At 39.8% G+C, this 280,162-nt stretch overlaps 9 protein-coding genes, 1 long non-coding RNA gene and 3 other non-coding genes across 27 annotated transcripts; 5 read left to right on the forward strand and 8 right to left on the reverse strand.

Moving 5' to 3' along the window:
- Positions 1-2,469: 2,469 nt before the first annotated feature.
- On the forward strand, positions 2,470-75,666 carry LOC118811568 (zinc finger protein 469). The gene is given in 3 exon segments (XM_036575865.1): positions 2,470-2,596; positions 62,600-71,671; positions 71,674-75,666. Coding segments are annotated over 2 exon segments (11,712 nt in total). The 5' UTR covers positions 2,470-2,596; positions 62,600-62,785; the 3' UTR covers positions 74,500-75,666.
- Positions 75,667-100,210: 24,544 nt separating this feature from the next.
- Positions 100,211-109,415, reverse strand: kras (v-Ki-ras2 Kirsten rat sarcoma viral oncogene homolog). 4 transcript variants are annotated; one of them, XM_036575868.1, is made up of 6 exons: positions 109,012-109,415; positions 107,206-107,323; positions 106,228-106,406; positions 105,871-106,030; positions 103,056-103,180; positions 102,552-102,692 (listed from the first exon to the last, which is right to left on the reverse strand). In XM_036575868.1, the coding sequence occupies exons 2-5, from the start codon at positions 107,314-107,316 to the stop codon at positions 103,061-103,063; spliced, it is 570 nt and encodes a 189-aa protein (XP_036431761.1). In that variant the 5' UTR covers positions 107,317-107,323; positions 109,012-109,415; the 3' UTR covers positions 102,552-102,692; positions 103,056-103,060. The 4 variants fall into 4 exon arrangements, with proteins under 4 accessions (XP_036431763.1, XP_036431762.1, XP_036431761.1 ...); XM_036575867.1 differs by lacking the exon at positions 109,012-109,415 and adding an exon at positions 108,691-108,975; XM_036575870.1 differs by lacking the exon at positions 103,056-103,180 and having other exon boundaries at positions 100,211-102,692; positions 109,012-109,414.
- A 2,111-nt stretch (positions 109,416-111,526) lies between these two features.
- On the forward strand, positions 111,527-133,287 carry LOC118811573 (ras association domain-containing protein 8). The gene is made up of 5 exons (XM_036575882.1): positions 111,527-111,822; positions 124,002-124,167; positions 126,449-127,413; positions 129,131-129,275; positions 131,147-133,287. Exons 2-5 carry the CDS (start codon positions 124,065-124,067, stop codon positions 131,266-131,268), a joined length of 1,335 nt encoding a protein of 444 aa, XP_036431775.1. The 5' UTR covers positions 111,527-111,822; positions 124,002-124,064; the 3' UTR covers positions 131,269-133,287.
- LOC118811574 (cytosolic 5'-nucleotidase 1A) lies at positions 124,195-136,477 on the reverse strand. Of its 4 annotated transcripts, none has more exons than XM_036575884.1 (7): positions 135,854-136,109; positions 135,021-135,131; positions 134,412-134,544; positions 134,187-134,309; positions 133,829-133,992; positions 133,400-133,693; positions 124,195-124,478 (listed from the first exon to the last, which is right to left on the reverse strand). In XM_036575884.1, exons 1-6 carry the CDS (start codon positions 135,890-135,892, stop codon positions 133,409-133,411), a joined length of 855 nt encoding a protein of 284 aa, XP_036431777.1. In that variant the 5' UTR covers positions 135,893-136,109; the 3' UTR covers positions 124,195-124,478; positions 133,400-133,408. The 4 variants fall into 4 exon arrangements, with proteins under 4 accessions (XP_036431777.1, XP_036431778.1, XP_036431779.1 ...); XM_036575885.1 differs by lacking the exon at positions 124,195-124,478 and adding an exon at positions 130,584-130,600; XM_036575886.1 differs by lacking the exon at positions 124,195-124,478 and adding an exon at positions 136,144-136,477 and having other exon boundaries at positions 133,226-133,693; positions 135,854-135,944.
- A 270-nt stretch (positions 136,478-136,747) lies between these two features.
- ces2b (carboxylesterase 2b) lies at positions 136,748-181,398 on the forward strand. 7 transcript variants are annotated; one of them, XM_036575871.1, is made up of 61 exons: positions 136,748-136,879; positions 137,482-137,671; positions 138,048-138,186; positions 140,020-140,153; positions 140,286-140,439; positions 140,557-140,661; positions 140,785-140,886; positions 140,982-141,122; positions 141,258-141,335; positions 141,654-141,801; positions 141,900-142,049; positions 143,121-143,193; positions 143,536-143,696; positions 145,106-145,295; positions 145,582-145,720; positions 147,170-147,303; positions 147,571-147,724; positions 147,920-148,024; positions 148,862-148,963; positions 149,095-149,238; positions 151,184-151,261; positions 151,400-151,541; positions 151,625-151,774; positions 154,165-154,237; positions 155,104-155,264; positions 156,408-156,597; positions 156,880-157,018; positions 158,458-158,591; positions 159,394-159,547; positions 159,749-159,853; positions 160,847-160,948; positions 161,080-161,223; positions 163,223-163,300; positions 163,439-163,586; positions 163,701-163,850; positions 165,050-165,122; positions 165,988-166,148; positions 168,076-168,265; positions 168,468-168,606; positions 171,522-171,655; positions 171,931-172,084; positions 172,229-172,333; positions 172,460-172,561; positions 172,692-172,835; positions 174,147-174,224; positions 174,382-174,523; positions 174,607-174,756; positions 175,027-175,099; positions 175,553-175,713; positions 176,319-176,508; positions 177,164-177,302; positions 177,498-177,631; positions 178,041-178,194; positions 178,629-178,730; positions 178,812-178,913; positions 179,206-179,349; positions 179,566-179,643; positions 179,889-180,036; positions 180,490-180,639; positions 180,855-180,927; positions 181,093-181,398. In XM_036575871.1, the coding sequence occupies exons 1-61, from the start codon at positions 136,807-136,809 to the stop codon at positions 181,274-181,276; spliced, it is 7,968 nt and encodes a 2,655-aa protein (XP_036431764.1). In that variant the 5' UTR covers positions 136,748-136,806; the 3' UTR covers positions 181,277-181,398. The 7 variants fall into 7 exon arrangements, with proteins under 7 accessions (XP_036431764.1, XP_036431771.1, XP_036431770.1 ...); XM_036575878.1 differs by lacking the exons at positions 163,439-163,586; positions 163,701-163,850; positions 165,050-165,122; ... (7 more) ...; positions 172,692-172,835; positions 174,147-174,224; XM_036575877.1 differs by lacking the exons at positions 158,458-158,591; positions 159,394-159,547; positions 159,749-159,853; ... (7 more) ...; positions 168,076-168,265; positions 168,468-168,606.
- A 487-nt stretch (positions 181,399-181,885) lies between these two features.
- fbxo31 (F-box protein 31) lies at positions 181,886-192,581 on the reverse strand. Of its 3 annotated transcripts, none has more exons than XM_036575879.1 (10): positions 191,995-192,581; positions 191,381-191,452; positions 190,056-190,217; positions 187,767-187,843; positions 187,463-187,630; positions 186,755-186,829; positions 186,438-186,547; positions 185,543-185,696; positions 185,018-185,367; positions 181,886-184,298 (listed from the first exon to the last, which is right to left on the reverse strand). In XM_036575879.1, exons 1-10 carry the CDS (start codon positions 192,368-192,370, stop codon positions 184,076-184,078), a joined length of 1,767 nt encoding a protein of 588 aa, XP_036431772.1. In that variant the 5' UTR covers positions 192,371-192,581; the 3' UTR covers positions 181,886-184,075. The 3 variants fall into 3 exon arrangements, with proteins under 3 accessions (XP_036431772.1, XP_036431773.1, XP_036431774.1); XM_036575880.1 differs by having other exon boundaries at positions 190,056-190,142; positions 191,995-192,580; XM_036575881.1 differs by lacking the exon at positions 190,056-190,217 and having other exon boundaries at positions 191,995-192,578.
- Positions 192,582-193,494: 913 nt separating this feature from the next.
- On the reverse strand, positions 193,495-193,567 carry trnar-acg. Its single transcript has one exon. It is a non-coding gene; the product is annotated as a tRNA-Arg (tRNA).
- A 1,610-nt stretch (positions 193,568-195,177) lies between these two features.
- On the forward strand, positions 195,178-212,414 carry fanci (FA complementation group I). Its single transcript, XM_036575887.1, has 38 exons — positions 195,178-195,622; positions 196,965-197,084; positions 197,740-197,812; positions 197,900-198,030; positions 198,235-198,388; positions 198,490-198,547; positions 199,464-199,505; positions 199,710-199,833; positions 199,996-200,081; positions 200,180-200,312; positions 201,020-201,100; positions 201,897-202,033; positions 202,279-202,459; positions 202,555-202,642; positions 202,752-202,882; positions 203,126-203,196; positions 203,641-203,755; positions 203,917-204,039; positions 204,561-204,629; positions 204,781-204,882; positions 205,043-205,225; positions 205,337-205,458; positions 205,580-205,741; positions 206,322-206,501; positions 206,954-207,120; positions 207,230-207,309; positions 207,748-207,864; positions 207,958-208,009; positions 208,227-208,354; positions 208,947-209,012; positions 209,700-209,796; positions 210,025-210,209; positions 211,070-211,126; positions 211,293-211,352; positions 211,452-211,526; positions 211,614-211,709; positions 211,817-211,921; positions 212,277-212,414. Exons 2-38 carry the CDS (start codon positions 196,992-196,994, stop codon positions 212,337-212,339), a joined length of 3,987 nt encoding a protein of 1,328 aa, XP_036431780.1. The 5' UTR covers positions 195,178-195,622; positions 196,965-196,991; the 3' UTR covers positions 212,340-212,414.
- Positions 195,301-195,373, reverse strand: trnar-acg. Its single transcript has one exon. It is a non-coding gene; the product is annotated as a tRNA-Arg (tRNA).
- polg (polymerase (DNA directed), gamma) lies at positions 211,981-225,070 on the reverse strand. The gene is given in 24 exon segments (XM_036575888.1): positions 211,981-212,525; positions 212,996-213,156; positions 213,884-214,092; positions 214,317-214,488; positions 215,124-215,246; positions 215,326-215,572; positions 215,878-216,013; positions 216,298-216,415; positions 216,510-216,563; positions 216,694-216,854; positions 216,959-217,069; positions 217,182-217,259; positions 218,884-219,001; positions 219,493-219,512; positions 219,514-219,724; positions 219,806-219,929; positions 220,126-220,283; positions 221,263-221,445; positions 221,572-221,651; positions 221,763-221,909; positions 222,577-222,744; positions 222,975-223,170; positions 223,905-224,512; positions 224,949-225,070. Coding segments are annotated over 23 exon segments (3,603 nt in total). The 5' UTR covers positions 224,468-224,512; positions 224,949-225,070; the 3' UTR covers positions 211,981-212,460.
- Positions 225,071-226,009: 939 nt separating this feature from the next.
- Positions 226,010-226,082, forward strand: trnar-ucg. The gene has a single exon. It is a non-coding gene; the product is annotated as a tRNA-Arg (tRNA).
- A 4,870-nt stretch (positions 226,083-230,952) lies between these two features.
- Positions 230,953-242,806, reverse strand: LOC118811290. The gene is made up of 3 exons (XR_005007471.1): positions 242,700-242,806; positions 240,933-241,250; positions 230,953-231,352 (listed from the first exon to the last, which is right to left on the reverse strand). It is a non-coding gene; the product is annotated as an uncharacterized LOC118811290 (long non-coding RNA).
- Positions 242,807-262,723: 19,917 nt separating this feature from the next.
- rhcgb (Rh family, C glycoprotein b) lies at positions 262,724-278,359 on the reverse strand. The gene is made up of 11 exons (XM_036575890.1): positions 278,121-278,359; positions 273,770-273,959; positions 272,560-272,710; positions 269,706-269,853; positions 269,360-269,526; positions 268,878-269,015; positions 267,066-267,202; positions 266,692-266,816; positions 265,073-265,146; positions 264,616-264,692; positions 262,724-263,848 (listed from the first exon to the last, which is right to left on the reverse strand). Exons 1-11 carry the CDS (start codon positions 278,335-278,337, stop codon positions 263,815-263,817), a joined length of 1,458 nt encoding a protein of 485 aa, XP_036431783.1. The 5' UTR covers positions 278,338-278,359; the 3' UTR covers positions 262,724-263,814.
- Between the last annotated feature and the right edge of the window lie 1,803 nt (positions 278,360-280,162).

Consider the following 280,162-nt stretch of genomic DNA (forward strand, 5'->3'; position numbering starts at 1 on the left):
GTAAATTGTATCTGAAAAGCATCTGCTGCCAATGATGCTCTGAAGTTATGGGCCAGATCGTTTTTATTGAAGCAGAAAAGGACATGAAATATTTGTTGCATGGTGTCCCTTTAAATAACTGCAAGGTGTCTTTTTGAGTAAATGGAACTGACATTTCCAGTAGCACAGTCCAAGGTGTTGCTGGAAATTTGCCTTTGATGCTGATGTTGCTTGTGTAGCTCCATTTGCCCATTTGGGTTAGGAGCTGCTGATCCTAGATAAGCTCAAGAGGATACCTTTATTCCTAGTACTGTTTCACTGTCAGACCATCCAGCTGTCTTGTCTCCTTCGAATCTTCTGGTTCTTGTTTTCGTTGAGCAAAGGTCATACCCTGAAGGGAAGAGTCAGCAGGAAAAGACTTTAATGGACAGCAGTGTGAGCCAATCGATGGGCTACATTCTCCACATTTTGGAAAGAAACTGTCAAGGTCATAAACTCTTTTAGGAGAGGTGTCTTATACAGCTGGGAAAAGCCTGCCATATGCAGCAACAAAGACCAAGTCAATGGAAAAATTTATTCTGTTCGTTTTGTTTTCTGTCTTGGTATCCGTTTTTAGTGCTCGTCTACAGGGCAATACGTCATAACGATGAATTAAGGTTTTTGAGGAGGTTAACTGAGGAGAAGACTTTTTTGATTCTCCTTTTCACTATTTTTTGCACTGGTCAAACTTAAGGCCATTACACACTGAATGTGATACCAAAAAACAACACAGAAATGCAAAATATTTAGATGCAATTTTTCATATGAAAACTGTATGCATTGGACACAGTGTGATTTTTTTGGAATTTGACCGCTTTGTTTGCGCCAAAAAAAACAACCAAAAAAAAACAAATGGGCAGAATATTTTCAAGTGCCAAAAGACATCCTTTGCTCCTCGCAAAATAAGCAAACTGTGAAATTAGGTTGGCTACTTTCCATTTTGGAAAAGCAAAACCAGAACAGAGAGTTTCACTGCTGAAAATGTAGCAGCTGGAACTTTATGAGAAATTTTACATGTACTTTAATTTTACTTATACTGAACATGTGTAACTCAGTTTAAGCTCCATTTGAGGTGCTTTTGGAGATATTAACACCACCCTTCTGAAAAAGCTGAAGACCAACTAATCATTTTACATTTGTAAAAACATTCGGTGATGCTTCATTTTGATGGTCCCCTTTAGATGATTTACAGATCTTCTGGTGATATTCAGTTGATTATCAACACCATTATGGTGAGGGTTAGATACTGGAGTATGTGTAGATTTTGTGTTGAGGTTTGGAATAGTGATAGGTTTAGGGTTGGGTTTAGATTTAAGAGAATCTTTTATACTCAACTTAAAGTTACATTTAATAGATAGTTTGTTGAATGTTAGTTAAAGTCAGACTACGCATCTACAAATCATCTACAGTGAACCATCAAATTAAAGTGTTCCCCAAAAGTTCTAGTTGTTAGGACACAGTTGATCTGTCATCTTGGTTGTCGCCAAGCCAACGGAAGAGACAGCAGTGATTGGTCAAATGAGTTTATGTCACCTATGGAAGTCCACAAAAACAGGGCAAATAAAATAATGTCTATAATGGCATCTAAAAAATTGTGTTTGGTGTGCAAAATATCATCAGTTATGAACGTTTTCTAATTAATTATTGATGTCTGAATAAATCACACCAATATATCATGCTCAGTGTGCAAAGGCCTTTAGAATCAGAGCCTGCATTCCATTTTAACTACAAGGCAAAGCATGACAGTAGTAAGACAGAAGTGATAAAAGCTTAATGCATTTGGCGTGATCTCTACAAGCAGGCAATGCAAACACAGGATACACATGAAAGAAGAGGTGAGCAAAACAGAGAAGATGAGTAAGGGAAAGAAGGAGAGTACTGAGTGAGTCAGTTAGTGAAAAAGAAGGGGAGAGACAGAGGAGACTCTTCATTGCAGTATGCTAATGAAGTGCTGACATCAGAAGTGAGTGGGAAAGAAGAGGAGAATTTCAGCAGCTCCAGTGGGAATCATCACCTGCTTTAATAAGGTCCAGACAGGTGTGTATCCCTCATCCAGGTGCACAGCAGAGAGAGATAGAGAGAGAGAGAGAGAAAGACAGAGAGAGAGGGAAAGGGAGGGTAAAGAAAAGGAGGAGTGAATGCGGGAGGTTGAAGGCAAGGCGATTAACTGGACAGAGAAAGTGTTGAACAGAAGGTAGAGAGAAGTTTTTGGAACTGGGGATTGAAGAATTAGAGGCACTTTCTTGGACATTTCTTTTTAAAGGATAGTACTGTAGAAGAAAAGAAGAAGAGATGAAGAATTGGTAGAGAAATTGAGGAGCTCTGTTCTTCTCTTTCCAGGGGGGTGCATTTTTTTTGTTTTTAAAAGTCATTCTGGACTCTCTCTCTCTCCCTCTCCCCTCCCTCTCTCCTTCTCCCTCTCTCTCCCTCCCTCTCCCTGCGCTGGAGCGTAACAGGAGCCACACGATGAGTTGTGGATGAGAGGAGGCAGTTAGAAAGAGAGAGAGAAGGCAACACAGCTACACATGCATGCATGTACACACACATTGGAGCTTGGAGTGACCATGCAGCGTACAAGGTGAGGGTCTACTCTTACAGCTTCATATGTCTGTGCATGGATCTGCTTTGGGGAAGATTAAAGGCATGTGTGCATCATTGGCAGCTGTTTAAAAAAATCTGTTTAACATGTAATCTGTATGAATAAACAGTCTTCTTGGATTATTGAGAGAATATTTCTTTTTTTCTGGTTTATGTTTGTGTCTGTTCGTGTGGAGGCTTTACTGCTCATCCTCTGGAAGAAAGTGTGTCTTTAACGCTCTGTCATTAGCCATCACAGAGCTCATCATAAACAACGTGTGTGTTCTGTTGCACACTTATAGTATTTGACGCTACATGTGCGTCTGTTTATTTAGAGTTTGCCTGGCAATGGAAAAAGCCATTCAAGGAGACAGCAAGATCATTTCTTTTCCTTGGGTACATTTTTATGGCTGGGAAATGAGACCAGCTTAAAAGTTTGATTGCAAGATTTCTGCTGTTACAGCAAAAGTGCATCATAGTAAGGAATGGAAAGTTTGAGTGTGTGTGATTTTTATGCCTTAGTTGTGTTAGCGTGGCATCTGTTTGCAAGTGAATTAGTCGATCAATAGGAGCAATAAATGTGAATTATAGTATTGACATTTATACATCTTGTGTCCTAGTTGAGAGTGCAGATATTTGGGAGAGAGATGCGAATGTGACTATCAGTTTGGGAACCTGAGAGAGTGAAGTTTAGAAGGAGGTGATGCTATCGTTGGTGATTGTTATAGAGCCAAAGTCTCCCTTTAAATCCCATATACGCTGCTGTACAGAAGACTTGTATTTATTCAAACGTTAGTGTTTTTCAGAACAAATAAATGTTTTGTGTTCAGATAAATAGCTTTAAATATCGGATTCTCAGGTGAGCCAAGACTTCTGCACAGTACTATAGTTAAATGCAGTTCACCTGTAGTTGTACAGTGCAGAGTTTGTCAGGCTGTCTGTAAATGACTCAGTCAGAGTAACATTTTTTCTCGCAGATTTCTGCTCTCAGATAAGCAATAAGGGAACCTCTCAGGTAAGTCCTGCAGGGAGGTCACTCTGAGAGGTCGGACCAGGTGCTGGAATTTTAGATATTTGTCACTGCCCCCCTCCCTTCTTTCTCTCTCTCTGTCTCTCTCTCTGTGTGTCTCTCTCTCTCTCCCTCTGTCTTTCTCTCTTCCCCCCCACCCCTCCCGCTCCCCTCCCTCCTCCCATTTTCTCCCCTGTGGCACTTTCCACAGGAGCGTGCTCTGTCCTGTCACTGTGTGTGTGCATACACACCAGGACGCTGAGCGTGTCTGTTTGAGTTTGGAAAATAAACTCTTGGCAGTGTCAAACCATGGTAATTCCTTTTTTTTCACAGGCAAATAAGTCAGGATGCTTTCCTGGGCAGGTCTACTGTGTACCAGCGCTAGTAGATTTTTACCCAGAGGGTTCATGCTGTTTTCTGTGAATCTGTGTGTGTCCAGCCTGACTGTACTGTAAGTTTACATGATGAAAAGACGGGAGTTTGTGAAAACACAAGTAGCACAGCACATATGGACTGCTTTTGCCTGTACAGGTCTATAGGTAGGATGGAGACATTGTGTGCAGTGAACTGTTTTCCAAGCAGTGCATAAGTTAAGCATTGGCATGTGGAGTATGAGATGGTATTTATACTACACTGGAGCTGTCGACTAATATAGCAGATGAAGAAGGTGGTGTTCTTTTAAGTTTCTTTGAAATGGTACTTCATATGCCGACTTCAGCAAAATTATACAAATACTTTTTGAAAAAATACAGTTTTGAAGAAATGAGTATTCAAAACAGTATACCAGAATTTTAAATGATCATTTATCAGGATTATTATAGTTTTGAAATTTCATTTATTATTTTTTTATTTTTTTTATTTATTTATTTTTTTAGTTTTTCATTTTTGGTTTTTGATTTCAGTTTAGTTTCAGTTAGTCTTAGGGGTTCATTGAAAGTAATAGTTTATTTAGTTTTAATTTTAGTTCTAGTTTTAGTGTTACGATAAATGCTGTGATGGTAGGTATTTGATATGAGTGGAATAAAATTAACACAGTAGACTCGGCTCCAGCTTTACTGAAAGACAGCCAAACACAGAAGAGTTCCACTTCTAAACCCTCATTGATGCACTGAAAAATACAAAAACTAAAGGTTTTATCTTAGTAATTGTATTTCGTTTTAGTTAGTTTTACAGTGGACATTATATTTTTGATTTAGTTTTTGTGTTTTTGAAAACTTTAGTTTCTGTTTTTATTACAGTTCAGGAGGACATTTTTTCACTGCTAGTTTTCATTTTAGTAATAGTTTTAGTGAACTGTGTTAACCCTGTCACTGACACGCTCTTCAGGGGTCTCTCATTAGCCATCTTTCATGGAGACCACTGTCATTGATAAGAACTAGGCATCTGGGTTCATTCTAGTAAACTTGAGACTAAGCGTAAACTTGGTGGGTGTTGGGTTCTAGGTGTTAAATTTTGGGTGTGTGGTCGGGGATGTGCACCCACTGTGCACCAATACTCAAATGACTAGGTTTTTTATAAATTGTAGGGGTTGTGGTTTCTGGGTCTTATTTTGTCAGAAGGAGGAGCAGCATTCTATTTGACAACTTTTGTTTATCTGAGCCAAACCAAACTGTGCAGTATTATAATTAGAGCACTGTAGAGTCTGCTGTAGAGATTTTTTAATACATAAAATATTGAAAATCAAATTTTCCTCAGACCTAAACCTAGCAATGCCTGTGTGCAAGCTCCTAGTGCTGGGCAGTACTGATAAAATTTATTGTACATACAATGCTGTTAAAAGTAGAGAAAACAGAGACCACATGTAATTTCTTTTTGCAGGTAGTGGGAGAAATATGTGAGAATGTGAAATCAAAAGTTTAATAAGGAAGCCATGCTGTATGAAGCATGTCTGAGAGGTACCTTATGCATGAGTAGAAGAATGCAGGTATCCCAGTCACTTGCAGCGCTGCAAGAAAAGAGAGGGATGAGAATGAAAAAAGCTGCAGAAAGACAGAGTGCTGGGAGTTTGGCCAGCTGTGATACAGAATATAAATAGTATGAGAGATGGGTTGAGGCATGAGGAGAGACAGTGCAAGAAAGTGAGAGAGAGAGTTTTGCCATGACCACAAGATGGCCCTGTAATTTTTAAACAAATTAAAAACATATCAGCATAGATCCCTTTTAACCTTCTTACCTCCTTCTTGCTTCTTACCACTTTCTTCCGTCAACTGCTCTCTCTCTCCCTCCCTCCCTCCCTCCCTCCTCTGTTTTTGATTTGATTATTGTTTTGTGGTGCTTTGTTCATTTGTTTATTACAGTCACTTACTAACCTATGTCGCTGTTGATGGCACAGTGCTTTTTTAGTCTGCTCCCATGATATTTTGTCACTACCTGCAGAAAGGCCCTGATTAGATACATTTAAATCAGCACAGAATAAAACTAATCAGTGGCAAAGAAACAGGTCAGATAAACTTTCTATGTAACTGAGTACATGCAGATTTAATGTGTTGTCTTGAGTCTTCTGCTTAGTCCCAAAATGTAAACTACTTGTCAAAGACCACCTTTCATTTATTTAATTAAAAAAACTCCAAAACTGGAGTTCAACAAATTATGAAAAGATACAGAAAGTAAGACTCCTAACAACCATGCAATACCTGATAGACCACGAAAACTGTCACTATCAGGTAAACAGTATTTAAAGCTTTTGTCTTTGAAAGAGAGAAGAAAATCAAGCTCCACTCTTGCTTTAGATCTGAAACAATCCACAGGTGTTTCTGTCCATCCTTCTACTGTGAGAAGACAACTTTACATTATGGGTCTGAAAGGATGTGCAGCTGTTTTTAAGCTGTTACCAAGAGAAAGGAGTCGATACTCTCTAGCCCTGAGTCCATCTTTCTCCACTGTGTACTTTTTATTAGACTGCTCTACCATCCATTTCACCCTCTGCTCTACTCCATTCTATACACATACACATGCAAAGTGACCTGTAGGTCTTGAGTGGGCTTTTCTACCCTCTCTAGACATGCCTGCTTTGCTCAGCCCTGCTACTAGATTCTTGTGTTAATTCGCTGCGTAACTCTCTGAATATTCTCTCAGTTCCACTGCAACTGTACACTTTGTGTCACATTCCCTTTGGGGAGTCATATATATATAAACATAGCTATAAACATGCATATGTCGGTCAACAAAGTTAAATTAAACCTCATGTACATTCACTCACTCAGACAAATGCATGCAATCATGCGTGCACATGAACAGAGGGAGAGATATAAAAAGACACACACACACACACACACACACACACACAGAGTCATTAAAATGCTAGGAGGATGTGCTTCTCGCACGTTTGCTGAAGGCATAGGAAATAGTGGATACATTGCATAGTGCAGCCAAGAGGTAAATGCTGGCTGTGCTTTGGCTGAATGCTGGCTAAATCCTGATTAAATGCTGTCTGAATGCTGGCTCTGTGTGGGATGAGCGCTGACTTAATTTTGGCTAAATGCTGGCTGAGCATGATCTGAGTGCTGGCTTATGCTGGCTCGGCATTGGCTGTGGTCATAGAGATGGCAGCTCTAGATAAGCGTTGCGTGGGAAGATGCAGTGCCGCAGGTTGTTTGTTCTTGTTTTCTTCACTGGTGGACATAGTTGTGAGACTCATGCATGGACCGCACCAAGCACTAATCTAGTAAATTACAGGAAATCAGTAACATGTGGAAGTCGAGCCCACAGACCATGATAGAGTGGTGACCAAGTATCACAAAACACAAACCTTCCCAAATCACCCTCACACAGAGCTCCTCTGTATTTCTTTTGACATGTACTAGCAGACTTCTCAACCCATACTCAATCTTCCTTTCCCAGCTCAAGTTTTGTTTATGACTTACTAGGAAAGACTTCTCCCTTTGTGCTGTTCCCTGTGGAAAAAACAGTACTATTTTTAAAAGCTGCTTAATATCAACAGAGGCTTGATGTTTTTGATGTGGTAAATATGTCATTTTTTATGCTTTCTTAAACGCCTTCATCTTAAACCAACACCAAGGCAGTCAGTCATAAAGCGCACAAGTTTCATATTTTTGCACTCGTAAAGGGCGTATTGTGCAGGGTTTGTGGATGGAGCTGGTTAGAAGGTCATCACGGAGCACATGCAGAGATCGGAATCACGTCTCTGATCAAAAAGTTAGAGCTGAAGTGGATAACAAACTCTTCTGGGCAAACTATATTCATTTTTACGATACAAAAGAAATTCTGTTCAAGTCCTACTGTCAACATTAATGCATAATTTTTGTGTTTGTAGTCCGGCAGTCCTAACAAACCATCTCTGTGGAACTCTAGTGTCTCAAATAGATGCATTTTAAGAGTGATACTATAAATCATGTCTGCTCAAGGTGAATTCCTCTCAGTTTATGGATCTGGATTTATTAATCTGCTCATTAAAGAATTAACACCAGTAGTTGAGAAGTAAGCAGCTGTGATGAGTGTGAACAATACTGGATCTTGTCCATGTCAGCACTTTTGCAGCATGATTATTTTGTGTACAGCTCTCCAATTTAACTTTTAAATCTGTTTCGTGCTTTCTTACTTTTTGGCACTTTCAGATTCGAGTTCGACCGGGACAGTGGTGTTTTGGGGTTTGAACAGCAGTTCTGTTGCTTTTCTATTTCTAAGGCATTTATAATGGAGTGTTTTTGCAATACTCTTGCTGGTGGCTGAAGCCGGATTTGAATTCTAACACAATTATGTTGCTGGGCACAGTGGCCAAATTCCTCCATAATCCTAGGGTAAGTGTGTGGTAGCAATATGTTTGTGCACAGAGATGCATGTGTAAAGACACAGGAGCATGTATGTGTGTCTGTATCTACAGTGTGGTGCACACACATCTTTGTTAGTTTGTATATGCACATGGCACATTGAGTAACATGCTAAAGTCAGTGACCACTCTTCATTTATTTTAATTTCCAGTCAAAGTGGCCATTAAGTACAAATTATTCATTTTTTCAGGAGATGTTTCTCCACACAAAAATTTTCTGTCCATTCTTCCAATGTAAGAAGACAACTCAGGGCTTGTGAATCTGAAAGGGTGTGAAGCTGTTACTGGAAAAAGGAAAAAGGAAAATGTGCAGATCAAACAAAGAAGCTGCTGGTGTTATCAGAACAATTGACTGACGAACCTAGAACCCAGACCTCAGCATCACTGTTTGGATTACTTGGAGCAGAAAATGCAACTTCCTTGACTGAACTCTGGAGGAGTGGATAAAATATCCCTGCAGATTTCTTTGAAAAGGTGAAAGCAAGAATTCTATATTTATAGTTTAGTTATATATATAGCATTCTGTTTAGTTGCTGAGATTTCTGTGTAATTTTTGTTAAATATGTTTTTTTTTTAATAAAGAGTGATCTCTGACATTGGCACAGTACTGTATATGTATATGTGTGCATTTACTGTAGGTGTGTGTGTTAAGTTAGACACTGTGGTCTATAACGGGCATTTATTTGCCTTCTGTTTGTCTTGTGCTCTGGGGAGGTGTGATAAAGAGCTCTCATCTGGTTCACTTCTTCTTGCAGACGGGCATTAGTCTCTCCATGCCTAGGGGAAGAAGAGATGAGGAGAGAGAGGGAGGGAGGGAGGAAGAGAAGGAGGGAGGTCTTCTGGGCTTTCCTCACTCTCTGGGCACTTGACTTGACGCATCTAAAGTTCTTGCCTGGGGCTCCGTCCAGCCCACCTCCTATATCAATAGTGTGTTTCTTATGATGGCAGTAAAACCAACCCCGCCCTGCACAGTGGGGAGAAAGGAGGGAGAGAGAGAGAGAGAGAGACAGAGAGAGGCTTCTAGAGTGGCCTGGCTCCAGACTGCATCCTTTGCTTTCACCCGAATTAGACGCCTTCCTGCTGAGATCATGTGGCAGAGTAGAGAGAATGTGGAATGGCACGGGCAACCACACACTCGTGCGCACACACACACATACACTCTCACAAATGGCCTAAACACAGCTGTGAGTGTAAGAGAGAGAGACAGACAGAGAGAGAGAGAGAGAGAAAGCACTAAAAGAACACCACAGGGACAGATTTCAGTCTTTCTGACATACACAAAGTAGGAGCATAGGGAGACGTCTAAACAGTCTGCTGCCATTTTCCTTGCGTCAGCCAGTTCCGTCATTTTAAAAACCTGCTGTTGTTCAGCATTATTGTCCAGAAATTTTTTTTCTTTTCCCTCTGAAACCTCAGAATGCTGTGTGCAGATGGGCCAGTCGGCCGGGCCACTTTATTATTTGACGTGTTGCTGTCTGATATAGCTATGAGCTTGGCTGCACTTCTGGGCCAGGATGGACATGGAGTAAATCAGTGTGAGTCTCCAGCTAAACAGCTGCAGCTCTAAGAATGGCTGCCCATTTCTATGCACTGGGATCAATGAGTTATGTTCAGTAGGTGCCTGGGTAGAAATCCTCCTTTCAGACTGGTCTAGGACCAGTTTCAACCAAGTTCTAGCTTTGGCACTAGCAACAAGCTGAAGTGTGATCAACTTATAAAGATGGAAGATATCATGCTGTGGTGACAATAATGCTAGATTGCTCTGCTCTGCTGCTCTTTCTATAAACTCCTCTCAGCCGTGGGTCCAGCTGAACGCCAGACCAGATGAATACTGCATCACCCAGAGTTGACTCCCTGTGGCAGTGGGCCAAGTGTGTCACTCTCCCCCATACACATGCAGACACACATACAAACTCTTTCTCCAACATTCACAGACACTGAGACTGGGAACTGAGGGATTATGGGTAGAAGATGAAATGTGCAGCTCTTGGTGCTGTTTGGAGATGTCTGAGTGTTAATCTGTGTTTATCGTCTGGATAAATCTCTCAGGTGTAGAGGGAGACCACATTGTGTGCTGTACCGGTACATTACCCTGCTGATGTTTCACTGTCTCGACTTTGATTGACAGTCAAGATGTTTGTGCTTCATGTTACACCTCAGTCAGTCTGACCGTGTTGACCCTCAGGAGTGACGTAGCGGGCATATGAGAGAGGCGAAGAAAAAGAGAAGACCCAGCTGCTAGCATTGATAGTTCAGATAAATGTAATGGATGCACGCTATTGTTCAAAAGTTTTGAATTTTGTTAGATACACAGGTAGATACACTCTCCCTCACCTCATCACCCAGGGATGTATTCCACAGGTATGTGGGTTAGATTGATTAGATTTATGTGGTTTAGATTGGTATTAGCTGATGTAACAGAATAAGGAGATAGCATTCATGTCCAAGCACGTTGAGCTGTCCAGTGACGTTGTGATAGCTGCAGTTCAAAAAGATGCAGCCATTTTGAGGAAGCATGTGCTAGCCTTCACCTTCCCTTCATGTGATAGGGGGAGACCTAGCTAGTGTGTTTGAATTAGGCATGACCGATGTTTTTTGGTTTTTTTTTGGGGTCAGATGTTTGAGAATTTAGAATGTTGCAAAAATCAATGTAAATTGATAATTGCAGTATTATTTATCATTCTAGAACATAAAATCAAAGAATTGTTGTGCATATGTTCACATTAATGTGAGAGAGGAGTGTTACTCCTCTGTCAGCCCAGCGTGTCTGATGAAAAATGAGGAGCGCTAAATGTAAATCTGTAAGGGCATGTGGGTGGCTCTGGGGCTCGTGAGCCCTGTTCCAGGCCTCAAAGGAAACATGAAGAAGCAAAGTGAAAAGCATGGAAGTGCTCTCTGATCCACACGGTTGCAGATACACTGTTACAGGTTGTCTCATTTAGTGCATGTCAAACACAATCTGGATGTGGGAGAAGCACCAGAGGGAGCAGTTAGATGGTGACAATAGGCTCTGCTTTTAGGCTTATTTGAGGTCGTTCTGGCTGGTTCTCTGTTTTCTACTATCGGGATATAGTTGGGAATCAGCGTAAGAGAGACACATAGGATGTTTGGAGGATGGCTGGGGGTTTTAGGGAGGTGTTGAGAGGTTGACTGGAGGGTTATTCAGTGTGTGTATTGAGTGGGTTGCTTTGAGCTGCCAAGAAGGGACACCAACCATTTAATGAGTTCACAGAGAGCTGTGCTGATCGAAGCTTGAGTTTAACAGACAAAGGGAAGATTGAGTGATGGCTTGGACTGACACTGAAGTGTGTGTGTGTGCTGAGCATGAGTGACGTGTGTTTTTGTTGGGGGAGGTGTGTGGTGGCTTTGCAGAATCAGCACTGATATGCAGAACAGCAGAGAGAGAAAGAGAAAAGAAGAAGAAGAGCATGATGCCACCATCTGTTTGCCACATGCAAACCCTGCAGCAGCTCCATAAATCTCAGATGCGCTCAACAATGCAGGGTCAAATTCCACCAGGGTAGATGTGCGCTGGATACCCCCACCCGAACACGGGGCTCAAACTCCACACATGCGTCCATGGAAAACAGACAGAGAGATGAAGGGACAGAGAGCTCAGATATTGCACAGCTCAGATATAAGTCGCATGGAGTTGGCGCCTCACACACACGCCGAATGACTAAAAGCTGTGTTTGTTCTAGTTTGTGGTGGTCACATTAGGTTTGGTTTAATTGTCTAATGCTGTGTGACCAATTAACTCCTTAAACCCTAAGGGCTCTTTGTGTAATGTCTGTACAACTAGATTAGTTTTGCAGAATTTGCCAAATAGTTTATATCAGTTGCTGAGTGATACGATTAAAAACTGAATAACAATCCCAGAGTTTAAGGGGTGAAAGCTTGCACCCACCTTTTCCTCTTAAAAACAGCTTTGGTATAATGACCTTCAGTATAGCATCACCCCTGCTGTCCCATCTCACTGTACGGTTCAAGGGGTCTTCAGGCCAGCACCTCTTGCCCTCTGTCACAGCTCAGGGTCAGAGAGGTCAGCGGAGAGCTGGTGCAGGCAAATATGTGGATGAATTGGCTCTTCCTGTAGCCTACAGATGGCCTGGAGCGGTTGTTATGGTGATCCTCCTGCTAACTCCTTTGTTTTGACAGTGCAGAATTAACGCTGCTTGTTTCTTTTTTTCCACCCCCCTATGCCCATCACAAGGAGCTTCATGATGACAGCCGCTCATGTGGGCTCTGACACTCTCTCCCTGCTGGCACGTTTACATACATGTGTGGCTGTAATGATAGCGTGCCAGCGGATTCCTCCAAGCGTGCGAGCACATCTGGACCTGTGCATGGACTGCATGTGGCATTGCAGGCAGCAGATCAAATCTCCGCTTCACCCCTTCCGTGCTGGTTTACATGACTTTTATGCAGCAGGTCAGACCAGTGAGATTATTCACAGTTAGGCTGAGCAGCTCTAGACACCAGTCTTTCTGTCTGGAGTACATTCTCTTAGAAATACTTTGAAGTTCATTCATTCAGGACAAGTTCATTTTATCTCATAGAATATTAGCTCCAAGATACAGTCAGTAAGTGCTGACATAGTTTGAATTGTGCTGGTTAAGACTAAATTTGCAGAGGCGTCTCCAATGAACTAAATTGATCACTCTTTATTTCGATGGTCATCTGTAGATACGTAAATTATTAGCAAACTTTCTAGTGATTCTCAGTTGATTATCAACAGCATTAAGGTAAGGGTTAGATTTAGGGGTAGGTGTAGATTCTGTATTGAAATTAATGTTAGAGTAAAGTTTGAGGTTAGATTTGACCCCTTAAATGGCCAGGGCCCACCTGCAGAGCTCAAAGTTTTATTACATATTCCTATAACCAAGAATAGCTCAGCCAGTTTGCATTAAAGTCACTGTATGTGACATTAGTATGTAATAAGCCTAGGGAATAAAAAATGGGTGAAGTAAATCAGGAGTTACAGAAATAAAGCAAAAGATGTTTGGAATGTTAAATGCCATCTTTTAGTTTGTTTGATGATGCTCTGCATATGATGCACTTAAATTGATACAAAGGTTATGTTTAGGGTTATGGTTATTGGTTGATTTAAATATTGTCAAATACTTAACAGTTTTAACAAATGATCCAAAAAATGGAAACATCTGCCTATATAGTCTGGAGAGACCAACATTTGAAGAATTGCAGCTTTGCTACAGGGAAAAAAAAATGTTGCCCTCAAATTAGGTTAGATGGTCAGATAGCTGTCTTGTCTTTAAGATGTGGAGCCACTTATTCTAGACTTGGGTTTGATTTCATGGAAATTTAGATCAATTGAAATCATTTTGGTGAAAAGAAAAAAATATTATAATGATATGGTTGCCAGAGATGATTCACCACTAATTTCATGTTCCCTCTTAAAAGAGAAGTTACGCTGGTGTGTTTTTGTCCCACTTGAGCTGCGGGTGAGAACCTCCAGCCAATAACAGAGCCCAACTGTGACATCACAGCAGTGCTATGCATTCAATGAATAAAGATGAAGTTTCCAGAAAAAACATACAAAAACAAAAAAAGTGGAGCTGATGGAGAACCAGTGAAAACCTAACAGCAAGAAAAAGTTCTGTGTCTCATTTTTATTCATTTATCACGGTCAGAGACTGGAGCGACCGAGGTCTGGCCTGGGACAATGCTGACTGAGCGGGAAGAATGCAGCACACGTCAGTTAGATCAGCATTAATGCTGTCATTCCGCAACCCTGCAGCACTAGAAGGAGGGCATAAAAACACAGTGTGATGAGCAGTGCCTCCCTCATCAGTTAATGTGGCCTGCTGTTGGAGATCCAGGGAGGAAGAAGAGGAAGTGAGGTAGAGCGTCACTTGCAGTGCAGACAGCTGGAGTGATGACTTTAGGGGATGTGGGCAATGGAAGGAAAAGCCTGAGCCAGCAAACACATTAAACTTTAACAAGCTTACAAACTGAAGAAAGTATCATAATTCACTTATTCTTATGCAGTCGTTTTAGTCTCTAGTGAAGTTGGCAGAAATCTAAACAGAACAAGGTCGCCTCTTTTTCACATTTCTAATAGTAATCTATCTTTAAAGCTGACTCGATTCCCATCCCTAATACTTTGATGTGAACCACAGAGATGGCTCTGTGGTAATCTGTTAATCCTGCACTGATAATGATAATGAAGGGAGTTCAATGTTGAAAACAGATATCAAACATCTTAAATTGTTTGGTCTCCCATGAACACTGTACAAGTCTCTTATGTTTTTTGGTGAATGCTTAATTAGAGGGCATTTCTCCACAACATGCTTGGCATATCAGGGTTGGGATGTAACAGAATATAAGTATTAGGAAAATGAGTATTGGGAATATGTATTCAGAATACAGAATTCAGTCCAAGTTACATTATGTAAAGTCAGTATTCAGAATACAGTTACCTTTTACATTTTTAGAGTACTTTCCCACTAAATAAAAACAATTATTCAAAAGAAACAGCATCAATGCATGTTTATTAACTATTTTAAAATTAGTATACAGCATATAGCCAACTCTAAAGAGGACCTCAATTAACGGCCTGAGTAGACTGATAAATCAGTGTGATGAGTCCAGTTTCAGTTCCATGTTATTAAACTCCTTTGAGGGATGACCAAACTAAGAATCTCAGTAGTGGATATGTTTGTGATTGATAAGTAAGTAGCTAAATTTGCTAAGCGCAAGGGATTGTGGGAGCAGCAGTAGGCTGAAGCAAGCGATGACAGAAAACGAAAAAAGAATTTCAAAACCTAATTTGACCCTTTAACAGGCCAGGGCCTGCTGGTGGGCCCAAAGTTTTATTACACACTTGTATAACCTAGGAATTGGAGTCCCTGTAGCTACCGAATAATAAGCCCTAGTATGTAATAAGCCTAAGATTTTAAGGGGTTAAATGATAAATGATAAAGAACATTTTCCATGAAACATATTAACAGAAGAGTTATCTGAGAGCCTTCACTACTTTTTCAAAGTATTTTGCCCAACCCTGTGGCTTAATATATAATAGGCTGGGTCATGTCCTCAGAGCTAGGCCCTGAAAACCAAAAATATTTGCACATGTAAAGCACAGAGGACATTAAGCTAGGAAAGGATTAAATCACGTCATGCTATCCAGCCAAGGAATTCATTAGGCCTTCATCTTTATCAAATAAGGTGTAATAACACGATTGCGTTTAAGCGGTTTATCCATGCTTAACGATCGTTTGACGCAAAATTTCATGATGGTAGTCACTGACTGAGATACTGCATTAGTGAGATTTTCCTCTGAGATTTCTTCATGAGGGGAATGCAGTGATGGTGCATGGGCCATGCTGTGCAACTTTCAGAATGTCCAGTGTTCATCTCTCCTCTTTCTTTCTTTCTTTCTTTCTTTCTCTCTTTCTCTTGCTTTCTGTCCCACTTTCTCTCTTTCATCCTGTGCCAAAGACGTCTTTGGACATGTAAGATGAGGGAGGAGAAAGGCACAGAAAGGAAGGAGAAGAGAAAATCAGAAGAAAGCAGGATCATTTTCTGAGGAATATGGCTTGTATTAATGGAGGAATATTGCTTTACCTCATCTGAACTAAATTACACAGCTGAACTCAGTGTCCTCTGAGCTTGGGCGGACAGCCACACTTGGCCCAGATGGGCAAGGATCTGCAGATCCGCCGTATCTGTCACCTTGGCAACAACAACGTAGAACCCCGCTTCAGAGAATTGTAGAATTCTGTCCCTTCTCAAGAGATCAAAGGCTGGTGACAAAAATTTTGTTGCTGTCATTTGGCTTGACGTACAAGCACAGTACCAGTGACGCTTGGCAGATTTCAGAATATTCCAGGAAGGTTTAACTCCTGAGTCTTAGTTTCCTTCCCTTTGAGCCCCTGATCCTTAAGTCCTTGAATCTAAGGCTTTCTATTAAATTACGCAGAAAACAAAGGCAACACGTGAAAGGACGATCATGGAGATGTATAAATAAGTCTGTGCTGAACAGTACAAGTGCGCTTAGAGTGTTCTAAAATTGTGCTGTCATGCAATGATGTGGCCTATAATGCTGCAGCGAGTAGTGAATCTTACCAGTAGCAGCACACATGCTTGGCAGGGACAGCAGTTTTTATTGGTAGAGGTTGACATTGTGGTCATGTTAGATGTACATAATTAGTAGGCAATTTACAAATGATAACAGAGAGTGCAGTTTAGATCTGGAGTGATATAATGTGTGAAAAACAGAGTCTATCTGTCTCAGCTTACACTGTTTAAAAGATTACGTTATACCTTCCCATCACTCTGAGGCCTCTGATAACTTTACGAGACAGAATGCGTTCATGATATATTTCAAACCATTACTTCTCATGAAAAACACACATAAATTAGTTGTCAGGTGCTGAGATCTTACAGGGAAGGTGAAGAATTTCAGGCATGGTTCACCACTCTTAATTTGAGTTAGAAGTTGAACTTATGGCACCCCTCATGGATATGAGGTGGAAGGGTGTCTCGCTCGTACATGCACCAGAGAGACTGGACTGAATGGAGTGATATTGCACAGGGACACATATAACTTTGAGTAAAAGCCTGTAGTATCAGTTATAGTAAACGGTGGAGTTAAACTTAAGCTACGCACAGTTGTAAAGGATGAGAAACAAAAAATTATGAAGTCTGTTAAAAAACAGCAAACCTATCCTTTAATGTAGTTTTATTGCAATTTCCTAAAGAAATTCAGTGTAACCCTCCTGTAGGTCCCCATTTTTTTGGAATTATTTCTCACTGGTAGTTTGTTGAAATAAGCAGATCCATTTTGTCAAAAATGTAAATCATAAGCTTTCAATTAATATTTAAATATGAGAGGTATGGGCTTGTTTCATGAAAAGAAAAAAAAATGTTTACATCCTTCACATTTTTGCCATTTTTTTAAATAAACTGAAAAAAGTATTTTCTAATGAAATGTATAATTCTAAATGTAATTCTGTTACAATAACAGTACCTTAACTTCTAAGGTTTAATTTTAGTTAATTTTCAGGGACATTATTATTTTTTAGTTTGAAAATGATCATTTTCATTTCAGTTTTTAATCTACGTTGACTTTTTAGATTTAACTTGTTTCTTCAAAAGAGAGTGTTTTGTTTTAGGTTTAGCTTACTGCAGAGTCCCTGGTATCCACAGGATGTATTTTGATAAAGATACTGGTTTCATTACAAGTAGTTAAGTTACAGTGCAGTACTATAACAGGTTTGATTTAGAAGCAGAACTGTGTCCTGTCTGAGCTGCTCTGACCTGTTCTGGCCGCGCATAGCCATGGGAGAGGAGAGCGTGCCACAGGAGGGGGCACCTCAGGGCGGATGCGCGTGGTTTTACATGCAGACTGGCATTATCTGTGTGTCTCTTGTCCCCAATCAAAGGACAGGGCACTAAATATACACCGTGAAGCCTTCCCAGGCTCCTCTGGGCTCCAACAGCTCAGCCACCGCTTGGGCCTTTGGCCAATGACATTGCCTCCGACCTCTTCAGAAAGTATTTTAAGGTCAATTACAGGGTGCAGTGACTTCTGATGGCCGACTGCAGTTTAAAAGGCCTTATATTAAAGGTTTATGTGGAAGACTCGGACAGAACTGCCTTCACTAACCCACGGACCATTGTTACCGCATACCCACACACAGACCCACTGTAGGCTGTGTGTGCGTGTGTTCCTGAGTTCATGCACATACTGTATAAATTTAAGAGAGAGACAGTGTGCCTGAGTTCACTTAGTCTTCCATATGGTTTGTGTGCTGTGTTCTTTTTGGTAGGTATGTACATGGTTGGTCTAATAGGTTTGGTGTGGGCGTCTCTGTCTGCTCTCTTTGTACAGTAAGGTCCAGGTGTCTACAGTATGATTCTTTTTTTTTAGTTCATGATCTTAGTGCAGTTTAGTTTGTGCCAAACTTGCACACATTGTATTTTATTTTTTTGCCCTGAGGTCCACTTACAGTCACAATTAATTTTTTCATTAGCATTTTCCAACCTCTCACACAAAATGTTAACAAAGTGTTACATTTTTCTTTTACTTTTTGACTCTGGCACCCACTTGCAGTCATAATTATTTTTTTACACAAGCATTTTTTCCAGCCTCTCTAAATAAATTTCATAAATAGCAGGCTGTTTTTGTTACTGTGACTGATATATGTATATGACCTCTGTTCTGATTGGCTTCCCTGTATTGTGCCTCATTAAAAAGCGATCTTGGCTAAAACATTCTATGCAAATTTCACACGAATGGATTTAAACACATGAATGAATAGGCCGATATATGTAAATGTGATGGGTTTTGTGACATCACAAAACAGTGAAATCAAAGAAATGTTTTTGCAGCCTAATTTCTAATCATGGACTATATGGACTGGGAATGAATGATACTTTCTGAAACATGTTTACATATTAGCAAGAAATGTTTACATATTAGCAAGGAACATTTGTTTGTTTTCTGTTATATGGACTCCAACACTGCAAAATGCTCCACTGGAAAAATGAACGCGTTGAATTTACTTCATTTAAAGGTGTGCATTATTTTTCACATGAATGAAATATGTTACATCAGCACATGTTGTCTTGCAGTTTATTTATTTTTGACAAAAAATGTATATTTCATTTCAGTATATTTCATTAATATTTTTTCGTGTACCAAAACAGGACCATATTCACTGATCATTACCCCACATTTTGTCCATTTTGTCTCTTTTGCCGTGTCCATGCACTGCTCTGCCACTTTTCTCTCCCATTCACACATAACATGCTGTAACTGTTCACAGTGGGCAGGAGTACACACAGGGCCGTTGAGGCCATCTATGACTACATTCATATTACAAGCCTCATTGCTTAACGTTTTTTGCTCAAACCTGATCTTTCTAACTTAATGGTTGACATTCACGTTAGTAAGTCAGTGTTATTAATAGGAACAAACCCACAAGCTCACATACTGATCAGTAACATCACATGAATGAATCACATGCATCATGAACAAGAACAAAGAAACTAACTAGCAGAACAAGCCTCACAAAGATATCACAAAGATAATTTGCTCTGAACAGCTCTCAGCTGTTCATTATTAGATTGAGCAAATGCAAAAAAGATCAAATGTGTTGTTTTTGTAGTGTTTACTGGCAATAACTTCAAGTTAGGCGCTTCTGCTACATTAACGCTGATTACTGGTGCATGTGCCATGAAAAACAATGCAGTTCTGATCTGGCCATTCTTATTAAGGTCACACAGGCACAAATCAGATGTGCATTCAGTCTAGGACCACGTATGAAAGTATCTCAGATCTGATTTGAAAAAATCTAATTTGTGCCTCTTCAACCTGGTGCTGTGAATGTGGCCTGAAAGAGGGAGTTTGTGTGTGTGTGTGGTCTCAAGTCTTCACCTCATAAAGTTTGGGGTGGCCAGTAGGAGACGTGAGCCAGCAACTGGGAGGCTGCAGGTTCAAATCCTAGGACTGACTGGGTAATCCTAGTTGTGCTCTTCCACAAAGCTCCACCCCCCACTGCCCCAGGTGGCAATGGAAATGCTGTGCTGCTCCCAGACTGGCTGTAGTTAGGCAGCAAAATGACACATTTCTCTTTTAGAGCCAGTAAATCACAGCACACATACAAATGTCCGCACTTCTAGAGCTGCAACATAAATGGTCTTTTTCCACAGTACATCACGGTAACAAATCAAAACTCAGACTGTTCATACCCTGGTCAAGTACCTGTGAACGTTTCCAATTGCACAACAGAACCATAAATTCTGTTTTGAATTCTCTTTAGCTTATGTGGTCACATGATTCCTCATGCAAATTATGATTCTCATTAACAGTAAACACAAACAACAGTAGCAACAATGGAGGAGCTTTAAGATCAGATTTACCTTTTACTTTATTTTACCTTTTTCTTGCCTTTTGGTCGCAGACAGCAATCCTGGCAAGCTAGTGTTTTTTGCGGTTTTGTTTTTTTTTTTTAATGGTGGTCACCTGACTCTGCATAACGATTCTGTGACGATTGTGTTTGACCAATCAATCAATCGATGGTCTGCACTATTTCTAGCTCCGTCTGTACGGTTCAGCTTGGCACACTTGGTAGTCCGGCAAGAAGTATAGCCAAATTCAGCAAGGTTCAACAGTTCACTTGGCAATGGAGATGACAATAAAATGCATTATCATGGATTTATGATCACAGTACCTCTGTGTGCTGTTCCTTGTATGAATCCAAAATGCTTTGTAAGGAGCATTCACAGCAAAACTCTGCTGTCGCAATATCAAAAAAGCATTTTGAGATGCACTATAAGAGTGTGTGTGTGTGTGTGTGTTTAATTTTGTTTGTATTCTGCAACTTATCAACCACTGTATCTGTACTCATTGGACCCTGTCAAAATGAAGAGTTTTCTATGCTCCTTTCACTGTTTTCTCCCTCTTCCAACCCCCCCTTTCCTCTGCACAGTGAGGCCACACACATCAGGAGTGTACCGCCCGCCGAATCGTAGCAGCTGCAGCCAGCTAAAAATAAACCACGACCCGCTAAAAGGGCTTCCTCCTCGAAACTGGAGGATGTATCACCCTCCCTGGCTCAAGCCTGGAGGAGCTCAGAAAGGAGTTGTCATTCAGGGCAATGCACAGTGCTTACCTGCTTGTCATATCTGTGTGACTGTCATACCGCAATCTGTATACATGGACAAAACCACAAACATTCTCCTCCCGAGTGGTGCAGCTGTTTAAAGGTTCTGTGTATCACTCCAAAGATTGAGTTTGAGTCTTAATAATGCCACAGCCATCCATTACCAGTGCAAGATAGCATAATGGGCCTCATTCTCTCCAGGTAGGAGGAATGGGCCTCTCTCTCCCTATATCACTCAGCACAGTGCTAACCGATTGCGGCTTCTTTTAGCTCACTTTGTGTGATACGTCTCTTATTGACAACAACTAAATTGGGTTGAAAATTGGGCAAAAAAATGACTACTCTTTTCATTTGTAAACTGTGCTTCTATCCATACTTTTGTCTGTTCTTTAATGCAAAACTACAATAGCAAACTCCAGACACCAAATATGTCTTGGCTGTTTAATTAACATTTCAGGCTTGGTTATTTCAGATGGACGTTTGCTGCTTACTTAATTAATTCCTGTAACCACCCAGATGTAAAGTAAAATGTGGCAGAAGAAACTCGATCATCAGAGTGTCAGTCAGGCATCAGAGTTTGTTTGATTCTGCGGCAAAGTTGCATCAGATCCAGACGCTGTGGAACTGACAGCTGTGACAGCTGAGCCTGAGACTTGTTTGTTCCTCTAGTTTCTATACATTTGAAACATTCTCCACTCTGAGGAAAGAGTACCTTAGTAAGCAGTTCTGGTAATGTCTTAAATTGCCATCTGTGTTCTGTTCTGGGCTTTGTGTCAGTATTGGCACTGCATGGGAAGCCGAAGTGTATGGAGATTAAACAGTGACTGCTCAGGTTCTCCTGCTGAAACTGTTAAGGCTAGGTCAAGTGAGGATCAGGGTAAAGACATGGCTGAGTCGTTCTCTCTCTACCTCTCTGGTCTCCTTCTCAGTTTTGCCCCCTCCCCCTACTCTCTGCCTCTCTCTTTCCCTTTCTCGCTCACTTTTTCTCTCCAAGGAACCCTGGGTTGCAGTAAATAACAGAAGAATGCAGGACGTTCTGATGTGAGGATGCCCATGAATAGGCTCATTGAGAGGGACAATGTTTGCCCTCCCTCCTTCTCTCTCCATCTCTCTCTCTCTCTCCATCTCTCTCTCTCTCTCTCTCTCTCTCTCCCTCTCTCTCTCTCTCTCCCTGGTTTGTTTGTATAGTCTAATGATGTTGGAAGAGTTTGATAAAGCTCAGCTCTAATATTGAAAGTGTGGTTGCAGTGTACAGAACACACCTGTGTCCAGCAAAGAGCTGCACCTGTGTTGACATTATTACCATTAGTGGTACTGTAATTGATTGTGAAGGACACATTCTGACAATTACAGAACACTGGGTTATTGTTGTACCAAATAAAGCTTTATGATATTTTCAGGGAGGCATGCTGATACAGAAGTGAATACTGTTGACCATGACAAGCACTTAAACAGTGAATCACAAATAGTCCAACTTGGTGTGGCTTCATGGTTTTCACGTTTAAGCAACAAAGTATATTTTATGACAGGGTTATATCAACATACATTGGGGCTAAAGATAGAAAAACCCTTCAGATGGTTTATAAGGTTAAGAAGGAATCTTGCATCATAACTTTGATGAGATTATATATCTGAAATAATAATAATAAGAAAAAGAAGAAAAAAGATTTTTTTGTATCCAGAAATAAGATTCTGTTCTGCAGTACACTTGACCTGCATATTTTGATGTTCTCCCAGCCCTAAAATGTGCAGATTAGGGGTACTCCAGAATCAGAAATTTGGAACCACTGCACTAAAGCATTGTTTACACCTTCTTCTTGTTGGTATTGTTTGACAGTGATCAGTCGTGGGTCATTGTGTAGTTGTGATGTGATCTACAGGTCAGGTAAAATAGTTTAGCCTGACCTCAAAAGATATTGATAGGGATCCATGTTGGTCTAAGCTGCTGTGTGCCTGAAACTATTCACATTGTTGGGCCAACATTGAGGGGAGAATTGGGCCTGTCACAATTACTACATAAATGCTTGAGTGCAATTATTTGAACTATCACATTTTTTCAAGCTGGGCACAATATTTTTTCCACAATTGTTAGGATTCCACAGCAATCATAAGATCATACATTACAACAAATAGAATGACAATTGTGTGCAATTTAATTTGCTGAAAATGCATGTAATTAAAATAATGCAGAAAACATAAACAACAAACATTCTGAATTCTACCTGACACTATAACACCTTCAGAGGGCAGCGATGAATAATGTTCATTTGAGCTGAGAGCTGTGTCTGTCATCAGTTTGAAGCTACTAAGTATCATCTGCTAAGAAGCAAGACAGCTAATCAGGGATTTAGTACTCTGATAGTTGAATTCAGTGAAAAAAAAGGTGTTAATTGCAATTATTTGTATGGCAATTAATTGTCAGTTAAAATTTCATGATTGGGAGAGGACACATGGTCCTACCACTGTGTCCACAGCAGGCTGGGCAGTTTGTGTTTGCCCTGTCCAGACTGGAGAACAGTGGCCGCTCTGCCCCACTGTGCTCTAAAATGGTCCACCAGAGTGCAATATGCCACCTCAGCCAGCGACAGCCACTTTAGCTGTGAAAAAGAGGCAAGGCTCTCTTTCTCCTTCTCTCTCTCTCTCTCTCTCTGACTCTATTGGGGGTTGTTTTGCCAAAGCATAGCAAGTGCAGTTTTTCGGCATGAACATATCCAGAGAAGATAAACAAAACATTAACAGTAATTAATGTTATTAGTAACAACAGTCAGATGGTCTGATAATTAGTTTGATAATTAGTTTCTCTCTCTCTCTCTCTTTCTCTTTCTCTCCTCCTCTTTCTCTACACTAGGCACAGTCACATCCACATATGCACGCGGTCACATCCACATACACACACAAACTCACTCACACACATGCACACAGCCGCATATGTGCTCCTAATTTAGGAACTGACCTGGATGTCAGATAAAACTCTGTAAAAGTCTGCGTAATTTGTGCCCTGCAGGTTTTATTGGCGATCCTGGGCAATGAGTGTGTCACATATTTGCCCTGCTGTGCCGACATCTCTAATTTGGTGGGGGCTTTTTTTTACGACTACACATGCGCACACACCGCCAGGATCAACATGGCCCGGAACGACCTGACCCACTCAGCACACACACACACAGGCCAGTGGCAGTAGTTTCTATGGTGACAGCAGCCTAAAACAAGCCAGCGGGCCTCAGTAAATTCCATCGTGCAGATGTGGTGTTCTGACACCGGCACAGGTGGGCCCTGGCTGAATGGCTGCTGCAGAGTGTGGAGTGAGAATCTCTCACACTATTGTTTACAGTGAGATTTTTAGGATTGCTCTCTTCAGCCAGACTGTTTAATGAAGTCGTTTGTCGGTCAGCATTACAGGACATCTTTGTCTTTTTTTCAGACAGTGTAATGATGAGATCATGTTTAATTCTATCCTTTACGTGATGGAACTTTTACATTTAGATATGCTAAAGGCAGGTGATCGTTTGCCGCAGTGACTGTCTTTGTTTGAATGGGGTCCAAATCGGAATTGAAAAGATGTGGTTAGATAGGACTGTTTGCTATTTGTACATCAAGGTAAAGATCAGACGCTAAGCAGATATGGGGAAAGCAGATCAGATTATACTGGCTGTCTTAAAGACTTGGGCAGGTCTCCATTGTTATTATTATGTCAGTCTTTTTTTATTGCTACAGTATGAGGTGTGGTGGGGATTTAGTCTTCTGCAGCTCTTTCCCCCACCTTCCAAGCCCTTGAACTGTTGACCCACTCAAACTTCAAACATTTATTTTCAATGCAGTCATCATGCATATAGCAGTGTTATTGTTCACTCTGATGTTTCCAGTGGATTTCTACAAGTCCAGAAGGCATTTGTGGTGTGTGAATGTTGTCTTTCTAATCAGAGGCTCTTTTGATCTGTAATCAAGGAAGTGTCTAAAGTCTATAGATACAACGAGCGGAAGTGAGGTCAAGTCTCACGCTAATGCAATTATAGCGGATAAGCAGCAGCTCACTTGATGATGGTTGTCAGGCCTCTGAAGAAGTTTCATACAAAGTATGAAAGATGATCAGCCTGACAGATAAAAAAAACAGTGGTGTTTGGAAAGCTGTGATAATCAGGACTTTTTTATAAATCCCTTTAAATCTCACCTGTTCTCAAATGCTTAGGAAGATTGGCCAACTTCAGAGAGAAATCTTTTATGAAGGTCCTGAATTTGACAGACAGCTCATTAGATCCCCTTGTGGTGAAGAGTGGTATTACACTGGAATTTCAGCACTGTGAAATATTTTCCCTGCCTTTGACCTTAAGCTTTGAGTGACAGCCTCTTATAATTGCAATTTTCCTCAGGCTCTTTTTTGCACTTGCTGTTTTTGATGTGTTTATCGGCTGTGTTATCACAGCAAAGTGAAATTACACCCTGCAAGGTTGAAGGTGACTGTGGGATTGGAGATCTGTAGCTGAAGGAAGAGATGAAATCATAGGACAGTGTTTAAGATGGAGTGTTTATCTCAGGCTTGAGGAGATTATCATTCTTAAACAATGAAGAGGGCAGCGATTAAAGGATTCCTACTGCCTTTTTCCTCTAAGCCCAGGTGTATGTCTTTCTTTTCACTACCCATGGAATGCATGATGATGATGATGATGGTAGTGGAACTTTAAATGCCTTTTTTGTGGTTCTGTGTTAATTTGACACTATTATGCCATTGTAAGGGTTTCATCTTTGAAGAAAAAAAATCATGTTCCTGTGCTGGAGCCTCAGGAGAACTATAATCCTCTGTTTTATATTCCTGTCTGAGCCATACATAGTTATTTTCCATCCTTTCGCTCTTTCTCTATTTTTTTGTCATTTAAAGTTTGGTTCAGCTGTTTGTTGTTACTAACAACACAATCAATATGTTTTCCAGTAAATAAAACCTCCCTGTAGAAAATATGGCTGTAAATGTCCCGGTTATTGCATTATTCAGTGAAGTTTCCAGTATATTTTTTCCTTATTTAAGCATTAAGTCCTGTATAATATTCAGTCTCAGCTTTACCAAATACAGTCTATTTCCAGCCAGGGTGTGTGGAACAACACTCGAAGTTTAAACATCGACTCGATCTCTGGGCCCACCTGTTGAGTTTGTGACTAACTACAGAGGTGCTGTGTGCTGTACTATTCCAGCAAAAATGGTTCTTTAAGGGTTCTTTAGTTCTATTTAGAGCCATGAGTTCTTTATAGAACCATTTCATGCCTAAATGGTTCTTTGCATGGTGAAATGGTTCTAACGATTGACTGAGAATGTGTATGGTTCTATATAGAACCCTTTTGAAAATGGTTCTATATAGCATCAAAAAGTGTTCTTCAATTATTATGAAGTCAAGCTTGTAACAATAGAAGAACAGTTTTTGGTGCTGTATAGAACATATTCTCCATCAATTTGAAGAAATATTATACCATGCAAAGAGCCATTTAGGCATGAAATGGTTCTATTTAGAACTCATGCATCTAAATAGAACTATTTACTAAAGAACCCTTGAAGAACCATGTTTTTAAGAGTGTATATGTTGGATCATGTTAAAATTGCATTAATTAATCATAAGTTCTTTGCAAGTGACCCCATGCAGTAACATGTCTCCGTAGCTCATCCAACTGGATCTTAATGATAAATACGTTGAATTGGTTGGTGTTTATACATCAGAGTGTCTGTCTAGGAACTGACCTGTCTAAACGAAACCCCTGGGGAGACTCTGTTCATCCACTGTTATTGTTTTGTCTGTCTTGTATCGGTGTGGTATGAGGTGTGGAACCAAATTCTTCAGAATGTGACATTTGATAATGTTTTCTCTTGTTTGAAAGGCGTAGCTTGTGTTTGAGTGGCAGGCTCATGAGCTCCATTACTGTTTTTTCAAGTTGCACATGGCTCCTTTATGAGGATTTCAACTAAAAACGCCATCATTCTCTCTGCCATTTCTCTGGCTGCATTACAGAAAAAGGAGCAGTGGTTCTTTGACTGGAAATTGTGTAGTCATGACAGTGCTGCAAACACACTTTGGTATATGTGTCTGTGTGCATGTGTGTAGGGCATGAGGAGACATCTGTGCACAGGTTGCTCCTGTTGACACATTGCAGTGCTTTTATTTTAGCCCTGATTTACATACAGTACCACAAGTTCAATGAGAATGAAAAAAAAATACAGTGTTTTTAAAATGACTTTCAGAGCATTTGAACAAAGGGGCCTTTGGGGCTTTAGTTAAGTCAGTGTTGAGTTTGTGAAATAGGGAAAATAGATGACTTTTTGCTACTGAGTGGATTTTTTCGCCATAGTGCTGTCATTTTCCACTGCAGCGTGTGCTCCATAATTGTATCTTTTCAGGGCACACATCATTTCTCCCATGTTTCTGTCAGCCTGAATAAATACGGCCTTTGAAAAAAAAGATTAAAGTCTCAACTGTCTCCCTGTGACTTAGTCTGTGTGCAGTGCCCTGGTTTGGCTTGGCCTAGACTGGAGTGTGTGTGTGTGTGTGTGTGTGTGTGTTTGTGGTGTTAGTGTGTATGTTTGTGTGTGTGTGTGTGTGTGTGTGTGTGTGTGTGTGTGTGTGTGGTGGAATTGGGGGGAAGGGCCGTTAGCCGGTCTCCTTGCCCAACCCCACTCATAATTACAGACAGTATGCAGTTCTCCTTAAAGAGTGATTTTCTCCTCGAAAGGGGACAACATTCACTTTGGCAGTGGATGAGAGAAAGAGAAAGTGAGGGAGGGAGAGAGAGAGAGAGAGAGAGGGGGAAAAGGAGGGGGGAGGGGGGCAAAGGAAGGCAGAATCTTCTTCTCTGTTGCCTGTATGAATGCGGTCAGAGCGGATGATGACACATATACACAGAAACATCTGATTCCTGCCACCCCGTAAGCTAAACAGTCTGTTTGATCTGATGTTTCCTCCAGCACACTTTAATTAAAAAGCTCAAGAATGATGATTAAAAGTGCTTCTAATTTTTTTTTACTTTCCTTCACTCCTCTCTTCACTTTTCCTTCCACTGTCTGTTTGTCTCTACAGCTGTCATAGCTGTCCTCTCTCTCTCTCTCCCTCTCTGCTGCACTGTGCTGGCAGTGAGCTGTGCTCAGAGGTTTTCTTTGGCAGTTGACTGGCCCTCTCTTGGCTGGGACTGGCCCTGGAGCGTGCTACTGGCTGGGAGAGCGAGAGAGAGAGGGAGGGAGGGAGGGAAAGAGAGAGAAGGGGGGAGGCGTGGTCTCCAGCTGGTAATGAAGACTTCTCTTTTCATCCTCAGACTCTAGAGTTGGAGTGGCCGGGGCTGGGGGCTGCACTGTTCTAGAACGCTCACTCTCTCTCTCTCTCTCTCTCTCTCTCTCCCTCTCTCCCTCTCTCTCCTCTCTCTCTCTCTCTCTCTCTCTCTCTCTCTCTCTCTCTCTCTCTCCTCTCCCTCTCTCTCTCTCTCTCTCTCTCTCTCTCTCTCTCTCTCTCTCTCCCCTCACGTGAGCACTGGGTCTAAATGTGCCGCACAGGAACTGCTGCGGCAGATATGAAGCTTTTACACTCGGACTCTGGGCACACACACAGGTAAGCTGCTGACTTCACTGCCATTGGACTGAACTCAACTATGTCTGAGTGGGTGCATGTCTGTCTGTCTGTCTGTCTGTGAGTGTGTGTGTGAGGGGGGGGGGTATGTCTGTCTCCCCTCCCATACCTGCACATACAATTTCACTTAATGACTTAATGGCATTCACTCACTGATACAAACAAACACATGCACTCTTTCATACTTGCACACACTTTTTTATCCACATTCCCTCACACACACTCACACACACACAGTCTTTTGACAGTTGGCAGTGTTTCTGCCATGTGTCCCTGGAAAGATCTCTTTTGAAAGTGGGAGGCAGAGCTAGACTGAGGCAGTATTTAAGATCATTGAAAATGAATGTGTGCAGTGTGCAAAGCACAGCTCTGTTAGGCTGGCATTCACTTCTCAGTACTGACCTACTGTACCCTTTCTGTGTGCTTCTGTTTATTTCACAGACTGACTGTGTCAAGTCGGTGGGGTTGTGTGTGCGCATAATGTAGGATGCAAGTGTGCTTCCATTTGTTTGTAACATCAAACTCCAGCAGTTAGGCCTGTGACAATTATCACATAATTGCAAGATCACAATTATTTAAGCTGACCGTACTGAATTAAGTGGACCGCAGTTATTTTCCAGAGTTGTTAGCTTTCGCAATCATATGTTTGTTGCAACAAACAGTATCTGAATTGGGTGCATGTAGATAAAAGAAAGCAGAAAATGTGTTTACTGAGACATGTCATGGGTTCAATGAAGTTTTAACTTTTGACTGATGCTATAACACATTCAGAGGGCAGCAGTAAGTAATGTTTGTTTATTTGAGTTTAGGCCATGTGTGTTGTCACTTGGGAGCTAATCAGCATCGACAGCTAGGAAGCATGATTGCTAATCAGCCAATATGGCCCCTTTAGGCTTGTATTGTAATAGCTGAATACAATTAAATTGTTCAAACAATTATTTATATGTCAATTAATCATTAGCTAAAAATGTCATGGTTGTTACAGGCCTGGAGTATACTGTGTATGAGTAGTTCTTTTGGCATGAGTGTCAGTGTTTGTGTGTGTATGCATGCATGTATTTATTTGTGTTAGAGGTATGTGTGTAAGTGTGCCTGGACTGTACAATATATGTGGTGTGCAGGGCTGGCTCTGATCTGTTGATTTGCTGTGCTGATTGAGCTGCATGGCCAGAGGGATGCTGAAGGCTGTTTGGACTCATCTGTGTAAATATGAAGGGGACAGACAGGGGGAGGGGTGGAGGGGGGACTCCTCCTCTTCTCATCTGTCTCTCAGCCACTGCAGCTTTGATGTGAGTCCTGTGCATCTGTCCCCTCTCCCCGCGGCCCGCTGCAGATCCGGACCAGTCTGCTTTCATCCACATTCTCAGGGAAATCCGTCCATCCATGCACTCAGTCACCCCAACGTCCTCCTGAACTGCCCATCCGCCCTTTCTCCAGCTTCCAACACCCAGCATTGAACTTCTCAGACTCTCTCTCAATCCTTTTGTCACTCATCCGTCCGGCCATCCATCCATCTGTCCACCCACCCATCCGATTCTCACTTTCTATAGGACACATGTGACCGTTCTCCCTATTCGAAGGGTAATGGGTCTTTCCGAAACTTCTACCGGAAAAATCTTAAGTGACTTTCCATTAGTTTTTGTGCTAGGCCATGAGAATTATAGTTTCCCAAATGTTCCCCTGAATAGTGTACAGGAGCTGGGGCTAATTGAAAAAACACAAGCAGGAGTCTGCCATGGAGGAGACGGACCTGCTGTCACTGTGAACTGTGTAAATGGACTTTCCAGAGCTGGCTGCAGAGGAGAAAGAGAGAGAGAGGGAGAGGAGGGAGAGATGCAAAAAAGTGCCAGAGCAAAAGTTAGGGATTTAGCAGTGCACATTTAGAAATGCTACAATGACTTGCTGTTAAAAATCACAGAAACAACTTTTAGACAGATCTGGAAAGAAATGCAGAGTAAATTCTGGGAAGAAATGCAGAGGAGATTCTGGGAAGGAGCAAAAAGCATAGGAATGCATTAGTTGTCCATTGTATTTCAGTTTAATAGCTTAATGTGTAATTGTCTCCAGCATGAAACCTCAGCATTGTGCATGGCTGGGAGTGTGATAGTGTGTCTGTGGGAGATGCATATTATTCAGGGTGCAGGAATTCCACTGCAGGAGAGAACAGCTCACTGAGTGCATCATGAAAAGTAGAGTTGGTCATTAAGCCCTATAGGCAAAGATCTAGTTAAAAAAGACACGTGTTTGCAACTAGCCAGCACTCTTCCCCACGCCTAGCCTGTCCATTGCTGACTCATTCAGGATTCATTACATGGCATTTGCTGTTTAGTAAGCTGATTGGGGAATGACTATGAAGCAAACTAAGAAGTTTCACAAAAACATAAGAAATAATGCTGTCCATTTCTCTTTATAGGGAGTGATGCAGTTTTGTATATTTGTAGCATATCTAATGCTCAATGCAGAGATATCTCTGACTCTGTGTGACAGTGGCTCTTTGTGCTCTCTCTGAGTTATACTAGCTTTTCTCCTGTGGAAGTCTCTGGTGTAAGAGCACTATCCCAAAGGAAAACGTCAGGGTCAAAGGAACTGACCCAGGAGCTGCAAGTGTCTGGTATTCTTTCTCCATCTCGCTCTCATTTCCCTCTCTGTCTCTCTTTCTCTCTGTCTCGATCCCTTTCTCACTCTCTCTCTCTCTGGTGCGAGCTATGGTGTAGTTATTTGTTTCACACATTCTTCCTAAACAGTGTCACCAGGTCATCGGGTCAGTGGGTTACCAAGGTCTGTTACTGAGTATTGTTGTCATGGCATTAAAGTCACACAGGAAGTGAGTTTCTGTTTATTTCCTTGGGGTGGTGAGCAGGGTTGTGGGAGGCACATATGTTTATCAAAGCTAAATGTAGCTTGAGGACCACCCCCTGCCATCCTCACTGTTAGAGCATGACATTAAAGGCCTTTTACACACACACATTTACATCTGATTCCTGCCACCCTACAATCCAAACAGTCTGTTGATTTGATGTTTCCTACAGTACACACACACACACACACACACACTCACACACACAGTGGCTCATAGCTACATATATAAACACACATGCACACAAAGCACAAGAACAGGGCTGTCAACACTGACTTTCACTGTTCACAAGCTTGGCCATCATTGATACATCAACACATGCCCAGCCCCCTAAACACACACCAGCCCTGCAGTCACTCACCCACCAACTACTGTTGCAGAATCTTATGCAGATGGTGGGCTCTATGTGTGAGAGCACAGAAAAGAACTGTGATTTAAAAGTCATCAAGGACTTCACTTCAGTGCCTTAGCTTCTCGTGTAGCAAGGCAGAATTGACCCAATTTCCAAGCGCCTAGCCTCAATGTGACCGGTTTTATGAAATAAAAAAACACGCAGTCACATTGTGTAAGGTCATATATTTCTTCCTGTGAGGTAGTTTGAGTTGTCTAGGCGTGGTAGCCTACCTTTAGTGCACTGAAAGAAAAATCCTTGGCTGAAATGGAACCTGAAATTCAGGACATACTTGGCCAAAAAATTAGACAACAAATAAAAGTTGTTTACATAAAATAAACTTAAAATAAATTTATTACTGTATGTAGGCCACAAATTCCAGTGTCCTCAACCTTTTTTCTCTTTCACACAAAATGCAAAAGTTACATTTTGACAATTCTTGTCAGGGAAAGCAGTGCTTCAGTAAAAATGTAATACTTTTAAACAAAAATATTGGTTAGCTTTTAGTATTGGCCGATACACACGGTTTCAATGTTGATGTTATGCTGTCTCTAGTCTCCACCAAATCTAATTTAGGCTAATGGCCACAGTTGCCTGCTCCTGATGAGCAGATCAGAAGTGCTGAGTTGTTGTGCGGTCAGTAGGAACTGATAAATCAGTGCTGAGTGAGATGGGGGAAATGCCAGGCTAAGCGCAATAGCAGTGTTGTGGCGATGTGTGCTTGGGCAATCTCCTGCTTTCTGATTGCTCTAATAGAGGCTTGCAATCAAGGACAACTATATTAAAGATGTTCAAACACAACAATAAGACATTGTGAGGAATGACTTTATGCCTCTCTGTGTATGTCTGTCTGTGTTTGTCTGCATGTGTGACAGAGTGATTTTATTATTCTACTCCAGTTACAGTGCTGATGCCCCTGAATATTGTCAATTTATCTGTGTTTGGTATACAACTCTCACCATTAATTATGGTATATATGCATACAAACACACACACACATACACAGGCATGCCCCAGCACACATTAAAAAGATCAGTAGTGAGGAAAGCATATGATTTGCCGCCTGTGAGGATGCACCAACACGCTCACCCACCCACAATCACAAGCACATACACGCTTCTTCACTGTATTTTATTGTGGCTTCATTGTTCCTAGTTGAGATTTGGATGACTGGGGTGTCTGCACATTCAGCACACAACTAATTCAAAACACATGACCCCAAGGAGAAAGGAGGGGAGTCTTACACCTCACACACACACACACGCAAACACATTTTTTCCATCGTACTGTATGTCAGGTTGCACCTTCCATGATACGGGCAGTCTCAGCTCCCCCTCAGAACTCAGACAGAGGGGGTGAGAGAACAAGTTAGATGCAGACAGGTACAGATAGGAAAGTCAAGAACTGTATGTATTGTAATAAAGGATTTTTTGTGTGTGTGGCAATAAGCAGTAATGCTTAGATGCTGAGATGGTTATGCTGCGTGATGATTGGATGTTAGTCTGTATAGAAGTAATATAGGAGTCTAAGTCTCTGACCAGAACAATTTTATTTGATTCGATCACAATTCTTCTATAAACAGTTCAGTGTATCCCAAATTGAATCATGATTCCATTAGATTCTTTTGATACATTTTAGATGTTTTTTTTTCAGTTTCTCCCACAATTTAGTTGTGGCCAGTTTCACCTGCTACCTAGGTCTCCCAAACTGCTGGTGCCAATCGTTAGAGAGTTCACCGTGTTGGAGGAGAACCCTCATGGTCAATTCTGTTATGTTAACTAGTATCGTGCTGAGTGATGGGGAGAGAGTAGGCCATCCTAGAGAGAACGAAGGCCAGTGCATCACTCGGTAACTCTAAATACATACATAAATACATAAATGCATTTTACTTATAGTATATCCGTAATGTATTTTCTGTGGCAGAATAGTTCCTCAAAAGCTGTAAGGTGCTATGTCTGTGTTGCAAGTTGTTGAGTATACACCATAAAAGTATTACATCCCTCCACGGTCAGACAGATAGTGTTAGCCAGTGTCCTGATGCTGCAGATTCTTGGCCCAGAGTATGTTTTGAGAGAGACAGTGCCCATCCTAGTGGAACAGACAGACAATTAACCTGAGTACTTGATCTGTTCCTCCTGCGGCCTCCTGCTGTTTGCCCCAAGCCCACACCCCTCAGCACTCTGATTAGCCCCGACACTGACAACAGGAGCTTGGTGCCAGCGCTGGGCCAGCGCAGGAGGAGGCCTGCCTCAGCTTTATATGAAGCTGTCACAGCCGCTCCTCAGTCAACACGCTCCAGTGGACAGACCGTACTCTCTTTAAGCATCTTAAGGGAACTGAGACGGTCCACTCAAGACGACTACAGAACACATTTTGTCGGCTGTAGCATGGGAGAGTGAGCTCAGACGGCTGGATATAGTTTATTTCAATTTAGCTGTTGTTTATAAAGGCCCAGGCTCACTGCTGAGAAAGGGTTGCTGGTGGAGATGATTCAGACTCAATGCCTGAGTCATCGATAGAGTTATAGGCACAGAGGGAATGTGCTGTAGTGCTATGGCGGGTTGGGAAACTACAGCAATGTGCTCCAGGTCATTAGAGTGATGAGACTACATTAGCATAGATGTCTGTTGGGCACTTTGTGTAGGAACTGAGTGAGAGTGACATGAAGGCAAGGTGGATGATAGAGTCTCTCTTTTTCTTTCCTGCTTTCTTTCTTTCTGTCTTTTTTTCTTCTCTCTCTCTCTCTCTGACGGAGGGTTGGAACTGTTAGGATGAGAGAGGGGAATCTCCCATAAATTAGAGCTCTGCACATCCCCAGACACTCTGGCACTCAGCCTAAACAGCTGGCTGCTTCCCCTTTTTTCATCTCTGCTCTCTTCCGCTGCATTCCTGCTCACTCTCTCCCTTTCTTTCTCCCTTTGTTTCCCTCTTTCTCTCACTCTGTCTCTTTCGCTTTCTCTCTCTGTCCATCCCCACTGTGTCTTGCTCCAGATGTGGTATTGTTTAGACACTTGAGCGTTCAAGCTGTCAGTAGGACTGCCCAAGGCTGATGTCATGCTCTGTTTTTAAGGAGAAACCCTCCATGAGGTTTTTAAACTGTTTTTCTTGGGTTCAAATTAACTGGATGTAAAGAAGAGACTTCAGGCATTTTCTTGCTAGATAAAGCCAGGTTAATCAAAAACTTCACAGAATAACAGGCATTCTTACATTTTAGAGTACTAGTGGTTTTTATATATTGATTGCATGTAATGGGAAATGCAGCTAACCCTTCCTCATTACCAACGCTGCCAGTTAATGCAACCAGCACCTCATGCCACCCAGAAATGTGTGTGTGTGTTTGTGTGTGTGCATTTTTGATGGAAACCCAAAGAGAAATGCTAAATACACAGGCGAGTGTGTGCATGTTTACATGGGCCTGCATGGGCAGGGCTTTTGTGGGACTGTGTGTTTGTGTTTATTTTGCATGTAAATAGTCTCATACATTCATTTCCCAGTCCCAGCCTTGTGGGAAGCTTTCTGTTGAAAACTTAGACACTATCCTTCAGCTAGTTCAATTGTGCATTATTGCAGCTTCTGTACACGCTCTTGCCCTCACTGTGTCCAGCCATTCCTCGATGACTGAGGGACAGTTGGGCAGTGTTATTTAAGCTGGGCGATCTGTTGAGAGCCACAGTGATGATAGGGCCCATTGTCACATTCCTCATGTGGCTGAATTAGCTGCACCACTGTTTGGCCCTCAAACACTTGTGTTTGCCTGGTCAGGGTGATCTTAGCTGCTTCAAACAGTCTGTTGGGGGAGGTGACCTTTGCAGATGTTGTCCGGTTCAAATGTTCATGTTTGCTGTGGAAGGACACTTTCAACACACTCTGCTGAATAATGCTGTGTTTGCTGTAGGAGAGGACTTCAACCTCTGGTTGGACTTGACAAAGCACTATAACACAGCACAAATCTCCAGTTAGCCATAGAACATGTGCCGCCTAGTGAAGAGTGACCTATAACCAACCAGTCCACCTGCTCTTGTGGTTGTGAATCTTAAAACTATCTGAAAAGTAGTTGGATTTGAACCCATGCCCCTACAGAGACTGGAACCTAGATCCAATGCCTTAGACCCTAGATCCTAGATGCCTAGATGCCTCCACATTGAAAGTAGGCTTGAAGGACCAACACTTTACAAAACTTTCTGCTTAGAGGATGAAAACAGTGGTAAAGCTTGATAGTTCATGGAAATGGGTGTGCTATGCTAGTTTACTTCTGCATGACCTTGTGACCTTACTTTGTGGAAAAAGAATTCTCAGAACATCTTGGAGATTCACAGTGAGAACTTTTGCTTTACATCACAAAGTCTTTGGGACTACATGGTGAAGAAACTTACATTAGATCAGCATTTCTCCTGTGAAACTGCTCATGAATATATGCCAAGCTCAGGTTGCCTCTAGGCCTTTCTGTGTTCATCGGTAAATACTTGTTGTGTCTGTCAGTTCAGGCAGGGGTAAACAAGGGGAGACTTTCCTGAACTATCCTAAATCTATCACATGTGCACTTTTCTCTTCATACACCTCAGTGTATGCGTTTGTATATATTACTGTCATCACCAAATGGAGAGGCTCTAGGCTAGTTTGTTTCGGGTGTGATTTATATGGAGACTTGTTTTATTCCATTCGCTGATGTTTAGATGCATTTGCTAATCCCAGATGGATATGACACCATATTTCCTTGAGCTATAAATGAATCACCGCTCTGTTGTCAAGATGAAAGGCACAAACACCTACTCAAATGTATTGCATACACATTAATATTCAGATGCTGTGGCCAGTTTACTAAACCAGGATTACTCTTAAGCTGTTGTCACACTGGGCTTTCTCCTGGAGAATTTCTTTACCAGGGTGGATCAAAAGCATGGTGATCATGGGCGGTCCTGGTGCCACATTAAAAAAAAAACCCTAATTATGTTGATTGAGGAGCAGCTCTCCAAAGACTTCCTGAGTTTGTGAATTTGCATGGGCAAAGTTCATGAAGATGAACTCAGTGCAAAGAGGAATAACCGCTACCAGAACCAATTTTTTTTATTCTGGCATTTTTTTTTGTATTTGGTATTGTACATGTAAAAAGCCTAATAGCATAGCAGGACATTGCGTCTCGCGTTTAAATAAAAAAGGCTAGGTGCTTCATGTCTGTGCTGTGTGTTTATCAACAAGTGTAAACAAGCACAGTAAATGGTGAGACAAATGGTGAGACATGCAATAGGCAGCCATTTCGGAAAGATATATTGCATACAAAAAAAGTAGCATTGATCATACTTGTACCTATTCCATATATATTTTGGTATATATCAACATATAACAACATACTTAATTTGCCCACATGTACTCCCAGCACAGCCATCACCAGTCAAAGGGTCAGTGTAAGATAAAATAAGGGCGTGATCACACTTATCTGAAAAATAGAGAGGGAAAGTAGGTAAGGCCGCATACATATATACACATACGTGCACAGACCTATGAACAAACACAGCCATATAGATACCACACACATATATACACACATGCACATGAACCGCTGAGCACTAAGGTGCATGAACACACTCTCATTGTGATGGTCTCACAATTCATTCATTCATAAATGTAGGTGCTCAGACAGGCTGATTCATCCGTCTAGGACTTGGGTGACAAATTCAGAGTGCTGGTGCAGCATGCTTCATATGTCAGTGCCAGTGATCCTGTGGAAACTACTTAGGCCCGGCCCCCTTCATCCTCCATGCACTCTGTTTCTTCACCTCCCTCACAATGTCCTCTCACTTCACCCTCATTCCATTCTTCTCAACCTGTTTATCTTCCTGCCTGTCTTACTGCTTTTGTCTTAACTAGAGCTATAACTAAAGAATATGTTGAAAATGGATTTACTGCTTGGATAAGTTGACTGATTATTTTTTTAAGCAAAACTACAGATTTATTTTCAACATAAAGTATTTCAATCACCTTGTATTTTGGTTGGCCTATATAAGGGATTTTCTTCTCTGCAAATGTCTAGAGCAGAGTTCTTGTGCTGCCATTGCTGCCATTCCTAGACCACAGAATTTTCTGCATGCTAGAGACAAAACAGCAGAAGACTTTCCAGACTGGAGACATGTGCATTACAACTGAGAAAACTCTTCCAAAGAATCTGTATTTTTGGTAAAATGAGTTTTTTCTGAAAATTGTTTCCAAGGTGACGATGAGACCTGCAGGTTGTTCAAGTAACACCATAATCATTAGTTTTAAGTAATTTCCACTTTAAGGAGTGATTCATTTTTCTTGTTTTTGGTCCTCATTTTTTCACTGTGCTAAAATTAGGAATAATTAAAATTAAGAATTATTTGCTAATATTAAGTGTATTTTACTTATTACTGTGCTGTAGCAAGTCTGATCTCAAGTGATTTGATCTAAAAACCAGCATTTTATACTTACTTCAAACCTTTGAACTCTTGTCAGAGGCTGCTGATTTCTAGACTGGACCCAACTTATTTTAAGATGTCAAGTAAAATTATCTTGCTGCATGGACAGATAATTTCACTATTAAGTCATTTTCTCCTCAAATTCAATATCGTTATTCTGACTATCAAGGTTGTGAGGCATAGAAGAAAATGTGGTGTAAGTACTGTTTCTCATCTCTAGTTCCCTTGCACTGCCCAGTTCTTTCCCTTTTTTAAATATACACCTGATGCAACTCAAGATAGACTTGGTAATTAGCTAATGATATTACTCAGGTAAAGTACCAGGAAAAAGCACTAAATTGTGCAGAGCATTTAAACTGTATAGATGGTATACAAAGTGCTATAGTACTTTGATTGTGCATGACTTACTACTGGTATACTCTTGCCATGTTCCAAATGTTTTCCCTCACTCACCACACAGTGAAGTGAGACTGCTAAATAATTACAGCTAAATAAAGAAATTTGTTTTCAGTTTGTTGTTATAAATGCCCCCTTTCTTTTTACTTTCCTTTTACTTTGATCTCTTGATTTTCTTTCTGTGTCTGAAGTATTGTGCCTTCTGCCATTGATTTTTGGCATGACCACTATCCCTGCTTTTGCTCTGAGAGTGGATACAGTGAACTGGGTCAAGGCTGTTTGTATAGAGGAATGAGGAGAGGAAGAGTGAAGTGTCGGATTTGGAGCTGGAATGGGAATGCCGTAATGACCCTAAGGACGAGGAGATATGAGTCACAGTGCTCCAGCTGTGTGCCAGCTGTAGGGGAGAGAGAGGCAGAGAGATGAGGAGAAGGAGTGAGATAGAGTTTACAGAGCTGCTTTTATGGCAGTGCAGGTGGAGTGATAGAACAGGTGGTCAGAGAGAGGGTTAGAGCAATGGGTGGTCAGAGGGGGTAGAATGCCATTAGAGGGAGGAGTGGGGTTGTAAAAGGGCAGGTAAAAACTAACGTGAGGGAGTGGTGGCCATACAGTTCAAGACGAGCACAACTTTCATTTCTTCACTTTCTATTTTTTTTTCAGGCAGCTGCTGTTTTCCGCTAACTTTATGTCACTGCACATGTTCTTTATAGCACGCAGCAGGTACACCAGAAAAGGAAAGGCAGTTGAGATGGTTATTCACATTTTGAACATTTTCTACTGAGAAATGAAGTGCAATCTTAGAGAAGCTCCAGGCAAAACCTTTACAAGACTCTTTAGCCTATCTCTGTGGGGAATCCTGTTTGCTGTCACATAGTGTTGCTGTGTAGAAACATCACATAGAGGTCCTGTCTGGGTGTGAGGCACAATTCTAGTGTGCCATAGCTACCCGAAGTCCAGTATAAGTTTCAACAATAATATAGTAAACAGTATAGTTTTTGCCACTGACTGCATTCATTTCAGTCAAGTATTGATAAATATCTCAGTTTTATAGTGTGTTACAGAGCCGACAGTATTATTACTAAAAAAATTAGTTTTGTCAATTAAATGTAGTCACTTAAAGTATTTTACTGGATATATTTCCATTATATTGCACTACATTTATAGAGTATGCACGCACAAATGTTAAAAATGGTACGACAGACATAAACAGGTTTTCCCTTCCAAAGAGACCCCATAAAGAGGCCCAGATGTGTGAGGGCCTAAGGTGAGCCAGCCAGGTTAGTGGGGTCATGAAATGTGCACTGTGTTACCTTTTACCCCTTTTCCTCCGCTGTAAATGACCCGCTTGACGGCCTCTCATTAAAGCACTATAATGACAAACATACATTAACATTCAGATAAGGCATTTCTATTTCTGTGTGCCAGTAGAGGTATTTTGTTGAGTTGAGCTTATACACCGCAGTTGTTTTCCATCCAGGACATTAGATTTGAGATTAGTGATGGTTGCAGTTGACTTTTAACTTATTATGAGTGGAACGCTAGAGTTGCCCTCAGATCAGCTGGACGCTGAGCTGAGCAAGAGAAAGCTGGAGAAGTATTTTAGATTCAGCTTCTGTATGATCCCAATGAGCCTCATTTCCTTTTTCACGTGTAGCTCTAAACAGCCAAGGATATGAGAAGAAAGAGCTTTATTATATAAACCATGTGGGACTCCTCCGATGCAGATGGACAAGGATAAAGGAGTAGGAAACTCCAGGACGCACATGGCTATGTTCCTCTGCCATATGATGTTGGCAAGGAACAAGTGCTTTTTGGCTGTCAATAGGGCAGGAAGTCTTGACCACAGTAACACCCTTGCTTTGATTTTTGGAAATGCTTCATTTCATATGATCCTCACCTCGCACTTTTCATTCCTCTATCTGAGGTGCAGTGGCAGTGATATATGATATGGTTCCTGTGGTCTCACACTCAACCTCTTTTCACTCAGAGAGCCAAGTGTGTGTAGCGCGCACGTGTATCTGTCTGTGGTGTGGACTCAAATGCAGTCCCTGATAGTGGCTGGAATGCTATTCCCCAAGACAGTGCGGTAAGATAGTCAAGGAACGTCTCAGTTGGATGCCCTTTTATGGCTGTTGCTTTGGGCTATTTTGTGTTTTTGCAGCCCTAGGAAGGCAGTCCTGCAAGATGTTAACACACTATTAAATCTTAGCTTGTCGACAGCATTATCATAAGGTTGTTGATCCTGGAATATTTAGTTCAGAATTATGCAGGGTCTCAGGAAGATATTAAGCAACACTATAGGGCAGTTCCTTTTTTATGAGCTATATAGTGTACAGTACAGATATATAACATTATTTTCCAGTGTGTATTGAAAGCAGTTGGATATTTAACTCATATAAAAGCTATATGCCTTTAATTTATGCATGAGTTTATTGCACTTACATTATACATCTTATCTAGTCCATAAAATTGTCTGGTAGCCATGAAGCGTGTTCACGCAGTATACATTGTTTCATATACATACAACACACACACACATCTTCGAAGCCGCTTATTACATACAACATTGCTTTAATTTTAATTCTATGTGTAAATAGAACTGAGTTTATGTATGTTGCATGTATGTCCCGTAAAATCATCAATGGGAAATAACCTGATATAAGCAGCAATGTGCTTAGTGATAAAGCATCAGGGCTACCCAAACAGTGACAAACAGGCCTGTTATGTTAAATAAATATATATTTTTAAAAATATACTATATGTAACTTATTAACTTGTTAAACTCATATTTTCCTAAATTTGATTTGTTTGGGGTTTTTTTTGCCCTTGGCCCACCATAAACATTGCACTTTGGTCCCCCAAGACAAAAAGTTTGGGCACCCCTATATTATATGTTTTAAGTTGTTTTGTCCACACTGTTACATTGGGCAACCCACCGTTCTGAGGTGGAGGAGAATTTTCATTGCAAAGGTGAGGGTGTGGACATTCTGTGAAATAATGAGCTGTTGATGAGAGCGGGTCTGCATATCTTTCACTCTACATTGACTGATCTCTGGCCTTGTTTCTCAGAGTATGCAGACCCAGAGGCACTGTTTGTGGTGGGCAGAGCTCCAGGTATGCTAACTACATAAATGTCCTGAGCCTGCCACATAAAGGTTTTCCCTGGCTCACTCCTGAGAAGGAAAGCCCAGGCTTTTAGACTTCCCTTCAACAATAGGACGTCTAATAGGGAGATCATCTTCTGGCCGACCTCTGCACTTCTATACGAAGGGCTCCTTATTGAGGGAGCTTAAGCATGCTTAAGGGGCTTGGTTCAGGGACAGCCAATGCAAAACACCTGGGAGAGGGGGGGTGGCTTTAGCTTTTTCTTTCTTTCTGTATTACAGCTCTTCAACACACATACACTTACACACATACACACAGACACTTCTTGGTTTTTTTTTTTCGCTTTCCTGGGCCTGTTACAATTAGTACATGATCATTGTTAGCATTCATAATCGTAAGTTTACGCTGCATGTGAATTGAGTGCATTTTGATCAGTTAGGTTGAGGTAGAGGTGGGCAATATGATGATATTTTATCATTGCTGTCATAAATATTGTTATTTTTTCTGAGCATATTGTAGATATGAGCTGTCCAGGGTGTATCTTGCCTTCCACCCAATGACTGCTGGGATACGCTCCAGCTCCCCCCGCGACCCAGAAGGATAAGCGGCTTAGATGATGTGTGTATGTGTATTGTAGATATCTCATGGCCTACTCTCCCCCTCTCTCTTTCTCCCTCATGTATAGTTCTACACTCTGTCTTCCTCTCCCCCTCCATCTCCCTCACACATGCACACATATATCCTTACTTATGCTGACATGTCTCACTTTAGGAGATTTCTCCCTAGCTGCTATCACTGTCCATCAGCGTGTTTCTCTCAGTGGTAGTGGTTGAGCGTGCGTCTCAGTGACATGCTAAATAGCTTCACTCCTGAGAGAGAGGGAGAATAGCAGCAGAATGGCTCGGCTCAGGTTTCCTCTGCAGTCAGTGTGTGCTGGGAGTGAGCCACCTCCGTTATATTGTGCTTCATGTTTCCACAGGCTTTTACTCCCTCCGTTCTGATTATTAAATAACATGCTTGCTCTCTGCTATTCCGCCTGGCCCCCGTCATTGTGGCTGATAGTCACTGGTACTGCTGATGCGGGGTTTTCCATTCTCACCCACTGAGTGTTCTGGAGGAGCTGTTCTTTTCACCGAATGTTTTGTGCCATGCTGATTCCCTAATAATTGCAGTATTAAAAAATGATGACATACACTTTTCAGTTATTTATTATGAGCCTAGGCCGTAATTTTCAGGGTGAGTTTGACTGTGATTGGCAGGTTATCATCCCTGGTAATGAGTCATGCAGTGCCACAGTTCTCCCTCGGACTCACACAGAGGGAAAATCGCAGAAGTTCGGGCCTCCAGCAGTAAATGAAGTCACGGTAGCTGCAGACCATTTCCTGTGCACACCAGCACGGGTCAGGTAGAGTGAGCGCTGTGAAAGCCACCACACCATGGCTGTCATGCACACTGTCCTGCCACACTCGGGCCAGAACTGATGTGATCCACTTTGAGGTAGTGGTGGTAGCGGTCAACTGTGCATGCGTCTGAGGGGGGAGTCTCAATCTGAGTTTGATTCTGGAGAAACGCTGAAGTTTATTCCCCTGCCACTTCCAAGCTATTGCTTAGTATGGAGTTGGCCAAGATTTGTTGACCTAATTACTCATGCGCACATACATAGAGGTAAGGTGGCTCCATTTACTTACCACTTTGCACTCTGTTGTGCTGGCTTGTGAACTACTTTTGGTGAGTGTGTTGCAAATTAAGGTCACCTAGAGGAAATGGTGTAGGAATGTTATTACACATTAGTCTTGTGTTTCTGTCATTCACTTTTTAACAGAATATTTTCTCACTCCTGTTTATAATGTGTGGGTGCGTGTGATGGGAGTGTGTGCGGCACCTGCACACAGAGACTTTAAGTTAGCATGACATCATATTTAAAGAGGCTGAGTAAGGATAGATGGAAGAGAGGAGGGAAAGGGAGATAAAGTAAGATGTTGAAGAGAGAAATGTGAGAAAGTCCACCAGAGACAGTGATCTGAATGTCAGAGAGAGAGAGAGAACACTCACTTTTATGAGGATGAGGAAATAAATTCCACTTTTAATCTGCGTGCAATCTAAAAATAGCCTCCCGTTCTGTGCCGGCTGCTCACTGGGGCATGCTTGTTAAAAAAGTCTGGTTTCTGCTAAGAGAGACAGTGTATGTGTGTGTGTGTCTATGTGTGTCACACAGAAGAAGGGAACGCGGGAGGCAGGGAGAAAGTGAGAGGCAGAAAGAGTGAGTTCATAAAGTTTGATTCCCGGTGCCATCTGCTCCTCACATCAGACGCCCATGCTGTCAGTGAGGGCTTTTTAGACAGCAGAGAAGTGGCCTGTCAGCCGGCCGCCTGCATGGACTAGGCAGGGGAGGGAAGAAGCAGAAGAGTAGCTTGGCAGCTTCCACAGCACGATTAAACACCTTTTGCCCTCAAGGCTTTTGTGAGCCTTACTGCAGCAATAAAAACAGCTAGTGCTTCCAAATATGCAATAACACACAGGGTTTTACTGGACCAGCAGTGTGGCAGGACACTTCCTCTCTCTCTCTCTCTCTCTCACATGCACACACACACACAAACACACACACACTCTCTCTCTCTCTCTCTCTCTCTCTCTCTCTCATATACTCTCTCTCTGTCTCTCTCTCTCTTTCTCTCTCACACGCACTCACTCTCTCTCTCTCTCTCACATACTCTCTCTCTCTCTCTCTCTCACATACACACACACACACTCTCTGTCTCTCTCTCACATACTCTCTCTCTCACACACACACTCTCTCTCTCTCTCACATTCTCTCTCTCTCACACACAGACACTCTCTCACATACTCTGTCTCTCTCTCTCACACTGTCTCTCTCACACACACACACTCTCTCACACACTCCCTCTCTCTCACACACACACTTTCTCTCTCTCTCTCACACACACACACACACAAACACTCTCTCTCTCTCTCTCTCTCTCTCTCTCTCTCTCTCACATACTCTCTCTCTCTCTCTCTCTCTCTCTCTCTCACACACACACACACACACTACTCTCTTATTATTTGTTATATTTATTTCATATTTGTTTTAATTATCCTTTAGTTAAATATCTTATTTTCTTTTGAATAATTGTTTATAGTGTGTGTATTCTGGCCTGTTCTAGTACATACATGTGTGCACTCAACGAGCCATAGTCCTTATATATTGGTGAGATAAAGTGATTCTGATTTTGATTATGACACACTATGCCAGCTACCCTTTACACTGTGTAAACATACTATAATGAATGATGGCCAATAGACCAATATTACTTTTTAGGTGACATTACCAGAGGTTAAGAACATTGTTTCCTTCTCTCAAGATTTCCTTACAAAAGCAATGCTTTGCCGTTTTCTATTTCAAGTAGAGGGCAACATTGTTTGTATTTAGAAGGGTGGAGCAGATGTAGGCCACAGGCTCTCATATGGTGGAAAAGGCGAAACCCACCTCTGCAGTCCTGTCTCTGAAAGTTGGGCGCATACCTGTGGAAGATCACTGGAATACATCACAAGGCCAACCTGCCCCAGGCCACTTAACCCTAAAGCTGTCAGAAAGGGTCAAAGACTCATCTGACCCCATGACCCTATAGCTCAGACTCCATGTACAGACATGAATACCACCAATGAGAGAGAGAAAGTGTAAGGAGCAGTAATGCCACACCTTTCTCTGTCCCTTCTCTCTGCACTGACCTGCACAGCAGTGCTGGCAGACTCTTTCCCTCCGAGCCCAACATTCCAGCCTCAACAGGAGCTGCCGAGGACGACACCTCACTTCCTCTCGCCTTCTCCTTTTTCTGTCTCTCCTTTTCTCTCACTCCGTCCTCCCTGTAGTGCGCCAGTTGCCAGCAATTACATTCTGCTCAGACGTTTGCTCAGACAACTTAAGGAGCCTGCCAAGGACACGATTACAAAGGCCGCAATTACCGTGCGTAGCATAGCATAACTGATAAATGAGTTTAAGAGCTTTTCAGCGTTAGCCCAGAATACCAAAGGTATGCAAAACCCCCACCCACATCCTTTCCAGAAGGTCAGCGTGCCTTTTTTTTTATTCCAGCATGACGTCACTTTTCCCACTCAGACCAGAGTCTGTGTTCTGTTACAGTGAAAGATCAGCTGGAGTGGCTGGATGAGGGGATTGCATCACCGATCGGCACTGATTACGCAACTTCACTGACTGGCAGTGAGCACATGACTTCGAGCACATGACAATTTACACTTTCACTCGGAAGACTACCGATCCAGGCGCAGTCTTCCAATAACACTCATATAGCACTCCCAACACACTGAGCATCTAGAACTTGGCTTTTTTTTCTTATCTCAGACTTTTTGTAATACACAAGCTGAATGCTTTTGTTTTTGTGAAGATTTTTCCATCCCTCTGCTTGCTTTGCTCTGACCCCTTAAAGGGCCATGGGGGAGATGTCATTTTTATGTCCTCTGAGGCTGTTCGACCTTTTTAGCGTTTCAGAAATCTCCCCAAAAACTTTTACGAGCCTATATTTCATTTTAATCACCTTCTCTTTCTGAGGCAGCATGGTGAAAAAAACAAAGTGTGAGACTCCCCTTAAAATGGATTGTTTAAAAAGACAGCAACCTTTTTTGTATTTGTCCCCTCTCTCTTAGAAAAGGCAAACACTTTCTCGTGATGGCTTTTAACAGAAGGAAAGCACCAGAGGTAACATTCTTGCTGTGCTTAAATTCCTTTGTCTAAATGCTGCTGCATGCTTAAAAGTGCAGTCAGTAGGCCTCCTCAGATGTTAGTGTCACTGGGACATAGCAAAAATTTAGGGACTTTGAAGGTTCTTGAAAGAATTCATTTAGGAATTCTTAAAAGAATTTACTCTGCAGGTTTGTGTTTTTATGAGCTTGTATTTCACACGCATGCATTATTTGTAAGTGTATGTGCTTGTGGGAAAGTAGCTCATTGACAGTGTGTGCCTGACCGTTAGGCCAGCTCAGGCCCCACCCTTACCATTAACAGTAGCAGGACTCAGTTTTATGGCCGTGGGATTCAGACGCTGCCAACTTAAATGGACAGGCCTGCGGCAGGCCATGGCTGAGGAGCTGCCTCTAGCAGGGACAAGAGTGCTTGGGGGGTTGGATGAGAGGGGGGAACAGGGTCAGAAAGTGATGAGGATACAGACCACAGCTTGTCCTGCAGCCGGGCTTCCTAATGGCCTATGGCAGTGTATCCGATCTCAGTGGGCCCAGCACCAAATGGTATATTCATCAGCACACTCCAGGGTGCTACAGTAGCGTGGCCGTCTCACACACACACAGAGGGGGAAGCACGTAAATTACACCTTACATTCCTCATCTCATGCCTTCACTTCTTGTTTTGTTTGGGTGGATTACTGACCTGACTCTTTTGCCAAAGGTCTATCCAGGAAATCACTGAGGCAGAAATGTTGATAGAGCCACGCCTGATTTTATTTTATCCTTAAGCTCCTGTAACGAAGTTTGTAAAGACAGCGTCAAGTTCAGCTTCATGATGCTGATAATGACAGTAATCAGAAGTGCATTTATAGCCCTATGGAGATCCATTTTTCCAGACAGCATTTTATGAGGCGTTGCCACAGTCATGCGTTTCCTTATGTTGGTTATGGTATTCCTTTAACCTTTAAAAACTCTTCATATTTCTAGTTTTCTTTGCACTTGCTTTTTCTTTTTTTGCCCTTCTTTACTATTCTTGATGTGCTTTAGATGGAGAGATTGGAGAGGAATGCAGGGATGCTATTTCCTAATTTTAAACATAGGTTCTCCATGTGCCCATGATAAACACACACATACACAAAGCTTCTTTTCACGAACATTTTCTTTTTGTCCTGCGCCGACCACAGTGACTTGTGGTTAAGGTGATGGTCATTCGATCAAGTGATTTCCTTGGCTCTATTACTGCACTGGAACACATTAGCATCAAACATCTCTTCCTCTATCAAGAGCCTACATTTAGTAGTAGCACGACAAAAAGCTCATATATACAGTGCAGTGCTGTTATAATGAGGTCAAGTGTGATAGTGGGACACAATGGAAGGGTAAACATCTATCAAAGTGGCTTTTACCTCCCTCTAGTTTAGTAATTTGTATTTTTCTCGGCTTTTCAGTTACGGATTTTCCCTCTTTCTCCCTTTCCCTTTTTGGCAGATGGCTGAGGGTAACTATTTATATATATAGAATGCAACACGTCGGTGGTTGACTGTGTGTTTAAATGTTCTAAAAACATTCTATAAATGTTTTGTTTCAGCAGCCCTGAGTGCTAACCCTCTTATTCTATTTTCTGAATAAAGGGCCCTCACAAAACAAAATCTAAACAGGAAAGACCAAGGGCCTCAAATTTACTCCTGGGCTGCACCACCAGATCATTTAATTAGCCGCTGAAGTTCTGCCATTCGAATGAATCACATGTATATGTATCTGGTATCTCTCCTCAGATAATTGCATTTCAATACTTGCATTTATCTTGATCTGATTAGTGAAAAGGCTTGTTTTCATATGCCATTTATGGAAGTGTTTACAGAGTAGGTAGATTTGAAATGATTCGCATGTGTTATGAGTATAGTATGGATAGTCCAGCCTAGTCAAACTGATCAGAGTTCTGGGGCATTTTCCAGCTGTCTGCTGGACGCAAGTGTTCAAGCAGATCTGCTTGTGTCCAGCTGTAAAAATAGGAGTAGAGAGAGGGGAAAGTATGATTCATGAGCAGTGGGACAGGGTTACAGCATGCTGTGCGGGTCTCTTTGTTGTAGAGGGGATCTGTCTGCTGTCTGCTTTGTTGTAGAGGGGATCTGTCACCTTAAAGCCTACAGTCCCCATAGCCTAGCAGCCGTTCTCCTTCACCTATGCATCAGCTCAGCTTGGCTGCATCCACACTTCAAGAAGAGAGAAACAAGCAACAGGTAAAACTGAGATTATTTTGCTACATTTACTGATTTTGTAGTCTAAGTCTATGTCTGTCACAGTATACAACATTTTGAGAGCCCCCTAGTTGCAGCATTGGGTTTGATTAGGTCTCAATGAGAAAGTTAAGGCCACAGACTTCCTTATCCCTTATTCCTTATACTAAAATGTTATCTTTAAGGATGAATGACAAATTAACATATATTTAATATTTATTTACTATGACTGTCATGCCACATAGTCTATTGTAAGTGATATACAGTATTTTACGTAATATTTAACAACTTAAATCCTTAATTGTGACTTTAAAAGATAAGTGATGATTTATTCTCTAAAGAAGGATCACTTTTCTTATTTTGTTATTTCCAAATGATGAAGCAGTCATTCACACGTTATCTCTGCTTGCCCTAAAGTGGTGATATTTTGTGGGCAAGAGGTTGTTTTTTCTGTCAGCTCTCTATAAACGTTCTATTAAGTGCCCTTGAAAGGCTACATTTTCTATAAGACCCGGATTAGCAAAAGAGCAGAGCTTCCAAAGTACACAGCTGTCTCTGCGAGCCATGCTTTGGTTTGGCTGGGCCTTTCACCCCACACACAGGCCACGGAGGCCTGCTGGACAGAGGACACTTTCTCCAGCCGGGCATCAGGTCCACACTTGCTGTGCCCAAACAGAGCTGCCCCCAGTGGGGGCACAGACCGCGTCTCGCCCCTGGGCACCTACACACAGACATTCAGTACAGGCTCCTGTTTGTCATCGACCAAATGGTCCTGCAGGAATGCAGAGAGACGTCCAAGAGGACTGGCCATGGAATATGTGGAGGGTAAACAAGAGATGTGGTGGATTAATTGACCCACCTTCTGAGTTTTGTGTCTGTGTTTGGACTGTATTGACCCCGGTGAATTGTGGCTGAAGTGATGCTTACTTGATCTAGTGATTTTGTGGGCATGATTGCTAGGGCTGTACAATGTATTGTTTGATAAACATTGTTACCATGTGGGCCTTGACAATACTGATATTGCAGAAGTCTGCAAATGAGCCTTTAAAAACAAATATTTAATGTTTTATTGTGTGCTATGAGCATTCTGACCAGTCATAGATGTCTTTGGATGATCATATGATCCACCAAACGTACCATACTTCAAATGTATATCTTTTTGGTGAAAATAATGCAGGCTATTTTTTAAACATGTCACATCAAGGATATTTTCATACAATGAAAGGAATGTCACAGTTGCAATATATATGAATACAACCACAATATGGTATTTTGCAGCCCTAATGGTTACCAAACTTTTAAACCGCAATAAATCCAAGTTGAATTGGCCTGTATGTTTGAAATTAGTTTTTTTTTCTTTCTCTTTGCATTTTCATTTTGCTTAGTAATGGCAGTCATATCTTAATGGGATGTGAGCAGTCCTGGAGTTGTGTCAATATTCAGACCCAGTGTGAGTGCTGGTTCTCTGCCAGCATGGCCAGTCACTTCTGATTCCACTTGAGTCTTTTTGAATGACTGCTGGGCCTGTCTGACTTGTGCAGACGATCAATACCAGTTCTATGTTACAGTGAGTAGATCAGTGCTGGTTCTGTTCAAGAGACTCTAGATCGACCGTACAGACTCTATATGGCTGTTCTTGGGTCTATGAATGGTTCCTTGCAGTCAATGTACAGAGCGTCATTCTTCTCTTCTGATTCGGGACTGACATCTGAGGGGAAACCCAGGGAAAGAGTCGTTGGGGCATTCTGGATGTTTTCCTATTCCCCCTGGTAAGAGAGGACATATCAGATGCTGTTTTAATGTGTTTAAAGCAGAAAAAACAAGACAGTGTCAAGTGGCCTGGTGAGCGACATAGGACAGCAGGTAGAGGCCCGTTTGTTCTTTTTTTCTCCCACTCTCTCTCTCACTCTCTCTCACTCCCTTTCATCAAATGAATGAAAGAGAGAAGAAAAAACATCCAGGCCTACACTAGTCCCGTCATTAATGCCCCAGGGTTTGTTTGTGTTCGGAGTTATTCACCCACTTTGCCATTTCCCCAGGAATCTTAAATAGCCCCGGCTCGGCTCCCTGTCCCACATGGAGGAGGGCCTCTGCACAAATACGGCTCTAAATGGTGTCTCAATCTCACAGGCCTTGTCTCCTGTACTGTGGTCAAACCCAGATGGTGCTCTTGGATTCCAGGAATAGTACTTTAATACCTCTGCCATCCCTCCATACCTGCCTTTTTCCCCCTCTCTTTATTCATTATTTCAGAGATCGGAGAATTATCTGGAGGTATTCAGACTGGTTATCCAGTAGCAGTATCTCAATCTGCAGTAGTCACTAGATCCCAGTCTCTTCACTGGTATCTGCCAGGGGCTTCAGACACCTAAATGAAGAAAAATAATACAGATCATTAACTCCATGGGGTCTCTAAGACACACACATATGCATAGACATACACATATGGGCATGTGACTGAAAGCCTCAGATCTCCTGCAGCACAGAGAAAAGCAAGCATTAGCTCTCTCATTGATCTCAGGGGCTTTCACAGGGGAATATTTGTGAATTTGAAAAATAAAGTCATCCTGGAGCAGCAGTGGAAGATGAATGGGGTTCTGTGCTGGGGCTGCTGGGCGGACTGAACCCCTCTGTTTTGTTTTTTTTTCTCTTTCCTCCGTCAGAGCGGGTACACTGGGCCGCCTGTGCGGAGCGGGGGCGGAAGCAGGACGTGGCTGTGTAAGGCGATCTGCGGCCATGCACAGAGCTTCTTTTCAGCGCCGGCCGCTCGCCACGCCGCTGCCACACATCAGGCAGTCCTCCGGCCGCATAAACAGCAGCTCACATCAGGGACAATCGCAGCATGCACCGGCACCCCGCTGCCAGCCTCAAAGGCTCACCGTGAGAGAAAAAGCCATTCACTGGAGGGGCCGGCAAATGTTAGACCCCTCAGCTACTGCAGTTCAGAGTGGAAAAGAACACTCGCCGCGTTTTGAGAATACTGAAATTATTAAATTAATTATGCTTATTATTGTCATTCATCATAATTCCTCAGGTGTGGGGGGGGGGTATGAAATGAGAGAGCTTCAGTTCAACCTCTTTCTCAATCATGGAGAGTATCTGTTCTCTCTCCAGGTCTGACAGCTCCTTCCTCCTCTCAAGGCTCCATTCTGTTCCTGACATTCCTCTCATCCAGTCATTTCAGCTTTCAGGGTGTCATAATTGTAAAGTGCTTGACCTCTGTCTTCATCAGATTTCTGGGTGGTGGGACCGCCCAAGATACAGTAGTCTTCCCTTTCATTTGGTTATTACGCTGAGGTTGCACAGCTGCAGATGTGTAAAACTGTTTCTTCTTCTTGGAGTGGTGGCCGTCGGCTCGGCACTTGGCCTGAGCGTCACAGTGGAATCTGAAGCACTCCTACCAGTCCATCAGTTTGCCTTCATTTTCAGTTTAATTGCCTGGATATTTCCAAACCATTACCTTAAAGTGGTTTTGAACAGGACGCATACCACTTGGTCTCCCACAGCACAAAATAAACAATCACAATAAAATGATATAGTTAGAATCGGAAAGTGATGTGTGCAGAATAGGAGTAGAGAAAGTGCTGGCTGTGTGCTGGATGAGTGAGCCTTTTGTTTGAGTGAGTCTACTTATTATGTTTCCAGCTCTGACTGTAAGTTCTTATCAGAGGTGCCTTGTAGTAACATAAATGTTTCTTACTGCATCTGTTTGTGGGTATATATGAGTAGTGTGTGTGAGTTGTTGTGTGTGTGCGCTGTTGTGTGTCTGCCACATTCTGGGGACCAAACCTGTTTATACACTTGTGTTGTGGGGACCTTTTTTTCCTTTTAAGGTGAGGGAAAGGTTAAGGTTGGGGTTAGGGTTAGGTTAGAAGAAGTTATGGTTAAGGTTTGGGTAAGTCTCCAGGGAATGTGTCTATTTAATGACCCTACAATTCATAGAAACAAGACTGTCTGTAAGTGTGTGTCCATGCATACATGTGCGTATGTGTGAGCATATGTGCAAATGAATGCGTCACGTTTTTAATACATAGGAATGAAAGTCAATGTTTGTCGAAGTTAATGAAGAGAAAAGATTGCTGTTTACTCGTGCAATAAGGAATTTGAGTTCAGTTAAGTTCAAGGTTTGGCAAAAAAATTTAAAGCTGTCTAGGACACTTTTCAGATGGAAAGGCACTTATAATGTGTGCTCCACAGATTCTTTGTGCCAGAATTAACTGAAATAAATAGTATTAAGAGGCTGTACACAAGCTTTTTACTGCCTACTTTTCTCAAATACCGCGTCATGCACTGGTATACTTAGAAAAGGCTGAGTTGTAATTAGGTCATTTGGACATTTCCTTAGACTATTTAAAGGCAGCGTGCTTTAGGAAAATGCTGGTACAAAGTGACTCACGCATTCAGTGCCCGGAATTCCCTTCTGCTGTTGGCTGGGCAACTACTGTTTTTGGCCCCGCTGGGAAAACTTAAATAGAATGTGACAAATAAATTAAATAATGAGAAGTGACTGCAGTGAGCTGCTCGTCTTACTAACGCCCATCTTTTATACAAGACAGTCTGGACAGACAGCTGGTTTAGAACAAAGGAAATTTATACCAGATCACAGAGTAGGCAGCCTTTCTTTTTCTTTCCCTGTCTCCTCCCTTTCCTCACCTTCATTTATTACTTTTCCTTTTTTCTTTCCTTTATTCTCGCTTTCCCCTTCCATCTTGCCCTTTTTTCTTCATCATTCTTTCCCTTTAAACAGCTCCTGCGAATGCTCACCTCTCAAGTGCGTCCTCTAACTAAACTTTGCACTCTTGCCCCTGGCGTTTAACCTTGAACAGCCAGTGAGATCATTTTGCCTTCGGAGCCTTGTTTTCACCCTGCGTTTCTTCTTATTCTTAGCTGCATGGTAGCAGTGAGCTGACCTGCCTGCCTGAGGCCTGAGCTCATTCCTTCTTTCTCAAACCCACTGCCCCTGCCCTCCCCCCCAGCGATGTTATCGCCTCTCTGTGAATACAGAAACGACAGAGTATAGGGATTAAAGTAGCCCTGTTCATGCATGATTTACGATAAGCAGAAAGCTCTTATACAGGAGAGAAGTATGGACCTATGGAGCATGTGAGATGGGAGGGGATGGAAGAGAACAAGAGATGATGAAGACAGAGGTGGCAAAGCTTAGTGTTACAGCAGGTCTCCTCCCACTACATCAATCAGTGGATCCTGTCAGTTTTATAGGAAATGTCAGACTTCCTGCCCATCAATCCTCTCTCTCTTTACTGAATGGGTATCACAGGGCCTGCCTATGTGCGTGTGCATGTGTTTATGTGCCACTGTGTTTACATCCAGCCTCTGCCACACCAATCTTCACTGATGCCCAAATGAGCCTCATGCATCAGAAAATACCTTGACTGATGCCTGGGGCCAACTGTAGGTACACTTATACTGCCATAGAGGCACACACAAAATCAAACATGCCCTAGCATAGGGGGAAGGCAATTTTGCATGCACTAATGTATGGACATGAAATACACTCATAGGCTCGGTGATAGAATCACAGGATGAAGAAGCAGAGGAAGAAGCCTTTTGGAACCTGAGCCTAAAGGTGTCTAAAACTTATCTATGAAGTGATCTTTGTGCTCTAAGACAAGTGGATTTTCTTTTTTTGACAGAGCTGAGGAAAATCACCTGAAAAGTCTGTTGTCAGTATGTATATTTCTGTGACCATTTTCCTCAGCTCTGTCAGTTGACAGTTTATGCACTTACTAGTGATGTACTGTTATCTAGCTGTGTAGTGCCACATCACACTCCAGACATTTCTCAAGTGTCTCAGGCCTCCAAATCCATACCCTCGAAAAGAGATTTGTAGTATTTGTAGTATTTCTGCCCATCTTACAGAAAAGTCTGTTTTTCTAAAGTTGTCAGTGTTTTGAAGTTTGTACTGTACTATTCACATTTGAATCTGCTACCATTAATGATGGAAGTTACATTTTCAAAATGAAACCACAACAGTGTGGGAGAGTCCCTAAAGCTAAATCCCTACTTTGATTGGATCTGCTGCATTAGGTGCTGCATTTGGCCTATTGTCAGAAAGCTCAGCTTCTTTAGTTTAAAGTTTGTTGATATCAGGGTTTATCTCAAACGATTCATTTAAAAGTCATTTAAGTTTAAACACAATGTATCAGGAACGTACCAGTGGCAGCAAGTTGTCTTAAAGGGTTAATAGGGATGTAATGAATCAAAAATTTTAAATGAATGTTTGAAACACAATTGAAATTTAAAATAAATAGTAATAAATAGTGCTCTGACGATTCAAGACATTTATACATTAAACACTGAAAATCAAATTGAATCTTGACCTCAGAATCAAAAAAAAATGATCAACCCTGAAAATATGTATCGTTGTCATTAAACCCCCAGAAAGGCCACTACTTTTTACTCTCTTGTGATCCAATCTATTTCATACCTCATCACACTCTGTGAACGTTTTTTTTTCTCGTTTGCCCTCCCATGATCCAGAGCTAAGTGCACCAGAAGTTCCTCAGTGATGTGATTGACCATAGCTGAGCTTGCCCTTACATGCTAGGTGTAAATAATGAGGCTATAGGGAGACACTCAGAGGGTGGGGTGAGTTTGGTTGGAGATAATCCCACCTATAGGCACTGAGACTTGTCTTGAGGCTGTCATTTCACGACAGCCTATCCCTAAATGAACTTCATATAGTGCTGCCGGTGAAACAGAATGAGAGAGAAGCAGCTTTATGCTTCACGCAGGGCTGGGCTGGTGTCTGTCTTTGGAGGCTGCCGAGAGGATATGGAAAGAAATGGAAGTAAACAGAGAAAGCTCAGCCAAGCTTCTAGAACTCACTTATCATTGGTCCAAGCCAAGCTTCTAGAACGTCGTCATGTCCTCTGACAAATGTTCTTTCTTTGTGTTTTTCTCTCACTCACACACAGTCCCTTTCACAGAGCACATAAAAGCAAACCAGAGGCCAGGAGCCAGCTCTTGCGATGGATGAGTCTGATTTTAACTTCTAATGAAAAGGCCCATAGTAAGATAAATTGTCAACTATTAAGATGGATTTCATTGAAAACAACACTTGCTTATGAAATGATGCAGAACGGGAGATTGTGAATGGATGAATGATATTAATGAGCTAACTGGGGTATGCGGATGAATAGCACCCCGTGCAGGGCAAGGATGTGATTCTTCCTGCTCTCTTCAGCTGACTGGCCTTATTGTCTGCGTCCCACTCACTTTGGACTTCATTAGACCAAACATGGCACGAAGAGAAGTTTTTATATTTAGCTCTCAATCTTCTCTCTTCTGTCTGCTCCCTCTCTCTCTCTCTCTCCACCACTTGGCAAAGCTCATTTTACAATTAATAAAATAGAGCCTCTTTGGAGGAGTAACCAAATACTCTGACCCAGGCTGGAGCACGGAATAGAAAATATTGATGCTTTGGGTGGAAGAGGGACACTGGAGGCTGAAATTTTAAAGAACTTAAACAGCGTTTATCAGGGGTAAGGTTATCAGGGGTTCATACTGGAACTAGGAACCTGTGTCCCTTCTCTGCTTTATTAATATCCTGCTTGTTGACTCAACCATTGTTAATATAAGACATTTTTCCCACTTGCACAATGCACAAGTCCTGACTAATGTTCCATGGCCTTGTAGGTATTGGGGAAATTGTGTACAAAAAAGTGGGAAAATCACTTTTTAAATGCCCTGCAACAAAGATTCCATCATGTTTGTGGAATGATGTGGTTAGCAATATGGAAACAGACTGAGTCAAAAATGTAGTGGTAATAAAAATTGTCTGAAGGAGAGGAAAAGGGGAAACTTGGGAGGGGGTAAGGGGAGCTTCTGGAATTACACGCTGCAACACTTTCACTACACACACACACTACCAAGTGCTCTGCTAGCCACATTTTTGAGAAGGAGGGGTGTGAGACAAGTCTCCAGTGTTATTCGTGGTGGAGTGTGGATCACTGTCTAGGTTCCTTAAATTGCATCCAAAAATAGACCCATAACCCCTGATAAAAACCTCATTCTGAGCAAGGCAGAAAACTAAATAAACCATCTTCCCCTGCACATTTTATGCTACTTTATTAGACAGCGAAGTGCTAAAAATAAGTGGCTGTGCAGTTGCAGCTGCGGTGACATGCTAGCTCTTTTTAAATATCTGTATATCAAAAATGTCAAATTAGCCATCTAAGCCTCTTTTCTGCCATGGGGAATTATTCTTTATTTGTTCACTTTTTGAATAGTTGACCATGGCTGAGACCAGCCTGCCTTCTGTTGCTGACATTTCCCGAGTCAAGTACTCTTGAAAGGTAAATTGCTTGGATAATGGATGTTTCTAAAAATAAAAAGAGAATAATCTCTTTAGAAAGTTGGTTTGGCTATGGGTCTGTGTGCTGGCAGAGTGCCAGGCGTTTCGGGCAAGTGGTGGTGCTCCCTCAGCCCGTGGCTGTGTTGGGAAGTGTTGGGAGCGCAGTCTGAGAGGACTTTAGCTGTTACCTGATCCCATTCTCTCAAAGAGTTGCGACACAGTTGGGCTGTTCTGTAAGCAACTGAAACCCCCTACCTCTTCCCACAAGGGTCTACTGTAATCCTCTCTCTCTCTCTCCATTTTTTCCTCTCTTCTGTAACTCTTCTCTAGGCAAATGGCAACTTCCATGAAAAGATATTTCAGTGCACCAGGTGTCTGGAAAAGCTGACAGTGTCAGGGAGACTACCCAATGCTCCTTACTGGTTTACAGACAGATGAAGAGAGCCATTGTGTGTAAAGGTTTCAGGGTCTTGAAGATGCTGGCTTGGTATTCAGTTGAGCTGTCATGGATGGACAGCACTTTGTTTTTTCTGCTTTATCTGGAAGAATACTTTACTATTGCCAGATACGTCACTGTGGCTCTAGTAGCACATCCTGTACCCAATGAAAAATACATATGCCTGCATGTGCACATTAGCGTACGTGTGATTGCACATTCATGCATGTGCGAAAGAAGAAGGGTTTGGGTGTTAGAGATGGATGCTTTATTGCTTCAGTGTCCCAGTTTAACATATTAGCGGTTTTTCTCTTTCATTGGCTTGTGTGTGGTCTTTTCTCTCAGTGGAGAGTTGATGATGCTTGTGGACTCTTATTATGTATGCTTTGCAAATGACATCCCTTGAGTAACATGTCTCTCTATTGGGCTGAACTAAGCTCACATTTATCAGCATTTAGCCTGACACGGTTATTCACATAGAAATGAAATCATTTTCTTTAGTTAAAAACAAATCATTTCTCAGGTCTCAGGAGTTCACACCTCGAAGTTATAAAGACAATTTATGATTCATTTAAGCCTGAATAATGGATAAATAAGTGCTTGGGTGCCATATACAGCACTAGATAAACAAATCGCTCACAGAAAATGATTCTTAGGAATAATGGTAGTTTAATCTTCGTTGACAAATGGCACGAGAGACGCTCAGGAGTAACAAAAATGCTACTAGCACATTTTCACTTCAGCCTACACCACATACATCCTGCATATTGTAGGGTGTTGGTGGGGGATCTCAGGAAATTGGGTTTACACTACAAGAAATCATATTGGCTTTAGTTTTTTGTAAAAGAAAGAGTAAAAGCTGGCTCACTGCATCTAAACACATACCCAGTCACATACACTCACTCACACACACACTCACACAAAAGAGACAAAGGCAGAGAGAAACATTTACATTTAAGATTGCACTCACACACAGAGCTTGTTTACAATTCAGATTCAGCACACACTCATACTCAAAAAGGAGCCCCCCCATCAACCCAGAAAAGCGTCTGGGTGGTGTATGTGGTGTGGCCATATGGAGCTGATGATAGTGTGTGTGGGGCAGGCTGACTTGACACTAGGCCTGTGGAACTCACAAGCTTGCCTTAATTGACTTGTAAAACTGCTTAAAATGCTGTTTTATGGCACCATTTAAGACGACTCACATAGAGTTTGATATCAAGTCATGCTTAGCAATCAAATGTGTCACAGGCACCCTTTATTTTCCAACCAAACTCTCATAAACTTTAATCTGCCTCAAGGAAAAGTAAAAGGGGAAAAAAAGATTGAGATCTACAATCTCACCAAAGTGGCAGTTTGATAGTATGACAGCATTAAGGAGCTGAGATGGTGGAGCAGAAGGCTGGCAGCCATGTGCATATAGATTTGGATTGGGGAAGTCAGGCTGACAGTTGTGAAGATATAAATGAGCCTGTACTCTTTGTGCGCTGACAGCTGTGGATTTGGTGCTACTTCTGGTAGGCCCCTGCGATCCCAGCACTGCTCTCTTTGTTGTCAGAGATGGCTCGCGTTCCCTCCGCTACTGATCCGAGGGGCCGGCTGGCCTGGGCAAATAAGAAGTGGATGTGATGTATGGCCTGGGGATGGATGGAGCGCTGCTCTCCAAGGAGCTCCTGCTGGGTGCCTCGCACCCCTCTCGCCCACAGATACACAGATGCAGATGCTTCGACTTTGACTGCAGCTGGAGATTGAGAGGGGATGTGACTTTTCACAGGCTGATCCAAACCCAGGCACAGCCCAGCCTCCAGACCAACATGCTAAATACCAAAGCCAGACTGAGGACACGGTGCTGGAGATAGGGATCCTTGGGAAATGCTATCAAAAGTCCTAGGTGGCAATGCCTGTTCATGTGTGTGGAAATAATGCAGCTTTACTGGTGAGATTTCAGTCTCTGATAAAGCTAAAACTCCCCTGAACCCTATGCTTATTAGCCAGTAATAAATCATAAGACAATTCAGTATTATTAGCAAGATTATTCAGTAAATGTTATTAATTATTGCAACTACTTTGAAACTTTGAATATGTAAGTTATGCAGTTTTGAGAGTGAGAAACTGAAGTATCTACGCAAATGAGTCCTTGGGGTTTAAGAGATTAATGCCTAATTGTATGTAGGGATTTGGCTTTCCAGGTTTGTCACTTACCTCTAGAAGCTTTAATAAAAGACTCTTTTCTGATCCAACCAACAGGTCTGAAATCACAGTGGAGTGCAAGCTGCTCAACATCTAGAGAGTAGGCCATAAATCCCAGAAAAATGCACATTCCATTACTCGTTCCTACTGAAAGAGAATGCTCATAGCAATTCAATGTCATATGCTGGATCAGCTATAAGCTCATTGAATAAGAACTTAATGTGAATCTAGGGTGATTTCAGGAAATATTTTAAGCCATTTGAGATTAAAGGCCTTTTGTACTTACAACCTAAGTTTTGTCTTGCTCATGCTTTTCAGAATAAGCAGAAGTTATTTTTTCCTTTTAGTTGTTGAAAGCTTCAAAAATGAGACTACCCACCTTATCTTCTATCATTTTAGACATTTAATGAAGCAAACTTGTTTGTCTACAATATACAATATATACATCCTATCAGGTGAACGTGTCAAGAGTATTCATTTGAAAAAATGCGTTGCATAAACCAGTGTCATCAAAAGCATGTCTATACATGAGGTGTTTACCTTGATTTCATCTTCTTTTGAAAATGGAGATGATCAGATAGGATAGGAATGGCTACTTTTAGTTACCTTATAGAAAAGACCGGGTCTCAGCCATGTTTCACTTGAACCAATCAGGATTTGACAAACATTTATAGCATTTTTACTTTTGCCTCAAGCTTGGTAATTTGGATTATGGATATAATTTGGAGGCATTAAGTTAGCTCTGAGGTTTTTTATAGTCTCCAGAATGATTTGGTGCTGTCCCTTCTTAGGACTGGTTGGCACACTCAGTGTGTCACATAAACCGACAAATTGTCTTTGTGAGCCTCAGTGGGCATATCTTCTATGAATCTCTAAACATCACTCTGCTTGGGTGATAGCAACTGTTGCTAAGCTTCAAGAATGAAGATTGATTTTCTTGGCATGTGTTTGCCAGGCATCTCTGTCAGCAAGCTTCAGAACTTCAGCTGCACTGTGTCGAGCACTATTTTTCAATCCCTCAGGGTATGAGCTCTGTCCCAGTCTCTCTGCCACTCCCTTTGTAGCACCATGTTGCCCATGAAATATTCAACTAACACGGATACACTAATGGCATAATCAGCCTTTTGCTAAAATGCCCACTTTCTTTCAATTGAGTGATGTGATAGTTAACCTATTTTGAAACAAGACACTGGATAGCACCTGGAATTGACTACTGTGTCAAAATCAAACTCAGTAATCTACCCCAAGGCCACATAAAAGAAGCCATTCCATGAAAAGAAAGCACCTGCTGATTTTCATGCCTAGGCCTGTGAGATTTCAGTGCAAAGATCATGAATAAAACAGAAAAGGTTCTCTGTTCACCGCAGTGCAAATTAAATATTTTGAGAGATTTAAGGGACAGGGCCACTACAGTATTATTAGGGAATGTTTCCTCAGACACAAATTAAGCCAAATACTGGAATAAACCACACTGTTGAAGGAATCCCCTTTGGAATTAGTTTAAGATCAAACCAGCCTCCAAATTGATCTTTAATGATTAAGTAGACAACAGCTTAATGGAAAATACTTTTCATTAAATGCAAAGCACTTGTCAATCATGCATAATGCAGAGGGTGACAGTTTTTAACTGCCCTGTGATGTATTTATAGAGAAAAGTGAGAGAGAAAAAAGGGTGAAACAGAATAAAAGTGTCCTTACTGCTTTTTCCCACTGTGTCCCCAGCCACACAACGCCCAGTCATTGTCAGTTCTGTGTAATTATGGGCCTGTACCATACCATTAAGTATAAAGGTTCATGCATGTCACAGTGAAGTAGAGATCACGTGTTCAGGCTGTGGGTTCCAAACTTTGTCTGTGGCTCAGTGTATATACTAGAAAAGGCACTTCACGAGTGAAAGTGAATGGGGACTTCAGATTTATATCCTAACCTTTATTTTATGTGTAGGCATTGGTCATGGCTTATATTTATTCCTGTCACCTCATTATAACTGTTTACCATTATTCAGGTTTGTGTATTACCTGCCACACTGATTCACAAGGAGTGAAAAAAAGCAAAATTGTAATTTAACATCCATCACTCATTGTGTGGAAGATGTTCTGTCAGTCTCTCTGAGTGTTTGCCCTTTAAGCTAGAGACCATATAGTACCAAGTCTAACATGGCAGAGGAGGGGAGTATACACACAAATGGGCAATTTTCCCATGTCCCTCCGTTTAAAGTTGGCTAAAGGTCATAAGGTGGGAAACACTTTATACGGTTTTTTGCTGAATATGAGAATTATAGGCTAAAGATCGTGTCATCAGCAACACTGATAAACTGATGGTTGACGAACAGAAAATGTGTTTGACAGAGGAACAGAGCAACAAACAGAAGTAAGCCTTGGTTTTAGAAACAGTTTCTCTGTTGAATCACAGATGTGTAAAATATTGAATTGCATGTAGTTTACATTTCAAGTAAGTAGAGATGAAGCAATTCTCTTTTTTCACTTGTATAATGCTTAGAATAGTTCTCTGATATATAACTCAAATTACAGTTCTCATGGGGTATAAATTATTATTAAGGTCATGAGCATGGTTTGTGCAACGTGTTCACGATCAGGTCTGTCTGTGTGCTTGCAAGTTTTGACCAATCTTGCTTCAGTATTACATTTTGTTTTTTACTCTGTGGCAAAACTGATGTAATACTGCTCTCTCCTGGTGAGATGTGGTATTGCTTAGTCTCAACATGTATTTTTGTAGCTCATCAGTCCTACCTCCTGTTCAAATGTCCAAATACTATGCATGTTTAGTACAGACATGTGTTCATGAGGTAATGAACTATTGCGTGTTTACTGTTCTCACCACATGCCAAATAATTCTGAGTCAACATGCTATGGCTATGGTGAGAACTGATAATCTATTCTAACATCTATTTTCTTTATTTTCTCTCTTTCCAGGACTTCAAGATGATGACAGATGAACATTGACTCATGGAAGAAATGAGGAGATCAGAGAGAAGAGATTAATCTTGTGCTTTCTGCTTAAGTCGCTGGAGGCCCATTGATCCAGACTAGAGCACAATGTCATTGTGTCACAGACTGCACAGATAAGGAGCAGCCCACTGAACCAGCCACGCTGGCACCATGGCAGGAGAGACTAAACGGACATATGCCGGCAAAGAACTGGATACAGAGTCCAACCAGCAAGAAAATGGGCCAGCAAGAGAGCAGTTCAATGAGAAAGCATTGAAAGGGTCCCCTGAGCACTTTCAGAATGTGAGTCTGGAGCCACAGACTGTTAACAATGGTGCTAAGTTTGTAGAAAAGGAGAGAGAAAACACTCAGCAGCGTGAGGCTGTTATCCGGCCACAACAAGCGGGAAAAATTGATTTCAAGTCACTGCAGAATCATTCCAAGTTCACTAGTGACAGAACATGGCCTAGCGGGAAGGGCAGCCCTCAGTCCCCCAATGGGAAGAGTCGTAATCGGGATAAGGCGAAAAAGTCTGGAAAAGGAGAGCGTGGTAACCCACAGCAGCTGTACAGACTGAGTATTACAAATCCACGCTCCAATCCTACAATTGGAATAGCCTATCCACAGCAGAAGGTTTCACCTCCCAAAAAGCTGGAGGCCAGCCGAGGCCCTGTCTCAGGCAGCTACAGGTTTCATGTGCCAAGTATCCCAGAGCGAGAGGCTGAACTGCAACAGGAGGAGCTCACCTACAACCGCTGCTTCCAGGAGGGTTCCTCCAACCTCACCTCCCCAAGCTATACCTCACAACCAGTGGGCTCTGCAGCTGGGGGCCCTGCTCACCAGCACCCACCGCCCACTGCACCGCAGCATCAGCCTGGTCAATTGGAGACCAGTAACACGCAACCTGTCAGCCAAATCCTATTCTCTGACTTTCAGTTGAGTGGAGCTGACATGTGGCAGTCTCCTGACAGGACTTTCAGTAACGGTAGTTTTGGGGTCCCATCACAAAAACCTAACAACGTTATGGAGGTGAACAAACCAAATGGGTTTGTTCCTTTGTCATTTCAGTATGGGTATCCATTGTTAGATGACGCAGCCTCAGAACCGTTTCCCTGTGATCAGAACCCACAGTCCCAGGACTTTATCGAAGCATCTCTGGGTTCAAACCAAGTGCCCCAAAACGCTTTTTCTTTTCAGTCTTCTGGGGAGGAGCATGATGTTGTTCAAAGCAACACACAATTTAATAACGAACAGTCAGAAGACAGGCCACCATACTCTTTACACTCCAAACCACCCCAGTATGTGCAAACTCCTCATAGTATGCCATCATCTGTACATTGCACAAGGACCATAGGAGAGGATGTCAGCAGTGGTGAGAGCTCAGTATCAAACAGTCACCAAACAGAGCAGAATAAGAGTGGTTTATCTGATAAGTCAGACATTTATTGTCCAGTTGACACTAGGGATGCAGGTGTTACTACAGGGGGCAAAAGAGGCTGCCACTCAAAAAACAGTAGTCAGAGAGTTCTTATTCAAGGCAATGTCCATCATGTCAGAAATATTGCACAGGGTCAAAGTTCACAGATGCACTTTTCAAACAAAGCTTACAGCAGCCCTCCATCCAATACCATCCACATGGGCACAGCACCTCATGACAAAAATAATAACAAAAGCCACAGTAGGGTAGCACAGCCATGGGATGGGCCCAACAAGACCTTCCCATCACCCATGGACCAGAATTCCACCCCATACCCAGTTCAGTGCCAAACTCCCCTTGAGCAAAGACAAACCACAGGAATTAACAGCCGCATGCCATGGCAGCAGATACACCTCACTTCAGCCATGCCGAACCAAAACAGGATTGAGCTTTCCAGGCAACTTAGTAATCAGCAGCTGACTTTTCTGTTAGCTCCCTCTGACTGGCAAGAAGATAGTAAGTCTCAAAAAAGTAACAGTCAGAAAAGCTCCAACAATTTTCCCAGCAAAAGGCCCAGTGAGCCTTTCTCAAACCTAAGGCCGGACAGTGTCAAACAGGGCTGTAGTACAATAGCACCATGTCAGTTTACAAATAAAATGGAATCAAGCCAAGGCCAGGTTACTGATGCCAAAAATAAGTCATTATATTTTGGCATAAACCAACCAGTTCATGGGTCAGCATCAAGGAACCCCAGCTACCCCCCATTACAGGTCCCAACCATGGGACTGATGATGGTGTCTCCATATGATTCACCTTCACATTCACCCATTCAGAATCCAGCATCTAGCAGCACATGTTCTTCCCTTTCACCAGAATCTACTAGTCCCGTCAACAGTGGCTCTGATGACAGCCAAAACTCAAAGGTCCCTCCGCCTCAGTTTTATCACCAGCACCAGAGTAAGGCATCCTCTGACAGCTTGAACTCTAATCAGCATCACTTCCATTCTGAGGTCTCCCGCACTCTGCACTACAACCAAGAAAGAGCCAAAGAGAATATTTTGAGCTTTTCATCAAATATCAGACATCCAAAGCCTAACATGGAAAGTGGGAAAGTTTGTATGGACAGTTATGGTATGGAGCACCATCCCCCTCCTCCATATTCAGCTCACCAACTACTAGCCAGTTCATTAGCCACAGCAAATCTTGACCAACTGGACGTGCTTCTCACATGCAAACAGTGTGATCAAAATTTTAATAACCTGACTTCATTTCTTGATCATAAACAATACTGTGGACAGCATACATTTGCACAAAATGACTTCAAAGATGTTCGCAAAGTGGAAGACACAAGAAAATTTCATACAGACCATGCAAAAGCAATTACATCTGGTACCAGTTTTGCCATGTCAAGAAGTTCATCTGATTTGCATCTGTCCCTGCTAGGACTTAACAAGAATGGAGAGATAATGTCAGACAGTGAACCCAAGGTAGATGCGAAAGAAGATCCTATGAAACTCATGCTACCATCTGCACCACTCCCTGATTTGGAGATGGAAGATGCCAAGTTAGACAGCCTCATCACAGAAGCCTTGAATGGTCTGGGTTATCAGTCAGACAATGCAGAGATTGATAGTAGCTTCATTGATGCATTTGTTGATGATGAGATCACCACTACAAAATGTTCTTCTAATAGACAGACTCTAAAAACCAAAGACTCCATAGTGTTTGAAAGCAGAAGTAAGCATGAATTTACATCCAGTGAGAAATCATTAACACAGGGGAAGTATTCATTTGACTCAGACTTAGACTGCCTCACTTCCGACAGCAAACATGCTGACGTTATCCACAAAGAAAATAATCTGGATTCAGAGGCACATGAGAAAAGCACCAAAGAGGAAACCTCTCTTATGAAGAGAGAATGCACCTCAGATGAGTCTGTCACACATTCAGAATGGGTTAAAGAAACACGCAAGTCAGACAAGATAGCAGAAGAAAGTGAGCATGGTCCCAGATTTCTCCTATCCAGAAAATTTTCAGAAAGATGTGGACTCAAAAGTTTGCAAGGCAGCACCCCAATAGTTAAAACAACTATTCCTCAATCTCCTTCAGCCACTAGGAGTCCAACATCTCAGAGGCCAGCGATGAGAGATGGGAAAAGGAAAAGGGCCAGTGGAGGGAGTTGGAGTAAGGAGCTCATTCACAAAATAGTCCAGCAGAAAAACAAGCTGCACAAGCTCCATGTGAAAGGCACTAAGAACATGCAGTTTTCACTGGTGATGGAGAGGGTGACACCCACAGTACAGAACCCTACATTCAGGGAGTATGATTATGTGTCTGATTCAGACGAGGACTGTGAGCCAGTGAAAATAGCCAGCCAGGGATGTCTTAGCCAGAGCATCCGTTGCAAATACACATACACAAAAGAATGTAAGGGGAGGATAAGAGCGGATAGGAACAGGGAAAGTCAATGGAAGCAGGACAAGATAGAGAGCTTTGAATCCAAGAAATCTGAGGCTGTCTCTCCATCTTCAATAAAAGAAACCTCTGGTCACCAGAGAGTGCGAAGACGAAGCAGCAGATCCTCCACCAGTAGTGAAATCAGCACATCTGTGAGCATCTCCAGTGAGAGCATCGGCAGCCCTAAAAGCATTGATCGCACAGATTCAGACTGTGAGAAAAGAATGGAGATAAGAAAAAAAGACCAGGACTCCTGTGAGCAGGAGATATCTCCACAAAGGATACTAAAAGAGTCCAGCACATCATTAGCTTTGACCTTCACCAAAAACACAAAACATTACAGCACTGACAAGATTCTACTCTCAGAACTCAAAGACAGCTACACTACTTCAAAGTGTTCAAATGTCATCAGCACATCAGAAGAGACTGCATCAGAACATACCCTGACTAAAAGTACTGTTAGCCTTTCCAGGTTCAAAACCACCAGAGTAGAGGTAGAGGAACAAATGGACCACTACGGCTGTGAAATAGGCGTTACTGCAGGCACAGAAGAGCCCACACCACTCAGAAAGGAATATAAAGATTACATAAAAGCTAGCACGCACCTCAGAAGACCTGGTGTAACACTGAACCCATTGAAGACCAAAAACGACAAGGAGACAAACCAACTCTGTAAAATCAAAAGAGATAACAATGAGTTTTCAAAAGAAAAATCACCCAAGAAGAGAGAGAGCCAGAAGACTCATCAAGATTCAGACTCTTCATCAGCTACCCTTGACAGCACCAGTAATATTTCCTCAGTCAAAGAAACAAAGACTGGTTCAAGTGCCTTATTCTCTGAACCACCATCACTTTGCAGTTCACTCATGGACGATGTTTGTGGATCTCCTGCTAAACTTCATGATGCATCCCCACAGAAGGACAGAAACTGTCTTATGCCTTATTCTTTAGAACATGAGCAGAGTCTTATGAAGTCACCCCTTTCATTTGACACATCATCAATGTTTGGTGACCTCACAGTAGGTGGATTTGACAACAACCTTTATCCAGATATTCAGCTAACCAAAGAGGGTTTTGGACCTATAGAGACCACAGCAGACAAGAAAGAGCTCTTTGAGTCATCCTTTTCTCCACTGTTAGAGCAGAGAGACTGGAGCCTGATAGAAGATGTGACTCCTGAGCTACCAGATGAGATTTCACAGTACAAAGAGGATTCAGATATAACAAATGATAAAAAGACCAGTTTTAACCAAATCCCTTTCGCACTGCCAGAGAAAATAATGGACTACCATCCAAATCTCAACAGCTGTGTCTCTGAAGATGAGCTTGAGATAAAGAGAATTGTGACAGAGCTTGAGAGCCAGCTCCAGACAGCTAAGCCCTCTCCACTTGACAATGAGACACCAAAACATCTAACCATGAGTAAATTTTCACCATTGAGGCTAGGTCATGAAAGTGAAAGTGAACAGAGTAGCTTGGATGTGGTTTGCTCATCAGAAAGCTTAGCCCTTGCTGCACCACCAGACTCTCATCCAGAGCTTTTCTCTGAACCTGACCTGCCGTGGTCCAGTCCAGTCCAGTTTGGGTTAATGGGTGGACAGCAGTGTCTTCACACACCAACGCACTCCACTGTGGCAGATACTCCAATTAATTTAGACCAAGAGAAATTAGATTCAAGGGATGGCACAGACCTAAAAGATGTATCCACAGAGAAACAACCAGCACTAAACAATGAAGAGAAAACTGAGAGCGAAGATTCTCAGGGCACAACTACAGACAAATCAGAAGAAATGATTGAGCATGAAATATACACAGAAAACCTCATGAAAAGCCTAGAAGTGATGTCAGATTCTTTGTCTTCAGGCCTGGAATCTTCTCGTTCACCTATTCATGAAAAAGATTGCAGTGCTGCTAAAGAGCAAGAAATAGATGATGAGAAGATAGAACCCTCAAATGAGACTGCAAGAGTGGATGCTAGAAACTGCTCATTAGATCTCAACAAAAAACTCATGGAACATCCTCACAATCTTATAATGCATGACATTTGTGAGTCAAAGTTAGATGACACCTTAGTCACAGAGGAAAGCATCAGTGTTGCTGAGGACAGTGATCTCTTTCTGCAAGTTGAAAGTACACATTTGAAAGAGCTACAATCTGATAAGAGAACTTGTGAAAGTGCTTCAGCCAAAGATTGTGAAGAGTCATCAAACACAATCAACCTATCAAAATCACCAGTTATATTTGAACACAAGAGCTGTGAACAATCTGTCAGCCATGTAGCGACAGGGGGAGTTAGTCCTGAATCACAAGTTAGCGAAGACCTCAATTCAAAGAGTCTTCCCAACAATCCAAATGTTCCTCAAACACTCTCAGATGAACTGAAAGAGGACAGCACTGTGTGTCTTAATCAAGACAGCAGCCAAGAAGAAAAGATTTTCCTAGAATGTAATGCTACAGAAGATGATAAGGAAATGCTTGACTCTGCCTCACCAAAGCATAACATTCAAGACTGTGAGAATGAAACTGACAAAATAGAGGCAGCAAAAACCAACCTAGACCTAGAGAATTGTCAAGTACTTGACGGTATTGAATCTCCCTACAGTAGGGATGTTCACTTACATGAGACCCAGGAAAGTGACAGAGACAAAGTGATTCCTCATGAGCAACCACAAATGGAGACCAATGATCAATGCTGTGAACCCACTTCATATGTGACTTCTTCTCCTAAACATCCATCTTGTGGAGAGCATGTACAGCGTATGGATGAGGACTCTAAAGCAGAACTTTTGCCACCAATAAGTCCATCACCACTGGCTCCTCTACACATTTCCTCAAAGAGTGCTACTGTGCATGTACACAAGAGTCCATTAACAGTTTGTTGGACTGATATTGGCATGATTACTCCTGTTTTAATGGAAGACAGAACAAGCCTCAAAAGAGAAAGTGCTGAAAACGTAGATGTTGGCAGGCCATTGGATTATTGTGAGTCATCAGCCACAACAACAGAGATTAATAACTCTTTTGCTCCCAATCTGGATTTTGCAGGAACCACAGAAAGCAAAATCTCTAGCTCAGGAACAATTTTGGCTGTGGACAGCATCTCCAAACAAGCTTTCAGTGAAGCAAGTGAGAAGTCTGAAGTATTGGAAGTTACCCAAAATAAAGACACACTGTATGAGTTTAAACTAAGCCCACTGAATTACAGTGAAAGACATTTTAGTGACTGTAGTTCTAAAACTATAAATAACGAAACAGACGTTCAACCCAACATAAAGACAAGCCCAAAAGACAGCCTTGACTTTAGCAGTTGTGGACTGACTCTCAATACACAGTTGTCTTCAAATTGCCGTCTCAGTCCAATACATGTTCAAAATGAGCTTGAATTAACAACTCAAGATCATTTGGTCAAACTCAACATACCACATTTTCATGACACAACTAGCCAAAATGAAAAGTACTCTTATATTTCACCTACTCACCATCTCCAAGGAGATAATACAGAACAGCTCTCAAAAATTCCCCAAGGTGATTTGAACACTTGTCCTGTACCCCTTGAAACTATTGATTACATGGACTTGCACATTAACCTGCTGAAGAAGGCAGATGCTGAAAATGCAGACAGTCAAATAAACCCTTTTAAGACTGACACCCTGCCTCAGATGCCCAGTATGCCCAGTATTCAGGAAACAGTCAATTCTAAAGAACAACTACCAACAGTCTCTGTAAGTCTCCCAAATGTGCCTACTCCAATGACGGGACAATGCACTAAGCAGTCAGACATAAAATCCTCACCCAAAAAAGGTGGTGCACACAATGCAGTTCAAGGCAAATTTCAATGTGAAATATGTTTCATGTTCTTCCGCACTGTACCTGGACTTAAGAGACACAAAGCCATGAAGCACACAGTGAAAGCTGAAGGCATCACAGTTCAAAACCCAACCTTGAGCAACCAAGGGTTTGTGCCTGTTTACCAAGTGCCACAGTCAGTGGACAAGGAGCTGAAAAACAGCTTTGGGATCCTTGATCCAGTAGTCTTGCTGCACCCAGACAGAGATGGTGTGCCTATAAGACATGGAGATCAAGTACTTTTGCCTGCAGTTTTTGAAGGCACAGCAAATGAATCAAATGTTTCAAAAAATATAAACAGTAAGGACAAGGATGATGAGCCTCCAGTAACTGAGAAAGCAAAGAAAAATAGCAAAGTGAAAAAGAGCAAGAGCATGGATATCAACAGTGGAGGATTAACTCCTGAACTGATGAAGCGAGACACTTTCTCAGATGAGTTACTCAGTATACTTAAAACTGACATCCTACAGGCTATTTCTCCAGATTTCCCCACAATGGCACAACCAGAGTGCCACAGGTCACCTGAAAAACAAAGCACAACTAACAGTTCCAGTTGTGAAGAGGTCAAAGGAACAGAAGAGCATCAGGGTATGGAAAGTGCTTGTGGTGATGAGCAAGAGATTGCAACCATGTTCACCAAGCACCCTGAACTGTACAACAATGGAGCTGAAGAAGAAGACACAACAGCAAAGGCAGAAAGTTGCACAATGCAAGAGACAGTAGAAAACAATGGGCAGACGAATCCTGCCATTTGTAAGGAATATGCAGATACCAAGGGACTTCTTGATGTGAAAGAAATCTGTGATCCATGTGAAGATCCTGTAGTTGCTATTAAATGTGAGTCAACCACAGATGAAAATGATGCCCACTCTGAGGGTTATAAAGATCATTCATTAAGTCCTGGTGGGCTGGGTCCTGATCTCAAAGCTCTCTTTGATGATGAAAGCACATTCTCCCAATTATTCCCAAGGAATGATGACAGGAAAAGGAAAAAGTGTGCACGTGTTTATGGGAAAAGTAACAAAAAGCTGAAACAAATGCCCAGTTTAATCTCAGAATTTACTGGCCCCACCATGTTTCTTGATAAGAATGAGGAGAATAAGGACAAAACAGACAACATGTTTGTCAGTAATCTGAATGAGCATTGTGAATATGAAACAATATCACTTGATGATGCTAAGATGCTTGAGATGTGCCATAAGAGCACACTCAAAAGTTCTGCTGAGAATAGTGTCCCAATAGATGCCTTAACAGATCATCAAGCAGACTACGAAGACACTCCAGAGGTTAGCATTAGGACTTTTTATGCCAGACAGAAGGCACATTTAGGAAAACTTCAGTGCATTTAGATGGATCTGAAGACTCATGTACAGAGAAAGCAGGGTCTTCAGGTACACAGGGAGATTGTAAAGCTGAGATTCCCACAAGGCCTACCCCTCTGGAATTAGTCTGCATGCAAGATAATGTCATTCGCCATCCAAGCATTGACATTCAGAATCTTAACACTACATTCCAGCTCCCTGAAATCCAGTTCTTTGAGCCTGGAAGGGACATTTCTTTGGTTGAGGATATTGCAAGCAACAATATTGAGATCAAAGAGCCTGAAAAATCTCCCAAGAAACCCATAGAACGCAAGGGTAGGAAACGCATTGAAACTGGGCTGAAGCCCAAGGATAAACAATACAAATGCAAAGTGTGTTTCACATGGTTTCTCACCTTGGGTGAGCTAGACTTCCACAAGCTTTCTCACAATCCTTCACCTCCTCCCACTTGTTATATGTGTGTCCAGCGCAAATTTAGCTCACGTGAACAGCTTCGAGACCATCTAAGAGAGAAGCATGCCAAGAATAAAGCAGGTGTCTGGACTTGTGGCATGTGCTTAAAGGAGATCTCAGATGTCTGGATGTACAATGAGCATCTCCGTGAACATGCCACACAGTTCGCTCGAAAGGGTCAGTCTCAAAGTTCTCTGCTGGACATGCCAGGCTGCTTAATGCAGGAGAATGCTGTCAAAAACTTTATCTCTTCAATAATGCAGCATCGGTCTAACAAGTCTGTGAAAGGAGAGAATGGCAAATCATCCAAGGAAGAGAGAAAGGCTTCTGTAGATGTCCCTGGTGTAGAGCAAAAGTCCTCCGATGTATGCGAGTCTCCAACTGTAAAGACTAAACTAAGCACAGGGGGAGGGAGCAAACATAGCACACTAACACCACTTGAAGTCCTACACAAAGCAGAGACTACATCAAAAAATGTTGAAATGCATCCCAATTGCAAAGATCCCTCAAGAGACTGTCATCACTGTGGCAAGCAGTTTCCAAAACCATTTAAGCTCCAACGCCATCTGGTGGTTCACAGCTTGCAGAAGATTTTCATGTGCCACAAATGTCCGGTGTCGTATCAGGAAGCTAAAGAGCTACGAGATCATCTGAAAAATGAGCATGAAGAAGTGGATGAACTTGATTCAAAGCACACCACACTGTATACCTGTGAGCTATGTGCTGATGTTATGCATGTAATTAAGAAGTCTTTCATCTGCAGTACCTGCAACTACACCTTCTCTAAGAAAGAACAGTTTGACCGTCATATGGAGAAACATCTGGCTGGAGGGAACAAGATCTTTAAGTTTAGGGGGGTTGGAAGACCTTGCAAGCCCCTCAAATCAAAGGATGACGAATTTGATATCCCACCAAACAAGAGAAGGAAGTTGCTTAGTGAGAGTTCACAAGACAATAGCTTGGACAGTGGCATTGCCAGCATTGGATCTATACATTTAAACCAGTCTACTGACACACAGGGTCTGAAACCAATTGTGGAAGACCTTCCACACAACAGCACTGACAAACAGTCCACTGAGACAAATAATACAAGTGTGAAAATTGAGGATGAGCCAGAGGATGTTTCTGAGGCTCTGGAAGAGCTGGGGCCATGTCATCCCCAAATGGATTCTAATGAGCACACCATTTCCACAACATCTATGCCCAAGGAGGAAGATAATGTAGACACTCATACACATGAACTCCAAGGCATAGACACCAGAGAAGTTGGTACAGACAACAGGAGCTCTCTGGCTGAGACCTGTAATGTCAAAATTGAGGAGGAATGTGGAGCGATTCAGACCACATTACCAATGCCAATTTCAAATGAGACTAGTGTTGAGGAGATCAGCGTGAAAGAATGCTCAGGTCTTGAAAATGCAGATGAGATGATGGAGGTTGAAGATTCAGATCTGTGCAACTTGCAAAATTCTGATCAAACAAATAAAAGCCTGAAAAGCCAGAAGATAGAAGGTCCCTTGCCTAATGAGGACGACCATCTTGAACTTCTCAAACAGCCATCACTGTCCAATCAGATGGACCAGCAGAAGCAGGACCAGATAAACGAGCATTCGTCCCTTGACAGAAACGGAAGTGAGAAAGACACAAACGATGTAGAACAACCCACCTGCGACCTGGTTAAGGACAAAATTTCTTATAAGCCATCTGAAAACATTAAACAATGTCTTGACAACAGTCCCAGGTCAGGAAACCTTGGAACCAGTGACAGTGCAGGTGTAAATCATGCCAAGATTCCTCTCAGCTCCATTATGGTTGAAGACAAGGACTCCATAAAACAGAAAAAAAGGAAAGATCTGAAGACGACACAAAGCTCTCAGCGGACAGCATCCCCTGCTACGCGGGAGAATCTTGGCATTGACCCAAAGGTCAAAAAGAAGTTTCGACCAAACAAATGTGAGAGTGTATCTGGTCAATGGAAAGCTGATGTCTGTGGTAACTATCCTGTGCTCACATCAGTAAAAGATGACGCAGTCAGTAACAAAATAGTCACCAAGCACAAAATAGGAACTCTGGGCCTACAACCAAAAAGAGGCCCTCTTGACAGTTTTCCACCAAAGAAAGGAGAACTCGTCCGTCATTTGAATGGGGATTGCAGAGGGAAAAAGGGTGTGCCTGGGAGACCCATCCATTCTCCCACTTCCAAGGTGTCAGTAGCCTCCTTGAACAATTCATTTAATAAATCCCGGCCCAAGCCAGGGGTTAAGTCTGTGGAGACTCATTCGTATCGTACTGCAGAGTCACAGAACAACCTTCTTAGCCAGCTATTTGGCCAAAGACTCACTGGTTTTAAGATTCCATTAAGGAAAGACACTTCTGAATCCATTAACTGAGAATGAAATGGATGCTACTAAAGAGGGGGGAACAGAGTTTTCCACTAGTCAAATGATCAAGATGATTTTTAAACAAGACTGAGATTGTATGACCCTCCTCTGTGAAATGGTTTCACTTCTTAATAAGTCACTTTATTACTTTGTATCTTCTTGTAAATGTTTTCACATTAATGTGAGGACCAGTGATAAAGACAAGTTTATAAATATGAAATGAAATTGCTGGTGGCCAGCAACCTTTATACAAATAACTTTATTTTCTCTATTTTGAAGTCATGTTATAGAGACTGTATTTCATGAAAAAAGAAAAGGTTTGGAAAAAAAAGGTTACTTGAAAGATAGCTGAGATTTTTTTTTTCAAATTATGCATGACACTTTTACATTCAACATGTGTTCATAAATAGTTTTGTTTCTTTGAGCAACAGGACCAAATGACATTCCGATTGTGGATGTCTATGTGCCTATTTTATACGCTTCTGAGAATTACTCTTTCATATTCTTTTACCTTACTGTATTGCAGTGACATTCAATGTATTAGCTTTTGTATAAACATTAATTGGTGCTATTTTATTTTATTGTAATGTGAACACAAATGTCCTCTAACTGAAGGGAACATGTAGCGGTTACATTCATAAAATCATTCTTGCTGGTACTCAATAATTTCTGAGGAAATGAGGAAAAATACTGTGTAAACTCCACCATGAAAAGGGTTCATTTGTCCAAGTGTCCATTTGGTCTTCTCAGAAGAGGGCATTAGGAAAGCCTTTTTTTTCCAAGACTAAATTCAGTTCGATTTCATCTGTCCTATGAACTCAGGTGCTAACAAGGACAATTCTTGCGCATGAACCCCTTATTAGGAATTCCTCCCATGCACTGATGTTACCACACACCAAATCCACACTCGGTTATCTAGATGTCCTCCAATTGTTTTATTATTACTATTATTTACTAGAACAAAAAAGGTGCTTTATCTTGTTTATATGTATCTTATATTGTATTATATTGTAGGTAGATTATCTTTGGTGCAATGCATAATGTCAAAGTTCTATTTTAATAATGTGCAACAGATGAAGAGAATAAGGAAAGGGAATTGCTTAGCCTATTGTAGGCTCATAAGTGGTTCATAAAGTGCCTCATATAAAGGTTATTAAAAATCTTCATTGTCTTCCTTTGTTTCTTTGTCTTCTCTGGTGGAAAGTGAGTTGCACTCTGTTGTTATGACTGATTGACAAAACATTTGATTAATTGCTTATCAGTTTTAATTAAGATGGGCTACATTAGCAATCAACCATGAAATCCCCTCTTCACACACAGATCCATCCAGACGTTTTGCTGTTTGAATTTGCAGTTTGCTTTTTATTGAAACATGTGGAATGTAACACAGTATGTGCTCCAAATTATTTTTTTTAAAAAGATGAACACATATATTCAATGTTTGCATCTATGATAATATCACTCTGCACTCTGCCTGATAATCCACTGATCACAGCAATGTTTGTCATTAGAGCAACCCAGGGCAACTTCCCCATGGAAGCTCTTCCACAGTACCGGGGCAGATATCCTTCCAAATGTTCCACTACATTAGAAAAAATAATATTGCACTGAACTTTGGTGCTTAGCAACTGAAACATTGTTCTTCATTTAACTTGTATCACATAAGTATTGATATGACAGTGCTACTTTAAATTTTTAATCAAATATTTTTGTTAAATTTTTGCTAAAGAATACAAGTCATATTTGTCATCCTTTTAAAAAGCAGACTGTTAATTGTATACCTATTGAGTCGGTTTATGACTCGCTTCTGATTCACTGCATTTTGTAGAGCACACTTTCCTTTCTTGCTCTAAACCAACAGCTATAATCATCTGGTAAATAATGTTACAGTAATTTCCCAAAACACAAATAATGGGATTTACATATATTGTACATACATTTTTAAAAAAGTTTCAGATTTATTGATGAGTCTCCAAGATTTTTGACAAATATTTGGAAAATAGGATACTTGGTGAGTGAAAATTAATAGATCAACCTTAACTAGCTCCTCAAATTGACTGTCATTTGCAGGCGAAAGTTCACCGTGTGTTTAGTGGCTTGTATCCCTACGTGAGTCCCATTCATTATCACATAGGAATAAAAAGCCATAAGACACAGCAGCTGAAACAGGGACACACCAGAGAGAGAGAGAATTCCCTGGCTTTCATAATGATGCTCTTTGTATGTACCTGGCAAAAAGGGGGAGGCAGAGAGAGAGAGAGAGAGAGGTACAGTAGAATGAAAGATATCAGTTGGCAAACAAAACAGTAGGAAGAAAAGGAAGCAGTCACATTCAACATTGAAACATTTGCTTGACAGCTTTTCAATCACATCCTTTAGATGCCTAGAGGAAGGAATTTTATTTACATAAATAAAATACAATTTTGGGTTGGAAAAAGTGATTGTTATTTTGCCAGTAATGTTTAGTGATTTTACCTTTTGGGGCGCCATCAAATATGCTGGGACATGGCATTGATGATATTTTTATGGGAAAAATGATTATGACATAATTGAAATAACATCAAAAAAATGATATTGAGGTCCAAATGTGCACAGCTGCCATAATGGATGTGAATGTCTAGTTCTGAATTCTTTGAAAAATCAGTTCTGGTCTGGTCTGACTAGGCTTTGTCCGTTTTTGAAAAACTGGCCTATAATGGGTCTTCGTAATTTGTAGTCACTCTGAGGATCTACTATGGGAAAAATGTCAGCGATGTTTGACATATCATCAAATGTTATTTTAGTTTCAAATTTACATTAATGATTACCAATCAATCAAATAGCAGAAAAAAAAAATCTAATGCACTTTTTTTTTGTTGAGCAGTAATTGCATGGCTCCTTGTCAGGCCTGATCTGATCATTTCATCTGTGAGGGAAATCTCCAGGGAAGCAGGACGGCTTTACTCTTTGAAGTAGAGTGACATTATCACTGTGGCTGGCCTTGAAATAGCATCGGTTTCCCCGGCTGCTCGGCTGCCATGCTGCCACTCAAGGAGGGCTGCAGATTGCGAGCAGATAGAAAGGGACGACTGGTCAGCGGTAATGACATGGAGTCTGAGGGGAGCAGGGTCATCTGCCTCTCTCTCTGCTCTCCTCTCTCAACACCACCACTGCACAATGGCACACTTGGCTTTGTGGAGACGGAAAATTACTGAGCATTCCATTACAAAGCCCCAGTGTCACTGGGAGAGACATATAAAAAAAGTGTTGGGAAACAGGGCAAAGTGATGGATGTGGTTCTATTTGGTTCAGGGAAAAGCTGTCAGCTCCCTCTAACACAACATGGCTGAGTGTAATATGCGGCTCTATTTGGCAGGAGGGAAAAAATCATCTTGCCACCTCTTTAGGATTCATTTTGGAAAGGAATATCAGGCTAGCATCTCATATATCCACAGGTGCAGCAGCTGCAGGTGAAGTGATGGAATGAGGTCCCTAATCTGAAAAAATGGAAAACATGCCGCATGAAAGGTGTAGTAGGATGATGGCACTGTGTAAAATCAGCATGGGTTCAGATGGCGGTTTGTCTGTATCAAAGCTAGCATGAAAAACAACACCACAGGCACTTCATATATTCATGTAATCCTCCACAAACACAGTCATATGGGCCCTGGTGAGCTATAATCATCTTCCCACCAGTTCTGGTGGGACCTGTTTGGGCCAAAAATCAAACAGGGCTTTTATTTCCATTCCATGATTGTTTGAAATGTGAATCAGCGATCAAAGGTTTGCTATTCACCGCCTCACACTCTTCCTATCTGATCTCCTGCTTCCTGCGAGACTTTGCCTCGCCTGTCAGCGCAGCAAGCAGTAGAGAGAGCCTTTTATAGAGACACAGAGGCTGAGTGAAGTAAAAGAGTACACAAGAGCCACTGCCTATGGTCCTACAAACTGCCTCTGTGTATTCAAACCCATCCCTACTGTTTACTTAAAGCTTTGAGAGACATAAGGTGCATAAAATCACAGGGATTGAATTGCGTATCTGAACTAAAATACTGCTCTTTTTCCCAGCCTCCCAGCCTTACTGCCTTTTGAAATTCTCTCACAAATACAGTCAAGCAGGTCCCTCACAAGACCGACACCACACTCTGAGTGCTTTTTACTGCCAACATCAGGAGCCTTGATCATTAAAAAAAAGAGCGTCATTTTACAGCCTCTGTCTCTTTGTCTTCTTCATTAGTGCCAAACTCAGAACGCAGAAATGGAGAGGCCGCGTCTAGTTCTTTGAAAGTCTGCGTTTGATGTTCCAGGTAGAAGTAAATGATTGAGGCTGCTTCGGAGCGGAAATGTAAACAAACCAATTGGCTGCTGGGGCTGCCTGGCCTCTAAGCCTCAGGTGATTGAAACCCAGCTGCTGAACAGCATCTGCGTAATGAGGTGCTGCCCCCAACACCATCATCTAACATGTGTCTAGATTTAGATCTGAACAGGTTCTGACTACTGCTTCAATTGTTTCCACAGCCCAGGAAGAAATCTATGTTGCTTCCTAGCTCATATAAAGAGAGCAAAGCTTAATCAATAGTGTCATTAATGAACTGGCCAAAGCATGTCTTAAAAGGGAAAACAGTTTAACTCAAATATCTCTGTGACTCAGAATAGTTTTTCAGTGGCTAATTTGAAATATTTTTTATTGGACACATACCCCCAAAACTGTAATAACTATAAAAAACTATAATACCAAAAAGGTGCGTGAGCTATTTTCCACAATTGTTTTTGTGGATTAATAGGGCTGTGGAGCTCAGGTCTTCAGGCTATATATAATGCATACATTTTTTATAGATCTAACCTGAAACAGTGCAACCATTAGGCCTTTTGCTCAATGCATCTTCTTCCTAACTGTCATGCCCTGGAGGCCTTTCCTCCTAATGTGAACAGCAGCAGTGTGCTTTGCATCCACAGACACTGTGTATGTGTGTGTGTGGGGGGCTCTGCTTGGCAAGAAATGACATGGCCCATGGCGATGACATCCTCATGACATATTTGATGGGTAAACCCCAGCTTTGATTATGACAGTGATCTGATTCAGTCTAGACATCTCACTGTGCAGGGGTGGCTGACGTTCCATTACATCAGTTAAAGACTGACAGCATTGAATAATTGAGCAACTATTAATGCATGTATGTGCAGTGTTAGCAGGAAAAAAAAAAACAAGCAAAACATTTTTTGACTATGACAAGTGACAAAATCAGCCGTCTGCATCAACCATGCAGTGGAAGAGAAAACATCATTTCTGTGCCATGGCAAAGGGCTCAGAGAAACAGCTGCTTCAACACTGATATATCAGTAACAGAATTGGGCTCGTATTGTTGAAGTAGCTGCAAGTTCTGCATTTGGAATTTTGCTTTTTTTTGCCAATAAGAGATTAATCTCAGATTTCTTTCTATTTTTCTGTCAAGATTTTGAGATTTGAATAAGCAGACTCAAAATCAATCACATATATATATGTATACATACACATACATTTACATACATACCTACATACATATATGCACACACATAAAGTATTTAACAGATAGCAGATACATACAGTATTTTTACTTTGTTTCTCACCACAGTAGCCTTTGAATCTCAGAATAAGGAGGCTGCTACGGCTGGCACAAATCTTTTCAGTATTCTGAATTAGATTTTTGGTTTAGTCATGGTCTTTCCTTTGTAATCCTAACGAAAAGACTTCAGCTTGTGTGACCTGAGGGGGATGCTCTAATAGAGTCTATGGAAAGCTGAGGGATTGCTTTAGATCTGGCTGTGTGCTACATAACCCCCCCTCTAATGCAGTGAAAGACCTCCAGCTTTACATTCAAGGCCTTGAGATATTCAACAGTGTCCCCCTGATCTGTTGCTTATGCAGTCAGTGACATCTGTGCAGTGTACCCACGCTAGACTGATATGATAATCTGTATATCAGACTTCCCGGATGCTCTATCAGCATTATTTTCACTACGCTCATAAAGTTACATGCATATTGCAGGCAGACAGAAAAATAAGTGAGTTTATCAGTGTTACCTGTGAGAGCGATGGCAGACATCAGTTATTCTAGTCAGTCCTGATCCTGTAAAGAAAAAAGTATGAGTTCACTTCAGCTTGAAGCATTCAGCCACCTGCTGGATGTAAATAATTAAGATGACTAATACTAACACAAGCAGAGCCTTAGGTATAAAGTAATGGAGGTCTATAGAACACTCACCTGTGCAAGTCCACTCCACCTGTTTCGTTCCTCTTCTTCTCTGTCTTTTACTTTCTCTTCACATCCCCTTCTTTGCTAGCTCTCTCTCTCTGTCTCTTTTACACACACTGTCTTTAAGTCTCTGTCTCTCTTTCTCTTTCTCTTTCTTTCTCTCTCTCTCTCTCTCTCTCTCTCAGAGAGGGGGATGAGTTTGAGTCCTCAGCTCAGCGAGTCGGAGATCGGGGCTCAGCTGCAGAGACTGACATCATCCTTACAGCAGAGCAGGTTTTCCCCTCCCGTCTCTCTTTCTCTCTCTCTCTGTGCCTCACTGCTTTCTCCACTCACTTCCCCCCACCCCCACCAGTGTCATCACTGTGGAGTAAGAAGCCCTGGTCTGAATGGAACAGGCTGGGAACAAGAAATGAAAACTGGGTGTGTTTTTGTAAAGGCTTTTATTTGCTAATCTGCCACACAATGGTTCCTTAAATCTCATACACTATCAAATATATGGTAAATCGACCTGTATATGCTCCGCCCACAAGTGCATTCCTTTGAAGTAACCATTACGAGGTTGGTCAAGGTTTACAAAATGAAGATAAAATCGTATTCAGCATATCCACATACATTATAGCACACAACTCACTTTGTGATTTTTTTTTATTTACGTATTTTTGCATTGTGTTCAGAATAGTTCACTCATTAACTCACTGACTCAGGTTTGTTTTGACCAGCAGTTTGGATTTGGTATGTAGTGAGAGCATCCAAGGAATGACAGATCATGGCTGACACACTATGTAGTGCAGTATTTCTGTAAAAAGCCCAGTTTCAAATGCAGCTTCAGAATGCAATACTAATTTCAGACAGTATTTATTTTGTATGCGTGTGAAAGGTTACAAGTGTAGTTTTTTATGTTGTCCAAGCTAATGTTTGGTGGCAAATTATATGGCATCCTTTCCAATTCGATTAGTTTTGACTAGGTGTAGTGGTCTGATTTACTTATTTTGACAAGCACTGATTCTGTTTTTGAATTACTGTTACAGAAATAGTGTACTACATGTAATACATGTGTCAGGCTCAAGTCCTTGCGAGAACAGCCCTGCAGATTTCAGAGTTCTGCCTCTTTCACCACAGCTGTTTTAAGTTATCAGCTAATTAGCTAACTGACCTCCCTGAAATAAATTCAGATTGTTAGATGAGAGAAAACGTCACCGCAGAGGTGTGTAGTGGAAGGAAGCCTGATGTACTTTGTTAGTCGTTTTGTACTGTTATTTGAGTTTCCAGCAATAAATCTTACAGATGTTCATTCTCCAGCCAGACAGGAAATGCTAATTAGCAAGCAGAGCATGGATGGGTCAATTGGGCTTAAAACTAATGCTGTGTTTACATTGTGGTGTTGAAAAAAATTTGATCAACACGATCGATGGTGGCATGCAGCCTTAGAAATGCTGCTAAGCTGACAGTGTCTCTAGTGAAAATAGATCATTATTAGAGGACGGCTTCAGCAGTTTTGATTGTTTAAGGTGGGAAAGAAACAGGGAGATGCTCTGTACTCTTTGAATTTTTGTTGTATAATATTCCCATACAGAAGAAAAATCAAAAAGAGATCTCCTTAATGTCTCTGTAGTTTCTCCTAGGCAACAACAAGATCAGATGGAAAGACAAAGGAGGCTTTTGCTTAAGTCTCCCACTGCTCAGATATTTCTCCTGAGCAAAAGAGCTCAGCAATCTCATGTGTCTCTTTTGGAGTTTTAGTACAGATCTCAATAAAAGTCACATATTGTGCTCAGATTAGACAAAAAAACAATAACACTCATGTTCATCCACAACTGAACCAAAGACAGGAGCTCAACCATTTCTAAGAGCAAAAAAAAGAACAACATTTGAGCAATACAGTTCTCCTCTGGGCTACGTGCGCCTGGACATCCATGGGTCCCTTAAAATTAGTATCCGGTTTGGACATTAAAAGCTAAAGCTGAACTGACTGCTGCAGTACACTGCTGTCGCCACTGGCGGTGGCTGAATTCTCCGCCTCTGTTCCATTGGAAATGATGGAATATCTGGTTTGCCACTGACTGTCTTCTGCCAGCATGTAAACATAGCATTACTCCACCGATCATCCAAGCCAAAGCCTTAATAGAAAGTGTGTGGCGTGTGTACAGAGGAGACTTATGCTGTCCATGGTTCTGAAAGATACTGTTAAAGACTGAAGAGACCAAGCCAGGTAACAGGAGGGTCTCTTACAGATAACAAAAGAGGGTTTTTTCCAAGTCATGGAAGAGAGATCATACCTTCTTTCACACATTTATACATACATGTGGACAAACACACCACATACACCACACCACACCATACCACACACAGTCACATATCTCTATTCCCCTCTCCCTCCCGGAGGAATTTCCTGTCCTCTGTCATTTAGATTTTCATTTATCATTGTAAGGTAACACTGTGGCAGCTGTTATTAAAATAGATTACCCCTGCTAAAATGGTGTAATGTGTACTGCACTGAGACGCCTTCCACCAGAAACATACACATAATCGTGAGCGGGCACACACCACCACACATAGGTTTGTGAGCAGTAAATAAACTCGTACACTAACACACAGAGTTACCCACAAACATATATGTGTGTTTCACATGCTCCGGCTTAGCTGATGGAGGGGGGATAGAAAACAGGATGGATGTGACAGAGATGACAGTTAGATAAGACTGTTTTTTCAGCTTGTTTACATTGACAGTGGCAGCGACAGGGATGACGTTATAAATGGCTCTGCCATAGTGTGCCACTCACAACTGTGGATTCCTTTTTTTGTTGTCTCTACTAGTGCTTCTCAGGAGGTTGCATTTAGAATTCCTCCTCTTGTTTCCATAGTGACACTTTTTCCTCCTTTGTATAAGTGTGTGCGTGTGTGTGTAAGAGAGAGAATGAGAGTCAGTCAGTGTTTTAAGTGAATTGCAGTAAGGAACTTAATAGCTATGTATGTAATTAAGCGCTGTGAATTAACAGGTTGCTACTATTATTTTCAATCTTGTACTGTAATCAAATCAGCACATAAAAAACTGCACAATCATCAGCACCGCTACTTAGCTAAAACACAAACATCTTTTCCATTCACTTAACTCTTCATCCACGGAGGAAAAACGGAATCAAAACAGTAACCAATGGATATTACAGCATGATGTAATAAAATCTGAGCTGCATAAAGATGAATAGGGTCTCTCAGCCTCTCAGAGGAGGTTGCAAAGCAATTACCCAGCTAAAAATGCATCTCATCTAGATGCGCTACGTGCAGTTAATCAATGCCAGGGGCAGGGGTGGGTGGTAGAGGAATGTAATCAGCATGGCCACCCTGCAAGAAGCAATGGCACTAAAGGACAGGCCGGTGGTCCACGGTGCAGACTGAAAGTATGTAAATAGATGTGTGCTTTTTCACCCATGGTTAAGACCATTAAACAATATTAGTCATTACTCTAACACAAATCAGATGGAATGGGCTTTCCTGTGTAGCCCCTATCTATTACAAACTTTGCCCAACAGGTGAAAAAAAAAAATGAATGAGAATGACGTGAGTCATCCACGCCAGCAGCCTCCAGTACGCAAGTAGATGACCCTTAATGAGATATTCTTTTGTGTTTAGATTACTTGGCGCTCCACTGTAACAATGCACAAGCATCAGACTGGAAATTGCCCCCGTAAATTAGCATCATGAATGGTGTGCTGTCTAAGAGCACAATACTGTATGTAATGCTTCTCAGAGAGAGAGAGAGAGAGAGAGAGAGAGAGAGAGAGGTATGCACACACACACACACACACACACACACACACACACACGTGTGTATACATATCTTATATGCAATTAACCGTACATACATGTAACTTTTTCAGTTTTTGGCATAATTTGAAAATGCTTGTTGGCCTTTCTTTGTGTGCAAATTTTACGATGAATGGACCAAAAGAAACAGCCCAAAATGACTTGGAAAAAGGTCTGGTTCCATTGACTTATAGCTTTTTGAAATTTGAAAAACTGAATACATTTTATAGAGGGGGATAGAAGGAAAGACAAAATACAGTAATACAGAGAGAGACCGAAGTAATGTAAGAGGGGATAGAAAGGGAAAGAGATGTAGAGAAAGGCAGAAGCACAGAGGTACAGAGAGAGAGTAAGTGAAGGAGTGACAGTAGTTAGTGAAAGAGTGAGAATTTTTACTGAAGAATCATTACTGAAGGAATGAGAGAGAGTATGTGAAGGAGTGAGAGAATTAGTGAAAGATAGAGAGTGTTAGTAAAGGAATGATGTAAATGTAATGCTAAATGCTAAATGATGTATGTAAATGTAAATGAATGAGAGAGTTAGTGAAGGAGTGAGAGAGGGAAGAAGAGAGTGGGGAAGTGAGAGAGTTGAAAGTGAGACAGAGTTAGTGAAGGAGTGAGACAGCGAAGGAGTGAGAAAGCTAGTGAAAGAGTAAGAGTGAAGGAGTGAGAGAGTTAGTGAAGGAGTGAGAGAGTGAAGGAGTGAGACAGTTGGTGAAGGAATGAGAGAGTGAAGGAGTGAGAGTTAGTGAAGGAGTGAGAAGGTGTTAGTGAAAGAGAGAGAGTGGAGAGAGAGAGAAGGGGTGAAAGAGTGAAGGAGTGAGAGAGTTAGTGAAGGAGTGAGAGAGTTGGTGAAGGAATGAGAGTGAAGGAGTGAGAGTAAAGGAGAGAGAAATAGTGAAGGAATGAGAAAGTGTTAGTGAAAGAGAGAGAGTTAGTGAAAGAGTGAGAGAGTGAAGGAGAGAGAGTGAAGGAGTGAGAGTTAATGAAAGTGAGAGTTAATGAAAGAGTGAGAGAGAAGGAGCGAGAGACAGTCAGTGAAGGAATGAGAGAGCGAGGGTGAAAGACAGAGTGAAAGAGTGTGAGAGTGAAGGAGAGAGAGAGGGAGAGAGAGAGAGATAGTGAGAGTCAGTGAAGGAATGAGAGCGAGAGTGAAGGAGAGAGAGTCAGTGAAGGAATGATAGCGAGAGTGAAGGAGAGAGAGTCAGTGAAGGAATGAGAGCGAGAGTGAAGGAATGAGAGCGAGAGTGAAGGAGAGAGAGTCAGTGAAGGAGAGAGAGATGTTAAAGCAGATGAAGAGGTGTGGTGTGTGTGTGTGTGTGTGTGTAGTAGACATGGTTGGAGTACTGGAGTCAGAGAGCAGGTGTGTGGAACAGTGTGTGACTGGTGTGCAGCAGAGTGTGTAAAGTGTTAGTGGGGTTTCTCTGTGTGTGTGTGCGCGGCTGTATTGAGCTGCAGAGATGAGAAAAGGCTGGACTCGGGCAGTCGTGTCCAGACACAATGTGAAGAGCGGAGACACAATGTGACGAGCGGAGGGAGAATCTCATTACATTCAGCATTTATATCACATACACCATCTAAAATGAAGGTATTCAGTGAATCTTATAACAAATCACAAATTCTTTTGCAGCCTTCCCCTAGTGTGTGAGTGAGTGGGGGTGAGTGTGAGTGTGTCCTTGAATCGGTATTCCTTTCTTCACTTTTCTATTTTGTCTTCAATCAATCCTTGAGGTGTAACAGTAGCTATTTCTCTGTGTATAATTGGACTGGATGACAGCCACATTTGAAGTCAGCAGATGAAAGCGTCTCTTGACAATGGAGTGTCTGGCCTGTGACATGACTTGAATGAGGAAAAGACTTCACACACACACACATAGTCTTATCTTGTGTAAGGTAAATGGCAGATAACACTGAAGCTCACATGTCTATGCCAATTAGATCAAAGTTTAAAGCGCCCATACCTTACAATTTTCTTGAATTTTACCTTTCTTTCTCTGACGTCCACTTATTTGTGTGCTTTTATGCAGCAAAAACGGTCATAGTTCATTTTTACATGACCATTTGTTCAACCTTACTTCATCGCTTAGAAATAAACAGGCTGTTTTTGTTACTGTTCCTTTAAGACTGACATATGTAAATGAACTCTGTTCTGATTGGATCTCCTGCATTGTGCAAAAAGAAATCCAGGCTGAAACACTCCTTATAAGTTCAGTATGAATGGGTGGAGCTAAACTGGTGTAGGCTGACCAACTGATATATGTAAACATGTTGGTTTTAATCACATCACAAAACAATTAATTCAGGCTGTTTTTGCAGCACTGTTTCCATGTATGGACTGTACGGGCTGGGAAGTGAATAGTGTGCTTGAATAGTCTGTTTTAAAAAAAAAAAAAATTCCATGATGTGGGACCTTTAAACGCTGTGAATAAAATTCAGACACTTTGGCTTTCAATACTGTCATATCAGTAAAGGAAAAAAACTTTGCAATGAACCTTTAGCTGAAATTACAGTAGGCTGTAGGCTGAAATTACCTAAGCTGTATTAACTTTTAAAAGACAGAGAAAGCACAGCACAACATACGTATTTCGATTCTGCTTTGTAAAATATTTGTTCCACTCCTTCTGTTGTTCTTCTCTTACTGATAACTGGGAAGAGTTTAAAACAACCTGAAAAGCACATTCAGTACCATAATTGGTCAATCCAGACTCCACTTCTCTCTTTCCCGTTCTCTACACACCAACATCCGCATGGACACAAACACACTTCAGAGACCATTTTGGAGAAAAACAACTACAATCTCAGCTTAAAGAGCAGAGAACCTTTCCAAAAGGACAAAAACAGTTTTGTGCGTCTCTATATTTGCTGTTCGCTTTGTTGCTAAGGTAACCAGCATTACCCAAACTTCCCCAATCCACTGCCAGTCGCCTGCATTAAAAGCATCATTTTCCGCCATGGGCACACACACACACACACACACACACACACACACACACACACACACACACACTCAGGCACACAAACTAGCTCCATTTCCAGCAGCCATGCCGCAGGTAAACATCCTCAGTCCACTAATTTATATATTCTGCCAGTGGCAGTGAGCAGAGTGAGTGGCATTAATGCAGCTAAGCTAGTGCCTAACTGCACCAATCTGCTGGAGTAACACTTCCCAGCAAACACACAAAATAGCATTTATGCAGATTTGGGAGTGACAAAATAAAGCTGGAGACGGGACAGTGGCAATCTAGATTCAGAACGTATGTTAATAAGCCATAGCATGACAGTGGGAGAGTCGTAAGCACCTATTGGTGACTGAGTGTAGCACAAATATTGGTTTGTACAGATTCATAAGTAAATCAGTACAGGTTTGCTGCCGCAAGCATAAGTAAGTAAAAGTTTTGTTTGTGAATAACTTTTTCATTTGGAATATGATTTACATTGGGATAGACACTACCCACTGACTGAATATACAGTGGTGCACAGGCACCAGGTTCATATAACAGAATACCATCCAACTCAATCAACAAATCACTACATTACTTATTGCTATGACTGCCCTCTGCAGTCATTGGGCGTAAGGCAGGATACACCTTGGACAGGTTGCCAGTCGATCACAGGGCAAACAGACAGACAGAAAGACACATCCATCCACACCTAGGGGCAATTTAGCATGTATAGTTGGTCTGACTGCAAGTCTTTGGACTGTGAGAGGAAACCCACGCAGACGGGGAGAACATGCAGACTCCACACAGAAAAGACCCTGGTCACCCAGCCGCGAATCAAACCCAGACCCTTCTTGCCGTAAGGCGACAGCGCTACCCACTGCACCACCACCAATAATAATAATAATAATAATAATAATAATAATAATAACAATAACAACAATAATAATAACAATAATAATAATGATAATAATAATAATAATTATTATTATTAGAATAAGTGACGTGTTCCTGATGAATTTATCTATAATATATTAACCAATAATGACTGTTTTTGACATGGAAGGCTGGAATCTTTCAATATTCTGGAATAATACACATCCCTAAAGTGGTTCAATAGTGTCCTTAAAGACTGATTGTCCTTCAGCCACTTATTCTTCTAATCAAACATTTAGCTCATGTCTCACTTATTTATTAATGAGTTAAATCAGTTGGTGGAAAAGGTGCCTCATGCAAATTCATGACTCAATTTATGTTTTCATTTGAAAAGCTCCATTTACGACAGAATGTCAGAGGGCACTGAAAGCCACCTGTGTTCTATAAACCAGTCGTTCTGCAGCGCGGCTACATTTTAGCACCCCTGTACAAGCCGGTTTGATTGCAGCGGCTGCAGGAAAGAGGGCAATAACAGAGCAGCGCTCACTGAGAATGAGCTTATTCACTGAGCGTGATTCTACAGCTAATCCTACTGTCTGCAACACACACAGAGAGAGAGATGTGAAACATACAACAAGAAAGACAAAAGGAAAGAGAGAGACAGATAGGGAAATAGACAAAGAATAGAAAACAGTAGAGAGAGTTTAAGAAGATAGATAGATAGATAGATAGATAGATAGATAGATAGATAGATAGATAGATAGATAGAGAAGGAAACAGTAAAGAGAGAGTAGGAAACGGTTGAAAGAGTGAGACAAAGGGAGAGACAGAGGGAAAAAAATAGGAAGAAAGAGAGAAAGTAAAAAAGAGTAGAGAGAGACATAGAGAAACAGTAGAAAACAGTAGAGAGACATTGAGTCAAGCTGGCTTTTTACCAAATCAGCCCTAAAGCCAGCGCTCCCCTCTGTCAGCTGGTCCTGAGACTAACTAACCCACTGACCACCAACGCACCCTCAGCCCAGCACTGCTGACCAAAGTCTATGCAGAGTTAATCAAACGATCAAACAGAGTAAAAACAGCTTTCTGGAACACTGGGACAGTGAAACCAGAACTCAGTCTGTACTACAGAGCTATTGGCCCTAAACAGAGAGCGTGAATTAGCAGAGTATCTCATCACTGTCAGAGATCCACAGCAGAGACAAACCCTAAGTACAGGCTCAGTGACCAAAGTCTGACCATAGAAACATAAGATATAAAAACTTCCTGGCTGCTCAGAGAGAGAAAACTGAGGTCACTGCGAGAGTAGTGGGGTCAAGACAGACCTGCACCTCCTCCTCCACTGTGAAAGACTGACAAGAGCAAATTTCAAAACAAAGCTGAAACACACTCTCCCAAATTTTGAAATTCTAACACAATCTGAAAAATACAGGTTTTCCTTAATGAAGCACACACAGCAGCTCTTGCCTAAAATTATGAGGCAGTTAAATGTGTTGTCTATTATATTTTTTATTATTTAACTGTTGTCTTATTTTATTTATTTACTTCAGTTCTTTCTTAATTGTTTGTTTTTTCACTATAATTATTGTCATCATTACTATCATTAATTCTATAATTGCTATTAATTCTACAAAGAATGTTCAGCTTTGAAGTTTATATGCTTTCACAACATTGTACTTAAACTAATAAAGCTCCTACGAATAGAGACAGAGAGGAGAAAACAGTAGAGAGACAGACAGAAAGCAGAAAACAGATGAAAGAGACAGAGACACACACACAGAGAACAAGAGACAGAGTAGAGAGAGACAGATAGAGAGAGAAAGTAGAACACAGCAGAGAGAGACAGAAAGTAGAAAACAGTAGAGAGAGACAGAGGGAGAAGAAAACAAAAGACAGAGGGACAGAGAATGACAGAGGGAGTAGAAAAGAGAGAGAAAATGACAAACAAAAAGAAAGCTAGAGAGAGTAGAAAACAGGAGACAGAGAGAGAGAAAGACAGACAGAAAGAAAGCTAGAGAGAGAGAGTAGAAAACAGGAGAGACAGAGAGAGAGAGAGAGTAGAAAACAGGAGACAGAGAGAGAGAGAGAAAGAGACAGACAGAAAGAAATCTAGAGAGAGTAGAAAACAGGAGGCAGAGAGAGAAAGACAGACAGAAAGAAAGCTAGAGAGAGAGTAGAAAACAGGAGACAGAGAGAGGCAGACAGACAGAAAGAAAGCTAGAGAGAGAGTAGAAAATAGGAGAGAGAAAGAGAGAAAGACAAGACAAAAAGCTAGAGAGAAAGAGAGAGAGAGTAGAAAACGAGAGATTAAAAAACAAGAGAGAGAGTAAGAGAGAGAAAGAGAGAGTGAGACAGAGAGAGAGAAAGAGAGAGTGAGACAGAGAGAGAGAGATAGAGAGAGAGGTTTTTGGGGTCTCTCTGCTGTCTGGAGGCTGGATGGCCCTTGGCCTTGTGTGTGTGACTGTGTGAGTGGAGGGATGTAAATTTGCTGGTCAGTGTGGAGCACAGAGGCGGTCAGGGAGGCAGCAGGAGCAGAGGCTGGCCGCAGCACTGAGCGGATGAAGTGATGGTGATGGATGTGGTAATAAAGGGCTGGGTGTCCCGCCTGCTGCCTGGGATGAATCTGTTATGAATCACCCGTCTGAGACCGCTCAGAGCGAGAGGAAGAGGCAGAGGCGAGCACCATGGGCACACTCACATGCGCGCGCGCACACACACACACACACCACACACCGCACACACACACACACACACACACCGCACACACACACACTCATACTCACACTCTGGCCTCCTCGGTCGTGAATTGCCCCGAGCATCAGAAGCTAAACTGGCAAACAATGAAACAAAGGTTCAAAAGTGGGAAGACACCAGCGAGAAGACACTCATCAATTATTCAGCTTAAGTAAGAAAACGGGGCTTCCAGGAGTACAAAGCAGTGGGTGTGATTGAACTCCGCAGCTGTGACAGCGTGTTTGACTCGCCTTTGATTTAATCATGTTTGACAATAATCACCACTTTGAACTGATGGTGTGCATGAGTATAAACAAGTCTGTTTAATGTGTGTTGCCTATGAATTTCAACATGACTTTGGTGATCCAATATCATTATCATCATCCCTGGATGCTGCTGCGGTGGTCCATGCAAAGAATAAATGAATGTAACCACTTCCATTTACTCAGCTTCATGTACTCATGTAGTAAAATAAAATAGATTTACCTCCAATTCATAATACTTTTACTTCTCATCATGTATGTTTGTTAAAATAATTAAAAAAATATATAGCCTATTACTCACATTTTAGTAATTTTAAATTTAGTCACCAATTCTCTTTTTGTGTTTCTTTTCATTCTGTTATGTTGGTGACAGCATCTGTGCTGTTTTGTGATTGGTCACACCTCTGACTTCGGAGGATTGTCCTTTTATTTTAGACCAAAATGAGGTCAAAACTGAGCTTTGTCCTGCAGTTCTAGATGTTACTCAGTACTTAACCCTTTCCAACCCAGTGATGACAAATGGCATCGTAGATTTCAGTAGTGATTTTCACACTTACTGTGATAACAGGTCACTTGTCAAGATCACTAGTGTTAAAAGCTATGATTGACAGAACTGACTGCCAGTGGTGGTGGGGTTTCTTACTATCCCATCTTATTTCTGATATTCTTATTAAAGATAGCATGGTACAGTGGTAAAACCTGTTGAATTTTGATAATATTTCACATATGTGCATAATGTTAAAATACTCTAATCTCATAAACTCATCAGCTTCAATCCATAGATTGTGTTACTACAGGGATTACTTAGACGAAATTACTGTCTTATCTTCAGAAATTGTGATATAATTCTTGTACATATATTAGACCAGTCAGATGCTGACACAGAGTTCACTGACAGTGGAGAAAACACAACAGAGTGCAAAAACTGTTGTCTAGATCAGAGGTTCTCAAGGTCCGACTCCCAGGGGCTCCAATTATCACTAACCTCACCAGACCTGATCCAGGACACGATTTAAGCAATAAGCCATGAGAGTCTAAAATCCCCTTCCTTGTGATAAAATCACAGTAAGGCACTCCTTCTCATGGCCTATTGCTTTTATGAAATATGATAGAATTATTCAGTAAATAATTTGTTATTATTGATAATATTGGACATAAACATGTATTCCACCAAGAAATGTAGTTCCTTTAGAGTATGGTATTGTTGCGAGGAAACCAGGGACTGTTGACTGAGTAGAAGAGCAAATGAACATATCATAACAAAGCACTTTTTAATGCAAAAACCTTCACTTTACTTTTTGGTCACAATGATGACAATGACAACGCAAATTCCGCATAGCGCCTTCCAGTCTTATTTAGCACAAAGCTAACATCTGGCCTCTACCCAAGCTGGGGCTGAATCTCAAACGGCTCCCTGCATTGTACAAGGAATTTAAACACTGGTCCCTGCACTCCAACAGTCTGTAATATTGCTTAAAAATGGTCATTCAGCCACATCCATACTCGACAAATAGTGGACTGTTTGGCTGCAGAAGCAAGAATTTCAAATCTTCCATAGCACACTAACGTTATTTAGAGTAGGGAGCTGTTTGAGATGCAGCCTGGGTTTGATGCTAAAGATCTGACTAAAATACTATTTGAAGCGTATATGCCATTCAAGTGACATTCTTTAGACTTTTATGTTGCCATTTTACAGTTTAATTCAAGCCTGTGATAATAATGATGGTGCTGTTTAGCATGTTTGTTATCTTTTTAGCCTTATTGTTAGCTAGCTGACCAGCCTAGTTCCAGCTAAGAAAATAAGCTGATAGCCCCTCAGTTTAAACATAAACGAGTTCTTACTTCATCAGTACACTCGGTGGTCCATGCGATCAGCATTACAGTCTAAGATTATTCATCAACAGCACAAGGATTTTTCGTGCCACGGACAGTAATACAGAGTTCAGTTGCTGTGAGGCGGTCAAAGCTATATTGAGTGTTTTACAATGACTTCGAACACGGCTCAGCCAATCAGATTTTAGGACTGGAACTATCCATTTTAGCAAAAGTTTAAGCTGACGAAGGAAACACTACTCCTAAAGGGGATGCAATAAACGGCCACCAGTGCATTACTCACGATGAAAACTGCTTTGAAACCACACTTTTACTGTTTTACTGTTCTACTGACCTCTGAAACCAAAGATCTCTGAAAAATATATTACAATAGACTCTGTTTAAATCTGGAATATGCTCACAACATATAACACAATAATTCATTTTCATGACAGGAAGGTGTTTTACCTATACCAGCCATTTAGATTCATAAAGGAAATGTGCAAGTCATTCGTGAGAGCATCCGAGGGGGCTGTTTGTACAGAAGACAACTAACCGTGCACTATCCATCTAATCTGCATGTAATGACCGGAAAAAAATCACTTTGCTGGATGCAGTGCATTGCTAGTCTATGAGTGTTTCTATAGGCTGTCCTGTACCCCCAATAATGTGTATTTCTGCATCATTTCCAGCGTCATTTGAAGCTTCCGGATTGGACAGACTTCTCATTACCGGCCAGCGCAGAGTTTGGGTCAACCTCTAGCTGCCTGACGGAAGGAAAAAGCCATGGCTCATTAGTAACTGAACATTTAGTCTTCCTACACTAACAAGGTCAGGACCTGGAGGAGAGCATGCAAAATGCAGCATGCACTTAAACAGGCAGAGAGAGAGCAAGAGAGCGCGTGCGAGAGAGAGAGATTCCTATTTAATATATGTTCAATATAGGAATGTTTCATACTGTTCTTAAACTCCTTATAAAAGCGTTGGTAATACAAGTGTTAATATTTGTCATGCCAATAAAGCAACATTGAACTGAACTGAGAGAGAGAGGAAGAGAGAAACAGACAGTGAAAGAGAGTTATCGTTCAGCTCTTGGAGCTTGTGTAGTTGATTGTGCTATTACTGACATGGATCCCTCGTCCATCAACGCATTCACTGTCCCACAGTAAAATCCTCTATCAGACCATAACTAAAATAATGTGTACCTAAATTGGTAAAATAAATCCCCGACAAAACAGCAGCAGAGTCTAGTAAGCTGTTCTGATGGGCTCTGATAGCTCTGAAAAATGCATTCATGCACCTCAGTCAGTTCATGTATCTAACAAAATCACTAACACCCATTTTAAAAATAATAAGAGCAGCGTTAACCTTGCTGTGAATAAAATCAACAGCATTTTTCAAAAAGCATCTTCTGTGGCTCACCTTTTCAAATGAAACAATTGGAAAAAGACAAATGGTTTGATTTTGAAAGGCAATCAGTTAGAAAAGAACTAAGAAACCTGTCAAATCTAAAACACAGACAACCAGAATATCAACACCTGAGAAAATAATACTGTGACACACAAACAATATACCATAATAACAATTAAACAATAAGATTCTACTGGACAAAATCAGCTCTGGGAGATGTAGAATAACCTGAGCACAATAAAATCAGTGTAGGGGCAGAACCTGTACCTGCTGGAACAGTACTGCCAGAACTGGGCCCTGGCAGTAAACATGAACAAGACAAGAAAAGTTATGATCTCCAGAAAAGGCCCAGGTGTCAGGAACACAGATACAAGTTCACTCTAGGCCGCCTTGGCCTCATCATTACTTCATATGGCAGTGAATGCCCTAAAGGAAAAAGCTTGCAGAGTGCTGTGCGTAATCAGCAGAAAATTCTACGATATTGACATTCCCATCTCAATCTGGTGTAGTGTGATCCAGCCCGTTGCGCTGTTTGGGAGTGAGGTGTGGGGTCCACTCAGTGAGCACCGCTACACTAGATGGGACAAGCGTCTAACAGAAGCCCTGCATGCAGAGTTCTGCAGATTAGGCCTGAAAGTCCCAAACACTAACCAATGCATGCAGGGCAGAATTAGGCCGATTACCGCTGTTAATAAACATTCCAAAAAGATCTCTAAATTTCTGGATGATGAGCTCCAGAGAAAAGGTGCAGTTTAAGGCTCTACAGAGCCAAGAACTGAACCCTGAGAGGAGCTCCCTCAGTCAGCTGGTTCTGAGGCTTACTGATCCTCAAACAGCTCCTAACACACAGTAGCCTCAATCCAGCACTGCTTTACAGCCCAAACCAAACATTAATCACAACATCAAAAACAGCAAGAATGATTATCTGGAACACTGGAAAAAGAAATTAAAACTCAGAGTAAATTAGAATTTAAGGCCCTAAAACAGAATATGAATTGGAAGGGTATCTCCTGACTGAAATGCAGAGCAGAGACAGATCCTGATTAAGTACAGACTCTGTGACCACAGTTTAACCATAGAACAGTGCAGGCATAAAAAGTCCTTGCTGCCCAGAGAGGAGAGGATGTGTCATCACTGTATGGCAGGTGATGTTGAGACAGAGAAGCACTTCTTTTTCACAGTGAAAAATTCAAACAGACAAGGGATTTTTACACAAACAAATAGAAAAAGCTGATCCTAAATTTAAAAAAAACACAAGTTGAAAAATTACAAATAATCCTTGGAGAGGGGCACTCAGCCCCCTCGCTGCTATGCAACAACATGTCACTGCCTGAGAGACAGTGGGTAACATACCCCACCATACTGACCCCCACCCCACATACCCCACCCTACTGACCCCCACCTCACATACCCCCACCTTACTGACCCCCACCCTCCATATCCCCACCCCGCATACCCTCACTTTACATACCCCACCCTACATACATCCACCCTTCTGATTTCCACCTTACATGCATCCACCCTACTGACCCCCACCCCACAGAGTCCTACCAAGAAAGAAAGGGGGGTATAGAGAGAGATATAGAGAGAGAGGGAAACAGACAGAGAGAGGGAAACAGACAGAGAAAGAGAAACAGACAGAGAGAGAGAGAGGAAACAGACAGAGAGAAAGTGAGGGGGAAACAGAAAGACGGGGGTGGGAGGGGGCAGAGAGAGAGAAAAGGGGGGATCTGACAGTTTGAGTTGAGAGCGCTTCTTCGTTTCGGTTACACGGCTGCTGTGAGACTGTCTGTTATCAATTTTTGAACATTTGCCGTTTCTAGCCCCTTTCTGCCCACTAGAGAGTGGGGGGATTGGTTTCAGGGGGAGTGCGTATGTGTGTGCGCGTGCGGGTGTGTGAGAAAGGGAGAATGTTTTTTATCGGACCTGCAGGCTCCTCAGTGCCATCCCCAGATTACAGCAGTGGAGAGGGTTTGATTGACAGAGTCTGGCCTAAGCTGGCCTCGGGGGACCGGCGGGGATTTGCACTGACTGCTCAGTCTTCTATTACCCTTACTGTTCTCCCGCGCCAGGGCCGAGCGCGCGGCACGCCGAAAAAGCCCTTCTCTGCATAATTTAATGGATCACCCTCTATCTTTCTCGGGCTTTCTTTCTCTCTTTTTTTCCCCTCTCGTTGGCAAGAGGGGGCTTCCATTGTTCCCCGTAAAGGTTAACGAGGGATGTGCGCGCGAGTTTATCCACGAAGCCTCGTTTATATGATAATTGAAGAAATGCTACAGGGGGAGTTCACAATACTCCAGATCTCATTTGTTTATTAAACACAAACGCGACTAAGAGATGAGAGAGGAGAACCAAAATAAACTTATGTCAAAGGCCGTCTGCACCAACGTGCCAAACCATGCAACAAGAAGAACAGGAGAAGTTAGCCATGTTAATTAGGGACTCGGATATGAACGGGCACCGGGTCAGATGGGACAGTGTCAGGGGAACAAGTCAGGCCCTGGAAGATAGAGCCATTTCCTTTATTCAGTTCCCAACCTACATTTATATGTCTGAACCCAAACCTATGCTAGGTCTAAAACCACATACTACCATACTAATTAGTATGTCAAATGTAGTATGCCACCTTTAGAAGTCCATTCATCTGTATAGTATATATAGTACAGTAGTATGCAGTTTTAAACACAGCCCTAGTGTCCCATATTATTTGATAGCCCATAATACAGTACAGGGCAAAAGTCAGGGGCCACTCTTTCATTTTTCATTTACACTCAAAACAGCCTTTAAGTGCAAGTTATTCATTCTTCAGTGTTAGAAAAAAATATGTACATATCTAACATAAAATAACACAAAGGCTTCCAACAGTATGTTTAACATCAAATCTACTGGTATTTAATGTATCCACTCTTTACTTTTGTACACTCTACTGCCACTTTAACTCTTCCATCCTTCCCATCTTAAAACCCAGCAAGTTACATTGTGTCCTGCCAAGAAGAGCTGTTCCCAAAGCTTGCACTGACATTATATTCCCCTTCAAAGAAACACTAACACTCACACAAGCAACTACACAAACTCACCTCAGTTGCCTTACACATTTCTTTCTCATGTACCTCTAAAATGGCTAAAGGAGACATTCCTGAGGAGGAGAGGTATAAAGTAAACCTCCTGCATCAGGAAGGCAAAAGTCAAAGGAAAGCAAGTGAAAAAAGGAGAGTCTCATTGGGTCTCCCCTCTAGAGAGACAACACATGGACTCTGCCACTTGGGATTGGCCCACTACAGTTCTAGCTCCTCCCTCTCTCCTGCCCTTTGGTTATCTGTCACACCTGCAACTAGTCCATGGACTCCTTGAGGCACACATACATGTCTCTCACTTTGGGCTGCCAGGCTGAGATGTCTTTTGCATATGATTTGTAGTTCTAAGCTATATTTTTTTCATTTTTTAGACAGTGGCTTACTTAGTTTCTAGTTCTCTTGCTTATCTGGGTCTGACCACCGCTCATGTCCTGTGGTTTGTCTCTGTATAGATGTGCCTGTGTTTAACCCAAGTGCCTCTTTGATGACTTCTGGGAGTGCCCAATAAACAAGACTCTGCATGTGCATCCTGTCTCTCAACCCCACGCTTTACAGAAAGTAAATTATTAGAAGATTAAAAGAGAAAATAGAACTCCTAACAGCTCTAAGAGAGCTGATAGACCACTAAAACTGCCACCATCAGATACACAGCACTGAAAGCTTTCATCTTTGAAAGAAAGGAGAAGATTAAGCTCCACTTTTGCTTCAGATCTGAAAAAATCCACAGGTGTTTCTGTCTATCCTTCCACTGTGAAAAGACAACAACACTCGTCAAAAAGCTGTTACTGAAAAAAAGAAAATAGACAAAAAAGAAAATCTGCACTAGAACACTGAAACTGGAAATCTGAGATGTAGAATAAGGTTTTATGGACTGAGGAGTATTGCTATTGAGATTATTTGGTATCTGAGAAGCGGAAAATGCAACAGTGGAGGAGTGCAAAAATATCCCTGCACATTTCTTTAAAAAAACTAAACTAAAAAGAGTCTCCAGAAAAGAATGTAAGTAATAAAGGCAAAATACTGAATAAATACTGAAAAGCATGATATTTTTACTAAGGATTTTATTTAGTTTCCTGTTAAATATGTTTTCTGCTGACACTGAAAAATAATTTATACTTAATGGCATTTTGACAGGAGGCTGAACATATAAAAGGCTGTCACTGACGTTTGCACAGTACTGCACCTCCATCTACCCCACAGCTATCACTGATGAAAATCTGTCATCTTTAAGTACAGGAGAAGTGGAGAGCTACAAAACAGCATATAAACATACAGCAGGAGTATAGCAGTGGGATAGTGACTCATTCTTTCTACTGAGATACGTAGTCAATGTGAAGCAGAAATCATAATGAGCTTTCCGTACTATGAGCTGATTAGCGAGCCATACAAAGTATTTACTACTTTAAGAAGTCTGAACATAACATACATACATTTTGTGAATAATTTCTTTGTCTGGCTGTAAGCTTTGGTTGAAAACCACAGGTTTCAGCTTGCTTACTAGTAAGACAGCAAAGTAAGGAAGTTCAGTATCAGCAGTCATTTATAACAGAAGGAGAGGTTTGGTACAATCTTCCAGTCTCACTTTCAACATTGCAAACCAAACGGTAGCATTTTTAAATATTCTAAGGGGGGGGCTAACTCATTCCCTCACCCCTCCAGGGGCTCATCTGACAAACTTCACTTGAGCTAATACAGTATAACGCAACAGCCCTTAACATGGCCTCAGGGATTCCCCCTAGCAAGCTCAGTGTTTTCATTCGATGATAGGTTGGGATGGTGAGAGGGGGGTGTGGAACATGAGATTATTGGTTAATCTCAGTTTTTTGCCTGCTGGTGCACGGTGATGTAATCAAAACTCAAAAGGTGTTTTAAAAGCAGGCTAATGTCAATCTATTTTCATGTAAAATTACACAAAAATATTCACTGACAAAGTAAAAAGATCAGCTTGACCTCATTCTACTCGACTCAAGTCCTAAAATATTGATTACTGAAATAATTATTCCATCTCTAGAAAATCTCTCATGAAATGGACTTTATCCATCATCTATATTTTAATAAAACAAATGCATTTCACAACATACGACACATTCTTTACATTGATTCCAACATAATTTGTGTTATTAATGGCGAATGTTTTATCAGATTGAATAAAATGTGGGCTTACCTGATGTTAAACTAATCTTGAACAATGCCTATTTATCTCAGCACCAGATATAAAGCTGTGCTCCAAATCCAATACTAGTCCAGAATTTAATTTAATACAGTCTATTTAATTAGGCCTCCAACCTTTGAGGGATGATACAGTGCCATAGATTAAATCAGGGAATTTTCATGAGTGTGTGTAGCTTTAATCCAATGGAGGAGAGGGAGCATAATGTTGGCCTGTAAGATGGTGTGGTTTCCATAATATGTGAGAACACTGCTCTCTGCTGGATTGCAGTGGCAATGCAGGTACCAGAAAAAAAAAAAAGATTTAGCAGCATTTTCCAGGGCCTAGTTCCTCTGACTTAGCATTTAAACACAGCCTGAACCTAGGAGAGTCCAATTTCTTTCTAATGATGGAATACTACTTTTCCTTCAAAAAGCCATGTAAATCCAGAGGCCATCAGCTGGATCTGTATCAGTTTATTATACATTAAATATGACTGATGGAAATAATGGCATGAAAATAAAAATAAAAGTAATTTGATCTGGGAATCACCACACTGAGTGAAATTCTGTATGGGGTTAGAACAGTGGTCACTCACACATGCACTCACACACCAAGAGCTTCTCTCTCGCTCACATTCACACACACATACCAGTCACTTACACAGAGAGTGCCTCTTTCAACTCTATTAAAGTGACATTTCAAACAACAAACAAAAATGAAGCACAATTTACAAAATATCCATCTTTCAGTATCACAACTGTACAAAGGTTGTTAAAATACGTTTTGCTATTGGCACACCAAAAAGGGGGAAAGGGGGGGGGAGGTGAGAGAGAACAGGAGAACGAGAGAGAGAGAAAAGAGAGAAAGAGAGAGAACACAAACACATTTCCACAGACTCTCTACGGCTAATTTGATTACAGTGCTATTAAGTTACCTTATTTTAAAGGGAGAGAGGTAACAAAACAGCTTAAAATACCCTTTACCTGCATTAACATTGCATAATAATGTTTTTATCCTGATTTTTGTTTCCGTGTTAGCCTCCTTGAGATGCAGCATTAGCAATAAATCAGACAATTTCACTTGTGTAATATAATGGGTAAAAGCAAAAAGGATTAGCAATGATTAAGGACCCATGGTATAAAGAACTCAAAACCAAAAGAAGGCAACATTGTTTTTAACCTCTCTTGCTTCTAAAATGTCATTATTTTACGGTATGTATTGCCATTAATGTTCACGTCAGCCTTTCAGGTTTAAATGAACCATGAAAGGCAGTCCTGTAGAACCAATTCGTGAAAGACTTTGAAAAAGCAGACCACACTGCATACTTTCACTCATTCACCCACATTACTGCTCAGTCTCAGAAAACATGCAGTTGATGAAAGATAGCAGAAGTAAGCAACTAGAGTTGTGACTTGGGCAAAGCGAGTGTTAATATCTTTATGGCAGCACTTTGAGACAAGGCATTTGGTTGGTCTATTTGTCCCCCCCACCTCCAAAAGTACATTTGCATCAGTAGATAGATAATTTTCATAATTTATTACTAGTGGTTGATATCTTAATATCCTCCTCAGAGAGAAAAGAGAAACATATCTAACTCCATCCAGAGGCTGTTTGGCTGGGCACAAAAGGGTAAATCTTAAAATCTTAACCGAAACATCCTCTGCCTCTAGGAGAGAAGCATTCAGAGACCTCAGTTGTTTTTAAACTTCATTAGAAACTCTATAACCACAAACCTCAAAAGGTAAGCCTGAGAAACCAACGTTCTAAACAGATTTTACTCTACCATTTCACCCTTTATTCTAGTTATTATTGTCAGTCTCTAAGCTCAATATCAAAATGAGATCAACATGTGGAAAATCATTAAATTACCCAACACTGTGAAAGAACATGATGTCAGCATGTTAAGGACCCAAGGGGTAAAACTTCCCCACTCTGACAACATTGGCTGTTTAATACAGTATTTTAAAATCTCCTTAACTTTCCCAGGAGATTACACAAAAGAACAGCATGCAAATGAAACAGGTCATCGAGGTTAAGAGATTACCACCCATACACTATTGAAGGCTTAGATGTGGACTTGGTCTACAATGGAAGTTCACATGCAAATCTGTGACATCCCAAAAGAGGGACTCACATCTTCTGTTACACACTGGTGAAGTTATCAAAATTCACCCCAGTGTTGGTCCTAGTTAAGGATGCGTCGATATGACGATAATATAATGGATGCCCTTTTTTTTTGTTTTATTTAATTTGTTTTACAAATTATGGAATCCATTAAACATTATAAAAAAAGATCAGAATGGTGCAGAAAACTAAGCTCTCATGGTTTATCAAACCATCACTAGCACAATTATGAAATGCAATATTTTACTGCATGTCTTGCAACGCGCAAAAGTTCTCATCACAGCCCTAGCCTCACCTCATACTTATGCGCTTATTTCCATGAAGCAAAGAACAGTATGTGCTGCCAATGCATTGCCTTTTGCTTTTTTCTGTGTTTTTTTTGTTAATGAAAACCTTCATGAATATCTGGGGAATTTTCAGCCTTTCAGGGAAAAAATAAACCTAACAGAAAACAAAATTACAATATTGACTGACATTACATAATTACATTTTACAGTATATGGTAATGCAGGACCAACACTTTGGGGCAACTGGCACCAGACAAGAAAAAGCTTATTTGTTTGTAAGATAACAAATGAAGGAAAACGGGAATCCATTGTGTATGCTGAAGAGGCTAATAATTTAGTGTAATGTACAAAATGCAGTTCTTTAATATTTCAGCTGTTCGGAGTCGATACTGAAACGGAGGTGTTATTCACATTAGTATACACTTTGTCTTGGACTTCTTTTTTTTCTTCTTGCCTTCCTTGCTCATCTTCTCCTTGTGCTTTCGGATTTCCCGGACTAATGTGTAAAAGGCGTCATCAACACCCTTAAAAATGGAAAGAAAGTGATGTAAATATGTATACACATAAACAACACAGCAGATTGCACTGTTGGCACCACAATTCACCAGAAACAGAAAAATCAAAACTGCAGAGCTATAGGAGCCATTACTCTCAGCTCCAGGCAGAAGTTGCCCAGCTATGCTGATCTAGAATCAGCTGCAGAAATCCTAACTTTGGCTGCTAAAAAGAGAAACTGCAGCACTCATCAGATCAGCTTACTAGGGCAGGTTCTACCTCTCTCCCCAGCAGAGCCCCCATTGATTGGTTGAGGTAAGGTGTGTCCCAGCAGCCAGCTGCTGGAGAAGCCCACAGGAGGGCGAGAGAGGGCTGGCTCAGCCCAAACTTACCCCTCTTACATCACAACACATTTTTTAAGCTGGATGCAGCGTGGCGTCTTTTCTTCTTTGCTGAGTTTTTTCAGCCGGTATTGCCTGATCTCCCGGACCAGAGTGTAAAAGGCATCCTCCACTCTCTGTAGCGCAAAACACAACTCCCTTCAATGTTAGGGGATGCTTGGGTGCTGTTACAGAAAGGCAGTCAGATGGAATAAGTGGTGGTGGGGGAGCTGATTTAGGCTCAAGTATGACACTGGGTGCCATTAAATGTTCTTATGAAAGAGAATTATCTACAGTGACTATTTCACTTCTGTGTTTCAGTGGTAAATCTTTAGAAAATATAATATTAATTAATAATGCACAGCTAATTAAATCAGGGTGCAGTGAAACAAATGTTAACTGTCAGCACAATTTGAGATGAAGCAGAACTCATCTCACTGTTCTACAATTAGAGACAACATTAAAAATATATACAATTACATTTAAGCAAGTGGTCAAGGGTATTTCTAGAGAAATCAAACAAAGCAACACCCAATTAACCATTAATCATCACTATGGCTTGCAGTTGTATGCAAAATTACAGGTTTTGTTGATTTTCGAAGTAACAGTAAGTCAACATTCTACAGAAAACAAACTTGAATGTGACATTTTTCTGCCAGCTTTAGCGCACATTTTCTATTTAACAGGCCATGTCATATTTTTGTGCCAATATGTTAAATTCAGCAAATAAACAGTAATGTGTAGAAGTGTGCTCTCAGTAAAGGATATGTTCACTTTTTTCACTTACAAAAGTAAGTTTGTTACTTAGAAAACCAACAAAGCATAATTTGACGAGGGGTGCCCATACTTTTGCATACAACGGAATAGTTCAATAGAGAGAGCAGAGAGCATTTTAATGTGATTTAAGATTTTGTGATGTCAGGGTGTACATGTGGCCATGACTGGTAGTAGAGAGGTTGAAAGAGACTGAATCAGTAGTTTGAATTATGTCCCCAGCACCATAAGGAGTTGTGATTTGAGCACTGCAGAGAGACACAGAGAGGGGCTGCCACAAGGGCTCAACATCAGAGTACCCAGACATCAGCAGACCTACTGAACACCTCCCCTGCACCAATCTATTTAGTGATCCCTTTTCTCATGAAACAATTAAACTTAAACAATACTGTTATACAGGGGTACTCAAGAAGGGCCACAGAGCCTACAGGTATTACTTTAAACACTGCCTGATTCCACTAATAAGATCTTCTTTAAAAAAAACCTAATTTGTGCAATCAGGTGTTGTAGACATCATGATTAAAATGCAGCTTGAGCCAATTGGATTAAATCAGTGATGGAATGGTTCGTAATGCATGAAGCAATACATGAAGACTGAGCAGAGTACCCCTGACGTAAATAATGGAAAAGGGGGAAAAAAAAACAAAAACAGGCACAGCAACCAAATTTTCCCCTTGAAAAAACAAACCAATGTTCTGTCATACTGCAACAAATAGCACACACAAGACACAGGCAGGATTTAAATATTATTCAAACATGAATTACCCTGTTGCTTAAAGTTGCATTGTGTGAGATTATGAGCCTTAAAAAATGTTTATATCAACATTATAAATCAAGAGGTACGGTTGAATGTAGTTTCCTAGTGGGCTTCTATCTAGGCATCCTACAGAGTCATCTGTATACAGTCATATGCAAAAGTTTGAATACTGCCTGTCAAACTGCATGGTTTGTTGTTTTTTTTAATGTAAAAATAAGTTACCAATAAGTTTAACATATTGGGGAAAAAAAACAATGTACAATAACTTGCACAGGTCACATTTTAGTTTTTTCTGCCAATGTGTTAAATTCAGCAAAAAACAGCAATTATGCATTAAACTTTGCAGAAGTGTGTTCTCCATAGAGGATGTGTTAACTTATTTTCACTTAGAAAATCAACAAAACATGTAATTTGACCAGGAGTGCACAAACGTTTGCATACTAATGTATTCACTGATACAGTACTTGAAATTCTGAAAAAAAGAAGTTTCGTATTCTCTGACATCATCATTCTCTGTAATCATTATTTTGCATAATATTGGAACTGCCATAACTACTGAACACCATATTTTGCAGAAACCCCAGTGATTCTGGACCGAAAATAAGCTGTGAACTCTTCACTGAATACTCTGAAATTTATATCTGCTACTGCAGTTTCAAGCTACAGGCTAAAGACATCTTGCAAGTGAATGTTTGGTCAAACGTTCTGACAAAGCAAAAAAAAAACAAAACAAAACAAAAAAAAAAAACATGCCCAATAACAGCATTCTGAGAAACTGGACAAGAGCTACACCGGAGTAAGAATTTTAAGAAGTTGCTATAGGATCTAGAGTGACACAGATTGGTAAACAGCATGTTAATATTTACAGATATTATAACAATTCTTTCAAACACATTTTAGTGTGGTCCTTCAAACTTCAGTACCTAGAGTTTTTATTGTACTTTCTTTACAATTCATTCTGGAATTCAGGAATCACAGTTTTGAATAAACTATAATTAACTGTGTAACCATGTAATTAGCTTACTAAAACTGTCCTCAGCATCCTGACATCCAGCATTAAGAACACCAAGCTGTTTTAGTAATATTTCCATCACAGGATTTAAAAGTAAATTCATCAAGCAGCCATTTGAAAACGAGTTAAGAATCACTAATTACTAATTGCCTGAGCTTGATTTAAAAACTTATTAAACCTACCTCAACAATTGAGATTTTTGCTTTTTTCTAAACCGCTTCAGGGAACTGCTTTGCAACAAAAACATCATATTTATGCATTCTGCGGCTGATAGTGTGGTGTACCTGTCTTGTTTTTGCTGAGGTCTCGATGAAGGGAATTCCATAGCTGCGTGCTAAATCCTGAGCCTGCTTAGTATCCACCGTGCGGGACGGCAGGTCACACTTATTGCCCACCAGCACCATGGGGACATCCTCAGAGTCTTTCACTCTCTTAATCTGCTCTCTGCAAAACCACAAACAAAACACGACATGGTAAATGGAGGGAGGTGCACAGGCGGAGTCTACTAACCACATGACTGCTTCTTTTCTCCCATTACTCACCCTGAGGAGCAAATACACAGGGAAAAAGAAAACCAAAAAACAGAGGAATGTGTGCTCCAATTAAGTGTCCTGTATTGCTTTTCCCCCTACTGCCCTCACCTGTAGTGGTGGATGTCCTCAAAAGATTTGGTGTTATTAATGGCAAAGACACAGAGGAAGCCCTCTCCTGTCCTCATGTACTGGTCTCTCATGGCGCTGTACTCCTCCTGACCTGCTGTGTCCAGGATGTCCAGTAGGCATGTCTCTCCATCAATCACCACCTGCTTCCTGTATGAGTCCTACACAGGTATAACGCATATGACGACCTATTAGTCATTATACGCATAGTTAAGGCTAACAAACATATTAGTGTCTGAGTAATTATTTAGGATTATTTTGAAAGTCTGGGCTTTTTTTTAAATAACTAAAACAATAAATTTGGACTTAAATGACCAGTAAAAAAAACAAGCAAAGGCTTTCAGAAATTCCAGAATACATTAAGAAACTTTACAGAAAAACTACTTTACAGAAAAAGAAACTTGGAAGAGGTCAACAAATTATTATATATATATATATATATATATATATATATATATATATATATATATATATATATATATATATATATATTAATGGAGTAATCATGACTGGCCTATTACTATGCTAATACTAAACGCTAGCGTTGACGTAACACAGCTTTATGTGAACCTGTACAGTATCTATCATGCTTTTAGCCAGACAAAGCAGTAATATATTCACATATAGTAATAAAACTAGTAAAACATCCTCAATGGTCGCATGGTTTCACAGATTACCCTCAGGCTATTTAACTTCAAAGGTTAATTTTATAATGCAAAAAAACAGCAAGCTGGCATCTCAATCACTTAACTACGGATTCTAAACCCCAGACACATGTGCCACCAGACTGCTAATGCCAGACCAGGAAGTTAGGAGCCAGTGGCTGAAACCAGAAAAACCAGATCACACTGTGTTTTTTTTTTTTAAACACACCACTTTTTTGGATGGTAGCATTTGTTAGGGGAGTTTAACAAGGGACCTAGGACATACAAAGTCTCCATGTCCCCAGACAGACTTTACCTCTATAGTTGGGTCGTATTCGTCCACAAAATGGTTCTGGATGAGTTGAATGGTGAGAGCGCTTTTGCCCACGCCTCCAGCTCCCACCACCACCAGCTTATACTCAGTCATTCTTCACCTGGATTGAACAGAGAACACAAAAGTACAGGTCAATGGCTCAGATTCACATTTACCATAATGCTTGTGTAAGTGCTAATCACGTTTTTCCTTTCCTTTTTTTTTTAACCACCAAACACTATTGTCCAAGTGGTTCACAATAGGCTACATTAAGCTCCCACTGAAGATATGAGGCCAGCTCCAGTGATATTTTCCTTTGAATACATTACATTTTATCTGTCACACACTGTTAAAATGCTGAGGTGTGCAGAATCACAGCCTAGCTCTAGACAATGCCCATGGAACGGTGTCCAAGACAACGTAATGACTTCAGCAATCATAATTACAGTGCTTAAGTTTCAGTCGTGAAAAGAAGTCTTAATCTGGTGAGTTATTCTCGTACAGGTGAATTTTTATTGTCTGTGAGTCACTCCAACGCAAACAGAGGTCTGGACTAAAAACTAGTCACACCACACTGTCTAAGACACTGGCTGTCTTTACTTGTAGGCCTGCTAACGTGGGCTGAATTTAGAAAAGAAATAAAGCAATACATGGTGTGCCAGCTTCCACATATTAAATAATTTCCCCATTAATTCGTAGTACATAATACATAGCAATTTATGCCTTAACTTTTACAAAATTAGGCCCAAGCCTACCTATATTTGGAAAACCATTATGTCCATCATTCATTAGAAAAGCAAGACTAAGTTCATGGAAAGGAGCCACGGTGTCACGGTGCGTAGAAATACAGCACCATACATACACACACATACATAGCAGGCCTGGCACAGGTTACCATTGTGAAGACAGGCCGTAACTCAGTTCCCTCAGGCTTCTTTGCAGCTGTAGCTAAAAGGCTAAAATGATTAAACACGACCATTTCGGCCACAGTCTTCTTTTAACAGGCCTAACACTGCAGGACACGTTATTAACTCTTGCACTGCACAGCAACTCCTCAAAACTAACACAAATGCTGCAGCGCTTTAGGAATGCTGTGAATTCCGGGCAGCTCGGTTGAAGTTAAAGCCACCACTCCTGTGGCTCCTATGGCCCCTTTGCAGGCCAAAACGAGACGAACAAGGAGTGAAAGAAAAAAAAAACAACAAAAACTAGAGTTGCCAATGTTGAGGGCTAGTTATAAGCTTGAAAGAGTTTCACCGCCATACCGCATAGGGCTGCAGTGCAGTGCAGTGCAGGGCCCAGACCTGCCTGCCTGACTCATAGACTCCTTCTTCTTCACTACTACGGTGGCTATATGTTAAACAACAACAATAACAATACAGCTACAACTACTTCCCACTGTAGGAGCACTAAAAGCAGGCAAACACACTGTGTACGCCGGTCTCCACGATAATCGGCAGGGTTTCTGTAAAAGCTGCTGAACGTTACCTTCGGCGTTTTAAGTTCCGCGTCCACGAATTAGCCACAGAAGTCGAGCGCAGCCTACAGTCCACTCCTCACGACCGAGCCTGCCATGTTTCTGTGTTTTAAGTTTAATTTGGCGCTGTAAGGCTGTCGAACATCTACCGCACTCTCACATTAGCTACCCCGGTCATTCCCCGCTGGGGGAGACGTGTTCTTTTCCTCCGGCTCGACCCGGCCTGCTGCTGCTCCCTGCTCTGCTGTCGACGGACGGACGGAGCTTCAGCTCTTCACACAAATATGGGCGGATACGGTGTGGCTGAGCGCAGCAGCGCTAAGATCACTTACCCAGGGAGCAGTGCACACACGGGGGTTTTCTTTCTGTCTGCCTGCCGGTTTCGGTACTTCGTAACTGCTGCTGGCTGGACGATGAAGCTTAAAACGAGTACATGAGCTGTGTAAGCTGCTTCTTTCGAGCCTCAGCTTGCATCTTTCATTGTGCTCGCTGCCTTAAGGGCGAACTGTGGGTATAAACAGTCCAGATCGATAGAGGCGATGAGCGAGCTATAGAACAGGGCGTTATCAATTCATGAGTAGGTGACTTTTTTCAAGGTTTTCTGGTGTTACAGACTGAAAAAACAGCACGTTAAATCACAATGGGCTTGCTAGTGTCACGTAACCTAAATGAAGTAAAGAAAGTCAGCACAGTGTTGTAACCGGCTTTTGACAAGCTCCATTGAAAGCAGCAGCAGGGCGCTGAGGGTGTCCGAGTTTAAATAGGCCCTAAATATAACCGGGACGTGACGGAGGGACGTCGGCTCGAAGGAGCGACCTGATTGGGCGAGCTCTCTGTCAGTCATAAGGGCGCTGAACCAATGAGCGAATGTGCTGGGCTGGAAGGGATCCGCCTGCAGTGTTTATTATCTGGACAGATGATGCTTACATATTTTCAAAATTAGTAGACGGGCTATTTCCAGCTGCGAGAACAATTGTGCTGTCAGTGATGTGTCTCTGTCAGTCTGAGGAAGGCATGCAGTCTGTCTCGCTGCTTCGTGTTAAACAAGTGGAAGGAAAAAAAATCAGTTTCGGCTCCAGTAGTTTACTTTGGTCCTTCTGTCGCATTGCTGGACTTTATTTGGAGATGTGTCTTCTTGAAGCACAGGCTTCAAATTTATACATCCACAAAGTTTTTTTTCTGTAAGCACCCCCCCCCCCACCCACCCACACACACACACACACTAAAACATTTGGTAATTTTAACATTCTTACTTTTAAAATTCTAACATTTTCTACATTTTAACATCTACATTTTTGTTATTTATTTTTGTTTGTTTTTATTGTTCATTTTTGTTAATTGTGCAGTCCGTCTTCTGTTCATGCATATGTACCATAAAACATATACATACTGTATATCTGCAGATCTAAACGCTGGAAAATGTTGTACCGTTATTATTACTATTATTATTTAATATAATATATTTTATTATTATTATATAATATATTATTTAATAATAATATAATATACTATTTAATAATATATCATATTATTAAATATTATTTAATTTAATATAAATATCCAGGGCAGTTCCTGCCTGAGCCACACAGTGTCAGTATAAGCATTCATTTAAATTGAATCTAGTTGTTGAATAGATGCCTTTACTCTGCATCTCGCAAATCTTAGAATGATCATTTTATATGTGTATATATATATATGTATAAATACACATATAAATGGGTATAACTTTATATATATATATATATATATATATATATATATATATACGCACATAAATGGGTATAACTTAATATATATATATATAAGTTTCTGTCCATCCTTCCACTGTGAGAAGACAACTCAACACTATAGGCCTGAACGGATGTGTAGCTGTCAATCATTAAATGCGTTTGGACTGTGAGAAGCAGAAAATGCAACCAGCTCCTAAGACTGAACTTTGGAGGTGTAGAGAAATATCCCTGCAGATTTCTTTAAAAAAAAAAATGAAATTATGAAATTATTTTGTCTCCCCAAAATAATAGAAGCTGCAATAAAGATAAAGGCCGGACACAGTAAATACTGATAAATATTGTATAATGTTTAGTTGTCAAGGTTTCTGTTTTACTTTATGTAAAATGCATATTTTCTTCTTTTTTCCTGAAAAAAGGTTGTGCAAACATTGTCTCGTTGATATGTTCTCAGATTTCAGTCTATCAGATATGGTACAAACTGAATTTACACACCTACATTACATTACTGTTCTCGTGAGAGATTAATATTGGTTATACAGAGAAATAAAAATTCATACAAACGACTGTTCCAGTCTTTTTAAAGGGCACACATCATACATCTTATATTTTTCTAACTGAAGTCCACCGTTTGTGTGGTTTTATGTAGCCAAAATCAGTCATGATTTATTTTCAGAAGACAATTTTCCAACCTCTCTTTTGAACTTTTGAACTCTTAGAACTAAACAGCCTGTTTTTGTTACTGTTCTGATGTACTAGACTGATATATGTAAATGATCTCTGTTCTGATTGGCCGGCCCTCTACTGTGCCTCATTCAAAAAGCAGTCGGAGCTAAAACACTCTTTATAACTTCAGTGTGAGTGGGCGGGGCTAAACTGCTGTAGGCTGAATAGACCAGTTCAGCTTCTATATAAGGACTGTACGGACATGTTGGTAAACTTTAACAATCTTTGCACGATACGTCAAACTCTCCTCTTAAAAAAATGAAAAACGAAGGAAAATGTGGTTTTAGGCGGTGTGGACCTTTTAAAGATGCTTTTCAGAGGCTGGGTCACACACACCAGAGTGTAGCTTTAAAAGCAGATCCGGCATGCTTTGCGCTGTGTCCATCCCCGCTGCAGGACTGTGGGGGTGTTTTCCTCGGGCTGCTGCTGCACAGCTTGAAAACTTTTTTCCCAGTGTTGGGCAGAGAGCCCTGCTGACTCGTCCTCTCGTTTCATTCAGTCTGCTGCTGCAGGAAGAGCTTCCCGTTGGCTTGTAAAGGCTTTATAACGGATTTCCCCATCCAGGGCGCGTGTTACGCTCAGGAAAATGAACAGATTGCGCTCCGCTGCCTGGCCCTTGAAGAAACTTCAGAGGAGGTAGCGGCCAGTTCGTGCTGAAGAGCAGAGGAGCAGCTTGTTTACAGCTTTCAGGCAAGTCACGAAGGGTTTGAGTAAGCAATCATGAAATGATGTCGCCCACAGAGAGGTATGTAGTGGAAAAAATGAGTTTAAACACGGAGAAAATCGGGAATAGTCTTATTGCGTTTTCCACGCTTCACTAGACTGGACTGAAACAACAGTACGGGGTGATAAGCAGTCTGGCTAAAGCTTACTTGCCTCTTTCAAACTATACATGTTACAGGCTGCTCGCAGTTCACTAAAATTAATTAAGTGTTCCACTGGTTTTACACGAGTAGCCTAAGCCATTTTATTAAATATCTAATCATAATTTTCGGAAAGACAGACAAAAAAGGAGAGACATGCGGGGTGGTTGTGGGATTGCACTTAAACGTATACAGACAGCTGAGCGTTAGCTTTGGATCTAGATTGAGTTTTTATGTCGAATCCATCGACAGTGGCTCTTCAGGGCTTTATATTTGCTCTAATGTTATTTTTTGAAGTATTGTACACTATTTGAGTGATGAATGTAGACTTGGAGCGAATAACACTGTGATTGTGGATTGTCGCACTGTTTACAGAGGAGTGCAGGTACTAGTTAACCTACATTTACCCTTTTTTCTCAGTTCCATGTACTCAAATAAACCTCTGATGAATTTGTACATTCCTGAGCAGTTTCAGTTCATAATCCTTTTCATAATACATTTGTTAGGAAAGGAATCTACTTTTACTCAGTTACAGTTCAGTTTACTAGTTTCTTTTTGTCTGTATTTTATGTTGTTATGTTGGTGACACCATCTGTACTGCTTTATTCTGACTTTTGGGCTTTAGCATTTTATTTTACACCAACCAATCAATCAATCAATAAGTAAATAAATAACAAAAAAGAGAAAAATAGCCCAACAAATTGTGCTGATAGATGCTGGATGTGCTAAGAAGTTCCTGCTGTAGCTGTTCTGTATTTCTGCTCAAGTTATTGTTCAGAAAAATACTTTTACTTTTACTTGAATGTAGGTTTCAGCTACTGTGTGTGTTTTATGTCGAGTTTTAAAAGCGTTTTAGCTTTTCGTTGCTGCTAGATCCTCAGTGTGGTGTGATGATGGATTGACCTTATTAGTGTATGTTTCGTATTCAAACATCAAGTTTGTTGAATCTTACTGATGTGACAACTTTTTTAATTTACTCAGCATACACACTTTAACATGTTCTCCACCTTAGAGTGTCCATGTTATTGCTTTTCAGTATTCCTTATTCTATGGAATATTCAATCTGCCACTACTAATAATTAAAATAGTCCAATAGCAGAACTCAGCCTGATTATGTATTAAATGTAAGACATAATTAAACTACCTATACATAAAAAAGTTACAAATAGTCCTGTAAATCAACATGTCTGTTTATTTTGTGTTTTGTTTATTGCAAGTCTATACCTGACTGCAATATCCAGTCCAATATGTGATGTTTGTAAAGATTTGTTTGAGTATTCTAAAGTGTACTGAAAAAATCATGAGGGTTTTGAAGAGTTTTATGAGTATATAAATTTATATACTCAAAGAGATATCAGAGAAAATTAATACTAACCATATGGTCAAACCTAGCCACCTTAATACTTTGTCCAATAGCACTTTCTCCCTGCTGAAAGCTGGTGCTTCAAAGCTAGTCTGCCATTCACAATCATGGCAAAAGAACAAAGGCGGCATTATATCCAGCTAAACGTGCCATCCAGATGTTAGCAAGTCTGCCAGTTCTGACCTGCTAACTTGTCTATTCTTGAGTTTATTAAAACATCCCAGCCAAGACGGGACTCCAGAAACTCTGAAAAAGGTTTACAAGAGTCGAGGCAGAGCTCTGCAGTTAAATACCACAGAAGGTACACTGGCCTTGCCTGTGGAGAAGACTCTGGTTTGAAATGTCTTTTGCATGGTCCAGAGCCACTGTTAGTTCATTTTGTAAAACCTTTCTTCTCTTAGTGGTCTAAAGTTCCAGGATGCACAAAATCTAATGTGTTTAGCAATAGACTGAATTCAGATTTTACACAAATAGAATCCATGCATAGTTATCATAGTTATCTAGGCATATTTTTGCATGTACGTACTCCAAATCGTAACATTATGGTCCTCTAAATAAATATCCCAGCCAAGAGTATATTTGTTCTCTTAATTTGGCCTTAACTCACATTTTGGGGGTTAGGGGGCTCAGAAAGTGTTTTTCACAGTGAACATATCTTGTACGTCTCTAACTTTGCTAACTCTCACTGAAATCCAAGACCCTCCAGGTTATTGTTTTTACAGGGGTGTGTGAGGCAAGCTGTTTTCCTTCCTCTCTGCTCTCAGATTGAAGGTTTGCTGGGGACATTGCACTCGTTTGCGTGAGACACATGGAAGGGTCACTGCTGTACATTCTTTTTCTCTTGCTCTCGTACTCTCTATCCGATATTCCTGAACCAATCAAACTAATACTGCCAACGTGTCATTTTTTTTAATCGACATCTGGCAATACAGCAGAATCCTCAGTATTGAATTAATGAGTTTGTTTAAGTCCACTTGGGCACAAATGAGCACTGAGAAATTTAATTCAGTACTGGGGATTTTGCTGTGTAGTTAAGTACAATAATCCTTGTGTGTAAATAAGGTGTGAATTTGTGCTTTTCTACCCCATGAGGTGACGACTACGCTGCAAACGATCTGTGGTGGAGTAAAAAAGAGTCTAAAAACCTTGGAATCCTTTGAAAACATGGGTATCAGAACCAAGGCTTCATTATCCACCGTTATTCAGAACTATACACTACGTAGCCAACCTTAAACCCGATATGCTGATATATAAAGCTTAATCTTGAATGCAATCATTCAAGCATCACTTAGAGCTTTCTTGCCTCTCTTTCCTAGCTATAAAAGCATATCAGGAGCAAGATCGTAAGTTCTGGGCTTGCTGGCCTTCAGATCGTGGAGGGGAGAGTGGGAAAGCTTATCTGAGTCATGGCTCATAGCATGCACAGTGGTGTGGAATGTGCAGCCTCAATGTTATCAGTTTCCATGGTCCTAGATCAAGGCTCATATCTCAAGATTGAACCTCTGCATGGTTGTAAGTCTGTGCACAGTCTCAACATTGGCTGACTGACTGGAACATCAGAGCCGCTCTTTAGTGAGTTCTGCTTAGTCGCATGTTTTGGTTTCTCTTTTTCTCCATGTAAAGTAGTTTTATGTCTGTAAGGCACAGATTTTCTTTCAAAAGCAAATTGTCATCCACTGTTTTGTGCTCCTTTTTCCAGTTGAGGGAAACCTCTCGGTTTTAGAGAACGCATGTGCTGTTTTTGTGTGTGGATCCATTTCAGGAGAGGCCTGCAACCAATTACTTCAGAGTGCATAAATTGCTAGTAATTACATGTAGCATGGCAGCTACAGCAAGCACAAGCTGAATTAAAGTTCAGCTGGAAATAGTAGCAGCAGCACAATACTCACACTACAGTGGCTTAGTTACTTTGATAATACTGATACATTAACATTGCTGGAGATGGAGGTGATATTTTCTGTCATTTGTTTTTAATTTGGTCCTTTCCTGTTGTGATTAAAGCTCCTTGCTTGCCGCAGTAGTTCCTTTGTCCTCTTGTCCTTTTGTGAACAAAGGTACGATTATTTGGAGGGGACCAGGGGTAATGAGCGACCCACTGAAAGGAACGCTGTGTGTGTATGTATGTGTGTAAGTGCTTTTCCTGTAACCAGTGGTGTGTGGCCACTTTGTTTTTGTCAAATATTTTGTTATATTTGTGTTACTTTTTTATAATGCAGGTTGAAGCACTTTATCATGTGTATGTATGGCAATGGCTCATGTCAGAGAGAGAAACATTAAGGCCATTAAGTAAGTGTATGTAATATGGGTGTAAGCTTCATATGATTCTAAATGATTAAGTGCATTATAAAATCTCAGATCTCACCATGAGTATCGTTGCCAGGCCCCCCAGAAAATGTTCATTTTTATTTTTCTGCACCATTTAAAAAACAGCAGCTGTCCTTTACACTGTGTGTACATTGTGTCTGACCTCAGAATCACTTGGAAATAAACTTTAAATGTTAAGACTATTGTGCCTTCTCCTTTAAACTTACCATTTTGGAGATAGTTGTTTATTGTATTGGACAGCCACAGTATACTAGATTAGACTGTTGTGGAATGATTTCAAAATATTTAAAAAAAATACCTTGAATAGACAAATGCCACTAGAGGACCTCTTTACACGGTAGTGTAACATAAAAAATAAAAACAAAAAGACAATTATAAAGTTGTAGTAACATACAAAGTAGCTTGAGAATATTATTCCAGACAGAAATGAGCTTGTACCTTTTCATGTGATTGAATATGATTAAATCATTTAAAATCAATTCAGTCGAATCCCCACCTACAGATTGACTCCTCACAATGTAGCGATGTATTTTTACACCCCTCATGTGCAACTCATCGTAGCTTTAGAATAGCCTTGACAATACACAGAAGATAAAGCTTTAGACACAGTCTGAGAGGTAGTTCACCGCAGACACTGTAGCGAGTGTCCCATCTCTGCCAATGCTCTGAGTTCCTGCTGCCTGAGGCCTGTTTGTGCGCAGCAGGCCTTGTCACCTTCTATAGCTTGTCAGTGCTTTTTTCTCTCACCTTACTGACAGCCAGAGAAGAACTCTTTTAACCTTGAGTTTGCTCAAAGGGGATTTCCACTGATTTAATTTTTCTTTTGTTTTTAATTCTGTCATTATGATGTCAACAAAATAGCCTTTCTAGAAAAACCTATTGAGTCACAGTTGTTTACAGTGGTGCTGATAGGAACCAGACGTCTGATGAGTTTAATGCCTTTAAAGGCTGCCTCAAAAAGTTATTATACGAATTGGTCACGAATGATGCCTGAGACATTGTTTTACAGTAGTTTTAAATGTATTGGCCTAAAATTTATTTTTAGATACATTTATGGCTTAAAAAATACACTGTGGGTCGTAAGACAAAAAAGTACCCAAAGAAAACCTATTTTTATCATTTTTACTAATTTTAAACTTTTCAGTTATCAGCATTCCATGTAAAAATTTAGAAGGCTGTGTACATTTTGGATAGTGAATAAAATGGCTGTATTTGTGTTATAGACATTATGACCCTTGGTTCCCATCACCACCACTGTAAAGAAATCTTAAGTGGTAGGCTTGTCTGCATTGAACCACCTCACATTAAATCACTCACAATTTATTTATGCAGAAATGTTGAAAAATTAATAGAATTTCCATTGAAGAGAGCATGCATAATTCTGTCTTTATTCGAAATACAGTAGGTTTCTTTAGGGGTGCAGTTTTTGTGCCTTTCTTTATCACTCTGTTTGATAAGAACATATATTTAGCCTTTTATTTAAAAAATCCAGCATTTAATGAGTAGAATATATGAGGGAGAGAAGAGTGTGTGGAGAAGAGTCACGTAATGTTTGGATGTTATTAGAAATTGTTGTTGTTGTGTTTTCCTTCTTACAGTCACAGTAATATAATCAAGCATGGCCAGAGTGGAGATGTGTGTGTTTTTTTTTTTTTTTACCTAATTTAGCCATAGGATGTTGAACCAAAACGTGTAGTCACCCGTTAATTGAGCTGTCTTACATCAGAGAGACTTCCTGGAAAGAAAATCCTGAAAGTAGAAACAAAGCATTCAAGCTTGCACTGAATTCAAAAGGTTTAGAGACCAGGCTTTCTCAGTGGAGGCCTGATTCCATTATTAGCTCCTTTATCCTCATGACCACCTGAGAGCTGGCAATGAAATTCAAATATGAACTTTGGAATCTTTTGTTAGGTCTGTGGTGCCTCATCCTGAACCAGACACGGGTTCATACAATTCAAAATGCTACATCGACTTCATCTCTCTAGGACTTATTCAGGCATCAGCCCAGCATGCAACAGGTGTAAGCAAACACTAGCCACTTTAGTCCATATGTTTTAGATTTGCCCCTCACTGGAAGAGTTTTGAAAGCATATTTTTAAATCACACAATGAAATACAAGGTCTCTGTGTTAAGCCAAACCCACAAATATCCATTTTTGGCATCTGACCAGATGATAGTTTATAATCTAATGTCATGTATACTGCTATCATCTTTACAGTTCTAATTCAGCTCAAAACACAATGATGCATGTGTAATTTATTAACTTAATTTATTAATAAAAAAAAAAAACAATATTGCAGTCATGAATCTTGGGCTGGTTGTGTTGAAATGTTTATATTACACACACACAGCTGTTTATTATGGCCCTGTTGAGAATTAGTAGTCATGAGATGAAGGAGATTTTTAAGGTTGTCCTAACCTTAGTTCTGGACCTCGAGCCTCGAGATGCTTTTCCGTTTCCAGTGAGTGAAGGTCATATTAAAGGGCCGGAGGTTTGGATCAGCACAATGCTAATGGCATACAATCCTTTTAGTGCATGACACTCTGAACAACTGGCAGCATGCTGCAGGGAAGTCTAGGATAAAGATTAGAGCATTCTTTAACCCACTATAGTCACCCAAATCTTTTCTATAAATACATCCCTGAAACCTCTCTCAACTCGTTCAAACTGCATCAACCTCTTTATTAAGATCAACTTGTCTGTACGGTTCAGGTCACAGTATGACTCACTGTGAACTGTAAAAATGAACAACACTTCACAGTGTAGCTGAATGCTGCAGGCAGCCACTTTAGACAACAGGGTGTTTTCCAGCTCTAGTAACGTGGACAAGTTTTACAGTCAATTGTTCAGATTTTGTTCAAAATATCATGAGAGTATCATATTGGGAGCCTTGTATTGTGAATCATTATGAAGTTCAGTGTATTGTTACACACCTAATAGAAAGAGTACTTTCTGATTGCCTTATCTCTCTCTACTCTAATATTTTTATCTTGATTAATATTTTGGCATGGAGACACAGAAGAGCCTCTTGGTTGATTGTCTGATGTACACAGTGGTTCTTCTTGGCTGTGTCTTCCATTTGCTTGTATGGTGCCAAGTTTATGGTACTTAGAGAAGAGCAATCATGGAGCGATTCCACAGCACCCAAGACAGAGACCATATGGCACTGGACAGTAGCATTGGCATTCATGTCAGCCTTCGCTCTGACATGGGTATTCACAAAACTGGAAATGAACAACATGGAAGAGATTTCTGCCTGTGGGAGGGAGAAGTCCCTAAAAGCTTTTTGTAGAGGCTTGTGACAGATAAGCAAAGAGGAAATATTGGACCTTAGTTCTGAGGGACGAAAAGACTGTAAGTGCATGTTTCAAATGTACCATTAAACATATCATATGTGATACATTTTTAAAGATTATGTTCAGTTACTACTCTAGTATCTATTTCTTGAAAGCCATTCATATAACTTCTTTTAGAAGAGAGAAGTCCTTGTGCTGAAATCACTCTAAAGGCTGTGGAGAGGCTAAAAGAGACTGCTTTCAGTATCAGAGAGAGTCTTGATGATCATCAGCAAAAGAGAAAAAAAAAACAGCCTTTGGTTCTTTGGCAGTAATACATGCTGCAAGGACTACAGTGCTACATGGAGAAATGAGGGTAGCTTCCATTCATTCCTGTTGAAATGCTTTGTTGTGTGTGTTATTATTACAGTAATTTCAGTGCCGTGAAAATAATTAAATTAAATTGGTATTTTAACAATTTTCGTATTTTATATCACTCTTGGTGCAATAGCAAAATAAAATACCTCTAGTAGAATGTCCAATAGGTAGGGATGCCCTGATATGGGAATTGAGCCGAAGAGGATATCCAGTGTTATTCATGTACTTATCTGGAGATGCCAATACATAAACCTTTCTAAAATGTTAAAATTGTGACTACATTTGTTTGGAATAACAATACAGATTAATATAACATTTATTTCAGTAGGGTAACGAGTGCAGTAACATTATTTCAGCACAGTAACCCAGTGTCACCTATATATTCTTCTCTTTCGGAGTTCAATAATCATCAAATATCAGTTTGAAATCTTGGTTAAATCTAAATATCTGCTGATACCAAAATGATTCTGGTATCATCATGCATCCCTTCCAAATAAGCTCTTTGTTTTAGTCACAAAAGCTTTTTTAGACAGAGCGGCTCTCCACTGCATATCCTGCATTTTTCTTGTATTTAAATTTTTCCTTTGAGGTCCTTTTATAAAATGTATGTGGTTTTATGTACCAAAAATGATCATGATTCATTTTTAACAAGACCAATGTCCAACCTCTCTTTATCCTTTAAAATTAAACAGGCTGTTTAGTTAATGTACCTTTTAAGACTGACGTAAGATATATTAGCTTTGTTCTAATTGGCTGCCCTGTATTGTGCCTCATTCAAAAAGCAGTCTGAGCTGAAACATTCCTTAGAACTTCAATGTGAATGGGTGGGGCGACAGTGCTGTAGGCTGAATAAGTGAATATATGTAATTGCGTTGTTTCTCTAGTCAAACACAGAAACAGTGAATTCAAAACAGGCTGCGTTTGCAGCATAGTTTCCATATATGGACAGTATGGACTGGGTAGTGAATAGTACAGTTTAAAACTTTAAGTGTTGATGTATTACTTCAAACCCTTTATTAAAAAAAGTGAGGAAAATTCAGCTTTCGTCATGGCATGATATGGGCCCTTTAAAGAATACAGTAATTCAGTGAGTTGCCTAAGTAGAAAGAGGGACCACACCAGTGATATGCTTTTGCTGTAGAGTTTGAATAGTGAGTATTACTTCACAGACTGTGGGTGTGGCAATGCAGTAGAGTTCTATTGTTTGTTAATCCTGCAGCTTTTCTTCTAAGGGATTTTTTTTTTGTCCCAAAAAACTGATCAGCTGTATGTTCAACCTTGGCTTGTGATCTCTGTGTGATGTTATTAGAGCGAGTATTATATTTCTCGGAGTGGAGCGTATGGCTGCGTTCTGTAGGCTTTGGCTGACATAAATGTTTTAAATGTTCTACTTTTCCATTACAGTGCACTGCACAGGCACTAAATCGTCCTTGTCCCATTTAGGGAGCCAACTATTTAAAGCTTCATGCTCTGTCAAAATAATGAATGAATGAAAAGAATGTGTTTGTATTGACATCAATCAGAGTGAAATGGGTCAGAAAGAACGTTACTTTTTCAGAACATTACTCTTTGGTCTGTTCGCACCTGATAATGGAATGGAAAGGTTGGTGGTTGTGATACTTGTGCATAAGGTTTACACTTACTTTTAAAATAAAAACTTTACTCTTGGCAAAAGATATATTACAGTTGCACTGTGCTTCTGGTTTGAGCTCAACGCAGCCATCATTTACTGTTCTTTGTTCAAGGATTGTGCTTAAAAACATGGTAACCTCCACATGCCCTGAATGAAAGTTGTCTTTAGTAATATATCATTTGCTTATTGCTTGCATTGCAGCAACAGTATTTTGCAATTAAGCATTTCGTAAAGATATCCAAAAATAGTTTTGCAGGCATATGGTTCTCATCAGACTGAGCCAGGCTCATTAAATGTAAGCTATAGGCTACGTCCAGGGGGAGCATATATATTCTGAGTGATGTGTATAACTCTTTGTTTAAAATCTTATGGCAGAAAGTCTCTTGCAGACTTAACGGCCTTGCTTTTTCCTTATGCTTTTACATTTTTATGCCCAAAATCAGAAAGCTGGCTCACGCGCGTCATGCAGTCTGTCGTCCTTCTAAAAATGCTCATGGAAGTGGGAGGCAAAGAGTGTCGGTCCAGCTGGTCCCACTATTCCCTGCAGGACGTCCTCACTGTGGCCAACTGTTTTCACCTATCCTCCTCTCCCCCTCCCCACCAACACGAACACAAAACAGAGCCAGCCCTGATTCATATCTAAAGTCTGCACTGTGCTAAGACTGCATATTCGGGCTTTTGTCTCAGTATGTTCTGAAGTGTGTTATGTAAAGGTGGCTAGAAAGAAGCTTGTTGACTTTCCAGAAATCCCTCCGTTTGTTTTTTAAACCTGAAGGAGGGCATATTTTAGGGAAGGAAACATGTCCATCTGAAAGTGCACAGAGGTCTCCCGCTAGCCGTTTCCTTTTACAGAGCTTTCCTGATTGGAAGAGTCACTGACTCACAACATCACACTTCTATTGTGTGTGGCCAGATGGAGTTTTGCTCTTTTTTTTCTCACATTTAATGGGCTTTTGTTTTAGCAACAAAGCAGCTCAGAAACATGGATAGATATAATCTCCTTTGTACTTCTTTGATTACTCACTGAATATCAGAACACTTTGACACCATGGTGGATTTAGCAGCGAATGGAGAAGCTTGAACCTAAGCCAAATGACTAATCTCCCTACATTATGCTTCATGAGGAGGTGTTTTTGGTACAGTGAAGTGAGCAGTGTGGTTTGAGAGACTGAAGGAGGAAAAAAACCCAACATATTTACAAGCCATAATCAGCACTGCCTGTAACAGCACCACAACCAGCCCTGGACTAGATGGAAGTTTACAAACAGAGAGCATGACGAGGGTGCATATTGCCATGTTTTTACTCTTTGTGGTTTTTTTGCATTGTTATCTGCTGCGGAAGTACTGCAGACCTAGCCAGCCAGTTATATTGCTGATTTAAAATAAGAAACATGTTACAGTTCTTGGCTCATTGGCTGCTGTGTTGATATTACTATTGGAATTAAATATTTTTAACTTTGAAAAGATGTTGTGTTACACTGCCATGGATTACTCTTAAAAGGTTCCTAAACATTTTTAGGCTTGGATGTATGGTTCTAGGAAAAACCTTTCATTGATATAGCACTTTTAAATTGTACGGTTCTTTAACCATTCAAGATCATTGTGAAAACGGGGTTATTTCTACCGTTTATCCTACTCCTCTCTTTTCATAACATAATGTCTCAGTGTTATTTGATGTGTATGAAATGTGAGCAAACAAAGCCAAAAATCAGATTTTTATTAGATCAAGTAAACATGTGAATAGGAATATATTTGACATTTTCAGTGGCCTTTTATCGTTACTCTGATTAACCAAATCAGTAATACATGCTTACCAATCCAAATCGTGTTGTGAATGTGTGCTTATCCTTGCTCAGAAACAATCGCAGTACATCCAACAACAAAGGTAGCGAAGTGCGTCTTTTATATAATCATAGCAAACATGGTAGCACATAAAAAGCTTTCATATACTGATCCATTTTACTATGGGCAGTATGCACATGTGCATGGCCCAGCATCATTAGATGCAGTCTCTGAATTTTTTGCTGATGCTGTGTTAGGTTTGATAAGGTTAAATATGGGTCTTTTACCAATTTTACCAACTTACTGCAGGTGTGGTTGGTAAGCCAAAACATGCTTGGTGTCCAAATAGTTCTTCTTCAGTTTAGCACTGGAGCTACGAAGCTAACAAACACTAAAAGTTAACAGTCACCCAGATGTTTTTGCAAGTACGTCCCCAAAACCTTTAAACCCACTCAAACCACATACAAGTTATCTAGATCACCATGACTTGTCTATGTGGTTTAAGACACCATATGATTTACTGTGAGTGTGAGCTAACAGTGAACAGCAGGCACCTATTTAAGACAACCAGTGTTTTGCCAAATCCTGCCTCCCCTTCATGTTCACACGTCACTGAGACATGTGGATGCTAGATCTCATTTGTGATTTCTGTTGTTTCTATTTAGAAACGTACATAGTCAATTTGAGAATTCAAGATTAACAGTTATTTATAAAAAGAAGAGAAGAAGGGTCGGAATTCAGCACCACCTGTTGTACCGAAAAAAGTGTCTGTCTGCGGAGTTCAGCTGCACAGTGAAGATTTGTTCATATTTATTGCTCGCAGTAAGTCATACTGTGAGCATAAACAAGTCTGTGTGACGAATGAATGAAGCTTACGATTATTCACCAGACCATTCCTTTAAAGGAATCATCCTTTGAAAGGTTCTTTATGGAACCAACCAAACGTGGTTCTTTTATGGCACTGCTCAAAAAAACCTTTTTGGCAGCTTTATTTTTAAGAGTGCATGGTTTTTGTGCCATGTAATGCTATATTATATTGGAATAAATTTATGACATCTATATAAAGGCATGTGTTACCATGCCACACAATACTGTTAGCATACTATGTAATACTGTGTTATGTTATATTACTCTTATACCTCTGAAAAACTATCTGTGACGTTTAATGCAAGCAGTTTTTAGTGTGTGTCTGAGTGTATGAACAGAAGTCTTTCTTAGCCGGACCTGACCTGTCTCTGTCCTCCTTCAGATTGGCCGTGAGGAGGCCTACAGCTGCAGCCTGGAGGAATGAGGGAGCAAAGCTAAAGCCAGGATGGAACTGAAGGTGTGGGTGGATGGAGTCCAGCGCGTGGTCTGCGGCGTCACAGAGGCCACCACCTGTCAGGAAGTGGTCATCGCACTGGCTCAGGCTATAGGTAGGCAATATGGCACAGGAAAAGAAGTGCTCCTGCTGTGCTCTGTGTTTTAGCAGACTGTATAAAGCTGTTGGATCGTGGGACTTCACTGGTAACCAGATCTGGGTGAATTGCTAATGCAGATGCTGTAGTGTCTGAGTACCAGCTAATGCTTAAACTGTCTGGCGTCTGGCTGATCAAACAAACGGTTCCATTATTTATTGAAAAGCAGAGTGAAAATTTGTGTCTGCTTGCAGTCCAACTCTCAAAGCTGTCCAGAGTCACCAAATACATTTCAAGTAGGTTTTCAGTGAAGCTCTCAAAAGCAGTACCTACACAGAGAGGGAGAGAAGGAAGGCATTGAGAAAGAACCGTGTTCAGACTGATTGCATAACCAGAGAGACCCAGAACAATTTGCTTCTGATTGAAACCCGTCTTATTGACGTCATTGTTTGAGCCTATTTCTAGCAGCACTCAGATGCGGGTGTAATCTGTAGGCCCCCCTTCGCTTTAGTGAGAAAAGTACTGAGGCTCGAAAAGTGCCTGGTGAGATGGAAACTCTGAGTCATCATCCAACCCTAAAAAAAAGAGATGGAGCAAGAACTCTAGGGTCTTCCTTCACTGTTAGTGCTTGCTTTCCTTACATTATTATTATAAAGACATTTTGTCACTGTTTAAATGCTTATTGGTTGTTTTTAAAAAGGAATTCCACAGATTTTAAAAAAATGTTTGCATGATTGAATGGTTAAGCTGTAAACAAAGTCATTTGAGAGTGGTTTGATGTAAAATCCGCCATTCTATAAAAACTGATGGAGTTAGAATTATTCACCATGGTGGTGATAGGAACCAGATGTCTGAAGCTCTAAAAGCTACATTACAGGAAGGTATTGTATTAAATCATTATGCATGCACTGCCTGATGCCCGAGACATTATTTTATGCAACTTTGAGATAAGTTTTTGGCCTAAAACATATATTTTTTTTATCCATTCAAAACAGGGAGGTACATGCAGAGTGCCAGAATAAGAACAAAAATAACCTAAAAAGTAGGGTGCTCTCTCACCTTGTGCCATGACTTTCATTTGAATTTCAAACTGCTGTTTGGGTATGTGTGGTGATCTAAACAGTGATAAAAACAAGACGCAAGATGCTGTTTATCACTCACAAATGACCCCACCACTGCTGTAATTGTTCATCCTTCATAAGAGCTTAGTAACACAGAGCAAAACACTCAGGCTTGTAACCTTTGATTTATTTACTCATGCATTAGAAGCTGTTTGTTTAGTGTTGGGAAAAACACATACACGAGAACATTTGATGTTTAAAAACCCTGTTCACACACTTGTTAGTTGTAAGATCCAATGTTAGGGGGAAACCTCACACTGCGTGAGTTCCAGGACCTCCCCCTGCCCAATCAACATGTCAGATTCATCGCTACTCCGCACTTGAGGACTTGATTGTTTAAATATGAAAAAAAAACGTTTAGGTTTACCACTATTTTTTTTTACCATTATTGACATCAAATATAAAAACTCGTATATAAGTCGACGTATACAAGTTCTCTGGCTATTTTGGATAGTAAATAAAATGTTGTAGACATCACAACTCCTGCTTCCCATCACTATCCCAGTTCTCTACAATGCGCCATTTCATGATAAAACCACTCTGAGTGACTTTGCTTACATCTAAAAGGTTGAATTATACAGAGATGTTGAAAAATCATTAGAATTCCGCTTTAAATATCTGTTCAGTTTTGAGAACCACCATCTTTTTTGTCTTTTGGCAAGTAACCAGGTCAACACATAGAAGTCTATAATTATTGCTGTTTGTTATGTACAACCCTGTTTCCAAAAAAATTGGGATGCTGTGCAAAATGTTAATAAAAATAGAATTCAGGGATGTGCAAATAATTTAAACCTTATACTTATTTGGAAATAGTGTGTGTGTGTGTGTGTGTGTGTGTGTGTGTGTGTGTGTGTGTGTATATATATATATATATATATATATATATATATATATATATATATATATATATATATATATATATGTGTGTGTGTATATATGTGTATATATATATATATATATATATAAATGTGTGTGTGTGTGTGTGTATATGTATATGTATGTATGTAAAGTTTGGTATCACAATTTCTAACAATTTCTCTATTTACTCCTGTGAGCTATGTGTGACTCATATTTAATATACAATTACAGCTATTTGCCAGCAATAACTGCAAATTCAAAGGGTGAAACTAAAGGCAATGTGTTGGAAAATGTGATTTTTAATGTTACTGCTCTTCTAGGCCGCACTGGGCGCTACACGCTGATCGAGAAATGGAGGGATTCTGAGCGACACTTGGCTCCTCATGAAAGCCCAGTGGCCTCCTTGAACACTTGGGGTCAGTACGCTGGTGATGTTCAGTTCATCCTACACCGAACAGGTCCCTCTCTTATGGAGCACCCCCCGTCTGAGGGGCTGGTCCCCCGGGGTCCCGAGCGTGGCCTGCACCGTCAGAGCCTCCCCATAATGGCCAAGCTTCGAGCTCCAGGGGAACGCTCGCTCCTCCGTCGGCGCGAACCGCGCCGCAAGTCTCTCACCTTTACTGGTGGTCCACGGGGGCTCAGAGACATTCTGAGTGGTGGCCGGCTTGGGGACAGCGAGGTTAAACGCCGTGTGCTTCTGGTTAACAGTGGCCACCAAGGCCCATCACTGTCTCCCCGGTTACCTGGGAACCGTCTGGAGGACCTGAGCCGTCTGGTCAGGCTACAGAGGGAGACTCTGGCTGTTTTGGACCACAGGATGGAAGCTTACGAGGCTGAGCTGCAGGCATGGAGCAACAAGAGAGGAGCAAATGACGAGGACTCGTGGGCTGCAGTGATGGATGAGATAGTTTGTCTAGAGCAGCAGATGCGTAAGAACGAGGTGGAGGTAGAGGAGGAGGAGTTCTGGGCGAGCGAGCTGCAGATTGAACGGGAGAGTGAGCGACAGCTAGAGGAGCGACTGCAGGAGCTGCGCAACCGGCTGCATGTCTGCGAGGCAGAGTTAGATCAGCGGCTGGCCTGCCTACAAGGCGTGGAGGCCGGTCTTGAGGCCCAGCGGCTCCAGAAGGAGATGCGGGCGACACAGCAGGCGAGCGAGGGGGAGGTGAAGGCAAGGCTGCAAAGGGTAAAGGCAGAACTCAAAGCCCAGGCTCAGCACACGGCACAGCTGGAGAGCAGCTGTAGAGCAGTGGAAAGATCGCTGGGCCAGTCAAGTAAGAGGCTACAGGTAGGTATGATGTCAGAGAAAATATGGCATACCTTAGAGATGGATGTACACCACATTGTTTTCCTGTTCCTTGAGTATCACCTGATCCCTAATGCTGATCTGATCTTTTTCTTTACTTTAGAAACTACTTTTAATTGAGGCACTTCTCTTAAGATGGACATCTAAAAATACCATGCTCATTCTGCATAAGGAAGAACAGAAAAAAATACATTGCCATTACAAAGAGCATTATACCAAAATAAAAAAAAGTATCACTTACAGTGCCGATGTGCGCAAAATGTGGAAGTTAGACAATTGGAAAAAAAAATGAATTGTAATTCTTGTAAAATACTTGGCCAGCTGTTCCTTGTTCTTTTTGTTAATGGAAGACTGCACATAGCTACTTTTGACATGTGACCTGCTTTATTTCCACTTCATGTTGTGCTATGCAATTTGTTTACTTTTCAGTTTCTTACAGAATCTGATCAGATTAGTTTTATCCCTGTATCCAATCTAGACGTTTGTGCCCAATACTTATAAAAAGCGTTGGATTGGTGCCATTACTTTGAAGCAGTGTTGGGGGTGTTCAGACAACGCCTTTTGAAAGTCTCTCAAGAACACTTCTTTTCACTGGCGTTTATGGAGCAGTGAGCACAGTGACTGAAAAGCATTCCTCCAGCTTGCGCAGCATGCTTCGTGATTTTAAACTGTGCATTTAAATTGTACAACCATCAATTTTTGAACTAAGCTCCACAAAACAGCACCACGCATCATTATAGCTGACCAATCCATATCAAGGATGTTTTCTCTCTAGTCACCACTGAAGGAAAAGATAGTTTTGGCTGGTGTGAAACACTCAGAGCTGTATTTGGCACAAAGATGAACACATGAAAGAGTTTGTAGTTTTTTTTTGTTTGTTTGTTTGTTTGTTTTTATAAGTAGTTAAGTCAGTTTCAAAACGTTTATCACTCGCCTCAGTCTTACTCATTCTCTCAAATCACTGTTTTGTGTTTACCTACTTGTCAATCAAATACATTGTGGTTTGCACATGTGGTTTGATATACAGTGACTTTACTCCTTAAGAGGCACATCTTGCTTCTTTTTAAGCATGAGACGTGGCACGCTTTGAACAGCCTCTGGGGTACACTTATCTTGCTTTTTTGATGTTCCAACACACCTGATTCAACTCATCAACTAATTAACCCCTTACTAATTAACCGATTAATCTCAGAAATTCAAGTCATCTTATTCAGTTATTGCTCTGAAGGCTTATTATCCAGCAACTAATAGTAATTGTTCATAAACAACTGTAAAATTAACTGAGAGTGAGGAAGAGAAGTCTGGATCTTAAAGGGTTAACAAATTGAGCTGAATGTTTTAGAGTAGGGGCCGTACTAAACTATGCAGGGCGGTACTTCAGGTCCAGGATTGAGACTCACTGCTTTTAATGTACCTTTGCAGCGCTGTGGTTGAAAATATAAAATAAGGTTAAAATATAATTAGAAGATTATAAAGAAGCATCTTGTGTATCTTTGCATGTTTAAAAATGGTACAGATTTGCATTTTTATATCTGACACACTTACTTATAATACAGGAATGTCTAAATAAGTACACGTTTTAACAGTAAAACGTCACTCAAATAAGTGCACTGTACTAAATAAATAAGCGTGGAAACTGTAGTTGAATGCAGAAAAAGCCATTAATGCATCACATAGCAGATGCGTGTTTTCCCCTCAGGAGAGTCAGTATGAGCTGGAGCAGCTGACGAAAGAGCTGAGGCAAGTGAACCTGCAGCAGTTCATCCAGCAGACTGGCACTAAAGTGACCGTGCTGCCTGTGGAGCCTAGTGATGCGGAGGCCAGCCCCACGCCTCAGGACACAGGTACTCTTCTTGTCCCTGCACAGTTAGAATCATGTTCCTGCTGCTATTTTCAGACTTTTGGAAACAGTGTCAGATTGAAGGCTCCGACCAAACATTTACGTTCTGATATTTATTTATTTACTCTATTTTTTGCAATAGCTACTGTAGCAAAAAGCAAACTCACTTGACTCTAAGACCAATAATTTTTTGTATTCATGCTTCAGGTCATATTACCTCAAAACATAATAAAAATATGAAATGGCTAGGGTTGTTTTACCAGATATGAAATACTGCATTGTAGAGAAACTTACCAAAGCAGAGTTGTTCACAGTGGTGGTGATAGGAACCAGATGTCTGAAGTGTTTTAATGCTGTTAAAATCTCCTTTGCAGAATGGTACGACATGAAGAGGTTATGAGTATGCTGCAGGATGCCTGAGTCTTTGTTTTATGGTAGTTTTTGAAAAAAGGTCTTGGCTAAAAAATTTTTTTTTTTAAATAAATTCGTGGCAGAGTGCACTGTAAAAAGTGGCTCATCAGATTTACTCAAAAAATTACTTTGTGTGGTAACAAACAATTGAACTAGTTTTATTCAGCTTAAAAAAACTACATTGAGTGAAAGAATTGTTCATTCAAGGTATTTATTTAAGTTGAATAAAACTAGTTAATTTACTTGTTACCACATAAAGTTTGGTTTTTAGGTAGATCTGATGGGCCACTTTTTACAGTATGGTACATGTAGGATGTTCTGAAGCAAAGTAATCCCCAGAAAAATAAGGATAAAAATGATTAAATAAATCAAAATATGAAAACTCTTGTAGGTTCACTGATTTTAGATGGTAAATAAAATGGCCGTATTTATATTAATCCCTGGTACCTATCACCACCACTGTAAAGAAATCTGAGCAAGTTTCTCTACAATGCACCATTTCTTATTAAACCACTCTGAATGAATTTATTTACATCTCAACAATTTTGATAAATTGCTGGAAATCCCTCTTTAATATCCTTAAACCCTTTGTAGGTCATTAAGAATTCAAACTATACTTAAAAATCTGGTAGTCAACCATAATGTGGCATTTTTAACAGTGCCTAAGAAGTGTACATATGAGCAGTTAATGAAAAAAATGACATTCCTGTCGGCATAGTAATGTAGAGTTTAAATCACTCCCCGCCTCCACCCACCTGACACTGCTGTGAGCCATTCAGACCCACCACTCCAAGCTACATGTGTTCCTCCCTCTTCCGCTCGGAGCAGGTTACCATGGCAACAGCTGCCAGGAGACGTCCCGACCACAGTCACTAACCATAGCCTTCTCTATCACATGCTGCCAGCCATGTTTTTACACTGTAGAGACCAAATCGCAATCAAATTGCAGCTGAACCTACATGAATGAACATTGCCAAGGCACAAGAACTGCATGTTCTGCTGATTTTGTTATGTGACACCGTACCTAAAAATTACAAACAAATTGGCTGGCTGTGCTGATTACATCTGAATTTAAATAAATTTTATGGATATCGCTGACTACCTCAGGAGTTTGTCAAAGAGCGGCTGAGAAATTCTTTTTATTATTTTATGATCCTGTCTGGGATCTTATAGTAATCAACAGTGACATTTTGTTTTAAAGCTGTCAGCCGAATTGTTATTGCCACCCTTCTGCTATTGTTTCCATGATTCATTACTAGCACCTAGTGGTTTGAGTGGTATGGCACAGAATAAACAGAAACTGAACAGTTTATCACTGGGTATTTGTAAGCTTTTGTATGTACTCATCCTGCTTACTCATGCATACATCAGCACTATTTAGGCTCATTTTAATTTGAGATGAATGCTGTGGAGATTCCGTAGCAGAAATTACAACTGAAATTGACTAGTGTAACTTCTATTCAGATTTTGTAGCCCTGACTGGTTCTCTAAAGCGGCCAAGCCCGTCTCACATGGTGGGAGTTAACCTGCGTGTGCTGCACAGCCCTATCACCTCCGCTCTGAACCCCGAGGGCATCTACGTCTGAGGAGCACCACCTTCACAAATCCAAAGGAACTCCAGAACAGGTCCACATGTCACACCTTCCCACTTTTTTTTTTTTTTTAAGAACAGAGCACAGTGTTTTAACAGTTTTACTGTCTTTGCACCATCAGTATTTTGAAAGGCACTCACTGGAAGTGAATAGTTGGTTAAGGCTTGTAGTTACTAGTGCTGGGCAACAGATCGAACAACACAGACATATTAAGACTGTGGTGATATATTTTCTATCTGTGGTAAACTGTAAATATACCTCAACACAAGAACTGTCTGCTCTGTCTGCAACATTGTTTGCAGATCCTTTCTGTCAGGCACATAAACAAGCTGAATATGCTTATTTTCATGTGCAAGAAGTTACGTCGACTATGGGGAAATAGGCATTGCAAGTGTTTTAGAAGGATAACAGATATGGGATGAAATGTGAATACATTTTTGTAAAGTTGTTATATTGTTAGTTCAACCACAAAGAGATCTGTACACATGGTTCATGTGTCACATGCACGTTTCTAAATTTTCTTGTGGCATCAAGTGTTTATGCTGGGGTTAGGATGTTGCCACAGTTGGTATTGCTTTCATTGAGTAAAACATTATTTTTTCCCGCAACATTGAGCCAAAGATGCCTGCTAATATGTATATATTTTTGGTAGCCATATCTAACTGCTTGGTTGCAGTTATATAGCAATAACTCTCTGACTATATAATGTGCAAAATTTGCATTATGTTTACCCTTTTAACCCTTACTAATATGCATTTAATGCAGCAAGACTGCCATGCTTATGCATAAAAATAAGCTTTGCATTGATAATGAACGAAGTATTAGCAAACTGCAGTATTATATTACGCTAGAGAAAATTCACACATTGGGTTCTGCCAGATAATCAATCTATATACAGCTGTGTAGCTGTATATAACTAGTGCAACTAGTGCCTTAAAGCTCTCACGAAGCATTAACATGCTCAGATTCATAGGGAGCGTTTTCATGTGTGAATTATATGGTGGTAGACAGTAACTGAAGTGTATCTATTCTTTTGTATCAATTCTCTTTGGCTGTGTTTGAAATTGCCCACTCATTGATTATTCCCTATATCCAAATTACTGCTCTAAACACTGAAGGAGGGGGAACAAGTACAGTCATATGCAGAAGTTTGAACACCCCAGTCAATTTACATGTTTTATTGATTTTTGCGAAGATAAGTGAACACATCCTCTACGGGGAACATCATAAAACATGATGGAAAATAAATAAAATATACATTTTAAATACGCCATAACTTGCACACAGACCACATTGTATCATTATTTTTATTTATTTATTTATTTATTTTTACAATATGTTAAATTCAGCAAATAAACAGTAACTGTGCATTAAAATGAGCAGAAGTGTATTCTTTGTAGAGCATGTGTAACTTCTTATCACTTAGAACAATCAATGAAATGTGATTTGACCAGGGGTGCTCAAACTTTTACATACGACTGTGTGTGGAACAGTAGGAGGATTTTAGGCTCTAGCATTGTTTCTCGGTAACTTCGCAACCAGTTGCACACCAGCTATTAGCACTTTGCAAAAACATTGGTATGCTGCTAAAGCTGACCTTTAAAATGTAAAGTTTTATATATTTATATCTGAAAAGAAAATGTCAATGAAAATGTCAAGTTAAACTTAATTATATACTGTATTTCAAACTTTAAACTTCATTATATGCTGTAAATGTTCTGAGCTACATTTTTCCACTATGAATTCCCCAACAAGATGGTGCAGAAAAAAAAATAGAACCAGTAAATCAGATAGGGAGCGATTTCAGACACAGCCATTGTCATCTTGTGTTATTTACTGCATTTTTGTATAGTTCAATGAATATACTGTCAATTTTACAATGTTTCTTTAAGTTTTTCACTTTAAAGCATCTTTGAAGACTTGGTAAAGCCATTCACATGTAAACGATATATATTGTTTATAAATCTATTGTTTTATTGCACTGTATTTCAACATTAAAATCAAATTAACCCAGCCACAGGTAATATTTCATGATTCCAAGAGTTGTTTTCACACCAGATATTCACACTGTAACACCAAACCTAAAAAAGCACCAGAAGGTTGAATGAAAAGGCAAATCCATCACCTGAGTGTCTTAACTGCTCATCCCCATGAGAGGTGACACACCCTTCATATTATGCAGTCCATCATCCCACAGTATGTGGGGTTGTATTGTGGTTAGGATGGGGTTGCGAGGGGCTCCAGCCAGGCAGAAGGCTTCATCCACATCCAGGCCCCAGCCTCGGAGGGTCTTTAGGGCCGTGGCACAGACGTCTCTGGATCCCAACACTGTGATGAGGATGGTATGGAGAGGGCTGTCTTCACACCCAAACCTTTTCCTCATCTCACCAATCAGTGCTGCAAATTCTCGAATGCAACCCTGGATGACACAATGGGACAGTTTAGACTAATTAAGCCAAAGACAATATATTGCAGATGTCAGAATCTCTAATATACTATTTGAATTCATAAATCCTGCATTTAGAAAGTGCATGTTTCATGATTAGCTGTATACCTTTGCTGCTTTAAAGTTCTGTATCTGGACAGCACTGAACCCAAAATCTTTAAGACAGTCTATGAAGTCTTCTGAAAGGCCAATGAGATCTCCTGAGAAGAGCACCTTCAGCTGATCCTGGACCTGCTGGTCTGCCTGCTGGCACAACAAAGCAGCAGGAACACCTACAGATGCCAAAATTAAGTGAAAATAAAAGTGTGACAGTAAGTTTCATTAAGTACCCAAAGCATAACTGAGTATTTTATTTCTCTTACTGATGTTTATTTGGTTTCTGAATAAAATAAGGAACCTATTAAGACACAATGCGATGCCGTCTGGAAAGATTTTCTACATGTTGGGTGTATTTTTGGCAAAGTACCTGCTTGTAGGGCACCATAAACATCATCTCTGTCTGTTGACAGAAACAACTTTACACTGTTTGCTTGCAGTGTCCTTACAAATTCCCCTCTGGAGCAAAAGTAAAATTTGCCAATCTTTAAACCTGGTTAAAGAAGGATCATATACGTTAAGGTGGATCTTAATTCGGTAGCCGAGGAAACCTTAACAGCAGTTTTCAGTCATATAACTTAGTCATCTAACCTACCATAATGTTTTGCACTGTCAAATATCTTTGATTTAATTTGCTCTTCACAGTCCTTTCCAAGCAGGATCACCTCAAACTGCAACGTCTCGTTTTCATTATGCTTCACAAGTCTTTGATTGACTGCTTGCACAGCCTATTCAATGGAGAGAAGAGTTTAAATTAGAAAAAGAAAACAAAGGAAGTCAACATGTTACAGAAAATTTTCACTTGACAATTTCCAGTGTTTTTTTTTTTTTTACTTTTTTTCCAACACCTTTTAGGACTTTTTACATCTGATGAACATCATTTTCTGTTTTGTGATTTTTCTCTCATTATGATTCATTAATGTAAACTTTTCATACATGGAATTTCACAATGTACCGTCAGATTGTCACAAACAATGTAAACTGTCACGTGCTGATCACATTGTCATGTGTGATCTCATACTATTCACATTGTCACACTGACTTTGTCAAATGTGATCACATTATTCACCTTATATCATGTGTGATCACACACTATTCACATTGTCACGTGCTTACTTATGAATATACATTTTTCAGACACTTATATTCCACATGCCACTTTTCTGTATGGTATATCACGCTTATTAATTTTCAAGATACCTACACTGATGAAGGAGAAGGCTGCACCTTTTGGTAGTGGGTTGTAATCTGTTTGGTGGGCACTCAGGTCAAAAATGTCATGGCAGGACACCGCAGTCACTAATGCAGAGCCACTCTGCAGAAATAAAGACACAACAGGCTGCTGCACTTTCATACACCAGCAGGTGGGCACAAGTAAAGGGGAATTCCACTGATTTTTCAAAATGTGTGCGTTATTACATGGTTGTAAACAAAGTCATTCAGAGTGGTGTGATGTGAACTGATCCATTCTAGAGAAACTGAGTCAGAATTATTCACAGTGGTGGTGATACAAAACAGACATCTGAAGACTTCAATAGCTCTAAAAGCTACCTCACAGAAAGTTACTACATTATATGATTACAATTATGCTGCCTGATGTCTGAGACATTGTTTTACTCCAGTTTTGTTTTCAACTTAAACGTTTAAATGCCATTGAAGAAGTACATGTAGGACAGACAAAATGGTCCCCAAACAAAACCTTTTTTTTTTTCAGATTGACCACTATTTTACCAACATCAACATTACATACAAAAACTTAGAATACACGTGTAGGTTCACTGGTGGTTTTGGATAATAATTAAATGGCTGTGTTTGCGTTGTAGACAGCATGACCCCAGGTTTCTGTCACCACCACTGTGACAAAATGGCAGAAAAGCAAGTTTCTCTGCATTTAATCATTTCACTTCAGCCCACTCTGAATGACTTTGTTTACATCTCAGTGACATCTCAGTACAGACATTTTGAAAAATCGGTGGAATTCCCCTTTAAAAGAAGCTGTAGTACAAATCGACCCTCAAATAAGATGTGTAGTTTCACCTGCTTGGTCTCCGCGCTGTTCCTCACTTTTGGATCCATGTCCACCGAGACTGAGACTGGTCTCAGTAAAAAGCTCAGCCAAGTCCAAAAGCTGCAGAAACAAAGGCAAAAGCTCGTCTGAGGTTTCCGACCGAAAACCTTGTGACGGTAAAGAAAGTCCGATTTGTAATGTTTATTTTCTGTCAGTTTAGTGTTAGTTACAAGGTGTTTATAAACATTGTCCTTTTAAAACCTTCCGCGACTTCTCCTCCCTACGTTTTCCCACACTGCGCGACAGTAGGGCCGCCTACCGGTCCGGAGTGGTACTGCAGCCTCGGCAACTTCAACCGCCCTTTTCAGCTGAACTGGTCAACCCGCACCAGGATAGCGCACCAGAGCAGAGAGCAGTTCTGATGCGTGATCGTGCTTTTCATTACTCGGGGTCCTTCTCAAACAGACCTCTAAGGCAGATCCACTGGCTTATTAGCGATAGGTAGGGTTTCTAGGGTGGGTCGTGTTCGTTGTAGAAAAAAATGCACAGTGACATGTCTTTTTTTTATTTATGAATTTTAGTCCTCAAAATCACAAATTACATAGTACAAAGACAGTATGGGACCAGAGAGAGACAAACAGTGTATATATATATATATATATATATATATATATATATATATATATATATATATTAATGGAGGCTCGGACTGTGGACTCGGCTAAACTAGTGTTAGCACCTGACGGAAGAAGGTTCACGCACTGCGACCGACTCAGATGCATAAAAGCGCATACTGCATATTGACTGGCAACAAAACTCCTTATAAGCCCATATCAAAGTTAATCTAATACTGTCTTGTGAAATATCAGAGGCAAAGTTCGCGTTGCCCTTCCACCGCCCCTTTACGTCACAGCAACGGCTCACAGTTAAACCTGCTGCCCCCCCAGAAACGGCACAGTGAGGGCTCAGCCAGGGACGAGCAATGGGCACATTAACCTTACTGCTGTGGACCGTGACTGGAGCTGCCCTGCTAAACCCAGCGACAGCACACGATGGTAAGAGGGGGTGCTTTTTTGGTGCCATTGCATTTTCAGTTGAAACTTTTTTTTTCTTACTTGCTTTCTTTCTTTTTTTTGTGAAATTGCATGCTGAACAGGCCTTCTGCTGTGTTGTGTAACTGCAGGCGGTGTGTTACTTTTAAATTAAAGAGGACACACACTGAACTCACCTTATACACAAACCTTAAACCTTACAAATATTAATATATTATATTAATATATTATATAACATAATATATACAACATATTATATTACAAATATAAATATATTATACTGTAAGTAACTATAAGATTTCTGTGGTAATGTACAGTACTTCTACAATGCCTCTGTTATACCTCTGTATAGTAAGGTCTGTACTGTCTTATAGAAATCTGCTATACATATTTTTTATAGTAATTGTTAGAATTTACTGCAAGCCTGTAGAAAGTCCTGTCTTACAGTATTATAGATCCTAAGGGAACTAAGTACGATCACATAAATCTAAAGTAAAAAAGCTTGACTTAAAAGGGGGATTTGTTTTACTGTATGTAGCCATAACTTTACACTTCACTTTCTGATTTAGCTGGTCTTTTGTATTGAATAACACTTTGTCTAACAGGGCCTGTTGTGCAGACTAAATTAGGAGCTCTAAAAGGTGAGTATGTGACGGCTAAAGGGAAGGACACAGTCGTACACAGCTACCTGGGAGTGCCGTTTGCAAAGCCACCATTGGGTCCTTTGAGGCTCGCCCCACCTCAGCCTGCAGAAGCATGGGAAGGAGTGAGAGACGCCACACAGCAGCCACACTTGTAAGGAGGCGCAGACAAATCACACTGACTTTAAATATTTACGCAGTACAGTTACAGTTAAGAACCTGTATTGTACAAATGAGCATTTTTGATGTTGCGGTTGTAATCCACATGCAGTTTTATATTTGCCTAGTTTTATTTGCACATGCACATACTTCTCAATTAGGTCAAGGCTTCATCTCAATGCCAGCAAATGATAAAACTGGTCTTATAAAGTGTAACGTAGATCCAGCTTATGAAGGGCTTAATGATCAGTTGATGAGCTGGATCAGGAGCCTTGCTGTGTGTCCCCAAAAACATAATTAAGAAACACTGGTGAAAAAGGCTTTAGAAGAATTACACATCTTAAAATGTTATCTGTTGCCATTTCTTCCAGCTGTATACAAAACAGGAGAGGCATTATGAATCTCTTAGAAAAAACATTTGCGACCATGGAAGTTCCAGAAGTGTCAGAGGACTGCCTCTACCTCAACATTTACACACCCTCTACACCTGGTGAAAATACCAAACTACCTGTAAGTCTTTTGGGTTCCATTTAAGCAGACTTTACATGAAGTAGTTAATTAAGCTCACAATTCAAAATGACACTGGTACTTAATATCTTACTATTGCAGTTCATGTTTTTTTTTATCATGTTTCTGCACTCCATTATATTAAATGACTTAATTTAAAACCACAGTTTCAGATTGATTTATAATTAGATTGCACTTGATCGAGTACTCGATCATCATTTGAAATAGACTTTCTCAATGAATTGGCAATTATTAGTTGGAAATTTGAAGGATTATCTGGGTATCTGAGGGTCATTTAAAAGGTGCGTTTTGCAGCCTGAAGATTCTCCACAAGGGGAGCAATTAGGACTCAAGTTGTTTTTGTGTGCACCCTTGAAAGGGGAGAAAATCCAGACCAGTTCACACCGAGTTTGAAGTGGCACAAATTAATTTTTTTGCCTTAATGTGACACATATTGTTGTCATCATCTGTTGTTGCAGGTGTGGCAGCAGCAGCCAACCTGCAGTTTCTGCCAGTAATGGCTGCAAAAGCACTAAAGCTTCTGGCAGTTTTTCAACTTTTTTTCTCTAATCATGAACTGAGAGCTGTTCAGAGCTAATGATCAATGAAGCAATGGAGGTTTGTGCTGCTAGTTTGTTAATTTGTTGTTATTGTTGTGCATGATACATATGGATCCATTAGGTTTCATTATTGATTGGAACATGTGCCATTACAAAGGCTAGGCTTTAATTTGAAATATTTACTAAAGGATTCACTAAAACTGTGATATGCTATTTATAGGATATGTTGTTTGAATATCTGCTACAACTTTAAAATGCCAGTGTTTAAGCTAGAACTGCTATGAGTAAATATTAATCTCAGTTTGGGAAGTGAGCGCTAGCTCCACACTGATAACAAAAGCTTAGGGTTTTCTTGATGTCATTCGATAAGTCTCTTTAAAATTTTGTTGACCTAATTGTTCCTTTCCAATGATTCCACAGTGAATAGTTGGCAATTTGAATGAATATCAAGGTATCCTGAAAATCATTCAAAATGGGATCTCATTAAAGCACATATGCTCATGTATATGAGGGAAAAGGCCTAAAGCCTTAGTAAACATACCGTTCTTCACGTGCCCTATGCAAAAACATGGTTTTGAAGGAATGTGGGTCTGATGAGCTCAGCAGAAAGCTAACAAGCTCCTCCATTGATATTCTAAGTCATAATTTTAGTTGGAATATTTATTGAAGAATTCACTGCAAAAGTGCAACCTACAAAATCTTAAAATGTCAATGTTTAAGATAGAACTGTCATGATTAAGTAGTATTAGTATTAAGTAGTACCTAGTGTGAAAAGTTTTGCCAGCAAAAATTAGTATTTGCAAAAGCTTCCAAATATATTGTCGCTGAGCACAGTAAAACATCTCCAAAATGGTAACTTTACAGGAGAGGAGATTTTAGTGTAAGCAATTTTGGAGTAATTTTATTGGTCCATTTATCATGAACTTTTCATCATGAACTTTGCCATGCTCAAATGATGCAGAAAACTGAAAATTGAAAAAAAAAATCGAGATACATGTTTTGGACAATAACGATACATTTTTCCAGTACAGTATTTTGGAATCTTTGAAAGGTTCTGTATAGTTTGTCATTGTTCATTTTTATTGTTTGGCCCTTTTTCAATTTTGATTACTCAGTTAATTGTCCAAATAATCAGTGGATCACTTGAATACTAAAATAACTAGTATATAGCAAATTGTATGAATTATATATAACCCTGTTTGCGAGACAATTTCTTCTCCATTCTGAGCATATGTTATATATTTGCTTTGTGCTTCATATTCCTTTTATCCTACAGGTCATGGTTTGGATCCATGGAGGAGGATTTATCTTAGGTGGAGCCTCATTGCAAGACGGAAGTGTGTTGGCGGCCTATCAGAATGTGGTTGTAGTGATCATCCAGTACAGGCTTGGCTTATTTGGATATTTCAGGTAACAAAATAATGTGAGAACAAAGACTTACCCTAGGATATTCTGCAGCTGCATTGCAATGAAACACTGGCAGCAGTGTGCTGAAAGTGACAGTGAATTATAGTATTATTTGATAGATCTCTCTCCCTTTAGCACAGGAGATGAACATGCTCCAGGAAACTATGGTCTCCTGGACCAGGTGGCCGCACTTCACTGGGTCCAGGAGAACATCCACAGCTTTGGAGGCGATCCTGGAGCAGTCACCATCTTTGGGGAGTCTGCTGGAGGAGTTAGTGTGTCTTTACAGGTAGAGATGTAAAATTTGTGCATTTCAGATATATCTGCGAATTTCATCAGGTTGTAAAAGAAAAATAGCACAGTGCTTCTCAGTTTTCTTTTGATTTCTCTACCTTTCTTTGAACAGATTCTGTCACCAATGTCTGCTGGTCTCTTCCATTTTGCCATAGCAGAGAGTGGCACTGCAGCAATGGGTGCATTAATGACTGACAATCCTTTACCAATGGCTCAGGTAAAAGAGGATCTGTCCTATACTGTCCACTCATTATGTTCTGACTGTAAAACCTCAGGTGATGTTTTTCTCTAATATTCATTTAATTAAATATTTGTTTCTCTTAAATGTTTCTCTCCCCAGCAAGTGGCTAATGCTTCTGGCTGTGATATCTCCAGCACAAAGAAGATGGTTGATTGTGTTATGCAGTTGTCAGCGGAGGACATTCTGAAGACTACCCAAAGGGTGTGTTAAGTACTGTAAATATACTTTAAAAGTTTTCTGTAAAAACATAAGGTATTGAGTGAACATTGAGTTTTTCCTTTTTTTGTTGGTTTTAGATGGCAGTCTCCTTCCTAGTGACGAAGGATGGAGAGTTTCTTCCCAAATCTGTGCATGAACTTCTTCAGAATAAGGAGTTCAAAAAAGTGCCCTTCATTGTAGGTGTAAATGATGATGAGAGTGGCTATACATTAATGGATGTAAGTGAAAGGTTTCAAATAATTGTACTGGGAACAAAAACATAGGACTTTGAACAAACAAATTTGAAAACACTTTTTGTGAAGAAAATGCACAAATTCAAAGTCACTGACAACAACAAAAACATTTTCCCACAGTTCCTTGCTTCACCAGGGTGGATTGACGGAATGAACAGAGAGCAAGTTGCGTCAGCTTTGCCTTACTTTTTTCCTGATGTAAGTGAAGACTCGGATGTGCAAAACAAGTTCCAGCATGTGAAAACTATATATTGAGCTATATCAGGAATGTCAAACTGGGTTCCTTCTGGGCCACAGCTCTGCTAGAATAGCATTTTCCATCTGAATTCAACTCATGAAGGTCTTGCTAATTAGCTTATGAGTTGAATCAGGTGTAGTAAATGAAATGCTGAGTGCTAAAGTCTGCAGTGCTTTGGCCCACTAGGACTGGTGTTTGACACGCAAGCTGTGCTGAGGTTGAATATGTATATATTGTAGTGCATGTCTTTAATGTTTCTGCTTTTGTATTTCCTTCAGCCCAGTGAGAAATGGGTTCATGAAGTAGTGCTGAATGAGTACCTGGGCTCCACGGACGATCCGATCAAAATCCGAGATGGAGTAAGAGAGATGTATGGGGACTTGATGTTTAACATTCCTGCACGCAAACTGGCAAAATACCACAAAGGTGAACATCCATTTATTTTTTCTGGTACTGAGGCTAAAACATATCTGCTCTTGTTGGGGTTTGTTCATTTTTATGCAAATACCTTTTTTTATGATTAGGTTCCGGAGCACCAGTTTTCTTGTATGAATTCCAGCATACTTACAGTGAGATCAAGAAGAGGAGGCCCAGCTTTGTTGGGAGTGACCATGCTGATGAACTTCATTTTGTTTTTGGTAGCTGCTTTGCCAACGCCCACATTAAGATTTCTGGTAAGATGAAAATAGTGGTGACCTTTTTTTTTACATGAATACAGTAACGTTATTATAAATATTAGGAATATGCACGGGGACACAGTTAACCGTTTAAGACACGATTATTTGAATACTGAAATGACTTTTGGGGTATTTGTTCCATTTTGATCACTAGAAAGCTATACAGACTTACAAATCAGTGAAGGTTTTGCAAGTCTGTATAGCTTTTTGCATGTTTCAACGTGACTGTTAAATGTTACACAAACAGGAGGGGGTGGTGTGCGCTTGGTTTGAAGCACTGTGTTTTTTGCACCTTCTTCTTCTACACTGACGCCACAGTAAATTTTTTATTTTTCCTTCGCCGTGGAAGAAAATTTCTATTTAATATAAAGCCATTAAGTAAGTCATAATAATGAGAAGCTTTCCCATAATTATGACATACTATCTCACAATGAGATTCTATCTCATAATTTTGACCTGCTATCTCATAATAATGAGATCCTGTCTCATAATTATGATTACGTATGTCAGAATTATGGCTTACTATATCATAATTACGACTTACTATCTCACAGTTACAACTTAGTATCTGAATTATGACTTAGTATCTCATAATTATGACTTAGCATCTTATCTGTCATAAATGTGACTTAACATCTCATAATTATGACTTACGTTCTCATAATTATGACTACGTATCTCATAATCATCCTCTCATTATGAGATATTAAGTCATTATTATGAGATATTAAGTCTAATTATTAAGACTCTAAGTTATTATCATGACATATTATGTAGCCTTTTTTTCAGGTGATGGAAATGGGCCTCCATAGGTATCCGTTGTCCAACTTTTCTGGTTACTTGAATATCAAAATTAGTTGGAATATTGTTATTGGCATGCCTAATAAATATATTAAACCATATTGCCCTGAATCTCAGTATGTATAGGTTAGTTAAATGGATTCTATTCAGTTCAGTCCAAAGTAATTTTATTAGTAATAACAATGCATAACAATCTCTCTCTCTCTCTCTCTCTCTCTCTCTCTCTCTCTCTCTCTCTGTCTGTCTCTCTCTCTTTCTTTCTCTCAGGTCAGTTTACAGAAAAAGAGAATGAACTATGTAGAACTATGATGCACTATTGGGGGAACTTTGCTCGCACTGGGTGAGTAATTGCCCTTGACCAGTCACAATCTCCAGACTGGTGTGACATTCATTGAAGTGCTCAATATTATCATGTTGAATCTGTGAGACTGAAGCATATAAAAACACCACTGAGAGGAGACTTCAGTTCGACTCGCTTCCATGCTCATTTTGTTGTTTAAGAATCATGGGGATCATCAGAACCAGATAAGAAGTGTTCAGTGACTTAGGGAACCCTTTATATTGGGCAGTAATTTAGGCTTTCAGTGAATGTCACAAGGTGTATCTCTTGCAAAAGCATACTTTTTTACATAAGTATGTTACACATCATCTTGTCCTATGAACCCTGTTATGGTTTACACAGATCTCCAAACGGGCCCGGCCTGACACCATGGCCTGAGTACGGAACTGAAGCGGAGTATCTAGGCATTGGGCTGGAGCAGAAAGCTGGCAAGAATCTAAAGGGAACGCACTACACGTTCATGACCGAGACGCTTCCACGCTTGATACGAGAGAAGAAGAAGGGTGAGTCTTGTGTGGTGTTTACTATTTGTTCTGGAGATTCAGGGCAATGTTTTTTTTTTTTTGATGTCCCAGAATGTCATTGAAATATAAACTTATTCTGTTGTTAAGTACAGTACTTCATCAGTGTTATAGCACCTGTCCTTTTAACAATATTCAGTAGTCGTTTGGGGAATGAAGACAAAAACTGATCCAATTTTGAAAGAGGAATTTTTTTATAGAAGTCATTTTATTCTTTGACCCACAAAACACGGTGTTCCCTGTTGTTTCCATAAATAAGCTGTAAAGTCAGACCTCAGTACACATTTGCACTGTGTGTCAGTCCACATAAGTCATTGGTGTTTCTGGATGCTGTTGACAAATGACTTCCGCTGCATATAGTACAGTCTTAACTTGCATTTGTGGATGCAGTGATGGATGGTGTTCTTGAGCCCGTGTGGAAAGATCAATCACAAAAGCATGTCGATTTTTAAGTGTTGTCTGAGGGGGTGAAGGTCACAAGCATTCAGTTGTGGTTTTCGGCCTTGGCGTTTCTGCACTAAGATTAAAGAATTCGTTTGATTATGGCTGCACATTAGAGGGTGAAATACTTAAAATCCTTGTAGTTGCTAGCTGAGAAAAATTATTTTTTAACTGTTGGATTTTTGCTAATGTATTTTTGGCAAAGTGGCAAGCCTTGACCCATCCTCAATCGTAAAAGACTAGGCCTTTCTGGGATGCTCATTTTGACAACATTCCTAGTCTTAAAGTACTCTTGTACCAACTTTTTTGGGACCTGTTGCAGTTTTAGAATGAGTGTACGATTACCAAAAAACAATGAGGTTGATTAGGTAAAACAACGTATATCTTGTCTTTCCACTGTTTTTTTTTTCAAATAAAGGTTGAAGTAGATTTATAAATCGTTGAAGTCTGTTTTAATTAGCATTTTGCAAATCCCAACAAGTCCCAACTTCTAGCATGTAATAATAGTAATCTCTACTGTGCTTGTTCTAGTTTGTATTCTTGAACAGTAAATAGCCACGTCAGCCATAGGCAACACTTTATTGCATTTACTTTATTCTGCATTTACAAGTTCATAGCATAATGTGCTATATCGTTTGACCTTGAGAGAAGCTTTATTAAACATCAGCGGTTTGATTGTGAGGAAAATATAATCTTGCAGAGTCTTTTTATCTGCTGCCATAGAGTGTAGGGTTGTTGAATATATTCTCTATTTATGAACCAAGCAGCAACAAATTGTCTTTATCAAATGTGTTTAGTCATTGAGTCATGTCTGGTAGGACCTGCTGTGCAGTAACTGTAGCTCGTACATTTTCATTCTGATTATTCCTGCTAATCCGAATCGTAATAAATGCACTCTTCAGTTTCTGTGGTATTGTGTATTGATTAATGCTGTCATGCTCGTCTAACAGGGCCTGTTGTGCAGACTAAATTAGGAGCTCTAAAAGGTGAGTATGTGACGGCTGAAGGGACGGACACAGTCGTACACAGCTACCTGGGAGTGCCCTTTGCAAAGCCACCAGTGGGCCCTTTGAGACTCGCTCCACCCCAACCTGCAGAAGCGTGGGAAGGAGTGAGAGACGCCACACAGCAGCCACGCGTGTAAGAAGACACGGATAAATCACACTGACTTTAAATATTTACATACGCAGTATGTACAGTAACACATATTGTACAGATTGACATTTGATGTTTCAGATTTAGTCAACATGCAGTTTTGCATTAACCGAGAATACCTATTAGCATGTGCAGATGATTCTGAATTAGTTCAGGGCTTCATCCCAATGCCATCAATAACCACAATAAAATAAATTACAAAACTGATCTCATAATAGTGTAGAGGGCCAATTTTGTTTAAATCTTTTCTGTCTGATGCCATTTATTTCAGATGCATTCAACACAGGGCACTGCTTGTAGGTTTTGCACAACATTTTCTTATGAACTTTGAAGTCCCTGAGATGTCTGAGGACTGCCTCTACCTCAACATTTACACTCCCTCTGAACCTGGCAAAGATGCCAAATTACCTGTAAGTTTTTTTTTTCATTTTAATTGCTTTTTATCATAGTGTACAAATTAACAATTCAACTTGATTTAACAGTGATACTTATGGTCATCTTGATATCACAGTGTCTTGGTAAATGACACCATTTGTAGTTTTGGTTCTTCACTTAATCATGTTGCATTCAATGTGAAACAGTAACATGATTTCAAACTATTTGTGCCATATCAGCTGAAATATTTAGCCAGTCACTTTTAATTGTGCCGTTCTGTACATCATTGGACATCAAAGTTGCTGATGAAACGTTACATCTCTGTTTTGGTCATATTTCATTCTTTGCCATTAATTGAAACTACCAGCTGCTCTTTACACTGTATCAAAATTTCATGACCAATGTACAAACAGAAATGGTCCAAAATGACATAGATCTCAAAAGAATATCACCAAATATCATAGTTTACATTGTTGCACAGAAAAAAGTGGTGTGGAGATCCTCTTATCCTCATCTATTCTTGTGCTTCAACTAATCAAGCTCCTCTAGGTACTGAGTAGACCTGATCTTGAGACATGGATGGTTTACATATCATAATGTTCCCTCTGAGATTGTGCACATTTCTGCATGGTGGTGATTTTCTGTACTTTGTTTTGTTAGACAGAATTGATACTTTGGTGATCTTTAGAAGTTCTCTTTGGAATACAGATTGTGTCCTTCTGAATGATTTACTAGTTTTTTTCTCTCAAATGCCTGTAAAAATGGCTGTTGAGAGAACTGTCAGAAAATACCCACCTCCATTACTACAGCATTAATTAAGAAGTTAAATTAAGAAGTGATGTGATGAGCCTGTTTAGACAGGGTGTGCGTTATGCAAAGATTTAAGATCTCCAGGGTCACAGTTGGTGGATTTTTATATGTTGGTTGAATATTGGGGTCATCATGCCTCTAAAACTAGACTTTAGCAACTACCTCCATACACCCATCAAGCAGTTACTCTGATGTAAGCGCTTTGGTAAATGTCATGGGAATCAAGTTCAGCGGTCAGATGAGAACAAATGATTTTTTAAACACAATGAGTAGGTAAGAAAATCAATGGTCATGAAGAAAACTTCTCCATGGTAAAGTATGGTGGTGGATGTTGTTTCAAGGCTGTTTTGCTTTTGCTTTTAGTGCTGGCAATGATAAGGCACACCTTTTCATGATTTTTTTGTGTTTTTCTCTTTGTTTTACACAATGTAAACAGCACTTTTTATTGATTTTCAGTCCTGGAGGGCACTTCATGTGAAGTGGAGGGGAATAACATACTTTCATCATCAATAGAGAGCAGTGATTTTATTTTTCCTTTTTTTAGTGGGAGACTTCTTCTGCATGCCATAGATTTGCTGGTGCTGAAATGCTCATTTGTATGTGCATAATGATGATTCACTGTGAAATGTGTGTGAAGGAGCCATTGGGTAATTTTTATTGCTGGTGTTCCACAGGTCATGGTTTGGATCCATGGTGGAGCATTAGCCTTAGGCTCAGCTTCCATGCAAGATGGAAGTGTGCTGGCAGCCTATCAGAATGTTGTTGTCGTAGTAATCCAGTACAGGCTTGGGTTACTTGGATTTTTCAGGTAACATGAGTATATAAATATACTCGATGATGTCTGGGAATTCCTCTATTATTTAGTTATGGTACGTTACATGTTTTCATGTATGTTAATGAATAATTTCATTTTTGTGAAAATCTGGTATGGTTTGATTTGAGTTGTTTCAGTGTAAAAAACAAAGCAATTACAAGAAGTCAACTTTAAATTTTATGAATTTCATTTAAAGAGCACATGGAAAGTATTTTGGGTCGTACTTGATTCTGTTTATTTTATGTGTCTTTCTCCCTTTAGCACAGGAGACGTACATGCCCCAGGAAACTATGGTCTCCTGGACCAGGTGGCAGCACTTCAGTGGGTCCAGGAGAACATCCACAGCTTTGGAGGCGATCCTGGAGCAGTCACCATCTTTGGGGAGTCTGCTGGAGGAGTTAGTGTGTCTTTACAGGTATGCATGTAAAATCTGTGATGCATTTTTGACCTCTCTCTCAGTTCCAACGTTAGAGCACAAAATAATGTAAATGTGCCGTTAGATTTTTTAAATAGTTAATAATTATTTATTACATACAAAAGTTACATCCAAAAATGACATAATTGATTTTGCTTTAGTGTTTAGATAATTTCTCTTTCTTTCTTTGAACAGATTCTGTCACCACTGTCTGCTGGTCTGTTCCGCTCTGCCATAGCAGAGAGTGGCACTGCAGCAATGGATGCAATCATGACTGACAATCCTTTACCAATAGCTCAGGTAAAAAGTGTCTGTCCTCTACTGTCCACTCATTATGTTCTGAATGAAATACTTCAAGCAGGCCCGGATCATGTAGTGGGTTTATGGGCGTGTGCTCAGGGGCCTGAGCCAATAGGGAGCCACCGCGAGCTATCATGAGAAAATCTAAATAGGTGTCTTCAACTTAATTAGTGGCATAGTGAGAAAATGACATAATTTGTCATTGTGTTAGAGATGTGTTCCACTACTATTACCTAGGTCAAGCTTTTTTTTTAGCAGAAACTAAAATGTTTTTTTTAACATACTCAGAATTTGAAGGTCCAGTCAAATATGAAATGTCAGCCACCCAAGTTAAAAGTTGCAGCATCCTCATCAGCAGTGATCTCCAAACTGTCATGAAGGGATAAAAAAAGTATATTTCAACTGTTCAGTTTTAATATATGTTGTCTTCGCTGGGGTAAATGTGCTAGTGAAGAATAGACGCATGCTTTATAGGGAGTATTGCATTGGTTGTTGGGTTTATGTTAACCTGTGCTGTCGTTAATGTGTGTGTAATCTTGCTATTGTTATGTCACCATACTTATGGCGGTGACGTTCCCAGCACTGCGGGTAGTGTGCTGCCATAGTGGTGCTGTTTAGGCTTTGTGTAACCAGCTGTGATATCATAAAAAAAATTTACTGACCACACAAAAAAAGGTAGCCAGTTAGGGGCCCACATAATATTTGTGCCCAGGTGCCGATAACTTGATGATCCGGGCCTGGCTTCAAGTGATACTTTTCTAGCATGATCATTGTAATAGATGTTCCACTAAAAGCTAAAAAAATGTCACCTGAAAATCTCAATGTTTCTCTCCTCAGCATTTGGCTGAAGTTTCTGGCTGTGACATCTCCAGCACAAAGAAGATGGTTGATTGTGTTATGCAGTTGTCAGAGGAGGACCTTCACAGGGTTGCTGAAACTGTGAGTTTTTAATAAGTACTGTGAAATGAAATAAATGGATAGCTAAAGATTTTCTTATTACACGTATATGGTTGGGGATCATGTCTTGTTGTTGCTTATTAAGTGTTCTGAAGTGTTTTTTTCTTTTTTAGGAGGAACTGATCTCTGTCAAAGTGCCAAAGGATGGACGATTTCTTCCTAAATCTGTGTATGAACTTCTTAAGTATAAGCAGTTCAACAAAGTGCCATTAATAACAGGTGTGACTGATGATGACGGTGGATATTTACTTATTAATGTGAGTGAAAGGTTGCCTTCTTTCAAATCTTACTACTGTACTGTGAGCAAAAGCATGGGACAGTGCACAAAAATTCAGTCAGGTCCATAAATATTTGGACATTGACAGTTATTTTTATTGTATCTAAATACCCTCTAATTTGAGGCTATTTATATCTAATGCAGGTGAACGGTGAAGGAATTATAACTATTTTCACACACAGCCTCCCCCATTTTTAGGGACTCAAAAAAAACTGGACAGTTGGCTGCTTAGCTGTTCCATGGCCGTGTGTTATACTCTTATTATTTCACTTACAAGTAAAGAGATAATAAATATGGAGTTCATTTTAAGTGTTGTATTTGCATTTTGAATCTGATGCTGTTAACTTCCAATATGAAGTCCGAAGAGCTGTCACTGCCGGTGAAGCAAGACATCATTAGGCTGAACAATCACAATAAGTCCATCAGAGAGACTGCACAACCATTAGGTGTTTAACAAGTTTTTTCTCTGGTGAAGAAAAACTCCTTCACAACAGTTGACCAGATCAAGAACGCTCTCCAAGAGGTAGATGTATCTGTGTTGAAGTCAACAATCACCAGAGTAAGGCCCAATCCCAATTTTTATTTTTACCCCTACCCCTTGTTTTCGAGTGTCACCTTGAACTTTGGAACTTAGTTAAAAGGGGTGGTGATTGAAATCTTCCCCTAAGAACAACCCTCAAATGAAACGAACATTACTTCATTAACAGGCTAATAGCGGTGCTCTGTTGGCGACCCTGCCAGTTGATAGCAGAGGAGTGGTACAGTTCAGCAACCTTGCTGCTGGTCTTTAGTTAAATTTAGGGAATCATATGCCTTCAGAGGGCAGGAATGCAGCAATTATTTATTACTGGCCACTTCTAATTCTTCAGTGATATGAAGTTGAAGTCAGCTATTTGCTAGCTTCTTGTTCGAATTTTCCTGTTCCACCCATTTACCGTAATTTAGCTAGCTCTTTACTGATAATATTAGTGATTTTTTAATGCTTGTTATAAAGAAAAGGAAACAACAATAAACTAAAGATAATACAATGGTTATCGTAATTTTTAACAGAGAAAATACTTACATTTGTGGGTGTCTTTGGTTGCTTGTGCAGCCATCTTACAGTTTTTTCTTTATTTAACACTCTGTTTGGAGTGTGCCTCTGAAAAACCTCAGTCTGGAGGGCCATGTAGCCCTAAAACTTCACCTTACCACTCTATCTCAACAAAAATTGGGACACCCTAACCCTAGACATGAACACGCAAATGGAGGGGTAAGGGCTAAGTGGTAGGGGCGAGGGGAGAAAATGGGACTGGGCGTAAATACAGAAGACTTATATTGCGAAATCAACCTCAAACTTTTTTTAAGGCAAAGAAGCGAAATGTTCTGCAATGGCCATTTCAGTCACCTGACCTCGATCCAATCAAGGATGCATTTGACTTACAGAAAGCAAAACAGAAGGTAAAGCACCTCAGGAACAAGCAGAAACTGAAGACAGCTGCAGTAACGGCCTAACAGAGCAGCACCAGGGAAAAACACTGTCTCGTGATGTCTATGGGTTCAAGACTTGGGAGGATTTGCAACCAAGTATTTAATGTGACTATTTAATGTATAATTATGTTAGTTTGTCCAATTCCATTTGAGCCCCTAAGAATGGGGGGCTGTGTGTGAAAATGGCTGTATATTCTACCCCTTTTACCGGATTTGGATGTAAATACGTTCAAACTAAAGCTGAAAGTCTGCACTGAGCATATTCATTATTTAATTTAAACTCCAATATACTGTGGTAGACAGCAAAAAATAGAAACTTTTTCTATATGCAAATATTTATGACTCTGTGTGTTTTCTGTAAATTCTAATGGTTTTGAGAATAATGTGGCTACTGAGTCAGAGTACATTATTTGATAGAATTGCTGCCAAAACAAAATGTTTTAATTTTCCCACAGTTCCTTCTTCGTCCGGGATGGACTGACGGAATCAGCAGAGAGCAAGTCATGTCAATAATGCCATTCTTTTTTTCTGGTGTAAGTGAAGACCCGGCTGTGATAATGTCTTTTATGCTCCCAGATCTCATGCTGAAATTCTAAGCTATATTGAGACTGAATATGTATGTATGTATTCTACACACGTCTTAATGTTTCTGTTCTTTGTATTTCCTTCAGCCCAGTGAGGTACATGAAGTAGTGCTGAATGAGTACCTGGGCTCCACGGACGATCCAATCGAAATCCGAGATGGTTTAAGAGAGATGTACGGGGACTTGATGTTTAACATTCCTGCACGCAAACTGGCAAAATACCACAAAGGTGAACATCCATCTATTTTTTCTGGTACTGATTGTAAATTATATCTGATTTTTGACAACATAATTTTTTTTTTTTATGATTAGATTCTGGAGCACCAGTTTACCTGTATGAATTCCAGCATACTTACAGTGAGATCAAGAAGAGGAGGCCCAGCTTTGTTGGGAGTGACCATGCTGATGAACTTCATTTTGTTTTTGGTAGCTGCTTTGCCAACGCCCACATTAAGATTTCTGGTAAGATGAAAATAGCTGTGACCTTTTTTTTGCATGAACACAGTAACGTTATTATAAATGTTAAGGATGTGCCCGGGTACCCGAGTAACGGTTAAGTGCCGTTAAGGCGCCGTTATTGGAATACTTAAATCACTATTGGGGTATTTATTCTGTTTCATCGCTGGGAGACAGAGAAAACTACAGACTAGCAATTCAGTGAATTGCTACTTTTATGCTTTAACATAAGTATTGAATGTAACAGAAAAGTTTGTATCTATGAATAAGTTTGCATGTTATATTACATTTTGCCACTCCAACACATGAATGATTGAACATAGACACATTGCCAAGGACACGTTAAGGACGTGACTGAGAAGTCAGTGGTAGTGTTGCTAACTAAAGTAGTTACTATGGCTGATGTTAGTTTAGCTAGTTTCAGAATCAGTGGAACTATTTGTCCGACAAACTAACTTGTTGGAACATCATCCTCTGAGGAAAAAAGATCTTGTGTAGAAGATGTCAAGACCTCATTGGCGTCCAGGTTTGAACTGATTTGCCTCAGCTTTTTTAATTAAATTATTTTCTGATTTATTCTTCTGCTTGCTGCTAAATTTTTATGCTGTTGATTTTTTAGCCTCTTAACACCAGTTATATCACCTAAAAGGCTAAGCCTCTGGTCATACATGAATTTGGTATCTCATAATTGTGGCTTAGTATCTCATAATAATGACTTACTACATCATAAAAATGACCGAACATCTCATAATTATGACTTACTATCCCATTATAATGACTTAGTTTCTTATAATTATGACTAAATATCTCATAATTATGTGTGATGAGCATGATTATGAAACACTGAGTCAGTATCATGACATGCTACACTGCCTGGCCAAAAAAAAGGTCACACACTCTAATATTTTTTTGGACCGCCTTTAGCTTTGATTACGGCATGCGTCCGCTGTGGCATCGTTTCCACAAGCTTCTGCAATGTCAGAACATTTATTTCTGTCCAGAGTTGCACTAATTTTTCCCCAAGATCTTGTATTGATGATGGGAGATTTGGACCACTGCGCAAAGTCTTCTCCAGCACATACCAAAGCTTCTCAATGGGGTTCAGGTCTGGACTCTGTGGTGGCCAATCCATGTGTGAAAATTATGTCTCATGCTCCCTGAACCACTCTTTCACAATTTGAGCCCGATGAATCCTGGCACTGTCATCTTGGAATATGCCCGTGCCGTCAGGGAAGAAAAAATCCATTGATGGAATAACCTGGTCGTTCAGTATATTCAGATAGTCAGTTGACCTCATTCTTTGGGCACATAACGTTGCTGAACCTAGACCTGACCAACTGCAGCAACCCCAGATCATAGCACTGCCCCCACAGGCTTGTACGGTAGGCACTAGGCATGATGGGTACATCACTTCAGCCTCCTCTCTTCTTATCCTGATGCGCCCATCGCTCTGCAACAGGGTAAATCTGGACTCATCAGACCACATGACCTTCTTCCATTGCTCCAGAGTCCAATCTTTATGCTCCCTAGCAAATTGAAGCCGTTTTTGCTGGTTAGCCTCATTGATAAGTGGTTTTCTTGAGGCTACACAGCTGTTTAGTCCCAATCCCTTGTGTTCTCTTTGCATTGTGCGTGTGGGAGTGCTCTTACTTTCACTATTAAACATATCCCTGAGTTCTACTGTTGTTTGTGTACGATTTGATTTCACCAAACATTTAAGTAATCGCCAATCACGATCATTCAAGATTTTTTTCCGACCACATTCCTTCCTCAAAGATGATGTTTCTCCACTGTCCTTCCACTTTTTAATAATGCGTTGGACAGTTCTTAACCCGATTTTAGTAGTTTCTATCTCCTTAGATGTTTTCTCTGCTTGATGCATGCCAATAATTTGACTCTTCTGAAACAGATTAACATCTTTTCCACGACCACAGGATGTGTCTTTCGACATGGTTGTATAACAAATGGAAAGCTACTCACTGCATCAGTTAGGATTAAATAACGTGTCACCAGCTGAAACATAATCACCCATGCAGTAATTATCCAATGGGAGGCTCTATTTGCTTAGTTAAATCCAGGTGGTGACTTTTTTTTTGGCCAGGCAGTGTATGTGGAAATGGGCTTTCATAGATATCTGTTCTCAACCTCTTGTGGATACTCGAATATCAAAATTAGTTGGAATGCACAGCCCTAATAAATATATTAAACTATATTGCCCTGAATCTCAGTATGTATAGGTGTTCTGCTCATTTCAGTTCAAAGTGACTTTATTAGTTAGAACAGTGCAGATGTTTTGCCTCTCTCTCTCTCTCTCTCTCTCTCTCTCTTTCTCTCTTTTTCTCTTTCTCTCTTTCTCTCTTACTCTCACTCACTATCTCGTTCTCTCTTTCTCTCAGGTCAGTTCACAGAGAAAGAGAATGAACTATGTAGAACTGTGATGCACTATTGGGGGAACTTTGCTCGCACTGGGTGAGTAATTAGTCTTGACCAGTCTCGATCTCTGGACTGGTGTGACATTCATTGAAGTGCCCAGTATCATCATGTTAAATCTGTGAGGCTGAAGTGTATAAAAACACACTAATTAAAGAGGATTTCAGTTTGACTCACTTCCATGCTTATAATCCCTACTGAAAAAAACAAGATATATACCAGCATGCATTCCATGCTGGTCTTAGCTCGATTATGCTTCCACCATCCAAAACACAGCATATGCTGACTAGCTTTGCATGTCTTTGATGGTTTTTCTAGCAGGATTGACACCAAAACCTGCACATTTTTGCAATAATTGTGTATTACTTACACTTGAAAACATTTTTTGTTTGTTTGTTTATTTTTTGTATGTATGTATTTGTTTTGTTTGTTTGCTATGGGCCTGAGGGCTTTCTTGAAGTCTTGAGAGATTTTGTTTGGGAAACTATCTGTCAGGTTGTAAATGAGAAGAATCTATTTACGTTCAGAGATCTCCAAAGAAGATTAATAACACTCCATCTTTCTCTTAATGAGATGATAAAGCAGGTCATTGAAGGAAAATAATTCTGTTATCTTTTGGGCTTGATATGATATTTGAAACAAATTGAACTGGATCTAAGCGAGTTAGTTGTAGGTAGATAGCAGTTCACTCAGGATGCTGTTTCTGTGATTTAAGAATTATGGGATTCATCAGAACTAGATCAGAAGTGTTCAGTCTCTTAGTGGACCCTTCATATTGGGCAGTAATTTAGGCTTTCAGTGAATGTCACAAGGTGTATCTCTTGCAAAAGCATATATTTTTTTTGCATTTTTTTGCAAACCCTGTTGTAGTTTACACAGTTTTCCCTGTGTGTTTCTGAGAGCAGATCTCCAAACGGGCCCGGCCTGACACCATGGCCTGAGTACGGAACTGAAGCGGAGTATCTGGGCATTGGGCTGGAGCAGAAAGCTGACAAGAATCTGAAGGGAAAGCACTACACGTTCATGAGCGAGACTCTTCCACGCTTGATACGAGAGAAAACGGGGGGTAAGTCTTGTGTGGTGTTTACTGTTTGTGCTGGAGACACAAGGTAAAGTTTTTTTGAGTTTTGATGTCACTGAAATATAAACTCATTGTTTTGTTGGGTGCAGTACTTTATCAGATAAATATATAGGCCTGGGTTTACTGCAGAAGGATTTACATTAGTTTTAAAAGGCATTGTTTGCATTGTCATTAAGCTAGCTCTGCTTTTATAATACTGTTAGTGACACTTGACATGCTAAGTCTGAAGACACAGCCAGACCTCACTGTTTGAGCTCAGACACTGTAAATATTAGCAAATGAAGTTGGGAAAAAGGTACAGTTACTCCACTGACAAAGGCTACAATGTTGCTGGTCTGATTTTTAATAGGGGTGAAAATCGAAATTCAGGCTTTTAGTGATACCGTCAATTACTACAAAACCTCAGAGTGTTGAAAAAATTGCCAGTCTTATCAGCCTCTGTGAGCCAATAAGCATGCTAATACTGTGTATAATATAGATTACTGATTGGCTGTCTAAATTACGTTCCATATGCATGTCATTAACGCCAGAGCGTTAGTCTATAGTGTCTCATGGTCCATAAATACACCCACTTCCAGCACCTCGCACTAATTTCTGATGCAGGGCGCATCAGCTTTACCATTGTAATTAAAAAGAAGTTGGCGTTCAGGAATCGGTGTCAAAGTCAAGTCTCAGTAAATGCACTGGTATTAAAGGATTTTGAAGGACGCCCTGCCCTAGGTCTCACTGTTGCAATTTGACCTGTCATGACATTTTAGCTGCTGATTAACTGCATGTAAATAAATGCAATTACCACTTTAATTGTCTTTTCTACGTTAATTTCATATGTCTGCAATATATTCCATTTTTATCACTGTGTTATGCCATATTTCCTTTTTTATAGCACTTAATATTCATTTGGGAAACATTTGATCTCACATTGGATCCAGTTTTGAAAGTGGAATTTTTTTGCCATTCTCCTGTTAGATTGTCTTTATCAAATGTGTTTAGTCATTGAGTCATGTCTGGTAGGACCTGTTGTAGTAACTGTAGCTCGTCCATTTCCATTCTGATTGAAGTTATAATCAATGCACTTTTCAGTTTCTGTGGTATTGTGTATTGATTAATGCTGTGATGCTTGTCTGACAGGGCCTGTTGTGCAGACCAAATTAGGAGCTCTAAAAGGTGAGTATTTGACGGCTAAAGGGACGGACACAGTCGTACACAGCTACCTGGGAGTGCCCTTTGCAAAGCCACCGGTGGGTCCTTTGAGACTCGCCCCACCCCAACCTGCAGAAGCGTGGGAAGGAGTGAGAGACGCCACACAGCAGCCACGCGTGTAAGAAGACACAGACAAATCACACTGACTGACTACATGGACAGTATGTACAGTAACACATATTGTACAGATTGACATTTGTAGTGTTGCAGATTTAGTCAACATGCAGTTTTGCATTAACCCAGAATTCCTATTAGCATGTGCAGATGATTCTGAATTAGTTCAGGGCTTCATCCCAATGCCATCAATAACCACAATAAAATAAATTACAAAACTGATCTCATAATAGTGTAGAGGGCCAATTTTGTTTAAATCTTATCTGTCTGATGCCATTTATTTCAGATGCATTCAACACAGGGCACTGCTTGTAGGTGCTCTACAACACGTTCTTATGAACTTTGAAGTCCCTGAGATGTCTGAGGACTGCCTCTACCTCAACATTTACACTCCCTCTGAACCTGGCGAAGATGCCAAATTACCCGTAAGTTTTTAGGCTCATTTTAATTGCATTTTACCATAGTGTAGAAATTAACAATTCAACTTACAGTCTGTGTTAAAGCCGTGAATTAACAGTAATACTTATGGTCATCTTGATATCACAGTGTCTTGGTGAATTGCATAATTTGTAATTTTGGTTCTTCACTTAATCATTTTGGTTTCAACGTGAAACAGTAACATGATTTCAAACTATTTGTGCCACATCAGCTGAAACATTTAGGCTGTAACTTTTTATTTTGCCCTTCTGTACATCATTGGACATCCAAATCGTCACTGATGGAAACTTATATCTCTGTTTTGGGCATATTTTGCTCTTTGACATGAATTGAAACTACCGGCTGCTCTTTACACTGTGTCAAAATTTCATGACAAATGTACAAACAGAAATGGTCCAAAATGACATAGATCTAAAAAGAATATTACCAAATATCATAGTTTACATTGTTGCACAGAAAAAGTGGTGTGGAGATATTTTTCTTATCCTCATCTACTCTTGTGCACATTTCTGCATGGTGGTGATTTTCTGTACTTTAATTTGTTAGACAGAATTGAAAAGATGCTTTGGTGATCTTTAGAAGTTCTCTTTGAAATACAGATTGTGTACTTCTGGGTGGTTTACCAGTTTATTCTCTCAAATGGCTGTAAAAAATACTTTTGAAAGAACTGTCAGAAAATACCCACCTCCATTACTACAACATTAATTAAGAAGCTAAATTAAGAAGTGATGTGATGAGCCTGTTTAGACAGGGTGTGCGTTATGCAAAGATTTAAGATCTCCAGGGTCACAGTTGGTGGATTTTTATTTGTTGGTTGGGTGTTGGGGTCATCATGCCTCTAAAACTAGACTACCTCCATACACCCATCAAGCAGTTACTCTGATGAAAGCACTTTGGCAAATGTCATGGGAATCAAGTTCAGCGGTCAGATGAGAAAAATGAAGGTTTTTGGTCAATGAGACACAATGAGAAGGTAAGAAAATCAATGGTCATGAAGAAAACCTTTCCTTGGTTAAATATAGTGGTGGATGTTTGATGTTTCAAGGCTGATTTGTTTGCAAGGCCTTGAGAGCATTTCAGAACTGTGGACACTATGAAATGAAAGTTTGGTCATGGTCTGAAGGACTAAATTTAGTGCTTTTAGTGTTGTTTCTGTTTCTTTTACACATCATAAGCAGCACCTTTTGTTCATATTCATCATGTCAGTCATTCTGGAAGTCACTTCATGTAAAGGGAATGGGAATAACATACTTTCATCATCAATAGAGAGCAGTGATTTTATTTTTATTTTTTTAGTGGGAGACTTCTTCTGCATGCCATAGATTTACTTGAGCTGAAATGCTCATTTGTATGTACATAATGATGATTCACTGTGAAATGTGTGTGAAGGAGCCATTGGGTAATTTTTATTGCTGGTGTCCTACAGGTCATGTTTTGGATCCATGGTGGAGGATTTACCGTAGGCTCAGCTTCCATGCAAGATGGAAGTGTGCTGGCAGCCTATCAGAATGTTGTTGTCGTAGTAATCCAGTACAGGCTTGGGTTACTTGGATTTTTCAGGTAACATGAGTACACAAATGTCCCCGATGATGTCTGGGAATGCTAGTATTGTCTAAATACAGTATGTTACATATTTTCATTTATACAGCAGTTAGTTCTGGCCATGCAAGCTGATTGCTTGAGAAGCATTCTAACCATTTTTCACTGTATCACTCCGCTGAGATGCTGTTGCTAAGTAACGACTTTGACAGCTGTAGGAGACACTCAAGCCATTTGAACGTTTTTACTTCTTACTCTGCGCACAAACAGAAAATGGAAACCTTTAAGATTACATTTGACCTGCAGCTGATTTTGTCAGAATTTGTCAGATTCTGAAGAGGAGACTACACTAAATTCCCAAACTGTCAGTTGGTCTTTGTAGGGAGCTGGAGAACGAGCTGCTGGCTGTGTAGCAAGTGAGCGGAGTTCGTTACTCTGACGTAGCAACAAGCTGCTTGTTAAGGAACTATAATTTGGTGCAAGGAATTGCTAACATTAAACATATTAAATGCCATGTTCACAGCCCAATTAATAATTTTTTTACTTTATTTAACTGTTGTTTTAAAGCAGTAGAACACTCAAGGTTGTGTATTATCGCAATAACACACTCCCTCTCGTGTTCTATTGCTTAAGTATCTTAATAAATAATATAATTTTTATGAGAATCTGGTGTGGTTTTATTTGTTTCAGTGTGTCTTTATAGGGTATTTTCAGCAATTACAAGAGTCAACTTTAAATTTTATGAATTTCATTTAAAGAGTACATGGAAAGTATTTTGGGTCGTACTTGATTCTGTTTATTTTATGTGTCTTTCTCCCTTTAGCACAGGAGACGAACATGCCCCAGGAAACTATGGTCTCCTGGACCAGGTGGCAGCACTTCAGTGGGTCCAGGAGAACATCCACAGCTTTGGAGGCGATCCTGGAGCAGTCACCATCTTTGGAGAGTCTGCTGGAGGCATTAGCGTGTCTTTACAGGTATGCATGTAAAATCTGTGTGATGCATTTTTGACCTCTCTCTCAGTTCCAACATTAGAACACAAAGAAGTGTAAATGTGCCATTAGATTTTCTAAATAGTTAATAATTATTTATTACATACAAACGTTTATTACATCCAAAAATGACATAATTGATTTTGTTTTAGTGTTTGGATAATTTCTCTTTCTTTGTTTGAACAGATTCTGTCACCACTGTCTGCTGGTCTGTTCCGCTCTGCCATAGCAGAGAGTGGCACTGCAACAATGGGTGCATTAATGACTGACAATCCTTTACCAATAGCTCAGGTAAAAGTGTCTGTCCTTTACTGTCCACTTATTATGTTCTGAATGAAATACTTCAAGCAGGCCTGGATCATGTAGTGGGTTTATGGGCCTGAGCCAATAGGGAACCACCGTGAGCAATCATGAGAAAATCTAAATAGCTTTCTTCAAATGAACTAGCAGCATAGTGAGAAAATGACATAATTTGTCACTGTGTTACTTAGAGGCAATCATGATCCTGACGTGCTCACGTCTTTCCTCAAAGTCTGCTTCATTTTCTCCTCCAATCACTGCTTAGCAACTGTTCCACTGCCATTATCTAGGTCAAGCTTTTATTTATTTTTTTTTAGCAGATACTTAATGTTTCTTTTAATTTACTTAGAATTTGAAGGTCCAGATATTCAAAAGTTGTTCCTGAGGGATCTATAAAAACGTTGCTTGATTCTTGATATGACTTGAGAATGTTCATTTCCAAATCCAAATATGAAATGTCAGCCACCCAGGTTAAAGAAAAAAGTTGCAGCATCCTCTTCAGCAGTGATCTCCAAACTGTCATGAAGGGATAAAAAAAGTATATTTCAACTGTTCAGTTTTAATATATGTTGTCTTCGCTGGGGTAAATGTGCTAGTGAAGAATAGACGCATGCTTTATAGGGAGTATTGCATTGGTTGTTGGGTTTATGTTAACCTGTGCTGTCGTTAATGTGTGTGTAATCTTGCTATTGTTATGTCACCATACTTATGGCGGTGACGTTCCCAGCACTGCGGGTAGTGTGCTGCCATAGTGGTGCTGTTTAGGCTTTGTGTAACCAGCTGTGATATCATAAAAAAAATTTACTGACCACACAAAAAAAGGTAGCCAGTTAGGGGCCCACATATTATTTGTGCCCAGGTGCCGATAACTTGATGATCCGGGCCTGGCTTCAAGTGATACTTTTCTAGCATGATCATTGTAATAGATGTTCCACTAAAAGCTAAAAAAATGTCACCTGAAAATCTCAATGTTTCTCTCCTCAGCATTTGGCTGAAGTTTCTGGCTGTGACATCTCCAGCACAAAGAAGATGGTTGATTGTGTTATGCAGTTGTCAGAGGAGGACCTTCACAGGGTTGCTGAAACTGTGAGTTTTTAATAAGTACTGTGAAATGAAATAAATGGATAGCTAAAGATTTTCTTATTACACGTATATGGTTGGGGATCATGTCTTGTTGTTGCTTATTAAGTGTTCTGAAGTATTTTTTTCTTTTTTAGGAGGAACTGATCTCTGTCAAAGTGCCAAAGGATGGACGATTTCTTCCTAAATCTGTGTATGAACTTCTTAAGTATAAGCAGTTCAACAAAGTGCCATTAATCACAGGTGTGACTGATGATGACGGTGGATATTCACTTATTAATGTGAGTGAAAGGTTGCCTTCTTTCAAATCTTTGTACTGTGAGCAAAAGCATGGGACAGTGCACAAAAATTCAGTCAGGTCCATAAATATTTGGACATTGACAGTTATTTTTATTGTATCTAAATACCCTCTAATTTGAGGCTATTTATATCTAATGCAGGTGAACGGTGAAGGAATTATAACTATTTTCACACACAGCCTCCCCCATTTTTAGGGACTCAAAAAAAACTGGACAGTTGGCTGCTTAGCTGTTCCATGGCCGTGTGTTATACTCTTATTATTTCACTTACAAGTAAAGAGATAATAAATATGGAGTTCATTTTAAGTGTTGTATTTGCATTTTGAATCTGATGCTGTTAACTTCCAATATGAAGTCCGAAGAGCTGTCACTGCCGGTGAAGCAAGACATCATTAGGCTGAACAATCACAATAAGTCCATCAGAGAGACTGCACAACCATTAGGTGTTTAACAAGTTTTTTCTCTGGTGAAGAAAAACTCCTTCACAACAGTTGACCAGATCAAGAATGCTCTCCAAGAGGTAGATGTATCTGTGTTGAAGTCAACAATCACCAGACTAAGGCCCAATCCCAATTTTTATTTTTACCCCTACCCCTTGTTTTCGAGTGTCACCTTGAACTTTGGAACTTAGTTAAAAGGGGTAGTGATTGAAATCTTCCCCTAAGAAATGGGACAACCCTCAAATGAAACGAACATTACTTCATTAACAGGCTAATAGCGGTGCTCTGTTGGCGACCCTGCCAGTTGATAGCAGAGGAGTGGTACAGTTCAGCAACCTTGCTGCTGGTCTTTAGTTAAATTTAGGGAATCATATGCCTTCAGAGGGCAGGAATGCAGCAATTATTTATTACTGGCCACCCCTAATTCTTCTGTGATAAGAAGCTGAAGTCAGCTATGCGCCAGCTTCTTGTTTGAATTTTCTCATTCCTTAAATGGGTGAAATGGGAAATTTAGCTAGCTAGCTACCGATACTTCTATCAATTTTTTCATGCTTGTTATAAAGAAAAAGACAATAATACATCAAAACAACATTAAACTGCAATGGTTATTGTAATTTTTTAACAGAGAAAATACTCACAAGGTACTTGTGGGGAGAAATGGGATTGGGCCTAAATACAGAGGACTTACCACCACATGTAAACCATTGTCAAGCCTCAAAAACAGGAAGACCAGAGCTTCCAAAAAGCATCTGAAAAAGCCTGTACAGTTCTGAAATAACATCTTAGGGACAGTTGAGACAAAGATCAACTTGTACCAGAAGAAGAGGACAGAGAAGAGAAGGAACTGCTTATGATCCAAAGCATGGTGGGGGTTGTGCCAAGAGTGAGCATATATTATCTGCTCAGATTCAGCCAAATGCCTCAAAACTTGTTGGGCGGTGCTTCAAAGTGAAGATGGACAATGACCTGAAATATATTGCGAAATCAACCTCAGACCTATTTTAAGGCAAAGAAGTGAAATGTTCTGCAATGGCCATTTCAGTCACTTGACCTCGATCCAATCAAGGATGCATTTGACTTACAGAAAGCAAAACAGAAGGTAAAGCACCTCAGGAACAAGCAGAAACTGAAGACAGCTGTAGTAACGGCCTAACAGAGCGGCACTAGGGAAAAAACACTGTCTCGTGATGTCTATGGGTTCAAGAATTAGGAGGATTTGCAACCAAGTATTTAATGTGACTATTTAATGTATAATTATGTTAGTTTGTCCAATTCCATTTGAGCCCCTAAAAATGGATTTGGATGTAAATACGTTCAAACTAAAGCTGAAAGTCTGCACTGAGCATATTCATTATTTAATGTAAACTCCAATATACTGTGGTAGACAGCAAAAAAATAGAAACTTTTTCTATATGCAAATATTTATGACTCTGTGTGTTTTCTGTAAATTCTAATGGTTTTGAGAATAATGTGGCTACTGAGTCAGAGTACATTATTTGATAGAATTGCTGCCAAAACAAAATGTTTTAATTTTCCCACAGTTCCTTCTTCATCCGGGATGGACTGACGGAATCAGCAGAGAGCAAGTCATGTCAATAATGCCATTCTTTTTTTCTGGTGTAAGTGAAGACCCGGCTGTGATAATGTCTTTTATGCTCCCAGATCTCATGCTGAAATTCTAAGCTATATTGAGACTGAATATGTATATATGTATTCTACACACGTCTTAATGTTTCTGTTCTTTGTATTTCCTTCAGCAAAGTGAGAAATGGGTACATGAAGTAGTGCTGAATGAGTACCTGGGCTCCACGGACGATCCAATCGAAATCCGAGATGGTTTAAGAGAGATGTACGGGGACTTGATGTTTAACATTCCTGCACGCAAACTGGCAAAATACCACAGAGGTGAACATCCATTTATTTTATCTGGTACTGATTTTAGAAATCATATCTGATTTTTGACAATATTATGTATATCTGATTTTTGACAATATTATGTATATTTTTTTTAATGATTAGATTCTGGAGCACCAGTTTACCTGTATGAGTTCCAGCATACTTACAGTGAGATCAAGAAGAGGAGGCCCAGCTTTGTTGGGAGTGACCATGGTGATGAAATTAATTTTGTTTTTGGTAGCTGCTTTGCCAACGCCCACATTAAGATTTCTGGTAAGATGAAAATAGCTGTGATCTTTTTTGCATGAACACAGTAACGTTATTATAAATGTTAAGGATGTGCCCGGGTACCCGAGTAACGGTTAACCGTTCAAGGCGCCATTATTCGAATACTTAATTCCATTTGGGTAGTCATTCTGTTTCATCACTGGGAGACAGAGAAAACTACAGACTAGTAATTAAGTGAATTGCTACTTTTATGCTTTAATGTGAGTTTTAAATGTTACAGAAAAGCTTGTGTCTGTGAATAAGTTTGCATGTTATATTATATTTTGCCACTCCAACACATGAATGATTGAACATAGACACATTGCCAAGGACACGTTAAGGACGTGACTGAGAGGTCAGTGATAGCATGGCTAGTTAAATGAGCTACTATGGCTGATGTTAGCTTAGCTAGTTTCAGAATCAGTGGAACTATTTGTCTGACAAACTAACTTGTTGGAACATCATCCTCTGAGGGAAAAAAGATCTTGTGCAGAAGATGTCAAGACCTCATTAGCACCAAGTGCTGTACTGGTTATCTGTAGTTTTCACTCTGAAGAGGCATCCTCTTTTATTCATCGAACATGAAAACCTACTTATTTGTCTCAGCTGTTTTTGAATAAATTGTTTTCAGATTTATTCTACTTGCTGCTGAATTTTTATGCTGTTGATTTTTCTAGCCCCTTATCAGCACTGATATCACCTAAAAGGCTAAGAATATGGTCATCCATGAATTTAAGCTTTTAATACATTTTTTTGGGCATTTTTTTCTTCCCCGTGGGAAGTCGTAATAATGAGAAGCTTTCCCATAATTATGACATGGTATCTCATGATTATGCCAGCATCTCATAAGAATGACTTGCTATGTCATAATAATGACATTCTATCTCATAATTATGACTTAATTTCTAATAATTATGATTTAATATCTCATAATGATGACTTAGTATCTCATAATTGTGACTTAGCATCTAATAGTAATGACTTACTATGTCATAAAAATGACAATATATCATAATTGTGACTTACGTTCTCATAATTACTATCCCATTATTATAACTTGCCTGTATCTCAGTTGTAACAGTGCAGATGTTTCTCTCCCTCTCTCTCTCTCTCTCTCTCTCTCTCTCTCTCTCTCTCTCTCTCTTTTTCTCTTTCTCTCTTTCTCTCTTACTCTCACTCACTATCTCGTTCTCTCTTTCTCTCAGGTCAGTTCACAGAGAAAGAGAATGAACTATGTAGAACTGTGATGCACTATTGGGGGAACTTTGCTCGCACTGGGTGAGTAATTAGTCTTGACCAGTCTCGATCTCTGGACTGGTGTGACATTCATTGACGTGCCCAGTATCATCATGTTAAATCTGTGAGGCTGAAGTGTATAAAAACACACTAATTAAAGAGGATTTCAGTTTGACTCACTTCCATGCTTATAATCCCTACTGAAAAAACAAGATATATACCAGCATGCATTCCATGCTGGTCTTAGCTCGATTATGCTTCCACCATCCAAAACACAGCATATGCTGACTAGCTTTGCATGTCTTTGATGGTTTTTCTAGCAGGATTGACACCAAAACCTGCACATTTTTGCAATAATTGTGTATTACTTACACTTGAAAACATTTTTTGTTTGTTTGTTTATTTTTTGTATGTATGTATTTGTTTTGTTTGTTTGCTATGGGCCTGAGGGCTTTCTTGAAGTCTTGAGAGATTTTGTTTGGGAAACTATCTGTCAGGTTGTAAATGAGAAGAATCTATTTACGTTCAGAGATCTCCAAAGAAGATTAATAACACTCCATCTTTCTCTTAATGAGATGATAAAGCAGGTCATTGAAGGAAAATAATTCTGTTATCTTTTGGGCTTGATATGATATTTGAAACAAATTGAACTGGATCTAAGCGAGTTAGTTGTAGGTAGATAGCAGTTCACTCAGGATGCTGTTTCTGTGATTTAAGAATTATGGGATTCATCAGAACTAGATCAGAAGTGTTCAGTCTCTTAGTGGACCCTTCATATTGGGCAGTAATTTAGGCTTTCAGTGAATGTCACAAGGTGTATCTCTTGCAAAAGCATATATTTTTTTTGCATTTTTTTGCAAACCCTGTTGTAGTTTACACAGTTTTCCCTGTGTGTTTCTGAGAGCAGATCTCCAAACGGGCCCGGCCTGACACCATGGCCTGAGTACGGAACTGAAGCGGAGTATCTGGGCATTGGGCTGGAGCAGAAAGCTGACAAGAATCTGAAGGGAAAGCACTACACGTTCATGAGCGAGACTCTTCCACGCTTGATACGAGAGAAAACGGGGGGTGAGTCTTGTGTGGTGTTTACTGTTTGTGCTGGAGACGCAGGCAATGTTTTGTTTTTTGAGTTTAATGTCACTGAAATATAAACTCATTGTTTTGTTGGGTGCAGTACTTTATCAGATAAATATATAGGCCTGGGTTTACTGCAGAAGGATTTACATTAGTTTTAAAAGGCATTGTTTGCATTGTCATTAAGCTAGCTCTGCTTTTATAATACTGTTAGTGACACTTGACATGCTAAGTCTGAAGACACAGCCAGACCTCACTGTTTGAGCTCAGACACTGTAAATATTAGCAAATGAAGTTGGGAAAAAGGTACAGTTACTCCACTGACAAAGGCTACAATGTTGCTGGTCTGATTTTTAATAGAAATTCAGTGCTTTTATGATACTGTCAGAATTACTGCAGTATTGAAAAATAATCATTCTTATCAGCATCTAAGCACGCTAATATAGTGCATAATATAGATCACTGATTGGCTGTCTAAACTACGTTCCATATGCATGTCATTAACGCCAGAGCTTCTTAATTAATCTATAGTGTCTCATGGTCCATAAATACACCCACTTCCAGCACCTCGCACTAATTTCTGATGCAGCGTGCATCAGCTTTCCCATTGTAATTAAAAAGAAGTTGGCATTCAGGAATCGGTATCAGAGTCTCAGTAAATGCACTGGTATTAAAGGATTTTGAACGATGCCCAGTCCTAGTTCTCACTGTTGCAACTTGACCTGTCAGGAAATTTTAGCTGATGATTAATCGACATGTAAATAATTGCAATTACCAATTTAATTGTCTTCTGTTGTTCTTTGTAAGTAACTATTGAGACAGGAGCATTTTTACCACTGTGTTATACCACATTTCCTTTTTATTGTACTTAATAATTATTTGGGAAATAAAAACACCAAATGATGCAGCTTTGAAAGTGGATTTTTTTGCCATTCTCCTGTTATAGAAGTCCTTTTTGTTTTTTGGCCCAGAAAACACATCGTCCATTTTTTCTGCAAATAATCTGAAAGTCAGACTGCAGTACACATTTGCACTATGAATCAGTCCTTTTCAGATGAGCTTTGTGAAAAGGCAGCAGCATTTCTGGACACTGTTGACATATGACTTCTGCTGTGCATAGTACAGTCTTAACTTGCATTTGTGGATGCAGTGATGGACGGTGTTTACTGACAACAGTGACAAAAGTATCCCTGAGCCCATGTGATGAGATCCATCACAAAAGCATGCCGATTTTTAATGCCGTGCCATCTGAAGGGTTGAAGGTCACAAGCATTCTGTTGTGGTTTTCGTCCTCGTTTTTTACTTCACCATGTTACAAGCATCAGTTTTAGAATGAGTGTATGTTTACAAAAATAAAAAACAAGTTTGATAAGGTAAAACATTAAATATCTTGTCGTTTCACTGTTTTTTTTTCAAATAAAGGTCAAATTAGGTTTATAAATCACTGATGTCAACTTCTGTTGTGTAATACTTGTGACAGTCCTAGTAAATAACATGAAAATGACAGTAAATAGCCACGTCAGCCATAGGCAGTACTTAATTGCATTTACTTTATTCTGCATTTACAAGTTCATAGCATAATGTGCTATATCGTTTGACCCTGAGAGAAGCTTTATTAAACATCAGCTATTTTATTGTGAGGAAAATATAATCTTTCAGTCTTTTTATCTGCTCCCATAGAATATCGGGTTGTTTATAATATAATATATTCCCTATTTATGAACCAAGCAGCGACAAATTGTCTTGTCAAATTATCAAATGTGTTTAATCATTGAGTCATGTCTGGTAGGACCTGCTGTGCAGTAACTGTAGCTCGTACATTTTCATTCTGATTATTCCTGCTAACCCGAATTGTAATTAATGCACTTTTCAGTTTCTGTGGTATTGTGTATTGATGAATGCTGTCATGCTCATTTAACAGGGCCTGTTGTGCAGACTAAATTAGGAGCTCTAAAAGGTGAGTATTTGACGGCTGAAGGGACAGACACAGTCGTACACAGCTACCTGGGAGTGCCGTTTGCAAAGCCACCAGTGGGCCCTTTGAGACTCGCCCCACCCCAACCTGTAGAGGCATGGGAAGGAGTGAGAGACGCCACACAGCAGCCCCGCGTGTAAGAAGACACAGACAAATCACACTGACTTTAAATATTTACACAATTCCTATTAGCATGTGCAAATGTTTCTGAATTAGTTCATCCCAATGCCAGCAAATACCACAATAAAATAAATTACAAAACTGATCTCATAATAGTGTAGAGGGCCAATTTCGTTTACACCTTAAACAGTTTCTCTGTCTGATGCCATTTATTTCAGATGCATTCAACACAGGGTGATACTTGAGGTTGTTTTTCAACACTTCTTTAAGAACTTTGAAGTCCCTGAGATGTCTGAGGACTGCCTCTACCTCAACATTTACACACCCTCTAAACCTGGCGAAGATGCCAAATTACCTGTAAGTTAAGTACCTGTAATAAATAGGCTTATTTTAGTTGCATTTTACTGTATAGTGATAGTGATACTTATGGTCTTCTTGATATCACAGTGTCTTGGTAAATGACATCATTTGTAGATTTGGTTCTTCACTTAATCATTTTGGTTTCACTGTGAAACAATAACATGATTTCAAAGTGTTTGTGCCATATCAGCTGAAACGTTTAGGCAGTCACTTTTTATTGTGCCCTTCTGTACATCATCGGACATCCAAATTGTCAAAGTGCTGCAGTTTTGTATTTATATACTTTCAGAAAGATGCAATGTTTAATACTCCAGTGTGTATCCTTTGATTAAAATGGCAGACTCTGACATCCATTGGCATTCAACAGCGGATGCTGAGTACTGGGTGTCCTGTGTGTAGCTCTACTTGCTTGTTCAGCTTTTAACGCTCACTCTGGCCTTCACCATATAAAATGAATGCCATTGTATGAATTTAGTCAGGTGATTCACATGGTCAGTAGATAATTTTATTTGATTTTCTTTTGCTGTGTTTTTTTGGCCTGTTTCTTTGATGACTGTGGATTTTAGGACATTACATTGTGCTTTAGCAGACAATATTTTATGAGATATCTCAAAATATATTCTGCTGTGACCATCAGCAGCGTCTACATCAAATATTGAGACATGGATGGTTTGCATCTCTTAGCGTTCCCTCTGAGATTGTGCACATTTCTGCATGGTGTAGATTTTCTGGGCTCTGTTTTGTAGGATAGAATTGAAAAGATACTTAGGTGATCTTTAGAAGTTCTCTTTGGAATACTAATTGTGTGCTCCTGGATGATTTACCAGTTTTTGCTCTCAAATGGCTGTAAATATTGCTGTCAAAATAACTGTCAGAAAATACCCACCTCCATTACTACAACATTAATTAAGAATTTAAATTAAGAAGTGATGTAATGAGCCTGCTTAGACAGGATGTGCATTATGCTCATTCTCATACAAAGTGAAGATTTAAGATCTCCAGGGTCACAGTTGTTTTTTTATTTGTTGGTTGAATGCTGGGATCATCTGGCCTCTGAAACTAGACTTAAGAAACTACCTCCATACACCCATTGAACAATGTCATGGGAATCAAGTTCAGTGGTCAGATGAGAACAAATGAAGGTTTTTGGCCACAAACACAATTTGTAGATGTAAGACAATTAACGGTTATAAAGAAAACTTCTCCATGGTGAAGTATGGTGGTGGATGTTTGATGTTTCAAGGCTGTTTTACTTGCAAGGCAAGGCAAGTTTATTTATATAGCATGTTTCGTGGAGGCTGAAAAACTACAAGCACTTCAGTGCAAGCTGGCTGAGCTATTCTTAGGTTATAGAAGTTTGTAATGAAACTTTGGGCCCACCGGTGGGCCCTAGCCAAAGGGTAAAAAGTTAATCATTGATACTACTAAACTGGGAATTTTTTTCATGATATCTTTGTGTGGTGTTGGAGAAGACACATGCTCATTGGTGAATATAGTACTAATGGCTTGTCTGATAATAGAGATTTTAGTGTTAACCCTTTCAATGGCCAGGGCCTGCCAGCAGGCTCAAAGTTTTATTACACACTTCTATAACCTAAGAATAGCTCAGCCAGTTTGCATTGATATCCCTGTAGTTACTGAATAATAAGCCTTAGAATGTAATAAGCCTGGGATTTTAAGGGGTTAAAAAAATCTCTCAGTTGACCCAAATTAAGCCTAATCCATGTATTTTAATGAATTTCTAATTGAGAGTCACTATTGGCACTGCACTTTAGTCCAAGACTAGGCTTAGTCCATGTCCAGGAAATCAGCTTTTCAAATACATCGCATCGTAGTCCAAAAGATTTCTCAGAACACTTCTGAAAATACCTCACACTATGGGATGAAACTTTGGTCATATTCTAATGCACTTAATGTAGTGCTGACACTGGTAAGGCACACCTCTTTTTGAGGATTCTTTTTCTCTTTCTTTTACACATTATAAACAGCACTTTTTGTTCATATGGCATGCGCCCGTCCCCCGGGCCCCGATGACAGCCGCAAGAGCCGGCAAGGGACGAACCCCGGCAAGGATGGCGGGGAGAGGAGAACAGTGAGTGGGGAACAGCGCTTGAGTCCCAAACCCCACCTCCTGGGCACTGCCTCCAGTTCTGCAGTAAGGACACTTAAATGTGCCTTACGTTCAACCTGGGTGGCCAACCTGCTGAGCGGAGGAGGTGATGGGGAGGCGGAGCAACGAGCTCACGTTGCATTTCGGCACAGGCGCTCACGCTGCTCTTAATGAGAGCCAGCTGATACTGATGTGGTGTGAGGGCCTTGTTGAGAGAGAGAGAGAGAGAGAGAGAGAGAGAGAGAGAGAGAGAGAGAGAGAGAGAGAGAGAGAGACACGAGCAGCAGCAGAAGAGAAGACTGAAGAGCTGAAAGGCTCAAATAAGAAAAGAACTGAAAAGTCTAGTGGCCAGCGTAGGTTGTGTTATGAGTTCTTTGTGTTTTGTTTGTATTTGGAGTGACATATAAACTTCAGTGGTGGCTGTGACCCTGAACCCTGCTTCCAGCGTCCTCCTTGAGCCCCAGGGTAGCACAGGGCGTGCTACATTGATGCTGAAACCCGGGTGGAGAACGCCAACATACTTAGGGAGTCTCTTCAACAGAAGAGATGGGCATATGCCATAGTTCATATTTAGTGTGCCACTCATTCTGGATGGCACTTCATGTAAAGTAAAGGGAATAACATACTTTCATCTTCAATAGAAAACAGTAATTTTATTATTCCTTTTTTTAGTGGGAGACTTCTTCTGCATGCCATAGATTTGCTTGAGCTGAAATGCTCATTTGTATGTACATAATGATGATTCACTGTGAAATGTGTGTGAAGGAGCCATTGGGTAATTTTTATTGCTGGTGTTCCACAGGTCATGGTTTGGATCCATGGTGGAGCATTAGCCTTAGGCTCAGCTTCTATGCAAGATGGAAGTGTGCTGGCAGCCTATCAGAGTGTTGTTGTCGTGGTAATCCAGTACAGGCTTGGGTTACTTGGATTTTTCAGGTAACATGAGTAAACAAATATCCCCGATGATGTCTGGGAATTCTAGTATCATGTAGTTATAGTATATTACATGTTTCTATGTAGTTTAATAAATAATTTCATTTTTGTGAAAATCTGGTATGGTTTGATTTGAGTTGTTTCAGTGTAAAAAAACAGTTTTTTCAGCAATTACAAGAAGTCAACTTTAAATTTTATGAATTTCATTTAAAGAGTACATGGAAAGTATTTTGGGTCGTACTTGATTCTGTTTATTTTATGTGTCTTTCTCCCTTTAGCACAGGAGATGAACATGCCCCAGGAAACTATGGTCTCCTGGACCAGGTGGCAGCACTTCAGTGGGTCCAGGAGAACATCCACAGCTTTGGAGGTGATCCTGGAGCAGTCACCATCTTTGGGGAGTCTGCTGGAGGAGTTAGTGTGTCTTTACAGGTATGCATGTAGAGTCTGTGTGATGCATTTCTGACCTAAATGTGCTCTGATGATTTTCTAAATAATTGATCAAGTTAGATACAAAAATGACATAATTGATTTTGTTTTAGTGTTTAGATAATTTCTCTTTCTTTCTTTGAACAGATTCTGTCACCACTGTCTGCTGGTCTGTTCCGCTCTGCCATAGCAGAGAGTGGCACTGCAGCAATGGATGCAATCATGACTGACAATCCTTTACCAATAGCTCAGGTAAAAAGTGTCTGTCCTTTTACTGTCCACTCATTATGTTCTGAATGTAAAACTTCAAGTGATACTTTTCTAGCGTTTAGCAGCCAATAAATTGTCAACTAAAGATCTCAGTGTTTCTCTCCTCAGCATTTGGCTGAAGTTTCTGGCTGTGACATCTCCAACACAAAGAAGATGGTTGATTGTGTTATGCAGTTGTCAGAGGAGGACCTTCAGAGGGTTGCTGAAACTGTGAGTTTTTAATAAGTACTGTGAAATGAAATAAATGGATAGCTAAAGATTTTCTTATTACACGTATATGGTTGGGGATCATGTCTTGTTGTTGCTTATTAAGTGTTCTGAAGTATTTTTTCTTTTTTAGGAGGGACTGTTCTCTGTCAAAGTGCCAAAGGATGGACGATTTCTTCCTAAATCTGTGTATGAACTTCTTAAGAATAAGCAATTCAACAAAGTGCCATTAATCACAGGTGTGACTGATGATGACGGTGGATATTCACTTATTAATGTGAGTGAAAGGTTGTCTTCTTTCAAATCTTTTTACTGTAAACAAAATTTAGTCAGTTCCATAAATATTTGGACATTGACAATGTTATTTTTATTTTAGTTGTCTACCACAGGATATTGAAATTAAATTATATACTTTCAACTTTAATTTGAGGGTATTTACATCTAATGCAGGTAAACAGTGTAGGAATTATATCTATTTTCACACATAGCCTCCTCATTTTAGGGGCTCAGAAGTAATTTGAAAGTTGACTTCTCAGCTGTGCCATGGCTGTGTATGTTATTCTCTCATTATTTCACTTACAAGTAAACAGATAAAAAATGATTTGAAGTGTGGTATTTACATTTGGAATCTCTTGTTCTTAACTATCAATATGAAGTCTGACAAGCTGTCAATACCGGTGAAGCAAGAAATCATTAGGATCAAAAATCACAATAGGTCCATCAGAGAAATTGCAGAACCAATTTCCCTGGTGAAGAAAAACTCCTTTGCAACAGTTGGCCAGATCAAGAACGCCCTCCAGGATGTAGGAGGATCTGTGTTAAAGTCAACCAGTGTAAAGACTTGTCACATGATGCAAGCTATTGGTGAGCCTCAAAACAGGACATTCTAGAGTTTAACAGGCATCTAAAAAAGCCTGTACAGTTCTGGAACATCTTAAGGACAGATGAGAAAAAATGTTGTACCAGAAGAAGAGGATGGAGAAGAGAAGGAGCTGCTCATTATCCAAAGCATGATGGAGGGAGTGTCAAGCGTGGGTGTATATTTTCTGCTCAAATTCAGCCAAATGCCTCAAAACTCATTGGGCGGTGCTTCACAGTGCAGGTGGACAATGACCCAAAGTATACTGTGAAATCAACCTCAGACTTTTTTTAAGGCAAAGAAGTGAAATGTTTTGCAATGTCCAGGTCAGTCACCTGACGTCAGGATTTGTAACCACGTATTTAAATTAAAAAAAATAAAATTTGATGTATTATTATATTAGTTTGTCCAATTATGTTTGAGCCCCTAAAAATGGGGGTGGGGGGTGGGTTATGAAAATGGCTGTATATTATATCTACCCCTTTTACCTGATTTGGATGTAAATACCCTCAAATTCAGGCTGAAAGTCTGCACTTTGAGCATAATGATTATTTAGTTTAAACTCCAATATACTGTGCTAGACAGCAAAAAGAACAAAAACTTTGTCTTTGTCCAAATATTTATGAACCTGATTATATTTTCTATAAATTCTGGTTTTGAGCATAATATGACTAGTACATTAGTTCATGTAATTACTGCTAAAACCAAAATATTTTAACTTTCCCGCAGGCCCATCTTCCTCCAGTATGGACTGATGGAGTCAACAGAGAGCAAGTCATGTCAATAATGCCATTCTTTTTTTCTGGTGTAAGTGAAGACCCGGCTGTGATAATCCCTCTTATCCGTACAGATCTCATGCTAAAATTCTAAGCTATATTGAGGCTGAATATGCATGTATGTATGTATGTATGTGTGTATGTATTCTACACACGTCTTAATGTTTCTGCCTTTGTATTTCCTTCAGCCCAGTGAGGTACATGAAGTAGTGCTGAATGAGTACCTGGGCTCCACGGACGATCCAATTAAAATCCGAGATGGTTTAAGAGAGATGTACGGGGACTTGATGTTTAACATTCCTGCACGCAAACTGGCAAAATACCACAGAGGTGAACATCCATTTATTTTTTCTGGTACTGATTGTAAATTATATCTGATTTTTGACAATATTATGTTTTTTTTTAATGATTAGATTCTGGAGCACCAGTTTACTTGTATGAGTTCCAGCATACTTACAATGAGATCAAGAAGAGGAGGCCCAGCTTTGTTGGGAGTGACCATGCTGATGAACTTCATTTTGTTTTTGGTAGCTGCTTTGCCAATGCCCACAGTAGGATTTCTGGTAAGATGAAAATAGCTGTGACCCTTTTACAATTAATGCAGTAATATAATAGTGAAGGACCTCAGTTCATACTGCCTTGAAACTCACTGTCACCTCTCTCTCTCTGTCTCTCTTACGTTCTCATAATTACTATCCCATTATTGTGACTTGCCTGTATCTCAGTATATACAGGTGTTAAATGGATTCTATTCAGTTGAGTTCGAAGTGACTATTAGTTATAACAGTGCAGATGTTTCTCTCTCTCTCTCTCTCTCTCTCTCTCTCTCTCAGGTCAGTTCACAGAGAAAGAGAATGATCTGTGTAGAACTGTGATGGCCTACTGGGGGAACTTTGCTCGCACTGGGTTAGTAATCATGCTGTCTGCCACGATTTGAATGAGAAGCCATTTGAGTTCAAAGGTCCCCAGACTTGGTCCACATCACTCTGTATTGTTCTTAATGAGGAGATGAAGCAGGTTCCTCAAGGAATAAGTCTGGTTCATTTGTGTTCAAACTTGCAGCATGAAAATTATAACTGAATTGAACTAAATGTAAGCAAATGACTTGTAGTCAATTCTGTGAAAGCAGTTTTGTGGTTTGAGATTTATGAGAGTAATCAGAAATAGATTAGAACAAACTTTGTTCAACAGCTTTGGGAGCCCTTCATATTGGGCTTTGCTCTATTTAGGCTTTCAGTAATTGCCACTAGGTGTTGCTTTCTCTTGCGAAAGCATATTTTTTTGCCCAAAGTAGGGTAAACATCACCGGGTCCTTGTCTTGTGGTTTACACAGTTTTCTCTGTGTGTTTCTGAGAACAGATCTCCAAACGGGCCCGGCCTGACACCATGGCCTGAGTATGGAACTGAAGGGGAGTATCTGGGCATTGGGCTGGAGCAGAAAGCTGGCAAGAATCTGAAGGGAAAGCACTACACGTTCATGACCGAGACAGTTTCACGCTTAATACGAGAGAAAAAAGATGGTGAGTCTCATGTGTTACGGTGCTTATTGTACCTGTAGAGAATTGGATTAACATAGCTCTGCTTTTATAACACTGTTAATACTGTGACACTTCACATGCAAAGTTTATGTTTCACTCCCACTGTACCATTACATCTGCAGTACGTCTCAAATGCAGACTTCCCTTTTGAGTCCAGATGCAGTAAACAAAGTTAAGAAAAGAGTGCACTAAGACCACAATGTTCTGACTGTATTGAAAGGTTTTCACTGTTGCAGTATTTTTTGATCTCATCAGTATCTGTTCCAGTATATATTTCCATACAGTAGTGAATACTCATGCCAGCCATATGAACTATTTTGAGATTAGATTAAGTTTATGGCATGTTTTGCTGTACTTTTTGACCCCAAGAGAAGCTTAATTAAAAGTCAGCCGTTTCATCTTGAGGAAAATGTGATGTTATACAATTGTATGAACATGTTGTCTTTTTTATCATATCAGTTTACTTTATGAATTTATGACCATTTTTAATTACATTATATTTTGTATTTATGAATATTTTAAGGACCTTTTACTTTTTGTACAGCAAATTTTTTGTCAAGTATGTTTATTCATTGACCCATTGGTAGGACCTGTTGTGAAGACCAAATTAGGAGCTCTAAAGGGTGAGTATTTGACGGCTAAAGGGAAGGACACAGTCGTACACAGCTACCTGGGAGTGCCGTTTGCAAAGCCACCGGTGGGCCCTTTGAGACTCGCCCTACCCCAACCTGCAGAAGCATGGGAAGGAGTGAGAGACGCCACACAGCAGCCACACATGTAAGACTTTCTAATTTCATCCATTTTTTGATCTCCTTTTGTTTTTGTATGATGGATATGACTAATTGATATATAATCAAATTTGATACCATACATTATTCTTTAGTTGTTATTCATTGAATATGAATGATTTGGTCAACAAAACTCATACACTGAGAAAGTGAATGTCCATGGCACTCTTCATTAAGGTAAAAAGCTGTTCTTTCAGCTTGGCTATGGACATAAATAAAAGTATTACTTCAAGCTGTATAAGTTGTGGGGAGTTGGAGACTTCTCTGGTGAAAATATGTAATTGCACACAACATGCAGAAAAAAAATTTGTAACGTCAGTTGTGCTTTGGATTTTTACTTAATGTTATTCATGAATGGCGATATTTTTTACCTTTCAGTAGCAATCTGTTTATTTGTACTTTGTTGAAAATCTCATACATTGTGTATGTAAAATAGAGAGAAGTGAACTCTATAGCTGGCATAGCCACAGTGGCCTGTACAGTAGAATATGAACTATTCTACAGGACAGGCCAAACTGACTAGATGTGTTTATTGACTTCCATAAGATTTCATATTTTATATACAATAATAGCTCTTCTTTTACCAGTGCCATATAGGTTCTGTGAACATGTTCATTTTCAAATACTGATATTCATGTTTTTAGGTGCATACAAAATAGGCAAATGCTTGCAGACCTTCTTGCGAATTTTATACTGAGAGTAGAACTTCCTGAAATGTCGGAAGACTGCCTCTACCTCAACATATACACTGCTGCAAAACCTGGTGAAGATGCCAACTTACCAGTAAGCTCTCAACCAGCTCCTCACCTCTGTCTTACTCGCTTATCAAAACCAACCCAGTTGTCTTTACTTTACCTTTGTCCCTGCCCAATGTATGTGTCTAAAAGGAATGACCTTTCATACTTCAAAAGCTTGGGGAAAAATTGGCTGAGTCATAACAGGTTGCCAAATGGGTGCTTTTATTGCTTGTGTTTTTAGGTCATGGTTTGGATTCATGGTGGGGGACTGAGTATGGGCTCTGCATCAATGTATGATGGATCAATTTTGTCTGCATACCAGAATGTAGTAGTTGTGCTGATACAGTACAGACTGGGTCTGTTAGGTTTCTTCAGGTAAGTCTGAGACAGAGACAACACTGTAGTACTTAGTTATTTTTTGTATTTTTTGAATGGGATTTTCTAACCCATTACCTCTATGAAACCCAATTCTACAAAGTTTGTATTACTAAACTGTGTCATTATGCAGCTGTTTATCTCCAAGCATAGTAAAACAATAATGGTGCAATGCAACTCAATTCTTACATAACAGCCACTATACTGCATACTTCCTCAGACTCTGTGGGTTAATAAGCAACTTGTTTCACCTCTGTTTTGGAAATGCACATGTATCATGCTTATCATGTGTTAATATAGTGGTATTAATGGTAAAAGGGAGTTCTGTTTTTTAACTAATGATGCACACTGAAGTAGTCATAATCATAGAGTAAATGAGTAAAGTCTAATGATGTATTTATCCTTTTAGTACAGGGGATGAACATGCACCAGGAAACTATGGTCTTCTGGACCAGGTGGCAGCACTTCAGTGGGTCCAGGAGAACATCCATAACTTTGGAGGTGATCCAGGATCAGTCACCATCTTTGGAGAGTCTGCTGGAGGAGCCAGTGTGTCATTTTTGGTGAGCAGCTAATATGAAATGCATTTGAAACACAAATGCTTGAGTGTTTTGGTCCAGGATGATTTTGCAAGGCTATATTATTTATTTTACAAGTGAAAAGTCTATTTTGGTTAGTATTCCCAACATGGGTCTAAAATCTTTGCTTCACTGATAGACAGTAGGTGGTTAATTACAGAGTTATATTTTAACTTGCATTCCTGTAGGACAGCCTAGTGTGGCTAATTTAATTTAATTTTAATTTGCCACTCTTCCACACTGCATGAGAAATTTCAATAAAAAAGAAGCCACAATACTGTCATTATCAGTGGGATCTGTGCTTAATTTATATTTGTTGTAAAAGCATATTTAGTTTATTAAATACATTAGCAGTGCTTTATAATCTGCTACAGGACCTGGGACTGATTTTGTGCTATGTGTCTCTTTTCGACTTCAAGCTTCTCTCTCCCTTGTCTGCTGGTCTGTTCCATCGTGCAGTTGCACAGAGTGGCTGTGCTACAATGGCACGCATCGTAGCGGATCCCTTGCCAGTAGCCCAGGTTAACTAAAGCCCTTGTTTATTTTCATACTGTACATTTCCATTCTGGCAAATGTTGACATTTATTTGTGTATTATTCCAGCAAGTGGCTAATGCATCAGGTTGTGACATCAGCAGCACACAGAAAATTGCTGAGTGCATAAAGCAGTGGTCAACAGAGGACATGATAACAATTTCCAAAGAGGTAAGAAATTTAGAGAGCTTCATTTGATTAAAAATAAAAAGCATGAAAAAGTGATTACATAAGTAACATAATAATTATAATAATTATGTAACAGAGATGGCTCTGGTCATTATTCTAAGTTGGGAAAGAACTGCTTCATCCCACCAGCATTGACACTCATGAAATCGCTGCTTTCTACTCCTCTAGGCCATGATAAAAATGCCTCAATCTAACAAAATCTGCCCTGCGATGTGAGTAATTTGTAAGTAATTCCTTTGTTTACTAAGATACTGAAAATAGTTTTTTGTTTTAGCATTTTATGCTGCACTTTGTGGTGACAGAAGATAAAGCATTTCTTCCCAAGCCTGTGGAGGAGCTCCTTCAAAACCAGGAGTTCAGCAAAGTGCCTCTCCTGATTGGCATAAATGATGATGAGTATGGTTGGATGATGCCCAGTGTGAGTAAATAATATAGTATTTTATTTTACAGTCACATTATACAGCTGTAAACCTTTTAAATATCTTGTAAAGTTAGGAGTTTGTTAGTCAGAGAAGTGCCCACTTCACTGGAAAGAAGGCACATTGGGTTCCATGGAACTTGATCTTGGAATTAATCTTATGAGATATTTGGAAAAATATCAGTAGATAACATTCATAATCATCTGTTCCCACAGTTCATTGGACCTCCAGGATGGGCTGATGGAATGGATAGAGAGCAAGTCCTTTCATCAGTGGCCGCCTTTATGCCTGATGTAAGAGCACAAAAGTTACATCATACAAACTAATTACATAGCAGTGTATTTAATTAACATGATCTAACTTTTAATATTGTTTGACATCAAATAGACTACTTTAGATTTTTAATACATTTTCTAAATATAATACTGTAGATTCCTATTTTTATTTTACTCACAACATCATATTAATGATAAAAATGCAGGGTATTGTGTGAACATTTTAAATTTGACTCACCTGTTGTCCTCTCCTTTATGTTAAGGTCAAAAAACAATGGATCAATGAACTGATAGCAGATGAGTACCTGGGCTCGTCTGCTGACCAGATCAAAATTCGTGACAGTTACAGAGAGATGATGGCAGATATCATCTTTAACATTCCTGCTCTCAAGCTAGCAAAATTCCATAAAGGTAAAGAAGAAGGTTCAGAAATCAGACATCTTAACACTATGTATGTATTATATCTAGAACTATGAATGCCAAATCTGAATCATAATAAGGCATCCACCTTGATTGCTCTAGAAGTCAAAAAATGGTTCATTCATTGATGCACACTTTATAGAGCAGTGGTCTCCAACCCTGGTCCTGGAGAGCTACCTTTCTCTAGGGCCTAGTTCAAACCACAATTTGCCACACCTGCTCCATCTAATCAGCCTCCTCCCAAGTCCCTGATTGGCTGGATCAGATTTATTAGAGTTAAGTAAGGGGTGGGGCAACTTCTTGTATACAGGTTGGAGCTAAACTCTGCAGGAAGGTAGCTCTCCAGGACCGTGGTTGGAGACAGTTGTTACAGAAGATCACTGAATTCACATTTTCTGCAGTTTAAACGTTTAAATGAAAAGCTCATTAATGTTGTTCTGTCAGGTGCTGGTGCGCCAGTTTACCTGTATCAGTTCCAGCAACCTCCCAGCTTTATTCAAGCACAGAGGCCCAGTTTTGTCAGGACTGATCATGGAGATGATCTTTTCTTCGTTTTTGGCTTGTGCTTTGGAAATGCCCATGTCAAAACAACGGGTAGGCACATGTTGTCAGTCTCTCCATCTATTATAATATCAGATTAGCTTTGTTACTTGCAGATTAATGCCTTTGATTACATTTACTGTAAAACAGTGTGGGAGCATTTCACTTGTTGATTTATTTATGTAATGACAGATAAATCAGTACTTTAATAGGTAAGAGTTAACTGAACTTTGTTCTTATAAGTGTACTTTTCATTTTCCTCTATTCAGCCTCTGTCACAGAGATAGAGAAAGAACTGTGTAGAACTGTGATGGCCTACTGGGGGAACTTTGCCCGCACTGGGTGAGTAATACGTTTAAGTGCCAAATCTGAGGGCTACCGCAAATGTTATTTTTCGATTTCAGTGACATTTTGGAAGTGAATAATTCTGAAATTTCCACATTATGTGGTTTGATTGCATTGTGCCATGTACAGTGTATCATATTTGGGGCTTTGTCTATTTGGCAGATCTCCAAATGGGCCAGACCTGACACCATGGCCTGAATATGGTGCTGAAGCTGAGTATCTGGGCATTGGGCTGGAGCAGAAGCCTGGCAGGAACTTGAAGGCCAAACGTTACATCTTCATGACTGAGAAGCTGCCAGAGCTGGTGCGCTCGGCTCAGGAGAAAAGGGAGCACACTGAGCTATAGATGTCACTGAAGATTCCTATTAGAGTGAAGAACTAAATGTTTGTCAATCTTTGACAATGAGCAAATCTAAACATTCTAAAAAGATCAAATCTAAATATTTTAATTAAAAAAAACAAAAACAATCTCTGCCGTTTGTTTCGTAAAGAGAAGTCTGCATCTGAATATGTATCATACGCACCACCTGGCAAATATTCAAAAGGCCTAGTGGGTATTAAGCCTAAAGCAGAATCTCTTAGTCAATCAGATAACTTGGGCTCAAAGTCTGTCCTATAAGAGAAGAGCTTGGACAGCTTCCTATGGGAAAGTCCTTACTTTGGGCTAAAGTTATCTGCCTAACTTAGAAATCCAAGGTCACATTTCTTAAAGCAGGATTTCTCAGCTGGATGACTTAAGCTGTAAAAGGAAGACTGTCCTGTAGGAACATGCCTGGCCTCTCTTTCTGTTGAACAGGCTTGACATTGAGCTTAAGTTTAACTGTTTAACTGAAAAATCCTGCTTTGTGAAACATCTGCCTGTTCATAAGCCAGTGTCAACATACGTTTTCAAGATGGCTGACAAAATAGTGAAATGGTGTCTGTGACCTGAAACAGCAAATCAGACAAAAACAGAAAAGTTTTTACTTTAATTTATTGGGAACAGACAAACATAGATGCTTCAAAGCTCCCTGAAGTTGTATGCAATGGAGTTTACATTAGACACAACTTTCCTCTCAGAACATCTTTAAGAACTGATTTAGTTATACCATTTGAAACATTCGTTCCCACTGTAGAGGTCACACAACAGACAGGTGGTATGCTTAAAACGAACATTGCAATTATGTGCACAATCACCCCTAAACAAGGCTGAAATATATAATTAAATATTTTTTATTCAATTCACATACATATTCTTTTTTTTTTATATTGTAGTGGTTAGTTTTTGCAAAGCTGCAGTTGAATACAAAAGTACAGACAGAGGAATCTAGTCTGGTCAATGCTTATGCTGCTTAGGAAAGAGCACTTTTAGAGGAGCCACTGCACAGCTTTATGATCGAACCTCATCACAGAACAAGGAAGCATTTGTCAGAACTGTGGTCTGCTGGAGAAAATGGCCTGAAAATGTCTTAGAGACTAAACTAACATGTTGTGCTTCAAAATATAGTCCAAAAGGTAGGAAGGCATGCCACTGCTCCTATTATTAAAGCTGCCCAACAAAGTTTTTGTCTAGATGGAGAGATGTGTAACTACCAAGTAACCCGTCATTTATAATTAATGGAAGCTAAGGCAGGCACAGACTGCCTGTTAGCTCGTGATTTTTGCAGGTACTCGCTGGTGATGATCTGCACTTGTATGCCGTTTTCAGAGATACCTTCTTTGCTTAGTAGCGCCATTTCTTCATCATGATGGACAAAAGCTTAGCTGGGACGCGTACAACTAACATATTTACCAATTGCAAATCCACGTAATTTTATAAACATTCTGAAATGTTTTTGCTGATAGTTCAGAACAGGTATCATGAATTTTAACAATATTATTAATTTAAGAGAATACATATATAGGTATGGCACCTGAGATATAAAGCAGTCCATAAATGTATGTGAATGAAATATGCTCAATTTTCTAATTAAGTGAATTGACCAGCCTACATGTATTAGTACAGCATGCATATTCATCGCAATACATGTTCATATAATGCAGATTTAGATGGTGCAACTCAGGTTAAGTGCATTATTCAAGGGCTAACAAATTGAAAGTGGGCAAATGTTACAACTGTGTTGTTACCGAATATGAAGATTTAGCTCCAAGAGATGCTATCAAGCTAAATTCCTGTCTGTTCTTGTAATAAAGCAATGGCTGGTTTTAGACAAGACAAACCCCCAGTGTGTAAAGTTTGGACCATCATAAAAGCTTTAGTTTAGTCTTTAGGGGTCTGCTTTACTAATGCCATTGTTTGTAAGAAAACTAGCACTCAGAGCCAGTGACTGATCAAGGTATTTATCATGGGTCAATCAAGGTTCACATACTAACCATTTCACTGTGTACCACAGGCTATGTCAGTCATTTCTTAAAAACATTCAAATCAAAACACAAGAAAGGCAAACTATTGTCCTCATGGGCACCGATAACCAAGAGAAATAAAAGCAATGCAACAGCAGTACAGATTTAAAAATTTCATAGTCAAAAAGAATGAAATCAGACAAAGGACACTGCATCAATTAAAAGCTACCATCAACTAAACAGCTGAAAGATCCCACGCTTGTTGAAGACAGACATTTATAACTTAAAATCATTTCAAGAGTACAGGCAGCTACACGTTTCTAAGAGTAGTCTTGGGTTAAATACCATGGTAATAATACAGAGGCACACATAGCTTGTTCCAGAGTATGTGGGTGAATTGTCACATCATCCTCATATTCATCATCTCCAGGTTACAAAAATAAATTAATTAAAAAGCTGATAAGAAAGCCTCGGTATAATACAACTTTTATGTACTTGCCGCTGCAAACATACCTGTGTGGCAGGATTTTCCTTTGTGTATATGTGAGATTATCGGGAGGTTTCTTCAGGTTGTGTGGGAGTGTGGAGTGGCAGAGAGCGTAAACCGGGTTGCAGAGCATGTAGAGCAGTAATGGGCACTTCCCATTCTGGGAGACCACAACAATAAACACTTTCTGTCCCTGCTCTAACACATCTGGCTCAACTCATCAGTGGATTGGTAATCATCTTAAGAGTTGAATCAGGCGAGTTGGAGGTGTGGCCCTGCAGGGGTGGGTGGGATGCATATGGTAGGGAGCATAGCTGAGGAAGAGGTGCTTGGCTATCAGGATGTCCATGATTGCATGTTGCGGAGCATGGCCTCAAAGCGCTCCATGCTGGGAGCCTGAGCGTGCTCCAGTTGGTCTGTCAGCCGGCTGTACAGGCTGAAGGACTTCAGCTCCAGCCAGATGAAACCAAAGCGGTCATCATCAAACAGGACAAAGAGGCCTGGCGTGCGCTCTGGGCTTGTGAAGCCATGACCAGCTATGAGGCCTGTTCCATAGAAACTGATACACATTCAGAAATCAGTTATTAGTTGGTGATTTCAAGCAAAGCTTTTTCACAAGTATTCTTATGTATGCTTTACAAATCAGCTACTAGGGGTATGAATCTCCTAACTGAATCTCTTAACTTTGCTTGATGTAATGCATAAACGATTTAATGCAATCATGAAGAATTTAAATTTTAAAGTGATTTGATTCAATCATCTTGGTACAATTCAGAATTTAATTTGCAAGCAAAAAAAACAAAATTATTGACCGGATAATTAGCTATAAATAATGTGGTTAGGTGCAAAAGACCATTGCATAGTACTGTATAAGAAGAGTATGTGTGTGTTTATGCATATAAAAAAATAAAATCATCATATAACATTATAATAAATAGAGATAAATACAGTAAAAAGTTATACTGATTAGCCAAAACACTGATTAGCCAAACCAGGTATTGGAAATGGTCAAACAAACTGCCGTACATAAAACCACTGTTTGCTGTATTAATGTTATTTGTATTTATTGGCATATTAGTGCAAATACTCTTACTGCCCAGAAAAATACCTTTTTAAATATCATTTTAAACTTGAAAAGGTGTAAACTGTTCAAACTGACTCCAAATTGAAACTGAGAAAAAAATCTAATCAGACTGACCAATCAGTCTGCTTTCAGAGAAATATGTACCTGGACTTGAAATTGTGCACAGTGCACAATGATAAGACAGTGATACTCACCACATTTTGCATGTGCGTGGGTAAACCTCATTGCGGGCCATGACTCCTAAAGGCAGGACGAAGGGCTGGGATTCAGGGCTAGAACTAGCTGCTCTGGCACCAGCCTCCTCTGCTTCAGCGCCACTGGCAGGGGTAGCATCAGAGCCCTCTGCCCCAGAGGAGCCCTCTTCTGCATTTGCTGATGCAGCAGCAGCAGGACCTTGGGAGCCCCTCTGGACCTCTTCATGCACCCCCATCACCAGGCGAGAGAGCTCCTCGATACTCCGCTGGTGCTCCAAGTCAGGCAGCTGCACTGGTTGACTCAGGTCTATGTCTAAGGTCAACTGACCCGCTGGTACGTTAGGGTCACCCTAAGGGGCAAGCGGAAATTCATCAAAATCAGGAACATTTAAAATTATTCAATGTTTATTCTATTTTACCACTTTAAGCTGATTTCAGAATGTTTATATAGGCACAGTAAGGCTGTTAATATATATATATATATATATATATATATATATAAGGTGAAAAAACATGGGGGCTCACTGTAAGTTTGGTGGCTTTGGCCCGAGAGCCATGGAAGCTCAGCATGATGATCTCCAGGCCATGACTGCCGTATGTGCCTTTGAAGAGGCCCGGCTGCAGCAGGTCTGAAGGTAGGCACGGGGGCAGGTATATACGTCGGTACGTCAGGCAATTACTGCAAACACAGTACACATGCTGTACTGAAAACCACTGAGACAGAAAGTGTGTTACATTTCTGCAATGTGTGTTCAAATTCAGCAATTCTAATTCTAGCAATTCACTGATATGGGAATTATTGGCTGATGGTGATATACAATATTTTCATCTACATATCTGCTTATGCCTATATGTACATGTTTATAAAATGTAGAAATTAGGATTAAATCTACCCGATTAGCTATATGGAAAAATATGACATTTAATTCTGTACAGTTACAAATGTAGTATGAAATGAAGAAAATGCAGACATTTTAGTACAGTAGCCCAGCATCACCTTAACATTCTGCTCTTCCAGAGTAGATCATCAAATACATCATAAAATACTGAAACACTGGTCATATCTAATCATCTGTCCTATACAGATAAAATGGTTTTAACAATTATCTGTCGATACCGATATCATTCCAATATGCTTCCCTAAAAATGACTCTAAATAATTCACATCAGGCCTCTCTCTTTTGCCTGAACCCTTTTAGATCAATACCTTTGCACTCTTTACAAAGAAATAATAATTTATAAACACAGTTACATGTGACTACTGTTCTCTACATATGAAGCATAGTCTCTTAGTGTGCATTTAATAAGACATAACTAAAAAGAAATCACGGCAAAGCACTGCAGAATTGTAAACTACTGTGTTGTGTTGTTGTAAGCTTCAGAGCAACTGTTAATTGGCAAGACTGACTAAGAGACTTACTCATATTGGCTGGTGTAGATGAACTTCATGAGAATCAGCTCCTGCATGTGTTCATGAAAAATGTCCTCCAGTGTCCGTCCCCATTCCTCCTCCAGCCAAGTACGGAACTCCTGCAAAAACAGGCAGGCAAACAAACAAAATCAGTCAAAAAAGCAAACAGTACTTCATACCTTCTCTTAAACTTAGGCATAAAATACCACCTTCCAATTAAGATGAAACAAAATACCTTCTAATCCACCTCATGAATGTAATGTCAAACCTGTTCAGATTTTAACAACAAAAAAAGGAAGCTTGGTTGAGTAAAGGTGGTCCCTTACCTCTTGTCTGCCCCCTGGCATTCGATGGTGATCTGTTTGGTTGCATTTGGTTGAGAACTCATCTTTTTTTACAGTCTACAAAACATAAGCATCACATTTTACATTATGTCACCTCTACTCCACCTACCTGTCATTTTTGGAATTGCAATACTCTTAAAGGGCCCATATCATGAGAAAATACAAAACTTTGTAACACTTTTTTCAACCTTTTATGTAGTATGTAGTATGTACATATGTTACAAAACATACACTTCACAGTCCATACGGTCCATAATCACACTGAAGTTATAAGGAGTGTTTGGACCTGGGCTGCTCTTGAGTGAAACACAATATAGAGCAGCCAATCACAACAGAGGTCATTTACATATATCAGTCTTAAAGGCACAGTAACAAAAAGGGATAAATTCTAAGAGGCTGGGACAGTCATGTAAACATGCATCATGACTATTACACTGTTAGTGCTACATATAGGGCTAGTTTTCTGAACATGGATTTAGCCTAGTCTTGGACTAAATTGCGGAGTCAAAGGTGAACCACCACTGGAAAATCCTTTTAGTCTAGGCTTAACTGGGTCTGGGGAACTGGGCCATACCCACACAAATGTCATGGATATTAGGGGGGAAAAAAGTAAAATACAGGAAAAGAATATAGGATATGGGCCCTTGAATAGAAGTATGCAAACTTGTTTTGATTGACAGGCACGCTGACCTGAATATCTCCTTTGTGAGGGCCCTTATGACCATACATGCACTCCACAGTGGCTTTGTTACTCTCCCACATGTGGATGCGGAAGAGAGGACGGCGGCGCATTGGGTCCTCCACTCGGGGATCATGTGGTGGCAGATACATCCAGCCAATGATGAACAACCCATCCACCTACCCAGAAACATTACAAAACAGAGATGAACAAATTCTACATTAGCACACTGATATGGAAATAAAAACAAGCACAAACAAGTTCTAGTGTTGGGAAATCATCTTAAAGGCATTTATTAAAAGTGAAACGACGTACCACTACGTTGAGCAGACCTCCATAGGGGCCTATGTCTGGCTGCCAGAGACCCAAAATGTGTCTGTAAGGATGGAGCACTGCAACGCAAACAAAAGATATGGACTTACAGAACCCAAAAAACACCGGGCTGAGTGGCATGCAGTTGCACCAAATCAACACGGGAAAGAATGAGAGGAAAGGAGGTAATTGCAGGGCATTTCAACACAATGTGTTAGTGTGCAGTTTCCTTGTCTTTGTAGAGCTTCTATGTAATTACACTGACACTGAACGCATAACTCTGCATCCACAGTTGTGCCTTCTATTGAGAGTGGTTAGAAAGTGAAAATTACAGCAATAACAACTCCATTCTGTCAGGGGAATACATATTGCACTTGTGAAAAAATGTGTGAACCCGTTAGAACTGACTTTCAGCTCCCAAAATGTGATCTGATTTTCATCACAGTCACAATAAATATAAGCGGTGACAAACAAATTAAAGAAGAAGCAGTCTAAACAATCAAGGTCATTGGAGAATGTATACAAAGCCTTACACTGTTACACTGTTGTGCAGGTACATTTCTTGTACATTTCTCAAGGTACAAATAATGTCGATGTTCCCTCAAAGGTACATCAGTGGTTTTAGGGTCCAAATGTGTACCTTAGTGAAAAGTACGTATTTGTACCTTTTCATAACCTAATGTTTCAAAACAGAACAATAAAATAAAAAGCCTGGAGATGAGACGGGGTGTGTGGAGCCAATACAACCTAGAAAATATAATTTCAATGGATTACCGTTCAGTTATATTCCCTGACTAAAGGTATTGAGATTTACCCTTGAGGGTACCACCACAGTGATAGTTTCATTCCTTTTTTTCTGAGAGTGCAGAATGACCTTAAAAAACATAATTGGAATCAGGTATTCCATTCAATGTGGATACGGCTTTTACCAACAAAAGCACACTTTTTGGTTGCCTGCTCCAGCAGAATTCTATTCAAGTGCAATTTCGGTTGACCTCAGAAAAAGAGTAAAAAAGTACTGGAGAGTGTTACAATTGATTTCTCTATCGATTCACCGTCTGGAAGGTTGTGTCTCAGGGCTTAGAATTATAGAAAAGCTTGTCAGTTTGTGAATTATAAAACTGTAAATTCTACAGCAGAATGTCAGGGTATCTAATTTAAAAGTCAAAAGCGTTTGGGCTTTGCAACATGCCAATGTCCTAAAACATAGAAGTACTAACATAGAAGAACTGCAGAGTGACTTCAATAGAAGAAGTACTGTATTTTAGACTGAATATAGTCATACTTCTGACCTCTATCCTATTCAAATGTTTCAGTGAGATATTGGTAAAATGCACTGAACTGAAGCAGTTTTACACAGAAAAATACCTCCTAACCCTAGACTAGCTATAGGAAGGTTATTGCCAATAATGCAGAACTCACTAGCTACTAAATATTAAGATGCACATGCTTTGTCCACCAATGACCTTAACTGCTTAAAGTTTTTAAATTACTTACAAATATCAGATCACTGAAAAATAAGGGTGGGCGATATTGCAAAAGTACATCACGATACTTCAAGACACTTGCATGATACACGTTATGATTCAGGATAGTTTTCTTGAAGCTTGATAAGAATAGATAAAAAACACTAGTAGTGTCACATTTGAAAAATACTATCAAAAACTATGAACACAAAGATTTTTGTTTTGATAACATAAACCCACACAAATGCACTAAATCTCATTAATAATGTCTAGTTATGCTCTCTTTGTAAGGAAACATGCAGCTCATCAGTGTTCTTTTAAGTATGAACGATTTCCACGATATGCTCAGTAAAGCATATTGTGACTTAACGTGATGCAATTTACCATAGTAATGATAATTATTAACATATTACCCACCCCTACTTACCGATCATTCACAAACTCTCACAACTCAATAGTCTAAAACATCACTGTTTGCAAGTAAGCAGTGTGAAAGAAAGCAGGAGTTACTAATAAAAGAAGAACCACTTCACACAATCAGGTCAGGTTAGGATCACCGCAGAGTCCTGCATGTCAGGCCAGTGTGTGTCCTTCTCCCATGCATGCAGGACACAGAGGCGTGCAGGGCTCCAGGCAGAAGGTGCCCTTTTGTGCTGATCTAGGAATGGCTTCTCCCACCCAGCTCCTGACCCGAAATCATTAGAATAAAATCGCCAATCAACTGCCCCCAGATCAGCAGGAAAGGGCAACCTCTACCAAACACCACTTGCAGAGTGGCCACGCAGATGGACCACCACATTCAGCCCACACACCTGGCAGTACATACAGTGTGTGTACACGTCCCGATAGTCCATGTGCTCGTAATCGGGAAGGAGCTTCATAAAGCGTCCTGACTTCACCCGAGGGTTCACACCTGGACAGGTACACAGGTGGAGGCACCACAGGAGGAGAGGATAGGCAAAAGAGGACCAGTCATGTGAGCTGGACACTACGCATATGTGCACACATGTGAGGTGAGATTAAAGGGGGCACAAGGAGAGGTGATGTGAAGAGGAACGAACAGGATTAAGCCGCAATGCATGTCACATGACAGCATATTATGCAGAAAATTAAACAGTCGATACATCTTCCATACTTCTTCACTCTTTTGCCTTATTCTACTTTTTCAAGCGCACAGCCATTAAAAAACCTTTACGGGCCCATGTAATGGAAAACCTCACTTTTCCAAATAAAAGAGAGTATGTGGTATGTAAATGTTGCTAAAATTTCAAAATATACCATTCATTCCCCAGTCCATAGGGTGCATACATGGAAAATAAGTTGCAAAAACACAGCTTTTTGAATCCATTGTTTTTGTGATGTCATACATCTGTCAACACACTTAACCCTAGCCTTTTGAACTGAAGCTATAAGGAGTGTTTCAGCAGGAAATTGACCTTTTCTAACTTGAAAACAATGAAATACAAGACAAATATAGGATATGGGCCCTTTAATAGCTTACTTAAAAGTAAGGAGATGCAATAATGCACTGCAGTGCAAAGTAGGCCTATATAATGCAGGGTCAGGGACATGCCACATTAGCTACTGTTATGAGCAACTAAGGGAGGACACTGCAGCACTAGACGTCAGAGTGCAGCAGAAGGCCATCAAGGGACCCATCAGACCAGCCTGCTGAGTTGCAAACTCTGAAGTGTGGAGATGAAGCTAAAAGCCTGATCGGTTATGAGGTCAAAGCAGCCTGAGGGATGGATGCAGCAAGAAAACCACATAAACCATTCATGACTACACAAATATATGCACAGCATAATAGCTAATCTATTCTAGACCAATATTATCCACAAAGGCCATTGTGGTTGCAGGGTTTCATTTAAATGAGCAGGAGAACACCTGACTCCACTTGTTTGAGCAGTTGCTCAGTCGACAAACAACTGATCAAGTGTGCTCCTCCTTTGTTGGATTGACAGCCTGCAGCCATACAGGCCTTCTGTGGATAGGATTGGACACCCCTGCCTTACATACACTGGAACGGGCTTTCATTCATGTTAGTCTTAATAAAAAAAGTCAGACTGAGCTCATTCTTTTAATACGGCTTGTCTGCTGCGATTCAGGAAGATGATCCACAGAGGCTGTCTGGATAATGAGCATACTCACGTTTGACATAAAGCTCCCTGCTGGACACACCCACGACCTCCATCTTCCGCAGGTCATCCTTCATGCCAAACTCTGAATAAGAAATGAGCAGCAGAGAGCAGCAGTCAGTCAGTCAGCCAGGCTCACCTGTGTACAGCAGCAGTAATGTACGTGCGCGCGTAGCTGCTACTGGAGCACACTGAATTACAGAGATTAGCGGTTCGCACCAGTGCTCAAAACGTTGCCTAATCCTGCTCATTCAAGGCTACGGACACCTACCCTGACATACGTACAAAATAATGCAAGACTGAAACATGCATGCGCCATCGGTACGGTGGCCTGCGACACGGCGATCTGTTCATATCGAAACGAAACTGCTGACAGACTACAGATCAGCAGCCAATCCCAAATACGACTAGCATGTAGCTACAGTAAATAAGCAGCCTGCGTAGAGACTCTGATAAGAGTGCAGCTCATCTCCCCAGCATAGCCAAACACGGTCAAAGCCCCAGTTAACCCAAATAGTGCAGCGTCATATAAGGCACCCTAGCCGAGCTGGATATCCCCCCACACAGCTGATTCCAGCCGGTCTGCTCGGGCGGGCGAGCTCTGGTGGTGGTAGTGGTGTTGTTTACCCTCTATGCATCGTCTCCTCCAGATGGTTTCCGTGCTGAGGATCTGCCTGAATTTCTTGCACACCAAGGCCAGGTTGGGCAACGCTGTGCCGGGCAACGTGGAGAAAATCTCCACTAGAAGCTCTGGGGGAAGATCCAGCAGAGACTGCGGGCTCTGCGCTCCTGCGCTGACGGCAGCGGCCTCGCTAGGCCCCGGCGCGCGGCTCTGAGGCCAGCCGCCGCCGCTGCCCCTGGTTTCGCCCACGATCTTCTCCCCCTCTTCTTCGTCCATGTCCATTTCGGAGTCGCTGCCGTGCTGGTCGTGCTGGCCGTGCCTCTGTCGCCGCCTGCACCGCCGCGACTGACCCACTCCGCAGAGTCTGGCACACACCGCCATCCGTAGTCACCAAACGGGCAACATTACATCAGCGGAACAGCTGCCGTCCGTCAGTCCCTCTCCGCTCTCCCTCCCTCTCTCTCTCCCTCCCGCTCCTCTCCTCACCGGCCCAGTCCGTCAGTCAGTACGTCCGCCTGTACTCCTCTCACCGTGAAACGTCGACACGCACACCCTCGTCTGTCAGCCGTGCTCCTCCACTACGTGACTGGGCGTCTTCCCGTGACGTGGGCTGGTCGGCCGGCCGGGGGGCTGGAGGGGTTTCAGTCATTTCACAGACAGCGGTGGAAGAGATCTACTAGCTGAATAATCTATTTACTTAACCTAGCTACTCCGCTGCATCTACTGCATGCTGTACTGCTTTGTTTATGATGTACCTGATTTTCCTGAGCAAGACCACTGAGCAAGACAAAGACAAGTCCATTATATAAAAATAATGCCAAGAAATCCGAAGCAAGCACTACTTTTTAGTTGTTGAATAGCCAAAGCCTTGTTTATATTCTATTACAGGACAGACGGTGTTATTTCACCAGGCAGGATTTCAGTAATTTGAATAGTTTAATTCAAAAGCGAGTGTACTTGCTTATATATGTCCTCAAATCAGGCCTGAATTACCCGGTTAACCGAGAAGTCTCACTACTGGAAATCCACCCAGCAAACACAGTTACGTTGTGGCAACGTTGTGACGACCTATTGTTTTGTTGCCCACAACGTTAAAATGTGATTCCTCAGAAAGTTGTGACGTTATCAGACAACGTAGGCGCAACGTTGTCAGTATGTTGTCACAACCTTCTAGAACATTCCTGAGTTCCATTATGTTGTGCATGGAGCTCCAAGGAACTGTGCTAAGTTGTAAAACACAACCCGCAACTTCACTGAGTAATAAGGTTGTGACAACGCCGTGACAGCCTTGTCGAGACAACGTAAACAGCACCACCTTTTGACAACGTTGTAAAAAAAGTAGACAACGCTGTGACAACGTTGTGTTTTCTGGGTATACGTTTTTCAAAGGAATGTGTTTTTCCTCAAAAGTTGCTCCAAGAGCTTTGCAGGGCTGTGTTTTTTTGTTTGTTTGTTTTTTGCCCAGCTGAACCAGTAAGAAAGTGAAAGCCAAGTTAAAAACATTTCGAGCCAGCCAGGAGTCGAACCTAGAATCTTCTGATCCGTAGTCAGACGCGTTATCCATTGCGCCACTGGCCCGATGTTGAGCTAATTCTCTGCATAAGCCTCACAGCCAATGAGAAGCACGCAACATTTGCTTATGTCTGCCTTTTGTCCAATAATTTTCTCTCTCTTTCTCATGTCAGTGTGTCTTCAGGAAACCGAGGACTTCGAATCCAGCGGAAAGCAGTAGATGCACGCAATTCCTGGAAAGTGTTTAATGGGTTGCAATGGAAAACCTGATTAATTAATTGATGTGTACATTATTCACTTTTTAAATTCACTTTAGGTCTGTAATCGTTCATGTTTCAGCGTTACAGAGGCTGACTGGTGACCATTCAAGAGCACTGAAATAGTTAACTGTATACTTTTATGTTGCTTAAAATACGTTCAAATAATCCTACTGACATTTATCACACGAACAATATCACGGAGCAATGAGATGCACATATCAGAATGTCCGGCCGAGATCCGTTTAAACAAGTCCACTTTAAAGACGAGCCCATCGTTTAATAATACCACAGTGGCCTGTATGGTGCTAGAAGCGAGTGCTGTGACACTTTGGTGTTAAAATTAATTTAGCCGAAGCCTTGTGGTGGACAAAGGTGGTATTTGACGAACTGGATGTTTCAGTAAACTGGATAATTTAACCTAAATAGAGAGAGCTGTTCTCTCACCTCTTCATGACTGATAAATCTTTCTACTTATATCATCCCCTTCACTGGGGCCTTGTTCTTTGAAGAAAGGATTTATTCACAGCGCAGTTTAGCTTCTTACGTAAAGAATCAGTTACGCAGTGAAGACCCACAGCTGACTCGAACCTACCATCTTCGGTTCCGCTCCACAGCGAGGCGCAGTTTGATTGGGAAAAATTAAGCATGATTGGACACGGCTCACATCAAGGGCTCGACACAGGGTCGATTGTTGCTCGTTAAAAAAAACTGACAGTAAAATACGGCCCTGGGTTCGCCTCCCATAGAAGGCACTTTTTATACTTCAGGTACATGTGCGGTTAGTCTTTGAACGTGTTTCAGTTTTAAAAATAAAACATGATTTTAACTCCATTTCTAACAAAGATTCTATATTTTTGTTCTGTTGTAGTTCATTCAGTCATTCGTTCATTCATTCGTCCATTTGTTCATTTGTTAGTTAATTAATTAACTAGTTAATTAATTCGTTTACGATTAAGTATAAATTATATATCATATAACAAGTGATACAGACAGGTTAATTCCAAATGTAAACCAGTAAGTACGTTTTGAATGTAAAAATCATATATTTTATGTGTAAGTTGACGCGCGAGGGCATCCCGTGCTGACGGTTTAACGATTCTAACGCTGGGATTATTCATCGTGTGTCCACAAGTATATTGAGTAAAGACTGGAACTCGATGCCTGCATCCGAGTATCTGTCAGTTAGACAGCTGCTCACTGTAATAAGAGCAGAATTACAGAGAATCTAGATTATAGACCCGATAAGGGGAACCTGTTGACAAGCGGTGTCATTGTGCTATTGTTCACCTGACTGCGTTTCATGGGCAGATTTGAGCGGCATCAAATGCTTAGACTGTATTTAGCATTAATTATAGATCAACATGAAAGTAGAGCTTGTTGTTAGTTTTGTACAGAGTTCACGGTTTACACTGTAAACCAAGACGGTGTTTATTGGTGCGCACACAACGAGTCGCTCCCGAAACATGAATCGGATGTTCGATTCCTTGGAACGAGCCGTTCAAAAGAACCGGTTCTGTGAACCGAACTTTAAAAACATTCCGAGCCAGCCAGGAGTCGAACCTAGAATCTTCTGATCCGTAGTCAGACGCGTTATCCATTGCGCCACTGGCCCGATGACGAATAGGTGGTTTAGACGTCAAATTGTGTGACGATCGCCAATGAACTCTGACGGAAGGCGGAGCTTAAAACAATAGACCAATCACGAGGCTCCATGGGATCCTACGGAAAAGGAAGGAAAATTACAGTTGAACTGGCGGGAGTTTTTCACACAGGGCAAGTTTTATTTTGTCCGGAGGAGACTGAACAAACCAAATTACACTGTAGGGAACATCTATAAGCATCTTACAGCTTCACCAGACAGGTAATTCTCATGTCACAGAGAAAATAGGCATACGATATAGCATTTATGTGTATTTAAGATGCTCGAACGGTTTGAAAAATACGAAAGACCAAATAGTTGTACTGCTAACGTTACCGCTACCTATTCTGAACAACAGCTTGTACATATACACATAACGTTACAGTATAAACCAGGTTAAGGTTAATGCATATTTTTGTTTCCAAATAACTGCATAATCCTCTATGACATGGACAATAATACGAGTTTTTGCCGTGTAATCGGTAAAATCGCGACTTTAAAATCGTCTACCATTTCTGTATAAAAGATCAGATTAAAGCAGATTTCGGATTTATCCTATAATCTTGACATCTAGGGCTGAAATAGAGAACAGCCCTGTGGAAAGTGATATTATTTTTATTTTTGAAATTGTTATTTACTTTTGGTATGTAGTACCTATAGTCTGGATCATTAACGTTACAGCTAACTATATTATCTAAAGGCACTTTCTATCTGATCTACTTTAGGTCCAGTTGACACTAGAAAAAGTTAACTAGTCTAATCCATACTTGAATGTATTACTCGGTTTATGATCAATGGCAGCTTTGTGGGAGGAGTTTTGTTAGGTAAACAAATCAGGGCACAGGCCTCCCTATTCTCCCTGTTGCACCCTGAAAAAGCTTGACTGATGTTCACTTTTTAAACAAAATTTTCATTTTTCTTTGGCTTTGTAGCTGGATGTGTCGATTAATCACTGAATTATTAAAAATTCATGTTGTCAGTTCCACAAGCGAGTCGTTATCATAGAAGTTGTTTTCTTCACCAGTTAAATTGAGTGTTAAAATTGCAGCGTCCATACCTGAGTGTTCAGAATACCCTGGTCAATTGCACAAATAAAAGAAAGCTTTGTTAAAATCAGGGAAAGTGGCATGTTTCTGGTCAAGTGTCATGGGATGATCACTCTTTTTGGGGACCTGTTTTGCAACACCTCTGTGAGGCAGATTTCATTACAAAGTGGTCTAGGCCTGTTAGTTTTCCTTGACACCATCTGTGTGTGATCCAGTGAGTCTAGAGCTTTGAAAACAAATACTAAGCAACTCTCCAGCAGCAGGGTTAGGGTAAGTTAGATTAATTCATTAAATTAGTTACTCACTGGTCAGTCAATTGTAAAATACTCGCAGTGAAATATGTGTTTAAAATAAACAGTGAAATAAATGTTTAATTTTATCTAAGTTGTCATGAAGCTGCTATTATTAATGTAGAATGTCCTTCATATGAGAGTTGTTTTTTAATGATAGACCTCTTTGAAGTTGTTCCACAGAATTGGTGTTTAGTACTGTATATGTAAATTCAACTGTTTTTAAAGGTTTACAGACCTGAATAGGTGTGCAGTATGAAGACAGCCATTGACAAGATTCTGTCCTTGTCTGAGGGAGAAAGTATAAAGGAGCTTGAGCATCACCTCACTTCTCTGACTGATGACCAGGTTAGTAATGTAATAAAAGATACAGATTTAACTTCAAATAAACACTTTATGGCTAGTGCCATGAAAAGCTGGGCAGTTGGTGTAAAAATACAGTCCTATACGAAAGTTTGAATGCCCCTGATCAGATTAAATGTTTTATTGATTTGAAGTGAAAATATGTTAAAACATTCTTTACAGAGAAAAACTTAAATATGGCATTTTTAGTGCACAGTTCCTGTTTATTTGCTGAGTTTACCATATTGGAAAACATAAAATGTTTAGTAAAACATAAAATGTAAAACATGCCATAACGTAACATTAATATGTTAGATTCATCAAATAAACATTAACTGCACATTAAAATGTGCAGAAGTGTGTTCTATGTAGAGAATGTGTTAACTTTTCACTTATAAAATCAACAAATGTGCGGTTTGACCAAGGGTGCCAAAAACATTTGCAAATAGCTATAATATAATGTTGTTGGAAGCATGTTGTGAAGTATTTGCTTACTTTGTGATGATTTTATAACATCAATTTTTAGATTATATGTTATTTTATGTTCTTTTGATTTGTTTTTAGGCACAGTTAGTACTTTTGTAGAGTTTAATGTTTTGTTGAAGTTTGCGCCAAAATCATTTTAGGAGAGTTTTTCATTTTAAGCTCTCTCCTTTTGCAGTTGACTTCACTGATCACAAATGCTGCCCTAAAAGGAAAGGATTCAGCAGCTGTGATCAAAGCCATATTCAGAGGTAATTTGGACCACACTCTTAGTATTGATTTTGCCAAGTAATCTTAAACATTGATCTCCATTTGTCTGTGTGTGCTTCTCATTTAAGGCTCCCCGGTGAGTAGTTCAGATGGAGCCAGTCGCAGGTTGTGTGTGTATAAGCACTGCATTCCCCTCTGTGAATCTGGAGACCTGCAGACAGAAGTGGCTTCAGACATAATTGGGCTGCTGATGTTGGAGGTGAGATTGCATGTTTGCTCAGAACACCATTAATTTCTTTAGCAGTACAGTAGCAGCACATCTAAATTTAGTTCTAACTTTTTCTTTTCTTTTTTTGTCTTCTGCTGTTATCTGTTAAAATATAAAATGTTGACTGTCTCCTGAGAAGATAAAGGGGAATTATTTTATTAGCTATTCTGTTCATTCTGTGTGTCTGTGTTACAGACACACACTCTGCCTGGCCCTGCGCTGGCAGCGTTAGCATCTCTGTTTGTGGATGCTATTAAAGTAGGTGAAATGGGTAATGGCAAATCATTGGAGCTTTTACCCACTATCCTAACTGCCCTGGCAGCGACAGAGGCCATAGCCTATGGCAAAGGTAAGGTCACTTTTTGTCTTCAGAATTACTTGTTTCTGTGAGTACATAGAGAGACCATTGTGTATGTTTTGTCCCACTTGACTCTTCTATGGCGTGTTTAGGTGAGTTAAGTGGAGACGAGTACAAGAAGCAGCTGATCAATAGTCTTTGCTCAAGCAGGTAATAATTCTAAAACAGCTTATTTTAATACTAGGGTTGTAATGATTTTCAGGTTTTATAAGATTTTCTATTCTGAGGTCAAGCCGCCAAAAGCGCTTTGAAATCCGTAGAATAATAAGTGACTTCAGGAAAAAAGGCCCAATCATTTGAATGTGGGTTAGGCTATTATTGAAGGCTATTAGAGTTGAGTCTGAGTAAAGAACAAAAATTGGGCCTGCATTTACTAAGCTGGTCAGAGTTGGAGTTCTGATCTAGGATCAGATTCCTTTCTTATTTACTATTACTTTACTGACAGGAACAGATCCTAGATCAGCACTTCCACTCTGAGCAGCTTCTTGAATAAAGATACTCAAAAAGCTATACAAATGATACAGAACATTATCCACACCGCATTGCACTGTATCAAATTAACCAGGCCTTTTTTGTCATGAATCATGCAGTTAGTCTGTTCTAGAATTAGTGACAATATCCATGATATGCTCAGAAATGCACATTTTGACACTGTGACATAACTTATAACAATAATGATAAATATTGTAATTTAGTCCAGCCCTGTTTACACCCTTATTCAATACCTACACAGTACCTCCAAGTAGTGCACACAGCTTTCTATATCTAGAACCCTAGCTTAAATCTGGTCATGGCATAGTTATTTGTGGCTGAGATTCTATAAGGGTACAGTTTTATTGCACTCTTTGAAACATGTTCAGGTGAAAATATCAAGGCTTCCGAGCTAGCATGTGTTGTGCTTTTAGTGTAATGTGGAAATTCAGCCGAAAAACGGGGAAATGAAATTATCTGTTTAACTTTGCACTATTAAAAAAAAATAATATTGCCTATACAACTTCACAATGATTTCCGTAAGCTACTTTATGTATTACTCACCTGTTCCTTCTTTGGTGTGCTTTCCTTACAGGTGGGACCCACAGTGTGTGATCCACCTCACCACCATGTTCAGGTTAGAAAGTGTCCATTTTTAACTGAAATGTTATGGTCATGTTAACTTTTTAATTTGTTTTAAGTGTGATGCACAGTATGTTTTCAATGTGTTACACATTTTTCTGTCTTACAGTGATCTTTGTGCTGTGCAGCTTTAGGGAAATTCTTCCCTTTTTAATTGAGCATTACTTGAGGGTTCTGTATGTTTTCTTTTTCCTCTCAGGGATGTGCCCTTATCACCAGAGGAGCTGCAGTTTTTGATTGAGAAAATTTTGAGGATGTTTCTCAAACTGGACCTGCAGGAGATCCCTCCTCTGGTCTACCAGCTGTTGCTTCTGTCTGCCAAGGTCTGCTGACTCCACCTGTCTTCTCTTCATATAACACAATAACAGTAGAGTTACAAATGTAGTGCATATATTTAGCCACTGAAAAGTCTGATGATTGTTGAGCTGTGTTGCAGTGTTTATGGTGAGTTTCTACATTAAGGAATCTGTGTCTCCTTTGAGCAGGGATGTAAAAAGCTTGTGTTAGAGGGAATTATTGAGTACTTCCGAGAGCAGGACGTGCGCCAGAAAGAAGAGCAGAAAGAAGGAGAGTAAGTATGACCCCTTCTTTCTGTGTCTAGTTAATAAATCAATTGCCGATGAGACTGTTGTGCCCAGGCTGAATGTATTAATGATGCTATGTTGTCAGGAGTATGGATGTTGAGGTGCAGACCATCCCACAGGACCAGCTTAGGCATGTGGAAGGAACCACCATCTTACACATTGTATTTGCTATTCGCCTTGATCATGAGCTTGGCAGAGAGTTCTTAAAAAGCCTCAAGGTATTTTCTCTCTCATTCTTGTTTTTTCCATCTCTCAGACTCAGATTGTTGTTTTTTTTCTGTTTTATTTTTTTGTTCTTTAGTTTTTTTTTTTGTTATTTGTGCGATATAGTAGTAACATACGGCACAAAAATGGCCTCCCATAAGTTTCCACAGGGAATATTCAGGTTCAAAATGGCCATTCAGCAGCTCAGTGTGATCACATCTTTGGGTTATTCTGTGAATTGAGTACTTTTACTGTTTGAAAATTAAATGATTTTTTAGTAGGAAATTTCACCGCATAGAATCTATATTTACCTATTGGCTTGATAGCTCCTAAAGATACACTATGCCTTTCTAGTGGAAGGAAAGTGATGAAATACTCACAAGCATTCTATGCTTTAAAAAGTCTTACTGCAAGATGGTAATGATTGGTGATTGTTGGAGAATGTGTGTTGAAGCCTTGAATCAGCCAATATATCAGAGGTTTTGCTCTATCTCATACTATGCCTTGTGGAAACCCATTGGAAGTACATTTTGTGCTGTTTCTTACTTAAGAAGCAAAGAAAGCATTGGTCTTTTGTTTTACTTGTTACACTTCTGCCCGTGGATCTACTGGGAATACATTTCTGATCCCAACTGATTTTCTTCTGCAAACTTTAGAGAATCTGTCTCACCCTCTCTCTTCCTTTGCTTTCTGAATTAGCTGGTTTTTTTTACCTTTATAGGTATCTCAGGGTCAGCCTCTGTGTCCCTTCAGTATTGCCCTGCTGCTTTCTGTGGCTCGTATCCAGCGCTACGAAGAGCAAGTATGATATTTATCCTCTTCTCCTTCATCTCTTTCATCGACTTCAGTATTTCTTTCTAAACTTGGAAATAACATAACGTTTTAGAATTTTAAAGGAGTGTTATGATAAGGAAAATGAAGTAGAAATATTGAAGGTTCTGCAGTGTTTTTAGGTCACACTTCATATTTAAGCAAATTTGTGACATTGAACATGTTAAGGTCTGTGTACAGAAAAGGTCAGATTTTGTTTTTAGTCTTATTCCTTCTAGCGAAGCTCATGATCAGACAATTTGATCTGCTCAATGTGCATCAGAGGCTTGTGCACAAATATTTAGAGTTCATTCCAGCTTAAGTGCAAGCTGTCCTTAAAGCAAAAGGGTGATGCACAAAACACTAGGAAATTCTGAATTTCATGTAAACATTTTTTAATTTTATTTTCACTCAAATTGTTAGGCTGATAATATAATTTGTAATGGAAAAATTGTTTTAAAGTAGGAAAACATGCAAAAAGAAACTTATGATGTCAATGACCATAATCATTATCCTGAAAATAAAACACATATTTGGTGACATGGTCCTGCTTACAACTGTCAGTCTCAAGAAAAAGCAATTGGATGAGCTTAGTGAGCAGACTGCACTAAAATTCTTAACAAAATAAATTGAAATTTTGACTGGATGTCTATGAAGGAAAATATTCTAACAGGCTTGGCGCTACGACCATTATTACATTAAGCCTGCATTAACACATGCAGCTTTGCTAAGCCTGTCCTCCTTCTTTGTCTCCACCTTGTCTTACTGTCCTTTTTGATGTTGTCCAGGTGTTTGAGTTCCTGAAAGGAGCCATTACGAAGAATTTCAAGGATGAGCAGGTTCAGCAGGGTTCTAAGTTTCTGCAGGATCTGCTTCCCCCTTGCCACAGTATTTCACAAATGATTCTAGACACGGCCAAAAACAGGTTGGCACAAGCACAGTAAAAATCTAACATCAGAAATCTAGAATGTCATTAACCTGGTTGCTGGTGATGCATTTCTGGATTCTGATTTTAGGCTTCGGTTTGGTCTCAGACTCGGGAACTTTACTTTTACCTTTTTGACATTTTAGTACTTTGTTGTTGTTCAAACAAATTACCTTTGTACCATTATGGCAGTGTGTTTTGTGTGCTGTTGTTGTAGTTTGAGTTATGTTTTGGTCATTTTGCAGTGTGTTTGGCTGGGACCATGTCACACAGAGCCTAGTACAGTTAGGCTTTATCCTCATGGACTCCTTTGGACCAAAAGCAGGACCTTTTGGAAAGAGCACTGAAGCCCCAACTACTACAGCTAAAACCCCCTCCCAGCTTGCATGTCGACTTGGTGGACAAGTTCTCCAGGAGAGCTTCAAGGTAAACTATCAAAAACTTGTTCTTCAGCATCTTCTTTTGCTGGTAAGCTTTGTATGTTATTGTAAAGATTTTATTTAAAAGGCCATTTTTCCCAGCTACATGAGCCAATCAGAGGTGAAATCCTGGAGCAGGTCCTGAATCGACTGGTTACTAAGACAGCTTCGCCAGTCACCCATTTCATTGGTATGGGATCCAGAATCAATGTTTTTGTGATTATCTACCTATACCTTCTTTTTATGTTATATTATTTCTTCATCTCTTATTTTTTTAATCCATCTTTCTCTTGGTCCAGAGCTTCTTTCCAACATTGTCTTGTCTGCTCCTATGATCCTCCTGGAGTCCTCATCAAAAGTGACAGAAACCTTTGATCAGCTATCCTTCCTGCCTCTTAGCACTGTGCAGGGACTTCTCAAAGCTGTTCAGGTAATCACATCACACCATACAGATCAGCAACTCCACTCATATATTCACTTTAAAATTAGTATTTTTTCTTCTGAATGGATGGTCTTATCAAGGTAAAAGCAGCTTTGGAGTGTGACAGCAGTTATTTGGTTTTCCCATGGGCTTCATTGGTTTTGTAAATAAGCTCAGACTGCCATCTGCTGTAGACCCCTTTGCTAAGCGCTACGCTTATTAAGTCCTCTTTCTGCTGTTTTCTTTCTTCAGCCCCTGCTCAAAGTCAGCATGGCTTTAAAAGATGCTCTGATCCTGGTGCTGAGAAAAGCCATGTTCTCCAGGTATGAAAAATACCTTGTTCTATAGGTATGGGGAAAAAAGGCATTAAAGATTCAGATTCCCCTTTTGATTACTCCTTTTATTCCAACAGTTAGATGCAGTTTGTATAACAACCAGGAAACTGCATGTACCCTCCTGTAACCAGACAGTGCTCATAAGTTCATGTTGATATGCTGTAACATATATACTTCTGCCGGGTGGAATTGATGCATTGTTTTACCTTTCACTAGCAGCTGTTGGATGTCTTTTTTTTTTTAACTAAACATTCAAATAGTGATTTCTGTGCTGTCAGAAAGCAAAAGTAATGTGCACTGTTTCTGGTTTCATACCAACTATAGCCTCATTGGTCATTCCCCTACTTAGAAAAGCAATTGTTAAGATTATTGCCCTTCATGTATTTTCTGATGCCTAAATAATACCTACGGCTGATTTTGCTCTGTGTGTAGTCAATTAGATGGACGGAAATCAGCTGTGGCTGGCTTTCTTTTGCTGCTGAAGAACTTCAGAGTCTTGGGGAGTCTAGCCTCGAGTCAGTGCAGCCAGGCACTGACCTCTAGCCAGGTGACAGACCTGCCACTTATTAACATTTATCATCTACATTGCAGTTGAAACTCCTGGTGCATACTGTGTATATTGAATGTACAAATGTGCTTCTTGACAAAAACAGTTACGTTCTGGAAGCTTGATTAGTGAGTGTGTATGAATGGTGTACTTTGTCTCAGGTCCAGGCAGATGTTCACTTGCGCTATAACTCTGCTGCTAATGAAGCTTTCTGTTTGGAGATCCTGAGCAGCCTTCGCCGCTGCCTTGGTCAGCAGGCGGATGTGCGCCTCATGCTCTATGAGGTCAGATTCCTCTCCTATACCTCCTCTTATTCTCCCTCCTCCCTGCATTAAGCTTTGGACAGGAGGTGCTCATTTCTCATTTTGAACTGGTGGTTTCCTTGCATTGTGTGCAATTGTCATTTTACTCTAAGCAGCTGTGTTGTAATAATAATTGTGGTATTATGACTAATTATTTAGGGTTGCACAATGATATTAGTCACATCGTTTTTGTTTAATGTAATGTATTTGTATATGTATTTGTTTTGTACTCTGAAAAAGCAAAACATTTGACATGGGACACTGGGCTACTAATCTAGAATTTCTGCATTTTTATAAATTTTACTGAATTTTACTCTACAAATAAGTGTTCCAGTTGTCTAATCCCAGTGGATTTAGTACCATTTTCTACACTTTATAAATATGTATATGAATAAACATTGACAGTTATATACATAAAAAATTCCTACATCGGTGCTGCCATTTTGTCGTTGTCATTGTTGGTGTTAGTTTTGGAATTTATTTATTTATTTATTTATTTAAAGGGTTTTCATGACGTTCTCAGACGCAACTCCCAGTTGGCAAGTTCCATCATGCATACTCTCCTGTCACAGGTTAGTGGGTATGTTTGTGTGCTGTACGACCTAGAATCTAAAAGAGCTTGGACACAACACTGTTTTGGCCACTTGCAAGCTTTTATTTGATATACCATACTCTTTGACGGCTGATGTCACTTTTTTGTGTGTATCTGTATCTTTCATCCAGCTGAGACGATACTATGAACCAGAGCAGGATCTCCTGCCTCCTGTGAAGCTGGAGTCATGCATAACTGCACAGGGAGACCAAATCTTCCTCCAGGAACCTCTGGTACTGTACCATCTGCTCTGTGACCATTGGGAAAAATCAGTGATCCTCCTGTAGATATGAAGAAGAGTCTTCAAGTCTGTTTTAATACTTTGTAGAGTGTGGATTGATGAAGATTGTCTTCATTCCTGGCTCCCTCTTGTTTTTTCCCTTTCTCCTTCAGGGTCATTTATTTTCCTGTACAGTCCACTGCCTGCTGTGGCACCAGAGTGTAAATGAGACCACTGGAGGTGGTACTGATGATGAAGATGAGGATGATGAAGGAGGGTTCCAGGATGAACTCTATACAATCCTGGACAGTGTAACTAGACGAATGATCAAAAGTGAGCTAGAGGACTTTGAGCTGGTAAGCATCGAGATGAGTTCAGAAAAGCTAAAAGATTTTTTTTTTTAAAGGAAAGCTTGAACATTCCATATGTGGGAAAACTGGCAGTTCACAGCAAACTATGTCTTACAGGATAAATCTGCTGAGTTCTCGATGGCATCCAGTGTTGGGGTGAAGAACAGTATCTATGCTGTGCTTGTGATGGGAATTTATGAAGTTCTCATGGAATACAACTTCATTATAGGCAACTACAGGTGATATGATCTGTTTGTGTTCAGAAGTTATCATGGGAGTTTCTAGTGCTGTCTTGATTTTTCGATGTATACTCATGAGTGACTGTTATTACTTAGAGGTGTCTATGTGTTTGTTATGCAGTAAGAACCGGTTTCAGGAGGTACTGGAGCTCTTTAATTGTTACCACAAGTTGGCTGACATCCTGAGGGAGAAGTCAGGAAAGGGCCGGACACCCGCCAGCAAAACCCCACGTAGTCTGCTCTCTTTGGGATTCGTGTCTACCCTTCTCACTGCTCTCTTCCGGTAGGTGAATACTAGACATATACCGCTTGTTTTTATATGTATAAAAACAAAAAAATCTAATTTACACAATTACTCCAAATTAAGTTGATCAACCAAAACATGTTTGGTTTAGCCACGTTTGCTTCTTTAGTTTTTCACAGAAGCTACAAGCCTAATGTAGCAAAGTAAGTGACGGTAATAGCCTACTAAATAGGCTTGTGCAGACTCTGCCTAAATCATCACTTTCCTCAAGCCATGTTGAATTATTATCTCAAATGAACTTGCTTATGTTTTTTGCAGTCGCTAAAACAGTAGTAGCAGTCAATTAATTCCTCTTTTACTTTTGTCCATTTGTGGGGTATAAGCTAATAGCTACACCAGAGCAAAAACGGCACAAAACGGTGTCTGAAGAATTTAACTTCAGACACCAAACATCTTTCTGATCAACTACATTTGTGGTGTGAAGAAAATTGTGCTTTTTTTATTTTCATAAAACTATTACTTTTATATTTACCAGAGTTACCAAATATTGGAGCTTTATTATCTATTTTTGTTGAGCGGTGGCTCTTAATGGAGTAGAGAATGTGTGTGTTTTGTTCAGAGACAGTGCTCAGAGTCATGAGGAGAGCCTGTCAGTGCTGCGCTCCAGTGGGGAGTTTATGCGCTACATTGTGAGCGTGGCACTGCAGAAGGTTCAGCAGCTGGAGGAGACGGGCCACACGGACGGGCCAGAGGGTCAAAATCCTGATAAGACCTTTCACTACCTTTGCAACATCACCAGGTCTTTCTGTTCTATACTGTTCCAAATTAGCCTTTTTATGCAAGAATTCAGGATCACTTCATATTCTGATGTCCATGTTTTTACAAACATGCCGTTTTAATTAGTTTTCCTTTTTATTGTTGTTTTGCTGTAAGTTCTGTTTTACTTACATCATTATTTAATTATTATTACAAAGTTAATTTCACAATTACATTCTGTATAAGACATTTCAAGTCTGCATTTCTGGCATTTTCCATTTGTTTCAATGCTCTAATATGCCAGATCATTTTTGAATGTCTCCTTATGTACTTATGGACACAAAATATGGTACCAATTTAAAGTTTAGAAATTTTTCCCTTTGTTTCACCGAGTTACATGTCGTGAATAATTATTGTCAAATAATGTCAAATGTCTTAGTTATTGCTGGGATAACTGTGACTTCTGAAGATTAATGTGATCTTCTCTCCCCTCAGTGTGCTTATGTGGCGGTACACTAATATTCCATCAGCTGTGGAGGATGCTGGGAAGAAGGAGAAGAGTCAGAGCATGTCTCTGCTGTGTCTGGAGGGCTTGTTGCGCATCTTCAGTACAGTGCTACAGCAATACCCCACCCAAGTGGCCAGTTTCCTCTGCTCTCTCGGTGGGTCACTCATGGACTGACTGAGGGCTTGTTCCATGGTGTTATTCAAGCTCTTAATACTCTGTTTTCTGCAGCATCAGCAATTGAAGTGTCTCTCTCTTCCTTTCAGATGTTTCAGGGGAGATGGAGGGAGAAGCTGAAAAGGCCAACCTGACTGAAAAGACTGCCTTCTACATCCGTCAGTTTCAGGTAGAGCTTATTTATTTCTAAACCACACTGCACAGCTCTGATTGTGCTTTTATATAGCTTTGTAAGAGATAAAAACATTTGAGCAGTATAGAGCTGTTGTTTTGAAACATCAGAGATCAGTTTGGAGAGGAAATTAACCCTGCAAAGTTTATTGTTTGAATAGTTATGTGATTGGCTACATAATAAATAACACATTGATTTACATTATTTATTGGCAGGTTTGAATGTGCACTTCTGTGCTTTTGTTGTTTTGATGACGGGAAGTGGCAAACACTGCAAAAGCCTGTTTTGATTTTCCTTAAAAATAAGACAATGTGCAACAAACTTTTTGTCAAATTCAAATCTTAATACGTTTCTCTTCTTCTTATGAAAACAAATGTGATTTTTGAAAAGTTTAGAATCTGTATGTAATATCTGTGGGTTTGTTATGGTGTACAGCGAGTACTGTTCACTCAGTTGACCGGAGGAGAGGAGGATTTTAACAGCAGAGAGGCTCAGCTGCTGGTCAGCATCCTCAGTCTACTCTCACGCCTGCTGGAGCCCTCTTCCCAACAGGTAATCTTTCACACATTTACTCTCAGTTCTGTCATAATGGTGCATTTTATGAATATGTCTTTAATTACAAAATGTCTTCTACTACTTTGACAGTTTGTCCAAATGATTACATGGACAGTCAAAATCTGCAAAGAAACCAGCTTTGGTAAGCCATGCTCTCTCCTACTCTTCATTGCCAAGTCATACTAGCCAAAACATTATGAAGAAAGACCTTAATTTATGTTACTTGCACACTCTGCCTGGCAGAATAGACATCCTGTAACAGTGCAGCAGAGCAGAAGCAGCTTTATCAGCTGCTTATAGCTTAAAGCTCACATCTCTCTTATATTTATGTGATTGTATTTCCTGTCTTTCTTTTTCAGAGGATATTTCTTTCAGCAAGGGTCTGCTGTCTCTGCTTTTCGGTCTGCATGTCCTTTACAAAAGCCCTGTGTCTGTACTGTGGGAGCTGTGTCAGGACATCCACAGTGTGCTTGGAGACATAGACCAGGTATTACATAACACACAAACACTACCCACAGTAAAGGGGCTGTCAGCTTTATTGCAAATTACCTAGATATGTGACTTGATCATGCACAAAAATCAGATTTGGAAAAATAAAATATAACCCAAGCCATAATCATTTTTCAAATTCAAATGGAGTTGAAAGTTAGAAAAACTCTTCATTTCAGACCGCACAGTGATTGACAGTGCCAAAGCCATGGCAATGTAAGCTACCTCATGGCATCAGTTAAGCTTTTATTTTCTTGCAGAGGTTGGACTTTGATTCTGTGTGACATAATGGATTACGAAGTTAAACTTGCGTTTAGCTGAGCGTGAGTACAGTAATCATGGTAAGATAAGTGTTAATGGCCAGCACCGTTAATAACTTGGCAAGCACATAATGCAAACACCGTTTGCATTTGCCAAGTCATAATGGCCAAAAAATTCTGAAGAAAGAACTTAGTTTATGTTACTTGCATACTCTGCACATTCTGTCTGGCAGAATAGACATCCTATAGCAGCAGAGAAGAAGCTTTATCAGCTTTATGAGTTGCTGTCCAAACCTGTTTCCCTCTCTATCTCTCTCTCTCTCTGAGTAGGATGTGGAGGTGGAGAAGCAGTCTCATTTTGCCATCGTCAGCACAAAGACAGCAGCATCCACCACAGTGAGTTCCCTAAGGCCGTTTGTCAAAGTCCATAAAACAGTATTCTCCACCCAGTCTATGGGGCTCACTAGATGGTTCCACATTTTGGCTGTAACCAGAGACATAAAGGAGGAGGCAGTTCACTGGTTGAAAAATGAAAAGGAAAGCCTGGAACACTCACTGACATCTGTTTATGTGGAAAGCCCCCCCCCCTTCAATAAAAAGAGCCAGTTGGCTTGTTGGTAAAGCTGCGAACTAAAGAACCCCCCCTTGTTTGTTGAGAAATATGCATGTGTAGCAGACAGAACAACCTGAAAAACTTTTTTTTTGTTTGTATTATTTGTGCCAAATGCTACCAACTCTTTATGCCTATTTTGTCTGATTTTAAACATGTTTTTGAAACATTAATGTGACTTTCAATTTGGAATTTTTAGGTCTCTCCCTATTCAAAGAGGTAGGCTGGTCTTGTATGACTGGACGGCTGCTGAATGAACAGACTTTCCTATAAGTCTGTTCACTTTATTCTAACCTATTATGTTGTGAACTGGTGAACTGGCATAGAGCAAAAATGTGGAACTTTGAAACTGGATAATAGACTATGTTACATCCTATTGACTCATTTATGAACCAGGACTGCATGAATCGTGCGTTACTAAAGTGAAAGGTTCAGGTTAATTAAGTCTTTATTCTCATTCTTTATTTCTCTAGCTGTTGGTCTTGTCCCAGGTGGGAAAGGTATTGGATGAGGTGGACTGGCTAATTGCCAAGAAGAAAGGCCGATCAACTTCTGAAAGGACGACCTCAGGTACTACTCTAACATACACATACATATGCTAACATACACAGGTGCCTGCACTGGGCCATGCCCTTTGTGTCTGTATAGGGAAACTAAGCTTTCCTAGAACAATTCACTAAATGGAAAATATTCTTTGTTTTTCTTCCAATTTTTTGTACAAGCAAAATGTTCTGGGTGGTATTATTTTTGTATTGTAGGCAGTGCAGTTAGGGGGATGTGTGTGTATGTCTGTCTCAGGAGGTGCCACTCAGTCGGCAGGTCAGCAGGACCCTGTGGAGAAAGCAGTGACTCTGCAGTTGGGGACTCTGCTGACGGCTCTGAATGAGCTGGTGCAGACAGCCCTTCCCGCTGGAGCCTGCACAGACACTCTGCTGCGAGAACTCAGCCGAACCTATGCCATCCTCACCACCCTCATCAAATACGTGAGAGCCACACAGAGAAATACACAAGCCCAACGGAAAGTCCAAACACTTCTAAGACTCAAATCAACGGTTTTCACATACTGTTCTAAAATATTAATCTTGCCCGAAATGATTCTTTACAATATAGTCTACAACAGTATTCGCCAGTTCTGTTCCTGGGGTTTCCTTGTTTTCATTTGTGCCCAGCACACCTGAGTCAACTTTTTACCTTAGCAAATCAAAGGGCAAAGGGAATGCCTTCAAAGTACAGCCTGAATACAAAATATTAAAGTACTCATAACCTGCATTCTTGAATTTTATTACATCTGTTGTTTATAACAACATTTTTGTGGACTGGTAATTATTCATTTTTACATGACCACTTTCTAACCTCTGTTTATCCTTTAGAATTAAAGAGGCTGTTTTCATTACTGTGCCTTTAAGACTGATATGTACACTACTTCTGTTCTAATTGGCTGCTTTCTACTGTGCCTCATTCAAAACGCAGTACAAGCTGAAACAGTCTTTGTAACAGGTTAAATAGGGGGATGTATGTAATGAGACTGACTTTCCAGTTCAGGTTTCAAATTTAGGACTGTCACTCAGGCCTAGTTGGGTTGAACCACAGGCGCGAGTATGGGTGAGGTTCGACTTTCACTTGCTTATGCAGACCCTTCTTTCAAGATGTTTGAGCTGCATCTTTACATTGTAGACAGTTGCCCTCATCTGTGGGTTTCATTGATTCCTCCAAATCATTTTTATAATTTGTGCATCAGACTGCAGTTCTTTGTCTCTTATACACCATGAGTGATGTAACACAAATGTGTGACAGACGTGTTGCTGGGAATTTGTCTAGTTTAATTTTTCTTTTCCGGCTGCAGTATATTCAGGTGTGTGCAACTCATCCTGGCCAACTGCCTGTTCGACTGGAGAAACTGGTGAGAAGATCCCTCTTCGAAGAGTTGTCTTAGAGGATAAGGGGCAGTTTACTTGGATTCACTCTAGTTAATGTTAAATGTTTATCAAAAACAGAAATGGCAGTCTTGCACATATGACTGCAACTTTTATTTAGCTGTTGAATGCATGACTGGTCTGTGTGTGCAGGTGAAGCTGTCAGGCTCTCATCTCACTCCTCAGTGCTACTGTTTCATCACCTATGTACAGGTAAGGTTCTTTTCATCTGCCTCCTTTTTGCCTAGGTGCTATGCATCCTGTGTTTTTCCCCCCACTCCCAGTTCTGTTGATGTGCTGTATTATTTACAGAGTGGTGAGGCCAGTGTAGGAGCAAATGACAAGAAGAAAAAAAGGAAAGAAGAGGAAGCTGTTATGGCTGCATCGGTAAGAACACCTACTCCAGTTTTTGCGGGTTTATATATGACCTGTACAACTCTGATTCAGTCATTTTTCATACCTATATTCCTTTAGGCCAAGGTTCTTCGTGAGACCAAAGCAATCCCCACCCTGATCTTCAATATCGAGCAGTATGAGAAGTTTTTAATTCTTCTCTCCAAGAAATCAAAGGTAAAAGGATATCTATGACAGACCTTACATAAAGGATTACTACACAGTAACAGTAAAGAGTACTAAACAGCAATGATTAACCCACTGTGCTGTGACATTTTCCTCAGGTGAATTTGATGCAGTACATGAAGCTGAGCACTTCAAGAGATTTCCGGATCAATGCTGCCACGCTCGAGGCTGCCCTGCAAGAGCAGCAGCAGGAGAGCCAGCAGGTTTGTTTCCCTTTACTCTGCAGTTTATCTAATGCCAATAACCACACTCCAGAACATTCTGTTTCAGAGCAGTCTGTGTCAGGTTTATGTATGAATAAAGTTGATTATGCAAATTATTAACAAATACAACAAAATAAGTCCTTAAAAAGGATACTCTGACACTCTTCTAAAAGGAAAGAGTTTAGAAATAGGAACACAACGCCCAACCTAACAGTTAAGGTGACAGTTATCAAGCTATCAAAAGAAATCAACAGAAAGAATAATCTTTTCTTTCTTTTCTTCAAATCAGTGTAAACCCTGTTGAACTGCAGCTCTGGTTTATCCTAATGATGAAACTCTCCTGTTATTCCCTCAGACTGAGGCCTCTCAAGTTTCTGAGGAGAGTCAGGCCCCCAAGAAGAAGAGAAGAAAGCTGTGAAATTTTGGACTCTCTTTCTGATCCTCCATAACGCACTCATGACATGTTTCTTGGGTTTGTTTTTTTGATGTTTCCCTATCAGCCAGTTGTCCTCCACTTATTTGAAGGCTGTTTGAGCTGGCTATCCTCCTTTGGCTAAACAACCTTTGGTAATCTCGATTAACTGATAAATATCCAAGGCTTCACCTGTTGATAAAAAATATATATAAAACATTTTGTTGATTTCCAAAAATTGGAAAGTTCAGAATTCATGTATTTATTTGTATAATGTTAGTTTAATACAGTTCTGTATACTTTTTTTATTCATCCTTATTTTCATACAATTTAAATTTAGGGGCTCCTCATATTCCTACTTTCTCTACTTAAGCTTTGCTTTCCAATACATGTATTGTTTACATCACTCTTTTCATTCAAAACAGAGGAATTAAAAGACAAAACTCCTAGCAATTGTAAAGGGTATTACTGTGTATAATGAATTTCAAAATGACTATCTGATGAAGGTAAGGTAAAATCTGAAAAAGGTAGGACATATTTCTTAAATCTGTTACACTTAAAAAAAATGGATGTCTCACCTTACAGTAGTATTTTTCTGTATTCCTACATATACAAGTACAGCTACATCTTTTACTGTTGTCTTCTAGCCTACACTCACTCACCTTGTGGTAGTCCATAACGGCGCCCAAGTCCAGTGGGGTTAGATGGGGTCATACAGTCCATGGTGACCTCCTTCCTCAAGCATTTGTCAATGTCTACTGCACTGAAGAAAGCCACAGACTGCGGGAGATCCTTCATGCCCAATTTATAGGCAAACATACATCTAAGAATACATGAAAAGGGGTTAATAAACAGTATAGGACAAGTAACTATAATAAGCATGTCTAATGAAGAACATGATACTGTATAGCACCTTCCACACAGTGCTGTTAAAAGTCAGAAACTAGCCTTCATTCATGTAATTTCTAGTCCAAACAGCCATTAAATACAAGTTATTCTTTGTTTTTCCTGCATCACAAAAAAGGCAAGAATAATAAATTACACAGAAAATTAAACAGAAGCCTAAACAACTACCGTTGCTGTTGGAACAAAACCTTTCATCTCCAAAAAGGTAACGTTAAGAACATTTTTCCTTGTCCTGTAACTTAATGGAAATAAAAGGAGAAGGATGGACAGAAACACCTGTGGATTTTTCAGAAGCGAGAGTGGAGCAGATTTTCTTTGAAGTACTGCATGGTTGTTAGGAGTGCTATTTTTTCTCTTTTAATCATTTTTACACTTATTTTCATGCAACTTTCCCTTTCCTTATGCAAGTGGATTATCTTGTATTTAATCTCCTCAGAAATAACTCCTGAACAATGAATAACTTACACTCAACAGATGCTTTACTAAAAGTTACATAAATGAAGGATGTTTGTTGACTTTTGCACAGTGCTGTACATGCAGTATTGCTTAATCCATTAAAATGTACAATTAAACATCTAAAAAAATAAGTTAGACCAAAACAAAACCAGAAGATAGTCTGAACATTTAATAAACATAGTACTAACCGGGTGAGCAGGTTAGTGATCTGCAGAGCGAGTGCTGCTCTGTAGCTATCCTCACTTTTAACCAGGTAGCGCACTTCATCGTGAATACTGATACAGAAGCGCCCGTCAATGTCGTACTCCTCCAGCAGCCACCTCATGGCCACCAGAATCAGGTGCAAGTAGTCCACTGCTGAACTCTGAACAACCCAGTTCACCCTGCTGGTGATAAACTGGAAGTACAGCAACGAGTAATAATTAAAACCCAAAGGATAAAATACATGATTTTTGTTTAATGTGTTTATATAAAATATATGTTTAATGGGACACTTGTGTACATATTACTGTCCTTGAATAACAGCCATAGGAGTTTTGATTCAGAGCAACACTACATGGATGAGTTAAACAGAAGTGGTGAAATTCAGAAAGGCTTCCCGAGTTTTGAAAATGGCAGCACCTCTTCTTGGACAGCAGCAGGTTCTAAGGCTCTGGAGATCCTGCAGCCCAGCACAGGGGTGGCAGGCTGCTCTGAGTGAGCGATGCTCTCCAGCTTGTTGAACATCTCGGACTCTGTGCCTCCAGCCCACACTCGGCGGCCTGCCACATCCCACCTCCTATTATTCCGAGAACTACAGGAACAGGACATTCGCCACATTAAACCAGCAGCTTTTACTCTTGAACAAGTACAGTTCTGTAATTATTGGTACCCATGGTAAAGAAGGGTAAAATAGGTAATGAATAAATGTCTTTGGCTAATTAACCACAATCTCACACTGAAAATATGAAAAAAAAAAATCTGGCTTTTAATTGAAACAAATTTAATCTAAATTTAACAGGGCATCGTGGCCCCCATGAAGAAACAAGAATCTCTAAATGAAAATCTGAGTGTTTCTGCTAAAGAGCTAAAACTATGTTGTGTTTGGATCTTCGCACAGGACAATGAACCAAAACATACAAATTCACAAAAATGGTAAAAAAACAAAACAAAACAAAAAAAACACAGAATCAAGCTGTAGACATGGCTATGCCAGTTCCATGACCTCACTGAAAACCTGTAGGATGAACTGGAGAGAAGAGTCAAGAACAGAAGACTTAAGACTGGAAATCTGGAGTGCTCTCAGATTCCTTAATCTGTTTTCTCCAATCTCATGAAGCATTATAGGAGAAGACTCATTGTTGTTATGTTGGCAAAGTTAGGTTGCACAAAGTACTAAATGCAAGGGTGCCAGCAATTGTGATGTATGTTCTGGGACAGTAAACTAACCTTTGGCCAGCCAGTTTAGAAATCCTGCGTAATTCCTCTCTCGAGACAGTGCCGTCTTCGTCCCTCTCCACATTCAGACCTAGTTTCTTAACCAGCCACTCCCCCTCCTCAGAGAGATGATACCTGTGTTGACAATTAATACATTATTTTACCCATCAAAATGTCACTTTACTAGTAAGATCTCAATGTCCAGCTGCCGCACCTACGCAGTCCTTTTGTCAGTGCATACATCTGCTTGGCTTTACCGGCTGCCTCAGGTTGGCTGAGCCGGTGGTTGAATTGCATGAGCAGGCGTTCAGCGAAAGGCTGGCCAGCCCCGTATATCCGGCCGTAGTTGAAGACTTTGGCGTGTTCGCGGCTGATGCCCACAGTGTCTGCGGTGCGGCTATGAAGGTCAGTTCCCTGACTCTTTTTCCCCTGTAGGGTCATCCATCCAAATGCTGTGCAGCCTGATAGGAACAAGCCAGCAGTGTAACACAGTTCCTAACACTGTATGTTGCTATCAGAAGTGATACTGTAAAAAGACTTTCAGAGATGCTTGAACACAACCTCGAGACTTGTCTTTTGCTACACCTTGGGGTGACGCCAAGCCTATCTACAGCTTCAAAGGAAATGCTGATCTGGAGAAAATCTGATTTCTACAAATAATATTTTAACATATTGACAAGTAGCTGATTGAAGCACTTGGCAGTTGAATAAAGTCTTTGGCTCTAATAGGGCTTGAGAAGCAAATCAATCTGGCACCTAGGCTCACCATGCATGCCAGCAAAGTGAGACTCTCCCAGCACAGCAGCAATCCACAGCTCCTGAGAGTCAACATCCGCCCCCACCAGGTGGTACCCAGGAGGCACCTGCACCATAGCTTTCAGTTCACTGCCCACACGATCCCGCTGCAAACACATACACATACCTGAACAGTGTTTTACACACAAAATCTTAGTTTCACTGACAGCACAACATAGGAATCTGGTCTTCTTTCAGTAATTCTGATATGGAAGCTATGATGCATTTTTAAATTTAGACTTCAGACTTTCATTATGATAAGATATTAAATGTGGTGTTGTGATATGGTGGCAAATGTGGTGTTGTGATAATGGAATCTGCTTAACTGTAGAGCAGAAAAGATTCTACAGTGTTTGGGTGAGGATGAACTTGCTCCTCTTACTTCACTTACCCGTGCATTACTGGCAGTCAGCCATGTTGGCTCCACAGCTCTGCGGGTGACCGTTCCAGCAGTGATAACCTGCGGTAGGATGGCACCATACTGCCCCTCCTCATCATAGTCATCATGTCTGTTGTAAAGTAGAAGAGAAAAGGTGATTTAAAGGTTTTCAGTAGAGTGACCACAATGTTACTAGTGGACGGTGTACAGTAACCCTGCAATACCTGCTAACAGTGCGAGGAAGTTCCCCCTTACGAAGCCAGACAACCATCTGAGAACTACACAGAGAGATGGCCAAAAACAAGTTATTTCCAAAGAATCAATGACAAGCCTGCTCAATAAGGCCAAAGTCAATATCACGGGGCATTTCACAAGATCATTACTGGAAAAACACTGAGGCAAGGGCACCTGATGCGTTTCTGGGCATTTCTCCAAAATGAGATCATCTTGTTAATCTCCAGAGCCCGCGTTGCATTAGTTCCTCCTCGTCCGGCCTGAAGGGTCCCGTCCTCCATTTTAGATAGGAAGTCTTTAGAGAAGGGGCTGCCCACATTATTCTCATTCCCATCCTGACATATAAAAGCACTGGTAAAATCATTCTGAACACTATGCACACTGTTAAACTGTTAATTCATATAAAGAAATGTGATAAAGGGGAAGAGTTTTAATGCACCTTATGAGGTAACTTAAAGAACCAACATCCAGGGATGTTCACATCACTGTATGGTCCGTTACCATGGTGATATGGACACTCACTTTCGCCTGTTTCCAAATCATACAATACCTGATGGACAGAACCATTGAAGTCCAGCGAGGAGAAAAAAATTCAGATGAGTTTTTTTTTCCCCATTTCCAGTGTTCGCAGCAACTTGTCAAATTAGCTGAAATGAATGTACCTGGGTCTTTCTGGATCTCACTGTTCTAGGCACTGCCTCATCATCAGACACGGCCTCCAGCAAACTCAACTCCTCCACCTAGAGGACACCACACACAAGTGCGCGCACACGCACACGCACACGCACACACACACACACACACACACACACACACATACTGCCATTGCAGCCCATACGAAATTCGACTATATAAGAAACATTAAAGGGATGGTTTGTCAAAGCATTTACTCAATTTTCCACTGATCCCAGATGTCAATCAGCCAAGATATGTTTGGTGTCCAATTTTTGCTTCTTTAGTTTAGCACTGAAGCTATGAGGCTAATGTTTACAAAGACTTGAAGTCAACAGTCACCCATCATCTTTTCTGTAAATACATCTTCAAAACTTCTCTCAACCCACTCAAACCACATTCAAGTCTTCATTAAGGTCATGCACACTCTGGGACAGTTTTACCTACTTTGAAATATAAAAATGAACAAATCTTGATCATGTGGCCATGAATTTGTGCAGTCATTTTAGACAACAGGTTTTGTGTTGTATTCTGACTCCCCTGCAGGACACACTTTGATGTAAAAACATGATGTAAAAGTTTTGTTCATTTTTATAAGTGATATTGGGTCCTAAACCACACAGACAAGTCCGCACAACCTAAATGAAGACCTGGCTGCGGCTGAAGTTTCAGGCTGTTTCCATACCTAGTTTGCTAAAGTCCAAAGCAGAGTTAGGATTTTTTGTGACACTGTATCTTTTTCATTTGGTTTCAGTTGGTTTCACACTGCAAATGAAATTCTGCACTGAAAATTTGCCCCCATTTTAGGCAAGAAAAACTCCCAGTTCACATGAAAATAAAGATGCTTAACATCTGTTTTGCAGCTCACACTGTAGGAATGATATGAGCATCTGTCAGACATTAAAATAGGCAGATTATACAGACAGTACAGCACTGAAGAAGCAGGAAATCATGCTACAATGTTCAATTCACTCATTTGCTGCAGACCATCACAGAAATGCGTTCCCACCAGCATCGAACTGAACCTGGGTTCACCTGGAAGTGGTCCAAGACTGAACATGATTTCATTTGTTCAGTGCGGACCCAAGAGTGAGATGTTCACACCTGTCAAAATGCACCAAACTAAAGAAAAAGTTAGATAGGTCCACACCAAAAGAGGTAGATGTGAAAGCGCTCTTAGTGATGTAATTAATGTAAAAGATTTGGATGACTGTTGACTTCTAGTGTTTTTAGCAACATTAGCCCTGCAGCTCAAGTGCTGAACTAATGAAGCTAAATTTGAACAACAAACATGTCTTGGCTGATTGATTACATCTGGGGTAAGTGGAATACTGTGTAAATTTGACTTTTTTGCCGAACCATTTATTTAAGAAATGAATCAAACATACAGGTTAACTTAAATGTTGCAAGGTTAACCATGGCCTGGAGAGCACTGTGTCTCCACATAACTCATATGTTAAGGTTCCTAAAAACAGTTTTGTTCTCTTGGTTGAAGCCCTGTGGAAATCTATGGGAGGTATTTTACATCTTGTCTATTTCTCCCCCAAAAAATGTTTAAAACAACAGTGTGACAACTGAAAAAAATTGGAGCATTTTCATGTAATACAAAACTTTAATAACCATTACTAATAATGTGCCTTCACAACACTCTGCTAACACAAAAGGAAAACTGTAAACAAGTAAGTTTCTTACCGTTTGCCAGACACTGTTGTCGGTCAGCATGAGGTCATCCGAGGGTGAGCTGCTGAGACACTGTGGCTGTTCTTTTCCTTTCTGATCACAATACTCTCTGTAGATTGTCTCTATTGCTCTGAACACACCAGTACCAAGAACTCAAAAACAAAATCATACTGGGAAATAACTCAATACATTCTTAATACCTAAAACTCCACTCTCTGTATTTTACATCTTTTTGTACTTTCTTAATTTTATTATGATTCAAGTACAAATTAGAAAGTGCTAATTTAACCATGTATTTGCAGTTGCATTTCATATCAAAGCGATATTTTGAGATGTAATTTGAGATGTAATGCAAAATCAACTGCAAAATGCAAATGCAAAATGCACATATGATTCTGCTCTATGAAAAAAGTAATGGCAATACATTTGTGACTGGACTCCTTCATTGTCACATTCCTGCTCTGTGAAATACTTTTACATTTTGTTTGTAATTGCATTTTGATTGTCTTCGGCATACCTGCCCATCAAACACTGTGGGTGGGACTTTTTGCACAGAAAAGTGTACAAATTTCTAAAGCCACCATCCCTGTGACTGTTGTTATCAGTCCAGTTTCATCTTACCTATGGGGGCACACAGGTTCCCTCAGTGTCCTCTGTGATGTCCAAGTTGTCTTTGCGGCCTGGGACCAGGTACCCCCAGCCGTGCTTTTCTGTGTAGTGCAAGGGAAAGCCATCCCAGGTCAGGCCCATCAGCTTGGGTGTAACCCTCATCTGAAGACTAATGAGACTGGCTCCAGGAGACCAAGGCTCATCCTCTTTCTCTGACATCCGTGCACACAGCTTCCGATACCAGCTGAGAACAGCGGAAGAGCAAATTCATTTACTTCTTGAATGGCTTTCTCTGCAACCCTAGCATTACACAAGCAGTGCTCACCCTGGGTATCCTGGCATGTGCTGCCTCCTCTTGGGGAGGCAGCTCACTGTCCCCTTTAGCCGCTCCACAAGCTCTCTGCTTGGGTCCGGCCTCCCCTGCTCCTCCTCCTCTGGGGGTCCCGGATCTGTAGCCATTTAACATTTATCTTTTATGCAAAGTGATTTAGAGCAAATGCTGAGAAATTCTTTATTCATTAATGATCAATGTTATTTATCTACATATTAGAATTATTCTCATTAATTTATAAGAATAAAAGAAAAAAAATGGACCAGAGTTTTCAATGCTTGGATCATCTGTACTTCATCAACGGCATGTTTTACCTTCATTCCAGTCTTTCTCTGGACTTTCTCTTTTGGAAGCTGTTGCTGCTTTCTCGGCCTCTTGCTTGGCTTTCTTTCTTTTGCTCATGGGTATTTTCTTCTGCTTGAACTCCTGAACATCCCACTCTAAATCCCACAGCCATGGGTCTTCTTTGTATCTAATCATGAAATACCATCCAGAATGCATTAATTATTAAAAAATACATACAGGCAACACAAGTGTTCAAAAGTTTGGAATCACTTGTCACATTAATCATTTTATTTAATAATAACTTTAATCTGCAGTGTAGATCAAAATATTTTAAGCTAGACACCACAGATCATCTTTTTAACTTATCTTTACATACTACAGTTTCAATAATAAAAACAGATTTACAACATTTTGAAATTAAAATCTTCATGTACAGTTGTATGCAAAAGTTTGAACACCCCAAGTCAAATGACGTTTAGTTGATTTTCTAAGTGAAAACACGTTGATATCCTTTACAGGGAAACAAACTCTAATAGAGCGTTTTCTGCTCATATTAGTGCATTATTTCTTTTTATTTGCTGAGATTAACATATAGGAAAATGATAAAATATAAAATGAGCCCTTACACATGCCACATTTTATTTTTATTAAATTTAACAAGTAAACAGTAATTGTGCATTAAAATGTGCAGATGTAGAGGATGTGTACTCACATTCATTTAGAAAATCAACCAAACATGTAACTGGACTGGGGGTGTTTAAATTTTACATATGATTGTGTACAATGGTGGTCTTCCTTTCCATAAGTTCAGGATATTACTTGCATAAACTACACCAACTGGCCACTTCATTAATTACACCCTCTTGTATCCACACTCTAAAATCATTGTATTCATAGTTTTTGATAGTAATTTTTAAATGTGGCCCTTCTGGTATGATTTAGTCTGTTCCAACTCAACAACAAACGTCTGAAAAAAAATATATGGAATATCGTAATGCATATCGTATAATGTGAAAATGTCTCTATGCCTTGTGATATTATTTTTTGGCCATATTGCCCACCCCTAGTATGAAGGTTTTCAAATGTTTGCCTATGAGGTTCAGCTAATAACTTTCTATAGCACAAATGAGAACTATTCAGTAGTCCAGTCCTTTGTGCATGTTCACCTGTCATCCTGCAGTAACTGGCAAGCATCATCTGCCAGAATCATCAGAGATTTCTTCATCTCTCTCTGCAGCTCCTCGAATGTGTCCTGGGAATCCTCCAAATACCGACCCCAGCTCTGGTTGACAGGCAAATAGCAGACACCCATCTCCAGCATCCCTGCAAACGTCACTGGATGAGGACACCTACGGAAATACATGAGACACACAGAACACAGAAATGAATGCAGAGTTGTTTAACAGGTTAAACTGCAAGAGTTGATTCGGTGGGCAGGGTATGGACAGAATAGCCTATATGTGGTGTATTGTTACCGCTCCATGAAGAGAGACAGCTGCTCGGTGAAGACCTCATGAGTGGCAAGTACATCTGTAGCACAATACTGCATCAGCTCCTAAAAAAAAAAAACTGAATGTCATAAAAGTACTTTTGTGATCTGTGATCTAAAGGAGTATGTGTGCGTGTCTATACCTCTGACTTTATAAACTGTGGCTCTTTCACTTACCTGGAAATTGTTCCTGACATCACTCATGCTGCCCTTCACAAAAATATCCCTGGGCTCTTTCTCCAGGGGATCCCCTCCAACATAGAGAGCATGAACATCAGCCAAGTTATTAATACTGCTGATGTTAACCCAGTCCCAACAGTCAATCTATCAACAACACAAACAGATCATGCGTCATTTCATGTGATGATTCACATTAAACATATTCATCAAGACTTTTAAACATTATGACGTGCATTACCATTCAAAGATTTTTAATCAATTATGATATTTAATAACATAAAACCAATTGGTTTCAGATAAACGTATGAAATTAATGCAGTTTGTTTGTCCTCTACAATTTCACAGCTTGCAAAAAATTAGGAAATTTTAGATGTATCCATAATGATGAAGAGAGCAGTAGGTAATTCTAAAATGACTATGAAAGCTGAGCATCGAGAATTTTATAGTATTCTTTGCAAATTACAATAAATTTATCATGCAGAGTGCCTCCTTTTCGAGCCATGATCTGAATACCTGAGAAAAGATTACTATAAATAAATAATTACATCACACAATTTAAAGTAAATAATACTTTAAAATACGGAATAAAACATTTAAAAATATCAATTGATCTCTAATTAATAAGACTGAACTCCACATACAAATTCTTTTTGTATATAAAATAACACTAATAATATTAAAAGTGATTCTGTCTAGCCTGTCTAGGTCTAAAATACAGTATATAATACGGCAGACATGCCCAATTAATACTCGGTATACAGTGACTGGGGCTGGAGCAAAATCAATAACAACTGTTTGTATATATACAGACCGCTGGGCCCTCTGGCCGCCGACCGAGTTTCTTCATGTGTTCCTTGACTTCATGTAGGCCTCGTCTCTTCCCATACCTGTTGGCCATCCAGAGGGAACGCTGGAAACCTGTCAGGCCTGAGATAGCCATGTGGAGGCTCATTGTGTCCAGGAAACGCATCTTTGAGCCCTGATTAACAGCAACAACACACAAAGGAAATGTGTATCTACAAATAACTAAGAACTGTTACATAAAGGGTGAGTGAACAATTGAGGATTGTAAATTCTGATGCACAAAACCATCAGAATTTCAAAATGACCAAGAACTGCAGATACGTTTGGTACAGTTTGTGAAAGATATACTTAAATGTTAAAAATAAACCAGGGTAAGCAGTGCATACAGAATCCCCAAATGCGTACTTTCAGTAGGTACTGTTCTTTAATGTGCGCTCGGTCAAAGCTGACATTGTGTCCCACTACGAGCCTTTCCTTCCACAGTCCATCCTTAGGCCTGCTGGAGTTTGATGGAGTCTCCAGCGGGATGAGGTCTGCTAGCGTAAGCTGACTGGACCAGGTGTACCTCTCCTCAACCAGACGCTTACTGCACCACGAGTACCTAGAACAAAGAAACGAAAAGAGAAACAATAATAAACAATACACTCAACGTGTTAACGCCTGTTTTTGTACTTGGATTATTAATGTAATGATTACTCAACCTTGTCAATGACTAAGAATTACTTGGTAATTTACACAATGGTAATACGCGTTTTAATCTCTCCTAACAGCGTCTCTTAGAGTTCAAAACGGGGCCTGGTGGACAAACCCATGTATATGAATTTTTACCACACAGTGCTTGGGCGTTTACTTTAATAAAGCCTTATTAAAAGCTTCCTAGTTTATCTTTTTCCAAGCATTTTTGAATTCTTGAAATACTCTGCATGCTTTATTATAATTCATTTAAGTCTATTTTTATTATTTGCCTCTTTTTTTCTATTCCTCAATTAATCATTAAAATAATCAGCTGATTACTGGATTACTTTCACCAGACTTTAGCAAGTGACAACTCCAATGTGGATAATTCCACTATGCTTTCAGAGCGAGAACTATTAAACATGAACGATTTATAATGTAACTAAACACTGTTCAAAGTTATCATTTTCTAAACAAAGTTCAGTAAAATGTAGAGAGGTAGTGATCTCTTACATCCTCATGCCTCCTCAGCCTGCTTTACAGATTTATGTAACGCAGGTACCCCATGACCCAGAAGGATAAGCGGCTTAGAAAATGTGTGTGTGTGTGTGTGTGTGTGTGTGTGTGTGTGTAATGCAGGTATTAGACGCCGTCTCTCACCAGGCAGTTGGAGAAACAGCCACTGCCAGGGTGGGACAGTGACCCTCAGCCATGCAGACCTCCACATCAAAAACCAGAGCATTCTCTTCAGGGAAATCCACCTTCCTGCACTGTCCATCCAAACCGTACTCTGTCCAGCCCACTTCCCAAGCCCATTTTTGGGGCATCTGAGGGAGTTTTGTTTGCTGGAGCCGGCTGGCCGCCTCCAGATACGGCAGACTTTGTTTCTGGGCCAGAATGCGAAAGTGGCCATCAATGTCATCACCGTACATCTGTGGCAATTTAAGTTCCACGTCAGGTAACAGAGCTGCCTCTTTCCCCCAGAGTTTATGCGCCTCCAAATGCCTAATGCTCCGCTCTACATCCTCCTCTGAGTACTCCTGCTCTGACCCACGGAAGATCTGCTCCTGCAGGTTCCTGGAGAGCATCTGGATGTTGAGGGGGTTCGTGCGGGTCTCTCTGGAGCTCTGCTGGAGCTTGGCTTCGGCTGTGGCTGTGCACCATCTCCTCCACAGTGCAGCTGAGGAGCACCGCCATGGCCGATGGGACACTAATCGGAGCATCTCCCCTCTGCGCTCACAGTCAACTCATTAAATACTCAGCAGACCCTGGAAAACAAGGCACAGCAGTCACACAAGCACAGCCAAATAAATGAAAGCATTTTTGGGAACATGAGCAGATTTGAGCAGAGCAATAACTCATTAGTCTCATCCCTGTTTTGTATCTCTACTTCAATTTAGAGATCAATTGTGCACAAAGGATCTGAACAAGGCAGTTTAACTTACTCTTAACTGCTTAATTCTGCGCACAGACTTTGTCACACAGTCAACTTCAAAGCAGCAGCACCAAACAGCGACCATGAACAATGTGGAGGTGCCTTAAGACTCACCCACATCCACATGTTGAGGCAGATAATGAGGAGAGTCACAGCAACAAAAGTACAGTGACGTTAACAGTTACAGTTAGCTAAGCTACTATAGACAGAAGACCCGCGTGTGGTTAAAGTAGCTAGGTAACTTTTCCAACTTATATAATTAACCACACCTTTCAAACACCAGTTACTCTTCTTCCTCGCTGGTGCACTTTCTGCTCATCATATCGGGGCCCACTCTCGTGTTGTCCGCAGTCTTCGCTCTGAGGAGACATCTTCCAAACACTGCTGAGCGCCGCCCTCGGCGTCTGTGATTCGCTAACGCTGAGAGCGCAGGAAGAGGGGCTGATCCAGCTTCGGCTTCGGCCACAGAACAGATGAAGCCGAGAACCGCCATGTCAAAACATTTCCGGGAACGCGGTCACGTGCTTTTGGCGCGCGAGAGGGGGAACTCATTTCCCGTTAAGCAGACAACAGATAGTCGAGCCCCATTCAAACCAACGGGGAATTCTGCCTATTTCATCAAACATTAAAGATCATGTCCCCCTCTTTAAGATTACAGCGAAGTTTTGGCCACTTTTGTAAAAGTGAGGGTCTTGTGAGTATTTTGAGCTCAAACACGAATTTTCAGACGACCTGATTTTAAGGTAAAACAGTTTTGTTTCGGGTATGTTCAGCCCGCTGTTCAGTCTTTCAGCATAGGCGGCTGCCGTTGCCCCGGGAAACGGGGGCGGGGCGGAGTGGTTGACGCAAGACTTAAGCAGACAGGAACTGAACCCCTCTTCGCCCCGTTCACTTCAATAGGCATGTACCATCTTGGTTTACCCTAAATATGATCTTTGGCCATTAATCTACTCTGTTTTCTCCACAGCGACACCACACGGCCGGCACAGGGTTGGAGGACTCAGTTTAGTAAACGGTTAAGATGACTGATAATTTACATGGAGCTGATGTTCATAATGAAGCATTTTGACCTCATAGCGAGCTTTCTAGCAGGTTTAAGGCAGACAAAGAATTTAGTAAACAAAGTTTCAGGATAGTTAGCCAAAGCTAGCTGTTAACTCAAGTGTGGTCTGTGCTTCATTAAAATCGTCCTATTTTCCGAAGCGGTCATACTGCCTGCCTGAACGCGGTGACGTTGAAAAAACACATATGAACACACAGACCGCGCTGCTCCAGGAAGTGGACCCCTTTGTGGTTCTTTAAATATCAATGATTTTCCCACATTACCAGCGGCCTCGTGGCCTAATGGATAAGGCGTCTGACTTCGGATCAGAAGATTGCAGGTTCGAGTCCTGCCGGGGTCGATTGTTTTTACACTGAGCTTCGTAAAAGATAAAAAAAACCCTCTTAATATTATTCTCCAAAACATAAAGAGCTACTTTTGCACCGCGTACGAGCTGTGTTACCGCTTTGACCTATGTCTTAGTGCGGCTGTAGGCAGGACGATGTGACTGACATTACTGTGTAAAACTGCACCCTGTTCGCTCAAATCCAGACTATTTTCACATTATTATTTATTATTATTATTGTTATTTGTGTGCTGATTCAGTGTGATAATTTGGAATAGATTATGTGTGTTTTTAAATATGACAGTTTTAAATCCTATTGAGTTATTTTGTCCATCTCTCGCTGTTAACAAAGCCCCGCTTTATGATGAGAACTGATTCCGTGTTGTTGTTTTTTTTTCAGCAAAAGAAAAAAATTGACTAGAAGTGAAAGATTAAAGTCATTTTAATTGTTTGACATGTTTCAAACAGGCCTACAGCGCAGGTGTGGTAGTAGCTTCCTTAGTTCTCACCGCCAGGGGGCAGCGTCGCCACGCAGGAGCACAGCCGGACGGGCTTCAGCTTTACTCGGATATTTCTCACATATACACTCCAGTTCTGCCCTTTGTCTAATAAACGTTCAGTGTTTCTACTCGTCTGATAAGCCTTATTTATCCTGACAAGCCCTTCTTTTTGTCGATGAAGCTGCAGACGCTCTCAGTCCTCTGTTTGCTGGAGTAAAGTAAAGACCCGAGGAGAGACAGAGCACAACCGGCAACATCACACAACGCAAACTGCGCAATTAACGTAATGATCGGTTCGGGGCCAAAGCAGGCGGCGTAGCTACGGCAGAACATCTCCGCATAGACTTAGACACAGTACTGACTGTCTGAGTTTGAATGTGCACACTTAAAAAGATGGTTCTTTAAGGGTTCTTTGGTAAAGACGGTTGTTCTGTATAGAACCGTGAGTTCTATATAGTTTCCATAATAACACCTTTTTCAAAATGCTTCTATATCGCACTAAAAAGGCGCTACATTACACAACGCAAGCTTGACATCGTAACCATAGAACCTTTTTGGTGCTATGTAGAACCATTTTCAGAAAGCTTCTGTATACACTTCTGTATACATTCTCCACCTGAAGAACCATTTCACCATGCAAAGAACCCAAATGGTTCATTGAATGTTCATGGTTCCATATTGAGCCATTGCCTTTACTAAAGAACCCATGAAGAACCATCTTTTTAAGAGTGTAGAACTCATGGTTCTAAATAGATCCATTGCCTTTACTAAAGAACCCCTGGAGAACCATCTTTTTGTGTACAGTAATTTGGGCTGATCATTTTGGGATCTCATTTGTATTTTCAGAGACTCGTTGTGATTTATCTACTGACCACCTGCTCACGGATGAGGGAAGCTACAGTGGACATTTAGGCCTGAATACTGTAGCTGTAGCTGTGCAGCTCATATATTCCAACTGCCAGTTCTGTTTCTGTGAGATCTGCACTGCATGATAAGACGTCTTTCAGATTTAGGATATTCTCCTGAAATGTAATGCAGGGCATAGGAATTGGGGAAAAATCGGAATATTAACGCACATCACTCTGGAATTGCTGGACTTCATTCTGGCATCAATAAGCTGCTGTTCATCACACATAATCAAACTGTAGCCTAATAAAGATGCTTTCATATCACTTTGGGTACATTTGTTCCCACCACGCACTAAAAGCATGATCATGCACTCCTCATATCACACTGGCCAGACGACTTATTTGAGAATCAGTATTTTCATGCTTTTCATGATTGAACGAAACAAGACGTTGACAAAATACTCTGACACTGTTGCTGTCAGAGTATTTTATGAAATACAATGAACAGAGACACTGTTACGTGTTCAGCCTTTTGTAGACCAACTTTTCCCCTCAGCTTTTCTGCTAAAGCAGGAGAAAGAAGCAGAGTAAACTGGCCTAAACATGGCCTTCCCAGTGAATGGGCCCTTGTCTTAGATCAGACCCTTAATTTTCCTCTAGCTCAGGGGCTTGTGTGAGTGTGAGTGTGTGTGTGTGTGTGTGTGTGTGTGTGTGTGTGTGTGTGTGCGTGTATTAGGGGGGTGCCTTAAACAAACTATTGGGAGTGTGTGCAAAAGCAGCCATGCTGCTGAGGATACGTTAAATCAGCATGCTTAGGAGCTCAGGCACGTCTTGCAGCGACTGAAAAGCCTGGCCGGCCTCTGACTGATGCTATTCATGGCCGGGGAGAGAGGTCAGGAGGTCAGGGCAGTTCACAAGCTCCGCCACCATTCTTATGCTAACCTATAACACAGCCTACATCCTCCGACTCAGGGCCCCGAGGCTGAGCCATGAAGAGAGGCACTCTTTGGCTACAAAATGGAGCGAGGCTTTAGCTATCCCGACAAAACTGAAGCAAGACTTTGAGGCCTAACAAGCTGTGAAAAAAGTGTTTGGACGTAACAGACTAGCTACTCACTAAAGAAGCAGGAAAAGAAGATGGGCATGAAATCTAAGGGCTGACAATCGCCCTGTTAAACACATCAAAAAAAGGCAAAAGAAAAAAAGAAGTGCAAACAAACAGCAATTTTCTTGTAGCCACAGATCAGTAGAGTTCAGTGGAGTCTCGCTCTGCATGTTTACTGAAGAGCCTTGTAAAAGATGGTTGCGTATTGGTGGCAGCCCACCGTCCACTTTAGCAGTCACAAGGGAATAAAAGGAAATGGCTCTTAATTAGTGGTTCTTGACCTGTGGTTTTCAGCTCTGACCTCTGGCCCCGCTGGCCTGCTTTATTGTTCTCTAGGGGACTGGCCAAAGGGAGACACTCACCCCACCAACTGGTCCCTACAGCTTCATTCAGCCCAGGGTCAATGGCAAATAGGGTCAATCAACTGTCCATTTAGTGGCCCAAGGGAGTCAAGGTCATTGCCACTGACCGTTTTTGCTGGGGTTTAATGAAGAGCAAAATCTGCTCAATTGTTTTTAAAATGTCTTTATTTGTTTATTTATTTACAGTGTAACATTGAATTATTCTACATAATATAAATAAAGTTGTTTCATGAGATACTTTAATTTAACTCCATTTTAATAACACTGAAGCTCAGAGTGAGCACAGTGGAGTGAGGGTCTTTCAGTGGGGCACAGCTACAGTCTAACAGGCCTGTCTGTGATAGACATGTCTGTGTGATCCAGAGATGAGGCTGTTTGTATAATTGAGCAGTCTAGACCTGTGCTACCATTTATTTCCATTTATTTATTTATTTATTTATTTGTATTTTTCAGAGTTTGCATTAGATTGGCTCTATTAAAAACAGCCATAATATTAGAAACTATATACTATAATTACCTAAAGCAGCGGGCTTGCTTGCTTATATATTTATTTATTTATTTATTTATAGTTGTCTGTTTATTCGGCAGGGGGTCAAAATGTAATATGGGCCTAAAACAAAACGTTGTGGATTTATTTTACTTCTCCTGAACTCTCGTTGTTTAAAATTAGCCTTTTAACAACGCAACAAATCTTCGGTTTAAGCTCATCTACCAACACTGACTATCTACAAGGCAGAAATGTACAGTAGCTCTACTGCGCAAAGGGCTTATAGGCTCCTGAGTTTTATATTGATCTCAGCAGTAAATATGTTTCTGCCTGTAAAAACACTGTTAAATCAGAATAAATGCACAAAAAACTCAAGACTTTCTCGTTTCCAAGAAAACAGTAGCTGAGACGTTGAGATGCTGAGACGCTGTTATTAAGATGTTGAGAGCCAGTCAGAAGAACACAGGCTCGGTTCCAGATTCCACCCGGATCTGTTCAAATTCACCACTTCGATACACGTAACATCGCCTCTCATTGTGTTCATTGTGTTCATATATTTGTATTTATTCAAACTTTAGGTTCCTTCTAAGGACAGAAACGCTGGACAATTATTTTTATATCCAGCCTAATTTTCTCGGGTGCCCTTAAAACGTTTACACGCCTATTGTGTGTATGTATTTATCTTTATCTTACTGCCATGTGTTTGTTTGAAGTCAGTTTCTATCCTAAACTAAATGGGGGGGGGGCGGTGTTCACGTCTGAGTAAAGCCTCTGTTTTTTCACAGCTCAAATCAGCGACACACACTTTCACACAGTTTCTCGTCTCACACATGTCCATTAACCCGGTGCTCTCGCGGGGCTGATGCTTTCTTTCTTTCTTTCTTTCTTTGCTTTTTTAACAAACAAATTTTTATTAAACACACTGTAAAATGATTTCTAATAGTGAGTTAACAGAATAATCCGTGTTTTACATTCTGTTAATTTATTCCAGTGAACTCAACATTTTAGGGCAATGGAGTTACTTACTTGCTTTTTACAATAAAACACTGAATCAATTTTTACAGCACAAAAATAACGAAACACAGACTCTTCTGCTTCCACCAAACTTACAAACGTACAAACCTGTATATTTATCTTACAGCTGCATTCAGCGTCGATGTAATCTACACCAGCTTTGTCGAATATATGTGGTAACAATGTATTTAGTAAGTACTGTATATGAATTTCTTTATATTTTTCATTGTGCTGGAAGTTTTGTAAGTTTAATCTGTTTAGAGTCTCTCTCTCTCTCTCTCTCTCCCTCTCTCTCTCTCTCTCTCTCTCTCTCCCTCTCTTTCTCTCTCTCTCTCTCTCTCTCTCTCTCTCTCTCTCTCTCTCTCTCTCTCTCTCTCTCCAGTCCGCTGTCCAGGGTGCTGATGTGATGGACTTGAGCAGGTTCGACTGGACTACTGTCGAGTTTTAACACTAATGTTGACTTAAGTTCAGTTTATCTGGTTAGTGCCAACACAGACACACAATATTTACAGAGAACATACATTTGATTGGCTGTGTGGAAAACTCTGAACCCATTAAGACAACAGTGATTTATTTAAAATGTTTATTCACAGATCTTGAGTCCAAAACAAGTGAAAGAATTGCACATTTTGTACAGTCATTTCCAAAATATAAAATATACCACAGTGAACATTTACAGTCCAGTAGGTAGACCCCAAAGCTGCAGCAATAAAACTCACGTTCAGCACATCTGCCCTACAGACTGTGACTCCACACATGCACAATGAGACAGAAAAGTTCATTAACATTTTAAAAGCTGAGCCAAACACATGCAGGACATCTCTTCACTGAAATGTTACACCATATAAGCTTAATTCTTCTTTCCAAGAGAAGATCTTCTGCAAAGCCCACTGAGGTTGTCCGGTCTCTCCTACCGCAGTTGAACATCTCACCATCTCACAAGGGTGTAGTTTAAGTTCTCAGCCATGTCTGCAAAGCAAAGCAAAAAAAAAAGCTGTGAGGTTTGGGTCACTTCACAGACATAATTACACATTTAAATAGCAAGAGCTCCACAAGTGTGCAGTTACACTTTTATGAAATAATTGCAAGTGAACGATTAATAAACTTTAACATATTTGTACAAAAGAGTGTGCGGGTGGACGATGTATGAAAACTGCAGCAGAGTAATGATCATAGTGGTTTAATGTGTCCATACATTTCTCGGTAGTCAAACACAAAATAAAGGCTGGTCGATCAATCTTTCTTTTCTCTCTTACAATGAGACTTTGCAAATAGAGTGTCAACTCTTTCACAGTTTGGAAATGATACACAGAGGATCTGATCCCTTTTATCACCGTAGGGGAGCAGATCAGACTCTTTCTCTGTCAATTTCACCCCACTCTCCCATGCAAGCTTCGCCTTTCTCTCCTCTGTCTCCACAACGCAGGGTTTGTCCTTTTTGTCTTTTTGCTGCTCTTTGATATCTATTTTTTCACCACGCTCACTATTTGGACTTCATGCAGCTTATGCAAATCGCTTCTCTTTTATTTCTCCCTCCCCTCCCAGCAGCGTGCAGGACTAGAATGGAAACCGAAAACACACACACACACACACACACACACACACACATTGAGTACGGCAGTCGAGGCAGAAGAAGAACTAGAACTGTGTAGAAGAACAGACAAACAAATGGACTTGTCTGCCTTAGTCTCAAGTCTTGTGTCTCGCCTACAATTAACACAAATGTGCTTACTCTACATTCACCTTACATTTCCAAAGTGAATCAACACCCCGTAAACTCACAGACACACACTTGTTTTCATACACTGATGTGGGGTCATACATTATGTCCTACATCAGCACTGTCCAAAAAATGAATAAATAGAATCCCCAAAGTGGTAACTGTACAGGACAGACCAAAAACATTTATGTAAATTAATGTAAAGAGATTTTATTTTTATAAGCTTTGGAGCATTTCTATTGGTTCACTCATTTAATTTCACACAATATAAGTTTTAATACAATCTGAAATTGCTGTGTTCAAATGATATTCAAAAGAAGAATACAATTCAGAAAAAAATCTGTTTTTTTTCTTGGACAGCGACAATATGGCACTACGAATAGGTAAGGAGAAACTTTATTAAGTCTCCCTGTAAGCCAAATCCTAACCCTTACTCCACCCAGAGGAAAATCTGACTGCTGACCTTTGATGGTTCAGGAGACGTAATAGTGATTCCCCTAAAATTCTAACAGCATTAGACAAAAAGAAGATGTGTGATACTTATGCACAGATAAAAATTAAAATAGTTACTCACAGCATCTAATCTGAGAAGGCTTTAAGTATTGGATTTAGTTCAGCTGCAAATCTAAGCACAATGTTTATTGAGATTTCAACTAAACCTCAAGGCATGTGAGATTACAACTCTTTTGGTCATGAGAAATATCTGAGCAGCAGGAGACGTCAGGAAAAGTCTCCTTTGTCTTTCCATCTGATCTCATTTTTTTCTGAGAGAAACTACTGAGATATTAATGAGATTGATATGGCCAGTAAGAACCTTTTAGTTAAAAAATGTATGTAGCTTTTAAAAGCACTTTACAAAGTCACGATTATGTTATAGGTCCTGACACTGTAGGTTACCCATACTACTGTCCGATGTTTCTACAAAGGTTGTCCTGAAAATGTATGAAAACAAGTATGCGCACACACACCAACAGTGGATACTTCTCCCCTTTGTGTGTGACATATGTTGATGCTGGAACTCTAATGTTAAAGCTCTACACTGCAGTTGGTGGGATGTTGAGGGTACACTGGGGTACAGGGGGTTTGAATGGGGCTGCATGGCTGCAGACGGTGGGCTGAGGCAACGGCTAGACTGGAGCTGTGGGGGGGCTATGTGGTGTAGGTGGGGGTGCAGCAGTGCTGGGGGTGAGTGAGGGGGGTGTCTGCTGAAGTCGAGGCTCTGACATTCCCAGGCTCTCGGGCCGTGCCCAGCTGCGGAGGACAAGCACACATCTCGAGACGGCCCTGACAGCACCGCCTTTTCACAGCCACATTACTGAGGCAGCCAGCCTCCCTACCATAGCAACCTCCACACAGGTCAGAGGGTGAGCAGCTCTGACTGAGAGAGAGAGAGAGAGAGACTGAGACAGAGACAGAGACAGAGGAGTGTGTGTGGGACTGGCCAGTCAAGATGCCTCTGCAGCAATGAACTTGAACTTGATTGACCGCTGAAAGTCTTTGTATTTATATATATACATATATATACATATATATACAGCAGTTTAGTATTAACAGAATAGAATGTAATTTAAAGCACTTTATAATACTATTTTAAAATATCTAATATTTACATATTTAGTTATGTCATATGTTACGTTATGTCACGTCACAATATTTTCTTCTGAGCATACTGTGTGTAACATAAGCAACTACAAGTTTTATTAAAAAGAGAACATAATTATGCCTATTTAATTTGATTTAGTGCAGTGCGGTATATGTGAGACATGGGATAAAAATCACTGTATTCATATTGTCATTTTTTTACATTTTTATTAATTTTTTATGTATTTTTAAAAATATTTTTTCATATTCACATTTTTAAATACTGGTCCTTTTTCTCAACCGGCAAAAATAGTCCTCTTTTGGCTCCCAAAACTAAATTAGACTTATGGACTAGCATCAGACTCTCTCTTATGTTCTTTCCTAATCTTTCACTATTTTACTACACATATTTCTTTATAATTCCAAGCAGAAAAAAACTCTTGATAAAATGTGTCGTGAAAACTGCAGTATAACACATATTTATTCCCTTTCACTCATAATAATATTAGCAGAGCTTACAGTAAACCCACTGACATATGTGTAATAGACTGCGTGCAGTAAATCAAGAATAAAATAAACTTTTTTAAGAGGGAAAGACAATGAAAAAGAAACTTAACGATAAAAATGCAGGTCACACTCCAGCCCACCCCTCCCATAACCCCCTGTGTGATTATCCAGTAGCGCTGTATTAGCAGCTCTGGCCAGCTCTAATTCTTCCTTACTCTCATTTCACTCTTAGTGGAGGACCCCTGCCTCTGGGTCCCTCATGCAGACAGCCTTTAATCTGAAAAGCCCGAACTGGAAGAACTTCTCTGTCTTCCTGGGAGATACTTAAGACATTCTTTGTGATAGATTAGTCTCGGCCAAAGTTGCATTAACAGACAAAGATTAGGCCTGACCTACATTGGATGTCATCCAAGGCTTTGAATGGCGTATGAGGGCGGTTTAATACTCCTGCCAAAGCTGGTGAATCCTCCGTATTGTCAGTACTTACAAGTACCAAAGGCCTTGGCTTGATGTGACCCGAACACTGACCTCCAATATAATTATAATGAAGTGTCTCCTTCATGATAAAACAGCTTTTAAGGATTTGCTCTAAGAGAAATGTACAACTAAAAACAATGCACTAATGTGGGCGTGTGCATTTGTGAAAACAGTGCTGTGAGCATTGAAATCAAGTAATCTATAGGGTCCACACGTGAAGAATACACGGCTAGTGTGAACACCCAAACAATCACTTGTAAAGCTATTCTCACTCCTAAGCAGAAAATGAAATAAGGATTTACTGTACCTCATTAAGGAGATGCTGGAGTTATCAGTGGTGGCCCAATGACACACAAAGACTGAAATCTTGCAGTTTGACCCCCCAGGCACTTGACCTAAATTTGAGCTAACTGTGTCTGATCTTGAATTAAGCTAGCTATATTTTACCATGCTATATTTTGTGTAGCAGCCCATATATGTCATTGCAATCACGCTCATTGAATGTAGTATCATTTATTAAAATGATTTGATATTAAAACAATACATTGTTAAAAACATACTTTATAAAAAATTGTATCTCTGAAAACATGCTTAACTTAAGCGTACTTTCTAAGCGATTTCAGACCATTTTTACAGGTCGATTCGGCAAGAAATGTTCACACAATGTAAAGGGTGGCACTTTGCAAATGAAAGTGAACTAAAAAAGAAGTAACACTGAAAAAATGATTGATTATTAAAATGTGGCAAGTGGTTGCACACAAATAAAACAAATAACATCAAGACAATTGTTTTATTTAAATGTGTTTGTTTTGGCAAGAATTGTGTAGCACTTTTTATTTATGCCTGACTACTTGCCACATTTTAATCATGTAAATTCAAACAGGCATTTTTGTCACTATATGAAGCTTTGATATATGCACATTTTTACATAGTTCCAAAAACTGCATACTAAAAATGTGCACAGAGGATTTGTTGTAGATTTCACCTCAACACTTTTGGCCCCTGTGCCAGTTGACTGCGGCGTCTCTTACAACACAAACATACTGACCACCTTCCCTGGATCCCACACATGCTGAGTGTCTGTGGTGTGAGCCTGCAGGCCACAGTGCAGAGCAAGGCTTTCCTAAGCTGCTGCCACAGCACAGCGCTCTTATTTAAGGTAGCAACTAAACATGGCGCCTCATCTCCCTGTCAATGTCACATGCCCCCCCCCCTTTCTTCCTCCTCTAAACCGATCAATCTCCAAACGCACCAACCTCCTTGTCTCTTCCATCCTCAGCCTCTCTGGCACCTTTCTCTGCCCTGTTGTTTTTGGCCATCATTTATTTTTGCCAACTAGATCACTAGCAAGGTCTGTCCTTTAGTGTGTACTGACCCTTTGTTCCCTCATTTTCCCTCATTTTCTGTCAGTCTTTCTTCCTCAGTCTCTCTGTCTGCCTCATTATTTGTTGATCTCTTTGCTCTGAAGAGTTAAACCTGCAGAAGGTGCCACTGTTCAATGTATCATAACGTAAAGGGGAATTCCACTGATTATTCAACATTTCTCCATATTTCAATAGTTGAGATGCAAACCGAATAATTCAAAGTGATCTGATATGAAATGGTGCATTATAGAGAAACTTGCCCACTCAGATTTCTTTACAGTGGTGGTGATAGAAACCAGGAGTAACGATGTTTAAAACTCAAATAAACCATACATAACCTTCATGCGTCTTCTAAGTTTTTATATGTAATGTTGACAATGATAAAATAGTGGTAAATCAGAAAAATAATATTATTATTTCATTTGGGCCTGTTTTGCCTTACAACACCCTACATTTATCTCTTTTCTACAAATATATATACACATATTTTAGACCAAAACCTTCTTTCAAAACTGATGTAAATTTGTGTTTCAGACATCAGGCAGAATATTTGTGACCACTTCATGTAATGGTTTTCTGTGTGGGAGCTTTTACAGACATTAAACTCTTCAGATGTCTGGTTCCTATCACCACCACTGTGAACAATTCTGTGGTTTCTCTGAAATGGAGCATTTCATATTAAACCACCATGAATGACTTTCTTTATCTCAACCATTTAATTATACAGAAATTTTGGAAAATCTGTGGTAACATTAGAGCAGAAGTCACTGCTAGTATTACTGTAAGATTTTCTCATTTCCAATTTTAACACTACACTTTTATTTTTTATCAATGTACTGCAGATCTAAACAAATTGGGAGAACTTTCTAATATTCAGACTTAGTAACATTAAGACTTATTATTCAGCAACTACTAACTATTCAGTAACTACTATGAAAATAATATATATGTTATATGCAGGCATAAAACATACAGGTCCCAGAGAATTTAGGGGGTAAAATGTTTCAGTTCTACTGTAAAATACAGCCAGCCATATAAGCAGTAACAGCACAGTTAAACGTTACTACCGATGTAGTGTATGTATGCATTGCTACAGAGCTAACATACTTTATGTATGTTGGACAGGGGCCACATGCCTCTTTCACTCAGACCACCGCAACCAACATCTCCATCTTTGCCAGACAAGCATTAGCAGCGCGAAGACCAATTAACATGATCAGGTGGCCTATGGCCTGCTCCTGTACACACACACACGTATGTACACACACCCATACGCTCTCACTCACAAAAGCTCTCCGATCTGCATAACAGTCTCATGTCTTTGGCATCTGGTCGTGTCTGGTCTGCTTCGGGCTTTCCCACCCTGCCCCCCTTCAAGCAGCACTGGAGAAGTACCAGTCCTGACAATGGTGGGAACGGCGAGATTCTTTATGGGTGGGGGGGCCCTCCACTGAGGGAGGGAAGACGCGAGTGGGGCAGAATAATAATGGCAGACACCACGTTCTGTTCATTAAGGCATGGTGCTGCAGCTGCCGGCCCCATGGCAGCCTGCACCCATCTCACCCTCACTCTCAAATCAAAATGGAGGCCGAGAGCGCCAGGGGCATGAAGGTGCCGCCTCAGCCACGGCCAGAGAGCCAGAGAGCGGAGGGAGAGAACACGCCACTGCACCGCTTTCTTTTAGTGTGTGCATACAACACAGCCACGTAAAGCGATTAATAAAAGGGAAAAGCAAAGCTATGACTTGCAGTAGGCGATATGCAAAGTACATAATATCATAATCATTTTCACAAGACATTTTCTCGATACACTACATGAATCTTAATATTAGTTTGATAAATTTGATCAGACAAAAAGCCCCACTACCTCCACATTTTAAGAAATACTGATAAAAAACTGTCAATACACAGTTGTATGCAAAGGTTTGAACAGATTTTTTGATGTTCTAAGTGAAAATCTGTCAAATTCTCTACAGAGTTAAATATGACATTTTCTGCAAATTTAAGTGTGCAGTCTTTATTTATTTTAAGTTTAACATTTTGGAAAAAATATGTAAAATGTACCATAACTTTAATTTTAGTCCCCAGTATGTCAAATTAAACAAACAAATACTGTGCATTAAGTATGTGTTCTCTGTAGAGGATATATGTATATTTAACCAGGGGTCCCAAATTGCATAAAACTGTAAACCTTTTTATTCACATACTGTGCTGCAAGTTAAAGAGGACTGAGTATGCTCTCATTGTAATGAAACACACAGTTGGGTCAGTGTTCTGACAACATCCACAACATGCTGCATAGTGACATTGTGATGTAAGTAATTACGCTATCAATAAACGCTCACCCCTAGCTATGGCATCCAGCAATCACGTACTTTCTGAAAAGATTAACAGCTGATGTACAATGGAAAACGCTCACAACTAATAGAAAAAGTAACATAGAAAAAGTCCATAACTAATACCAAGTATATCACAAAAAGAGAAAATTTCTGAAAGCTGTCTATAATGTATTTTGCGACAAAACCCTTCAAATCCTCCTCTACAGTTTTTGGCTTGGACATATAAGTGCTATAGATCATTAAATAAAAACATGCACTGAAAGGTTCTTTATTGAACCAAAACTGGTTCTTCTATGGCACTGCTCCAAAAACCCTTTCTGGCACCTTTAACAGTGTAGAAAAGGAAAACAAATTCTACATTTCCTGGTCTCTGGGCCTCTATGTATTCAAGTAAACTTCATAATGTAAAAATCAACATTAATTCAGCTAAAACAGGATGACATTAACTCATTAATCCACAGCAGAATAAACTGCATCTTTTCTCATTTTAGAGTTAATGCTGCAGATAATATCTTGGGAAATGTGAAGTATTCTGGAGATCTATTCATTCACACATTCATCCATTCAACTGTTCATTCTTTGACTCACTTATTCAACCAACTGACATTTTTACAAGCAATGAATCCGGACTAAGGTCTGGAATTGAGGAGGGAACGGAGAAGAGTGAAAGCCGCAGAATGGTGCAGGGTGCAGTTTGCACAGGGTGTATGGGAAGTGCCTCTGGGATGCTGCCTCTCTCATTCACACACGCAGGCTTAGGCTTTGGCCCTTTTCTTCCCTTTCAATGCAACTATGTCAAGAGGATCTTTGCTCGGCCCCACTCATTAGCAGCGCTAGTTGCTTTATTGTCTCCTCTCCATTTTCCTCTCGTTATCCACCCCTGACTGCAAACAAAACTATTTACTTTAGGAAAAAAAGATTTGAATTGTAAATAAGTGCAGTATAGATGCAAATTTCCCACAGCTCTGCATCTCCCAAAAAAAAGTTTCACAGGGAATGTAAACATGCTGTTCTAACACAGGAGGAAGATTCAGAGAGTTTATCCTAGATATGTATGTATGTCTGTATATATAAGATAAGGTGAAAGTTACCTATATGAATACCTATTATAGAGGTTAAAGACTTACTTGCTTATTTAAAACAAATAAAGCTCTAATACTGTACTTGAATGTACAGCATTACATAGTACAAGTACAATGTAACAAATATAGAATTCCTTGCAGCCTAATTCATTTCATTTTATTTTCTCAGTATAAGTCAAACATATACAAATAAGAAACAGTAGGAATACAAAATATCCGTTGCCAATTGATGAGTAAGACCTATTGTATATGACATACTGTATATAATTGTATATAATGCTGTACAACTGTCTGATCATAACCTTGTATCTCATTTTTTTTTGCATCATATGAAAACAACAGCTGGCTTTATAGGACCCATATCAAGCCAAACTAGTAGAATTTTCCTCAAAAAGCAGTTCAAAAGAGGTTGATGTAGTTTGAAACATACCAGTTTCAAAGCGTATTTTTTTACTCCGCAATCCATGCATTTCATAAATGGAAATTATGTTTCAAGAAAAGCCTGCTGAATTAATTGTTTTAGTGAAGACTAATCAATTTACATGCATCTGCCTGCTCAGCCTGCAGTGGCCTGTTCACTCTTGTGGAAGTTATAAGGAGTGTTTCATCCCAGACTACTTTTTGAATGAGGCACAGTTCAGGGCAGCCAATCACAACAAAGGGCATTTACTTATATTAGTTTTAAAGGCACAGTGACAAAATCAGCCCATTTAATTCTAAGGGATTAAGAAAGGTTAGAAAATAGTAATGTAAAAACCTCAGGGGACCTCAGGGAAAAAAGTAGAATGTAAGAAAAATGTAAGATATGAACCCTTCAATATTATGTGGAAATTTAATGAAGACTAGACCAACAGAAATTCCCAAAACAACACTTAGAAGACAATCCCATTATATTAACTCTTGAAAAGTTGCCTTTTTGGGAATACAAGGTTTTGTTCTGGCAGCAACGAAATACTTGTATTGTATGATAGATAGAATTATGATAACTACTTGTGGAGTGTACGAGAAATAATCTAGAAACACATATATAACCCAAAAATGCCTTTTACCTACATGGTGTTTCTTATATGAATTAGCACTCAGGTGTCAGAAGACAGAATAGGAAATGTAATGCGGTTGAGTTACAGTTACAATGTAAAGGTAACCGTGTGGCAACTAGAAACTCCCTTAACGAACGGCGCTTGATGCTCATTCACATGTTAGAGAAGCACAAAGCGATCCTAACAAAGGAAGATGGCAGGCTGTGCTGCAATCGGTGCCAGTTCATTTGTTTTCTTTGCCTCCCCTCCTCCTGTGCTGCACTCTCATAGCCCTCCCCAAAAACCCCTCTCTGCTAATTAGTATAGTAAGATCAGATAGGCACAGAGATGAGCCTCAGTGGCAAACCAATCAAACGCATACACACAGATATATGCTTACACACACACACACACACACAATTCTATCCTCAAATAATGAAAAAGACCATGATGCAACTCACCTCGTGTGCCAGTCCAGCCATCTTAGCTGTTTCAGTGAGATTTCCCTCAAGATGGCCTCCCTCCCTCCCTCATTGCGCCTGGCTCCAGGGAGCTGACAGGGGGCTTTGTCGCCGGTGGCACGGGCATGGCTTCCCCCGTCCCCCAGAGGGCCACAGATGGCACCAGAGCTTTCCAGGCATGAGGAGACGGACGGTGCTCACAGACGGAGGCTTTTTCCCTCCCTGCATGCCTCTGTCTCTCCTGCCTCCTCTACAGCATGCTGCCTGTGCTCCTGTCATGTTACTTCATTACGCCATGTTGCGGATGGGGAGAGCACTCTGAGGGGAGAGCCAGAAAGAGAAAATGAAAATGAGGCATTACAAAACAATCCTTGTTATTATTGCCAAGCTGGTACCATGGCAACCGCATGTCGGTTTGTTTCACAGATGCTGCATTGCATACGTTCAATACTGTATATGTTCGGCTGCCTAGTACACGTGACGGCAGGACGAAGCGCCATCTTGCTATGAGAAGATTAAAATTTCCTTAAAAACTAAACTTTATCTGGTAATGAAAATGAAACTGTTTTAGAACATAGGGACATACAGACACCATTCACTCTGCCACAGCATAACACCGTAATTTCACTATAAAATGGAAAAGATAAATAAAAACTAATTTTAAACTTCACTTCAATATTAAATGGTTTAGACTACTATAACTAATCATTAATGTACAATAATTAATATTTCAGTCACACAACACAGTGCCACAGTAAAGTCTGCAATGATAAACATGTTTCCATTGATAAAGACTTAAGAGTCTAAAAAAAGCGAAGAGAAGGCACATTTGCAGCCATACTAATGTGAAAGTTAATGCTACACCACGGGCAATGACTGAATCTAATCATCTATCACTGTCCATCACTGAACACAAAACAGTATTGTGTCATTTCTTTCAGAAAGAATGAAAATGCAAGTTTATCTAATATACTAACAAACAGAGCTTCATTCATATATTACAGAAGCACAAGTATAACTTAAGTGTACTTGTTGTCCTAGGTTTAATCAACTCCTCTAGAGGTTAAATGCTATACTGTTATCCTATGGGTTGATTAATTCTCACTTATTTTATTGTATTTCTCCTTGTATTATAAATACATTAGCACTTTGTCTTTAATTTTCCTTCTGGTGTTCTTTTTGCATTTATTTATATAAAACACTGTGACTTTATGTATGAAATGCGCTAATAAACCTGTCTTGTGTTGATGTTTTACTACAGTTATGCATCCATATATGAAAACAAAATGGTCCCTTACAGTAAGGCAAGGCAAGTTTATTTGTTTAGCACATCTCACAGACAAAGGCAATTCAAGCTGCTTTGCACAAATAAAATAAATAAAAACAAAAAGAGCAATTAAAAAAATAAAGACAAAGTGCTTATAAGTACTTCCTTACAACGTAATATACTTTCAATTATAAAATGCTCTGAAATGGCCCCAAATGTCTTACTTAAGCTCATTGCAATCTTCGGCCTTTATTAGACGTTTTATTAATATCCCTCTGACATCAGATATACAAGTGTAATTAAAACCTGATAGCTTGTGTTCCCCAATGCACATTTCTAATGTTATCTTTTGCTAATATTAACTGCTGCATCCTTTAAGCTATAGCATCAACTCACAAGACATATCTTTAAAAAAAACATATGGGCCATATGTCTGCTTCAGTCCTAACTGAAAAGAGTCACTCAATCTCAAACAGTACAGTACAGGTAGTTTTCTCTACCTGTATAGAGGAGGGAGTCCAGTGGCTTCATTAGCAGCTGCTGAGACTGTTGCTCCAGCTTCTGCACCAGAACCCAACATGAAGAAGAAGATTTTGAGAATCATTTCTACTTTCGGTTATCTAGCTTTATGACATGTGTTAAGACTCATACAGCTAGATAACCAAAGACAGAAACCAACCCCCAGCCTGCTCGCTGCAAGTGATGGGAAATTTCCAGAAGGAGGAGCGCTGCCACACACCTGAAAGACAGAAGAGACAGGAATAAAGAAAGCAGCTTCATTCCCATAACTGTTGAAATACTTCAGCACTGATGGGACAGCAGCTAGATAACTATCTACACTACAACCAGGACTCTGCCATCCCCCCAGTAAGACAAAAGTCACCCCCCCTTAATACGGCTTTCCATCCACCTTAGATGAAAGTTAGTGTAAGAGACTTTAATGTTAATATCTGTAGTAAGCTGCAACTAACAACTCACACAGGGCTCCAATAACATGGTGTTAAAATGTCTGATTATTGCTGTTAAAGTTTAGAGCTGCAGAGAGTTTAAAATCTGCTTGATATAAATAAATGAGCAATTTAGAAGACAGGACAAGAAAAGTAGAATTGGTCAAGACAAGAGATCTCTGAAAAGATCTTTATTGTGCTAAAAGCAAGTACAGCTACACTTCAAACAGTTCCGAACTAAACACCCCCCAGACTCTCACCTGAATCATCTGAATCCACCTCCCCACTTACTTTATTTATTTATTGTACAATTTACAACAACTGACTGTAACTATTATAATAAATACTTTAGAACTGTAATGTTTCACTTTAGCTCTTGGATCTTTGTTTACATTTAATATAAAAACACAAAACAAAGAATTGCACTAAACTCTCTTTATACAGTATACATATAAATAAAGAGGGAAAATCAGAGAGAGAAAATGTGAAAAAAATTTGCCTGCGTAATTTTAACGCAGTAGCGCTGTAATTGTAACGATTCAGTTATTACTGTTAATACAAACGCACTTACAAAGGCATGTATAATAATAATAATAATAATAATAATAATAATAATAATAATAATAATTCCAGCAAGAACATATAAATAGCATACATGAACGCGCGCGTTATTTTAATAAAGACTGTAATCTCTGACTAACGGCGTCCTTCCACTGTTTAGCCCACCAACTTCAGAAACACTGTACGACTGATCGTGAAGATCTCCAGCAGCATGATAGCATGTGTGAATGAGCTAGTAGAGAGAAAGTGTGTGTGTGTGTGTGTGTGTGTGTGTGTGTGTGTGTATGTGTGTGTGCTGCTCTCTGTAAGGTCCTCGTGCTGATGTAGGCCACTCTGTACAGTCCTGTTCCTCTGCGCCATCATGCAGCTACAGCTCCATCCACTGAGCTCCAACTCAGCTGATTCACTCCACACTGACAGCCTCTCTCTGTACACACTATAGGGCCAATACTACTGCAAGAGAGTCTGAGCACTTTAGCTATTCAGTTACTTTCCGTTAGCCTCACTTTCCTCTTTCCTGAGGGATTTTACCAAAATAATACATTAATATTTACACAGACAGATAATTAATACATCATTGAGGGACTGGCTTTATCGTCATAGTCTTCCTTGTATCACAGATCACACTGAAGGCTTACAGGTGAAATCTCGTTTCGAGAAGACTGTGGAAACTTGTAGCTTAAGTACAATCTGTAGGCCAACTGTCGTGAAGCTAATTAAAAACAAATCATTATTTTTTATTAAAAAAATGACTGCAAATGTCCAGAAAGGGCAAAAAACACCACAGTGTATATTAAAAACAGCATTAACGCAGGCCTAAAGACACATCAGATCAAACTGCAGTTTCTCTAAACACCTCAGTGCTCAGCTCCTCTCCTCACTGTACACAGGGCCATGTGAGTCTCTCGGCCCCACAGCAGCACTGGACGAGGCCCTGTCCACTGCTAAAGAGGTCGGCGATGGAGGTCACAAATCTTATTACAAATGCTCTAATATTTCACCCAAAGCGCCAGACTCAATCAGCCACGAGCAGACACTCACAGCATGTCCACCTCCGAGTCTTTATCTCTCTCAGCCTGCAGAACAGCAGCAGCAGCAGCAGCTTTAAGTAGGTCGACTAAGACTCGACTGTAATAATAATAATGATAATGATAATAATAATAATAATGATAATACATAAAACAGAACATCACTGTGTAGATTCATGTCTAAACCCAACCAGCCATAAGACACATTCTTAGCGAAAGAAAAAACAGACAAAAAAAAAAAGAAGCACATTTGTCGTTTTTTTTTCTTCAGATGGACAGAATACCTCTCGAGTCCAGTGGCAGCATTGTAAAGCAGCAGCAGCATGTTGTGCTCTCCAAACGTGTAGCCGTGTAGCAGCTTCACCATCTCTCTTTCTTTCTCTCTCCCTCTCTCTCTCTAGTCTCGTATTCAGCCTACATGCACAGCTCGACTTTATTCCCTCTCTCCCACTAACGTCCTCCTACACGTCTCTAGCAGGTCGTGTGGTAGAGCAGCTCGTTATGTGTATGACTGCTCTCTCTCTCTCTCCTCCTGCTCTTCTGTCTGTCTCCCTCTCCGCTTTCCTCCCTCTGCTCTTCTCGCCTGCAGTGACATCAGCGCTCCGAGCGACCAATCCGAGTGCGGAACGGTGGGTGGAGCTGGAGTCGACCAATCAGAGGGAGCCACTCGAAAGAAAGAGCGAAAGAGACCCTCTCAATTAGCTCTACCTGTAGCGCGGAGCGGACAATTAGACTGTGGAATCCCTATTGAGAAATCCGGAGGCGTTAAAAATATTATCACCTCATTAATCTGATAAAGGACAAATATTTTTAGCTTCATATTATTTTTCCCTGTTTAAATTAATTCATGTATCCAGTAAAGGACAGCAGTCTTGGCAGGAATATTCATTCAGAGCAAAATGCCGCTGACAGCTATGAGCACGTGGGCTCTGTGATCACCTAATAACCCAATCAGTTCGCTGGAATAAACAGCGATCATTGATACTGCATTTACAGTGATAATATCTGAGGTGAGTTTGCTCTAAGAAGGAGGATCTGACTCCTTTTTCAGACCCGGTGAAGATTTCCTCTCAGCACCACAGGGCTCTGGATCGGAACATCAGTAATTAACTTCAATAATAGTAGTAACAGTGAAAAAGAAAGAGCAGAAAAGAGAGTCTCGTGGTGGTTATTGTATAGAGTTTAGTGAAAAGCCAGGGCGCTCTTGCTACCTGGAATACAGGGCAATAATTTACACGATTTAATTTGTTTCTTTAGTTTCGTATCAATTAATTTTAATCATCAAAACCATCAAGAATAACAGATTCAAAGGGGCGTTTTTGATATTCTGATGTTGAGCTGTAACTGTTCGTGGTTTAATTTTAATTTAAATTTTAATTTAAGGCACATAGTGGATTCACTCTCAGACACAGATTCAGCTCAGATTAAAACTTAAAACTTAAAGCTATTTCACATTTTATGGAAGCTGTTGCAGCACACATCTGGGTAATTTTACGAACATGTTTAAGTGATGGTATAATATATAAAGATTATATTATTATTATTATTATTATTGTTATTATTATTATTATTATTATTATTGGCCAGAGAAAAGGTCAAATATTTTCTGTTAAGGGAAGTTCAGTATTAGGTGGAATATTTTACTATTTTGCTGTGACACATTTCGTAAATTAAATCAAATTGAAACGCTGCTGAATTTCTGTTTGGGCTGAAAGTAACTTTTTCATTTTATCCACTGTCAGATGTTCTGATGGCGCCAAAGCTAAATTAGAAATGAAAAAAGAAATAAAATAAAAAAACTAAACATCCAAAGCTGAAGTGTCCTGTTTAAACTCTCTCTGGGGCTTCATGTGGAGCAGGAGGAGCTTCCAGGAGATGCACAGAGTTTCATTCCAGACGAGCTGAGCTTTATTTCCTTCATGAAGTCACATCATCGGGCTCTGCTTTAGTGGGGCTGTTCGCTCAAACGAAAACTCGGTCCGAGTGGAAGTCAAGAGCGAGTTCAGTGTTCACGTGAACTGCAGTGAGGAGGGCAGAAGAACTCAGACGGTGGTTTCTTCTGCTTTTCATCTAAAAGTTAACTTTAAGAGAACAAAAAAATGAAATGAAAAGTAAATCGACTACAGAAGCTCTACAAGACACAGTGTAAGGCACAGAGAATCTCTCTCATCAAATATCTCACATTTCTCTGTAGAGGCTCATTCTGTTTGCCTTACGTCATTCAGGCCTTCATAACGCATCTTAATCACGCAGGCTGCTCACGTTTCGCTGCTTCATACGTTCTTACTGAGCTGATCCACCTAAACATGACCTGAATTACTATCCTCACTTTCACTCTCTTTATTTGATTTACCACACTTTTGTTAAGTGTCTGTTAAAAAAATCTGTAATAGTCATTTAAGCTCAAATAAATAAATATTAAATCATATCTGTAATAATATAGACCAGATATCTACAAGTATCTCGTAGTAATCTAAGTAATCTAATATCTATAGATCTACTGTAATTGTAAAAAATGGCTCGTCTGTACAAGCAATTGAACTAGTCATTTTTAATCTAAATAAATACTTTAAATGAACGATTCTTTCAAACAAAGTATTGTTTTGAGTTGAATAAAACTAGTTCAGTTGTTTGTCACTACATGATGTAATTTTTTTAAGTTGAACTGATGAACCATTTTTACAGTTTAATAGATAACTTCATACAGAACATAGGGATCTATTATGAAATATCTATTGTCATTTATCTATTATTACACTGTAAAAAATGGTTCATCAGTTCAACCTAAAAAAATTACTTCATGTAGTAACAAGTAAATCTTGTAGTGTTATTCAACCTAAATAAATACACTGAAGGAACGATTCTGTCAATCAAAGTAATTTTCAAGTTGAATAAAACCAGTTAAGTTACTTGTTACTACAGGAAGTAATTTTTCTACATTTTTTACAATGTAGACTGGTGTAGTTCTGCATTTCACTGCACATTTCTGTTTCAGCTGTGGGATCAATCACCTCAGATCATCTGAACTCAGGTCTGGTCTGTGCTGATGATCTGACCAAGTGATTACTGACCAAGTTACTATTTTAGCATGCGTGATGGTATAAACTAGTGTTAGTGGTTTACTGGGACCCAGATAAATCACAGTGGATCACCTTGAAGAATTACACTCCCAGAAAAAAGGTAGTAAACTATCACTGGGGCGGTACCCTCAAGGGCACATCTCAGTACCTTTAGTCAGGGAATATAATTGTAGCATAATCCATAAAAATTGTATTTTCTAAGTTGTACTGACTCCTCACACCCTTTACTTTATTCTTCTGTTTTAAAACATTAGGCTATGAAAAATAACAAATATGTACATTTCCTCTTGAAAAACTTTTGGACCTTTGTACATTTAGACCCTAAAATCCCTGCTGTACCTTTGAGGGAACATTTACATTGCTTGTACCTTGATGAACAAAAATGTACCTGTACTGTAGCTTTATTTCTAACAGTGTAATATTTGTGATATTTACTGGGAAATTTAAAGTATGATCAAACAGTCTGTTTTGGAAAGATCATTTTTCTTGAACAACATAACAGTATGATAGTTTAAAGAAAACCAAATGTGAATTTTCATTCAAAAAAGTTTAATTCTTTCCAGTTGTAACTTCAATAATGGATTGATTGTTAGTAAAAAAAGTAACTAATCTCATAAAAGTATACCCATTCAGAAAGGTAAAATCACTACATTTCAATTAATCAAACTGTATTTCATCTCTTATAAAACAAGACTTTTGTATGTGAACACAGTGAGCGACAGTGGTGTGGACACTATAGGAATGTGGGTGTGGATTCCAGCGAGCTGTGAATGTGATTATAATGCAACATAGATGCAGTGCTGTGTGGCGAAGTGACTGCGGGTGTTGACCTCTGCCCCCCACTGTCTGGATGGCTGTTCAGACGGGGGGGACAGGGTGGATAGGGTGGCGGGGTGCTGTCTACCACAGCCAGTCCAGACAGAGCTAGAAGCTGTCTGGATGGGGCAGGGTGAGGGGACAGGGGCCCACTCTGCTCCTCTTTTCACTCTGTCTGACTGGCTGTATGGGTGGGAGCAGAGTGGCCCCACCTTAGGGCCCTGGCTGGGGCATGGGGGCTAGACAGAGTGAGTGTGATCAGAATAGACAAACACATTAGGAAAGACGCACCAGACTCTCTCTTTACCACATGGGATCATGTGTGTACCCTAGAGTTCAAAAACCCAGCGGATAATTATCAGGGGACAGACTCCATGAATATCGACAGATTTTTTCCCACTCTGTGTGCATTAAACTAGTGTAAAATGATTGTACTGTACACTGTGAAAAGTGGTTTGTCAGTTCAACTTAAAACTGACAGTGTGGTATTAAACAATTTAACTGATTTTATTTAAATAAAAAAAAGTTGATTAAGGTTGAATAAAACTAGTTAATTTACATAAAGTATTTTTTTTAGGTTTAATTGATGATGATACAGTGAATGAGATGATGCAAAGCAAAATATTATAAGTGAATAATATTTTACATCAATTTAAGCTGCACATTTAAAATCAGTCTCTGCTCAGTTGTACTTTCAGCCTACACTTTAAAAATAAGGATTTGGTATTTTATCAAAAAGGTGAGTAAACTGCCTGCCTCAAAATTTAGATTTCATCAAATTTCAAAGAATTAACATCGTATGAAACAACAATTATCCTTAGCTGACTGTCTGAGTTTTTTTTAGTCAGCCAGGTTAAATTCTCCTTTAAAGTAAAGTAACAACTTTTTTCCTTTTTACACTCTATTTGTCAAGTATCTGAAATAGTTCTGATAATTGCTGGGATGATATAGAACAGTTTCCATGTCTCAGCTATGGAGATGAACATCACCGCAAATGTTCTCAACTCAGATTCAGTTGCTGATGACCTGACAAAGTGATCCAGTATATTTGCAATTTCAGTAAACTCTGCCTTTCTGCCAACAGCACTTTATGTTTTAAATAACCTTTAAGTGCAGTCGTATGTAAAGGTTTGAATATCCCCAGTCAAATTCAGAATCTGTGTTTGCCAGAGGATTTTCTCTCAGTGCAGCTGTCAACATGAAATTATCTAAAATGAATTATAAACTCCAATAAAATAAATGTAAAAAAGGTAAAATATGTACAGTATATATAAAGAACCAGTGAGTAACATAAAGGATGTGCAATGGGAGTTACAATCAAGTACTGAAATACATATTATCAATAATATGGAGTGGGCAGCGAATGCATATATATATATATATATATATATATATATATATATATATATATAAATATATATTCCAGTTACTGTACATGTGTGCACTGACAACAGTAGAGGAAAGTGGGAAAGGTACTTAATCAGAAGCATTATGGCACGATATATACAGTAGATAGAGTGGTTATGTACCTTGTAGTGTGTGCATTAAAGTGCATGTGTTGTGAGAAGATGTGATGTGAGAAGGAGAGTTATGACCTGAGGAAAGAAGCTGCGGTGGTGGCGTTTGGTCTGAGTCTTTAGGTTTCTCACTCTTGGTCAAATTACATAGTTTATTGATTTTCTTAGTGAAAATAAGTTAACACGTCCTCTGAACAAATATAACTACGAAAATGTTCTCATGTTTTGAATGTTCTCATTTTCTCATTTTTGTCATGTTTAGTGCACAATTTAACATCTTGGAAAAAATAAAACACAGTAAAAATGTTCCATAACCTTTGCACAGGCCACATCCTATGTTTTATTTTTTTCCCCAGTATGATAAATTCATCAAGTAAACAGTAACTGCACATTAAAATATGCAGAAATGTGTTCTCTGTAGAAGATGTGTTAGAAAATAAACAAAACATGTCATTTGTCCAGTTCCATACAACTATATACAATAACAAATATTTTGTCAGTTCAACCTAAAACATTACGTCATGTGATAACAAGCAGTTGAACTAATTTTATTCACCTCAAGTAAATACTTTGAATGAAACATTGAATGGAAATTTCACAAATCTAAACTTATCTTAGGTTACCTTGTATTATATAATCTATGATTATCTTAAATTAATGTAATTAATGTTGAGAATATTTATAGGAAAATACAGTAACCACTTAATTTAGAAGAAGGAAAAAAGCAGCTTTGCTATACTATACTGTAAAAATATTTATTTCTCACAAAGCAAAGAAACAATTTAGCAATATTTCACATCAATTTAAGCCTCCAAAACATTTCTGCTCCACTCCGCTTTTAACTAGCTGGACTGTTTGTTGCTTATGCATTTATACGTTTATTTGGAAGTTGTCTCTAGTTAGCTCTATAAAACATTATATTAAAATTCAAATAAAATATTCATTTTTTTTTGTTTCCATTGTGTTGTGTGATTAACATATTTCATAACTGGTGATATTGTAGCTGAAGAAAAACACTGAAAAGTCTTTCATGATTCAGTTGTGTCTGGTTGTACACAATTGCCATTTTTAGGTTTGCTTTTTTGGCAAGAACTGTGCTGATGGAACTCATTCATGTGCAATCACTGCACACCTTCAAAGCACTGTATTTTTCAGTGAAGTTTTCCTGTTTGTTGCTGTCTGGCTGGACTTAAACTTGTTTCTTATGTTTGAAGACATCTTGAATGTTGCACCACTCACACAGAATAGCAAGTAGACCATACAAGCACAGAAAAGTTCAGTGCCGGCTACACAAATTAATCAAAATCATTAATCACTGCTGTCACTGATTTTAGTTTCAATAACTTAACTGCTATGTGCCTTTTGAGATTTTTAGTGCAATGTATCGGGCCAGATAAATCAATGCAATGAGTCTGTATGAATTTTAAAGTGTAGGCACTACAACAAAAGTATATGTCTTAAATGTATTCCAAAACTTGGATTCACCCACTTCAGTGCTCGAGGTAGCGTGAACTAGTGATTTAGACAAATCAGAATTCAGATAAAACTTAATGAATTACCTTCAATTAATCTAATGAATGTCTGGAATATTTGTAGGAAAATATAATAACTAATTCATTTAGAAGTAGGAGAAATAGCATATAGTAATCAACTATACTACGCACTAAGACTTTTCTTAATGTGCTCAGCTTTGTTGGCACAAAAACAATATACTGATCTAGCAGGCTAATAATGGCCCATGTTTATCAAGTATCTCACAGAACACTGATGTTCAGCGTTTAGTGTACAGATGCATAATCAAAATCATCCAGAACTGGAATCGGATGATTTTTGGTCCTAACATGATCATCAATCATTGCAAATTCTTTAAACTATTTGATCAAGTCTGTGTTGTGATGTCATGATGTACCAATGATCATACAAAAAATCACAGTCACTGCACTCTTAGTGTAAATGTAAAAAGCATGAACTGATCCCAGATCAGCCCTCCAGGACTGAGAATATGAGGAATAGAGGCCATTGTTTCTACTAATCCCGCATCTTGTGTTGCTCATTGACTTTGTGCAGTAGAGAAGAGCAGGGAAAAGCTTTTACCAAAAGCATAAGCCACAGCAGTCCTGCAAGATGAAAATCTCACACCTGCCACCAGGCCTCTGTACTGATCTGAATGTTTAAGGATATTATACATCTTTCTTGCGTTTAGTTTTTTCCCTTGAGGTCCACTTTTAACATTTTTGCTGTTTTCTGTACCAAAAACAGTCATAATTAAAGTTTAGAACCAGCCTTTCAACTTCCTTTAGAATTAAACAGGCTATTTTTCCTGACTGGATGATCTTTATATCCACTTATACGGTTTTGTGCCTTTGCTGTTATCCAGTGTCGACCAGAGGAGGATGGGTTCCCCTTTTGAGTCTGGTTCCTCTCGAGGTTTCTTCCTCCTGTTGAGGGAGTTTTTCCTTGCCACTCTTGCCAAGGCTTACTCACTGGGGGCGTGGACCCGGATTCTCTGTAAAGCTGCTTTGTGACAACATCTGTTGTAAAAGGCGCTATATAAATAAATTTGACTTGACTTGACTTGACTTGGGAGTGAACTGTTAAACTATACCTACCATCTACTATCTGCTTTAGTCTTCAGTTCCAGTCCAAGAGGGGCAGAGTGATGGTGATTTCCCTGCCCAAGCACACCTGCTACGGTTGGAAATTAACAGATGAGATGAATCAGATGTATTTAATCAAGAAAATCACCAAACTGCGCTGCACACTGGCCCTCCAAGAGTGGAACTGAAGTGTGAGGCTCCAAGCAAACAGTAAGACACGTGTTCAAATAGGCAAGCACACAGAGGTTCAGGTGAGTCAATCCACTGGACATTTGAGAATGCATTGGACAGATGAAGACTATGAACTCCTGTACAACAAAGTCTTTTGCATCACATCTTATTAATGGAGACTAGAGTAGTAGAAATTGTACTGAGTAGTACTCAGTAGAAATGAGTGATAGTCAGTCTGCTGATATTGTTCTCTAAAACAATGAGCTTCACAGAGTCTGCAGAGCTGTAAAATGACCCATTAATAAAATTCATTTGTTTTCAGAAACAAGAATCTCCGAGACTCTGCTAGAAGCCATAGAAGTGAACAATAATATGTACAGCTGTTCATTATTGCCATGATTTCATGATATTCAACACAAAGTTTTTGAGGTAAAACACACATGATGGTGAAATCAACACATTTAAAAATATTTTTGGCAATAAAGCAGCAAATTGCTGTGAGGTTCAGCTGTACCACATAGCATTATGAGAAACGACAGCAACTGAATGTTGAAAAGGCACGAACATTAAAACATTTTAAGTGTTTTTGAAAAAACAAGTGTTTTTATTCTGATGATTGAGGTTTTGGTGCTTTAAAGGCTTTTAAAGCTTTACACTGTTTTGAATTTTTTTTGTTGTTTCTATGTTGTTTTGTTGATATATTGTTTATTAGTATTGCATTTTGGTCGTGTTTGTGAAATTTGTGAAGAGATCTGTAAAATTTGTATTTAACTGTGTCTGTAAAACTGTCTGTGCATTTGCTTTTGAACATGGAAGCTTGAGATATTCTGTACACATACAATGCAAAACATGGTGACAAAATGTGTTAATTGATTTTTTATTGTAGTTTAGTTCATCTTTCACTTTATTTACATTTTCTAAAAATGTATATATTTATAGAACTGGTCAAAATAAAAGTCAGTTTTTATGTGTAAATTTACAGTAAATTAATGGCTACTAAGTCGCATCACAGTGATCTTGCAGTGCAGCCAAGTGTGTGGTCACTCTGTGAAGATGCTATTAGACTGTTATTTACAGTTAATATGGTACAGTAAATTACTGTGATAGTAATGCAACTAGTAGCCTGTGATCTACTGTAATTTTGTGAAATGCAACAAATAATAAAGACAAAATATCATAATAAACACAGCTATAAATTCATAAGTCTGTATGCAGAGTAGTTGGGTAAATGGGTCACTTCATTATTCTCATTTTGGGGGCTTCACTTCATGCTGTTCTGTTGTTTCCGTGCTTGGATTGCTTTGCTGTTGATCACATCTCTCACTTTTGAGCTTTTGCATTTTATTGTAGAGCAAACGGATCAAAAGAACAGCATCTGGTGTTCCTGTGCTGATAGATGCTGGATGTACTAAAACGTTCTGCAAGGAATTCAGTTCAGTAGTTGAGAAGTTTCTGGAGTTTTTTTTTTTTTTTGATTTTTTGATGTTTTTAACTTTTAGATGTTTTTTTTGTTCGGAAGCTACTTTTAATTTTTCTCAAATCATTGAGGAGATTTTTTGCTGGAGGATGGTTTTAGGCTACTTTGGTATGTGCAATAAGACGCCATCTTCAGGTCAACACTGGAAATTTGTCACTGTAACACTATCACAGCACAAAGAGAGAAAACTTAAAATACCTTTAATGACACAGCAATTCCTACACTTTTGAACAATTTTTTAAAACAGGTCCTAAATTTAATTTAGTCATTAAATCAGTGCCTCTTGCATCTATCTCTTATAAATTTTACTGTAATATTAAATCCTCCTCACAATCTACAGCACAGAAAATGCCTCCCTGCCCCACATGCTCAAAATAGGCATGGTCCAGTTGCTTTCACTGATGCTTTTAATTATGCTTTTTTTTTAGTTATTGCTCAGATGCTCTGTGAATCTAAACACCTTAAACATATCAGCATACATAACAGAGCAAAACCTTGGATGTTGTCCTTTACCCTGTGTCAATATTTCATAAAGAATGGACCAATCAGTTTTCCTTTATACAAGTGGTGCAGCAATTTACTAGCAAGGCGTGTTATGCGCTGTATTTCTACAGTGCAGTGCAGGTACCTTAATAGTCCTAAACAATTTGTGAGTTTCATGCCAAAGCGTGGCTTGTCACATCAAGTGAAACAACGTGCTTCGTTATTTTTCTGTTATCTATGGACGTAGTAGTTGCAGCAGACTTTACAAGATGGCTTTGAAGCAGGCACACATCAGGGGGGTCATATAGTGGGGCAGTGCCCCAACAACCAATCATTATGCCCAACCCACTAAGCTTTATCCACACTGTTCACACTCACACCCCATGATGCTTTGAGTAACTTACGAACAGATCCTCAGGCAAAGTGTAAAACACAAATGTTCAATGCAAACAACATCCTAATACAATGTAAATGTGGGAATAAATAGAAAATATAAATAATCTTTATTGTTGGTAAACTTTTGTTTACATTGCATAAAATCATAAAGCAACGGCAATAAATGTTTAATGCAGAAATATTTTACACCAGTGTTACAGTTCTGCTCCTCATATGTTCTCCATGCTATGTTAGCACTAAGCAAGCAGGGGTAATGTAGCTCAGCACTACAGTCTCAAATAGATTTTGAGATCAGCTCTAGTTTATATACAGACCAATTGAAAAGAGAGTATAGCACTCCACAGCCTGGCTGGTTCAGATACTTACAGGTGAGAAATTACACTAAAGCACACATTTCTCTATTGACCAAATAAAGCAACTGGGTTGATCAGTGCCTAAATTTAGACCCAGTAGGTGTGAGCCTTGTGTCTAATCTATATAATACCATCCATAGAGCCTCTCCTACTCGCCATCGTTTGAAATTGCTAGATTTCTATGCTAGATCTAGATTGTGAGTTCTCAGGTTAGATTGGCAAGCGGCTACAGTGAAAATACACTCCTCTTCAATATGTATCAGCTATGGTTTATTACAGTTTAAAGTGCTACATCATTTACATTTCTCTGGGGCTAAATTGGCCAGGTTATTCCTGGGGACAGATTCGAGCTTACATGCCACCAAGCTCCTGCAACCTGCAACCCCGCTCAATGAGTACTGGTTATGTTCTTTTTTTCCAGCACTTGTATACTGCATGGAAAACCTGTAAAAATATTTGAGTAATAAAAAACATATAGCATCCCATAATAAAGATTAGCAATTTTACGGATTAGTATTTGCATGCACCACTTCTGCATTTTACAAACCCATTAACCTCCACTAAAAGTTGAGGATGTTTTTTTTCCTTCTCCTGTAAAGTTACCATGAGTTTTTGTAACAATGAACTGAAAGAAAATTAAATTAAAGAAGAAAGAGAGAGAGAGGGAGAGAGAGAGAGAGAGAGAGAGAGAGAGAGGGAGAGAGAGCAGAGTGCAGCCACACGTCAGTCCCACCTCAGCTCAATGCTCTCTGTCTCTCTTTGCTCTCCTCCCGCTCATTCAGGCCCCTCAGAGGGAGCCTTTGTCCTGAGCTCCAGGACACATGCACTGAAAGGTATCCAGCCAGGGCTCGGGCGGGGCTGAGGGAAGGTGGTGGTGGTGTACGGGGGTGTGACTCTTTGTCAGTAGATGATTCCTGCACTGAGCTGTAAGTCACGGCTCCTCCTCTTCACAGACGCTCGATGTGTAGAGCAGAGCAGGAGGCGGAATGGATCAGAGCTAATCCTCCGCTCTAACAGCACACTTAACCAGCTCACAGAGCACAGCTGCAGGTGGGCTGCAGTGAGACACGCGGCCTGCAGAGCGCCAGCACAGAGGGGCTCTGTGGAGGAATTAAAGAAAAGGCCATGCCCCGCTGGAGAGCCAAGAGCAGGAAACGCACCAAAGAGACAGCCTTAGGCCACAGTCAGCTTTTGTCAAGAAAAGCTAACTAACTCCTTTAACTCTAGGCTTGTTATTTAGGCGTTCTAAGGCAGGGGTGCCCAGTCCTAGTCCTGGATATCTACCATTCTTGAGAGTTCAGATCCAATACACCTGGCTCTAATATTCAGATGCCCCTGAAGGCCTTCATTACCTGGGTGAGGTGTAATAGACTAGGTTTGGAGGTAAACCCTGCAGGGTGGGAGATGTCCAAGACCAGGATTGGACACTCCGGTTCCAAGCGTTGCTGTGCAGGATGGCCTATTCATGTTCCGCCCACAAGTGTATTCTTTTGGACAAGCTTTGCTAAACTTTGACAAAATTCCTGTTCAATCTAATGAGACAAGAGCTCAGTTTCTGTCAACACCTACATTTAGAGTGGCAGTGTTAGGATGTAGTTGGTGTAGTTTCTTTTTTGTGGTGTGGTCCAGTTCAGGTTTTTGTTGGCAGATTCTGTACCATGGTCATTTACAAACTAGTTTAGTAGTGCTGCATTTTAGAGAGCTCGTATTTTCCCATGTATGCAAATGACCTGATTGGTTGCTCTGTATTGTGCCTCATTCAAAAAGCAGTCTAAGCTGAAACACTCCTTATAACTTCAGCGTGAATGGGTGGGGCTAAGCTGCTGTAGGCTGAATAGAGGGATGTATGTAAATACGTTAGTTTTCATAAAACCACCATAAAACTAGTGAATTTAAAATTGGCTGTTTTTGCAACTGTTTCCTTATATACTGTACTGCTCACTATATGGAGTGACCAGTACAATTTGAAACTTTAGCAGTGTTTACATACAACATCAAATTCTAAAACTGAAGAATTGAACTTGTTATTGTAAACTTGTTAAACTAGACATATGCTGTAGCTGTCATAATAAAATAATAAGTTATGTATTTTGACTGAGTTGAAAAAACTGAGTTGAACCTATGCAGTTTTTTGGTTGAAAGGACTTTTTGTTAAAGTTCTTTAAAGCTTGTCCAACCTAGCAACAGTAGGTGAGTGTGGATAGGCCAATTAATCAGTAAATGCAAAGCTCATATCGTCGCTGTGCAAAGAAAAACAAGTATCTCCAAAATAGTGACTTTACAGGAGAAGGCAAAAACACCCTTACCTTTAATGCAAGTTAATGTAAAGAGATTTTATTCCAAGTGACGTTAGAGCATTTCTATTGGTCCATTCATCCTGAAATCTTCACAGAACGTAAAGGACAGCTGGTGTGTTGAAATGATGTAGACAATTGAAAAAATGGAGATACATGGATACATGGACAGCGATGATATATATGTAATATTATATGTGTATTAAAGTATAATGAGAGGTCAAAGGCCAGAGGTGAAGGAATTTATTGTTGTGAAATGTACTGTGTTATACGTTCTGTAGTGTGTGTATGTGCTGAAGTTGTATTTTAGCCTGCCTGCCTTTTGTGTTTCTCCCTATATGGTCATGTTTGTCACACCTGTTACTTGTCTTGTATAAGCTGGGTCTAATCTTGGCATCAGTCCAGCTATAAAACTGTGTCAGTCCAATGTCTTACAGGCTGGCTGGGTGTCTGGAACCTGCGAGCGCAACAAATAAACTTCACTTGTCCAGACAACAGACCTAGTTCCCTGGTTTGGAGAGGGTTTGGATTCTTCAGAGCTTACTGACCAAACAATCAATCAAAAAAATTCAAACAGAAGTGATGGTTGATGTGCTATACCTGTGTTTGGTTGTTGAGATAATGTACAATGTTCTCTCCAAATGCACTCCAATTTATTTGACTTGTCAACCTTGTTTGCTGTAGTATGCTTGGTTGGTGCGCTCTGTCCTTAAGAGATAATTCAAGACCAGATATGTTTGATATGACCCATAGCTCTGAAAAAGCAGTTAAAAATGTTATTCTACATTAACAGTCTACTGCATTACTTGAAACAGAATCAATGACAAAAGCCAACAGTAAGTTTACTTAAGCTGGATGGGTCACAAGTACAGAGAACCTGTACTGAGAATTTCTCATAACAATGAGATTCTTCCCAACAGAATTGGAGTTTAGTGGTGACAGGAATAAATGAGCTCTGCTCAGTTTATAAAAGTGTTTATGGACTTCTTTCAGGTGTTTACAGGGCAGTTAACATGGCCCATGGGCTTTTAAAGACTTTCTTATCCTTGGCTTAAGGACATGACATTGGGCAGTAATCATGTAAACAAATTCTCAATTCAGAGAGAACCACATAAATGTATAGTAATGAACCTACAGTCATGTGCAAAAGTTTGGGTGCAGAAATTATGTTATGTTAATTTTTCTAAGTGAAAGTAAGTTAACTCTACCTCTACAGAGGATGTGCACTTCTGCACAATGTAATGCACAATTACTGTCTATTTGCTTAACATTTTGTGGAAAAAATAAAACATAAAATGTGGCAAAAGTGTGCAAAGTTATGGCACATTTAATATTTTATGTTTTTTGTCAGTATATTAAATTTAATATTTAAGTTTATTCCCTGTAGACAATATGTTCACTAATTTTCATTTAGAAAATCAACACAGTATGCAATTTGACTGGGGGTGTTAAAACTTTCATACATGACCGTATATACAGGTTTTGCAAAGGTTTTAAGCAGAAAATTGTATTTGAAAAGCTATTTAACTGAGCAGTACACATTTATTTGCAAAGAAAACAATACTGCTACAATAAACACAAATAATATTAATATAATAAGTAGTGATTTTATGTATGTCAATGTTTTGCATAACCATTTCCAAACTTCTCCTCAAGGCAGACCAGTATTAATTGTAGTTATCATCCAATATCTGGTTTGGCTAATAAATCATTGACTAAGTTAAATCTGGTTTGCTGGTGATGAATTTAAAGAAATCTGTGTGATGGCTGGGGAATCAAAGAGAAATCCGGAACCAAACCTTTGTTCTTCTAGCTTTTTGTCCTTTAGCTTTTATTGAAAACATAATATTCTTATTATGTTTTACTGTGCTTATTTGTATTTATTCTTTGTTGTATAGTAAGAGTTTGTACAGGCGAAACATTCTGATTTCTGAGATAAATGGTTTTAAACAATTTGTTCAGGTGTCTAAGACTTTTGCAGAGTACAGGATTTTCAGGATAGTTACAAAATCTTTTAAATAAAAGTCTTTTTCTGCAGTATGTGATTTTTTTACATCACTAATTAAACTTCACGTTCTGTCTCTAACAAGAAGGACTCATGGTGTGAGTCAGTGTGCGTATTGTATCTAGTGCTTAGCATGCACAGTGTACTCCCCCTCCACACATACCCCCCTATCCCAAACGTTGTTTCTCACACACTAACAGCTCCACCCAAGTGCGCTTTCCCCACTTTCCCACCCTTCAGCTCAGCATGGCTGTCAATCAAGCCAGAGCACTGATCCAGACAGGCAATCAGTCATCAGCCATGAAAAGAGCCCTCTCTCTTCCCTCCTTAGCCTCTTTTAACGCTCTTTGCCTCCTTTATCTCTCCTGTCCCCTCTCTTTCTGAATGGGCGTGACGGTCTTAATCTCCCACACTCCTCCTCTCAGTTCCCGCCGCTGTCTCACTCGCTCTCCGCCATTGGCTGCCTTAATCACCAGCAGTGCAGACAGTGCTGGCTTTTTTTTTTCACAACATCAAGCCCCCCCTCAAAAACCACCCCCCCACCAAGGCCCCAGCTCAGTGTCCTCAGGGTCAGGCCTCCCCTCAGCCTGGGGCCCTTTCAGCCTTGGCAAAAGGATCATGTCATGAAAGGGGCTTGATTTAGTTTTAACAGGGTGCTGTGTCCGGCCTTTAAGTGGCAAATGAATAAACATAAGACGAGAGAGGCCTGCGGGTTGGGGAGCGGAGGGGAAGGCCCTGAATACGCAGGAGGTGGGTGAGCGAGCTGTTGGAGCGTAAGAAAAATGGGGAGCACTCCTTCTCTCCCTCTTCTTCTCCACAGTAGCCCAGAAGCAGTTAATTAGAGCGCTTTCTCTACTCACATGGCTGCTGAGATCAGAGTGTTTTACACCCAGGCCCCCTGTAGAGACAGATTACTGCCCGCTTTCCTCATCATTCGCAGGAAGAAAAATATTTTTGATGGCTGGGCTTGTAAGTGAGATTGTAAGGTTGCAGCTTTCTAACATGAGAACTACATAAACCTTTTAGAAAACATATTTAACATTTTATTCTGTTCTATTCTATTCTATGTTCTCTCTGTTTTATTCTGTGGTCTTTGTGATTTGACAAGATTAATTAGTTGTTTTCTTATGATAAATGTGCTATATCTGCTATATCTGAAACAAAGCATCAATTTACTAACAAAGTACACAGTTCCCTCAACTGAATCACCTGCTGGACGATATAATTTAACCCCTGACCCTTAGCGACCTTTGGGCTGTCTCATTAACGTATACAATCAAAGGGACATGTGGCATGGTCATCTTCGACATCATTCTGCTGACCTACACGTGCAAAGGTCATGAACTTTCATCCCACTATGTGTCCGAAAGGGCACTGACATGGACATAAATGCATAACATATCAGTCTAACCACAACACACCAAAGCACCAGACCAGAGAAGAGCACTGTGATAGTATACCTTTACAATGATATAGAAACGTCTGATAAATTACATGTTTGTGACCTTTGCAAAAGCTATGGCACAATTTGTATTTTGTTATATTTTTTCCAGTTTGTTCAATTGATGTAAAAAAAAAATAGAAAATGTACAGAAAAAATGCCATGTAGGGGATGTGTAAGTTGTTTTTCCTCAGAAAATCAAAAATATATACTTTGTCCAGGGATGTTCAAACCTTTGCATAAGAATGTATCTTTGTATTCAAAAAAAGGACGAAACATTGTACAACAAAATGTGTACATATACAAAAGTTAATAAATTTAATCTATACGCAGTTTAAAATTTTAATAATATTGATTTCTTTCTAGATTGACAAAAATTGCCATACTATTTTGATTTGATCTCAGACTACACTTAACCCTTTACTCCTTGGACAGCCCCATTATACATCCTGTATGCCTTTCCAGAAATTGTTTTGGAAATGTTACAAAAAATATACATTTTATTCTTAGTCACAGTTGGGAGCATAGGGAAACTACAAGGTCAGAATTAGTTAATCAATTAGAACCAATCACATGAGAAATAAAACAAAAATCAAAATAATTCAACTGTAAACAGTGATACATAAAAAAGTAATAAAATTAAAAATGAATAAATCTGAGGATTGATATAATTATGGTAATGCTTTGGCGCTGTCCAAAAAACAAACCTATTCTTCAAAATATTAACTATACAGGAGAAGGCAAATTGTCTTTAACTGATAAATGTTTTCCTTGGACTCCCACGATATGTTTCATGTATTCACTGTTGGGTCATCACCTTCTACAATGTCCAAACCTTCAAGCTGTATGGAGATAAACAATCAATAGGATTATCAGCAATAACTGTGAGCCACTGTATTTTCCCACTGGTCACAGATATGACAGTTTATGTTTGTGTCTCCTATAAGCATGACATATATGTGGCAGCACAAACTTATTAAACTATCAAGGACAGACCCTTTAAAGATTACATGTACCAAATATGGTGGTAGTAGTGGCACTGTAAAGTGTTTTTCTGAATTCCTTTTGTAGAGCTGTAATGCAGACGTCATCTTTCTCAGGTGTACGCTTGAAGCTCAGGTGAATGCTGAGACTTCACCTTTCACTTGAAAACACATTCAATATTTTAGAACTTTACAAACTCAAAACAATTTTGGCCTCAATTTTGACTGCTGGGATTGAAAGGGTTAAGAGGGAGGAACACAAATAATTTGGTGCTCCAGAGCTGTGGCACACTTCTATTTAATTTACCTAAGGAGCCACCACATAAATGTACGATAAAAATCACCAACTGGCAAAACTGAATTAATCACACAATGTTGAATTTACCACATTTTTATTTACAAAAACGTGTGAGAGTGAAAACAGAAATTAATATTTACGCTGTATAAAATTCAGATGAAATCCCTTACAAAGTAAGAAATGTTCCTAGAACGTCTGTGTTACGGAAATGGATTCTGAATCTACATGAAAAGTTCAAAAATGCAATTCTAAAACTTGAACCTGGAATTTTAGTAACAGAGATGAGAATCTATGGATTTAAAAACATTATTATGCAAGTTAGGTTTGACGTGCATAAAAAGGGTATAGATCTAATTTCAAATAAAGAAAGAAAATTACAGTCGTATTTTGTACTGTTTAACTGACACCCATTTTTATCAATTTAACTTTATAATTCAAATTCATTTATTTCCTTTATTTAGCCTAGATTTTATTATGTATTGTTAATGCTGTATATCTATATCTATGTCTATATATCTACATTTATATTAGATAGATTAGTTACTAACTGACAGTGAATTATATAATCAGCAAAAGCACATGGCAAACCTGAACACACAAAATAAATACACTGAAACAGTCAGAGGCAGTATTTTAACTGAGAAAAAGCCCCTTTCCATCCTTGCAAGTATTGCTGGGTAAAAGCTAAAAGCTTTATTAGCAAGAAATACTGCAAAAAAGGCAAACTCTTCCAAAAAAGGCTGTGATCCACCTCTGTTTGCACATGAAAAGCAATTTAAAAATGCTCCTCTGATACGGTAGAACTTCAGCGTCTGACAGGGATATCAGGGAAAAATGCTCAACTAATGCTACACAGTACTTTGGAATATTTTCATAAATATTTGAAAAAAAAAACTGAACGCACAGCTCTAAGCTACAGACTACTTTAAACACCTACTGAATGTTGTCGTGTATCGTTTAGTCCATGCTCTTAATAATATAGTGATAACGTTAAGGGAACCCCAATCCGTTGAGAAAAAGTTCATCTCGGAGACCACAGACATGGTGAAGAGAACTGTTTGTTTTGGGGAAACAGTCGATGAGACCTTGCTGTGCTTTTGTTGGCAGGGAAGAGCGCATGGTCACAGAGTTGCGGAGTGAAGGCTGGAAGCACACTTCTTTTCCAGGGTTAGTGCTGCTCCACAGTGAAGCGTGTCTCAGTTCTGTGAATGGCACAGAAAACGTAGGTCACCTTACAGAGTTCTTTCAAGGAATAGTGGTGACTGTGTGCCACCTTGTGGCCCAAAGCAGAAACATACCAGGATAAACAGACAAGCTGCCTTTGACCAGCACTGTCATTGAAGCTTTCAAGGGACCACATCCTATATTTTACTTAATTTTTCATTATTTTAATGATATATGGTCTACTCTTCGCATTTGCATGGTTTTAAGTACCAGAAACTATGATTCATTTTTACATGACAATATTCCAACCTCTATCTTTGTCCCTTTAACAAACTGTTTTAACTGTTCTGATTGGTTCTGATTAGTTTCCATACATGGATGATGTGGACTGGGAAGAGACTGGTACCTTTAATAAAACTTTAATAATGTTTACACCTTCAAAAAAAAGGAAAGAAAAGGCACTTTTAAAGCCACTTTCAAGAGTTTTTTCTTGTATGTGTAGTGCAGGCCACATTTTATTTTTTTATTTTTATTTTTTTCCAGTATGTTAAATTCAGAAAATAAACAGTGGTTGTGCTTAAAAGAAGTGTGTTCTCTGTAGAGGACGTGTTAACTGACTTTCACTTAGAAAATCAACAAAACATGTAAACTGACCAGGCGTGCCCAAACTTTTTTATATGACTGTATTCTTTTCCAATCTCATCTTGTTTCAAATGCATACATGGCATTTTGGAATAAAACTTCTGCATGTATACATCCATATTTGCTCTATCATAAATATCACTGCTATAATTTTAAAACTTACACCTCTGCGTGTTTGTTGGCCACTGTGTGATTGTTGTACTGTAAAACTGGATCAGCAGAGTCCTCTTCTTCAGGCACCTGAACGTAAAATAAAGATGAGTTGATTCCAAAAGTCACATTCAGGCAGCATAAGGACACACCCACATGAAACCTAAAATGCGACTTTTAGTCGCCTTGTCCCTCAGTTCCCTCATCCACGTGTTTCAGTGATCCGCGGAGAAGAGCTGGGACATTACGAAAGTAATTTCTAGCAATGATGACACACACATAGAGACACCTAGTGAGGGTCATGCAGGCACTTACCACACTGAGCTAGTTTAACCTTCACTATGTGTGGAAAGGTGAAATATCATTTATATTTACTAGTAATTAGTCATGGAAATAAAATCACAACCTCATTGTTTCCAGAACTTCTTATGCTATACTACTTTTGGTGGTTGAATGAAGCCCAATCTTACCTCCCAGTAGACTTCATCATCAAAGCAGTTATCATCTGTGGGATCTCCCCAAAGAGGCATCCTCAGAATTAGACCTGTAGAGTAAAGAAACATATTTTAATATTATAACAGATTCCATTATATTCCATTTTTATGAGAGGTTATACCTGTTCAGGTGTGTCTGTGTATGTTCACAACTTCAGAAAATCCCATGACTACCAAATAAATGCAAGCTTATGGCTAGATTTAAGGCAAGACACTACACTCTGTAAAAAATGAAAGTCAGTTCAATTAAGAAAAGAAAAAAAAATCTTAGTGCACAGCTGTTCTTGAATTAACACAACTTGAGGACAGTATAGTTCACCCTATTAAAACTTAGTTTAGTCAAAAGTTCTTCTTTTTCAGTTCTGCATCTCAATTTTGTAATGTTCTACAACACAACAAAATTGTTTTTTTTACTCAGTTTTCTCTAATCTCACCAGGCATTTCCTCTGTTTTGGCTCATGGATGGCTCAAACTGTGGCATTGCTGGCATTCAAACTCACATTGTCTTAAAGTTGGGGTTAATGCTTAGCCTGTTACGGTAATAGGAAGCTTGAAGTTTCTCAGATTTCTGTATTTAAAAAAAAATGTTTAAAAGGCAACTCACAGCAGTGCACACACACTATATTTTAGTGAGTTTTTCTTCTGAATCAGTAAAGCCACTTCTTTCAGTTTTAACAACAAAAAACTTTCATAGTGCAGCTTTAACTTTACAAAATAATCTGTAGTAACATGTGGTACAAACATTGTTCACCCAACATCAGGATAGCCTAAATTTTAAGCCTAGAGATGGCATTTTAACTCACATTCCCCTGCCTAGTCTGTTACATTGCTCCAGAGCCTCTGAAGTTTCTCAGATTTCAGAGTGCAAAAATGTTTTAAAGCTACACTGTATAAGATTTGGGAGCACAACATCCTAACATCAGTTGTGCTTAGGATCCCTTCCCTGAGCGGATGAGGATGATGAATGTGAGCATGTTAAAAAGACATTTAAAGAGAACTCAGGCAAAACTTGTGATTGAATAATCTACTATTGTATCATATGTTTATCAGTATTATGCTTTAACATGAATGATAAAAACTTTATTGTATACTTGGCCCAACGCTGTCAACGTCATACGCCGCTGAAAAACTTGTTTCCTGTAGAATCAAATGTGTCCTTTATAATTTCTTTTGTAATAATACCAGCATTCACACAAACAGTAAATGTTATCTGAGATCTCACAGGGTAATGCTGTTCTGAGGGCCCTTTCTTAAAACAGTTTTTTTCTCAAACTATGCTTTTCTTCACATTCAGAACCAAAAATCCCAGTTAATAGAATACTTGAATTTTACATGATTTATCAACTGGAAAAGTTTATATTAAAATGACCTGTTCACCAGGATTGTTTCAGCTTCTCAAACTTCGCAAACACACACTTTTCTGTAATAAACATTCTACCAGACAAACCACTACAGGTTATTCAAGTATTTCTGTCAAATACAATGAACAACGGCACATAATAACTAGTTTTATGTGCCACTGAAAGTAGCACTGGTGGTGCAGTAAGTTGCTCTTTTGTATGTCTAACTCTGGTGCACGCTACACTTTGACATACCCACAAGTATTCCACCGCCTATTCCAAAGCACACAGCAACGCACATTCCAGCAGCCTGGTAGCCACCTTGGAGAGCAGGAGTCCTGTGCTTTAAGTCATCTGAGAAACCGAATGTGTCTATCAACCTGTAATAAGTAAAGAAAAACACAGTTGAAAAAGAAGCACTCACTATGCTGCAATAAAAAACAAGCCTACAAGTTGAAATCACTCCTAAAAAAGAAAGGAGAAGACACTTCATGGTGTTTCCATGTAGCTGTATACTTATTTGTTATGTGTCCACAGCAAATCAGACATTGTAAAGTTTTTTTGCCTTATGTATAAATATGTAATATCAATTTTTGTATTTTACTTTGTATCAGGTGAACTGAGCTTACCCTTTTTGGCCATAAACAGATTCAGTAGCACCAGCAGCTGATATTGCTCCCACAATCCCCCCAATTACACCAGGCATAGCGTGCAGGTTATGAACGCCACATGTGTCCTGGATCTTTAGCTTGCTTTCCATGAAGGGCTGGGAGAAAGAAGATTTCCATTTTATACTGTCTGTCCTTATGGCCAGTATTGCTGTACAAAAGCCATGAATGGACAAAGTTTACAGAATGGTTTAATTTTATTACATTATTCCACAGCAACAAAATGCATACAGATATACGGTTATTTCAGTATAATCAAGCATTATAAATGTATTTTTTCTCACTCACAACAATTTAACTTACACTACTGTTCAAAGGTTTAGAATCACCATTCAAAACTTTCATTAATATAAACCATTTTTTGCAGGTGTAAAAGTTGATTGTTGTAATGCTGCTACTTTACAACATAGCAAGTTACAACTAATTTGTAGGAAATGGTGAAAACTAAAGATATTTTATATGTGTCCAGAATGTTGAGCAGGGCTGTAGATGAAATTAACATCTAGAGTTCCTCATATTTCAAAACTGGCAATCAAGTTCCAAGAGTATAATTAATCAAGAATCCACTACAAATAGATCACTACAGTATAGTATTAACGCATTAAGCCTCAAGTAGTTTATTCCTATTTTAAATGGCAGCCAACATTAACTATGATTGAAATACACAATTTTAAGGAAATTATTTAAGTTATTAATAATAATAATCAACATAAACATGTATTCCGCCAAGAAATATAGTTCCTTTAGCATGTAGTATCGTTGCCAAGCAACCACAGACTGCTAAATGCAGAGAAGAAGGTTCAGTTGCTCATAACTGTATTAATTAACGTAATAACTTAGCTTTATTTAATGCAAAAACCTTCACTTTATAAGTAATTTTGGTGACCAAATTATCACCGCGACTCTTATATACCAATCCAGCACCGCCCCTCTTCTCATGCTGGGGCTGTACCTCAAATGACTTACACTTTGTGCACTATGTAGAAATTTAAATACTGGCTCCTGCACCCTAACAGTACATAATACAGCTAATAAAGAATCTTTTGTCATTCGAGATTTAGCCACATTCATACTTGACAAATAGTGCACTATTTGGCTGTAAAGCCAGAACTTCAAAGCCTCTATAGCGAGCATACTATTTAGGGAGTACATAAGTCGCTTGGAATTCAGCCTGAGTTTTACTCTAAATCTGATGAAAACACAGACATTTGACGCATGTAAGGTGTTCAAGCGACATTCTTAAGATTTTTATACAGTTAATCATACTGTGCATATCTTAATTTAACCTGTGATATTAATGATGACATTGTTCAGCCTGTTAAGTGTCTTTTAGCAATGCAAGCAGCATGAGAGTCAAATATGAATCCATTAACAGAACAAAGGTTTTTCGTTTTTTTAATACAGAGTTCAGTTGTTGTGAGGCGGTCATAGGTGTGCGTACATCATGGATTTTACAATGGCTTCAAACACAGCTCGGCCAATCAGATTTGAAGACTGGAACTATCTGTTTTGTAATTATCATTTCACAACTGCTCGATGTCCCCCAAAAGCACATCAAATATTGGTGTCTAGCTTATAGTATTTCAATTCACATTGTGTATGTTATTATTGAATAAAATAACAGTAATTATTAATATGGCAAGTGATTCCAAACTTTTGAATGCTTGTGTACATATTAGCATCATAGCAGTTACTGAAAAACACATCTTAAGATTAATAACTGAATTATATGTTTAGGGTTTAATTGTTCATAATGCAAACAGAAGCTCCTACTGTGAGGTATATGTAGCCAAGAGTCGAGATGAGCCCACAGAAGAATCCTACTATCAGAGACCCATATGGCATCAGCATGAACTCAGCAGCTGTTCCTACAGCGACGCCCCCTGCCAGGGTGGAATTCTGGATGTGTACCTGGAACAAAACATCATTTTATTATCTAGGCAATCATAGACCACTGCTGATTGCATGACATTAGAGTTTGGGAAACTAAACTGAAATTGAAATTTTACTTGTGACTAAATTTAATGTAACTAGTCTTCACTTGAAAAATCTTGGAAGGCAAAGACTAGTATATGCTCTATCCACTTTATATGATCTTTTCAAACTGAGCAGTACAAATCCCCTCGGCACACTTGGAGTAGAAAGCAACCAGAGATGCTATCTTATCCACAAAGGATAAAGTACCTAATTAAAACTCTGGTTTATAACCATTATTGTCACTGTTAGTAGTATTGAAAGACAAGATGGCCCAGTACCATGTCCAGTTTTCCGTGCTTCTGAAAGAGGCTGGAGATGGCGAAGGCGGTGAGGACAGTGGCAGCAAGTGACAGGTAGGTGTTAATGGCTGCTCTGTGCTGACCATCTCCATGGTTACAAATGGCAGAATTAAAACTGGGCCAGAACATCCAAAGAAACAGAGTTCCTATGAAAAAGAGTTCAAACGTAACATTAACTGTAATGTTAACGCACATTCTCTGCGCATCAATTATTCTAAAGGCATGGAAACATATAAACATTTGTGAGATTTGTGATAATCCTGTCTGGAGCACACAAGTAATTAACTAGCAGTTGACAGCTATAAGAGCGATGAAGGAAACTTACCAATCATTGCAAACATGTCAGAGTGGTACACTGACCCATTCAGCCGACTGCTCTCCTTCAAGTTTGGCCGATAGAGGACCCATGAGATGGCCAGACCAAAGTAAGCCCCAAAGGTGTGGATCACCATAGATCCTCCAGCATCTTTGGCCTATCAGATAAAGTTACCTCTTCATAGGAGCCAATTAAATGCAGTCAGTAACCACTAGGGGTGGGAATCTCTAGGCACCTCACGATTCGATTCGATTACGATTCAGAGGGCTGCGATACAATTATAAAACGATTATCGATGCATCTTGATGCATCTTTTTTTCTATACAGGATTTCTATTTTCTCACTGTCTGAGGACTTGGTACTTTTAAAGCAAATTATTTATAATGATCCATAATGCATTTACTTCCAATATATTTTATTAATAAATCAAATGGAAGTGATGTGGTAAGTGAACTAGAAGGCTCTCATTGACTGCTATTGTTTGGAGCACATGAGACGCTGCTGCCACTCATCTGCGATAAAATGCGCTGTTAGGGTGACTTAAGATCCTGTGGTAATGGAGGTCCAGGCAGCACGTTATAGCCGTCCTGCTCGTTTTCTTTAGTGATTTTATAACTTTGGTTTTGTTCTCGTTGTAGAGACGAGAGGGGGGGTCCGCTGTGTCAGTAAAATATCTTCAAAACCGGACGTGTGCAGCATAGCACGAAAGCCCTGGTTCGCAACGACTGAGAACCGGCTGCAGGTCACACAGCAACGATGCGTTATTCGCGTTTATAAGCAGCGCAGCTGATTCCTGGCAAGTTAAATCTGCAACTAGAGACTGTCACACAATAAAACGTTGCGAAGGTGAAGTCAGCTTCTCTTTCGAATTTCCCCGTTCCACCTTAAATGGTGCCGCATTTACATTCGGCGCCTCCGTCAGATTTTAAGGTGGAACGGGAAAATTCAAACAAGAAGCTGGAGAATGAGAAGCGACTTCAGCCTCGTAAAACAGTTGAACATTGAAAGACATTTTACAAGAAACTGATCAACTTCTGAAGAAATTTTTTCTGGCGGAAATTGGAGGAAAGCGGCTAAAGCTAAGGCTTAAAGCAGAACAGAGTAAGTCTGCGTTTTCGTTTATATTGTTTAACTTAACTTACACTAGGACCTTCGCACATACTGAGACATATTGGACATAAATGTTGTGGCCGCCAAGGTCGTCTGATTTTTGTTGAAAGAACAAAATGGCTCCTCTTAACATTTGGGTTGTGACTCCTGACCTAACCTGGTTTTTAACGCAGAGGGAGCTGGTCGGATTTCTCGCTCATCCATGTGTATTTTTGTTATGTGCCGCTGCAGAGTGTCCGGGCGCTGCACTTCCGCACTTTCAAGTTTCGCTTTTTGCGTTCCGTCAACATTACGTTATAAATTAAATATTTAGAAAATCGATTTTTGACATTTATGAATCGATTCAGAATCGTTCACGTCCGCATCGCGATGCATCTAAGAATCGATTTTTTTTCCCGCACCCCTAGTAACCACCTACTAGGCTTTTGTGACTCACAGATGAGAATCTATATTTTACCAGTGGATTGTTACAAGTAAGTCTAAAATATAAGTGAGCATTATTAAAACTCATTGTCACTATTAATACCTATACTTTTTCTCATACTATAACTACTATTACTACAATAACTACTACAACGACAGTGACACTTCACTTTAAGTGGTCATTTTTAGATGAAATAAACAGTCAACAGACTTGCAGTAACAATTCAACAACATATCGATGATGTAGCAGCAGTGAAGACATTCAGCAGATTATCAGGAGGCTTTTAAATAACTGTGTTAATAAAATTTGTTTATAATCTACTGAATTCAGTTGACTTTATTTGGAGGGTCCAACTTCATATCTGTAGATGTTAAACTGAGAGGTCACTGAAAATGTAATAGGTTTAAAACAGACCATCTCAACATCCTCAACAAGCTGTTATAGACCTGCTGCTGACACCATTCTGTAACTTGAGCTTAACTGGATTAGGTATAGGTTAAGGTTATGATTAGGGCCAGGGTTAGGGTAAGCTTCTGGGGAAGGTTGGGTAAGGTTAGGTTTTGAGTAATGGAAGTAACATATTAAGTTTACTTCAAGTAAAATATCAACAATAAGGTTACTTACTTAATGTAAGCAATGAATTAACATTACATCTTCAAGGTATTATACATATTATACTGCTTCACTACTGCTACTTTACTTATATGTAGTTGATGTGTTACAGATACACTGTTAAGAGTTTTTAAATCATCTTCAGAAAAAGTGTTACCACAACTACTGATAATAGGGTTAGACAGAAAATTTGCACTGACCACTTGAGCAACTAAGCCAATTAATCTTGCAGCCAAAATTAAGAATTTGTACATACATCATGAACCAGTGAAAAATAAACATTATGTTGATTTAAAAAATGAAATATTTATTTAAAATGTTACATTCATATGAACAGTTTCCCTTCAGGATAAATAAAGTTCCATCCATCCATCCATCCATCCATCCATCCATCCATCATCCATCCATCCATCCATCCATTGCTGTTGTAGTGACTGTTGTGGTCCCTCTGCCAAACAGGGTCCATCTGATCTAGGTTATTTCACACCTTAACACCTCATTTTATCTAAGAGCTTATTTTATAGAATTATATTAGCAAACTTCAGTCAATGGAACAGCAGGACACCAGGCAGACCAGCACAGCAAGAGGAACACCTCTTCATGGTCATCACATTAGCTATCAAAAGGCACCAGGCAATAGACAATGTCCCAGATTAATTATAATAATAGTTTTCATTTTCAGAAAATGTTAAATAATAATAATACAAGTAGACTCACATGAATGAGGTTGAGTATAATGTATTCTTCTACAGCGAACAAGGTAACACCAAACAGGGTCATCACCATCAGCTGAACAGGACTGACTTTCCCCAGCAACGCTCCAAATGCAATCAGACAGCTTGCTACACAGAAGTCTGCATTGATTATGCTAAACATAGAGAAAAGGAAAAAAGCACCATATAAATTACAATTCAGAAGATTATTTGAATGTTTTTTTGCATTGTCTGCTTTGTTTTATTTGTTTACAACTGAACTCATTGTAAGTAGTTATGCAAGTACTGTACAAAGTAATAAATATCTTCTATGAACTCAATTTAATCTAACTCTTTACTGGCTTAAGTGAAATTCAACCTGCTTTAAAAACAGTTACAACAAAGACAGCTGCATTTTCAGAAAGTCTGTGACTCAGCTGAGCTATGCTGGAGTATTTAATGCATATATAATATTTGGGGATATTAACTAATTTATACTGTATAGTCCTGATATAGTTACAGTCTTACAGTACATTAACTAATATTCCAAAACATCATTTTTTGTAGCAGCTTCTCACATCACTGTGTCAGTGATATGTGACAGGTGAATGCCACATGGAAATGAAAAACTGGCTGGCCCATAGATTAACACAGAGCAGCAGTCAAAGTGCAAATGCAATCCATTAAAAATCAACTTGCCTAAACTATAATTACTGCAATATTGTATCAGCCTTAATTTAACCTTACATTGTAAATACCTTCCTAAAAATACTGCAGCTGCTTGAATGCACTTTTGCACAAATGTAACTAAAAACATTTTAAAAGGCTCTGTTCTCATTGATGTCCTTGTCAAATTCATAGACAGTGCTTTGAATGCAATGCTACACATTTAAAAAAAGACTAATACAGAGTATGAATACTAATGAGCCAATACAACATGTTACGAAGTTGTAATTGTTTTAAAGAAGGAGTGGGGATCTCTGGTCTATGAGGCCACGTCAGTGATAATCTTGCTCAAATACAACTGACTGAATTCATCAGTCAACTGCCTAGTTTAGTAGGTTTAGTAGAAAAAACAGGAAAACCATCAAACTGTGGATTCCAGCCAACCTGCCCTGCTATAAACTGATGTGGTAAAATTCCTTGAGTCAACTCCTTGTGGTTGTTTTTCAGAGTATACTAAGCTGAAGAGATCACAAATGATTAGGAACGATAAAAATGTGACAATAGCCTACTTTTCTACGCCGATTTTGATCATCCCATCAGTATCAATATGGTGGAACCAGCCTTGCATTAGCAGAGCCCACTGAATCCCAAAGGCTGCAACAAGGAAGTTGAACCCCACAGCACCAAAGCTGTAGCGCTTCATAAACGTCATGAGAAAACCAAAGCCCACAAAAATCATGACATGGACATCCTGAAAACCTAAAAGATGAGAGGAAAGATTGATGTATACAATCACATTTACATGATTTCACATCAAGACTGGAGAAGACAGATACAAAACTAGCCCCCCTCCCAACCTGCCTGCCTTGTATTGTGTCTTATTGAAAAGGCAGTCCAGGCTTCAACACTCCTTATAACTTCAACATGAATGGGCGGGGTTTAACTGCACTAGGCTGAATAGATGGATATAAATTTGTTTTTGGTTTTTGTGACAACACAAAAACAAATATCATTAAAAAAGAGGCTATTTTTTTCAACTAGGTTTCCAGAAATGGACTGTATGATCAACATTTACATACTACATCAATCTTTTGTATGTAAAAAAGGAAGGAGCGTTTTGGGCCCTTTAAGAAATATGAGGAGGATTTTGCATTCAAAACATTAAGAAGTCAGAGAAATCACATCGAAATCAATAATATTGGGATATTGAGATAGGGGTTTCCAGCTGTTGTTCTGGTGATGCATTTCATAGCTTCTTATGTTACAGCTGAAGCAGGTGCATGAAGCCACTGATCTAGGTAGCACTGTAAATTATGACTTATGTTTTTGCATCAACAGGCTTCATGAACCTTTAGCTACCCATTCTCCTGGAGGTTTAACTTTCTACTGTCTTTAATTCTAACCCAAACATAACACACCTACCTCTGATGTTCTCATGTTCTATCACCTTGTGACAGCCACTGCCATTCCAGTATTATCTTAGCTTAACCATTAGAGAGTTACGCAGACTTTTTTTTGCCGATCAGCTAAGTACACATTTAAATAACTAAACTGTGCTCCAGCTTTTCAAAAAATAATTGTAATTTTTAGATTAAATTAGTCGATATGCTGTATATGTCCAAAAGTTTGTAGACACCTGCTCATCTGATGTTTCTTCTGAAATCATGGGTATTAATAGTAACTTCATCTCACTTTGCTGCAGTAACAGTGTCTTCTCTTCTGGGAAGGATTTACACTAGATGTTGGAACATTGCTGTGAGGACCTTATTGCATGCAGCCACAAGAGCAGTTAGTGAGGTCAGCTACTGACGTTGGATGATCAATTCTGGATCACAAATGTTACACCAACTCATCCCAGAAGTATTCACTAGTGCTCCATTGCCCCAAAGAATGCAGTTCCACTGCTTCACAGCCCAATGATTGGGGCACTTTATACTACCTTAGCTGATGTTTGGCAGTGGGCATAGTGACCGTAGGCTCAAGTGCAGCTGCTTCAGAGCATCCCATTCTATTCTATGCTTTTCTATTGAAATTATACAAGCTGTACAACACCAGTGTCAGTACTGGGTGCATCTTAATGTAACTCAATTCACTAATTAGAAGGGGTACCTGGATACTTATAGGTGTATGAAAATCAGAACAATAAAACAATTCTAATGGGGTAACCTTTAAAAAACTGCCTCGGGGGCTTTTTTCAATACGCATTTCAGCACAGCCATGTGGGCTGTTTATATGTAGACAAAGACACGCTCGTGTGCTCCAGTTTGTTGATAGTTTAACAGAAACAATTGCTCCCATACAGGGGAAAACACGTAGTGCTACTAAATGCCACAGTGTTTGTGAATGCTACATTCTGATGCAAGCTACCCTGCACACATGTCACCAATCTGTGTTTACTAAACAGTTTGTGCAGTTCTCATTGCCCTTGGTGAGGGTGACTTTGTGACAAAGCTAATTCGAGAACATAAACTGATGTACGACCATAATCTGAGTGGTTCATCTTACACATTAACCCTTCTATTATCTTTGGGGGTCATTTGACTCCATTCAATGTTTAATGTCTCTAACTATATGACTGACTTTTTTTTGCTTCACATTTAATTTCTTTTCCTTATGTAATGGGGATAACTGGGTAAATATAAAATTAGATGATGATATGTTTTCAATGTCCTGTACTAATTTTCTACACATTGGTGTTCCTTGGGGTCACTTTGACCCCAAGCTGTTTTAGCTGTATAAAACATAAGAAATACCAACATTTTACACATATTTGCTTTGGTTGTTTTGGATGATATTGAGTTCGCTATAACATGCAATTTTACAATCTTGGTAAAACTTCCCTCTGCTTTAGGGCCTTAGCCTAACATAACCACACCTGTAACATAGCTAACCTAACATAACCACACCTGTAGTAGTGCGAAAATCACTGACAGTTCACATGACATGGAGAGGGGAAAACTCCCACCAGAACTTTAAAAGGTCCTGGAAGTTTAAATTGATGGGGTCAAACTGACCCCAAGGATAAAAGATGTTAGTAAATCTGAAGATAACAGGACGGTTAAAGTTCCAGATAAATGTGGCTGAAACAGCACCACTGTTTATGTTTAGTAACAGAGGGCTTGGTAAACACGTGTTTTTTTTTTTGCTTGGTTACAAAAATATGATTATATTATTAAAGATACATTTGATCTAAATGTGACGTGCAGATATGCACACTGAAAATCATTAAAAAACCGAAACAAATGATGAAAGTTGTGCAATAAAAGGGCACATTTCTATGAAAAAAATTTGATAGAACTGCTTTCTGTCCAGTGTTCCTTCTTTCAATACCAGATAGTATGACAGAATGTCTACCTCTCGATCTGATTACTCAGTGATAGTCAGACATGGACACCCATGAAAGGATTTTTCACAATGAATAAACTCAATGACACCCTTAGTAATTCTGTAACTAGAACTGACCCCACTCCACATCACACCATAAAGGATAAATTCAGAATAACATCTTTAACTAAACCTTACATAAAATCTTACACACTGGTTCATCTCAATGTGATTCATAATCATAGATGATTTTTAAAAAGAGATTTTGTGCATTGCAGAAAACATTATTAAAGAATGCGTTAATTCATGAATTAGCTCATTAAGGAATATGCTAATCAATCCTTTTGTAATTTGTAATTGTATAGCTGACACATGATCTCATTTTACAGTTAATGCCTTCAAACATAGACCATCCACCTCCGATTATAGAGGAATACATTCTGTGTAGATGGCCATTGTACAGCTTCTTCACTGTAACAATGAATGCACTGAAAGCTTTGAAAAGAAATCCTGTGAGTGTGCCCAGGAGAAAAGTGCAATGTCCAGACATCAAACACAATGTTATATAATCATCGAAGACAGAGGAGAAGGAGGAGGAGGAGAGAGAGAGAGAGAGAGAGAGAGAGAGAGAGAGAGAGAGAGAGAGAGAGAGAGAGAGATTTTAAAGGGGAATTCTACGTAATTAAATGGTTGAGATTTAAACAAAGCCATTCAGAGGGGTCTGATATGAAATGTGCTCCTGCAGAAAAACTTATCAGAATTGTTCACAGTGGTGGTGACAGGAAACAGACATCTAAGTACCTCTAAAAGCTTATAACCCAAAATGGTGATAAATATGTGGCCTGATGCCTGAGACATTTTCAGATGACTTTTAAAACATATACATGCTGGAGAGGTATATATATATATATATATATATATACATATATATATATACATACATATATATATATATATATATATATATATATATATATATATATATATATATATGTGGAGTGCCATAAGGAAAACCAGTACCTGAAGAAAACTTATTTTTAACTCTTAACCTTTAATTATATCATTGTAATTATATCATTGTCGACAATGAAATGATTATAACTGCACTGCAGACGTCACAACTCCTGGCTCCCTTCACCACCACTGTTTCTCCACCATGAGACATTTGACATCAAACCACTCTGAATGACTTTGTTTACATCTCAACCACTGAATTATTCTGAACTTTTCCCCTTTAATTGACTACAGCATGTAGCAACATAAAATGACAAAATTAAAGGGCAAGCCAGTTAAATGTGAAAGATTAAAAAAAAGAGAAAGGACACTAACATTTGTTTTGTTTTGTTTTTTACCCTAATCCTCACTTTGTTGGGTCTGTTGTGCATGATGATAAAAAAGAGATCACGTAGCAACATAACAGAAAAATAAAGAGCGCATGGCTCATTAATTTAAGTTATAAATAAATATTAAAGCGTGAAAAATAAATATATTCTAAGTGTAAGATGTAAGCTCTTTAACATCACATTACTGGACAACATTAAAGGACATCAGCAGCGCTAACAGTAAGTGTAATCTGTAGTAAATGGAGTCACTTACTCGGATACCTGAAGTAGAAATCATTCTCAATGTCACTCGTTATATTTTTCTCGATTTTGTATTCAGGCCAGTGAGCGTCCACCTCCGACTTGTAACGGACAAACGCGCCGAAGAGGATGACCATGGCCGTTTGCCACACGAAGCAGACGGCCGGCAGGGTCCACCTGACGTTGGTGTTTTTGGGCCCATCACAGTACGGCACGATGCAGTTCCCCATCTCAGCCCAGAGCAGAGAGAGCAGCGAGGTGAGAGGAGCTCCGGAGGGACCGGGCTTTAACCTGGGAGAGGATGCAGGAGGAGGAGGAGGAGGAGGAGGGGCCGTCCATCAGCAGTACACCTGAACCGTGAGAAACACGGGCTTACCTCAAAACCTTACCTAGTGACGGTGTAGCAGTGTTAGTGTTAGCAGAGATGATGTGATCAGGACAGTCGAAGGTTTCGAAATAGTTCAGTATAGAAACTAGAAATATGTCTTCAACGTGGCTCACAAACACGTGTTTACATTTACAGTATCAAATGGGTCAAATGGTCAGGTAGGGTCAAATTAAAACGAGAAAAAATAGTGTTAAGTAAGCATAGGCCAGGGGTCGGCAACACAAAGGTTAAGAAGAGCCATTTTGTCCTTTCAATAATAATCAAACCACCTTGGGAGCCACAGCATATTATGTCCATTTTACTGTCTTGGCTGTAAATATGTCTCAGTATGTGTTAATGTATATTTTTTAATGGCAAAATTATACACGAAAACGCAGACTTATTTTGCTCTGTTTCAAGCTGTAACGTTAGCTCAGCTATAGCAGCGTCTCTCGAATATATACTCTAATTTTCCCGTTCCACCTTAAATGGCGCGTGAGGCGCCAGAATGCAACTGCTGCGCCAGTTAAGGTGGAACGGGCAAATTGGAACAAGAATCTGACTTCAGCTCCGCGGCTTTTTAGTGTTTGAACGTATCAGGAAACCAGCTGAGTGCCTGTGAATGCAAATAAGTCAATTTGTGTTGCTATGGTGACCAGCAGTCTGTGCACTAATCTTCAGTGTTAAAGGTCAGTGAATTAGCTAGCAGTTAAACATTTACTCCAGCGTTTAAGACCTTTATTGTGCTGCAAATGAGGATTATTTTTATGTTTACTTAAAAAAAAAATAATTCTGCTGTAGAGCTGCAACAAGGCGGTAAAAGAGCCGACCCCTGGTGTAGGACAATGAGGGGTTTTCATCAAGTTAGGTAGCAATTAAGCTAGGTTAGCGAGCTAGCTCGGCAGAAACTGTCTTCAGCTGTGTGATTTATGATGCCCTAGCCTAGCTAGAGGAGTTATTGCTAGTTACTCACTATATGATATATTTACAGTCTTGTGACACTTTTTCCACTTTAACAAATGATAATTTACTGGGGCCCAGAAAGGGTCACGGCTACTGGATTTACATATCTCTAAAAAAAATAAAATCACTTTTGAACTGCCCTGTCTTAAAGCTCTATGGAAGGCCCAGATGAGATCACATTTCAGTTGTATGTCCTTTATTATACAGAATATATTTCTGACACCTAGGAGTATATGTTTCTTATATTCCTAAGAGCCAGGAAAAAAATGCGCTACGCTACTACTCACTATTCACGGGGCGTTTTAAACCAAATAGACAACTTCCATTCCTGTTTTACTGTCTTATAGTAATCTAATATACTAATCTAATTATACTTGTGTAATATCCTGTAGTATACTACATTTATTATTAGAGTTTTTATAGACATTCTGCAAAATTCCATAGTAGTACTATATTTTTCAAGGGAGGGTTGTTTAATAATATCTTAAGAGATATGAAACTGTAGGCCCATATCACACGAATAAGCATGTAATGTTTGTTTAACATATGACAAGGTTACCACTACACCACTGCATGACCTCTTTCAGTAGTTATGAATTTGTACTGTCACAAGAAGCACCACAAAGGGGACAGTATAAACATACAACTGCACTTCCTCCATCGATTTCAAGAAAACAGCAAATAACTGTTTTTACAATAACAGTGTAATGTTAAAGATTAGATAT

Source organism: Colossoma macropomum, unplaced genomic scaffold, assembly GCF_904425465.1.
Source record: "Colossoma macropomum unplaced genomic scaffold, Colossoma_macropomum, whole genome shotgun sequence".
Lineage (NCBI taxonomy): Eukaryota > Metazoa > Chordata > Actinopteri > Characiformes > Serrasalmidae > Colossoma > Colossoma macropomum.

What these genes read in the sequence shown, in the direction of transcription:
- rhcgb (XM_036575890.1), bottom strand. Translation starts at nt 278,337, where the DNA reads ATGGGGAACTGCATCGTGCCGTACTGTGATGGGCCCAAAAACACCAAC. An exon ending in TTTCTACTTCAGGTATCCGA is followed by an intron (nt 273,960 to 278,120) that starts GTAAGTGACTCC and finishes CTCATCTTTTAG; the next exon opens with GTTTTCAGGATGTCCATGTC. An exon ending in GCCAACAAACACGCAGAGGT is followed by an intron (nt 263,849 to 264,615) that starts GTAAGTTTTAAA and finishes TGCCATTCACAG; the next exon opens with AACTGAGACACGCTTCACTG.
- ces2b (XM_036575871.1), top strand. Translation starts at nt 136,807, where the DNA reads ATGGGCACATTAACCTTACTGCTGTGGACCGTGACTGGAGCTGCCCTG. An exon ending in GCGAAGATGCCAAATTACCC is followed by an intron (nt 157,019 to 158,457) that starts GTAAGTTTTTAG and finishes GGTGTCCTACAG; the next exon opens with GTCATGTTTTGGATCCATGG. An exon ending in GTGAAGATGCCAACTTACCA is followed by an intron (nt 177,303 to 177,497) that starts GTAAGCTCTCAA and finishes TTGTGTTTTTAG; the next exon opens with GTCATGGTTTGGATTCATGG.
- LOC118811573 (XM_036575882.1), top strand. Translation starts at nt 124,065, where the DNA reads ATGGAACTGAAGGTGTGGGTGGATGGAGTCCAGCGCGTGGTCTGCGGC. An exon ending in CGCACTGGCTCAGGCTATAG is followed by an intron (nt 124,168 to 126,448) that starts GTAGGCAATATG and finishes CTGCTCTTCTAG; the next exon opens with GCCGCACTGGGCGCTACACG. An exon ending in CCCCACGCCTCAGGACACAG is followed by an intron (nt 129,276 to 131,146) that starts GTACTCTTCTTG and finishes ACTTCTATTCAG; the next exon opens with ATTTTGTAGCCCTGACTGGT.
- LOC118811574 (XM_036575884.1), bottom strand. Translation starts at nt 135,892, where the DNA reads ATGGATCCAAAAGTGAGGAACAGCGCGGAGACCAAGCAG. An exon ending in ACAGCGCGGAGACCAAGCAG is followed by an intron (nt 135,132 to 135,853) that starts GTGAAACTACAC and finishes TTATTTCTGCAG; the next exon opens with AGTGGCTCTGCATTAGTGAC. An exon ending in AGAACTTTAAAGCAGCAAAG is followed by an intron (nt 133,694 to 133,828) that starts GTATACAGCTAA and finishes TGTGTCATCCAG; the next exon opens with GGTTGCATTCGAGAATTTGC.
- kras (XM_036575868.1), bottom strand. Translation starts at nt 107,316, where the DNA reads ATGACTGAGTATAAGCTGGTGGTGGTGGGAGCTGGAGGCGTGGGCAAA. An exon ending in AATACGACCCAACTATAGAG is followed by an intron (nt 106,407 to 107,205) that starts GTAAAGTCTGTC and finishes ATACCTGTGTAG; the next exon opens with GACTCATACAGGAAGCAGGT. An exon ending in CCTCAGCAAAAACAAGACAG is followed by an intron (nt 103,181 to 105,870) that starts GTACACCACACT and finishes TTTGCGCTACAG; the next exon opens with AGAGTGGAGGATGCCTTTTA.
- fanci (XM_036575887.1), top strand. Translation starts at nt 196,992, where the DNA reads ATGAAGACAGCCATTGACAAGATTCTGTCCTTGTCTGAGGGAGAAAGT. An exon ending in GGCCATAGCCTATGGCAAAG is followed by an intron (nt 198,389 to 198,489) that starts GTAAGGTCACTT and finishes TGGCGTGTTTAG; the next exon opens with GTGAGTTAAGTGGAGACGAG. An exon ending in AGGCACTGACCTCTAGCCAG is followed by an intron (nt 203,756 to 203,916) that starts GTGACAGACCTG and finishes ACTTTGTCTCAG; the next exon opens with GTCCAGGCAGATGTTCACTT.
- fbxo31 (XM_036575879.1), bottom strand. Translation starts at nt 192,370, where the DNA reads ATGGCGGTGTGTGCCAGACTCTGCGGAGTGGGTCAGTCGCGGCGGTGC. An exon ending in TGCCAGGGGGCAGACAAGAG is followed by an intron (nt 186,548 to 186,754) that starts GTAAGGGACCAC and finishes CTGTTTTTGCAG; the next exon opens with GAGTTCCGTACTTGGCTGGA. An exon ending in CCACGCACATGCAAAATGTG is followed by an intron (nt 184,299 to 185,017) that starts GTGAGTATCACT and finishes AATGTGTATCAG; the next exon opens with TTTCTATGGAACAGGCCTCA.